The sequence below is a fragment of the Eleutherodactylus coqui genome, chromosome 8, assembly GCF_035609145.1.
Source record: "Eleutherodactylus coqui strain aEleCoq1 chromosome 8, aEleCoq1.hap1, whole genome shotgun sequence".
In the NCBI taxonomy this organism is placed as follows: domain Eukaryota; kingdom Metazoa; phylum Chordata; class Amphibia; order Anura; family Eleutherodactylidae; genus Eleutherodactylus; species Eleutherodactylus coqui.
In genome coordinates this window covers 25,473,923-25,762,280 of record NC_089844.1, presented here as the reverse complement: position 1 = coordinate 25,762,280, position 288,358 = coordinate 25,473,923, and the positions used below count along the sequence as shown (strand labels likewise).

General features: G+C 46.7%; 1 protein-coding gene and 1 long non-coding RNA gene across 3 annotated transcripts; one reads left to right on the top strand and one right to left on the bottom strand.

The window, feature by feature from the left end:
• The first annotated feature begins 53,032 nt into the window (after nt 1–53,032).
• Nucleotides 53,033–205,073, top strand: GLI2 (GLI family zinc finger 2). 2 transcript variants are annotated; one of them, XR_010786320.1, is made up of 15 exons: nt 53,033–53,609; nt 88,764–88,913; nt 144,713–144,818; nt 157,079–157,278; nt 167,467–167,658; nt 178,340–178,541; nt 178,883–179,090; nt 181,226–181,339; nt 187,914–188,045; nt 189,532–189,681; nt 190,288–190,452; nt 192,896–193,162; nt 197,784–198,114; nt 200,287–203,641; nt 203,700–205,073. XR_010786320.1 is itself a non-coding variant. In XM_066575346.1 (14 exons), the coding sequence occupies exons 2-14, from the start codon at nt 88,793–88,795 to the stop codon at nt 202,497–202,499; spliced, it is 4,401 nt and encodes a 1,466-aa protein (XP_066431443.1). In that variant the 5' UTR covers nt 53,033–53,609; nt 88,764–88,792; the 3' UTR covers nt 202,500–205,073. The 2 variants fall into 2 exon arrangements, 1 of the variants encoding a protein (XP_066431443.1); XM_066575346.1 differs by having other exon boundaries at nt 200,287–205,073.
• On the bottom strand, nt 169,480–190,594 carry LOC136576234 (uncharacterized). The gene is made up of 4 exons (XR_010786321.1): nt 190,339–190,594; nt 183,458–183,645; nt 174,461–174,598; nt 169,480–170,981 (listed from the first exon to the last, which is right to left on the bottom strand). It is a non-coding gene; the product is annotated as an uncharacterized lncRNA (long non-coding RNA).
• Nucleotides 205,074–288,358: the final 83,285 nt, after the last annotated feature.

The following is a 288,358-nucleotide window of genomic DNA, read 5'->3' as shown; positions in this document are numbered from 1 at the left end:
ACGCTTTATTGAATTGAGAATTGAAACGTATAAACATTATTTACAAAAGTTATATGACTGAGCCTTGTGGGCCTAAGAAAAATTGCCCGTTCAGCGTGATTACGTGAGGTTTCAGGAGGAGGAGCAGGAGGAGGAGGATGAATATAATACACAGATTGATGAAGCTAAAAGGTCCCAGTTTTTGATGGTGATAGAGAACAATGCTTCCATCCGCGGGTGCAGCCTACGTATTGCTTAGGTATCGCTGCTGTCCGCTGGTGGAGAAGAGAAGTCTGGGGAAATCCAGGCTTTGTTCATCTTGATGAGTGTAAGCCTGTCGGCACTGTCGGTTGACAGGCGGGTACGCTTATCTGTGATGATTCCCCCAGCCACACTAAACACACTCTCTGACAAGACGCTAGCCGCAGGACAAGCAAGCACCTCCAGGGCATACAGCGCGAGTTCAGGCCACGTGTCCAGCTTCGACACCCAGTAGTTGTAGGGGGCAGAGGCGTTACGGAGGACGGGTGTGCGATCGGCTACGTACTCCCTCACCATCCTTTTACAGTGCTCCCGCCGACTCAGCCTTGACTGGGGAGCGGTGACACAGTCTTGCTGGGGAGCCATAAAGCTGGCAAAGGCCTTGGATAGTGTTCCCCCTGCCTGTGCTGTACATGCTGTCTGATCTCCGCACCTCCCCTGCTACCTGGCCCTCGGAACTGCGCCTTCTGCCACTAGCGCTGTCGGATGGGAATTTTACCATCAGTTTGTCCGCCAGGGTCCTGTGGTATAGCATCACTCTCGAACCCCTTTCCTCTTCGGGTATGAGAGTGGAAAGGTTCTCCTTATACCGTGGGTCAAGCAGTGTGTACACCCAGTAATCCGTAGTGTCCAGAATGTGCGTAACGCGAGGGTCACGAGAAAGGCATCCTAACATGAAGTCAGCCATGTGTGCCAGGGTACCTGTACGCAACACATGGCTGTCCTCACTAGGAAGATCACTTTCAGGATCCTCCTCCTCCTCCTCCTCCTCAGGCCATACACGCTGAAAGGATGACAGGCAAGCAGCATGGGTACCCTCAGCAGTGGGCCAAGCTGTCTCTTCCCCCTCCTCCTCATGCTCCTCCCCCTCCTCCTCCTCAACGCGCTGAGATATAGACAGGAGGGTGCTCTGACTATCCAGCGACATACTGTCTTCCCCCGCCTCTGTTTCTGAGCGCAATGCGTCTGCCTTTATGCTTTGCAGGGAACTTCTCAAGAGGCATAGCAGAGGAATGGTGACGCTAATGATTGCAGCATCGCCGCTCACCATCTGGGTAGACTCCTCAAAGTTTCCAAGGACCTGGCAGATGTCTGCCAACCAGGCCCACTCTTCTGTAAAGAATTGAGGAGGCTGACTCCCACTACGCCGCCCATGTTGGAGTTGGTATTCTACTATAGCTCTATGCTGCTCATAGAGCCTGGCCAACATGTGGAGCGTAGAGTTCCACTGTGTGGGCACGTCGCACAGCAGTCGGTGCACTGGCAGATTAAACCGATGTTGCAGGGTGGCAGCATCCGTCTTGGACTTGCGGAAATGTGCGCTGAGCCGGCACACCTTTCCAAGCAGGTCTGACAAGCGTGGGTAGCTTTTCAGAAAGCGCTGAACCACCAAGTTAAATACGTGGGCCAGGCATGGCACGTGCGTGAGGCTGCCGAGCTGCAGAGCCGCCACCAGGTTACGGCCGTTGTCATACACGACCATGCCTGGTTGGAGGCTGAGCGGCGAAAGCCAGCGGTCGGTCTGCTGTGTCAGACCCTGCAGCAGTTCGTGGGCCGTGTGCCTCTTCTCTCCTAAGCTGAGTAGTTTCAGCACGGCCTACTGGCGCTTGCCCACCGCTGTGCTGCCACCTCGCGCGACACCGACTGGTGGCGACGTGCTGCTGCTGACACATCTTGATTGCGAGACAGAGGTTGCGTAGGAGGAGGAGGAGGAGGGTGGTTTAGTGGAGGAAGCATACACCGCCGCAGATATCAGCACCGAGCTGGGGCCCGCAATTCTGGGGGTGGGTAGGACATGAGCGGTACCAGGCTCTGACTCGGTCCCAGCCTCCACTAAATTCACCCAATGTGCCGTCAGGGAGATATAGTGGCCCTGCCCACCTGTGCTTGTCCACGTGTCCGTTGTTAAGTGGACCTTGGCAGTAAACGCGTTGGTGAGGGCGCGTACAATGTTGCGGGAGACGTGGTCGTGCAGGGCTGGGACGGCACATCGGGAAAAGTAGTGGCGACTGGGAACCGAGTAGCGCGGGGCCGCCGCCGCCATCATGTTTTTGAAAGCCTCCGTTTCCACAAGCCTATACGGCAGCATCTCCAGGCTGATCAATTTGGCTATGTGCACGTTTAACGCTTGAGCGTGCGTGGCTGCATACTTGCGCTTGCGCTCAAACACTTGCGCTAGCAACGGCTGGACGGTGCGCTGAGAGACATTGCTGGATGGGGCCGAGGACAGTGGAGGTGAGGGTGTGGGTGCAGGCCGGGAGACGGTAGTGCCTGTGTCCTGAGAGGGGGGCTGGATCTCAGTGGCAGGTTGGGGCACAGGGGGAGAGGCAGTGGTGCAAACCGGAGGCGGTGAACGGCCTTTGTCCCACCTTGTGGGGTGCTTGGCCATCATATGTCTGCGCATGCTGGTGGTGGTGAGGCTGGTGGTGGTGGCTCCACAGCTGATCTTGGCGCGACAAACCTTGCACACCACAGTTCGTCGGTCGTCTGCACTCTCAGTGAAAAACTGCCAGACCTTTGAGCTCTTCGGCCTCTGCAGGGTGGCATGGCGGGAGGGGGCGCTTTGGGAAACAGTTGGTGGATTATTCGGTCTGGCCCTGCCTCTACGCCTGGCCACCGCACTGCCTCTTCCAACCTGCCCTGCTGCCCTGCTGCTGCACTTGCCTCCCCCTCTGAAGACCTGTCCTCAGTAGGCTTAGCAAACCAGGTGGGGTCAGTTACCTCATCGTCCTGCTGCTCTTCCTCCGAATCCTCTGTGCGCTCCTCCCTCGGACTTACTTCCCTTACTACTACCTCACTGATAGACAACTGTGTCTCATCGTCATCGTCCTCCTCACCCACTGAAAGCTCTTGAGACAGTTGCCGGAAGTCCCCAGCCTCATCCCTTGGACCCCGGGAACTTTCCAAAGGTTGGGCATCGGTCATGACAAACTCCTCCGGTGGGAGAGGAACCATTGCTGCCCATTCTGGGCAGGGGCCCGAGAACAGTTCCTGGGAGTCTGCCTGCTCCTCAGAATGTGTCATTGTAATGGAGTGAGGAGGCTGGGAGGAAGGAGGAGCAGCAGCCAGAGGATTCAGAGTTGCAGCAGTGGACGGCGTAGAAGTCTGGGTGGTCGATAAATTGCTGGATGCACTTTCTGCCATCCACGACAGGACCTGCTCACACTGCTCATTTTCTAATAAAGGTCTACCGCGTGGACCAATTAATTGTGAGATGAATCTGGGGACCCCTGAAACCTGCCTCTCTTCTAATCCCGCGGCAGTCAGCTGCGATACACCGGGATCAGGAGCTCGGCCTGTGCCCACACCCTGACTTGGGCCTCCGCGTCCTCGCCCGCATCCACGTCCTTTAGGCCTACCCCTACCCCTCAGCATTGTGTATTACGAGTAGAGCAGAAACAGAACGCTGTAATTAAATGTGCCGCTTATTGGCCTGTGTTTGGAGGCTGACTTCGCTTACGGAACGCACAGCAGAGCCAGGAAACAATTTTGCGCACGCCTGTAGTAAGACGTAGGTGCATATCACTGAGCTAGTGGAATTCACAGCTCAGAAGCAGTCAAGTGTCCAAAGGCCACTAGTAGGCCTTAAGTATTTTGCTTCTATTTTTTTTAATGCTGAGCTGATACAGCAGACAGATACTGTAGGCAGCGTATAATATTATGTATACTGATTCCCTCTGCCGGGATGACGGCGGTGATGTAACGGAGACAGCAGAGGCAGGAAACAATTTTGCGCAAGCCTGCTGTAACGCTTAGCTGCGTATTAATTAGGACTACTACCCCCAGCAGACAGATACTGTAGGCAGCGTATAATATTATGTATACTGTTTCCCTCTGCCGGGATGACGGCAGTGATGTAACGGAGACAGCAGAGGCAGGAAACAACTTTGCGCAAGCCTGCTGTAACGCTTAGCTGCGTATTAATTAGGACTTCTACCCCCAGCAGACAGATACTGTAGGCAGCGTATAATATTATGTATACTGATTCCCTCTGCCGGGATGACGGCGGTGATGTAACAGAGACAGCAGAGGCAGGAAACAATTTTGCGCAAGCCTGCTGTAACGCTTAGCTGCGTATTAATTAGGACTACTACCCCCAGCAGACACGCAGTAAACTGTACACGGTCACAGGCAGCCCAAAGATAGTATTTTTCCCCAATTTTTTTGAAAAAGCCCACTGCCTATATAGCCAGTATACCTCTTTCCCTGCCTCACCAGTACTGGCCCTATACTCTGTACAATGACTGCAGACTGAGGACGCAATGCTCTGCACGCCCGATATACAAAAAAAATAAATTGTGCAACACTGCTAAAAGCAGCCTCCACAGTACTGCACACGGTCAGATGTGGCCCTAAGAAGGACCGTTGGGGTTCTTGAAGCCTAAAATAACTCCTAACGCTCTCCCTATAGCAGCAGCAGCATCAGCAGCACTGTCCCTGATCTCTGTCAGCATGCATCTGTGGTGAGCCGCGGGAGGGGCAGATTTTAATACTCGGGTGTCACCTGATCGCCCCAGCCACTCACTGCAGGGGTGTGGTATAGGGCTTGAACGTCGCAGGGGGAAGTTGTAATGCCTTCCCTGTCTTTCTATTGGCCAGAAAAGTGCGCAAATGTCTCAGAGATGAAAGTGAAAGTGACTCGAACATCGCGTGGTGCTCGCCTCGAGTAACAAGCATCTCGAACACCCTAATACTCGAACGAGCATCAAGCTCGGACGAGTACGCTCGCTCATCTCTAGTACTAACCATTACATACTGGAAACCCCCAACAAGACCGGCTGTTGTGCAGATGATCTGACCTAGTGGTCTGTGCATCAGGATTTGGTCTTTGTTGAGAACTGTTCCCCCATAATAGGGACTAGAGGTGCAGGTTCCTCTGATCCGACTGTGAAGCGGCATCCACTTCCACAGGCCGGACGTCTCCTTGGCTAATTCTGTAAGGAAACTAATTCATTCCCAGCTCCTCCTTTTTTTTCTAGATGTGTTGCCTGAAGACAATGAAGAAGATTCCTGAAAGTTTTATTCCTCAAGTCTGAGTAAGCAATGTGTGTATTCTGAAGATCAGCCACCAGGTGGCAGTGTGTAACTGCTTATACACAAGATATCAGCGGACTGACCGCTACAACCTGACTCCCCCATAAACGTGCAAATTCATTAAATGCACAAGCGAAGAGGAATAAACCCCCTGCTCATGGCGCCGCTTATCTTTAAAGAACATGCTGAACCCTTGTTGTCCTGAACAGGAGACACCGACCATGCTACAACACACTATATTGTATACTGTATTACTTGAGGATCCCATTGATATGGACTTCAGCTTATATTGTACCTAAAAACATCTTCTAAGGTTGTTTAACCCTTCATTTAACATCCCGTGGACATTTGCTTTGAGGGCAGTGGCCACATGATGACATGAATAGCTCATCCTGCTGAAGGTGTTGGTAAGGCTAACGTGATCAGGGGCGATGGCGGTAAAATACAGCTGCAGCCCTACTATAACAAAACCGCTGATCTCTGTAAACGTAAGATAACCACCTCTTGTATAAATCACATTTTATCTTAAACATATTTTTTAAGAATTTTTGGTGATTTTATTATTTTTTTTTATTTTCAATGTCAGAATCTATATTTAATACGAATGCTAAAATCCTGCAGTTTTCACACTGACCACTAGGCCTAATAATAGTCTGACACTTCTTGTTCTGTAGAGAAAACATCTCAGCAGTCATCTCATTATCATCACAGGCAGGATTACACTGAGAGGAGACACCTATATAGAGACAACACAGGATCCACCAGTCACTATAGGTGATGTCACAGCTCCTTCATTTTCTTTGTACAGGTCACAAAGTAAGCCACACTTCTCTTCCATAGACGTCTATAGTTGGGGGCCTTGAGTGTCCTGAAGGTTATGGGTTCAATCCCAGATTGGTTCAGGTAGCCTCAGTCTTCCATCCTTCTGAGGTCGGTAAAATGAGTACCCAGCTTGCTGCGGAATAAGTTGGAGCTATACAAATAACAAGTCCCTACTCTAGTTGATGGTCATAGCTAACCTCCTTAGCGTCCCTGCACAGGTCACAAAGTATTCTCACACCACATTAGCTAATAGGTCTCCCCCCCCGCTGTGTCCATTGTGTCTCCCCCCCGCTGTGTCCATTGTGTCTCCCCCCCCCCCGCTGTGTCCATAACCCATGATTAGGCTGCTGTAAAGCATCTCTACAAGTGCAAAAAAACCACACTCATTGTCAGCACCAATCCCTCCTCCAGAAAGAGTGTGTATATATCCCTCCTCTAGCTTGGATACAAGATGTGATATGGATGGGGGTGGAGACTCTAGTACCCTGTTGTATCGTCTCGAGCTTGGATTCAAGATGTGATTTGGGCAGCATGGAGGCTCTAGTACCCTGTTCTACCGCCTTTAGCTTGGATATAAGATGTAATACAGGCAAACATGCAGGCTCTAGTACCCTGTTGTACCACCTCTAGCTTGAATACAAGATGTGATACAGGCGGGCATGGAGGCTCTAGTACCCTGCTGTACCACCTCAAGCTTGGATACAAGATGTGATACGGAAGGACATGGAGGCTCTAGTACCTGTTGTACCGCCTCTAGCTTGGATATAAGGTGTGATACAGGGGGCATGGAGGCTCTAGTACCCTGTTGTGCCGCCTCTAGCTTGGATACAAGATGTGATACAGGCAGGCATGGAGGCTCTAGTACCCTGTTGTACCGCCTCTAGCTTAGATACAAGATGTTATACGGATGGGCATGGAGGCTCTAGTACCCTGTGGTACTGCCTCTAGCTTGGATATAAGGTGTGATACAGGGGGCATGGAGGCTCTAGTACCCTGTTGTGCCACCTCTAGCTTGGAAACAAGATGTGATACGGGTGGAAATGGACGCTGTAGTACCCTGTTGTACTGTCTCGAGCTTGGATACAAGATGTGAAATGGGCAGGCATGGAGGCTTTAGTTCCATGTTGTACTGCCTCCAGCTGGGATACAAGATGTGATACGGATGGGCATGGAGACTCTAGTACCCTGTTGGACTGCCTCTAGCTTGGATACAAGATGTGATACAGCCGGACATGGAGGCTCTAGTACCCCGTTGTACCACCTTGAGCTTGGATACAGGATGTGATACAGATGGGCATGGAGGCTCTAGTACCCTGTTGTACCGCCTCTAGCTTGGATACAACATGTGATACAGGTAGGCATGAAGGCTCTAGTATCTTGTTGTATTGCCTCTAGCTTTGATACAAGATGTGATACAGGTGGGCATGGAGGCACTAATTCCCTGTTCTACCACCTCTAGCTTGGATTAAGATGTGAGACAGGCGGGCATGTAGGCTCTAGTAATCTGTTTTACCACCTCTAGCTTGGATACAAAATGTGATACAGGCGGGCATGAAGGCTTCAGTACGCTGTTGTACTGCCTCTAGATTGGATACAGGATGTGATACGGGCAGCTATGGAGGCTCTAGTACCCTGTTGTACCACCTCTAGCTTGGATACAAGATGTGATATGGGGGGGGGGGCATGGAGGCTCTAGTACCTTGCTATAGCGCCTCTAGCTTAAATACAAGATGTGATTCAGGCAGGTATGGAGGCTCTAGTACCCTGTTGTACCGCCTCTAGCTTGGTTACAAGCACTGGTGTAACTATAAGGGATGCAGGGGATGCGGTTGCACCCGGGCCCAGGAGCCTTAGGGGGCCCATAAGGCCGCTCTTCTCCATATAGGGAGCCCAGTACTATGAATAGAGCACTATAGTTGCGGGCCCCATTACAGGTTTTCATTGGGGCCCAGAAGCTTCAGGTTACGCCTTTGGTTCCAAGATGTGATATAGGGGGCTTGGAGGCTGTAATACCTTGCAAGGCCACCTCTAGCTTGGATATAGGCAGCCTCTAGATCGTGCAAACTCTTACTCTGGGTGCACATAAGGCGGATTTGCCGTGGAATCTCTGTGTGGACTTTCCATGCATTTTTAAGCCCGAGACTAAGCAGCAAAGTGGTTGAGATTTGCAAAAATCACCTCTACACGCTGCGAACAAGCCTCGCGGAAACTGACATGCGGCGCGGAATTCAAATCCGTGACATGTCAATTGTATCGCCGTTTCCACGGCGGGCTCTCTTTACCATGGGGAGATATTTCCGCAGCGGATTCCAGGTGGACAAGCCGCTTTAAACCCATGCCAAATGGTGCGAGTTTTGAAGCAGCCTTTCCGCTACAGAAATCTTGCAAAATTTCCATATGGTCCCGTTGCGGACATTGTGCAATATTTCTGCAGGATTTCCATCCGATTTGAACCCAGACATAGGCTGTAGAAGTTGGCGTCCCAGATGGTCCCACACGTGCTCTATTGGTGATAAATCTGGTGACAATATTATGGGGGCTCCTGTGACCCCCTTGTGTGTGCGCCCGAGCATTATCCTGCTGGAAGCCGCCATGAGAGGAACACATGTCGCTCCGTGTAAAAGCACCCAGACAACGTCATTTGTACACTTTAGTGACTTTCAAGCTGCTATTCAGATGATATTTGTCCGGTGTAAATGTACCGTTAGGTGGGCCGCACATCAGCGTATTTGCATACTTATTTATGCACAAAACTTTCACGCACAAAATTTGCATGCACAAACAGTGAATAGAACCCATTGATTTCAGTGGGCTCATTCACATGTATGCATTTACCTGCGCATTTCAGTAATGCAATAAAAAACGCAGCATGCTCTATTTTCCTGCGCATATGTGCACTAAAAATCCCCATAGATGTCAATGGAGATGCGCAAATGTGCGTGCAATACGTGAGGTGTTGCGTGAAAAACTGCGTAATTGTGCAGGAAAAAGAAGGGACAAAAGGTTTCAGTAATGACTTATGAAAAACCCTGTGAACCCTCCATGTAGCTGGAAAACCCAGTTCATAAGCAAGCGGGTTCACTACACGAGTGATGACAAAGGGACCCACGTAACGCTGCGCCAGTTTCAAAGACGAAACCTTCAATTTGAGATTTCTAGAAGACAAATATACCCTCTGTCCCATCCTGTAAGGTTCAGATACTGACAGACTCCTCCCACTACTTACGAGCCCCCGTTGCTTCCAAGTTCTTCTGTACTTCTTTCCATACCCCCTGCAGCGTATCTGTGGCGACATGAGCTGCAGGACAGGCAGAAGCAGTAGAGATAGCTGTAAGGAAGCGAGAATGCTGACCATATACGCAACGGAATGGAGATATCCCAGTGGAGGAACAAGTACGGTTGTTTAGCGCAAACTCTGCCAACGGCAGAAACTGAACCCCGCGATCAGATACGATGTTCTTGGGAACCCCATGTAGATGAATGATTTCTTTTACAAAAATCTTGGCAAATTCTATCGCAGAAGGTAGCTTCTTTAATGCCACGAAATGTGCCATCTATGAGAACCGATTGACAACCACTAAAATAGTGGTGAACTTCTGAGATTCCGGTAGATCGGTGATAAAATCTACCGATAAATGCGACGACGGACGAGAAGGCACCAATAACAGTCTCAGAGGCCCCTCTGGACGACGACTTTTACTGTGTGCACAGACAGAGCATCCCTTAACAAAGTCGCGGATCTCCCGAGACATGCCTGGCCACCAGTAGTGTCTAGAACAAAGATCCAGCGTTCCCTGAACCCCCGGATGGCTTGCGAGAACAGAGGAGTGAGACTCTTCAATGACTCTGAGACGCAAGGTCTTTGGCACAAACCATCTGCCCTCTGGCAACCCATAAGGGAGCGTCCTCCTGACGATTTTGTAGATGAGGAACGAGATCAGATTCTACAGCGGCCACCACCACCTCAGGTGCCAAGATATTCTTAGGAGCCACTGTCTCACTTTCTGGCGAACCTCAAGTATTGCTGTATAAAGGTTGGTCCACCTTTATCTGATCGGCTGTGCAGAAATCTCTTCCCCAGTGTTTGGGTGGTGAAAACGGTGCTGCGGGATTCCTTTTTCTTATGCGGTACTTCCTGGCGAACCGAAACTCCGTGAGAGGTCGTCTGTCTTCATGTTCTTCTCCCCTGGAATATATGTAATGACGAGGTTAAACCTGGCAAAAAACAATGCCCACCTGGCCTGACGAGCTGTGAGTCTCTGAGCGTTGGTGAGATATACCAAGTTTTTATGATCAGTATTCACGGTAATGGAATGCCTTGCCCCCTCAAGATGGTGACGCCACTCTTCTAGAGACCACTTAATCGCCAATTACTCACAATTACCCCTGTCTTAGTTACGTTCCGCCGAACGCAACTTCCGCGAGAAGAACGCACATGGGCTATATCCAGGTCTCCCGCTGACTTACTGAGACAATACAGCCCCCGTCCCCACCTCAGACGCATCGACCTCAATGAAGAACGTGTCAGGCTGTACTAGCATCGGGGCAGCAGTAAACCCCCTTTTGAGAGGACTAAAAGCCTCTAAGGCCTCTGGCGACCATCTTACCAAGTCGGCACCCTTCTTGGTAAGATCGGTCAGAGGTTAAGCAATAACAGAATAATTCTTAATGAATTTACAGTAAAAATTCACAAAACCGGAAAACCGCTGGAGAGCTTTCAGGTTGTCTGGTCTGACCCATTGGGAGATTGCTGCCACTTTATCAGACTCCATTTGAATCTCCGTGGGTGAAATCACATAACCAAGGAAAGACACTTGTTTAGAACCAAAAATGCATTTCTCCAATTTGACAAAAAGTTGGTACTCACGCAAACGGGTCAGAACCATCCTCAGGTGCCGCACATGTGAATCCCAGTCTGGGGAATACACCAGAATGTCATCAAGATATATGACCAAAAATACCCCCAGGAAGTCATGGAAGACCGTGTTCATAAGCCCCTGGAACACAGCGTGTATTACAAAGTCCGAAGGGCATGACTAGACATTCAAAATGTCCGAACGGGGTGTTGAACGCGGCCTTCCACTCATCTCCCTTTCGGATGTGAATTAAATTGTAAGCCCCTTAAGTCCAATTTGGAAAACCAGTGGGCCCCTATCACCTGATTCAATAAATCGGGAATCAGGGGTAAGAAGCACTGGTTCTTCACTGTAATTTTATTCAAAGCCCCAAAATCCACACAAGGCCTCAATGTCCAATCCTTCTTCTCTACAAAGAAGAGACCTGCCCCGGCAGGGGACCTGGACAGCCGGATATGTCGTTTGGCCAGAGACTCTGAGATATAGGACTTAAGTGCTTCGTGCTCATGCCCAGACAAATTGAAATGGCTCCCTTAGGAATGGGACTGTCGGGGATCAAATCAATACCACAGTCCCACTCCCTAGGGGGAGGCAGAGTCTCAGACAGTTTCTTGGAAAATACATCATGAAAATCAAACAAATATTTAGGAATAAGTATGGTATCCGCTGAACACATGGATATAGTAGCTAAGTGACTATGACAGGACGACTCCCAATGTGTCAATTCCCGAGTGAACTAATCAAATTGGGGGATTGTGCAGTGCCAACCAGGGCATACCACATCAACTGAGATCCTTTCCATTACCAAGAACGAAAGATTCTCAGAATGGAGAACACCCACAGTGAACTGTAACATGGGAGTCCTCCATTGTATAACACCTGCCAACAGAGGGGTAGAATCAATACTAGTGAAGCGTATGGGAATCTTTAACGCCAAGAATTCAGTCATCAGCGGTCTGACGAAACTTAAACTAATCAAATTGGCGGCAGACCCTGAATCAATAAAAGCTTGACCGGACCGAGTGAAATTCGGGAAGCCAATCTGACAAGGCACCAACAACTTAGGAAGTACCTGTGATCCTAGGCGATCCTCTCAAAAATCACCTAGGATCTGAAGTTTGGACTGATGTTGTAAACGCTTCTGAGGACAGGTCGCTACACGATGTCTGGCTTTCCCACAATAGAGGCAGAGAGGATGAATCATCCGGAACCGTCGCCGTTCCTCGGGACTTAGGTGATCCGCTTTCATAGGCTCGGCACCAGAAGTTGGCATGGGAGAATGGGGAGCGGGTCTGCCGGATTCCCTAGCCTTACGAGCCTGATGTTCCTCTTTTCTAGATCTCAGCCTCCTGTCAGCTTTAACCCTTTCCAATCCACTGTCTGATGTCTGAAGACATTCTGATTGAAGGCTGTACAGCTCCAATGTCAGAAGACGTCCGGCAGTGTATTCTTACTGTAGATTACTGGCCGCTCTGTTGTCGGGGTTCTCTCCAGCATGTCCTATACCGCAGTACTGGCTCTAGCCAGCAGATGGCGCCATTGTATGGCAGAAAGAGAAAAACCCCTAGGAAACCCTGAATCCAAAAGTGGATTGCAAAGCGTTAAAGGGGTTGTCTCGCGAAATCAAGTGGGGTTATACACTTCTGTATTGCCATATTAATGCACTTTGTAATATACATTGTGCATTAAATATGAGCCATACAGAAGTTATTCACTTACCTGCTCCGTTGCTAGCGTCCTCGTCTCCATGGTTCCGTCTAATTTCGCTGGCGGCTTGCTTTTTTAGACGCGCTTGCGCAGTCCAGTCTTCTGCTCTGAGCACGATCCGCTTCAGTGTGCTCGCCGCTACAGCTCTTCTGCGCATGCGCAGACGAGCTGTATCTTCTCGGGAGCGCGCTGGAGCGGCCATTCTGCTACCATCCTCTCTTAGAGGAAAAGTGCAGAGCCGCCCAGCCCAGCCCAGCAGAGCCGCCCAGCCCAGCCCAGCCGCCCAGGTAAGTGAAGGGTGACGGACTGATGGGGGTGACGCGTGACTGACTGCCGCTGTGGCCCCGGAGCCTACCTCTGTGGCCCCAGAGCCTACCGCTGTGGCCCCGGAGCCTACCGCTGTGGCCCCGGAGCCTACCGCTGTGGCCCCGGAGCCTACCGCTGGGGAGCCGGAGCCTACCGCTGGGGAGCCGGAGCCTACCGCTGGGCCCCGGGGCCTACCGCTGGGGAGCCGGGGCCTACCGCTGGGGAGCCGGGGCCTACCGCTGAGGAGCCGGGGGCTAGCGCGGGGAAGCCGAGGGCTAGCGCGGGGAGACGGGGGCTAGCGCCGGTTACCTGCTGCCTGGCGGTGGGTGACTGGTCGGCCGCGTTCAATCCCGGGGTCCGGTTGGCGTCAGCGGGGCGTCTGGTTGTCAGGGAGACACAGCTGGTAGCGTCTCGGGAGCGCGCACGTTGGGCAACAGCAAGCGACGGGAAAAGAGCCGGCGGCCATCTTGGGGAAACTTTTTATAAGTTGCTGAAACGCTGGAACTGTAAGTACAAACCAGCTAGAAAAGTCATTTACAGGGGGGCTTAGTAATGTATGCTTAATAAGGGGGACTGGGCAAAAAAAAAAATTCACTGCTTCCTCGAGACAACCCCTTTAACAGCCCATTCCATCGCATCATTGAGTGTCACGGGAGCGGGATGAGAAATGCGTAGATCCTTGACAGCGTCAGAAAGACCCAACAAGAACACATCTTTAAGGGCGCTATCGTTCCAAGAGGTTTCACCTGCATACAATCTAAATTTAGAGCAATAGTCCTCTAACCGCTGCTGCCCCTGATGTAGAGACATGAGATGGGATACCGCCAACCCCGCACGGTGCGGCTCATCAAAATACCTCCAAGTTCCCGAAAAAACAAATCAACTGACTGCAGGCAAGTCGAACTCTCGGGTAAAGAGTAGGCCCGTGTCTGGGGGGACCCTGAAGTAAGGACATAATCAATCCAACTTTCTGGGATTCTGAGCTGGATGAGCGGGGCCGCATCCAAAAATACAATCTACATGCCTGCTGAAAAACAAAAAACTTGCTCCTCTCCCCTGAAAACACCTCAGGAAGAGGACACTTGGGCTCAGGAATAGAAGAGGCAGCAGAAACATGCACTAACTCCCGCTGCTCCTGGGCTACCATACAACTGGACAGGTCTTGGATCACGACCACTAAATCCTGCAACTTACTTGTGAGGGTACTCATGGCCTCCATAAGAGCTCAATTTTAAAGGCCAATTATGTTACGGTATACTACACTTGATACGCCAGCCCAGGTGCCCTAGATTTCACCCACAATCCCTGTCCCTGCCTACTTGCCTCCACTCCTGGTTAACCCCAGGTGGGCAACTGGCAGCGATCCCTCTTCTCACTAGGGACCGAAAAAGGGACGCTGGTGTACCTGGATGGAAAGGGTAGAATACCGACAGAAAAGAGATGTAAATAAACATGAACAATACTAAGCAGAACTGAGGCAGATAGAAAAACCTGATGGATAATAGTAAGGTATAGCAGACAAGATGACTGAGGCAGGAGACCAACAGAGGTAGACTAGCTAGCACACCGAGGGAAACCAATAACTGGCAGTGATTGCAAGTCTCTGCCTGACCTTTAAACAAAAGCCTCCACCCAGGGGCAGAGAGAGGGAGACAGCCAACTCCCAACAGAACATAATAAAATGGAGCTCGTGCACAGCAGCTGCACTCACAGGTACGCACGCGAACTGTGCTGTGCTCCACCAGCACCATGTCGCCCACGCCGGCCAGGCACCCGCGCTCCTGGCAGCCAGACAACAAGCCAGGGGGACGCGCCCTGACCGCGGGACCCCTAATGTTAAAAACGCATCGCACAAAAATCGCAAAGCACAAACTTGCGATGCGTTTTTAACATTAGAAAGTCCCATTGACAAAAGCACAGCAATATCGCGTGAAAAAAACATGCAAGAAAAACGCTAGTGGGTGTCCACTCTAACAAACCTGATTTTAGGCCTCTGGATCTAAACAAGAATTTTCCATTCGCTTAAAGCAAGCACAGATTTAGAAAATGTGTAGAACTTGAAACACAAAGGCCGCCTGCACACGGCCAGGTCAGATCCCACTGCGAGAATTCTGACAGCGGGATGCGGACCCGTGCCCCTGCAGAGACCTCCGGCTCACCCGCTCCTGACGTCTCCTCTTCTCTGTGATGTGCCAGCTGCCACCCAGCCGGCGCATGTGCAGAGCGGAGCCAGCGGGTCTTTACTGACATTTCTGTGCGGGCCTCTGCGAGACCTGCATGCAATCCTATGGCAGCGGGCGGAAATTTTGCGGGAAATCCCGCCGCGGAATTTCCATCTGTGTGCAGGGAGTCAAGGGAGGATATTTCTCATCAGGGGGATTTTTGGTTGCGGCTCTAGGATCCTGGTAAAAACAGAAGCTTATTACAAAATGCTGTAAAAAAAATTCTGCACTCTATCTCTTTTGCGTTTCACACTGCAGTCCTACAGCCCGCCATCGTGATTTTTTTACACCCATTTTCTGGCAGATTTTCTTCCTTTATCTAGTTTAAAGATGCAACAAATGTATCAAATGTCGCACAATATTGATAAATTTGTCACATCTTTAACCCCTTAGTGACAACCCCATTGTTTATTGGGCTGAGGATTTGAGACATAAGCGTGTCGTCAGGGGTCGTGGTGGTGACCCGGCCCCTGCGTTCAGGGGGCCCCGAGGCCGCCCTCTGCCATACACATTCAGCGCATTTTGGGCTGGCCGCACTGCCTGCAGCACCGCAGCGATCACGGGGCAGGCACTGCAGTCAGCCCAAGAGGAACTAGAGAAGAGCCATGAGGGGGAGGAGGAGGGAGGCAGTCACATGGGCCGGCAGGGACTGATGATGTCATCATCTGCTGCCCCTGCCTCCTGCTGGACGGCGTCTACTGCATCTGCCTGTCCCGTTGCTATCAAGGGAGAACTGGTCTGGGCCCCGGGGTATGTGTGTTTGTATAAGTTATACATCTCTCTGTATTTACTGTATATATTTTTACTCTTTACACACAATTAAAAAATGCATCAGAACTAGAGATGAGCGAGCACCAAAATGCTCGGGTGCTCGTTACTCGAGACGAACTTTTCGCGATGCTCGAGGGTTCGTTTCGAGTAACGAACCCCATTGAAGTCAATGGGCGACCCGAGCATTTTTGTATTTCGCCGATGCTCGCTAAGGTTTTCATGTGTGAAAATCTGGGCAATTCTACAAAGTGATGGGAACGACACAGCAACGGATAGGGCAGGCGAGGGGCTACATGTTGGGCTGCATCTCAAGTTCACAGGTCCCACTATTAAGCCACAATACCGGCAAGAGTGGGGCCTCCCCCTCCCAACAACTTTTACTTCTGAAAAGCCCTCATTAGCATGGCATACCTTAGCTAAGCACCACACTACCTCCAACAAAGCACAATCACTGCCTGCATGACTCTCTGCTGCCACTTCTCCTGGGTTACATGCTGCCCAACCCCCCCCCCCCCCCGCACGACAGTGTCCACAGCGTACACCAAATTGTCCCTGCCCAGCCTTCAGCTGCCCTCATGCCACGCCACCCTCATGTCTATTTATAAGTGCGTCTGCCAGAGGAAAAGCAGGCACACACTGCAGAGGGTTGGCATGGCTAGGCAGCGACCCCCCCCATAAAAGGGGCGGGCCGATAGTCCACAATGCTGTACAGAAGCAATGAGAAATCCAATCCTGTGCCACCTCCATCTGGAGCTGCACACGTGGGCATAGCAATGGGGAACCTATGTGCCACACACTATTCATTCTGTCAAGGTGTCTGCATGGCCCAGTCAGACCGCGGTTTTTTATAAATAGTCACAGGCAGGTACAACTCCGCAATGGGAATTCCGTGTGCACCCACAGCATGGGTGGCTCCCTGGAACCCACCGGTGGTACATAAAAAAATCCCATTGCATTGCCCATCACAGCTGAGGTAATGTCGTGGTTAATGCAGGTGGGCTTCGGCCCACACTGCATGCCCCAGTCAGACTGGGGTTCTTTACAAGTGGACAGATGTAGTAACAACTCCCTGTGGACCCACAGCATGGGTGGGTGCCAGGAAGCCACCGGCGGTACATAAATAAATCCCATTGCATTGCCCATCACAGCTGAGGTAATGTCGTGCTTAATACAGGTGGGCTTCGGCCCACACTGCATGCCCCGGTCTGACTGGGGTTCTTTACAAGTGGACAGATGTAGGTTAAACTCCCTGTGGACCCACAGCATGGGTGGGTGCCAGGAAGCCACCGGCGGTACATAAATAAATCCCATTGCATTGCCCATCACAGCTGAGGTAATGTCGTGGTTAATGCAGGTGGGCTTCGGCCCACACTGCATGCCCCAGTCAGACTGGGGTTCTTTACAAGTGGACAGATGTAGGTTAAACTCCGTGTGCACCTACAGCATGGGTGGCTCCCTGGAACCCACCGGTGGTACATAAAAAAATCCCATTGCATTGCCCATCACAGCTGAGGTAATGTCGTGGTTAATGCAGGTGGGCTTCGGCCCACACTGCATGCCCCAGTCAGACTGGGGTTCTTTACAAGTGGACAGATGCAGTTACAACTCCGTGTGGACCCACAGCATGGGTGGCTCCCTGGAACCCACCGGCGGTACATAAATATATCCCATTGCAGTGCCCTACTCAGCAGAGCTAACGTCAGATACAATACAGGTGGGCTTCGGCCCACACTGCATGCCCCAGTCAGACTGGTAATATGTACCTTAACAGTAACCTCGTAGGTGGTAATGTGGTGGTGACTGCGGACCTAGTAGCGCGGTTTTATGTAGTTGGTTTTCGGAATGTGGCCAGGATTAAGTGGGCCGTGGCGGGGGGATGGTGGTGGTGCTCTCTTGTTGTGTCGTTAAAGGTGAAATTCTTGGACTGCCACCAGACGGACCAATGCAAAGGTATTTGCCAAGAATGTTTTCATTGTTGGAGGAGGAGGGGGATGTTTTGGAGGCACTATGTGTCCTCTCCACGTGTCCGTGGTTATATGCACCTTAACAGTAACAGCGTTGGTGGGAAATGGCCTCGCCGCCATCATGTCTTTGTGAAGCCTCTGTTTCCACACCCCAGTGACATACCATTAGCAGCGGTATAGGCAGAGCCCAGAATTATTAACATTTCAGCGGTAGCATTAGGGACAGGCCCCAGTAACATATCACTAGCAGCAGTATAGGGGGAGCGCAGTCTTAGTTCCATTTCAGTAATAGTAGCACTCAAGACAGGCCCCAGTAACATTCCCATTGCAGCAGTTTAGGGAGATAACAGTCTCTTTCACATTTCAGTAGCTGCAGTATAGACAAGGCCCCAGTTACATTTATGTAGCTAAAGTGTAGGCCAACCCCACACACCTTTCTGTACCATGAGTGCAGGCGAAGAACATAGAAATTACTATGATTACACTGTAGGTGAGGGCCCAAAAGAATTGGTGTACCAACAGTACTAATGTACCTCAGAAAAAATTGGCCATGCCCAACCAAGATGGCAGGTGAAACCCATTAATCGCTTTGGTTAATGTGGCTTAAGTGGTAAAACTAGGCCTGGAGGCAGCCCAGTTTAACGAAAAATTGGTTCAAGTTAAAGTTTCAACGCTTTTAAGAGCATTGAAACGTATAAAAATTGTTCAGAAAAATTATATGAGTGAGCCTTGTGGCCCTAAGAAAAATTGCCCGTTCGGCGTGATTACGTGAGGTTTCAGAAGGAGGAGCAGGAGGAGGAGGAGGAATATTAGACACAGATTGATGAAGCAGAAATGTCCCCGTTTTGGATGGTGATTGAGAACGATGCTTCCATCCGCGGGTGCAGCCTACGTATTGCTTAGGTATCGCTGCTGTCCGCTGGTGGAGAAGAGAAGTCTGGGGAAATCCAGGCTTTGTTCATCTTGATGAGTGTTAGCCTGTCGGCACTGTCGGTTGACAGGCGGGTACGCTTATCCGTGATGATTCCCCCAGCCGCACTAAACACCCTCTCTGACAAGACGCTAGCCGCAGGACAAGCAAGCACCTCCAGGGCATACAGCGCTAGTTCAGGCCACGTGTCCAGCTTCGACACCCAGTAGTTGTAGGTGGCAGAGGCGTCATGGAGGACGGTCGTGCGATCGGCTACGTACTCCCTCACCATCCTTTTACAGTGCTCCCGCCGACTCAGCCTTGACTGGGGAGCGGTGACACAGTCTTGCTGGGGAGCCATAAAGCTGTCCAGGGCCTTAAAGAGTGTTGGCCTGCCTGTGCTGTACATGCTGCTCGATCTCCGCACCTCCCCTGCTACCTGGCCCTCGGAACTGCGCCTTCTGCCACTAGCGCTGTCGGATGGGAATTTTACCATCAGCTTGTCCGCCAGGGTCCTGTGGTATTCCTCTTCGGGAATGAGAGTGGAAAGGTTCTCCTTATACCGTGGGTCGAGCAGTGTGTACACCCAGTAATCCGTAGTGTCCAGAATACGTGCAACGAGAGGGTCACGAGAAAGGCATCCTAACATGAAGTCAGCCATGTGTGCCAGGGTACCTGTACGCAACACATGGCTGTCTTCACTAGGAAGATCACTTTCAGGATCCTCCTCCTCCTCAGGCCATACACGCTGAAAGGATGACAGGCAAGCAGCATGGGTACCGTCAGCAGTGGGCCAAGCTGTCTCTTCCCCCTCCTCCTCATCCTCCTCATGCTCCTCCTCCTCCTCAACGCGCTGAGATATAGACAGGAGGGTGCTCTGACTATCCAGCGACATACTGTCTTCCCCCGCCTCTGTTTCCGAGCGCAAAGCATCTGCCTTTATGCTTTGCAGGGAACTTCTCAAGAGGCATAGCAGAGGAATGGTGACGCTAATGATTGCAGCATCGCCGCTCACCACCTGGGTAGACTCCTCAAACTTTCCAAGGACCTGGCAGATGTCTGCCAACCAGGACCACTCTTCTGAAAATAATTGAGGAGGCTGACTCCCACTGCGCCGCCCATGTTGGAGTTGGTATTCCACTATAGCTCTATGCTGCTCATAGAGCCTGGCCAACATGTGGAGCGTAGAGTTCCACCGTGTGGGCACATTGCACAGCAGTCGGTGCACTGGCAGATTAAACCGATGTTGCAGGGTGTGTAGGGTGGCAGCGTCCGTGTGCGACTTGCGGAAATGTGCGCAGAGTCGGCGCACCTTTACGAGCAGGTCTGACAAGCGTGGGTAGCTTTTCAGAAAGCGCTGAACCACCAAATTAAAGACGTGGGCCAGGCATGGCACGTGCGTGAGGCTGCCGAGCTGCAGAGCCGCCACCAGGTTACGGCCGTTGTCACACACGACCATGCCCGGTTGGAGGCTCAGCGGCGCAAGCCAACGGTCGGTCTGCTCTGTTAGACCCTGCAGCAGTTCGTGGGCCGTGTGCCTCTTATCTCCTAAGCTGAGTAGTTTCAGCACGGCCTGCTGACGCTTGCCCACTGCTGTGCTGCCACGCCGCACGACACCGACTGCTGGCGACGTCCTGCTGCTGCTGACACATCTAGATTGCGAGACAGAGGTTGCGGAGGAGGAGGAGGAGGAGTGTGGTTTAGTGGAGGAAGCATACACCGCCGAAGATACCACCACCGAGCTGGGGCCCGCATTGAAGCCTATGGAAGCCGTCCGTATCCGCGGTACACCCGCAGCTGAATTTCTGCTCTGCCGCGGGAGAGCAGGAGTTTAAAAAAAAAAGAGTGCACGCCGCATTCGCGTGGCACGCTGCTGGCGCGCTGAGCACATCCGCCGGGCCAAAGAAAGAAGATCCAGCGGCGACAGAGGGGAGATCCGGACAGGTGAGTAAATCTTATTTTCAGGCCTCATGTCCGCGAGAAAGGAGGGACCCGCTGCGGGATTCTACATGGAGAATCCGCGTGGGCCCAAATTTCCTAGTGGACATGAGGCCTAAATCTGTTTAAAAAACCTCCCCCCACTCAAACCCCACCCACTTTTCTGAAAAAGTAGAGCGAGAAGATGAACACCTTTTTTTTCCCCTGGGCACAAATCAATTAGTTAATTTATCTAAACTAATTATCATCAAAAAAAGCTGCAACTAAAGGCTGATTTAGACGCAACGATAATCGCTCAAAAGATGTCGCTCGAGCAATTTTTGAGCGATCATCGTTGTGTCACTTACAGCGCAAGATAAGTGATCACCTTGTGCTGCCAGCGGAGGATGCAGAAGACAAGCGGGGTGTCCCCGCTTGTTCTCCACATCCAGCTATTCCTCCACTCCGAGCGCCCGGCTGTTATACAGCTCGGCACTTGGCACGGAGGATGCAGAAGACAAGCGGGGTAACTGCATCCAGCTGTTCCTCAGCTCCGGGCGCCGGGCTGTTAAACAGCTGAGCACTCGGAGCGGAGGATGCAGAAGACAAGCGGGGTGCATCCAAATGTTTTCTGCACGGCGAGCCCGGCTGTTATACATGAAGCTGGACCGCTCTGTTCTTCATACCCAGCCTGTCCTCAGGGACCCGTTATCAGCTGAAACAATAGTATCAGCTGTATTCCGCTGTGAATCCCTGATAAGGCTGATGGTCAGCACGCTGAAAGATGACGATGAACGACGGGATAACGAAATCTGCACAGTCAGTGCAGTTACACACAACGATTATCGCTCAAAAGACGGCTTACAGCGAATTTTGAGCGATAATCGTTGTGTCTAAATGGGTCTTTAGGCTGCCTTCAAACTTGCGATAAAATTGCGCGATGCGAGAGCACGTGAACATGCAGCATTATGAAACCTATTTGGGATATTTTCACTTATGCGATGTGGAAAAAAAAATTGCAGCATGTCCGAACTTTCTACATTTTGCGATGTTTCTTTTTTTCCTAGTCCCTGTTTCCCCCCTTTTTATCACATTAAAACGCACGAACTTGCGATTTTCGTGCAATGCGATACATTTCTAACACTAGAAACTCATATTGACTTTCCGGCAATTTCATTGTGTTAGACAATCGCGGGCGGCCGCGACGCACGATTATTCAAAAGAAAAAGCATCGCTAGAACAAAACTGTGATTTTGTAGAGATAATCTTGCGACGATATGGCGATCGCCAGTGTGAAGGAACCCCTCCCCCAGAATTCTTGGGCGTCACCACTAATAAATGTGCCTCGCAGTCTGTTACAAAGTTGCAGATCGTTTCCTGCTAGTTGAGGTTACATGATAAGATCTGCTGCTGCAGGACAAGTGATGGAATCTGTTACATTGTAGCAGATCTGCAGCTCTGAGATGTTGGGCTTCTGTCTGCCAGATCCTGCGTCAGCCTGCAGCTTTATCCCAGATGAGGCGAGGACAGCGCTCTGCTCAGCAGCTGGGGCCGCGGCGTCGGTCGGGGGCTGGGCACAATATTACGCACCGCGCCGTCTATTAAGCCGAGGGCTTTCATTCTTTATGGGGCAGGCTTGTTGTGTTTGGGTTCAGTCCAAAATCATCTGCGTTTTATTGGCCACGGGCCGCTCGCTCCAGCAGGTCGAGGGGCGACGGGAATGTATAGGGACCTTCTTAGGGCGCACCTGTGACACGCATGACATCATGTCACTCAATAGGCCTCCTGTGCTGGACACAAACACGCCATTCACATGTGCACAATACCACCTGCAGCTGGCGGGGAGGGGGCAACGCCAGAGCGCGGGCAAAAAACGTGTGAACGAAGGGAAGCTAATGAGGCCGTAACGATCCCTCATAATATCACACCAGGATTAACCTTTACATGGGATCAGCAGCCGCCAGAACTCCGCTTCTCCTCCGAAAATCTGAGAGTGCATTCTCCGGCACGACTCGCATCACGCAGATACTCCGTCCATGCGGGGTGCGGGGGACCGCGCTTATGTATATTCTATTGCATGCGCGACAATCGCACGAAAACAGAACATGCTGCAGCTTTACCGTCTCCATTACAAATCATGGGTTGAATTTTTGTGCGAGTTTTGTGCTTCTCGTAACGCTCTAGACTGGCATCATTTTCTCATCTATGTGAAGCTGGTCTTGGGCTGGTTTCACATGGCATCGCGCAGGAAGAACATCGGCCCATCGGTACGGGCACCCGAGTGGCGGTCCATCGGTACGGGCACCTAAGCAGCAGCACTTCAGTACCGGCACCCGAGCGGCGGTCCATCGGTACCGGCACCCGAGCGGCGGCCCATCAGTACCGGCACCCAAGCGGCGGCCCATCAGTACCGGCACCCGAGCGGCGGCCCATCGGTACCTGCATCGGGACTAATTAGGCTGCACAGCCTTTCAATCATGGCTTAGGTGTGTCTTGCGCCTGATGTGAATGGTCCTCAGCGGTATTGCATGCATATCTGCACCTATGCTCGTCTAAAGGAGCCGTTAGACCTGCGGATTCTGATGGGAAATTCTGCAGCTGTGGACTTGGGTGCGTCCTTTGGCGTAATTCCCTCTTTGCGGCCGCACGCCATCAGTACTTGCGGCCGCTCGCCATCAGTACTTGCGGCCGCTCGCCATCAGTACTTGCGGCCGCTCGCCATCAGTACTTGCGGCCGCTCGCCATCAGTACTTGCGGCCGCTCGCCATCAGTATTTGCGGCCACACGCCATCAGTATTCGCGGCCGCACGCCATCAGTATTCGCGGCCGCACGCCATCAGTATTCGCGGCTGCACGCCATCAGTACTTGCGGCCGCTCGCCATCAGTATTTGCGGTCGTACGCCATCAGTATTTGCGACCGTACTCCATCAGTATTTGCGGCCGCACGCCATCAGTATTTGCAGCCGCTCGCCATCAGTATTTGCAGCCGCACGCCATCAGTATTTGCGGCCGCTCGCCATCAGTATTTGCGGCCGCACGCCATCAGTATTTGCGACCGTCCTCCATCAGTATTTGCGGCTGCACGCCATTAGTATTTGCGACCGTACTCCATCAGTATTTGCGGCCGCACGCCATTAGTATTTGCGACTGTACTCCATCAGTATTTGCAGCCGCACGCCATCAGTATTTGCAGCCGCACGCCATCAGTATTTGCGGCCGCACGCCATCAGTATTTGCGGCCGCCTGCCATCAGTATTTGCGACCATACTCCATCAGTATTTGCGGCCGCACGCCATCAGCATTTGCGGCCGCTCGCCATCAGTATTCGCGGCCGCATGCCATCAGTATTTGCGGCCGCTCGCCATCAGTATTTGCGACTGTACTCCATCAGTATTTGCGGCCGCACGCCATCAGTATTTGGGGCCGCTCGCCATCAGTATTTGGGGCCGCTCGCCATCAGTATTTGCGACTGTACTCCATCAGTGTTTGCGGCCGCTCGCCATCAGTATTCGCGCCCACTCGCCATCAGTATTCGCGGCCGCACGCCAGCAGTATTTGCTGTCATCAGGTTTATTTTCTGTCCATTAAATAGAACAGAATTCCAAGGACTGCACATATGGAGGCAGAAATTACCATAAGTTGCGCTCGCTGCGTTTTTATAACACAGCTGTGAAAAATCCGGCCAGGAGGATAGATATACGGATTTACATTCGCTCCATATAACGGTCTGTGAAACATGGAGTCATAATACACTTGTCTAAAAGCAGTCGGAGGGTCATTCACATGGGCACATTTCAAGTCCGTATTAAGGTGGCTTCACACAGGTTTATGCACAATTGCGCGCGTCTCAGTGCAACGTATGTGCGCTATGAATGAGATTTTTTTGCACTTGTGTCGGCGTATTTTCCTGCACTTTTTCAAGCACAATTACGCAGCATATTGCGCATCCCAATAGACTTCTATGGGGATTGGTAGTGTGCCCATAAAGTAGAGTGTGCTGCATTCTTTTTTTCTTGCGAGCGCAGAATATGGAATTGTCTGTGAACTCATTATAAACAACTGGTTCTACTCTGCGTATTGCGCGCGCAAATTTCACACGTTGAAAAACGCATGCAAATACGCCCAAGAAAATGAACCTTTAGGCTACACCCGAGTGAGAGTGATATCTGGCTGTGAAATATCAGCGTACGATTTACCAACAGATGCGAGGCGTGTTTATCTCAAAAACGCCTCCTATCACTTCAGTAAAGTCGCGGTTTTCCGCCGCGGCTCTCAGCCACATCAGAGAATCTGCAAGTGTTTTGCATTGTTTTCACTCGCTTGCACATTGCACGCCGTAAGATGCGTTTTCCTGTCCCGTTGAAGACAATGAGCGATGTGTTCCGAGGAATGCGAAAATATAGGACATGCAGCGTGCGCAAAATTTACTCGGCGTTTATACTTGTATGAGATTTTCTCGGCCGTGGGAGCGCAGCCTCGAGGAGCTACACTTTGTATATATGCCGCCCACATCATGTTGTGATGTATTACAGCCCCGGGACACTAGGGGGCAGCCTGACACTTTGCACCAAAGACACCTACAGCAGCTGAATAGTCATTGACCGATCGCACAGGTTATAACCGAATTGGCTTTTTCCGACACATATTTCCGTGCTCCTTCACACAGCCGCATTTGTGTGTGATGGGTTCGTTCCTCTTAGACGGCCGTGATAATCGCGGCCAAATAACGGGGCAAAGCAAAAGCACTCATTTCAATGGATTTCAGTGGTTTTGTTTTCACTAGCAGGATCCTCGCCCGTTACGTGTACGGGTGAGAAACGATCGGACTTGCCCTATCTTTCCCAAATGTAGTTCATACTGTGTGCAGCACCTATCCTCCCGCTATGGCGCAGAGTTTGAACGGCCGTCAAGGGAAAAAAAAAACAAAACCTTATTCATGCGGAACTTAACTCCATCGCGGCGAGCATACGGCCGTCTGAAACCGCCCTAAATTGCACAGCACTGTCCTTTGCACACAGTATGGCGGTATTATTTGGGTAGTATCACTTTTCAGGACCTTCCGTGTTCCACTTACTTGATCGGCGAAGTGTTCTGTATTTTCCAGATGCTTTTTTCGTGGTGCTTTGAAAAAAGTTCTTTCTTCTTTTTGACTCCTTAATTGACCCCCTGTAGCCCCTCCCTGTACATTTTAATGAGCCCCGTTTCTCTGCTCGCACTCATCCGCCAGGTTCCATTTTATTAGTAAAATCCTATTAAACTTCATTGCACCCCTCCCCCGTCCCAGAGCTATTAACTTATAGCCACGAGAAATTCTCGCCGTGCGAGAGTTCAATGAGGCCCAAACACTCTCCCACCTCGTAAAATACTCCCAGGTTAACCCCTTGTGTGCAGAAGCTGGAGAATGCGAAAACGGACACAATAAGCATGGTGGCCAGCAAAATGATGCAAGTGCAATGGGAAATATAGCAACTGGCATAAATACGAATTGCGACAATTTTTTAAAATTAAATTAAAAATGGGTGTGGCCAAGCAGCAGCGAATCCTGACAACTACATTATCTCACAACACCCGCTGTTAGCGCCACTAATTTGGCGCACACCATGAACAGCACAGGTTTCTCTCTGGTTCAAACTCGGACAAATTGGATGCCGCCATCATTGAAGACATTGTATGGAGTTTCTTCTAAGGCCCGCTTGGCGCTCCGCAGTTGACCGTTCCTTCATTACGCTCATTACTTCATTCCTCTTTGTTCCGCGGTACGATGGGATATTAAGTAAGTAATGAAGTGAGTCACTGGAATCTTACATAAAAATCCGCAGTTTGGAGCGCAGCCAGGTCATGTGTTCGAAATTAAGTCAAAATTAACACCACAAGTCGTAGAGTAAAAGAAACGGAAACAAAGGAATAAAGCGGCAGCGACCGCGCGAGCCGCCAGACAGAACAGCTGCATTTAATGCGGACTCTCGTGCGCTGTGATATATAACAGTCATAAGAAGAGCGCGCCGAATGTAAAGGGAAACAATCAGCAGGACCAACTCCCCTTCGGGTTGGGAATCTGCATCATGTCCTGTTCATGGTAACCAAAGGAAGGCGTTTACAGGGGCCAGAAGAAGTGAATCGGGGCAAGTGTTGGAGCGGCTACAGGCCCATGGCTTGAATAACAAACCCGAAAAAATGCCATCCATACAAGTGAGAAATTGAGTCCTCCGGCCATTCAGGGTCCAAAGACGGAGTTCTGCCCTCCGAGGATTAAGTAGCCACTGTGCAGCAATGGAACCACCAAAAACACTGCGAGAATTGAGAGCATCCCATGGGTTAGACTTCGCAAAGATTGGGCGCCCTATGAACGAACTCTAAAAGAGGGAACAATCGGTGGCCTGAAAAAAACATCTATCCCATGGGGCAAAGCCCAAGAAGGAGCACTTAAAACATTAAAAGAGGCTTTAAGTACCGCTCCCATCTTATCTTATGTGGACTTCACCAGCCCTTCTTGCTCTACACTGATGGTAGCCTCTATGGACTAGGAGCTGCGCTAGGGTAAGTCCAAGACGGATACAAGAGAGTAACTGCCTACGCTAGCCGATCTCCGGGACTCAGAGTGCCATCCTAACAACTACAGCTGCTTTAAATTAGAACTTCTTGCATCGGTCTGGGCCACGATCGAAAAATCTGCCGAATATTTAACCGCAGCCAAGATCTACGTCCAATCTGAAAATAACCGGCTAGCCCATCTGGACACTACATTGGGAGCGCTGGAACAATGTTGGGTTACTCAACTTGCGAAATACAATTTCAATATCGAGTACTGATCGAAGAACACAAACACCATCAATAGTAGAAATAGGAAAAACGAACACTGAGTGGAGCAAGGTCCAGAGTGAGGACCAGGGTGAGGACTGACCAAGCTAAGTCACCCAGCAAGAGAAACTCAGAAGTGAAGAAATGGCCCATCGTAGCCAAGAGGTCCTCTCCAAGCTACAACACTGGGGGTGACTGCAAGTGAGAGATAATGTCCTGTGTCACAAAGTGTCGCTCCCTGCGAATATTGAAGTTTGGTGGCAGGTCTGACAGGTTAGCGAAGAACGTGACTCGTGTAACTGAGTATATAAGAACATTGTAACCCTTTTTATCTTACAAGGACTGAGCCTTACTTACAGAATCTTTCATCTCCCTTGCTTTAACCCGGGATCTATCCTGTTGTCTGGCTAAGGGGAACATTTATGGGTCTGTCCCAGCACGAATGCTTTTCTGTATGCCATCCTTACCAGATCATCAACATCACCGTCGGTCCGTGTTCACCATGGATGTGTTCTCCTCCTTCTCCTCACTTAGGGTCAAGAACTGCACAAGATGCAGATGTGATTAGGGACATGACCATACAGATACAGCAAAGCAGGGAATGGGTTAGCTGGCCACAGCGGTAAGGGAGGTAATAACTTTATCAAGACTCTCCCCCATCCCTTCCCCACACACATCTGTCCTTCTGTATGAGCAATGGGTATTAAGGGGACGATCACACAGGAGATCCCAGTATAGAAACCATTAGATGTCACCAGATGTAGAGCTGACGACGGGGTCTGGCAGTGGAATGTCACCAGCTGTAGAGCTGACAACGGGGTCTGACGGTGGGATGTCACCAGGTGTAGAGCTGAAATTGGGGTCTGGTGGTGGGATATCACCAGATATAGAGCTGACAACGGGGTCTGGCAGTGGGATGTCACCAGGTGTAGAGCTGAAATTGGGGTCTGGTGGTGGGATATCACCAGGTGTAGAGCTGACAACGGGGTCTGGCAAGGGGGATGTCACCAGGTGTAGAGCTGACAATGGGGTCTGGTGGTGGGATATCACCAGGTGTAGAGCTGACAACGAGGTTCTGGCTGTGGGATGTCCCCAGGTGTAGAGCTGACAATGGGGTCTGGTGGTGGGATGTCACCAGGTATACAGCTGAGAACGGGGTCTGGTGAGGAGATGTCACCAGGTGTAGAGCTGACAACTGGGTCTGGCGGTGGGATGTTGCCAACCAATCAGTATGGGACGTTGCAGCTTTTGGACCTTCCAGACTCCACTGTTGGCCATGTTATCGGGGGATGGAGGCCATCCAGTGTGTGCGGTGCTGCCACATTCATGGAGACCTCGTAAACCAACAGAACGTGGACAACGAAGCCTTGTAGGAGCTGTGAAGACATCATACATATCATCTGCCCTCGCTCAGGAGGTCTCACCGGTCATTGGACATCCATTAGCACCAAAACCCTTCCGTAGAGAACGGCATGTGAAGGGTTACCATGGTTGAGCGGCTGCGCACAGCATCCCAGCAGTGACTGCACAGCGGTGCCTGCGATGGGGCTTGGAGCATCGGACTGTAAGTGAGTGGAAGATGAATCACGATACACTATCTTCCAATCCAATGGCTGCACTTGGGTGTGGCGGTTACCTGGAGGACGGTTTGCACACAGCTGCATCATCCCAATAGTATAGTTTGGAGGAGGTCATCAGCCGATTAGTGGGGATCGGCTGCTCAGGATCCCTGCTGATCAGCTGATTGAAGGGACAGCAGTGCTCTTGTGATTGCTGCTGTCCCTTACTAGGCACAGTGCTGCACATTGCATAGTGGCTGTGCTTGGTATTGCAGCTTGGTCCCACTCACTTGAATGTGATAACACAGGCCTGAGAGGAGGCCGCTGTGCACACCTGAGCACCGTGACCTCTTCAATCAGCTGATCAGTAGGGATCCAGAGTAGTGGAACCCCACTGAGCAACAACTGATGACCTATCCTGAAGGTAGGTCCTCATTAGCCCTGGAAAATTCCTTTAAAGGTCTAGTCTTATGTGAATAAAGCTTCATCTGGGGGAATGAGGAAAGTTCTGCAATTTTCTAATAAACTCACCGTTCCTCTAATTGTTCACCATTTTGCAGATTCCTGCGTCATGTTAGTAAAGCAGTCCATTGTTTATATCTAAATGCTGAAACCCACCCATACCCAGGGGCGTCCGTCCCCTCCATGATGCGACCTGAGACAGCAGTCTGCAGGACCCCAGAGGAGCGGTGGGTTGTCATCCAGCGGCTATTTATTTTATGTTAAACCCCCTCCGCAGTGTGGATGCTGGGAAAAACGTTAGGGGTCACAGACTGATTACAATATCGGCAGCTGGAGCTGAAGATGGAGTGAGTTTAGTGCATGTTGGGTGGCTGCAGAGGACATTGTTAATGCTGGGGCCACTAACAGGAGTCACTTTTACTACTGGGACTGCCATGGGTGTCACTAATCATACTGGGACCACTAATGGGGGTCACTATTACTACTGGGACCGCCATGGGTGTCACTATTACTACTGGGACCACTAACGGGGGTCACTATTACTACTGGGACCGCCATGGGTGTCACTATTACTACTGGGACCACTAATGGGGGTCACTATTACTACTGGGACCGCCATGGGTGTCACTATTACTACTGGGACCACTAACGGGGGTCACTATTACTACTGGGACCGCCATGGGTGTCACTATTACTACTGGGACCGCCATGGGTGTCACTAATCATACTGGGACCACTAAGAGGGGTCACTATTACTACTGGGACCATTAACGGGGGTCACTATTACTGCTTGAGCCTTTAATGTGGTCATTGTTACTACTGGGGGCCATAAAGGTGGACAGTATTAGGAACACTATTACTCTGCTGCTGCGTCCGAGGAGCGGGCCCCAGCCTATGAGATAGCAGGGTAGAGTTTGGGCCTTGTCACGGGGTTCTACCGTCTCCCACCCAGAGGGTAACCAGGGACACGTGCAAGGGGCCGAGAGCAAGCTATTAAATGGGGAGGGGGTAACCCAACTCGTTTACCTTAAGTCCTTTTTGTCTCGTGACACCACCGTTCCATCCGCTGCAGTGGATCCAGACAATGTTGTAAATAAATCAGTCCACTCACAGAGCCAGGAACGAACGGCAAAGCTCGTTTACTGATCAAACTGAGTAAACAGTCCAAAACACTTTACATCCAGCAACAATTCAAGCAGCAAATTGATATGCGGTGTGACAGGGAGGATTCACGGGTAGCAGGAGAAACCACAGTCCCAGTTATCTGGAGGTCCTGATCCCGGCAACACTCTTCCTTCTCTGCAGCTCTCTACCGGCACACACTCACAGGTCCCGTTGCACTCTATGTTGGCTGGCAACTCCTCTCATTCCTTTCCCTCTTTCTCTCTCCTTAGGCTGCAAACTCCTGAGGGTAGTAGTTCCCAAACAGCCATTAGGCCTCCTCCATTCTGGGCTTCAGTCACGAAGGCAGAGTTTCTCCTAGGGCATGGCAGACCCGCTCGTGCCCTCCTCTGCAGAACTCCAGACAGACTCTTACTGACTCAGAACAGACTAACTTCTCTCACTAACTCAGACTGACTTAGGCCCCCTGTACACGGGCGGAAATTCCACGATGTTATTTCCCGCAGAATCTCCTCCCGTGCCCGCTGCCATAGGATTGCGTTAGATAATGCAATGCTATGCAGACAGACGCAATTTGACATCATGAAAACTCGCAGAGGCCCACTCAGAAACGTCACCTCTAACGCGCCAGCAGGAGAGAGGGGGTGGGGCTACAGGGCTTTCCTGAGGGGTTCCCTGGGAGCTGGGGGGTTAAGGAGTGGGCTAAATGGAACCGCCCTCTAGCCCCCTGGAGTTTTCCTTCATCTCTCTCTCTCCCCTTTTGGAGCCGCAGTGCTTGTTTTCAGCGACATGCACCTCCCAATCATGTGAATGGGCAATTTTCATGCAGTTTTATTTTTTTTGCACGGCTAACTTCTGCGTGATTTTCACGCTTGTGAATGAGGCCTTAATTGAATTTAAATCGAATGGGTGAAAACAGCTGCAAATCTGCACCAAAATCTGTGACAACTTCCATAACAAGTCAGCGCTGTGTGAGCGCACCGAGTACGATGTTCACACGGCAGAGTTGCCAAGGCGGAGAAATCCATGTCAAAATCTGCCCAAAAAGGAACCTCACATTTGCAACATTTTATGTGCCGTTTTTTGCATTCGACGCAGATTTTTGAGCAGATTATAAACGTTAATCTTCTGTGTGAACACACCCTAAGGCCGGCTCACATGGGCGGATTTGAATTGCGGATTAATACACGGACATTGAAAGGCATGCACTTTCGCCGGGTATCCTGGTGTCTCTGGTGATTTGGTCATCAATTGAGGTGGGATGGTCTACAGCCGGATCTGCTCCAACCCAGCAGACAGAGAGGAACAGCTATACCAGCTTAAAAGGACATTTATAAATCAGGGCTACCGTCCCACCTCAACTGATGACCAAATCACCAGAGACACCAGGATAACTGGAATCAACTACTCCGATACACAGAGAAGGAAGGAAACAATCGTGTGCCTCTAGTAGTGACCTACAATCCGCAACTAGAGGTACTAAGGAAGACTGCAAAGAAACTCCAACATATCTACACAAGGATGACCGTCAGACCACCATATTCCCGGACCCTCCACTTCTATATTTCAGGCTACCTCCAAGTATGAGGAACCTTATAATCAGGAGTGCATTGTCCTCCGACACACAGAAAGGAGCTTATCCCTGTAAGGTAAGGAGCTGTAAGACCTGCTGACATATACTGACTGCGGACAGGATACAAATCCCCAACACACAGCAGGACTATAAGATACCGGGGACATTCACATGTCCCACCTCTGATGTACCTGATCCTGTGCAGTAAATGTTCTGTTGGGGACTTTATGTTGGAGAAACAGGACAAAACGTGAGAGCCAGGATGAGATTGCATCGCCACACAATTATAGGAGAACTGCAGAATTACTTGCGGCCGAGCACTTCTCTAGTCACGGACACAACATAGAACATATTTAAATTATTATACTGAAAGGCAATTTCAAATCTCAGCATCACAGAATAACTTGGGAGCACAAGTTTATAACGAACCTTGATACTCTCAAGATTGGACTGAACCTCGGAGGGGGCTTTTTGCATCAGTGCAGAATATGAGAAATCTATAGTAGTGATAACACACTGGCCTGGTGACCCCATAACACCAATTTAGGGACCATAAAACTTTCACATTCCTATCAGTGGACTAATTAAGTATTTACTCCTCTACTCAACCTGATCTGGTATTGTTTTAAGTGCAAATTAATCACACCATGTCTGTGCCTTTTTATATGTATGTGTATATATGCATGCCTCTTCAGATCTATTTCATTAAGGGTGCGTTCACACAAACGTATATCGGCTCGGTTTTCACGCCGAGCCGATATACGTTGTCCTCGTGTGCAGGGGGGGAGGATGGAAGAGCCAGGAGCAGGAACTGAGCTTCCGCCCCCCTCTCTGCCTCCTCTCCGCCCCTCTGCACTATTCGCAATGGGGAGAGGCGGGGAGGGGGCGGGGCTAAGTGAGACGAATTAGCCCCACCCCGCCTCTCCCCATTGCAAATAGTTCAGAGGGGCGGAGAGGAGGCAGAGAGGGGGCGGGAGCTCAGTTCCTGCTCTGAGGCTCCTCCATCCTCCCCCCCTGCACACGAGGACAACGTATATCGGCTCGACGTGAAAACCGAGCCGATAAACGTTCGTGTGACTTCACCCTAAGCCTGAAGAAGACCCCCGAGTAGGTTGGAAAGCTCGCTATAACATCATGTATTTTTTAGCCATTAAAAGGTCTCATATCAACAAGATTACATGGTTTCTCTGAGAGCAATCACATTTTGCTCTACTGGTTAATACGGTACCAAACTTTTTTCATTTTACCCTATTCAAAAGAATAGGGAAACATAGGCTAGAGGAAAAACAAACAAAAACGCAGAAAGATGGGACAGGCTGCGTTTTTTAAATCTCGCAGCATTGAAAGAGTGAAAACATCACAAATGGGAAACTGTTTTTATTTTAAAGCTATAAATGTCAATAAAGATAAGCTCTTGAATAAAAACTTATCAAAATTGTATGGAGGAACAGGAACATGTTGCGCATACAAGAGGGACGGGAGCCCTCAAAATTATTCTGTTGCAATATAACTGTAATGTATTTGCTGTGTTCCCTGCTACTAAATAAAAAATGTTCAAAACAAATGGGAAGAAAACCATTGAAAATCACTGGTTTCATAATTCGTAGTTTTCGTAGTTTTCTCGCATCATGCGATTTTATCACAAGTGTGAAGGCGTCCTAAATGGTGCGGATTTGGACACATTTTTAAATGCGGAATAGAAGTGGAATTCAATGTTTATTTCTAGTCTTATTGACTTTCGCGCAATAAAATCTCAGGCGGCAGCGATGCAATGCGCGATTTTTCACAAGAGAAAGCATTGCTGACGCTTAAAAGTCGCGTGAGCAGAATTGCGATTTTTGCCCTTATTTTCTTGCAGTGATATTGCAATGGCCAGAGTGAAGGAGCGTTTAGGCACAGATCTGGCCACCGCGGCATCGCTGCAGGTACGTCTCCTCCTTGGGCACAGATCTGGCCACCGCAGCATCGCTGCAGGTACGTCTCCTCCTTGGGCACAGATCTGGCCACCGCGGCATCGCTGCAGGTATGTCTCCTCCTTGGGCACAGATCTGGCCACCGCGGCATCGCAGCAGGTATGTCTCCTCCTTGGGCACAGATCTGGCCACCGCGGCATCGCTGCAGGTACGTCTCCTCCTTGGGCACAGATCTGGCCACCGCGGCATCGCTGCAGGTACGTCTCCTCCTTGGGCACAGATCTGGCCACCGCGGCATCGCTGCAGGTACGTCTCCTCCTTGGGCACAGATCTGGCCACCGCGGCATCGCTGCAGGTATGTCTCCTCCTTGGGCACAGATCTGGCCACCGCGGCATCGCTGCAGGTATGTCTCCTCCTTGGGCACAGATCTGGCCACCGCGGCATCGCTGCAGGTATGTCTCCTCCTTGGGCACAGATCTGGCCACCGCGGCATCGCTGCAGGTATGTCTCCTATGTGGGCACAGATCTGGCCACTGCGGCATCGCTGCAGGTATGTCTCCTCCTTGGGCACAGATCTGGCCACCGCGGCATCACTGCAGGTATGTCTCCTCCTTGGGCACAGATCTGGCCACCGCGGCATCGCTGCAGGTATGTCTCCTCCTTGGGCACAGATCTGGCCACCGCGGCATCGCTGCAGGTATGTCTCCTCCTTGGGCACAGATCTGGCCACCGCGGCATCGCTGCAGGTATGTCTCCTATGTGGGCACAGATCTGGCCACCGCGGCATCGCTGCAGGTATGTCTCCTCCTTGGGCACAGATCTGTCCACCGTGGCATCGCTGCAGGTATGTCTCCTCCTTGGGCCAGCTGCAGGTGGCGGTCATGCAGATGCACTTACAGCTGCCGCCATGTCTATGTATTCTGCGCAGTGATGATTGCTTCATGTTTTCTGTTCTCTCGGTTTCTCGATTTGGCCGCCTTCACACGGCCGCTAAAATTGTGCGACATTTGTGTGTTTTGAGTCGCACAAATACAAACCCCATTGTTTTGGGGTCATACACATGGGCGATGTTTTCCTGCATGGCGCTGCGATTCGATGCTATACAGGAAACAATGTGCAGCATGTCCTATCTTCCTGTGTGTTCTCATATCACCGGCGCCATTAAAAGCAATGAGAGAAACTCCGCGATCCTCCCCCCATGGCTGTCAGGTGTGGCGGAGGACTGCTTCGTCCCAAAAGTGATTTGAGGCCCTTTTAACATGAAAACGCCTGTCATCCTTGGGGAATTCACATGATGGGGAGCGCGATATGGGGGCGGGATTCACAGCCCCATATGGCGTTCGCCGGTATGAAGTTAGCAATAGGGTGCATTCACATGGGTGAGCACGATATCGGTCCCAGAAACTCAAGTGGTGGAGCAACCCCGATCAACTAGGATAGTCCATCAGTAAGATAAAGCTGGACAACCCCTTTAATAACCAGAAACGGGACTTTAGTCCCATTTATCTACAATAGACAACCTCTTCGCATATGACCAATAGGGGTATGTGAGGAGGGGGCTTCATCAGGGTCATGCACTGTCAGACACGGCTCCAGAATAAGAAGTTAACCGCTTTATGATTTTTGCAATTCCTCACTTTTCCTGCAGAGGCGCTGCATGGATTAATAATACTTCCCCTCTATTCAGACTTGCAGTAGTGGATATAGAACTGAAACCTCGGGATTTCTGAGGCGCATTTTACTTATAGAGGTTCAGGTTATATAGTATAAGCGGGACTGGGACGGGGTTAGTCAGAAGATCAGAGGAAATTAGGGATTTGTTTTCTCCTTTCTACATACGTAGACACAGACGAGCGCGATATCGGGCCATTAAACTCGAATTACCCGCGGATACAAGGCGTTTTTCAGGCAAAAACGCATCGCATCTGTGAAGTTTGGATCCTCTCACATGAGCTTCACGCACGGCAGAGGATCAGAGATGTTTCCCATTGATTTCAGTGGGAAACCTCGCATGCACATCCCATGAGCTGCTCATGTATATGGCTCCATTCAAAAGAACGGGCTTCATATTGGTGTGTCTCGCAGCACACAAATCTCGCCTGATTTTCTCAACCGTGTGAAAGCCTCAGGCCTCATGTCCACTGGCGGATCAATTCCGCATGCTGACTTCTGCAGCGGGAGACCAGCAGAAGCCATTTGCAGGAGATCGCGGACATAATGGTTTTTCCGTCCAGATATATACATGGATACACTGCAGATCATCCGCACCGAAAGAAATCCACAATCCCACCTCCCAGCCTTTTCCCCACCTCCCTAATTGATTTTAACCTTCAAATCGGAAGTGCATCCGCAATCATATTTGCGGATGCACTGCAGATCATCCGCACCCATTGACTTCTATTGAGCCTGTCTGCATGGAATCCACACAAAAAAGAAGCATGCTGCAATTTGTTTTCCACACCAAACGGTCCACAAATCAAATCCATATGCTTAAATTCAGTTGCTTATGCCATTGCTTTCCTATGGGTTCTTTGAATTGCGGATCTTCCGCATGGGTGACCTATACGGTGTTACATGTGCCGCTGGGATCTGTAGTTCTAAGCTTCCTAGCAGCACAGCTACAGGTGGTTGAGGGTTAATTGTGCTGGCTGGGTGTGGTAATCTCCAGCAACCAATCCCCTTTAGCCTTCAGCACATATAAACCCAGCTCTGGTCAGTCTGAAGCTGGTCTTGTACTGTTTGGATGTATCTGTTATGTTCACACTCAGATCTGTGTTGCATGTAGGTCTGTTGTGTCTCTCTGCTTCCCTAAAGATGGTTTGGACACATGTAGTCCTACTCTGCAGCACATGCAGCCTCCCTTTTCCTTTCCCCTGTACAGGTGCGGCCTCCAAACGTTTTATGTCTCGCTCTGTGTGTTAGTTGGTGGATCCCTGACACAGTTCCCTATGTCAGCTCGGTGGCTGACTGTCTATCCCCCCAGTATGAGGACACATAGACTTGCTGTGAGTTTGACCTGTCTTCTGTTCCTGTCCTGTTGCAAGCTTGCTGTGTGACCTGTGTCTTGCTGGTGCATGTTCATTTGTACATTTATTTTCTGTCAGCTTGCTGTATTACCTGCGATGTGTGTCCTGTCCTGTGCAGCTTGCTGTGTGAACTGTGTTTGGTTCTGCTGGACTCCTGGTTAGTGTAGGGACCCTTTATTGGGGCGATGTCCCAGCTTAGCTAGGGCGATGTCATCCTTCCTTGTAGCACATGGCCAGTTGCTTGAAACCCTGTGTGTTTCTGTCTCTTGGTCACGATCATGTGGGCCCCGTGCTTAGTTTGCCCACACGATCGTAACATACGGGTTCTGCCAATCAAATCCACCGGTGGACATTGGGCTTCAGGCTAGTTTCACAGGGGTGAGTGCTATATCAGGTCATGAAACGCGGCCTGATATTGCACTTGGGAACGTGCGATGTCTGCGAGGATGCGAGGCATTCTTGTGTCAAAACCTCAGGCCATGCAATGTTTTTTCCAGCCCCATCGAAAACAAGGGAACTGCCAAAGCTAGGACATGCCGTGATTTTCTTCCCACACCGCCATGCAATGCAGGTAAAAATCGCTCGTGTTTATGACCCTATTGAAAAGAATGGGGTTCATATTCATGCAAGATTTCTGCATCTCGCAATGCACAAATCTAGTGCAGAAGACAGCAGAAGATGATGGACCCGGAAGAATAGTGAGAGGTTAGGCTTTATGTAGAAACCCTCTTGAAACATAAACCTTAGAGTCCTTCTCCAGTTATGTGGCTTAGAAGAAAAATATATCTATCACGTATCTAATCATATATCATACCAGCTGTGATACAGATAGATCATGATGCAGAGCAGTGACTCCCAAACAGTGCGCCACAGCACTCTGATGTACCGTCAGGGGGTCCTAGGGGTGCCGGAGGAAAAGAGGGGAGGGGGAACTGCAGCACCTTGGTGTGCCATAAGAAGAGGGGAGTGAAAGGGCGAAGGGGAAGCTTTACATATATAATTACATACAGAAGATACCCAGGTTATACCAGTATGCTCCATATCGGTATATACAGGAGATGTATAACTTGTATGGGCTGTATATATAATTATATACAGAAGATATCTAGGTTATACCAGCAAGGTCCATATGCCTATATACAGGGAGATGTATAACTTATACTCGCTGTACAAATATAATAATATACAGAAAGTACCCAGGTTATACCAGCATGCTCCATAATAACAATACACAGGAGGAATAAGTTATATCAGCTGTACAGAATGGTATATCACTATATATAGGAGATGTATAACTTATACCAGCTGTACATATATAATTACTAGCTTATGAAGTCGTGGTTACTTTAGAGATACTGAGGAAAAACATATGTTCACCATTTTGCATAGTTCTCTGTGGTACCCAGGAAATACCACGTGGAGGTAACCATGCGACGTTTCCTTCATATAAAATGACATCAGGAAGTGAGAGAATTAGATTACGTACATAAAATTTGGACGCTAATTCTTTTGCGCTTAGAATTGAATAATCGAGTTGGGACCCATTAACTTTTCATATTTATGACACAATCAATGCTTGTGCCAAATTTCACGTTTCTATGACATTGGGAAGTGAGAGATTTACATTATGTACGTAAAATTTGGACGCTAATTCTTTTGCGCATAGAATTGAATAATGGAGTTGGGACCCATTAGCTTTTCCTATTTATGACATAATCAATGCTCGTGCCAAATTTCCCGTTTCTATGACACCGGAAAGTGAGAAAATTACATTCCGCACGTAAAATTTGGACGCTAATTCTTTTGCGCATAGAATTGAATAATCGAGTTGGGACCCATTAGCTTTTCCTATTTATGACATAATCAATGCTCGTGCCAAATTTCCCGTTTCTATGACACCGGAAAGTGAGAAAATTACATAGTAACATAGTATGTAAGGCCGAATGAAGACATTGTCCATCTAGTCCAGCCTGTCTATCCTACTGTGTTGATCCAGAGGAAGGCAAAAAACCCCAAGGCCAGAAGCCAATTAGCCCTTTTGGGGGGAAAATTCCTTCCCGACTCCCTAATGGCAATCAGACTGTTCCCTGGATCAACCCCTAATAGTTCCTACCTGCCTATATACCAGGATTGACACTTAACCTAATATTTATATCCTGTAATATCCTTCTTCTCCAGAAAGACATCAAGTCCCCTTTTAAACTCCTCTATGGATTTTGCCATCACCACTTCCTCCGGTAGAGAGTTCCACAGTCTAACTGCTCTTACAGTAAAGAATCCCTTTCTGTGTTGGTGATGAAACCTACTTTCCTCTAGATTGGACATTGTGCATAGAATTGAATAATCGAGTTGGGACCCATTAGCTTTTCCTACTTATGACATAATCAATGCTCGTGCCAAATTTCCTGTTTCTATGACATTGGGAAGTGAGAGATTTAGATTATGTACGTTAAATTTCGACGCCAATTCTTTTGCGCTAGAATTGAATAATCGAGTTGGGACCCAATTTCTTTTCCTATTTTGGAGATAATCTATGCTTGCGCCAAATTTCATGTTTCTACGACATTGGGAAGTTGGAGAACGTTTGGCGAGTCAGTGAGTCAGTCAGTCTGTCAGTCAGTGAGGGCTTTCAGCTTTATGTATATATAGATATACAGGCGATACCCAGGTTATACCAGCATGCTCCATAATAACAATACACAGGAGGAATAAGTTATATCAGCTGTACAGAATGGTCCATATCACTATATATAGGAGATGTATAACTTATACCAGCTGTACATATATAATTATATACAGGCGATACCCAGGTTATACCAGCATGCTCCATAATAACAATATACAGGAGGAATAAGTTATATCAGCTGTACAGAATGGTGCATATCACTATATATAGGAGATGTATAACTTATACCAGCTGTACATATATAATTATATACAGGCGAATACAGGTTATACCAGCATGCTCCATATTGCTGTGCACAAGAACATGTATGCAGTCCAGACAATCCTCTGTTAGTTAAACATTCTGTCGCCTGCACTGATACATTGTAACAAACTATCAGGACAGCAGAGAGATTTCTGATGCTGATCTGTGCTCACGGGATTACAGTCCACGGTGGAGCCCATTATCCTTGTACAGCAGGAGGGTTGTGGGGCCCCGGGTGCCTTCCTCTCAGTTACCGCCTACGTTCAATAAACCAATATGATTAAATACTATGGAAGTAAAACAACCAGAACAAGGAAATCCGTCGTTTTTCCAGATTATTGGAAGTTTGAGTAACATCAGCAGCCGGATTATCGGTATTTTGCACAACTGAACTGCCAGCTGATCAAAATATTGATATTTGCATAAGTTTTAGCACCCCTGATGTATGGCTTCAGGAAGGGAACAAATAGCAGATTTGTGACAATTATGTCAGAAGTGGCGCCTGAGGCGATACAACGACGCAGCGCACAATATCTATACATCACCGGCACACATAATTATACAAACTAAGCCGCAGAGTCAGGAGAGCCGGAGCGGATCCGCGGCGCGGGAAGAGTTATGGCACTCACTAATTCCTGGGAAACATGATGGAGTGCTGAGAAGCGGGCCGCACCAACAGCCGCTGCACAGCTGACCCACCAGCCCGCATTATAAACTATTACAATTTGGCTTTTTTACAGCAAGACAATTGAAGACTAATGACAGGAGCCGCAGCCGCGCTGCTCAGGGACTCGGGCCGTGGATTCTAAACACGCCCTGCAAGAAAAATCGAGTCCACACCGAGCAGCGATGCATAAATTGTGACTCCCCAGAGGACTCCCCTGTTTAAAACATCCTCCTAATAACGCTCCTCAAATTTATGGCGCTGGGTGTGATTGCCTGTGTGGATCGCATCTAAAGTCGCCAAAGTAGCGGAGGCCGAATTCCGAATGCAAAACTCGATGCTGCAGTCCCAGCACTGGGATGCATCTGATTCATCTTCAGTGAGGGTCTTAAAGGGGCTTTCCACTTTTCATCATCATATGACCTGTACGGTGTCTGGGACCCCCAAAAGAGGAAGAGCACAGAAACCCCATGAGCCCAGGATCAGCACTGCCAGTGAAATGAATGAAGCGGTAGTGAATAAGCGGGATCAACATTCCATTCACTCAGGAACCTTTAGGACCCCCGTTCTTGTGATCAGTCGGGGGGGGGGGGGGGTGTCTCCGCAGTCAGGCCCCACAATCAGATAGTTATCTCCTGTCCCGTGGATAGAGTATAACATTCTTTCCTGGGAAAAGCCCTTTAACTCCTTCCTGACCCAGGGTGTAAATGTACATCCTGGGTAGAGAGCAATTCTCACCCCAGGGCTTACACTTACGTCCTGTGGATGGCACAGTCTCAAGCATCGCTGCAAAGGCGGGTATCGGTGAGAACACCAATCCCTGCTGTTAACCCCTAAAATGCTGAGATTTACACTGACCGATCATCGTTCAGCTCATTGTTTAGCTTTATGCAGCATAAACGATGGGCAATGAGCAGATCGCTTATCATTCAGTGTAAATAGCGGCTGTTCAGTACTGAACAGCCGCTATGTTAAGTCAATGGAGAGTGCAAGGAGAGAAATCTCCTCCTGGCCGCCCTCCTGTTAGCCAGCGATACTAGCTCCCGTGCAGCAGCACCAGAGCTAGTATGTGCGGGGACGAGTGTTGGGCATCATTTGCCCGACATTCGGCCTGTCTAAATAAATAAATAAAATAAATATTGTTATTTGTATAGCGCCAACTTATTCCGCAGCGCTTTCAGGTAATTTATTTATTACCCCTCACCAAGCTGGGTTCTCATTTTACCGACCTCAGAAGGATGGAAGGCTGAGTCAACCTTGAGCCAGCTACCTGAACCATGCAGGCCTTAACACATGCCCTTTCACTCCCTTCATTTCAATGGGATGGATGTAGATAACCATGGTCAACTTCTCAGCTATCTCCAGCATTCAGAGAGAGTGCAGGGACTGTAAGAGAGCTAAGGTGCTGCTGAAATGGTTTAATGATCTGCAGAGGAGCTGCTGCTGTCTGAGAGGAAAAGGCAGTGTGAGCCTGAACCCCTGGATAAGAGAGGGGCTGCTTGTAGAAGGCAGTAAGCACCATGCAGAGGAAATTGAGACTGCAGCCATTGAAAGAGAGTGCGGGATTATGTTGTACAGCCACAAATCAAGACCAAGGAGGATATTGAGAAGAGCGTTGGCAACACGTTGTAAGTGAGGCCAGCCTCAGTAAAACAGCTAGGTTTGCACACCACTAAAGACAACACATTAGCAGGCTTGTTATAAAAAGTGCTACTAATACAAACACTGATATTGTGTGAATCCCAGGGTGCTCCAATCTGGGCTATGTACTGTGCTATTTAAAGAGACAGTGTACTTAGACAAGGGAAACAGCTTTTCTAAAAGAACACCAACTCTCTGCAGGTTGTTTCCAGCCTACTGTCAGTAAGGACAAAGCTGGAAGCTGACAGATCCGTCCACATTGCAGCAGCACCGGTTCATATTGAATTTAATGGGAGTTGTGCTTGTAATGCTAATCCTGGCCACTACAATGTGTATGGAGTTGTAAGCTTCTTGCTCTCTACAAAGACAGCTGGCTCAGCAATAAGCTGATTGGAAGGGATCGTGAGCATCGGATTCTTGCTGATCAACTATTGATGATCTTTTGTGAGTATAGGTTATCAATAGATAACCCAGAAAGCCCCTTTAATTTCATGAGCTAACCCCTTTAATGCTTTGTTCACATCTGGGTCAGGGCATTCAGTTTGCCTCTCCTGTCATAAGAACAGAAAAATGCAATGCTAACCAGATAACAGATCCATCACATGACAGACACGAGCAGTGCCCAATGGACCCCACTGACCATAAGCATGCTGGACAATTTTTTCTGGGTCTTGAGAAAGCTGAGTTGAAACCAGTATAGCTGCTATTATAGTTCCAAAAGTTCATCACGCTGATTCACAAGATTGGCGAATCTTCTTAAACACAGAGCAATAAACTCAGTGATCCTGTTAATTCACCATTCATTAGTACTAAATTAGTACTGGGCGGAGGCACCATTTATGAGCCTGGGAAAGCTGAGTGTCAACCCTTGAAATAACAGTCATATTGGTTGTCACTCAGCTTTCCCAGTAACTTCTCTAACTAAGAATGTAATTTCCGTCCAGGATGGAGATTTACTGAAGATCCTTCTATTTCAGCCTGTAAGTGACTATTAATGCTGGCAGGTCACCGCCATATTGGGTGCTCTCCCTCCCTCTGATGACCTGGCGTCCGCAGCGCTGACTGCCGCTGTTATGGATTTCATGCATTCACTGTGATTTATCCCCATAGATTGCACAACATTTCTGGATGTGAAACGCGGTAAATTCTGTATTCATTTTGAGTTGTGGCCTCATTTGGGGTGATTTACACCCTGGCTGTTCCTGATTACCGCTTGTTTACATGAAATACTGAACATTTACCCCAATGTTCACCAGAATGGAAATCCTGCGACCGTTTCATCATGGCAAAATATGTTTCCATTTGTTTTGTCCCAGAACAATCATTTATTTTACATAACACATCAGTCCTGACATATAGTGGAGGCCGAACCCCAAAACCCATCGTACCTGCCATCCAATGACTTGATAGATACAATGTCAGAGGCTGAAAAACAGGGGAATGCACAGAGAAGAGGCTGAACCCCCAAATCCATCGTACCCGCTGTCCAATGACCTGTGAGGTACAAGGTCAGAGATCGGGAGGACAGAGAAGTACACAAAAGACCGAACGCCAAAACCCAATGTACCAACAGTCCAATGACCTGATAAATACAAGGTCAGAAACTGAAAAACAGGAGTATACAGAGAAGAGGTCAAATCCCAAAACCCATTGTACCCACTGTCCAAAGACATGATAAGTATGAGGTTAGAGACTAAATAATGGGGGTACATGAGAAGAGGCTGAATCCCGAAACCCATCGTACCTGTCATCCACTGACCTGATAGATATATTGCCATAGACCGAAAAACAGGGGAATACACAGAGAAGAGGCTGAATCCCAAAACCCATCGTACCCGCCATCCAATGACCTTATATAAGGTCAGAGACTAAATAACAGAGGAATGCAAAGAGCAGAGCCCAAACCCCAGCATCCATCGGACCCACCACCTACTTCGGTAATGGCATCATACTTGCCGCCCAATGAACCAATACAAGGTCAGAGACTAAATAACGAGGGAGTACATAAAGAAGAGCCAAACTAATCCAACTCACCATCCAATGACCTTATACAACATCAGAGACTAAATAACAGGGGAGTACATAGAGCAGAGCCCGAACCCCAAAACCCATTGGACCCCCCCACCTACTATGCTAATGAACCGGTAATTACAAGGTTAGAGACCGAATAACAGTGGAGTACATAGAGCATAGGCTGAACCCCAAAAGCCTGCAGGATTAGTAATTCCAGAAACAGATCCACACCTGTCCATAGGCGGTGTCTAGTACTGCAGGTCAGTCCAATTCACCTGCATTGAGGATGAGCTGCCAAGCCAGACACAACCTCTTCAGAGATGTGGCACAGAGGAAAAAGATTCTTTTTTTTAATTCGGGGCAACCCATTTAAGTGTATGGCATATAAATGATCTCTCCTCCAAAGGGAAGAGATCCCCAGCAAGTGACAGCGGTTTTACATTCTTTCCCCTCATCGGTACACAGTAGGGTACTGGTTGCGTCTCTTCCTTTTGAAGGAGACTCTGGTTTGGTTTATTCAAGGTTCTATGATGGGTTGGACATCGACTTACAGGGTAATTAACTATATGGGCACCATAGAGACAGTTCTCCTCCTACTGGAGGAGAACTAATTTGCATATATTTTCCCAGGAAGCATTGCCTGTATGACTCTCTATACCAGATCTCCATAAGGAGTACAGTACTCCCTTAAGTGTCTGGCGTAGTGATGACATGAACTCACTCTCACCCGGGGGGGGCGCCATCTTATTTTTTAAGCCAGAAAATCCTTTTAACCTGTCTATGTTCAACTAGGGATATCCTGAAGACTTGCCATGTTCCCATGAAATCCAGAACAGCTGATATCAGTACAGTGTGAGATTTCTGCGCTTACGGATCTGGAAATTATCATCCTGGGGTGCGGCTCCTCGGTGGGAAACTATTTACACATTAATGAGATGGGAAAGTTAGAAAGTGAGGACAGATTCCCAATCATCTGCCAGATTCCCAATCATCTGCCTGCTGGAAACAACAATCGCATGTCATCCGAGGTGCAGTCCAAAGAGAACGGTGACACAAGCCCCGCCCACGGAGAGAAATGCCAGATGAATCAGTATCAGGCTGTAATTCACGCTCCGTTACATTATGATCATGTTTTATTTCCATTTTCCTGATTAGAGATCCCTCCGCTATCTGGAAACATCAAGGGAATCTGATGAGTTTGTGGTTTTCTTCTCTCCAGCTGACTCATCGTGTTCTATGAGCCACCAAGACGGGGGATCTGGTAACCTCGCACAGAAGTGTAACATGAACCAGCTGGGCCCCAACCAATAGGCCCCCCAACTATACTGCTTGATTCATAGTGCTGGCCTCTTTATATAGGGAAGAGAGATCTTATGGGTCCCTGAAGGTTTCGGTCTAAGGAGCAACCGCATCCTCTGCACCCATTTCCTGAAGGTAAAGACATGAAACAGCTCAGAATGGAAGCATATACATTTCACCAGGCAGTTAACACATCAGACACCATCCAAAAGGACGACCCCCTCATGTCCCCTAATACCCAAGAACAGGTCATTAGAGATCCATATCCTCTGCAGAGAAATAGATATACATGATAATATTCTCCCTGTCTGCAGCTACCACTAGAGGGAGTTCACGGCACACTCTATGCACATATGGATAAATGATAAACCAGCATACAGGGAGCTCCCCCTAGTGGTGGCTCTATATATCTGTATATAGTGAGCTCCCCCTAGTGGTGGCTGTATCTATCTGTATGTAGTTAGCTCCCCCTAGTGGTGACTGTATATATCTGTATATAGTGAACTCCACCCAATGATTTTAAATCTGTAGACACTGAGCTCCCTCTAGTGGTGGCTGTATAAAGCTGCATACAAGATGCTCCCACTAGGGGTGGCTGTATAGAGGAAGCTTCCCTTGTGATTGGTATAATATAAATATAGCTGTATACAGTGAGCTCCCCTTAGTGGTGACTATATAAATTTGCATAAAGGGAGCCCCCCTAGTGGTGGCTGTATATATTTGTATATTTGGAGATTCCCTAGTGGTGGCTGTATAAATCTGTATACAGGGAGCTTCCCCTTGTGGTGGTTATATAAATCTGTATATAGTGCGTTCCCCCTAGTGATGACTTTACAGATCCATATTTAGTGAGCCCCCTTGTGATAGCTGTATAAATCTGTACACAGAGAGCTCCCCCTAGTGGACTCTGTATAAAGGAAACTCGCTCCAGTGATCGCTCTATAAATTTGTATTTAGTGAGTTGTTCCTAGCAGTACCTGTATAAATCTGTATTCAGGTAGCTCCCCCTAGTGGTGGCTGTTGGAGGAGAGAATGCTATCATGTAACTCTGTGTCTCTGCGGGGAATTTGTTAGTCTGTATCAGGAAAACAGAGCTCTGACTGAATATATTAAAATATTAATGTTGGACCCAAAAAAGACTTACAGGTAAGAGGCGGAGCCTCTCTCTAGATGGTTCCAGGGCTCTTACGTGGTCTTTGCGCCCCTTTATACAGAATGATGATCATTCAAAAAATTATTGGATTGTGCAAATTTGAATGATAATCGTTCAGTATAAATTGAAATAAATGGGCGCAACTTGGTACCGTGTTTTTGGCAGCGCTAAACGCAAGCGATAGCTACACTACCTGAAAAAAAAATCAATACTCACCTAGCAGGCGCCGTGCAGGTCCCTCCCACTGTTCTCCACAGCGCCGGACAGGCTGCCAGGTACTTGTCATTGTCGACGGAGCATCTTTTGCTAGTGACGGGGTATAAGACCACGCCTCCATCAAGAGATTGCTCTGATTGGTTCCTTGAGCACTGGCTGAGTCAATCAGAGCCGGCGCTCAATGAACCAATCACAGCCATTCAATGAATGGCTGTGATTGGTGCATCCAGTACGGGCTCTGATTAGCTGGGCTCACGGCGCTCACGCAATCAGAGCAATCTCTTGATGGAGGTGTGATCTTCAAACCCCGTCACTAGCAAATTGCATGCCAGTGCTGCTGAAACCGCAGTAAATGCAGCGTAACAAATGCTGCATTTCTGCAAACGTCTGTGTGAGGGAGGCATTAGACATCGTCTACGAGCCTGAAGAGCTTACACTTATTATTAAGAGAGGATGGTGTCATTGCGTCTAAGAGAGCGCTGATTTATTTGGATTTCCCTGTACATTTTGATGCAGTCTTGTGATATTTTATGGCATGATGGACAGAAGAAGGAACAAGATAATTGCCTGATTTGACCGTGAACTTTTGTAGCACATTACATTAAATGGTCGAGCTGACCCTTGCCTGGAGGCTGCTGGACAAATGACCCGACCCAATAAAGAAGGTTAAGTGTCTACTTGTCACTTTCTCTGTAGTAGTCCTTGTAATACCAAAAAGACTGCAGTATTGGGCAGCACTTGGGGGTGTGCAGATACTGGAATAATCACTTAAAGCGGTCAACACAGTGCCCATAGTGTTTGGCATACAACCCTAACTTTCCTACTGAAGTTCTGGCATTCTATTCACGGACCAGAACATTTATGATGAGCTACTTGTCTATCAGAAATAGAGAAGTACTGCTGTGCATTGTGGGAGAACACAAAACCTGAGTACGCATCCGACCGACCAGAGAATCCTCTATTGGACCCTGGGAAGTGGTGTGCCGCACATCTGCTGTGGGGCCACCTCCCTAGCCCAGAGAGCTCCCACTCCCAAAATTATGGCTACCAACAGTCGATACATCTCTCCATTCTCACTGAACTACAGGATGATGCCGCACAGCTCTCTACATAGCCCAACTTATCCATCTCCAGCATTTAGAGTACTTACAGTACAGGTGAGGGGGGGATAGAGGGGGCACTATTATTAAGGGGATCACAAAAGAGGCAAAATCATTGAGGAGCTAGAGACCATAGAGGGGGCACTATTACAAAGTGGGGCAACAGAGGGTGCATGATTAATAAGCGGGGACAGAGAAAGGGCACTCTTACAAAGAGAGGCTGCAGAAGGGACAGTATTATTAAGAGGGGCTTTAGAGGGAGCGCTACAACAAGGTGGGGCCTGAGAGGGGGGCATTATTATTAAGTAAGGCTACAAAGGTGGCATTAGTATTTAGTGGGGCTATGGGTGGAGCATTATTACTATGGGGAGGCACTGAGAGGAGGGGGTAGCTGAAGGATTTGATGAACGTGTGCAAAGACCAGTAATAGCTGGAAGAAGTGTTCAAGGTGGTCTGGGTACAGATAGAGAACAAAATGGGGAACAGATAACAACAATCCGAGATGACGCCCCCCTGTGATCACTGAAGGTAACTGCACTGTAATCACTATCACCTGACTATTATATGAAGGTGACTGCATTATCAATATACTAGAACCAGGTTGCTGTATCTGAGCCCACTGTCTTATAAAACTTGCCTGGTCCTTCAAGTGGAGGACAAAACATGCAGCATCTGACCAGGAGTTGGTCAGGGCTGGAGGATACTTAATATTGTATAGGTAGGTGGACCCTCGGAATACTTTCTTCTTGCGGGCCCAAGGTAACCCAGTCCGACATTGAGTAGTAATATGGTATCACTGAGGTACCTGACTACGGCCAGCTACACAGTTGTGAATGGGATTTTATACTATTCCATATACATTATGTGAACAAAAGTATTGGGACGAACATACAAGGTGATGAAATCTGATTTTAGTCACATTTTTCAATATGAGGTGGACCACCTTTGGTCTCAAAGATTGCAGTCCCCCTCCGCGGCCGCTTTCCACAAATTTCCTATAGATGTGAGGAGGAATTCGCCTCCATTCCTCAAGGAGAGCTTCAGATAGTGATGCGGGGAATGATGGGTAGTTTGGGCGCACAGATACGGTGTTCTAGTTCGCCCCAAATATGTTCAAGGAGATTGATATCCGGACTATGGGCTGGCCAATGAAGTCTGTAGACGCTCTGCTCCTCACAAGCCTGAACCCTGCGTGCCGTATGACATGGCGCTCGGTCATGTTGTAGAGACACGGAGCTGTACCCAAGTATTGCCACAGGGTAGGAGATGCCACATTGTCCAAAATGTCTGCTGTTCCCATTGGTGGTTAGGGTGGACTTCACTATAACCAATGGTCCTCGTCCTTCCCAGCAGAACCCCCCAACACCATAACAGAACCTCCTCCAAACCTCACTGCTGGGATCATGCAGCCGTGTAGAAACCGCCCTCCAGGTAACCGCCACACCCAAGTAAGGCAGTCTGATGGGAAGATGGTGTACCGTGATTCAGCTTCCACTCACATACAGTCCGACGCTCCGAGCCCCATCGCAGGCGCCGCTGTGCATTCACTGCTGTAATGATGTGTGCAGCCGCTCCTCCATGGTAACCCTTCACATGCCGTTCCCTACGGATGGTTCTGGTATTAATGGATGTTACAATGACCAGGGAGACCCCCTGTGCGAGGGCAGACGATGTGTGTGATGCCTTTAGAAATGCTCACTGTTGCCCTTATCAACTCTTGGCTTGATTACTGCAACTTACTGTTGATCGGCTTCCCCCGTGCCTGATTCTTCCCTCTCCAATCCATCCTGAATGCGGCAACCAGGCTCATCTTCCTGTCCAGCCGCTACTTGGATGCCTCTGCCCTGTGCCGATCACGGCACTGGCTGCCTGTCAAATACAGAATTCAATTTAAACTCACCACCCTCATCCACAAGCCCTCGGCAGCACCACGCCGCCCTACATTGCCTCCCTCATCTCAATTCATCACCCAGCCCGCACCCTCCACACTGCTAATGAAATCAGACTGAGCGCCCTTTTAATTTGAACCTCTCATTCCCGCCTCAAAGACTTCTCCAGAGCAGCACCACTCCTCTGGAACGCGCTACCTCACACTATCCGGACAATCACTGACACACAAAATTTCAGGTGAGCTCTAAAAACACACCTCTTCAGGGAGGCATACCATATCTCCTAACCAAACCCCTCTGTACTCCGCCTGATAACATGCTCCCTGACCTACTGACTGCAGCTCCTGCTAGCTGTAATCAACCGCCCCCTGCAGTCATACTGATTCAGTCACCATACGGCCTGACCATTGTCTGTGTGTATAGCATCCCTCACTCTCCACCTCGCCATACCGTGCACATCTCCAGCCCCTTTACCTTCTGTGTCACCCCACTATTTGTAGTATGTAAGCTTGTTGGAGTAGGACCCTCATCCCTACTGTTTCCATCTAATAATTACTACCGCCAGACCCCGTTGTCAGCTCTACACCTTGTGACACACCCTCACCAGACCCCGTTGTCAGCTCTACACCTGGTAACATCCCACCACCAGACCCCGTTATCAGCTCTACACCTGGTGACATCCCCGCACCAGACCCCGTTGTCAGCTCTACACCTGGTGACATCCCCCCACCAGACCCCGTTATCATCTTTACACCTGGTGACATCTCACCACCAGACCCCATTGTCAGCTCTATACCTGGTGACATCCCCCCACCAGACCCTGTTGTCAGCGCTACACCTGGTGACATCTCACTACCAGACCCTGTTTTCAGCTCTACACCTGGTGGCATCCCACCACCAGACCCCGTTGTCAGATCTACACCTGGTGACATCCCACTGCCAGACCCTGTTGTCAGCTCTACACCTGGTGACATCCCACCACTAGACCCTGTTGTCAGCTCTACACCTGGTGACATCCCACCACCAGGCCCCGTTGTCAGCGCTACACTTGGGGGCATCCCATCACCAGACCCCGTTGTCAGCGCTACACTTGGGGGCAGCTGATGGTTTCTGCACTGGAATATGATGTGTGATCCTCTCCTTAATACCTAATGCTCACACAGTACCTTTACAATGCGCTGTAGAATGAGCAGATTCGATGCTATTTGATTTCTGCAGTTTCCTTACACCTTCTCAGATACCGATAAGTGTCATCATCACCAGCGCCATGTTCACATACATAGACTGGGCCCCAAGCAGCCTAACATCATAGGGGCAGTTATAAGCCGCTTGTTTAGGGTTCATAAAGAAAAGTTCACACATACTGCACCATGGGTGACCTCTCTATAGCGAAATGTGAAAGGGGCCATATAAATCAGTCTAGTTTTTCACATACTTTTCCTGTGATTTTCATGCGTACTCGTGATATGTCCCCACAATGTTTTTATTTGTTGTGTAAGTTTTTCACGTATATAAAAAAATTGCATCGTAGTTCTAGATTTTAAATAGACTTCCATCTGATTTTTCTAGTCCATCAATTGGACAGAAAAATCGTCCGTGTGAGCGCACCCTCAGGGGAAATGCAGATGGGAATTTTTTTTCAATCAGACAGATTTTTCATTTGATTTTCCTGCATCTTTTATGCTAATCTGTGATTTTTCTGTACGATTTTGATCCGCTTTGCACCCAATTTTTACACACTTTAACAAAAAATATGCATGATAGGGTCTGTACACTTCTTGGTCCTGCAAACTTTTTTTTAAGCTTATCATGGTTACATGCAATAAAAATGGATCACAATTACATCAAACGAGTGCCGTCCATTTTTATAAATAGACCTGAGTGGGGATTTGTGCAACAAAATAGGACTTGCTGAGTGAGATTTTTTTTTGTTGCCCGGACTTATTCATTGATTAGAAAAATCGCACATATGAATATAGCCATTCAAAATAATATGCGCTATCCGATTTCGATCTAATTTTTACAGACAGAAAGTTGGACAAAAAATCATTCATGTGGATGTACCCTGAATCTGCGGAATGATGTTTTACATGAGGATTTTATCATGGATTTTACCACAAACAGAAAGAATTAACATGCTGTGGATTTAAACATCCGCCCCATTGGTCAATCTGAACACCGATTTATTTTCCTTATCCACATTGCTGCTACTGTAATACACTGCAAATCTGGCTGAGAAATCCCCAGTGTCTCCGCTATGTATGAACATACCCAAATAAAACGGATCTTTGGAGGAGAAGTACGCATGTGTTTCACGCACGTGACCTCATCCGCCACACAGGTATGGATATCTGTAGGAAGAATCAATGGAGGAATTGTTCCAAGAACTGCATGAACTGTATGATGGCCGCCTTGTTGGTAGTGATATTTGTGACCATCAGATGAGCAGCAATGATTTTATGGTGGGGAGATCAGTCCTTATCAATGATTTGTCATAAATGATGATTGGATCTGATTTCCAGAAGATCAGATCGTCCATTTCCATTATTATTATTATTGTTCTTTTTATCATTGTAGGCTGGAGCTGCAACAATGTATCAAACCGATGGAAACTTTGTACCTGAGCCATTAATGAGGGGCTCATGTCCGGTGACGCTGCTTAGGGGGGCTTTGTACAGGATCCCCTGCAGGAATGGCAATCACTCCAATCATCTCGCCCGGGTTAACCCCCTCAGCGCCTGAGCTGTGACTTTAATGAGCCCCATTCCCATCCGGAGCAGCAAATGGATGCAGAGAGGGGGGAGCAGACGGGAGGGGGTGAGGGGGAGCAGGAGGAGGAGGAGGAGGGAAGATTAAAAACAGATCAGTCAGGGCTGAAGTAATGGGCTCGGATCATCTGACTCCGGAGGGGGGAGGCTCCAAACTTTATTCTGCATTCAACTTCCCCGGGACTTCAGCCGCCGCAGCCTCTGCTCCCGACATCAGGGACTCCAGAGACTCTTCTGCCGACATCAGGGACTCTGCTCCAGACCCCAAGGACTCTGCTCCCCCACCAGACCACTGGGACTCTACTCCCGACATCAGGGACCCGAAGAACTCCGCTCCCGACATCGGGGACTCTGCTCTCTCACTAGACCTCAGGGACTCTGCTCCCGACATCAGGGACTCTGCTCCCCCACCAGACCCCAAGGACTCTGTTCCCGACATCAGGGTCTTTGCTCCTCCATCGGACCCCCGAGCTCTGCTCCCCACATCAGCTCTGTCCCCGGACTCTGCTGCTTCAAGAAACTGGGGGTCTCTGGAGACTGCTCCTCCAAGACGTCAGAGACCCCCAGTCCGCCTCCTCCTGGATTCTGTCCCTAATATTTCGGCTTCTGTTCACGGGGTCCCTTGTCTAAACTCCAATGGATACTAGATGCTGGTGGCTCTGATCATGGACCCCTAAATTGCCCTCACCCGGGGCCCCGATGCCCGCAGGACTGAGGATTATTACATCCGGAGGTGAGTGATTTGGGGGCGCCCTGTAAAATGTGTTCTGTGCAGCTTTATGAATCTGGGGTGTGGGGGCAGGAGTTTTAGATTGTGGGGTCCAGGTGATGCCATGTGCTATTATATACCGGCCTCTATATAGGGCTGGACTGTATATAATGTCTCGTCACACCTTGTCAGTCCGTATTTAGGGCTCCGCTGCTCCAGGACCCCCATCCTCCCATTATTGGCCAGGGCAGTGCCCCCTGTGTAGTTATGTGCCAGGGTCACAGCCCAGCGACAGAAGCCGCAGAGGAGCAGACAATGCCCTGGAAACAATTGCCACAATCCTCCTTTTATGTGGAGCACAATGATGGAAAGTAAAGCCGCTTCCCTCGGTGAATGGAGTCACCTCCTTGTGCCGAGGGATTCTTCTGCTCCCGCTATTACACTTCCATGAAGTTTTCACAAAGTTTGTGATCTTTGAGAAGTGCAGAACTGAGACTGGAAAGCAGCAAGGAGTGTGTGCTCAGAGCCTGCCTGCTGCAAGCCCCCCTACCCAGACCCTATCTGATAAATACTCCATACCCACAGACTGCCCAATATATGCCTTCTACCCAGAGTCTGCATACTGAATACCACCTACCCAGAGTCTCCCTGCTGCATAACCCCCCTACCCAGAGTCTGCCTAATGCATGCCCCCCCTTACCCAGAGTCTCCCTGATGCATGCCCCCACCTACCCAGAGTCTACAGAGAGCCTGCCTGCTGTATACCCCCCCCCCCAGATTCTATCTGGTAAATACCCCATACCCAAAGTCTACCCACTATATGCCTCCTATCAAAAGCCTGCCTACTATGTATCCTAATACCCATAGTTTGCCTTCTGCATGCCCTTCTACCCAGTCTGTTAAAAATCCTACCCAGAGCCTGTCTGCTGTATTCCCCATACCCAGAGTCTACCAGCTTTACGTTCCTGTATCCTAAGCTGCCTGCTACATGCCCTATACCCCCACCCCACTTTTAAATGCCCCTATACCATCTTGCTTGCTGCATGCCACCATACCCAGAGCCGGTAATCATCCTACCCTCATGCCCAGAGCTCTTATCCAGAACCTGACTGCTGCTTACCCCCATACGAAAAGTATAAACACAGACCCTGTCCTTATACCTAAAAAGTGTGTCCTAATTAGCCTGTCTGCTGCATACCCAAAACGTGATCCCAAACCTAATGTAAGACCTCCTAGTGCCCGCTACCCAGAACCTGCTCCCATGCCCTTTCTAGTCTTGTGTGTAAGTATGTTTGTAAATTCTCTTCCCTTGGTTGGAAACAATCATTTTACACAAAACAGAATGCTGATCCGCAAAGTTGTCACAATGTGAAAGGGGACAACGATCTCCGCCACAAATCTGCTGCGTGTGAATTCACCTTTACAGCTCTTGTACGTACTTAGGGATAAATGTGTGCGCTTATCTGATTGTAGCAGCGATACAAAACTATAGGGGCCATGTGTCGGAGGGCGACCAGCCGCCTTACAATCACACGAGATAAAATGCAGAATCTGTAGTCGTATCTTTCCAATGGTACAAAAATATTCTTTGCCTGTAATGATGGTAATCGGTTTATATGAATTGTTTGGGGGATTGATAACAATACTTGGAAACATACAGATCGTAATGATCCGTGTCAATATGGCTGTATGCAGCAGTGATATATATATAGCGCTCAGGGCGCTTTAAGATGGAACGATTAGCATTCCAAAAGTCTTTAAAACAAGCAAAAGTGAACGATAATCGTCAAGAGCATGAATGTGCGCCAATGATCGAACAACGAATGATAATCATTTGCTTTTCTCACGTCGTTCATTTTATGCAGGCATAAAAATCATTGTCGGCTTGTTCAATTAAACCGCGCTCGTTCATTCGTTCTAATTCACTTATGCAGCGAATGTAAAACACTGAACGATTCCTCGTTTGAACGAACCAACAATGTAGCTGCCTGTCTAAACAGCGAACGAGCTAACTCTCGCGTCATTCGCTCTTCGCTCATCTAAAAGTACCCTAATTCTTGGTGGCATCAGTCACATTATCTGCTCATGTATTGAAGGTGATGAGCTCAGGACCCCCCCACCTCCTCCTCTTTGACAGAAGGTGTTATCTAAGGCTGCTCTTCAGGGCAATATTGATAGTCAGAAGGGAGGACTGAGGATCTGGAGCTGAGCAGCTGGAAATCTCAGTGATAAAAGAGAGTCATCCAGGGTGAAGAGGAATGTGCAGCAGAGACAATCACTTCCTCCAGCCCTGAGCATTGCTCACATGTTAACTGTTTAACAGCTCCAGCAACCCCATAGGGCAAGTGCAGGGCAGAGGATCCTGGGGCTGCTGCTGGATCCTGGGGCGAAGGCACAAGTCTGTTGTTTGCACTGAAGTTGTCTCTGTTAAGAACATTTTGTGCAGGGATTGGGAGTTTGTGAAGAAAGTTTGTTTTAGACTTAATCCTGCACAATCTGGAAGTGAAAACAGGATGTAAGAGCTACAGACGGGGTACAAATGAGCGCAGAGCCAGCAGAATCACAGGCAAGGCTTGTGTGATTTCCCAAAAGTTATACAAAGTTGCCTATAAATCCAGACTTGGGGAAGAAGCTGCAGTGAGATGAGAAAGGAGCAGGGAAATCATTGTGATATTTGTGTTATGTTCTCTATAGAATGAAAATATTTACTGCGCCGCGTCCCGATATGACGGCAAATGGCGTAAATACAAATGTCTGCTGCTTACAATCCAACACCCTCAACAGGAGAGAATTGTGTTCATAATATAAGGGTCCTGGACCCCTCTACTGCATTGTGTGTTACATTCAGTGTCCACTATTAATAGAAGGGCCCCGGGCCCCGGCACTGCACCGCGTATTTTACATTCAGAGTCTTCTCCAGTAGTTTTGGGGGTCTTGCCCCTCATCAGTGCGGAGGAGCATTGCACGGCCCGTAAAGGTGCTTTTACACCGACCAATTTATCATTCTAATGAGTAAACGATGTCAGAGTTTGCTCTGCAGCCGGTTTATACAGGCAGATACTCCATTGGCTCATTCACTTACTAAATCATTCAGTCGTTCACATTCACTGTATAACGACTGGTTTTTAAACATATCGATAAGGATCGGCGGCAAAACGCGGGCGTTGTAAAGCATGGAAAATAGCTTTTTCGCTCACACTCGCGGATACGAATTGCATATTCTGCAAGCGGCAGAAAAATCGCAGCATGCTCTATTTTGCTGTGAATTCCACGCAGACAGCCTCCATTAAAGTCAAATGCGTATGGGCCGTGGGTGCCCGCGTTAACGCTATGCAACGGCATGGGAAATGCAAATATAAAAAACTGCACTGCGCGCGCCGCCATAGTAATCCGCAATGCAGAAAAAATCACGGCGCTGGCCAAGCTCAACGCTGGAGTACTCCACAGAGTACACAAACAAAAAAGGTGTGGTTTGGGGCGGGGCTACCCACAGAATTGGTGACTATTCTCCCCTACTTTACAATAGTTACATCAAGGAGAAAAATAATTTTCCAAATTTCCGTAAACCATGCTCAGGGATGCAACTATAATGGGTGCAGAAGATGCAGTCGCACCCAACCCCTGGGGTGTTAAGGGGGGCTAAAAGTACTATTTTCCCCATATAAGGAGACCAGTATCGTGAATAAAGCATTATAGTATGGCGGGCCCTGTTAGAGACTTTACATTTGGGGCCTAACAACTTCAAGTTATGGCTCTGACCATTACCCCAAACAGTGGTAGCCTAATCTGTTCACATGTAGTGCATATTACTCCCATCTCACCCCAAAATAAATACAGAGCATGAAAATGAAACTCATACAAGGCCCAATATAACTACCAACCATATACCACACACTTAGGCTTACTCCTCTGTGCAATCTTGATGTAACACCCTTTGTCTTGAGGACCCAACTACATGTAATCATGTGACCTCATCCATGAAGATCCTTCAACACTGCCACATATTCCATGTCTGGGGGCCGTTATATGAGTCATCTCTATCCCTACATGTAAAATACTGTCGGCTAGTATCACTGGTGAAGAACTTTTCTTCCTTCTGATGTGGTTTTGGGTCGTGTGGTGACAGTGAACAGACAACTCTGCAAATTCAGTCCCAGGAATGTGAGCTGCGCTCTCCTTGTTCTGTATTGCTGATCTCGGATCCTTCCACACGCCGTATGATTAGGGCTTGCGCATTCGATGAAATATATATTGTCTGAGTAGCGAGCGCGCTGTCGTGGTTATAGTATTGGTCTTAAATACACAAACTTGTGGCTTTGATTCCATCGTCAACCGCAGGGAGCTCAGCGGTGCGATGTGATGTAAATCCCGTCCCAATGTAAGATTTGGTATTAATCATAGCCTTTTATCTTATTCAGCAGCTCTATTGCGTGGACAGCCCAGAGTGAACCCCAATATTCAGAACGGGGTGTCTACCCTTAGACTATGATCACACATAGGGGAAATGGCGAGGCTTTCCTGCAGCGGAAAATCCAAACCAAAATCCGCATCAAAACCATGTCAAAAACAATGGGTGAAATCTGCTGCAGGTCCACATCAAAAACTGCATCAATGGCTGCTACGCATGAACGTTCCCTTAGGCTGACTTCACACGAGCATCACGGCCCGATATCACGCTCACCAACATGCGATCTCCCTGCGGATACGAGGCAGTCTTATCTCAAAACCGTCGCGATCCTGTCAGCCGCGGCTTAGGATCGCAGAGTTTCTCCCATTGCTTTCAATAGGTAAACTTTGCATTGCACCGCAGCGCTGCCGCCGGCCCCTATTGAGAACAATGGGCAATGCGAGGGCATGCCCAAAGACAGGACGTGCCGCTATTTGATTCCCGCGATGCTTGAAAAAATTGCTCATCTGTATGATTCTATTCAAAAGAATGGCGTTGATATTCATGTGAGATTTCTGCGTCTCGCAATGCAAAAAATCTCGCACCTTTTTTTCAGCCGTGTGAACATGGCCTCAGAGACCTGGCGACAACGAGGGACCACATAACATTAAAACACAAACAGTACACACTTTTCCACCATGCTGCTTCATCGCTGTCCTTCGCCACTGTTCCGGTCTTCTGTTTACTTTGAGCTATATCGGTCACATGGCTCTTTAACCACTTAACTGCTGCAGACAATAGAAGGCCCAAGAGTGACCCCATCAGTATCGTCCTGTAAACCTGCTGGGGCTTCTCTATTAGGGGCTCAAAACTATATAAACTATATAAAAAAATTAAGCCGAAAACCTGCTTTAAAATCCTTAATTGATTGTATCCGGTCAAGTTGTTACAGTCTGTTCAGGTGTTTCCTACTTGTATCTGTTCCCGGGAAAGCTGGGTGACAGCCAGTATGACCACCGTGCCGATCCTACTGGGGTTTACTCATCTTCCCTGAGTGCTGCACCCCTCATTCTCGTGTCCCTGTTCACACGCAGCAGATGTGTTGCAGAAATGGAGATTTGCCAAGTATTTTTGTAAGTGGCAATTCGTTTGCATCATCTTACTGATGCTTCACTGACTTGTCAGAGCCTCCAACTTGCATCATGCGGCACGCAGGGGGCAGCATTTGTTGTACAGGGTCTCTTGCAGTTAGCAGTGATATTACCAGGCTGGGATTTGGGGCTGGGGGTCATCTTCTGAAGTAGTCATTTTCCTGTGGAATTCTAAAAATTTTCTCTGCTGCAACCTGATCTGCGATGAGTCTGGAGCAGCAGGAGAGCCGGACGCCGGGGCCTATTACCAGTTCCCGTAGAATGCTGCCCCAGGTTTACAAGGGATTTCCGTTTTTCCATATTGCGAGCGGTTATTTACTAGGGCGCTGCATTATCACTGATTATTGACCGTCTACATTCCTGAACGCCCCGCTGACGTGTAACGGTCACAGATCAGGTAGCCATTTAAAGGATGATTAATGACCGTGAAATAGGTGTCATTTAAGTGAACACGATCTTATGCAGAAATGCGTTTTTTTTCAGTGTGGCGGCATTTCTCTTCCATTGACAAGACGGCAATTGCGAATAAGTTAGTCGTTCACACTGCCGCTAATTCATTCTTTTGTTCGGCTCCATCCTAGTAGCCAAACAGTAAACGTGGAAGTGCTGGATCCGGCACATGCTGGACTCGAGTGCCGCCAGACGGATGCCATTGACTATAAAGGGGGTCTATTTAGATTTCATTATACCTTCCAGCATTTTCCAAGATGAAATAGCGCTATTTTGTCCTGGAGTTTAATGGATATCTGCAGCGAAGGCTCCAAATGGAACGTCCAATGCAGATGTGAATGAGCCCTTAACTTTTTTCCCTTTCCCTGATCCATTTTGATATGGCAGCTATGATGGAAAATCACAAAACTGGAATGCTGCAGTCATCATGTTATAGCATGTAGCGTTACATTCTGGAAGACATAAGAAAGTGACAGCATCCCAATGAGGTGAGGTAACATGATGGCCACCATCACACCCTAGGCATGAGGCTGTGACAAATACATTGCATGTTCCAAAGACAGGCAGATGGCAGAACCTCTTAGTACATACGAGGCACGGTGCAATTCCCACGCATCCCACGGTCAAGGAGTCCACAATACTCAGTCAAGGATGGGGCAGCACACACGATAGTGGATTTTTAGATTGCTGTTTAGATTGATGTCAACTGACAACGTTTCTGACACAGGCCCTTCTTCACGTATCATGGCAGTTTTGTAGCCCTGAATCTGGAAGACGCATCATTAGCACAAAGTAATAGATGCGAATATCAAAACCACACAGCGAGTCCAGGGTACGCCATGGAAATGGAGATGCAGGATCGCCAATGCACTGTCTAACTTTGATATTTGCATCTATTCCTTTGCGTCTTGCAGGTTCAAGGCTACAGAACCATCATGATAGCCTGAAGTAGGGCCTGCACCCGAAATGTTGCAATTTTGTTAGGCATGCACATCTGAAAATCCATGATTAAACTATATCAGCAATCTAACAATCCACTCAAGTGTGTGCTGCCCATCCTTGAGTTTGAGATACATTATATGATGTCACAGCATGGCCAACATTCGACATTATGCCAGGTCCGGAATAGGGAAAAGAAGGTAAATGTTATCTCGCCACCCATCGCGCCATTACCATTCAGAACTCCGGGAAAGTTCAATAATCTCCCTGTAAAAAAGTTTCATTGTTCTGTTTAAACTTATGACTTCAGTCCTGCCATGTTTTCGGGAGGAGGGTTATTATTTTCTCTGCATATGTTTGGAGGCCTCTGATTGTCCCTGAGGTCTTCTAAAAACTTGAATAGACTTGCAAGGTCTTCATGACATCACCTCTGAGGCACGTTCAAGTCAGGCCATTAAAAGGTTCCCAAGATATCAAATCACCAGCAGACGTTATCCATACGGAGCCCCCACGACTGCCGGAGCCTTAAAGTGGCCTCGCACCTAACATTGTTCCAGTTTTCTTGACTATTTGTAAGCAAATACATGACGGCAACAATGTTTCCATATGAGTTTTATGTTCAGATGGAAGTTTGTACAAACAAAACAAGTGATACAATTTTACCATCAACATAGAAATGTACTTATCGGCAGCCATTGCCATCCTGAGCTGAAGATGTCTGATTCCAGCTTCTCATCAGTTATGTAAATCTTAATCATTGTCCCAGCAAACATTTCTGCAGCTTTCTAATAGACATTGTGGGGAATTTATTATTGTAAAACTGGCTAGAAAGTTGCAAAGTTTGGCAGAAGTCCAACTTGTGCAAACATTTAATGACTTTTTTAATTTCACATAAAGCTCATGCCAGTTTTGCAAAAAAAAAAAAAAAAAGGCGCGTGGCCTAGTAAGAGGAGGTATGGCTGCCCTGCCCTGACACATTTAGGTGGTTGTACCAGAATTACAGGGTAGGGGATAACTTTCTGATCTCTGAAGGTCTCACCACTGAGACTCTCACTGATCTTAAAAACAAGACTCCCATGGGCAACTTCTCCCCCCACAATGACATTGGCATGAAGTGGGTGCTTGTCGAGCATGCGTGGTCAGCACTCCATTCATTTCAGTGGGGCTGACGGAAATACTCCAGCAGTCACACTCCATTTAGGCTGGGATCACAACGGAACCAAAATCCCGTGGAAATCTCGCAGGATGACTGGCCCCCAAAGATTTTTGCGGGATAAGCGCAGCTTTGCCGTCGACATTCCACTGCCGCTATCTCTACCTATAGAGAGGAGAGATGCCGCCGCGGAAAAGAATTGACATGCCGCGGTTTTGAATTCCGCCCTGCAGGTCCGTTTCCACGTGGATTAGGCGCAACGGATTGGCCACAGAGTGTGGAAGAGATTTTTGCAAAATTCGCTCATTTTGCTGGCTAATGCCAGGATTAGGAGCCGCGGGTGGAATTGCCGTGCAGAATGTGTGAACCCAGCCTTAGTGTCTCCTAACCGCACAGTGAGGATGATCCGGTACACAAAACCCCTATGTCAAGACCGGCGAGTGTCTCAGTGGTGAGACCCCCACTGATCAGCAAGTTATTACCTATCCTGTGGATAGGGGATTAATTGTAACTCCGGTAAACCCCTTAAAGTATCATTTATGCCAAAAAGCTTGATTTCACACATTTTTTCCCCTGAAAACGCTCCATTTTTGTCATGTTTGACACAGTTGTTTTTTTCAAAATGCTGCGTACAATATGAAAAGCTCTATAACCATTTAGGGCTTTTTTGTTATTACTTCTGCAACATTTTTGGGGTCCGTGGCGTTTTTGAACATTGCAGCATACTCCGGGTCTGGTGGGGTTTGTAATGTTTTCCCTAAGGCTTCTCTATAGGCAAAAAATGAAAAATAAAATAGAAAAGGCAGGTATGACTGAGAATAAAAATACAAGCATCATCCAAAAAAATGAATTGGAGTTTCTGGCTTTTTTGTTAGACATGTTTAAAGGAAACCAAGCTGGTGTAAATTATACCAGAACTCCAGCCAGTTATTAGCTGGCGTTGATTCATTTTTAGCTGCTTGTACGGCTTGAAAAACATTGGTCTTAATAAATTCCCTCCATATGTTTCAATTTCCTGCTAAGTTCAAGATCTATGCTTGCTGTCAATGAACGGGAACATATGTTGCTTACATTCAGAGGCTAACCCTTTCTGATCTCATACGTCTCACAGATGAGAGTTTGTTACAGTTCTATCCAGACTAGACAATTCTCTTTGAGCTGATACATTGTAACAGAGTAAACCTAAGATTTGCGCTGATCTGTTTAGCAGACAGTATACACAGGGAGCAGTCTCTCATTTATCACCACATTTTTCTAATTTCGTCCAGAGATGGCGCTCTTTCAAAACCATTGGAATTTGCAGCGGCAGAAATCCGCACCAAAATCCACATGACGAAGGCCTTCTGCACACGGGATTCCCGCAGCGGAGTTCGACCCGGTGCCTGGCTGGTGACCCCTGCGTACCTGTCCGGTGTCTTCTGTCCAGCGCTGCGGATGAGCCGGATGGCACTCCGCCGTGCATGTACAGTAGCCGCCAGCACTCAGCGATGACGCGGATCCCGCAATACCTTCTCAGTGCTCACTGCGGAAGTGCCGTGGGACGGACGGCTTCTATTGACTTCAATGGAAGCTGGCCATGCACAGCCCACAAAAAAATCGCAATCGATTTCCGCTAGTGGACAGGAAATCATGGATTGTCATTGCATGCTATGGGCTGGATTTGCTGCAGAGTCTGGAGGCAGAATCCTGCTCCGGATTTCGCAGTGCAAATCTGCTGTGTGCAGGGGGCCTACATGCAGATTTTGATGCAGAATTAAGCCATTTTCAATTCCACATCAGAATCTGCAGGTCATACATGTGGATTTTGGTGCGGATTTTTCAACACAGTGGCAAATTCCGGTACATGTGAAATAGCCCATAAAGAGATGAATCTGCCAGGTTCCAGTTTCAGCAATCTGTCTGCCAACATCGGGCAAATTTGTTTTCACTATTTCATATTTGCTAACAAAACTAAATTATGGCAGAGGGGGTCTTCCAAGAGTTAAAGGGGTTGTCCAGTTGTAAACTATTAATGACTGCCTTTAGGAAAGTTATCAATAGTAGATCAGCAGAGTGCAGCCACTGCACTTCAATGATAACTTTGCCTGCAATACCAAGTCTGGCCACTGCAGTTGGAATGGAGCTGCCTGCTTCCTGCAGAAATCATCTCAGTACACAAGAGCACTGGCCCAGCAAACGACTGTTCTGTGGGGGTCCTGGGCAGTAGACCCACCACCTGCTGATCTACTATGGATGGTCTGTCCTATAAATATACCACGGATAGTTTGCAACTGGACAACTCTGTTATATTAGCGGGGAATAAGTTAAAATAAAAATCTAAGCCATAATCCCTGGTCACTGTTGCTCCAGGCCTGGAAGAAGGTGTAGTGGTCACGTACCATTTATTGTGCATGTGATGCCAATTCTGTATTGAACGGCACGTGACCGATGCAGATCGCAGCTTCTTCCGGGACAGGTACAGCAGGGACCACCTCCATTCACTGAGCAACTGCGTGAAAGCAAAGGAGCTACAGGCGTTGGGACAGCTGTCAGGTGCTTAAAGGGATTCTGTCATCAGAATATGGAAAATGAACAGACACCATAGCGCCATGCGTCACATGGCGCACAACATAAATATATGTCGGTCCCTATATGCAAAGCGACCCGCCTTGAATCACGAAGACGGGCTGCCAGCGCCTGAGTCACACGGTCTTGCCTTTGTTCACTCCCCTTCCTTCACCCAGTCACCTCCTCTAGCCGCTGACGTCATTGCGAGCAGCGGCGAAATCCCATGCTTGTGTGGCTCTCCCGAATGCTCTTTCCTGGAGGACCTGGTAGGTGGTCGAATGAAGAAGGCAGTAACCTGTGACTTAGGGTGCCGGTAGCCCGCCTTCGTGACTCAAGACAAGTTGTTTCGGGAAAGTTTTTAAAGTTGTTATACAGCTTTTCCTTTTAACGCAGATATGTTTATGTTGTGTACCATGTGACGTATGGCACTATGGCGCCTACTTATTTTCCATATTCTGGTGACATTATCATTTTATGTGCCTGACAGTCATCCTGCGTTAAAGCACCCAAAGTCTGTGGAGAAGAGAAAAAATACCACTACACCATACCCATATAGTACTGCCATGTAGTGCATGTATGATCGTGTCATCCAGTGGAGTGCCCATAAGTTCATAATGCTAGAGCTGGCACAGTGCCAGTCATTTAACTTGATGGGTGATGGATGGGTGTTATATGGCCTGAGATATACTGGTAGATATATAGACTCTTGTGTATCAAAACTTTGGCCCTGGTGTCTGTAACCTGGGGGAGCGGACCCTGCGTCGTTGAAATGAGCCTTTTAGATACTTTTGCTACATTTTTAAACATATTAGAACATACTGTTTGTATATTTGGGTACATTTTTATACAAGTTTGTACATTTTCGACACTTTTGGTATATTTGAGTACATTTCTGCTACATTTTTTAACATATTAGAACATTTTGATACTTTTTTGTATATTTAGATACATTTTCGTTACATTTAGGTACATTTGGCTGAATGTGTCTCATTTGGTTCTGCAGATTCCTGTTTTTATGTTTGTTTCCTGGTAAAACCTGTTTCTTGCTAAACATGAAAACTTAAAGTTCTTCCATCAATAATCTTTTCCCATCAAGGTTTACAGGCCAATAAATGAGCAGGAAGATGCAGATTTCTGTATTAAGCGTGTCGTTTGTGAGCGCGGGGCTCCTGAGTCGGGGGCCGAGAACCTTCATCTAAATATTATTTAGCAGCGTAGCTGAGGGTGGGATCCGGGGCCGGAGTTATAAACTGGCTCTTTCATTGTGCGAGAATTCTGGAGAGGAGGGAAAAAAAGATATTTTTTTAGCGCACTGCATGAAAGGGAATTTAAACAAATATTGTGCTCCCTGCGAACGGCCGGTGCCAAAAAATAAAGTAAATAAGGGCCGGTAATCCAAAATATACAGCGAGGGGCGGGGGGCATCAGAGCTCTCACATGTTTGTTTAACACAAGTCACAGAAAGAGATTGTAGAAATCAACTGGATTCTCGATCAGGATCATTAATAACGTCGGCGTCTTATCCCGGGCGACGCTGGCGGACTGCAATATAGAGGAGCAAATGTGTGGCCTGCGGTCATCTCCCTGCCGTCTGTGTACACAGAACACACAAGTCCTCTCACCTGGGCTGCGCAATAATAAATGAAGCCGCTCAGGATGGGGAATGTAGAGATGCAGGGTTCTCTGGGACTGTATCACATATAAAGGGCTTAGATACACTGGCTCAACAAACATTATTACATATGATAGGCTTAGATATCACAGCTCAAAAGACAATATCATACAGGTTGGGCTTGGATACAGCAGCTCAGAAGGAAGCATCGCTATGATAGCTTAGATATAGTAACTCAATAGACAGTATCATACATGATGGGCTTGGATACAGTAGTTCAGCAGACAATATCACACATTATCGGCTTAGATACAGGAGCTCAGTAGACAGTATCATACATGATAGGTTAGATACAGTAGCATATAACACAATATTACACATGATGAAATTACACACACAGCTCAGCAGAATGTATCACATATGATATTGATTAGATATAATTATTCACTAGATAGAATCACATATGATAAGATTAGATACATAGGTCAAAAGGCAGTGTCACACATGACATGATTAGATGCACGAGGTTAAAAGCAGCTCTAAAGACAGTATTGCACATGATAGGCCTGGATACATTGGCTCAGCAGACAGTATCACACATGATAGAAATGGTTACATGGCTCACCAGACACTATTGCACTATAGGCTTAAAGGGGTTGTCCCGCGGCAGCAAGTGGGTCTATACACTTCTGCATGGCCATATTAATGCACTTTGTAATGTACATTGTGCATTAATTTTGAGCCATACAGAAGTTATAAAAAGTTTTATACTTACCTGCTCCGTTGCTGGCGTCCTCGTCTCCATGGTGCCGACTAATTTTCGCCCTCCGATGGCCAAATTAGCCGCGCTTGCGCAGTCCGGGTCTTCTTATCTTCTCAATGGGGCTCCGTGTAGCTCCGCCCCGTCACGTGCCGATTCCAGCCAATCAGGAGGCTGGAATCGGCAATGGACCGCACAGAAGCCCTGCGGTCCACGGAGACAGAGGATCCCGGCGGCCATCTTCAGCAGGTAAGTATGAAGACGCCGGACCGCCGGGATTCAGGTAAGCACTGTGCGGGTTGTTTTTTTAACCCCTGCATCGGGGTTGTCTCGCGCCGAACCCGTTTCGGCGCGGGACAACCCCTTTAAATATACTCTAAACGTTAGCTGTCTACAGCCACCACCAGGGGGAGCTCTGAATCTTGCTGTATATACATTGATCTCCACAATAACACAGTATACCGTAAGTTCTTCAGCTCCCTCTGGTGGTGCTTGTAGACAGAATGTAATCATTTACCTCTGTCTATTAAACAGATTTGGAGATTTGTTTCAGAAGCAAGAAGCTCTTAACACAACAATAAATACACTCCTGGTCAACAACAATTGAGCCCCTAGAAGAAGTTCTTATTTTGCTGCAAAACTCATCCTGCGGTTGACAGATCTGTGGATGATGGGTGTTGTGGTGATTAGATGAATGGTCTTGTCACTGGAGACCCTAAACGTGGTTCCCACCTTGGCCTACAAGAGGCTCTCGGAGGCTCCTTGTGTGTAGTGACCTCTTCTTCCACTTGTAGAGCTTGTTGGCCACTAGACGCCTCTACGACGCAGAGAAGAGATTTCACCCCGTTACCAGAGTCTGAGAGGGGCGCATTATTGGGGAGTGAGAAGCTGGATGGTCGTATCGATGAATTGTCCCCCACCGGCCATTCTGACCAGACTGTTAGGGGATGTTGGGACCAGTGGATATATGAGGGCACACAAGGTGACCGGGCTCAGGGCGCCCCCTACAGACAGCTAGAGAGGAGCGTCTGACCAGACTGTTAGGGGGTGTTAGGACCAGAGGATATGTGAGGGCACATATGGTGACCAGGCTCAGGACACCCCCTACAGACCACCAGTAGAGAGGAGTGTCTGACCAGACTGTTAGGAGGTGTTGGGATCAGTGGATGAGGGCACACATGGTGACCGGGTTTAGGACCCCCCTACAGACCACCAGTAGAGAGGAGCATCTGACCAGACTATTGGGGGTGTTGGGACCAGTGGATGTGTGAGGGCACACCAGGAGACCGGGCTCAGGACCCCCGACAGACCACCAGTAGAGAGGAGCGTCTGACCAGACTGTTAGGGGGTGTTGGGATCAGTGGATGAGGGCACACAATGTGACCGGGCTCAGGACCCTCGACAGACCACCAGTAGAGAGGAACGTCTTATCGTACGACAAGCACCAAACAGCTCCAACTGTTTTGTTGTCTGTCGAAACCATTTCCAGGCGCTTGGCTAAAGTACATTTGGTATCACGGCTCTCATTACGTGTACGGCCTCTGACACCCACCCACTGTTGTCTCCATTTACAGTCATCAATGAAAAAACTGGACTGCTATGGAGTGGAATTAGGTTGTCTTAAGTGACAAATCCAGGTTTAATTTGGGCACTGATGACGTCTATATTCGTGTCTGGAGACCTAGGGGTGAGCGCCTCAATCTTGTCCGCCCATATTACATCCTATATCCAAGCTAGAGGTGGTATAAGAGGGCACTAGAGCCTCTATGCCCGCTCGTATCCCATCTTGTATCCAAGCTAGTAGTGGTACAACAGGGTACTAGAGCCTCCATGCCCCCCTTATCACATCTTGTATCCAAGCTAGAGGCGGTACAACAGGGTACTAGAGCTCCATGCCCGCCTGTATCACATCTTGTATCCAAACTAGAGGCGGTACAACAGGGTACTAGAGCCTCCATGCCCGCCCGTATCACATCTTGTATCCAAGCTAGAGGCAGTACAACAGGGTACTAGAGCCTCCATGCCCCCCCGTATTACATCTTGTATCCAAGCTAGAGGTGGTACAACAGGGTGCTAGAGCTCCATGCCCGCCTGTATCACATCTTGTATCCAAGCTAGAGGTGGTACAACAGGGTGCTAGAGCTCCATGCCCGCCTGTATCACATCTTGTATCCAAGCTAGAGGCGGTACAACAGGGTACTAGAGCCTCCATGCCCCCCATATCACATCTTGTATCCAAGCTAGAGGCGGTACAACAGGGTACTAGAGCCTCCATGCCCGCCAGTATCACATCTTGTATCCAAGCTAGAGGTGATACAACAGGGTACTAGAGCCTCCATGCCTGCCAGTATCACATCTTGTATCCAAGCTAGAGGCGGTACAACAGGTTACTAGAGCCTCCATGCCTGCCAGTATCACATCTTGTATCCAAGCTAGAGGCGGTACAACAGGGTACTAGAGCCTCCATGCCTGCATGTATCACATCTTGTATCCAAGCTAGAGGCGGTACAACAGGGTACTAGAGCCTCCATGCAAGGGTCGGTTCTCCACCATAAATGCTCCTTTCACTCTGATATTGTAATCACTTCTATCAACATTACAATCACAGAGAGAAAGTTTGATTTCATTCTGCCAACTTCTAGGAGAGGGGGGTGACTGATAATGAATGTAGTGAGGAATGAATCAGCACAGAGTGTAAATATCGAGATGCTAGTTGGCGCACATTCACTAGAATTCAAGCTGCCGATCTTGCGGATTAGATTGTGAGCTCTTTAGGCCTGAGCTCACATTTATGCTGCTTGTTTGCAGTTTTATGGAGTCGGAGGTTTGTTAGCTCTCGCCCGGAGTCCTTCACAGTGATTTCTGTGTAAGATGCTTCTCCTTCAAGGTCCAGTGAGAAATCATGACTTTATTGGAACTGTTTAACCCCTGAGTGGCTGGTAAATATTTGACTTTTTTTCTGCTGGGGAGGTTGTTGCAGTTACTGTCAGATTCAGTGGTTGGGGATTAGCATGAGAATAAATCCGCTGTCACCTCCATTGTCCTGAATGCAGAGTTCCAGCGGTTACAGAGAATGGGCGACAGAATCTAAAGAAATGACTCTCTATTCAGAGAACTGCATGTTCCCAGCCCCGGGACCGGAGTATGGGGTAGCGGCAGTTCTATCCGGGCAGTCACAGATATCCGACCGCCGTGCTCCTAACATTCTTACAGATTGTACTATTTGCGCTGCGCTTACGTCTGCACAGATTCGGTCCTGCGAATCCTAGACTCCTGATAGCCGGGGATTATATCTGGTTTAGGCCACATTAACATGGCCGATAGCTCGCATCGCACATCATCATACACCCCGTCCGTGTGATGTGCGAGACGCTGCGCAATGCAAGTCCTTTTCTCGCACGAGGTTGCAGGTTAAAACCGTCCATTTAAATGAACCGATTGGAAATAATGAGTTATTCCAACATGCGAGATCTGTACGTTTTTCACGCCCTTGTAAATAAGCCCTTGGGCTAGTTTCACACGGCGAGAATCTCGTGCTAGTTTTCTGCATTGCAGGACGCACATCACTCGCTCGAATATGAACTCCTTTCCTTTGAATGAAGTCATACAGATGAGCGGCATGTTCTATTTCAATTGATTTCAATGGGACCCTAAATACATTGCGTGGCCGTTGCACGCCGTATGATGTGCATGTGAATGTGATGCGAGGTTTACCACTGAAATCAATGTGACACACTTCCGATCCTCCATCGCATGTGAGACCATCGTAATTTCACAAAAGCAATGCAAGGCTGAAAATCACTCCACATCCACGGATAAAACGCACATTGCCGAACGCTATATTGGGCTGCAGTTCTCGGCCCGACGTCGCGCTCGCCAATGTGATACCGACCTCGCAGCTCTCTTGTGCATTCTGCGAGCTGTAAGAAACAGAAAACGAAAACGAGTGCGATACGATTTTTAAATGTTCCCGTTGAAACAACACTTCGCATAAACCACGATGTTTATTTAAGAGCGCAATATCAGGCCAAGTTTCCGAGTTTGTTGGACTGATATCGCACTCGCCCATGTAAGTCCCACCTTAGGGCTTATTCACATGGACGATCATCACGTCCGTATTTGCAACTGACTGCACAAGTACAGCACAAGAATCTATAGCAATCTATGGTGCTACACAGACATGTCTTTTTACACGGACCTATGGTTGCAGCTAAGGCCCATTTACACGGAACGATGATCGCTCACAATTCGCACAAACAACTTACAGTGTTGAGCGATTATTTTTGCATAACTCTTAAGTAGCTAATTAGTTACTTTATGCTGGGTTCCTACGGGACGGAAATCTCGTGGCTTGGCCGCACCGAAAAGCCGCAAGATTTCTGCTGGAGAGCCACAGCTTTAAAACCCGTGGCATATCGCAGCCGGTTTTGGAGCGGTTCGGCCGCCGGCATTCCGTTGCGGCTTTCTCTTCTCATAGAGGAGTGAGGCCGCAACGTAAAAAAAAAAAAAGAATTGACATTTTGAAGCTGTCAGTTCCGCACCGCATCACCAGTTCCGCCCGGTTTTGCTGCGACGGATTGGCCACACCGCGTGGGCAAGATTTTTGCTAAATCTCGTCCACATGGCTGGCTGATCCCGAGATTAAGAGCCGCGGGCGGATTTTCCGCACAGAATTTCTGCGGCAAATCTGTCCTATGTGAAGTTATGCTCCCAGAACAAAGCAGTTGTTTTGTATATGCAAACAGCTGCATTGTTCTCTGAGCTTTCAGCTGGTGTCCCGCTGAGAACTGCCAGCGGGATACCAGCTGAAAGAATACTATCAGCGCCGCCCGCTGAGAAAATCAGTGTACGGCACTGATAAGAGTCATCAATCACCTATGAACGAATAGTGCACGAACAGTGCATGATGGCCACGTGTTTAGACGCAACGGTTATCGCTCAAAAGGTGGCTTTTGAGCAAATTTTGAGCGATAATCGTTGTGTCTAAATGGGCCTTTAGGCTAGTGGAAATAAGGGAGATGGAACAATAAGTCAGTTCTATCTCCCTTATTTGCATATTACCCACAGGACCATGAATGGCCTTACATGTCTCCCCACTCACTCACTCACTTTCTAGGTGCTCTCCCTAAGCAGAAACTATAGCGTTCCTGACCCTTAGGCTAGTGGCAGATGGCAGTAATTGCGAGTTCCACTTGAGGGACTTGGGCACAAATTGCATCGGACAGTGCATGGGCAGTAAACCGTGTGCTGTCCGATATACATGGACACTGCATATTCATTGGCATGGCCTATATATCGCCCATGAAATGGACAGGTATAGAACAAGTCATGAGTTTTTACATGTGGATTAGGGGTCTGTGTCAAAAATGGCCCATGCGTATAGGCTGAGAACTCCACGGACTTACAGCCCATAAATATACTTGCGTACCACCAGCCTGATTCCAGACCGATTTCTCAGCTGTCGTATACTCATTCAAGTCAATGGGTTCGCAAAAAAAAATCGGATAGCATCCGCGTGCACTCTGTTTCTGATTGATATAAGCGCTAAGCAATGTTAGAAGAAAAATTGGGCCTTTTTTCCCTTTTTTTTTTTTAAGCACAAAAAAAGGATGAAACCTGAAAGTTAAAACTGGACCTACACAACGCAACAAAGACACACACAATATCCATGGACCAATATCGGGCACGGTCATCCAAATAAGCCCAATTCTCCTGTTTGCGCCTACTTAAGCATTACCAGAAGTGTTCTGCCTCCACTTCTCTCCGTTCCCATGTTTCGAGGACAATATGACTGCCATTACTGTTCCCTAGAGCTTGTCACCCAGCTCTCCTAGGCTCCTGATTAGATGGAGCCTAGGAGCCTTGTCACCCAGCTCTCCTAGGCTCCTGAGTGGATGACTAATGTTGGGAGGCAAATTACTAGATGAATGATGCCAACCCTGGGGAAAGCTGGAATGGCATCCATATTGGTAGTCACCCAGAGGAAACTCTCTCTCGGCTTGTGGCTGATACCTGATACAATAGCTGGCGATGGCCGGCGTCATACATTACTATAATTTAATTGGCGGTGACAGTGACTCCCCAGCGAAGGTGTTTTTGCCAGTCTCGTATTACCTGACTACATGATGAATTATGTGCACTTATGACTTTGTGCTGCGCGCAGTGATATCCGGTATCTGCTCTGCATTAACATACTTCTACATCCAAAAGTCGCCTTTAACCATTTCCTCGCCGCGGCAAGCGGCCCGGACCATGGGGTACAAGTTAAGCTGTTTCCTTAGTAAACAAGAGACGGCTGAAGAGCTCTCAGGACAAGTAGCCGCTGACACAATGCGATCAGTCCCATCCAGCGGGGACGGCGGCGCGGCCTGGAGGACACTTGTGTTAAGCTGAATTGATTGAATTTTAATGGCTATTAGCGGCCATGAATAGCAATGATTTTATGGGGCGTCTTGTGCAGCTCGACATTAACAAGCAGAGAGGGACCATTGTGCGGCTGTTGTGGTTCTATGGATTCCTGCGCTGGAAAGTTAACGCTTTTATCCTCTTCGGAACCTGCGGCGCTTCATTGCCCGTCTTTTCATGAATGGAAAAGACCACAAATTTCTATATTCTATCTTCTCCCTTCTTCTCATAATAAAGAGGGGCTTGTGTGTCAATCTGCCTGCGACAGAGAAGCCATGACATGTGCCATGTGCGCCATAGTTATCAGTGTGTTGGACTGCATCGCCCCTTTAACACGGAGCTCTGTGATGACTGCTGAAAAGAGCAACTAGAAACAACATTGCAACATGCATAATAAATATCAATATCAGCACATACACAGCAAATAATACTGCAACACAGAAAAGAAATAGGAATATTGCTAAATACATGATAAATATTAGTAATCACTACACATGCAATAAATAACATTTTTACAGCCTTTTACACAAGAAATTTACCAAAATAATGGAGCCCACACTAGAAAATACACATATGTCACAATCCCCTTATTTTAGCCTCTTGGGTGGGAGATGGGGAAGGGGTGCAGCTGAAGGACCCCCACTATCCACCATCTGCAAGAAGATGCTTAAGGCTGAGTTCACACGGGACGGAATTGCCGCAGAATTTCCGTGCGGAATGTTTGCACGGCGATTCCGCCAGCGGCTCCTAATCCCGGGATGAGCCAGCAGAGTGGACGAGATTTTGAAGCTGCGCTTATCCCGTGGAACTCACTCGGTGTGGTCATTTTGCGGGATTTCCGTCCCCTGTGACCCCAGCCTAAGAGTGCTTTTCACGCAGGACAGAATGTCGTCCCGGACTTCAGCACCAAAATTCACAAGCTTCAATACGGATTTTGGTAAAGAATTGCCGGCAGCATTTGGTGCTGAGTATTCCGCATATTCAAGAATATTCCATCCCGTGTGAAAACACTCTAAAGGGTTTATCCCAAGATATGAACTTAACCCCTATCAAAAGGATAAGAAATTAGTGTCTGATCGGGGGGGTCTGACTGGTGAGACCCTACAGGTCATGAGAACGGGTGTCCCTTTGCTTTAAAGGGGTTGTACCAGAATTTCACGTTATCCCTTATCCACAGGATAGGGCATAACTTGCTGATTGATGGGGGTCTCGCTGTTGAAACCCCTGCAAATCTCAAGAACTGGGATCCCATATTCCCCATCCTCCTTACTACGGCATTACTGCATCCCCCGCAATGAGGAGCAGACTAAATGAAGTGCTGGTTGTGCGTGTGCATTAGCGCTCTCCTTATTTTTTGGTGTTTCCATTAGCTCCATTGAAATGAATGAAGTGCTGACCACGCATGTGCGTCACTGTGGGGGGAGAAACAACTCCCCGCAGTGATGGGAGAATGGGACATGGAAGTCTCCTTCTTGAGATCGACGGTGAAACCTGCACCGATCAGCAGGTTATCCCCTATCCTGTGGATATCCTGTGGATAGGGTATATCTTGACATTTTGGTCCAACTGCTTTAAGGGTGAATGCCCACAGACTGATTTCTACCGCTTTTCCCGTGGCGGAAATCTGCACGTGAATTCTGCAGCTATTAGGTTCTATTGAACCTAACAGCTTTCTGCCAGCCAATGCTCACATGCGCAATTCAACCGCGTATTTCCGCAACGGGATATAAATCGCGGTATGTTCTATTCGCCGTGGATTTATGCCGCGGGGGGATGTCTCCTTTAGTATAGCATTAATGAAGACCACAGAAATCCACGCGGAATCCTGCGATCACCAGCACGCACTTTTTATTTTTAATCGTGGTACTCACGCGGCGTAAATCCACGGACATATTCCACGACGCTCGTGGCCAACAGCCCTAAGGCTGGCTTAACACGTATTTTTCTTAAAAACACAGCCATGTATTTTGTCGTTTTTCAGGGCACTTTTAGACGTTTTTCACCAGATCCTGCGCACCTCCCCTCAGGCGTCGCTAGAAAGAATGGACCATAAAACTGTAACCAAATAAGCGGCAAAACCGCCTGTGGGGGAAAAGGGATGAAAAACTCTTTGAGATTCCCGGCAAAAGTTTGAAATCATTGAAAATAAATGTGTGAAGGAGGTTTAACCGTGCGTCCAGCCGATGCCAGAAGAAGATGCTCCTCTCTGGCTGATTACAGCGGGGCAATAACGGAACACTTCACATACATTACTGACTGTTCACTGTTCATAACTCTAGGATTTGCCTTAGGTCCGGCTTTTAAAGCCTGCTATGTGAACTTGCTTTTATGATTTCCGCAAGCAAAGGGAAAAGCGCAGCATGCTCTATTTTGCTGCGAACTCCACGCAGACGGCTTACATTAAAGTCGATGGAAGCCGTCTGACCTGCAGCCCATCCGCAGTTGGCATTGTGGATATGCCGCGGGTGCCCACGTCATTAGCTAGCAAAACATATCCGGTCATCCACAATACAGCAAAAGAGACAGAATTCACTGCTGGAACCTGCATGCGGAATCCGGCTCTGCCGTTTGCAGTCGGCCTTAAGGAGGTCTTACCACCAAAGATGTTCTGTGGCCTGGGGATGGATGTCTGATCACTGGGGATCTGACTACTCTTACCACCAGTGATTACAAAAAAGGTGCCACTGAATGCCCGATGTGAATAGAGCAGTGGTGTGCATGTGTGCCCGCTGCTCTATTCATTTCTATGGGACAGAAGAAGATTGCGCTGGCTCTCCCTTAGAAATGAAAGGGGTTGTCAGTTGCAAACTATTGATGGAGTTTCCTTCAGATAGATCAATAGTAGATCTGCGGGTGTCTTTAGCCCAGGACCACCATTGCACACTGAGCTGATTTCTGCAGGCAGTAGACAGCTCCATTCTCACTGTAGTGGCCAGGCTTGGTATTACAGACAAAGTTGCCATTCAGTTCAATGGAGACTGTGCCTGCAATTCCAAGCCTGGCCACTACACTCAGAACTGAGCTGTCTGCTTCCTGTAGAAATAGGCTCAGTGCACAAATGCATCAGTGGGGTTCCTGGCCTGCAGACACCTGCAGATCTACTATTGATGACCTATCTCAAGGAAAGGCCATCAAGAGTTTGCACCTGGACATCCCCTTTTAATATTGCTGTGGTCACTCCAATCACATGAAATGTTGAGATACGCCAGTCTGGGGATGTCAGTGGTCAGAACCCAACAATCATATATTTCTCCCCTGTCCACAGGATGTCCTTGATGGTAAAACCAATTTAAGGGCTTATTCAGTGTGATTGCAATTTGTGAAAAACTGACCGATTTTTCATGCATTTTTTCACGTTTTTATTTGAGAGTCATCCGTTTTTTCCATGCGTTAAAAATTGAAGTTGGCCCAATTAAGGACATTTAAAACTCCCATTGAAGTCCTTCATTATGAATAGAACACCAAAACTGCAGTAGGTACTGATACTTCAGCAGGAGACATGATAATGCAGACTGATACACCTTTCAGAGTGTGTGGGAAGTTGGGTGAGCCCCCCTATGTGCATAGAAATGGTCATCATGAAAGAATATACTTCCAGGAACCCAATTAGCCATTAATTACAGATCATCTCAAGGAGTCATGTAAGGGTGACGTGAAATGTGGCGGTTTCTTCTGCACATTTCTTCGCCGCGTGGTTCCTGGCCGGCATCCATCGTGCCCACGCACACACCTCATTCCCGTTTTACCCACTGCCCTTCTCCACATCCGTGTTCTGTTTCATGATACTTCTATGGATTCTGCAGACAGCCGTAGGGCGCTGCCGCCGGAGCAGAGCCCCAAATCACTGCTTTCAGGGACCTCCGGAGTCAGTCTGGGTTTTCATTCTCCTTGCTTGCTTATAAGGCTGCGAGCTCTCCTGTCTGACAGTCTGATTGCTATGGACCCACAGTGATGACCGGCCCTAGCGATGTGCGACATGGGGTTGCAAAGGGCGCCGGCATCCAGCTTGTAAGTGGATCCGGCAATAGTGGATTTAGAGGGTGCAATGGGGGAACATCGCTGACTGCAGTTACTTATGTCCAGATCTTCTTCTTCCACACGGCTCTGGGTATTGTATCTATGCACTAATCTTGGTTCTGATGCATGAGCTTGGTTCTGATATGCTATCTATCTATTGAGTTTGGTTCTGGCACTGTTTGTATGTAACAAGCTTGGTTGTGGTACCGTGTTAATGTTATGAGCTTGGTTCTTCTGTTATGTTTATATTACAAGCTTGGTGCTGGCGCGTATTCGTTATGTGCTTGCTTCTGATACTGTATGTTACCCGTTTGGTTCTGGCCTCATTTTTATGTTATGAGCTTGCTTCTGGTACCATATTTATGTTGCAAGCTTGGTTTTGTGCTGTATTTATGTAATGAGCTTGGTTCAGTTGCTGTATTTATGCACTCAGGTTGGTTCCGAAGATGTATTTATGTACTGAGGCTGCTTCTGGTGCTGTATTTATGTTAGGAGCTTGGTCTTGGTACTGTATTTATTCACACAGCTGTTCTGGTGTGGGGATGCTACTATGATGCGGCTTTCTCCACAAGCAGAATACTGGCAGACTGCAATTAATATACATTTTTTTCTTATGACAGGTGGGGGGGTTTGGGGGGGGGGCACTGAGAAAAGTTCCGTACAGGGCGCCATCTAATCTAAGGGTAGCCCTGCCCATGGTGTTGCAGAATATTCCAGTCCATGGCGAAGGTCACTAAAAGGGGCTTTCGAATCCAAATGTCGGCAGTTTTAGGAGTAGGTTCACACGGCAGGAGCGGCCACAGAACTCTCCCCATGAAATCCACTTCTAAAAAACACTTCAAAATCAGCTGCTTTTTGCTGAGGTCTTTGGCACAGATCTGCATGTGGATGTAACCCTGTTAATGGGCAAAGTTGGCATACAGAAGAAGTGATGTCATTTCTGGACTTTGAAACGTTTGCTTCCGCTTCAGAATTTTGCCCATTGACGGGGCTGAATCCGCATGCAGATGCCCACCGAAAACCGCGGCAAATCGCTGCAGATTTCGGTGCGGTTTCTAGAAGCGTAACTCACGCAGAAGATTCCGCTACAAATTCGGCTGTGTGAACATGGCCTCGGGGGCTGCAAGTCGCATCATCGCGATGACATCAGCATGAAGAGAGCAAGAGGCGGCAAAGGAGCCAAAGAGGAAACCAGAGACTTGCTCTCATTATTGACCCCAAATTCACATTGCCTCCATGTAGCGAGCAGATGAGTAGAACCAGCCTATGAGATGTCCTGCAGTGTAAAGCAATGCGCTACCACCTATATAAATCAAAGGAAGTCGCCACATTCACAAAAATATATACAGCTAGGCAGTTTAGATCTGATAAAGGTCGCAGCATAGGAGTCATGTGACACTCTGATGGCGGCCATTGTAGTCCGTCGGTGGCCTGCGTGACCTCAGGAATCTCCTGTGAATGCTCTATGGCAGAAGTTACATTCTTAGCTTCTTCCCTTCTGCCAGGGCGTTCAGCCTCTTATGTCCCATATCCGGGGCCCCTGTGCCCACCACGGACCCCGGCAGCGACATGACAGGGACATCACAATCATTTATTGGAACATTCAATGGTTCTTTTCATAAGCCGCTCTCTTTTTTGGGTAGAGATACATTTAACGGACTTTAATGGCAATCGGAGGTCTCCGGGGTCAGAGGTCAACGGTCATGACATTATACAGGCCTCTTTAAATGGCTACTTGGAGGATAAAACACAGACTGTGAGTACGGCACAAGCCCTGTAGTATGATAGGATTAGATACATCGGGTAGTATCACACAGGACAGGATTAGATACAGCAGAGAGTATCACACAGGACAGGATTAGATACAGCAGACAGTATTACACATGGCAGGATTAGATAATACAGCAGAGAGTATCACACATGGCAGGGTTAGATAATACAGCAGAGAGTATCACACATAACAGAATTAGATACAGCAGAGAGTATCACACATAACAGAATTAGATACAGCAGAGAGTATCACACATAACAGGATTAGATACAGCAGACAGTATCACACATAACAGGATTAGATACAGCAGAGAGTATCACACATAACAGGATTAAATACAGCAGAGAGTATCACACATGACAGGATTAGATACAGCAGACTGTATCACACAGGACAGGATTAGATACAACAGAGTATCACACATGACAGGATTAGATACAGCAGACAGTATCACACATGGCAGGATTAGATACAGCAGACAGTATCACACATGACAGGATTAGATACAGCAGACAGTATCACACATGGCAGGATTAGATACAGCAGACTGTATCACACAGGACAGAATTAAATACAACAGAGAGTATCACACATGACAGGATTAGATACAGCAGACAGTATCACACATAACAGAATTAGATACAGCAGACAGTATTACACATGGCAGGATTAGATACAGCAGAGAGTATCACACATGACAGGATTAGATAGAGCAGAGAGTATCACACAGGACAGGATTAGATTCAGCAGACAGTATCACACATGACAGGATTAGATAGAGCAGAGAGTATCACACAGGACAGGATTAGATTCAGCAGACAGTATCACACATGACAGGATTAGATACAGCAGACTGTATCACACAGGACAGAATTAGATACAACAGAGAGTATCACACGTGACAGGATTAGATGCAGCAGACAGTATCACACATAACAGAATTAGATACAGCAGAGAGTATCACACATGACAGGATTAGATACAGCAGACAGTATTACACATGGCAGCATTAGATAATACAGCAGAGAGTATCACACATGACAGGATTAGATACAGCAGACTGTATCACACAGGACAGGATTAGATACAACAGAGAGTATCACACATGACAGCATTAGATACAGCAGACAGTATCACACATGGCAGGATTAGATACAGCAGACAGTATCACACAGGACAGGATTAGATTCAGCAGACAGTATCACACATGGCAGGATTAGATACAGCAGACAGTATCACACATGGCAGGATTAGATACAGCAGACAGTATCACACAGGACAGGATTAGATACAGCAGACAGTATCACACATGACAGGATTAGATACAGCAGACAGTATCACGCATGGCAGGATTAGATACAGCAGACAGTATCACACATGACAGGATTAGATACAGCAGACAGTATCACACATGGCAGGATTAGATACAGCAGGCAGTATCACACATGACAGTAATGCATGCAACAGCTCAGCAAGCAGTATTATACAATATATGCTTAGATACAAGAGTTGAGCAGACAGTATATCACACTTTAGACTTAGATACAGCAGCTCAGAAGACAGTATCACACATTATAGGCTTAGATACAGGAATTCAGCAGACTGCATCACTGATAATAGAATTAGACATTAGATACAAGGGCTGAGCAGACAGTATCTCACATTATAGACTTAGATACAGCAGCTCAGCAGACGGTATCACACACTGTAGGCTTAGATACACTAGCTGAGCAGACAGTATCTTACACTACAGGCTTAGATACAGCAGCTCAGCAAACATTATCACACATTATAGGATTAAATACAGCAAGCAGTATTGTACATGGCAGGGTTAGATACAGCAGCTCGGTAGAGTATCACACACTATAGGCTTAGATACAAGAGCTCAACAGACAGTATCACAAGAGAGGCTTAGATACAGTGGTTCAGCAGACAGTATCACACACGAGAGGCTTAGATACAGCAGCTCAGTAAACAGTATCATGCGAGAGGCTTAGATACACACATTTAATCATGTTGGCTTGGTCTGTGCGGCATAGTCCCTATCTGGGCGCTTGCGCATGAGCTTTATGTTTCTGCATACTGCACCCCAGGATGCAGCTCGACCTGCTGCTGCGGTTACCGTATCCGAGCCGCGCGTCTACTTGTGGACTCGCCCGCAGAATTAAACCCTTTTCAGTTCTGCATCAAAATCCGCAATGAAAATCTGCATGTAGGAAGTTCTGTTGTGTGAAGTTCGGCGCGGATCGCCATCTCCATCCACCAGAACGCGAACATACGCAGATTTGGGTACGGAGTTCATAGACCTTAGTCTTTCCCTTATATGGTGCGAGGCTTCAGTCATGGGGGGGGGGAGTAATAATGAGTAATATGGGGGGCACTGAGTCACAGAGCGGTAACGGCACTGACCCCTCACGGCCCAGCCCGACAGGAAACAGGGGTGTCAGCGAGCCCCCCGTCCTGAGGGGCTTCCCTACATCCGTGCGGCCTGTGCGCAGGAAATTACTGTCTTGTCTGGATTACTATCTGGCTCTACGAGACGCTCAGAAGTCGCGCTCCCCGCAGATCCCACTTTCTCCGACTTGATCTCCTCCATATTCTCCGGCGCGTCCGAATCTCAGATTGTTGTTTCTTCTTCCATGTGAAGTTATGAATCATAGAGAGAAACAGCCCGGAGCGTAGGCGGGAAAATAACTCCAAGATGGAGGGGGAGCGGCGCGGCCAGGGGTTAGGGGATTAGATACATGGCGGAGCAGACAGTATCACACAGGATAGGATTAGATACACGGCTGAGCAGGGAGTATCACACAGGATAGGATTAGATACACGGCTGAGCAGGCAGTATCACACAGGATAGGATTAGATACATGGCTGAGCAGACAGTATCACACAGGATAGGATTAGATACACGACTGAGCAGGCAGTATCACACATGAGAGGATTACATACACGGCTGAGAAGACAGTATCACACAGGATAGGATTAGATACATGGCTGAGCAGGCAGTATCACACAGGATAGGATTAGATACATGGCTGAGCAGACAGTATCACACAGGATAGGATTAGATACACGGCTGAGCAGGCAGTATCACACATGAGAGGATTACATACACGGCTGAGAAGACAGTATCACACAGGATAGGATTAGATACACGGCTGAGCAGGCAGTATCACACAGGATAGGATTAGATACACGGCTGAGCAGGCAGTATCACACATGAGAGGATTAGATACACGGCTGAGCAGGCAGTATCGCACATGAGAGGATTAGATACACGGCTAAGCAGACAGTATCACACATGAGAGGATTAGATACACGGCTGAGCAGGCAGTATCACACATGAGAGGATTAGATACATGGCTAAGCAGGCAGTATCACACATGAGAGGATTAGATACACGGCTGAGCAGGCAGTATCACACATGAGAGGATTAGATACACGGCTGAGCAGGCAGTATCGCACATGAGAGGATTAGATACACGGCTAAGCAGACAGTATCACACATGAGAGGATTCGATACATGGCTGAGCAGGCAGTATCACACAGGATAGGATTAGATACACGGCTGAGCAGGCAGTCTCACACATGAGAGGATTCGATACACGGCTGAGCAGGCAGTATCACACAGGATAGGATCAGATACATGGCTGAGCAGGCAGTATCACGCAGGATAGGATTAGATACATGGCTGAGCAGACAGTATCACACAGGATAGGATTAGATACATGGCTGAGCAGGCAGTATCACACAGGATAGGATTAGATACATGGCTGAGCAGACAGTATCACACAGGATAGGATTAGATACATGGTTGAGCAGACAGTATCACACAGGATAGGATTAGATACACGGCTGAGCAGGCAGTATCACACATGAGAGGATTAGATACACGGCTGAGAAGACAGTATCACACAGGATAGGATTAGATACACGGCTGAGCAGGCAGTATCACACAGGATAGGATTAGATACACGGCTGAGCAGGCAGTATCACACATGAGAGGATTAGATACACGGCTGAGCAGGCAGTATCGCACATGAGAGGATTAGATACACGGCTAAGCAGACAGTATCACACATGAGAGGATTAGATACACGGCTGAGCAGGCAGTATCACACATGAGAGGATTAGATACATGGCTGAGCAGGCAGTATCACACATGAGAGGATTAGATACACAGCTGAGCAGGCAGTATCACACAGAATAGGATTAGATACACGACTGAGCAGACAGTATCACACATGAGAGGATTAGATACACGGCTGAGAAGACAGTATCACACATGAGAGGATTAGATACATGGCTGAGCAGGCAGTATCACACATAAGAGGATTAGATACATGGCTAAGCAGGCAGTATCACACATGAGTGGATTAGATACACAGCTGAGCAGGCAATATCACACATGTGAGATTAGATACACGACTGAGCAGACAGTATCACACATGAGAGGATTAGATACATGGCTGAGAAGACAGTATCACACATGAAAGGATTAGATATACGGCTGAGAAGACAGTATCACACATGAGAGGATTAGATACACGGCTGAGAAGACAGTATCACACATGAGAGGATTCGATACACGGCTCAGCGGACAGTATCACACAGGATAGGATTAGATACACGGCTGAGCAGGCAGTATCACACATGAGAGGATTAGATACACGGCTGAGAAGACAGTATCACACATGAAAGGATTAGATACACGGCTGAGAAGACAGTATCACACATGAGAGGATTAGATACACGGCTGAGAAGACAGTATCACACATGAGAGGATTAGATACACGGCTGAGAAGACAGTATCACACATGAGAGGATTAGATACACGGCTGAGAAGACAGTATCACACATGAAAGGATTAGATACACGGCTGAGAAGACAGTATCACACATGAGAGGATTAGATACACGGCTGAGAAGACAGTATCACACATGAGAGGATTAGATACACGGCTGAGAAGACAGTATCACACATGAGAGGATTAGATACACGGCTGAGAAGACAGTATCATACATGAGAGGATTAGATACACAGATCAACAGGCAGTATCACAGGATAGGACTAGATACGCGGCTCCGCAAGTAGTATCGCACGAGCTACAGCATCGGAGCAGCGGTATCACACATGAGGCTGCCGTCATATCTGCGTCGGGGATCCGTTCAGAGAGCAGAGAGGGGAATCCTCCGGCCACACAGGTCCGTCTTACGATGGAAGCGAGCAGTTGGACGCCATTGACTATATTGGGGGCCGTTCGGTTTGCACTCAGCTGCCTGACATTTTAGCGGATCGCTCCGACTGAAGTCCCCAATGTAGATGTGCGGGCGGCCGTGGGGCTTATTCAGACGACCGCATTCACACAGGTATTTCAGGCCGTTAAAAAGCGGCCCATAAAACGCGGCCTGCGAAGCGTCCGATCGCAATGGGATCAGTCAGACACGTGAAAAAAAGTGCGCAAGAAAAAATAGGACCTGCGAGAGCATTTTCGGTCGTCTTTTTTATGTGGTCCATGAAAATATAGGTCTTGCCTTATCTTTTGATGTGATACACAGCAGGCTTAGATACAGCAGCTCAGCAAACAGCACCGCACATGGCAGGCTTAGATACAGTAGCTGAGCAGACAGTACCACACATGGCACGCATAGATACAGCAGCTGAGCAGGCAGTACCACACATGGCAGGCTTAGATACAGCGGCTGAGCAGACAGTACTGCACATGGCAAGCTTAGATACAGCAGCTGAGCAGACAGTATCGCACATGGCAGGCTTAGATACAGCAGCTGAGCAGACAGTACCGCACATGGCAAGCTTAGATACAGCAGCTGAGCAAACAGCATTGTATATGGCAGGCTTAGATACAGCAGCTGAGCAGACAGTACCGCACATGGCAGGCTTAGATACAGCAGCTGAGCAAACAGTATTGCACATGGCCGGCTTATAAACAGCAGCTTAGCGTACAGTATCGCAAATGGCAGGCTTAGATACAGCAGCTTAGAGGCAGTATTGCATATGGTAGGCTTAGATACAGCAGTTCAGCAGACAGTACCGCACATGGCAGGCTTAGATACATCAGCTTAGCAGGCAGTATTGCATATGGTAGGCTTAGATACAGCAGCTCAGCAGGCAGTACCGCACATGGCAGGCTCAGATACATCAGCTTAGCAGGCAGTATTGCATATGGTAGGCTTAGATACAGCAGCTCAGCAGACAGTACCGCACATGGCAGGCTTAGATACGGCAGCACTGTCCTCTGGTGACACGGCCGGGGGGATATTTGCCCCTGTATCTGTCAGTATGGGATTATTGGCGCAGTTCTTGGAGCAGACGGGGATGTTAAGGACGGACAGGCCGGGACTTGTGAGGAGCAGGAAGCTGTCAGATGTTTCTGTTTGGACGTTCTTGGCAGCGCCGGAGCCGCGGGATCTCGGTTTGTGTTCTTGAGGTGTTTGTATTATGTCTCGCCGTCTTGTGTACTTGGTGCTGACATCATCTGCGGTCCTCTACGCCGCGCGGGAAGCGCTAACTTAACGGTAACTTCACTCTCTTCATGTCACAAGTCTCATAGACTTCTACGTATTCGCTGCGGTCGCTTCATGTGTCGCAGTATACGGGTCACAAGATGGTGGAAAGTTTTCATCTCTAGGGTCAATAAGAACCGCAGGGCATCAATACATCACAATATCTCATCGTGTGATCGCAGTGTGATATGATGTCAGCACCGCTGGCGTTCGCCTGGGGCGGGTACAGAAATCATTGGCGCAATAACAAGTGTAACCCCCCCTCCCCCCTGAGTCTCCTCTTTAGGCCTCGTTCACATGAGCCTCAAAATCACGTAGAAGATAACCGAGCAAAAGAATTGCGAGTATCACTGCGGAGAATCATGTGAATGGATGGTTTTCCGTGATTGAGTCTAGAGGTGGAGCTGCATTTTTTCGCCTATTCACACGGTCAGGTGCGAAGTATTGCCAAAAAATGCGCTGTTGATCGGACTTCCCTCGGCCGGCGGAAAGCCTTTTGAGGACTTAAATAGAGGCAGCTGTCTTCTTTCCCGAGCCTTGGACGCGGCTAAACTCCCTCCCCCTCCCTTATTTTTGCAGTTCTCATAGAAGTCTATGGAGTCTCAAATGTTTTTCAGTCAAAAGATAGGGCAAGACCTATATTTTGGCGCAGCAGGGCGCTTCGATCGCTGACTGCACTCGCCGATGTCCGATAATTGTAGGTCTGATTTTTTTTTTTGCGCGGCTAAAAATCATTCGTCTAAATGACTCCATAGGGAACCATTCATTCTAAGGGGCGCAATTATTTTGCATGGGCAACTTAGCTGCGCAAAATCATTTGAGTGAATGCGGCCTTATTCTCTGCCTACATGTGCGGGGCCGCATCTACAGCTCACAATGCCAGGGGCCACAAGTAATGCTCCATTTAGGGATTATTCACATGTCACATCTGAGTTTCTAACGGACGGAGCTCCGCCCCATTATAGTGAATGCAATCATTCCCATGGGAAACGGACCGATGGCCGCATGAAAAATGGCAGCCTGTCCCACTGTGGTGCATATTTCATCACCAAAATTACCCATTAGAACAAAAACACGTGACCGTAGGGGCAACTGTGCTCGCCGGTATGAAGTGGAGTTGTGCGTGGACGAAGGAAATTTCTTCCCCTTCGCCGGCCGTTCAAACTCCGGGCCAGAGCGCAGTAGTTTGAAATAAAAAGCGCGGGAACATAGGTGCCATCCGATCGTTCCCACGTAGTATTCACTATTGTAACCGCGCGAGAATCCCGATAGTGAAAGCGAAATCGCTGAAATCCATTGAAATCAGAGGTTTGGTTTTGTGATTATCACAGCCGCTAGAGGGGAGAAAAGCACGTTCAGGTGTTTAACCCTAATGGTGACTCCAGATGAGCGCGTGCGCACGTTTCAGCCCAATGAATTTGCGCAGTGTACGAGTCTTTTTCGCACGCAGGGCCTGTTGATATGCACAACCTTTGGGGCTCTTTTACATTACGCAAACCTTGGTCTGTAACCAACAAGGCATGTGGATGGATGCTCGTTGCTGCCGTTTGCATATGGCGGTGGATCACCTATGGGGACGATACGCATACAGACGGCATTGGTTGGCGGCATATCTCCCCGCTCAGATGGGCCGCTAACATCAGTGTTCGCACGTTTGTCCGCTGACCCTCTGCACTTTCACACTTGGCAATGATCAGAGAAACAAATGGTTCCTGGGACATGAAAGGGTCTTCATTTGGCCCCAGGAGCCCCCCCCCCCCCTCCCCCATCAGTAGGTGCCTAGGGCCACATGTATATGTGTAGGTATATATCTGACACTTGCATTGTATCTCCTCTTTATTCTCGCTGTGTTCGCTCATTATAAACTGCTCATTAGTCAAACAGATAACGATAATTAGCAGATAAGGGAACACTTGGAGATGTCTGAGCAAACAAAGTGAGATAACTGGCTGGGAGAGCGATGTATGTTACATGTGCCGTATGTAGCGGACGCTTTACGTGGGGCGATTTTCACTCAAAACAGCTCATTTGGGCGATAGCGGTCCCATGGCCACCGGCGGGCGCTACGTGACGAATCGCACGCTTGTTGGAGTCACTAGCTCAGTTTAAAACCGCACGACTAGCGGCCCTTGTGATCTACGGGCGACTGGCTGTTGGTAGTGGATGGAGGCGGACGGCTGGAAGAGCTCTCCGGTCCGCCCCACCTCCATTCACATGAGCGATGGGGATGGTTGTCGGGGGCTTATGGGCCCAACAGTCGCCCCCTGTAAGGATACCCCAAGGCGGGGCTCACACAGCAGCTTTGTGTATGTCCAGCTTTTCCGTTCCGGGGTTCCATCTGAATGACTGAAGTCCCTGGATGGAGCCGGAGGCTTTCAGTACTTGGTAATACTTTGATTTCAATGGGAAACATCACACCGCATGTATGTGCGCCATAAGGTCCTATTGAAATCAATGGGCGATGCGTTTCGAAGAATGCGAAGAAATGGCACATGTATCGATTTTTCTTACTTTGCCGTATCGCTGTGAGGGAAAACGTCGCTAATCTGTGTGACTCCATTCCAAAAATGGAGTTCATATTTGCGCAACTGTTGTGCATCTCCGACGCACCAAACATGGCTGATTTTCGCGCTCGTGTGCTTGTAGCCTTATAGAAAAGCTTTTTGGCTATTTTTGCCTTCCATTTTTCGGAGTCTCAGATCCGGGGGGTCAGTGACCCCGCAGCGCCCCGTCACTGGATACATTGTGGCAGCTGCGGTCTTCCCCTCGTAGATATTCTCAGTTTGTCTTCCCCGATATGTGACGCTCGTCTTCTCGGCAGCTGTGTTTGTCTTCTGTTTGGAGACTGCAGATTCTAAATGCAGAAGCATATTCATGGAACGGGCCGGGGGGCTTACAGTGTAATTTCCTCCCGGGGGTCAGCAGCAGCCACAAAGTGTCAGGGACAAGAGGGTCAACTGGCAGAAGACGCAGCTTGTAGAAAGACCAATTGTGATGAGGAGCGCCTAGTAAGGAGTCTTGCCGTACGCCTGATGGCCTGAGAAGGTTCGTTACTTGTGGGTTATCTGCTACCACTTTATCAGTGTAAATCATGCAGCGCTCTATTACCACCTGAAGAATATGATAAAGAGTTATGTTTTGAAGAAATAAATAGTTCTTTTTTTACACATATGTGTTGGTGAAGCATTTGTGAGATTAATTAAAAAAGTGTTGACAGATAACCCCCAAGTACTGAAAGTTCCTGTATCCCCCAGGTGAGCCCCCCGCCCATGGCAGCTCAGGCTAAAGTCCCATCTGCGCTAGGGGTTCCGTTTTCCTGCTCTTATGGGATCCCCCTGGATGATGGAAGCACCAACTGACCCCCTGACTATTATGGGGTCCGCTCGGTTCCTGCACCTGTCTGTCACGCAGGTCGCTAACAGAGGGAATCCCGTCCTAACACCCAGACTCCTCTTGTTTCAGGCTCTGTCTGTGGAATATGAGCCGCTGACATGGAAAACTCCGGCCCAGTGATCACAGCGCACAAGAAAGAGACGAAAACCTCCATTCTGGATGGAAACGGCTTCTCGGACGTGGGGAAGAAATCCGGGGTCCTGAACACGTCGCCAGCAGGTACCGTAGCTGCATGTACCATACAGAACAAAGCCCCCCAGTAAATACATATGGCGGGGCCCCCTCTTATATGGATATAAAGTTACTATAAAGGTGTACATAGATTTGATCACCCAGCTTTCCCAGGTGGTATCTATAATAGGACGATTCCGGGACGCACATTTAATGGGGTCGCAATTTGATAAAGGTGAAAGTATCACACATGATAGGCTTAGATACACATCTCTGCAGATAGTATCACACATGATGGTATTAGATACAGCAGTTCAGCAGGGTGTATTACATATTGTACGATTAGATACAGTTTAGCAATCAGTATCACATGCAAAGCTCAGCAGATAGTATCACACATGATCCGATTAGATACAGTAGGTCAGAAGGCAGTATCACACATGATAGGATTAGATACACAGCTCAGCAGACAGTAACCCACATGATCAAATTAGATACAGTATGCCAACAGGCAGTATCACACATGATAGGATTAGATACACAGCTCAGAAGACACTATCACACATGATCAGATTAGATACAGTAGCTCAGCAGGCAGTATCACACATGATAGAATTAGATACAGCTCAACAGACAGTATTGCATATGATCGGCTTAGATACAGTTTAGCAATCAGTATCACATGTGGTAGTATTAGATGCAAAGCTCAGTAGATAGTATCACACATGATACAGTAGGTCAGCAGGCAGTATCATACTTGGTAGGATTAGATACACAGCTCAGCAGACACTATCACACATGATGGGATTGGATACAGCAGCTCAGCAGACAGTATCACACATGGTAGGATTAGATACACGGCTCAGCAAACAGTATCACATATGATAAGATTAGATACACAGCTCAGCAGAAAGTATGACACATGGTAGGATTAGATACACAGCTCAGAAGACAGTATCACTCCTGATCAGATTAGATACAGTAGCTCAGCAGGCAGTATCACACATTATCAGATTAGATACAGTAGGTCAGCAGGCAGTATCACACATGATAGGATTAGATACAGTAGGGTAGCAGGCAGTATCACACATGATAGGATTAGATAGACAGCTCAGCAGACAGTATCACACATAATAGGATTAGATACAGTAGGTTAGCAGACAGTATCACACATGATGGGATTAGATACAGTAGCTCAGCAGACAGTATCACACATGATGGGATTAGATACAGTAGTTCAGCAGACAGTATCACACATGATGGGATTAGATACAGTAGCTCAGCAGACAGTATCACACATGATGGGATTAGATACAGTAGCTCAGCAGACAGTATCACACATGATGGGATTAGATACAGTAGCTCAGCAGACAGTATCACACATGCTTTGTGTACATGCATGTACTCCAGCATATGCAGGTGGGCGCAGAATGCCATCAATTAGACCCTAAATATTGACACCATTGAGCAATTTCGAGTTTGGGATTGTTTTGGGCAGACAGTTGGGGATTCCTGACTAGTGGATGCTGGACTAATGGAGTGTAACAGTCTTTATGAACAGAACACCCCAAGTCTGTCATTTGTATCAGAATAGACCATTTGTTCCCTGTGATTAATCCCTGATGTGCTTTGACACATTTCAGGGGGCGCTCAGCATTTTATTGGGGGTTGCTTACTGACAAGAGCCTCATGGCCGGAGCTCCCTGCCTGGCTGGGGAGGGGCCAGCCTTTGAAAACAGCAGGGGATCTGGCCTGTGGCTTTAATTGCCCTTGTGGCAGATGCTGAGGTGCGATTCTACACAGGCCATTACTTTGGGGCTGGATGCTGAGGCTCCTTCTTAATTGATGGCTTCCAGGAATGAGCCTCCTCCGCCCTCCTTATCTCCAATGTCCTTCTAACCTCACGAGGTTCCAGGACCTTCTGCTGACAAATGGTTCTGCTCAGGCAGATGAAATGGGAACTGCTCCGACCTCCATGGACCATTCGACCTCCTGGGGGCGCCACATATAAAGATGCACTTAGACGGAACTATTATCATTCATAAAATCTCTAGATCATTCATATTTGAGCGATAATCGTTTAGTGTAACCGCGGCCAGCGATCGCACAATTAACGATAATTCGTGCATTCATCGTCATCATAGCATGAAAACCATCGTTGGCTCATTCGCTAATCACTTGGTTAAAATATCGGTCATTCAGTTGTTCTCATTCACTGATACAGCGAATGTGAACGATTTAGCGAGCGAATGAGCAGGCTGTAGGAGCGAATGAGTAACTCGAAACATCTAAGCATCTAAACATTCCATCTGATAGCGCCCTAAGGAAGGCCGGACGCACAAAAGTATTTGCGCAACATTTTGTGCGTGCAATACGTGGTGAATAGAACCCATTCATTTCAGTGCGTTCGCTCCCCTATGCGTCTTCTGCGTGCGCATTTCATTCGCTCAAAAATATACTCAGCTAGCTTGCTTTATTATTTTCCTGCGCATTGGTGCACGAAAATATCACATATTGCGCTACATAAACTAATTTCCCATTGCAGTGAATGGGAGGTGGGGTGTGTGTTTTTCTGTGTGCACAAATGCACACGATTTGCGCATGAAGAAGTACAGTAAAACACGCAGATGCACGTGCAAACGTTATACCCATTGTGCAAAGACATGTCACAAGTGCGCATGAAAATGCGCTTACACCCATGTGACACTGACCTAAGGCCAATTCATGCAGCCATATTTTCAGGCCGTGGGCTGTCCACGTATTTGACCGAGATCACACACCCCATAACAGCCTGTGAGGCTATAAACACGGACCAGAAAAATCACTGCATGTCGGTTTTCACAGACAACAATAGGACGTGCGATGTGCAGTGTCTATGGAGATCGGACAGAGCATGTCAAACTGTGGCAGAGGAGCGCGACGTTCTCCCATTGAATTCAGTGGAGCTGGTGCTACAGCCTTGCAGTGATTTTCGGGGAAGAGCTTTAAATATAAGCCTTTCCCTAAAAAACATCCCTAAAATGTGTAAAAAATACTAAAATATGTATACTCACCTTTCTGCAGCTGCCGGGGCTCAGGCACGCCTAGCCAGGTCTTCTCCTGTACTGCTGTGAAGAACTTTCAGCAGGCGGGAATTTAAAATCCCCGTCTGTTGAAAAGGCTGCTTCTGATTGGCTGAGCACTGTGACCAATCAGAGGCAGCTCTCAGCTATTGCATGACAGCTGAGAGTTGCCCTGGCAGCTGCAGAGAGGTAAGTATATATTTTTTAAAAAATTTTTGCACATTTTAGGGATGTTTTCAGGGAAGGGCTTATATTTAAAGCCCTTCCCTGAAAATCACTGCAAGGCTTGCCGGCAGCCTATTGCTTTCAATGGAGCCAGCTGTAGCACTGGCTCCATTGAATTTAATGGGAGAGCATTGCGTTCCTCTGCCACAGCCGTGACAGCTCTGGCAGAGGATTTCTTCATCTCCGCGGGGAGTCCCCTTGTCACTGGACACTGCAAAGTTTTCTCTATGTCATTTGGGCCGCCACTGTTGCCGCCATCCCCATTGACAACAAGGTGAAGCCCCTGAATGTAACAGCATCCAGGTGTTTCACATCCAAGGAATCCCCAGCCGCAGCAGGGAAGAGCGGGCAGCACACTTTTTGAGCGGAAAAATGCAGACAGGTCCGTTTTTTCAGCGTGCTGCCCGCTTCGGTCATGTGAATTTTTGAATGCATCAGTTATGCGCAAAAAAATTGTGTATCAAAACGACCGTGTGACTGAGCCCTAAAGCCTACACTGGCATAAGTGCGACAAATGTATTAAGAAGTGCAAGCTTCTTTATACACTCGTTGTATCTGGCACCACCTCCGTGCACTAGATGGACACTATGCCAGCTAAGAGCTGGCATACATTGTAGTAGATCTGATGGGTCCGTGAGGCCACACCCCCTTTTTACTAACCTACCAACTTCTAGAAAAGGCCAAAAGTAATTTGTGATTTTTGTATACCAGAAATCTGATATGCAAAACCAAATCAATCAGCCTCAAAGTCTATCAGAAAGCGTCAGACAATATACTAAGCTTCTGCTTCATCACCGTAAAAATGGAAGTACCAATTAATACCGCGTGGAAGGCGGCAAAATTCAGTGCTGAATACAGAGCAAGTTCAAGCATCGGTTGTTCAGTTGGTTGTTTTTGCGCCATTTTTAGTTGTAGACCATAATGCACAAACTGCACATACTTGATCTTGGCATGTGTGTTCTATGAAGGGGTCCCATCACACGCCCCGGAATATTCCGCGAGATGCTGTAAAATATCCCATTGTGGGTCTAACGTGCGGATTTTGACATGGCTTTGAAAAAATGTTTTAAAGGGGTTGTACCAAGATCACCGCTGAGACCCCCATAGTCTGCGGAACAGGACTCCCGCGTCCCACTCACTGTGGGGGTCACTTCTCCTTTGGAGTGACGTCAGCATGAAGGCAGCGCTGGCCGAGCATGTGCAGTCGGCACTCCATTTAGTTTAATGGGTGCTACTCGGCCGTCTCCGCAATCCTATTAAAAGTGAATGGCGCACTTGTACGACTAGCACCCCATTCCGTCTCCTTCTCACTGTGGGGGGTGCAGTAACCCTGCGATGAGGAGGAGCAGGACCCCTATCCTTGGCATCGGTGGGGCACCTGTGGATAGCGGATAACTTGTAATGTTGGTACAACACCTTTAATTCTGCCTGCAATTCCATCTGCAGATCCGTATTCAGACATGCAGATTTCGGTGCGGGTTTTGATAGCGGAATATTCGTATCATGGCTAAATCCAGTGTCTGTGGCGAGCCGTAGCGCCATTCCTGCACCTCCTCCGATGTTACGCGGATTCTCTTACCACACGCTTCTGTCATTAGTAACTTGTGAACTAAACGCCACTTTTGGCTTCTTGCATTAAATACTGCGAATGGCAGCTGTGGGATCCCCCAGTGAGGTGCCCGTCTCCCAGTAACAAGCCTCCTGCCCGCTGTACCCCCTCTCATCTCCTGTCGAATGAAGGATGAAAGCTGAGATGTTACGGTGAGGAGCTCGGGTGCAGAACTTACAGCGACAGCGTTTGAAGACTGAGCCGAGAGATGATGAAAGAGACGTCTAATCAGTCCTAAAAAGCCCTTAAAGGATCCTAATAAATAAGTCACGGTGACCGGCAGGGAGACGATGCTTTTGTATTCGACTTTGCTGCAATTATGTTTCATGTTAACGATGGGCTCAGGGCGGAAGAGCGAAGTGCAAAAGAATTCTGATGGAAGAATCTAGTGCAGCTTTGAGTTCTGCTGGGACTTCTGGTACTACGGCCTGAAATCAGGAACAGAAAGAGGGTCTTATCACCCCTATCTATGGGATATTGCGCCAATCTCTCCTCCATAGTGAATGCGATGGAAGTTTTACATTTCTTCTAGGATTTACTTCCTAGTAGGGGAGCGTTCATGCAGCATTTTTCACTACCCTGTGGGATTCCGTCTGGCTGTTCCATCGTATTGTGACCGTCGCTGTCTTTAGTGATGCAGACGCCACTTTGGCTCCGTTTGACAAAGTTTCCATTTGTTTCAGGTATATTTGGAGTATAGAGTAATACAGTCACCTGGGCTCTTCTATACTCCAAATACAACGGAGACCCCGTCAAGCTGATACCATAGTGCGCTCCTTTTCACAATGGTTCCACTCGTTTCTGGTCGGGGTCCCATCACAATGGGGTTTTTGGCATCTGTGACGGAACCCCAGACGGAATGCTTCTACATAGTGAAAAATACTGTGAAAATGCCCCCTAACTGAGGCCATCGGCAATTACAGACCCCACACCAGACCGGTGTCACTATATAACAAGTTCTGTGACTTTGTAATAACTTTATAAGACCTCTGCTTGCTGACAGTGCATGGAAATATCCTTATTAAAGGGGCTGCACCCCATTACAGGATTACCTAGACTGATACATGTAACACACCTGAGGCAGGATTAGGTCTGTCTGGGGTTCAGTCTCTGGGTTGTACTAGAATAAACCTATCAGCTCTCCATAGGATAGGTGATAAAAGTCTGACCAGTGGGGGGTCTCACCACCGAGATGCCCAATGATCCCGAGAACAACAGTCCTGTGTCGTCCCGTGCCCCCTTTTCATCACTTCATTGCATGCACCCGGAGGGGGCATGGAGCGCTGGTTGCACATGGGCAGTGCTGCTCCATCCATTTCAGTGCGACCGAGGGAAATAGCCGAGAACAAGCGCTCAAGTATCTCCGTCAGACCCATCGGAAATAAATGAAGGGGAGCCACATGTACATCAATCCTACTCCATTAAATATCCAACTCACTGCGGAGGGGGACACGGACCCTCATTCTTGGATCGGTGGGGGTCACAGCAAACTTTTATCACCTATCCTATGGGCAGGTTATTCTAATACAGACTGTTTACCATCCAGAGACTGATAAACTCTACAGAGCTGCTCCAGGGGCCACAAATGTATCAGCCGAGATGATCCTCTGTTACAATGTATCAGCCTGCAGTTTAGGATGTTCACTTTAGGGTCCCTCTTACACGGGCGACTGTGACTGAAGGTGGATACAATTCTAAGAACCCCCAGCTGTGAGAAGTATTGGGCCAGGAGGGGCTGCTGCCTGGATTTGTCTTCTTCTTCACAGACAGTTAAGAAAAGTAAACAACAACAACAATACCCCGATCACTGACAGCAAGCAGAGATCTTGGAAATAGTGAGGAATTGAAATACAAAGTGCATTAGAAAGTTACAGAACTTCTCATTATACAGTGACTAAGGGGGCGCCCCACCAGTAAACGTCACAGTCATTGTTCGGATCATGAACGCTATTCGCCATTTATCTGCATCCTACGCAGCGCTCTGACATTTCCTTCCATATACGGGGCTCCCTGCATTTTTTTCTAGAATTACATCTTCTGTATGTTAGAAACCCACAACAACAATTCCACAAGACGTCGTTCATTCCGCAGCAGTAATGTTTTCCGCTGTGGAAAAAAGACATGTTGCTTTGAAATAATGGCGCAGATTTCAAATCACGCGGTTTTCAAGCCCCATAGAATAACATTGTGCTGCAGCATTGTCCACGTGGACAAATACCATCACTTACGAGAGTTGTGGATGATCAGGTGTGAAGTGTGAACCTGTCCCTATCGTTACAGTGTATCAGTGCGTCTCCCGGAGCCGCCGTATAATGAGACAATCACACTTTAGGCTCTATTCACATCAGTGCTAGGAAGTACGTTTTCCTGCTGCATTATGGGACAGAAAAACGGAATTCCCTGGATGAACGGATCTGTCTGATAATAGAACCAAAGGAATGAGCCCCACTGACTATTATGGCGTCCATTCGGTCCGCCATTTTTACTGGAGGAAGAAGTCCTGCATGCACACGGATGTTCTGACGCAGAATAGAGCCTAAATGGTAATAAAAGATCCTATCAGCGCTGCTACATTGTAACGACTTCCTGCCAGATTTAGTTTAATAGTCATTTACTTAGCGGAGCCCTGAGTGACTACCCCTGGACCGTACGGGAGCCGCGTTCGGCCATGTCCCTTGGCCAGAGAAGGGTTAACAGCGGCGATCAGGCCCCCTGATTTATGGCCGCCACAGGAAAAACTGAGCGTTTAATCTCTCCGCAGTTTTCTGCTCTCCAAATTCTGTCACTTCTGATTTCTTCAAGACACGGCAGAGTAACGGCCTGGTGTGTAGCCAGACTGTGCATGTTTAATGGCGGCTATATTCAGATTGTTATCACGTTCGTCATGTGTAAGTGGCTTCCTCCGGGCGAGCGCCATTAAAGCCGTCCTTTATTTTACTCGCTTGTCTGCCGTTATTTATTTCTTACACTTTCCTGGTCTTTCGGAGAACACGGCTAATGCAGATTTTTAATGTGTTATTTACACACAAAATAACCTATTTACAACCGTGAGGACGGCGCAGGGCGCGCTGCGCTCGCTGCCACGTGCTCTATCTCACTGAATAATCTCGCTCGCTAATAGAACCATTTATCATGGGAACGGCAATTTATTTTGCGTGAACTCCTGAGGTGTCGCCGCCGCTGATCTATGGGATGCACTTTATAATTTACAAACTGGATTCCCGTAACTTCCAGGCTCATTACTGCACCGACTTTATGAACCGCCATATGTAATTACCCCTTATAGGATCTCTATACAGGAAAGCTGGGCGACAACCAACATGGCTGCCATAACAGCATTTGTCACCCAGCTTTTCCTGCGGCCTGCATAGCAGATCTACCCATTTATGTTGCGATAAAGGAGAAGATGCATCAATAGGCAACTATGCACATTTGGCATATAGGACGCAAGGTAACCACTATAGGAGCTGTGATGGCAGCCATATTGGTTTTCACAGAACTTTTCTAGAGTCACGTACATCATATCTGCCATAGTGTTGCAGTGGAGCAGGAAATGTATCAACCCAAAAGCATTCACATTTGGTCATTTGGACTCTTAAAGGGGATAGGCCATCAATGCTAGATTAGCTAAGTTTGCCACCCAGGATCTCCATTGAGCACTGTTCTCAGGGCCGGTGCACTTGTGCATAGAGATGATTTCTGCAGGAAGCAAACAGCTCCATTCTTACTGTAGTGGCCATACTTGGTATTACAGGCCATTCACTTCATTGGGAATTTTACCTTTGCTTTTAGCCACATCGGAGGATTGGCAGGTATTTCCCACTCGCATGCACATCACACAGCGTACAGTGTGTTTTCCAGGCCCATTGAAAACCATGGGCGATGCGTTTCGAGGAACGTATAAAGATTGGACACCCTGCTATATTTTTCCGCCCCGTGGTGTGGGAAAAAAAGAATGCTCATGTATATGACCCCAGTCTAAAGATTGGGGTTCATATTCGTGCGAGATTTGTGCATCTCGCAACGCACAAATCTCACACGATTTTCTCGGCCGTGTGAAAGCCGCCTTACAGTACAAGCCGTGTGGAGGGCATTTCAAAAATCTCCTGTACATGGAGGGGAAAATATTCACAGCATACTGCCTATTTATGCTGCAGATTTCAACCCTTGAAATATAAGGGGTTAAACCTCACAGGAGATTCATAACATGATCTGCACCATTTGGGGGCAGATTTGATGTTTATTTGCATACATTGTGTATAAAGGAAGCTATAGATAACGCCTGTCAATAAGTTTTAGCAACCTGAGGACTGATCATGTTAGGGGCTCAGATGATGTTTCCTTGGATGGCAGAAGAGTGACCTCTACTGGCTGTCATACATCACTGCATTTATTTCTCTATGAAGTATTGCATACCACCTCTCATTGGCTGCAGAGATCAGGTGGGATGTCAGGAGGACTGGGGATGATAGGGAGTTGCAGATGTTCAATGTGCTCTGGCAAGAACTGTAGGAGCCAGACACTAGGCGAGAGAGCAACAAGCTGGCCAGCGATGCTTGTAGTACTCAGCCTTAAGAGACTGCATGACAGGTGGAGAGAGGGATCATCTGAGGTGGCTGAGCAGGGCAAGTCTTTGAAATTCTGTGCCTGCTAGAGAGGCCAGTGGAATGAGACAGCAGGGAGCTTGTAACTGAGAGGCGCAGAACAAAGCTGCAGGTACTACAGCTATAGACACATCATCCCGCTGCTCTGTGCATTGGGGTATCCCCTACAGACTTCCAAAGATGATTGGAGATGTGATGATGCTGACGCCTCAGACCCCAAACTGTTCTTCATCTCTGGCAGCGCTCCGCAGCGACGACAGTGAAGCCGCCTTGTTTTGGTTAAGAGGCTGTAAGTGCCGTCAGTTTTTAGCCACAGAAGTCAATGATCCTTTAATCTACTTGTGGCTAAAATGGCTTTTTCATTGCTCACATCTCGGGGAGGACGCGGCTTTGGCGGATCTAAATATCTCAGCAGCTTTTCATGGAGAATTATCTTGTTAATCCACTTGCTTAAGCAGCGGCGACTTGAGTGGGGATTCTTTGTGCGACAGGCCGTTACTGTACGAGGAATTAGCGCCAAAAGTCCAAAACACTACAAATAATGTTACGACTAAACTGAGAGGCCTCCATCCAGAGTTACGTAAAAATTAAAGGGCCGGTGCAGTAAATACTGTAGAAAGTTCTGCAAGTTTGCATTTACGTTCCTAACTATTTTCAAGATCTCTACTTGCTGACGTTGAATGGAAACATTCTCACAGCCTTATGGCACATTGAATCTGTAGGTAATGGCAATATCCCTTTAATGTCACAGCGGTGCTTGAAAGTTTGTGAACTCTTCAGAACTTTCCATATTTCTGCTTATAGTAGAACTATATCATATTTTTACATAAGTCCTAAAAGTAGATAAGAAAACCAAATCGGACTTTTGAGTCAAAAATATTAGACATTTACTTATTGAGAAAAGTGATCTAATATCACATGTCTGAGTGGCAAAAGTATGTGAACCTTTGCTTTCAGTATCTGGTTCAACTCCTTTGTGTAGCAAGAAACGTATCTAAATGTTTCCGGTAATTGCCGATTAGGACTTTTAGGCTATTCCTCCATACAAAACATCTTCAGCTCTGCTATGTTGGTGGTTTCCCCCATGAACCGCTCACTTCAGGTCCTCCCACATTTCTGTAGGATTAAGGTCAGAACTTTAATTTGGCCATTCAAAACTTTAACTTTATTCTTCTTCAACCATACTTTCGCAGAACGACTTGTGTTCTTTGGGTTGTTGTCTTGCTCTGTTAGACAGGTGCTTGTGCATCTGCCTTGCCACACCCCGGTTTGGCTGTAGCCTAGCTGTGGTGGTAGCACCACGATTTTCATGTTTAACCCCTCCAAGCGGAGTACCGGCTTTGCTGCGGGGTCTCCAAGCCATTACACACAAATAGTCCTGGTTGTGTGCCTGCTGACGCTGAACTGGGCCAAGGCGAGGTACCTGAAAGTCTGACCAGGTGCATAGCCAATGGGCAAGCTAGGGTCAGGGCTGGCCACACGGGTGCATAAAGAAGGACAGGGCAGGCAGTAGATAGAGTCCAAGATACAGAGCTGAGGTCAGGGAGTATAGAAGTCAGCCAGAGCCAGGAATACACGAACTGGGGCATTGTCACAATGGTAAGGACACCAGTTGCCTAAGAATCCACGCTAGGGGGTAGGTGCCTTATATAGCAAGAATGGGATTGGAGGAGGACTGGCTTAGGGAGGCGCGCTGATTCTTTGAGAGAGGGAGCGAGCAGAGGAAGGAGCAGTAGCATGTCGGCGACCCCTCACGGCAACAGAAGCACGCCATGACATGCTGCATGACCCGCATCCTCTTGGTTTCGGCTCACAGACAGATATCCTGACATTTTTCTTGAGAATCTGCTGGAATAATTCAGAGTTCATTGTTCCGTCACTGATGGTGAATCACACTGGCCCAGATGTAGCCTAACGGGCCTACCGTGATACCACCACTGTGGTCTCATCCGTCCACAAAACATTGTTCAGCCACTCTCTGGCTTGTCCAGGTGATGTTTAGCAAACTGCAGAGGGGAAGTCATGTTCTTTTTGGAGAGCAGCAGCTTTCCCCTTGCAGTCCTACAGTGCACACCATTGTTGTTCAGTGTCCTCCTGATGGTGGCTGCTTATACATCAATATTAGCTAATGTGAGAAAGGCCTTTAGTTACTTACAGGTTACCTCAGGTTCCCCTGTGACCTCGTGGACTATCATCCGCCTTGCTGTCGGCATGATCTTTGTTGCTCGTCCGCTCCTGGGGATGGTAATAATGGTCATTTTCCTCAATAAATAAATGACCAAATCTAATATTAACTCCTTTGCTTGATTTGGTTCTCTTTATCTATTTTTAGGACTTGTGTGAAAATGTGATTTAGTTTTAGGTCAAATATATCCAAATTTAGGGAATATTCTGAAGGGTTCACAAGTTTTCAAGCACCACTTAAACTGTGCTTTTGCCTAGTACTGAAGCAGTCAAACACTCCAGGGTCCGTGGGACAGTAAGTCTGGGTATTGGTCCGGTAATTACTATTTTCCGGGACACTTACGCAGACCAGCCTCTTACTGCTCTGGAAACTCTGAGAATTTATTTGCAGCTTATGCAAGGCCAGCAATGTTCTCTCACAAAACCCAGGAGAACCTCAACAAACTAGATCCTGAAGGAGGCAACAACCTCAAAGTAATAGCTTACATGAACCACACATTCTTCTCGTAAACACCGCAGCCGTATCCAGAAACCATGGAGTGGAAATATACGTAGAGTGACCACCAGCCTCAGCAGGAACCTCCGGACCTCCAGTCATTATGAAAGGAGGGGACTCAGGACAGTTGGTCATTGGTCAGCTCCCACCTTGGGGGTCTTTGAGTTATGGTCCAACTTCAGCTGCCGGCGTGGGTCTGTTAGGAGTTGTAGTTGCGAATGTTGTGTTTAATAGGGTCTCATTGGGTAGATTGATGCTCCATCTCTTATTCCACCTGCACTTGCGTTCCCCACATCCATCTCCTTCTTGGTCGTCCTCTTTAGTAATTCAACCCTAATTCTCTTCTCCAGTGATTTAGACCCAGGATGAAGCTTCTTCTGGTGATTTGTACTTCCAGTGGAAGGTTCTTCTTGATTTGATCATCTAGGTTCCTGTGGTTTATTTCTCTCATATGAGGGTGAGAGTAATATCGTTCCCAGAAACTAAGACCCTAATCAGACTTGCAAGCCCATGTTTTGCAAGAAAATCGCATTGCACTTGCTTCACGCATGTGAAAAACGCCCTTTATTCCATATGGGAGCACAAATACGTAGCACTGGCATAAAACTAGCATGTACATGCGAGCACAATACATTTTTTTTTTGTTCTGCTCCCGTAGAAAAGAATGTGTGATTCTTCAACAGAATCGCCCAAAAATAGGACATACGGCAATTTTTATCTCAGCGCTGTGAAAAATTGCACATGTAAAGGCACCCATTAAGGACAGCGGGTTCTTTTCCCAATGCGATTTCTGTGCATCTTGCAAAGCACAGAAATCGTGCGGGGAAATCAGCGGTGTAATCGCAGCCTCCTAGAGATGGAGAACTGAATGTACTTTGCAGGTAGAAGGTGAATTCTCCAGACAATGATTGATTGCACTCCGGTTGGTAGAAGGACCAGACGCTTATTTACCCCACTATTAACATACCAGAAGCCACTTATCCCGCTCCTCTGTTATTGAAATACCAGATGCATTGGGCTGAGCTGAATGTGCCTGCTAATAGGGAAGTCTGCGGGGATTACTGTCAGCTCAGTGACAGCTCTATGATGTCTAGAAGCACTTTAAAAGGAAATTACACTGAATGGCCACTTCATTAGAGACCCCCGTCTAGAGCCCATTGTACTTCCTTTGGCCTTCAGAACCGCAGCAGTTCCTGATGGTGTAGATTACACTGGGTAATTGAATCGTTCTGCAGGAATATCGGCCCCTGCGGACAGGAAGCTTCTTGTAGTTGTCGCAGATTAGATGGAGGTGCTGACATGTTCTGTCCAGCTGACAGGAAGGGGTCATCGATTCATGCTGCTTGCACCCAATTCTGACTCCCATCAGCATGTTTTTTTTTTTATCATGCCATTCTCGGTATACCCTCCACACTGTTACATGAGAAATACCCACGCGGTTGGCAGTGACATCCCGGCTCCGGCTAGTCCAGCCCCGATGACCAGCCTTGTGGGACGTCGCTCAGATCGCTGGATTTTCCCATCTGATGTGGATTCACGCTGAAACTGATCCACGGAAAACTTGTCACGTGATTTTATGCCGCACTCCGGGGTCACGGGGAGAATATCCATACAAGGAAGAGCCAATCGTGAAATCGCAGTGCCTCTAGTAAAGGGACTGTTCTGGGTACATTTTCATCTTTTCTGGTGTGGGGGTTGCGTGTAGAGCCATATACTGCAATGAATGGCTTATGTCATTGCCGCCGGAGGCCCGGAGCGTTGTGCAAACGCAGGACATCTTCTTGCAGAGCCGGCTCCTCGGATATGGAATCCATTTGGGACACGTTTTCCACTCATCCTGTTGACAGGCGCTTTGTTGGCCTCATTGCCCCTCGGTATCCCGGACTGCACTGCGATATCAAGATTTAATGGTACATTCTGCGGACAATCTCTGGGAACAGAATGTCATCCGGTTTTGCTGACCTGCGCTAAATCATAGATCTACGGCGCTCGGGGGAGATGGGGGTGGGATCAATCATGTCTGCCAAACAACAGAAGTTTTAAAGTAGGACACAAAGAATGCGCAAGTAAATATGAAGGAAGTAGAGAGTCTTATCAGCAGCGAGCCCCCCAGTGTGATATATAACATGGCTTTCATTGTGGCTACCATAGGATATATGTGCGATCCAGCTTTCCTGATGGCCTGAATGGCAAACTCACTGAGCTCTGGTGCTGTACATCTCCGACTGCCACAACACTACAAAAGGGCTCCTTCGCACGAGCGTCGTTTTGACACTGAATAGGTGCGTAAAAAAAAAAATGCAAGTAAAAGAACCAATTTTTAGATGCGCTGAAAAAACCCTGCATCAAGTCCTATATTTTGGCGGCACAACGCCGGTGGCTCCCACACACTCCTAATGGGAGCTGGCCGGCAAAGGGAGGGGGCAGGAGGGGAGCTGCATACTCGTGAATACCCGATTTAACGCTGAGATAGCCACGCTGTTTTAGAAATGACGTTTGTGTGAAGGAGCTTTAAGGCTGGGTTCATACGGGACAGATTTGCCGTGGAAATTCCGTACGGAATTTCTGTGAGGCAAATCCACCCATGGCTCCTAATCCCAGGATTAGCCAGCCATGTAGATGAGATTTTGCAAAAATCTCGTCCACACGGGGCAGCCAATCCATTGCGGCAAAGCCGGGCAGAACTGGCGATGCGACGCGGAATTGACAGCCGCAGCATGTCAATTCTTTTTTTTTTCCGTTGGGGCCTCACTCCTTTTCGGTGCGACCAAGCCGAGAGATTTCAGCGGGATTTCCGTCCCTGGGAACCCAGCCTAAAGGGGCAGAACTGCAGTTCACAGCTCAAGCAAACACCGACCCATCTTCAATGTCTTAGGTACTCTGCTTTAGGCCGCCTTCACACGAGCGACTCGGATCGGATTCCAATGTATTCATTCAGAGCGTCGGAAAAGATAGGACATTGGTGACCGTATACGGCGGACGATTTTCTACGTGGACAGAAAAGATAGGTCTTGCTCTATATTTCGGCGATATAGGCTGGTGGCTCCCATAGGCTTCTATGGGAGCTGCTAAAAAAGGGAGAAGGAGTTTAGCTGCGTCTAACGCTGCGAAAAGCTTACAGCTGGTTCTGTTCAGCCATTAGAAATCATCTGGAGGATTGATGTCGACCGAGGGAATTCCGGGGTTGTGTAACGTATTTTTTTGCTAATGCGCTGCACCCGGCCGTGTGAATGGATGAGAAAACGCTTATTTTAGCCGTGACTGGATCGCGGCTTTTTCTCATTCTTGCACCTTTTGGCTGGGATGCGGTCAGCGGAAAATCGCAACGCTCATGTGAAGGAGCCCTTAGGGATCCTTCACACTGGCGATCGCGATATCGCCGAGAGGAAATCGCGGCAAAATCTCAATTTTGCTCATGAGGGTGCATTCACACTTGCAATAGCTTCTTTTTTTATGCGAATGCCAATAAAGCACAAACTTGCGATTTTTGTGCGATGTGGTTTTAAATGAGCTAATGCCCATGGACGGATTATCGCTGCGGACATCGCGTCCATACAACCGCCACGCATTCTGCAGCAATAACCCTCCATAGACATGCCATGTAAAACGATTCTCCCCTGCCCACGGGCGGAAATCAGCTGTGATTTTCTGCTCACCGGCGAGAATCGCAGCATGTTCTAATTTGTGCAGAAACATGCACGGGCGGCTTCCATTACAGTCAATAGAAGCCGTCCATCCCGCGCTACTTCTGCTGTGAGCACAGCGGAAGTATCGCAGGAAATCGTGTCACCAGCCAACGCCGCCGCGTCATGCGCTGAGCTGCACATGCACGCTGGTTCAGCAGCAGAGACTCTCGCCGCAGATCCGAAGAGGTGGGTATGGGTCTCTTGGGGGCGCCAGGGCTGATTCCGCTACGATATTCCGCAGTTGGAATCCAACCCAGCTCAGGCTTTAGGCCAAAAGCATCGCTGACGCTCACGAAATGCAGTGAATAAAAGATGCGATTTTGATGCGATTTTCTCGTGTGGAATAAGCCTTCATGAAGATTTTATTTCACACGCGACATGAGAAATTCTCCTTGGACTCCCAACCCGGAGCGGAGACGCTGCACCTGTCCGGCATCTCTTGGGTGTCACATCCTATGATCCTCAGCGCTGCTACATGTTTGTAGATGGGAAGGGGGGGCTTTGCTTTCTGTCCTGCGGAATGTGGTAATTGTTTGCAGATCAGGACTGAACAGCAGCAGCACATGGTGACCCCGGAACTCACTAAGTTTAGTTCTTGCAGAAATAGCCACTTGTGGGTGACACGTGTCTTCAGGGAAACCATGTGTGCCGTTAACCCTGCGATTACTGGCCTGCCATGACTTCATTACAAAGGAAGACAATGGGGCATGGCAGCATCTAATGAGTTAATGACGTGTCTCAGCAGATAATAGTGTGTGTATAATAGTTTATGCATACATGTTTACGTTTATGTTCCCTTATGTTTACATACACTGCTGTATATATAGACTATTATAGACATGAACTGTTCTATGTCTCCATTTGTCTGTTTGTTACTTTGTTGTGGTTAGTTGCAGTTTTGTTACTTGTTTGTTACTTTCCCCGCTTGTGGAATGTTTATAAATAAAGATGACGATATTCATACAATACACTATCCTGCTACAAGAAAAGTTTTTGGACCCCCTATCGGTAGAATGGATGATATCTTATTAGTATATTATGTGTCCTAGACCATGCTAATAAGATGCAGACCCTTGGAGGTGTCACCATAGCTTGTGATGGGAACTGCAAAATACTGGATATACGGCTGATGCCGCTGCACGCAAGCCGGCCATCACGAAGCGCAATTCAGCAGCCTGTCTACAATGGTGCAAGGGGAATGGTCATTGGACAGCTGACAATGGAAGGACGTTCTATGGAGTGACGAGTCGCACTACTCCATCTTCACATCAGATGGAAGTACCCGGGTGTGGAGGATCCTGGGGAACATCTTTTGCCTGAGTGTGTTGTGCCAACATTTAAGTAAGATGGCAGTTGCGTTGTGGTCTGGGCAGGGGCGTAACTATAGAGGGTGCAGGGGATGCGGTTGCACCCGGGCCCAGTAGCCTTAGGGGGCCCATAAGGCCTCTCTTCTCCATATAGAAAACCCAGTACTATGAATAAAGCATTATAGTTGGGGGCCCTGTTACAAGTTTTGCATCGGGGCCCGAGAGCTTCAAGTTACGCCTCTTTACGTGGCATGGTCCCAGTCCATTGGTTGTAGTGGCAGGAACCATGAACACGGAGATGTTTTTCCGCTGCTCAGCAATACAGTTTTTGTGCTCTTTTGCCGCCTGAAGTCTCGCCTTTCTCTTACACGCAAGGGTGCTGGAACTGGTCAAGGAACGACAGGTTATGCATTCAGACACATTCGTTGGAGCGCCAGCACTGTATTCAGCTGCTCTTGACTGTGCAGCGCCTGTTGGTCGGAATGATTCCTGACATCCTCCTCCGACCCCTTTTGGTGATAAGTTGTTTTTGTCTACAGGATCCCCTTTCACTGGATATTTTTCCCCAATCACACCATTCTCGCTATACTCTCCACATCATTACACGAGGAAACCCCATGCGGTTGGTAGTGAAATCCCAGCTAGTCTAGTGCTGATAACCAGGCGTCATTGGAAGTCACTCAGATCGCTGGATTATCCCATCTAATGTGGATTCACACTGAAACTGATCATGGAAAACTCGTCACTTGATTTTTTGTGGCACCCGAGTCACAGGGATAATTTCTATACAGGGAAGCTTCAATTGTAAGAGGGCCAAAGTCTTGACTAAAGTGGCCATTCAGTATTTGGGGAAAGTTGGGTAACCGCACCCATAGGCACAGTAATGGTGGCCATTATCAGTTATTCTTTGACTTCTTTACGCTTAAAATCTAGGGGAGTTCACTTTTATGACTGTTAGGTGTTCACTCCTGTGTCAGTATACACTGCTTCCTGATTCTGTATTCGGAGGAGGTTTGGAGCCGGCAGCTGCTCTTTGTGTCTGATATGTTTATGTGCAGATCCATCCATGCCCCTATTTGGTTACTGTGTTTCCTTCCCAGCCCCTTGATGTGTTGCGCTCTTTATCCCCCTGTTAAGCGCTATCAGTGATGACTGTGACAGAGCTAAACCCATCCTATAAGGTCTGCGCCCGGCTAAGACCGCAGGTATTCAGCACCTCCTGCATTAGGCTGCAGGGTTCCTGCCAGGAGAAGCATTTGGCGGCTGCAGGAGATAACTTGTCGGGAGGGGAAATGTCATTTCAGCTTTGGGTTTTTGATGCAAGCACATACTTTTCACATTTCCTAAAGGAGAGAGATTACTTGGTTTTGGCTGCGCATCTGAAACCGCTCTCAGCCCACACACAAGTTTCCACGTAAGCAGACGGCGTCCTCCTCTTAAGCCGAGATGGTCAGGGAATCCATTAGGAGATCAGACACTTAGAAAACCAGGAGGAAATGAGGCTCCTGGATCTCGGTGATGAAGGGGGCAGAAAAGAAGTGTGCTGGGGCGCGGCTGGGACACGAAAATCAGGGCTCATTCACATCTATATCGGAAGTTTAGTTTAGAGCGTTACTTCATCCAGGAAAGTTGTGGGGGGCATAACCAAATGCAGGCAGACCCCTGTTGTAGTGAATGGGGTCTGCCCAGCGCTGGTCGAGTTCAGTATCTGCTGAATCCGGCACGTCCAGTTATCCTTTGTGTCTCACACAGGGGCTTCCTTTAGGGTGCGTTCACACCTAGTGGAGTTGGTGCGGAATTTCTGCAAAGGAAATTCTACAGCAAAACTGTGTCAAAATGCGCACCACTGGGTGCCACAGTCCAGCTACCGCAGACTTCAGCCCTGCAATTGAAAAGGTGAAATCTGCTGTGGATCTGCGGCAAAAGCTGCATCAAAATCCACATCAACAGTACCGATCTGCACCAAAATCTGCAGCGTAAAATATACTGTGGATTCTGGTGTGCATCCGCAGAAGTCAGTCTACATAGGAAGTTTAGCAACTTTGCCAACGTTATTTATCATCAGTTACATTCTGTATTATACTCCAGAGCTGTACTCCCTATTCTGCTGGCGGAGTCACTGTGTACATACATTACTTATCCTGTACTGATCCTGAGTTACATCCTGTGTTATACTCCAGAGCTGCACTCACTATTCTGCTGGTGGAGTCACTGTGTACATACATTACTTATCCTGCACTGATCCTGAGTTACATCCTGTGTTATACTCCAGAGCTGCACTCACTATTCTGCTGGTGGAGTCACTGTGTACATACATTACTTATCCTGTACTGATCCGGAGTTACATCCTGTATTATACTCCAGAGCTGCACTCAGTATTCTGCTGGTGGAGTCACTGTGTACATACAATACTGATCCTGTACTGATCCCGAGTTACATCCTGTATTATACTCCGGAGCTGCACTCACTATTCTGCTGATGGAGTCACTATATATATACATTACTTATCCTGTACTGATCCTGAGTTATATCTTGTATTATACTCCAGAGCTGCATTCACAATTCTGCAGCACCAGAGCCGACACCTCCCAGCATTTTCTGTTCTTCAGTGAATACAGCTCTGGAGTATAATGTATAATACAGGATGTAAGTGAGGATCAGTACAGGATAAGGAATGTATGTACACAGTGACTCCACCAGCAGAATAATGAGTGCAGCTCTGGTGTATAAGGCTGCTTCCACATCTCTGCTGGGGATTCTGCTTCCCTGCTCCGTTTGGAAAGCAAGAAAGGGGAATACCAACGGCTAAATGGTTCCGTCGATGGACGGAACACAAACAGTGCTGGGTGGACCCCATTGACTATAATGGGGTCCGCTCGATATCCGCTCAGTTTTTGATCGAAAGAAGGAGAGCCGCATGCACTGCTTTCTCTTCCAGTATTTTCAACCTGTTCTGCAACGGAACGTTCAGCCGGAGGTTCAGACGCAGATCTGAAACCACCCTACTGCAGGCTGTAACTCAGGATCAGTATAGAATAAGTGACATGAAATCTATAGAGAGTGTCTCATCTTTTTATGTATATTATAAGATGCTGTTGAAAGTTAAGTCCATACATTATATCGCTCCCCTTCAGATGCATGGACATTGCTATGGTTTCTGCCTTCTGTAGGGTCCCCTGCGTAGATAACTGTGTATAGACCTCACAGCAGCCTTATGTATAGACCTCACAGCAGCCGTCTCCAAGACCTCAGCTTGGGAAAAGTTTTATTACAAAATTACTAAAGTAGAAGATAAACCCGGATGTCAGCTACTATGTATTACGCTGCGAGCCCCGGAGCTGCGCTCTGCTGCCACAGGACGGTGCTGCTAACCCGCTGCACCAGTCACCTGTATGGAGCTGTGTGCGATCTGCTTGGATATCTCGGCATTACTCGGTTTTTCAGAGGTTTTTGCACTTTTAATCCCGGCAGCTCCTGGTATTAGCACACAGGTAGAGCAGACGCCAGAGAGTCTCGTGGCAAAGGGCGAGGCCAGGAAGAGCGCATTACCTGCAGCTACAAACAGTTCACCAGGTAATGAGCTGTCACTCAGTGTAATGGGAGCTGCGGGAGGACCTTCAGCCCGAGCTGTGGGAAAACTTACCTTGCTGATACAATGTATCTCTGTTGATGACCTGACTATTTCATTCCTGCCTCTCCTGTTTCAAATGAGCCAAAATGAAATAATATTCCAGTTGTTCCTCCTGTCCTTTTTCAAATTGGTGCTACATACTTCATTTCCGGAGGTCCGCGGCACATCCTAACATCGAAGGCTCAATGTGCCGTAGGTACCGCCTATAGACCGCCATCTATATATGCTTCCAGAGCTCCGCCTACTTGCGGGCTCGATGCACCGTGGGTACATAAAATACATACATCAAATACAGCCACACTAAATGCGGTGCATCACTTCCATATTATAGCGCCCAATGAAGTGCCCTGCCATCCTGGTACATACACATAACTAACCCCCGCTGTTAACCCCCACATTACCAGTGTATCTGTGAACTCCTAATCACTAGTTATGTCCGTCCATCAGTCTATGAAGCCTGTAGAGTGTGCGCACACTTAAGTCATTGTGCGCCGGCCTCGCGTATCTGGCAACTTTCAATGTTCCCGATCCATTTCATCGTCATCTATTTCGGGACCATATTCCTGGTGGAAGGCAGTCACCTTCCATGCGACCTATGTCTTTTTCAGCACTTTCGGTTCACCAGCTTTGGCCTCCATGGTCCAGGCCCTTTTGTCGCCTCTTATTGCTGCGCTGTGCCCCTACTATGTGGACAATGCTCCGGTCACAGTTCTCAAATGGCCATTGTCACGTGATTTCATGTCCTCTCTTATGTCTGCTAGGCTTCTGCTGGGTGCTGCGGAGCACATGGTACTATCATGTCCTCGCTTATGTCTGCTAGGCCTCTACTGGGTGCTGCGGAGCACACACTGCTCTCATGTCCTCTCTTATGTCTGCTAGGCCTCTACTGGGTGCTGCGGAGCACACACTACTGTCATGTCCTCTTATGTATGCTAGGCCTCTGCTGGCTGCTATGGAGTGCACACTGCTGTCATGTCCTCTTATGAATGCTAGGCCTCTGCTGGCTGCTATGGAGTGCACACTGCTGTCTTGTCCTCTCTTATGTCTGCTAGGCCTCTGCTGGGTGCTGCGCAGCGCATGCTGCTCTCATGTCCTCTCCGCAGCTCTGTCCTTTTTATATCATCCGCACAGACCCGCTAGTGACCTTGCAGGACCTGGTACTGTGTGCAGACTCAACCATGCATTATCCCCTATAGAGGGGCAAGTAGCAAGCTAAGGGCTCATTCACATGAGCAGATGAAATTTTGCGAAAAAAGTGCCATTTTCACTGCATGTGTATGAGTGTTTTTGGTTCATATACAAGTTCATATTGCATCCTTGTTTACTGTATTTTTCACAAACGCAAAATACTAAGCAAGAAGGCCCAACTGATGATATGTAGGTCATCATCAGGACAGTGGGGATTTCATGACTCGGGACCCCCACTAATCAGCACTTTGAAGTAGCTGCAGCACTCAGGTTGAGTTCCATGGCTGCTTCACTGCTTCCAAGGCACAGTGCTGTACATTGTTTAGTGGCTGTGCCTGGTATAACAGCTCAATCCCATCCACAGAATAGGGGATAACATGCTAATTGGTGGAAGTTTGACTGCTGGGATCCCCACCAATCCTGAGAGCCAGGGTCCGGTGCACTCAGAAATGAGCAAAGTGGTCGTAACAAATGTGTACTGCTACTGCTTTCCTATAATTGATACCTCTTGAGATACCAGAGTTCAAGCACTTGACTATCTCTGGCCATTGAAACTAATGAAGTGGCAGCCGGCATGTGCAACTGTTCATTCCTGGATGTGTCGGCTCCCTGTTGGACCCTCACCAAACAACTCGTTATCCCTTTGCTTAAAGAGGTTGTACAGGAATCATAAGTTATCCCTGCCCACAGGATAGGGGATAACTTGCTGATAATGGGGGTCTCACCGCTGAGCCCCCCACTGAGCTCAAGAACGAGGGTTCCGTGTCCCCATTTTCTTCTTCCTGTCCCTGCAAGTTTGCTTTGTCCCCAACAGTTAGAACCAATGGAGCGCTGCCCGAGCGCCTGTGGCTGCCGCTGCATTCATTTTAATGGGGCTGACGGAAATATCCAAAGCCGTATACCCGGCTGTCCTATTGAAAGTGAATGGAGCATAGCTCACTTAAACTCCATGCAGTCCCCATGCTGTAAGTCCGTAGTGAAAAGGACGGGAGACACGAGACCCCCATTATCAGGATCGTGGGACTCTCAGTAGTGAGACCCCCACGAATAGCAAGTAATCCCCTATCCTGCGGTCCGCAGATAACTTGTGATCCTGGTACAGCCCTTCTAAAGGAATAACGTGATTGTGGAGTATCCCTTTAAGCAAAGGTTTAAAGCTTGTTCACACGGGCGTATTCGCTGTGTATTTGCGCTGCCCTATACAATTCAATGGCCTATTTCGCTGCGTAATATGCGCCAAAATAGGACATGCTGCATTCTAAACAAAACCATAGAAATCAATGAGTTCTAGAAACTGCGTATTACGCTGTGCAAATATGTTCGTGCGAACGAGCCCTTAGCGTGAAGCATGAAGAAGGAACGGAGTTCCGTGAAGTCGCTAATCATGGAGCAAAACTAAAGAATAACCAAGTTGGCCAAGAACCAGGCAGAACTGAGGAGCAGCGGCGGACATACGAGGAGACGCGGTGCGGAGGACGTACCAGGCGAAGGGCAGGATGGTCTTGAAGTCCGAAAAAAAAACTTAATGAGTTCCTGAAGAATTCCACGGTTTGCAGTTTGTTTTGTGTTTGCTTTGTGCAGCCGGATCCAATTACTCCCCCTTCTATAATACGTTCAGAGCTGATGAATAGAAGAGGCTCTTGTGGTTCCCTAATTCGTTACAGATCTCTGCAAAACGCCGTCGTTACCCAAACCAGCGCGAGGCGACGTTCCCCGCTGCCGGCCGAGAGCCATGGTGGGTGCAGCTCACACATCTTACCCCGCGTATCTCCCATATTATACTACACACAATGGGGGATACGTCTCATCGGGGGACGTTTGACGCCACTTCTTTGTTTAGTTTTTTTTTTTCCTCTCCAATTTAAAATGTAGCAGATTTATTAAGTGTCGCACAACGTTGGTGATGTCATCATCTATATGTGATGTCATCATCTATATGTCTAGAGATGTGGGGGCACTGAGAACAATCACACTACAGACGTGGGGGCACTTCGTACACCATGCTGATACTGAACTGACATGAAGAGGAGGGAAGTAACTTCTGTTCTTTTTGGCACAATTCAATAGCAAATTTGTCTAAATTTGCACCAAAAAAGGCGCAATGTGTGCCAGAATTCTGGGGCAACCCCCCTAATAAATGTTCTGCGCTGTCTCCGTAGACTTCTCAATAATGTCCTGCAGACTTTACAGGGGTACTCCTGGGTGGCGGTCCTACCTCTGCGAACCCCACCTATCTGTCCTCTCAGACCTCGGCCCGGCTGTCTGCGGGAGCTGGGAGTTAGGGGCGCAGTGTAAGGCGGGGTTCACGCAGGCGTTTTTTTTCAATGGCACGAACGTCTTGCTGCAATTTTCAGATGGAAATCACCCATGCAAGTCTATGGCTGCATTTAAAAAAATTGGATTGTACCCGTATGACAGGGGTGTGATGATGGGGTTCATATTTGCGCATGTTTTGTGCGTCTCGCAATGCACAAAACTCACATGAGATTCACGCTCGTATGAACGTCACCCAGAGGTGCATTCAGGACTCTCGGAAAGCTGGGTACCATGTTACATCCCATCAGCCCTGCAGTCCGCATCACTCTCCATGGTAGGCGCCTGGAGTTGGGTTATTACGGCTCCACTGCTCGTTAATCAGGATATCTGATTGGGATTGGATTTGTTATGTCAGGAATTACAGCGGTTCTATACGTTATCTCTGTCAGGACCATCCATCTCCAGAGGTGACTTCAGGGCTGGAGAAGCGATGGGGGTCCGATGTGGGGGCTTCATAATAAGATCCGACATTGTCCGGGGGATGAGCTGATCATGGACAGGATGTAGCTGGCAAAATACACTTCATCATTGTGTAATTAGAAGTTCTGCAACTTCCTAATAGACTTTGCTTGTCAATTCCTCAGCATTTCCAAGATCTCTGCTTGCTATCATTGAATGGCAAGATTCTTGTTAACAGCCAGAGACTGTAAACCCTGCCTGACCTGGTGCTACATACAGATCAGGGGCTTGCTACAATGTAATGGTGCAGGTTAGGTAGTTAAAAGTAGGTAACTGCCTACGGTGCCACCTTGCCACAGGTGAGCGGGGTGTGCGAGGGGCACAGTTTTATTGGTAAATGTTTTTTTTCTTGCAGTGCTTAACTTTCTATAGAGTCAGCGCTTCCATCAGTGATAGAAGGGCTCATTCTTAGGGAGCAGTGGGCATCTTTCATATTGCTCACTGATCTTCTCTGGCCCTTGTCCACTCCGGTGCTGCGCTGAGCTCCAGCTCAAGACTTAGTGTGCATCGGCGTCAAGACGTGGCAGAAGAGGAGCATGCAGAAAACTGGAGAAGTTTTAACAGGAAACTCCGCAAGCTTTGGAAGAAATGACCATGGCGGTCTGGGCGAATGGAAAATAAAACTAAAGTGATTCACAGAATGAAATATTTATTCTGCCTGTATCTGTTTCTTTTAAGATAAGTTTAAGTCTCTTTAATTAGAGAGTGATGCCCCTTTTAGACGAGCCGATTCTCGAGTTATCGAGTGAGTGACGTCGCCGATAACTCGTTTGCACTCGTTCCGCCTGTTTAGACAGTAAGGTCATCGTTGAGAATCATTCACTTCTCATTCAGTGTTCCACATTCCTACGTGACAAACTAGCAGGCAGAACGCAACCAGAAGTGAAGGAGCCAACAATGACCAGCTGGAACTGAGCGCGAACCAAAAGTGCACGGTTCTCGTTCATCAGTCGGACGTCGGCTCGGGTTTGAACTTAGCAATCATTGTTCACTTTTGCTCTTTTTAACGATTTTTGGAATGATTGCAACGTCTAAAGTTGGCGTTTACTTGGTTCTAGGGGGTTACGGGGGGTTAGGGGGCGGTCAATTTCCTAATCTGTCTGGGGCACCGAACTACCTTGTCTCGGCCCTGCTTAGAGCTATCAGCCTGGGAATTAGGTTAGGAGAGAGATTTGTGCTGCTGATGGGTGACTTCTCAGAAGACTGTCAAGGCTGATACATAGTAACAAACCCTCAACCGTGAGAAGTATTACAAGAAGTCAGGATGAAATTTCAGCTTATGGATGTAGGGAAGAATGTTCCCATTCACTGACAGCAAGCAAAGAACGTGAAAATGGGGAGGAATTTAAACACAAAGTCTATGAGAAAGTTTCAGAACTTCTTATTGTTTCCCAGGAATGGGGTGTGAGGGCTGGAACCGTCTGCAGATGGGGGTCTCCCTGTCCTGTATGTGAAGGCACCCCTGCTGTGCACATGGGGATGATGGTGGTTGTAGTTCTGTATCCCCATCATTCCTGCTATAAACATCCAGCGATACAATTAGAGGAGCTGCATTTCCTTGCAGGGGCCCCCGAGCCTTTACTCCCCCCCCTCCGCACCTTGAGACCTACGGAGCCTGTCCATCATACTGACAGGGGGCCTCCGAGTATTTCCTGCTGGGGGTGCAGCCGCCGTCTCTGGGGTAACTCTCACTGTAGACACAATGGGGGCCATTTGTCTCTCTTCATATATTTCATTATAAGAACAAATGAGTCGTTCTTCCGATCTCCGTGTTACTGTAAATGAGACGCTGCCGAGGGCCGAGCCCATTACTCATGGTCCCCCGCTAGACAATGGTGGAGGATGTCCAATCAGACCCCCGATAACGTCCCTCCAGAGCTGCCATCAGCATGGGAGACGAGTGACATCAAGGGGATGGAGATGGATGGAGTCCACCAGTCACGGCACAGTCGGGTTTTTTTGGATTTCCATAAATCTGAAGACCCCGCGGTGGAGACGCTCGTCACTAAGTGGTTAAACGTATAATTGAGTGTTTGAAAGGCTTGAGGTACGGATACTTAAGAGAGTTGTAAAAGTCACATACCTTGAGTTCAAGTGTGAAGAAGGCTGGGTCATCAGTGTTAGACTAGCCGGGATTAACTGCCAACCGCGTGGGGCTTCCCCGTGTAACGGTGTGGAGAGTATACGGAGAATGGCGTGATGGAGGAAAACATCCAACGAAAGCGGATCCTGTGGATAGAAACAATTTGTCCCCAAAAGGGGTCGGAGGAGGATGTCAGGAATCATTCTGACCAACCCGTGCGGCACAGTCAGGAGCAGCTGAATACGACGCTCCAACTAACGTTTTTCGAACGCACAACTCGCCGTTCTTTAGCACGGACGGGCTATAACAGCAGGCGACCAGCTCCAGCGCCATTGTGTCTAAGAGCAACAGAAAAGCGAGACTCCAGGGGGCAAAAGAGAGCAAAAATTGTATCACCAAGCAGCAGAAAAACATCTCCTGGTCAGATGAGTCTAGATTTCTGTTGCTCAGTGCAGATCGGAGTCAGAATTTGGCGCGGGCAGCATGAATCGATGACCCCTTCCTGTCAGCTGGTCAGAACATGTCAGCACCTCCATCAAACCTGCAGCGACTACAACAAGCTTCCTGTCCGCAGGGGCCGATATTCCTGCAGAACGATGTCACCATAGTGGAATCTATACCACAACGCATTTCTGGGATTCTGAAGGCCAAAGAAGCACCAGAAAGCTCAGGATGAGCAGTAGTGTCAGTTGCTCCTTGTAGGGCCAAGGATAACGCTGGCAGGTTCCATTGGCATTTTATGCTGGCAGCTCAAGAGTTAACCTCTCCCCGCCATGATTTCAGATTGTTAGCGGTGACCTGAATGCGAGTATTGTGGACGTCTGGCTTATTAATGAGCCCCCGCGTCTGCACACGGTCCTTCCTCCTCATGAATGATGTTGCGGTGATTTTTGTGAACAGCTCGTGTTTTGGCAGGTGGCGGCCACCGAGCGCGGGAAGAACCGAGAATTCTCTGCCGCACTTCACCCCACGGCAAATTACAGGATTGTTATACTCCAGCGGCGGGATCCGCGGGGAAGCGGCGGACGGATCTTATTTTAGAAACATTGAAATTACATAGAATTAAAGGTTTAGGAGCCGTAAATGTAACTTTCTATTTCTGACGGAACATTCAGTCCAAAAGTCTTCACGTTTCTGGTTTGTATCGGATCTTCTCCGGTCCACGGATGGAGAAAACACAAATGGACGATGCGCATCACTATTGACTGCACACATGGGACACACGTGACATGAAACGCACGTGACATGGGACACACATGACATGGGGCATACGTAACATGGGACGCATGTAACATTGGGCACACGTAACATGGGACACACGTGACATCGGACGCACGTGACATGGGGCACACGTAACCTGGGGCGCACGTAACATGGGGCGCACGTAACATGGGGAGCACGTAACATGGGGAGCACGTAACATGGGGCGCACATAACATGGGACGCACGTGACATGGGGCATACGTAACATGGGACGCATGTAACATTGGGCACACGTAACATGGGACACACGTGACATGGGACGCACGTGACATGGGGCATACGTAACATGGGATGCATGTAACATTGGGCACACGTAACATGGGACACACGTGACATGGGACGCACGTGACATGGGACATACGTAACATGGGACGCACGTAACATGGGGCACACGCAACATGGGGCGCACGTAACATGGGGCGCAGGTAACATGGGGCACACGTAACATGGGACGCACGTAACATGGGGCGCGCGTGACATGGGGCGCGCGTGACATGGGGCGCACATGACATGGGACGCACGTAACATGAGACGCACGTGACATGGGGTGCACGTGACATGGGGCGCACGTGACACGGGACGCACGTGACGCTGGACGCACGTAACATGGGACGCACGTAACATGGGACGCACGTGACATGGGACGCACGTGACGTGGGATGCACGTGACATGGGACGCACGTAACATGGGACGCACGTAACATAGGACACCCATAAGATGGGACACGCGTAACATGGGACGTACGTAACATGGGACGCACGTAACATAGGACACCCATAACATGGAATACACGTAACATGGGGCGCACGTAACATGGGACACACGTGACATGGGACACACGTAACATGGGACGCACATAACATGGGACACACGTAACATAGGACGCCCATAACATGGGACGCCCGTGACCACTGACAGGATATAGTTCGCGGGGGCATCCCACCAGTAGATATTATTTACGTTGTATATATCATGAACAGTAATGACTTCTATCCGCATACAGCACGGAGTCGTGTCATTTACCTCCATAGTACAGCGCCCCCTGGTGCTCAGTGTATAGCAATGTGTTCGGTAACCTGAGGAGGTGAATGCTGGTGGACACATGCTCAGTCACTCCCTCAGATCCAGTTTTCGGCATTAAAAACTCCTGAAGGTTGGCTTGTGAGCAGTACGATTTCTCTTCACTACTCCAGGCTCCATGGTGCATTATGTAACTATCTGCATGAGACTGTACAAAGGACTATATTTATGGCTGCCAGAAGGGGAAGGAGGCTGACTGGGAGCTTACTGTGGAAATTATTTACAGCTGGCAGAGGGGGAAGGAGGGCTAGAAACTTATTATGGACTAAATGTTTAGCTGCTAAAGGAAAGAGAATGAATGGGAACTTACTGGGGACGTTATTTACAGTTACCAGAGGGGGAAGGATACTGATGGGGAACTTTTACATGGGAAGACTGACTGGCGCATATGCGCCCAACAGTCATCCCATCAATTATTGCTCCTGTGCTTTTACATGCCAGCCACCTGCCTACTTCAGAGTAAACAGGCTGTCCTCACCTGTTTCTACAAGCTGATAGTCGGTCAGTTTTTAGGTAAGTTGAAAATTGAGCAACTCCAACAAGTGAGCGATTGTCGCTGACTTGCCCTGTTAGATATCGACAGTCACCCGTAATCACTTGTTTGAGTGATTACTCGTGTAAAAGTGCCCTTACTCTGGACTGAATTTACAACTGCCAGTGGGACTGAGGAATGGGAGCTTACTGGAGACTGAATTGGTAGCTGCCAGTGGGGGAAGGATACTGAATGGAAACTTCGTGGAGACTATATTTACAGCTGCCAGATGAGGAAGGATACAGAATGGGAACTTACCTGGGACTATATTTACAGCTTCCAGAGGGAGGAGGAGGATTGGCAAGTTTATTGGGTACTACATTTAAAGCTATCAGCGGGGGAAGGCAGACTAAGAACCAAAGGCCTATTTACACTGAGGACTGTATTCACAAGTGCAAGAGGGTGAAGGAAAACTGCTGAAGCTAACTGGGCACTTTATTTACAGTTGCCAGAAGACGACTGGGAACCTACTTGGGGCTAGGATACTGACTTGAAACTTAATGGGGACTGTACATACAGCTTCCAGAGGGGGAAGGATACTGAATTGGAACAAACTAGGGAAGATATTTCCAGCTGCCAGAGGGGAAAGGATACTGAATGGGAACTTACTGGGGACTATATTTACAGCTGCAAGAGGGAGGAGGAGTGGGAATTTACTGGATACTATATGTGCAGCTGCCAGAGGGGGAACAATACTGAATGGGAACTTACTGGGGGGTATATTTCCAGCTCCTAAAGGGGGAAGAATGCTGAATGGAAACTTAGTGGAGACTACATTTCCAGCTGCCAGAGGAGGAAGGATACTGAATGGGAACTTACTTGGGACTATATTTACAGTCTGGTGACTCTGCCCAGCAGCTGGCACAGATTTCAAGTGGTGTTGAAGTGGACAAAGAGAAGGAAAAGTAGTATACAATAGCGCACAATAATCATGTGAGACGTTTTATATGAACTAGATAAGCGCTCTAAGTCCACTAAGGAGAAACGCTTGACTCCACCAAGAGGGCGTACTTGACGTTGTCTAGAGGACTCACTTGACTTCACTATCGTGTACTGATGATTACAGCCATATATACACTGGACTACATGACCCGGTATATAGGCTGTAGACGAGCGCTTCGAGCACCAATACCACGAGATTAGCCTAGCTCCACCCACTGCGCAGAATAAGGATTTACCTGTTGTTTCTGGGGTAAGTTCTGTGGATACCTTCCGACGTACAGAGGCCAGTCCGGGCTGCGCAGTCTCGGGGGAATCTTCTTGGCTCCTTCCACCTCATTCTCCGGTTATACAACTTTCACTTATGAAAGCAATAATTAGACTTTGGCTCCATGCCGGCTTCTCAGCGGTAAATCCTCGTGAATCACACGGAACATGTATGAGCAGTCTGCGTCCACCTGTCTCAATAATCACATGTGACGCAGCGTCTAATTCATCCAGCAGCCACGGATGTATATGGCTATATTCACACGGCGGTATCTAACAGGGATTTTTCTGCGCAGATTCCGGATCGAAAACCGCGGCTGAGATCGAATCCGTTTGTTTCTGCCACGTACGTTGTTGTATATTCACACGTGGATTTAGACAATTGACGGGGCTAGATCCATGTGCAGATCCGCCACACATGCTTAGCCCTGCATTTGTGGCGCGTTTTAAAGGCGAAATCTGTGCAGAAAATTCTGCGCCAGTTCGCTGTGTGATCATTACTGTGTACAGCGGTGGAGATCTGTGCGTCCCTCGAAGACGGCCGCCTTACATTACTTATGGCTTTTGAAGACCCTGAATATCCGCATTGTCTCAAAATCAAAGGTTCACTTCAAGTGTCCAATTCACTGTCATTGAGATCTGCGCCGCAGTCTATACGGTGCAAATGACTTCCGCCTGCGGACCTGTCACTGCTTGACACACGCAGTCCGCATCTGAAAATCTGCGTGCAGAATTTGCACATTAGGGCGGCTTCTCACTGATGTGACGGAGATAGCGAGCGAAACGCGCAGAGAATAGATCCGATGATATCAGGATTTGTTCTCAATGATTTTTTACGTACATTTTTTGTGCACACGCGGAAAAATGGATGCTGCTCTATCTTTCTGCATTTTTGCGCGACAAAGGAAGTCTATGGAAGGTGCGGAATACCTAAGGGGACGCGGAATACGCTCATTCACTGCACAAACACCTTATTTACGTATACGCTCGTCTGAAGCAACGCTCAGGGTTAATAGATGTGCAATTCAATGGCTTCTTCAAACGGAAATCCATGGCAGAAATCCGTGACGACCACACGCATTTCTGACGCAAATTTTCAGCCAATATAGACTTTTAAGAAGCCGTCACTATTCCCGTGTGCTGTCCGCTGCGCAGTAAAGCACCCCAGAGTATGGCGCACGTCTATATGATAAGCGCCAATATTATATCCGGGATCGCGTGGTAACTGTCGAGTTTTTCATTCCGGTGTCCAGTCCACATTGGCTACTGCTGGGAATCTCTTAATGCAGCTCCGAGGATCTGCGCCATTCTCATCAGTTTCTCATTAGTTTCTCGCTCCAGGAAGCTCCCAGGGGCCTTTCCCCCGAGTCACATTTCAGGAATCGCTGACCCATGCTCGGCCGCCATGTCCAGCGATATAATGGGGACATTGTCCTCTGCTCCGTGGAGTCCCCCAGTTTATAAACAATGAGGTATTGCATGGTCGGGGGCAGTAATTCACAGTTAATCAGCGGGGGCTCTTGTGTCGCCCCCCTCTCTGCTTTAACCATTTCATGGTTGATGATGGATGACAATTTATGGCCTCATTAACGGGGAGAAAAGAGACTTTAAAGGGAGAAACCTGAGAGGCTTCAAGCTCACCTGGACAGAAGGCACCAGCCAAACTACCCCAGACGGGTGGGCATAGCTGGTGGTAGCCCCCCTCACATTCTCAGAAGGGGCACAATCCTTCGTTGATGCAGCTGGTTGGGAGTAAGGGTATTTCCGTGCACATTCGCGCTGCGTATTTGTGCAGTGGGCGTTACATCAGTGCACGGGTTTGTGTGTATTTGCGCTCACAAAAAAAACACGCAGCTTTGCTCTCATTCATTGAAATGGGAACTTTTATGTAATTAGTGCAATCTGTGCCAATCTGCAGGAAAGTAGAGAAATCAGAATATGCACGCAAGATGCGCTAATGTGAATGGAGCCATGGAAATCAATGGATTCAATTCACTGCGTATCACGAACACAAATTCTTCATGCATAATACGCTGCGCAATACGTTTGTGTGAATGCGGCCTCTAGCGCCCCCCACTGACGCATCGCGTCCTCGAGGGAATTTCCTCTTTATTGAAGGATTGTCTGGTTAGAATTAAACATTTGAAAATCAGAACCAAAAAAACAAAGCTTCCCGTCTTCGGCCCTCCTCGGCCCCCGGCCGTCCCGCAGCGCTGCCCCCTCCGAACTCTGTTAGCAGCGGAAGTCAGGTGACTGCTGGCTTCCAATCAGAGGCTGCAGCATCACCGGGCATCACATCCTTGGTGCCATGATGCCCGGTGTCGGGTACAGCGCCAGACGACAGGTAAATACACTTTGCTTTGTTTTAACTGTTTTGGCTCTGGTCTTAAAAAGTTAATTCCAGCCGGACGGCCCCATTAATGACAGAACTAGATTTCTTGCGCGCAAAAATAAAAGAGGACCCGTCTGTTTCTAGCATTGCTTAACAATGATCCGTGAAAAACGGAGCGCCATGGGTGTCATCTGTATGAACAGCGCCTCGTGTATAATGTACGGTCGCTGTTTTGTTGTGACTCTTCTTGGTGAATTTAGCGCATATTCGCACTAGCGTATTTTCTGTCCAGATATTTTACGGGCAGCGCGCGGACCCACTGAGTTGGCGTGTTCAGGCGCACGTTTCTACATGGAGCGATGGTCCGCCAAAAAATAGCAACGTGTCCTATGTTGGCCCGGATCCACGGCCCAAATCACCCAATAAAGTCTATGGGTGCTTGAAAAAAACTTGTTTGCAGCAGGTTTTTTTGTGCACCCGGCTGTCTGTGGGACAGAACGGACGTCACTTGCGCCTATTTGCAGTTTGGCTTTTTTTGTGCATGTAAAAAGGATGACACACGGATACAACACGGAAGAAAAAACCTGCAAAGGTGCATCTAGGGCCTTCTTCACACGACCGTACGCGTTTTTACGTTCGCACCTATAATCACATGAATGAAGATTTTGCACGATCGGCTCCCGATCTTCTGTTGCGCATTTCAAGCCATTCACACGCGGCGCCGCTGCATGAATGTTAAAACATGAGCAGAAGCAATAAAAAAAAAACATCCTCAGCATGACCAATAATGCCTAATTACGGCGAGCGGTCTTCTTTTCCCAGCGTTGTACGCAGCGTAACTTCCCTCTGCTCCCTTTTTTCCTGCTACCAGAGAAGTCAATGGGAGCTTGCTGTGTATTTCGGCAAAAGATAGGGCAAGGCGTATCTTTTCATGCAGCGTATAAAACATTCACATTGGCGCGATTTTTCCGGATGCAATTTTTTTACGCAGCCAAAAATCTATCATGGCAATGAATACATTGGAATCCAACGCTTCACATCGGCGCCATTTTGGGGTGTTTTTTGTAACGTGGCAAAACACCAGTGTTTCTTTGCGCACGCTGTTTTTGCGCATCTTATTTTCTGTGAGTTGCGACAAAATTGATATCACTTGAGTCCAGACGCTTTTTTTTTTTTTTACTAGCAAGAAAAAAGGATGACAAGCAGATGCAAAAACCCGCGAATCTGCATTAAAAACACATGTGAATCGCACGGACACGGGCAGGGCAATTTTTTTTTTTTACACGGACCGAAATCGCATACGCCCGTGTGAATACCCCTGATTTATGTTTACAGTTTCAGTCTTTTTGCGGTGGTCCGTTCTCGGTGGGTTCACTGTGGCGGTTGATGATGTCCTGATCTGCGGATCACCAGGGGGCCGCAGGAGTTTGGGCCTTTCTCCGCAGTGTATACACAGCCATTCGCGCGTCCGCGGGCTCTCTGTGTGGAGTGGCTGCGCTGTTTGCTCGGCTTTGTCTTGCCCCCATTTGCATCCTCTTGATGGATTGCCAAGGTCGGAGGTGCTTTTCTTGGGAAGCGGTGAAGTGCCTCCTCAGCATCTCTTCTCCGAGGCCTGCGGCCTCCTGCGCCTCTTCTTCGGCTCTCCATCAGTCTGACAGGAGGCTCTGGACATGAATCCACCGGCTCACGTTACACAGACTGCTGAAGTAGGCACTCACCTCCAACGAGCCGGAGATCTATGGCTGCCGCGTGCGCCGGACGGCCCCAAAGACGTTCTGTAACCCTATATTGGTGTCACGAACCAATAGAAGCAATGAATCTTACAGGTACCGGATTATCAAACATTCTGGATTATCAAACAGTCATAAAAAAGTAAATTAATCTCACTGCTAAGGGCAGAAAATCCTCAAGAACAAAATCCAAAGTATCGGCCATTACTGCACCCATGGGTAGGGTTACCTAACTTTCCACGAACCCTGAAAAGCCATTTTCTTGGAGCCCCGGCTCCTTGTATGGAAATTCTCCCCATGACCCTGGAGTGCGGCATAAAGTCACATGACAAGTTTTCCGCGGATCTGTGAATCCACATTAGATGGGAATATCCAGCGATCTGAGCGACTTCCAGCGAGGCCGGGTCATCGGTGCTGGACTAGCCGGGGTTAAGTCTCTGTCAGCCTCGTGGGGTTTCTTTGTGTAACAGTGTGAAGAGTATACCGAGAATGGCGTGATCGAGGAAGACATCCAGCGAAAGGAGATCCCACGTATGGAAAAAAAACTCGTTGCCGAAAGGGGTCGGAGGAGGATGTCAGGATCGTTCTGGCCAACAGCCGCTGCACAGTCATGATGACTAGTTCCAGTGCCTCTGTGTCTAAGGCCTCATTCATATGAGCATGTGCGTTCTCACACTGGCCGAACGTGGCCGAAAATAGCGGCAAGGAAGAAGAGCCGCGATGGAACCCCAAGATGAATTAGCGCTTTTTCATCCATTCACACGAGTGTATCGCAGGAAAAATAGGCTGCAGCGCGGAATTCCGTCGCATTGCAGAACGACTTCTCTTAGCTAAAATAGATGCCAGCTGTCTTCTTACCCCACGCGCCGGACGCAGGTAAACTGCCTTCCCTTACCTTTTTGTTCAGCTCCCATAGAAGTCTATGGGAGCTGCCAGCGTTTTTCGCCAAAAGATAGGTCAAGACCGATCATTAGACGCTGCAATTAAAATCAGCGACCGAAAACTGTTGGCAATTTGACGGTTTTACGACACAGTTTTTTCACGCGCCTGAAAATCGCCCATGTGAACAAATGCGTTGGAATCCGATGTTTCACTCGGTAGCGATTTCCGGCCGACATTTTATTGGGGCAAAATAGCCGCATAAAAACGTTCGTGTGAATGAGAGAAACAGAAAGGCGAGACTCCAGGGGGCGAAACAGCGCAAAAATACTGGGCAGCACAAAAACACCACCTGGTCAGATGGATCCAGAGTTCTGTTGCCCCTTGCTGATGGGAGGTCAGAATTTGGCGCAAGCAGCATGAATCGATGTCCCCTCAGAACACGTCAGCACCCCCATCTGATGGACAGCAGCCACAAGAAGCTTCCTGTCCGCAGGGGCCGATATTCCTGCAGAACGATGTCATTACCCAGCGGAATCTACGCTATAACAAATGGCTGTGATTCCGAAGGCCAAAGAAAGTCCAACGCGCTACTAGATGGGGTCTCTAATAAAGTGGCCATTCAGTGTATTTAACACAAGTTCTACAACTCTTTAATAGACTTTTCTGTTTGCATACAGAAGCTTAACAACCTTACAGATCGAATCTATCTCACAGCTGAGTTTTCGCTACAGTCTAATCGGCGCTCAGTCTAGTCTGCTCTGGCAGTAACGTCTTCGCCCAGTAGGATCTGTTCACCCCCTGGCGGACAATACTCCCTGCTGACTTTTTGGGGAGTCTTCTATTGCCATCTGTGGGCGCTTTCTTGCTGCCGTGGATCCTGCAGTCCTTCATCCGCCATTTCGGTGCGCCTTTCTTCCCCCTGTGGTCCCTGCAGGTCTAGAGTTTAGGAAGTGCTGACTTGCAGCAGGGCAGGGCGGTGGTTTGGCGGTGGTGGAGCAGTTAGCGCACTCGCCTCCGCCTCGGTCAGAGGTTTTCCCCAGTGAGCTGTAGGGCTGGGATTATTATTATTACTCTGCCCCATGTATTTAGCCTTCAGCCTGGCACCAGCGCCTGGCATCACCCGTGCCCGCGGTCCCTGGGCAGCCTTCTGCATTTTCCTGCAGCTTTTCTGTAACTTCATGCAAGCAGAACTCACTAGAAGAGAAATATTACCCTCAGCTTTATGATCAATTCACCTAGTCGCTAATTTACACACTCGGCGCGGCTGGCACTGCCATGAATCTCGGCTGTTTATATTGGGGCGGGGGGAGGGCGCATGTCATGATTCAATATGTCATGATTAAATAGCCGTGATGTGAAGCAGATGGGAGCGGCGGCGCACGGAGAGGAGGAAGAGGCAGCAAGTTGGGAGTCACCGACCGGCTGCGCTTTTAATTCACAATAGCACTTTTCATGGTAGCGGCCGCCTGGTCTGCGCAATGTCTGCCGCGAGCCTGGGAGTGTCCGGGCGTCAAGAGCTGGTGTCCGTGGGGAATGGCGGAAAATGGGCGGTCGTATATATATATATACCGCCCGAGTGCAATACAGAGACTAGGGGAGATTCACGCATGACTTATTTTTCTGCTGCAGATTTTGGATGGCGTCTGCATTTTTACGTGCGCCACAGTGGAACGCATTTGCGTTGAGAATGACGCATTTTTTCAACCGTGTTTGCGCATTTTATTGCACTTTTCGCGCACACAGGGCATTTTCATATGGGTACGACACGCCCTGATATAAGAGGCTTGAGGTCCAGATGCGTTCTTTTCCACGTTTTGCGCAGTATATTGTATGGGCCCTTCAGGTGCACAAAATAGAGTAGGTTCCATATTTTTGCCAGCAATGTGCCTAAACCCATTAAAATCAATGGTTTTTATTCTATGCATATTGTGCACGCTAATTTGGCGTGCGCGAATACGCCGATGTGCAGCTGCCACTAGCCGCAAGAGAATCTGACATAAAATCCGCGTTACATGGAATTTTAATGCAGATTTGTTGCAGAATCTGCTGGTAAAATCACATCCGCTCTGTTCCTAATATAGCGGTCTGTTCGCACGGGGAAGCCGCCTGTAAAACCGCGCCATAAATCCGTGGCTTTTCTGCAGTAAAATAGATGTCACCCGCAGGATGTACAGGTGACCGCAGGCGTTTACACGGATTACGGTTGGTCCGTTTTTTCATACTGATATCGGACACGCTCATCTGAAGGGCGCATCACATCGGAGGACATGTCTGTAATCTGGCATCCGATAATCCAGAAAGTCTGATGATCTGACTGCAACCACAATGTGACCAGAGTCCGGGAATCGGCCGCTGCGGCCATACTGGGTGTTTAGGACTTTCGGACTTTCGGCTGAGTCTTTGCCCATGCAAGTAACTTTGTAGAGTTTTTTCTATGACTGTCCGATAATCCGGAATATCTGAACATCCAGCATGCGTCCCATCCGATTAGATAACTGTTAGCGCAGATGCTCCGCTCCCCATCATCCGCTCCCCAGATCTCCAGTGCCAGATTAGCAGAAATTCCATACGCTAAAGTTCCAGATTAAACCCGGCTTCACACGAGCGTATGCACATTTGCGCGGGCATGAGCGTAACGTCTTTGTGGAACGAATGGTGGATATTTTTTTTGCACGCACATCCAGGTGTTTTACTGTACTTTTTGCGCCCGTAAGGCAATACTCATTGTATGCGCCAAACACAGACGCACCGATTAAAATGGCTAATTAGTCTAATGAGTTCCAGATGTGTTCTTTGTTCTGTACAATTACGCATTCTTTAACGCGTGCCCTCGTGTATTGAGCGCACATTTGAGCAACCTCCCGACTGACTTCTATGGGACCTTTGGTGCGCAAATGTGCAGAAAAATAGAACATGTTCTATTTTTGTTTTGCGGGACCGAAATGCGCAGGAAAATCCGTGCCTGTGAACGAACCCATTGAAATCAACGGCTTCTATTCTCTGTGCGCAAATATGTCCGGGTGAAGCCGGCCTAAAGCGGGATTCACACAAGATAATACTTATTCACATGCACATTTTCACCACGTTTTTGCGCACGCCTCTGCGTTTTTTTTACTGTACTTTTTGCGCACTAAAAAAATGCCTTTGATGCGAACGAAGCCTTAATTAGTAAACCTGCAAACATCGGCGTCGGAGGTTCAGTTTGGAAGATTCTGTTGCAGATTTCCGTTAAGATACAGGACCAATGGCGCGATTTTGTCCCTTAAATGCTGGATGACCAACAGAAACCGAATGGGCCCAATATAGTCAATGGGATCGGTTCAGTTATAGTCAATGGGATCGGTTCAGTTATAGACAATGGGATCGGTTCAGTTATAGTCAATGGGATCGGTTCAGTTATAGTCAGTGGGATCGGTTCAGTTATAGTCAGTGGGATCGGTTCAGTTATAGACAATGGGATCGGTTCAGTTATAGTCAGTGGGATCGGTTCAGTTATAGACAATGGGATCGGTTCAGTTATAGTCAATGGGATTGGTTCAGTTATAGTCAATGGGATCGGTTCAGTTATAAAGAATGGGATCGGTTCAATTATAGTCAATGGGATCGGTTCAGTTATAGATAATGGGATCGGTTCACTTATAGTCAATGGGATTGATTCAGTTACAGTCAGTGGGATCCGTTCAATTATTGTCAATGGGATCGGTTCAGTTATAAACAATGGGATCGGTTCAATTATAGTCAATGGGATCGGTTCAGTTATATCAGTGGGATTGGTTCAGTTATAGTCAATGGGATCGGTTCAGTTATAAACAATGGGATCGGTTCAATTATAGTTAATGGGATCGGTTCAGTTATAATCAATGGGATCGATTCAGTTATAGTCAGTGGGATCGGTTCAGTTATAGTCAATGGGATCGGTTCAGTTATAGTCAATGGGATCGGTTCAGTTATAGACAATGGGATCGGTTCAGTTATAGTCAATGGGATCGGTTCAGTTATAGTCAATGGGATCGGTTCAATTATAGTCAATGGGATCGGTTCAATTATAGTCAATGGGATCGGTTCACTTATAGTCAGTGAAATCGGTTCAGTTATAGTCAATGGGATCGGTTCAGTTATAGTTAATGGGATCGGTTCAGTTATAATCAATGGGATCGATTCAGTTATAGACAATGGGATCGGTTCAGTTATAGTTAATGGGATCGGTTCAGTTATAGTCAATGCGATCGGTTCAATTATAAACAATGGGATCGGTTCAGTTATAAACAATGGGATCGGTTCAGTTATAGTCAATGGGATCGGTTCAGTTATAAACAATGGGATCGGTTCAGTTATAAACAATGGGATCGGTTCAGTTATAAACAATGGGATCGGTTCAGTTATAAACAATGGGATCGGTTCAGTTATAAACAATGGGATCGGTTCAGTTATAGTCAATGGGATCGGTTCAGTTATAAACAATGGGATCGGTTCAGTTATAAACAATGGGATCGGTTCAGTTATAAACAATGGGATCGGTTCAGTTATAAACAATGGGGTCGGTTCAGTTATAGTCAATGGGATCGGTTCAGTTATAGTCAATTGGATCGGTTCAGTTATAGTCAATGGGATCGGTTCAATTATAGTCAATGGGATCGGTTCAGTTATAGTCAGTGGGATCGGTTCAATTATAGTCAATGGGATCGGTTCAGTTATAGTCAATGGGATCGGTTCAGTTATAGACAATGGGATCGGTTCAGTTATAGTCAATGGGATCGGTTCAGTTATAGACAATGGGATCGGTTCAGTTATAGTCAATGGGATCGGTTCAGTTATAGACAATGGGATTGGTTCACTTATAGTTAGTGGGATCAGTTCAGTTCTAGACAATGGGATCGGTTCAGAGATAAATCCGTCCCCATTGTGGAGCAAGAATACGTAAATAAAAGCGCCAATGTGAAAGCCTTTATTATTCACATATTTAGGCCAATCGGTCATTTCCTTCTCTATTTCCCAACAAGCCACTGATATCCCAGAGGCCCGGGGGGTTCGGTGCCTCACTGCTGTATATAACATGCACACAGTAACCTGGATCGGTGCTGAATTACCTGATTTTCCTAACCCCCGCATTGTAGTGCGCGGCTCCTTTAAGAGCCCCATACCTCTCCGCAGGTTGATTAAGGCAGGAAATATTATTTACAGGCAGAAGTGATGCCTCGCTGGAGGTTTTATGAGCTGTTAGCATCGCTTACTACCTGCAACGTGTATAAATTATGTTTTACGAAGACGCCGGAGCCCAGAGTGAGACAAGTCTATAAAGCAGGCAGCGGGCGCCGCACGAGGCTCATCCACCGCCCGTCATTGGCATGAAGGCCAGATGATTGCCCAGCGCCATCATGCTGATGCTATTTACCTGCACAGGTAGAGAATATTTACTCAGTAATTGCCCAGTTTATACTGACAGGCAGATACGCCATTTGTACGCGACTATCCGGAATCATCAGTCTGATACATTGTGACAAATCTCAGCTATGAGAGGTCAAAGATCTGTCCAGACTTTTAGTAGACAAGAATTGAAAAGGCTCATTGACTTCATCCGTGCCGTCATTAAAGGGGTTTTCCTATTAAAGACATTTATCGCCTATCCATATGACAGTCAATAAATATCTGATCACTGGGGTCCGACTGCAGGGACCCCCACTGATCCCAAGAATGGAGTGGAGGTGTGCATGTCTGACCACCGCTCTATTCACTTCTAAGGGATGGAAGGAGATTGCAGAGCGCATCGATCTTCACCTGTCCCATAGAAGTGAATGGAGGGGTGGTCACACAGGTATTGCTGTCCATCGACTTGCGGGCATGGGGGGGGGGGGGGGGGGGGGCTGCTCTCAGGATCGCTCAGACCCCCAGCGATCAGACCTATGCCTTATCCTGTCAGTAGGAGATAAATGCTGAAAAACCCTGTAAGGACTTATTAACATAGTCAGCGCAATTGTGAGCCAAGATCGGACATCCACTATTATTATTTATTTTAACGTGGATTACCCGTCCCAGTAAGGGTGAATGCCCACGAACGGATTTCTACCGCTTTTCCCACGGTGGAAATCCGCATGTGAATACCGCGGCTATTAGGTTCTATAGACCTTTAGCGCCCGCGTGAATGGCTTGAAATACGCTAATAAAGATTGTGTCAAAAAAGTCATTAATGCGAAAATACGCTGTGTAGGGGCGAAGGTAAAAACACATACGGCCGTCTGAAGGATCCCGGAGGGGTTTCCACACTGGTGGGATTACTCCATAGAATTACGGATTGGGTCAAATAATGGGGATTTTGACCGTAGAATGCGTTCTGCACAATTTTTTGAGTTTTTTCCCCGCAGGCTGTAGTTGTGGGTTACATTTCCTGTATGTTTAGAAATGCGCAACAACAATTCCGAAGCTGAAAGCTTTGCCGCAGCGGATTTGAAGCAAAGACGAGGATTTTAGCCAAATTCCAGCCCCATAGGGATACGTAAATGCCCGCGCGGACTAATTCCGCCCCATGGGAAAGGTCCCTTACTGAACATGTAGTTTAGTCATTATGCGGTGGGCGGTATGACTTCCCCTTTAAGACCCGAATGGCGTCATCTTGCAGGACGTGAGGGAATCCTGCGCCTCCAGCAGCCTCTCCGTGTCACCCGCCGCTCGTCCCCGCAGCAAACTTCCGTGATCCCTTCCATGTCTCAGCCCTGGCGCTGCGCCACCTCATTAATACTCTCCAAGCTAAATAAACTGGGCTGCCCGCAGGAAGGGGGTGACCGGACTGTGAGCTCAGCGCTGCACTAAACTCCTCTCCAGCTGTTTCCAGTCTTTGTGGTTTAGTGTAATTTTACATCCCTGTCCTGAAGGATCTGTGTATTCTCTCTGGGGTCAGCCGGCTCTAATCCCGACCGGAGCAGAGGAATCGGTGGGAGATGTGAGCCAGACACTCCGAACATTTCCAAAAAATATTAACCCCTGTGCTGCCGGCAGATACCTTCTCCCTCCCTGCACTCTGTAAGACCTCCGTGCTCCCGGTTACAGTATGGTTTCTACATTGTAGCAGCTTGTGATCACTTTATGATTTGGAACTCCCACCAATCTTGAAAACGGGGGTCCCGATGGTCCCCACATGGATGAAACGTCAGTTGCGCATGCGCTCCGTGGCTCCATTCACTTCAATAGGAGTGCCGGATCTTGCCAAGTACAAGCTGATATTGGAATGAATGGACCCCCAGCATGTATGCCCGACCACCGCTACATTCCTGCGGGGATCGTCAGGACCCCCGTTCGCGAGATCGGTGGGAGTTCCAGCAGTCCCCTGTGGATAACTTTATAACTTGGCGCGACCCCTTTAAGCAGCTCTTTGTATCCGACATCTAATAATGATGTAGCCATTCCACTAGTGATCAGCTACAGAACATGCTGGGAGTTGTAGTTCTCTTGAAGCTTGAGACCCACAGTCTGGGGATCACTGGTTAAAGGATGTCTGCAATAAGTAGTTAAAGGGGTTGTCTATGGAGGTGGGTACCTACGGCATAAGGACCCTCACTTCTGGCACAGTTGTGACACCAGGTCACATGGTATGAGCTCTGTCTGTGCCCGTCTCGCCATGGGGTGGGGTGGCTGTGCCGCTCATCCTAATAACTAAGCCAGCGTCATTCTCCACTATGGCGAATTCACAGAAAGAAGGCGGGCGTCTATGGTACCTACAGTGAGGGTCCTTATGCTGTAGGTACCCACCTCCATAGACAACCCCTTTAACTACTTATTGCAGACATCCTTTAACCAGTGATCCCCAGACTGTGGGTCTCAAGCTTCAAGAGAACTACAACTCCCAGCATGTTCTGTAGCTGATCACTAGTGGAATGGCTACATCATTATTAGATGTCGGATACAGTCAGCCCCCCCCCCCCCCCCCCGAAATCGTGATGGCAGATAGATTCCGTACCATGTGACCTAGTGCCAGAACTGGAATGGAAGTGGGGGCTTTCACACTGGCCCTCCTGGACAACCACTCAGACAACCTAAACCGATCCCAAGTGGATAATATAAAGACCACTATAAACATACTTCATTCCATGTCCAATGGCTGCCGTACCCCAACGTTGGAGTTCTTACCAGCATGCAATATGCAAATTAGCCCCAAAACGTCCAATCGCCTCTCATCGCGCCGGTATTTTCTCTCGTGAGTTCCGTCCGATTGAAATACGTATGAGAAAATAACCGATTGTTTTCTGTTAGTTTATATATATGGACAAATCTCTTCTCTCAGACGGTGCGTCCTGTTTTTTGGGTGATTTCGCACTCGCACGCAAATGCGATTTTCTTGCAACTACAATTGTAACACCGTGCGATTCTCGCGAGCGTAAATATCAGTGGAGCTTTAATAAATGCTGATGCGATTTGAGCAAAACTTGCTGTTTTCTCTGGCGCCATTCACTGACAGCAAGCAGAGATCTTGAAAATGGTGAAGAAATGAAATGCAAAGTGTATCAGAAAGTTGTAGAACTTCTTATATGGCGATCATTGCCATAAATGCGGAGCGGCCCCTTAAAGCTGCAGTAATTACAACTCGTTGCTCGCACTAGTAGTGCCCCAACATTACTGGCATCACCGATGTGAGGGCGGCCCAATATGGGTGGGGGAGGGGCGCTGCCCGCGCATTTACTTATAAGAAAATCAGGAGGGGGGGGAATAAAAACCTGCCATTCTTTGGGTCCAGCCCGTAATTGCGTATCAGCAGTTGCTCACAGGAAGGCCTTTCATTTGGGGGGCACAATGCGGCTCACAAGTATCTAAATCTTCCCGTCCAGCTCACTTTTGTGAATGTTTAATGCACGTGAAATTTATTCATTCTGTTCCCGTCCATTGAAGCTTTTGGCGTTTTCCCGCAGGATGTTAATGTGCGCACATTACAATATGAGCGGAGGACGGAGGACCATGAGGTAAAGCCCAATTATTAAAGCTCTTGCTGTGCAGGAACATAGAGGAAGGGTCTGCGCTTTGTGTGGGACGCAGGACTTACAAGCCGCTGCTGGAAGGTGTAGAAAGGGGCTGCGCTCTTAGTATTCCGCTCGGGTAGTCGGTGTGTGAGCACGAAGGCCGTGAAGACTGTGGCGCGGGTCGCGTGATAGCCATATGCTCAGGGTTCACGCTGCATTCGCCCCAAATAGACTAAAAAGGGTTTTTTTTCTTGATCTGACAAAAGTTCTCATAATTTCTTTCTTAGCAGACCGTTCCTCATTAAACACTACTGGCACAGATTCCAACAGGGGCATAAAAGGGGGGAGATGGAGCCTTCTACTGGAAATAGTTGACACCAGGGCTCACCCCGTAGTCCGAGGTATTAGGGCCATTGTGAGTTTGTTTTCACCCCACCTTCTCCAGTGATGTGACCCTCAGCTGATACCAATTGCCTGTGCTGGCATTAGGATAGGTGGCACCCTGTGTGGACATTTCTTTAACACTCATAAGAAGAACACATTATACTGTATAGTGCACTGATTGGCAGTCTGTCTGTATTCTGTTTGCAGAAAGCAGCAAGATAGCAGCATGCTCACATTAAAACAGCTCAGGGAATATATACAGTACCAGAACCAAGCTCAGTACGTAAATACTGTACAGCTCCAGAACCAACCTCAGTACATAAATACTGTACAGCACCAGAACCAAGGTCATAACATAATTTAAAAAAAATCTTGTTATCTGTATAGCGCCAACTTATTCCGCAGTGCTTTCAGGTAATTTATTTATTACCTCCTACCAAGCCCCTTGGAAGGATGAGTCAACCTTGAGATGGCTACCTGGACCAGGTGGGGATTAAACATGCAACCTTCAGGTCATGAGCAAGAGCTTAAGACTCCATTTCTGCTGCCTTAACACTCTGCGCCACACAAGGCTCTAATTATAGCAATAGAACCAAACTTCATACATAAATACAGCACTAGAACCAAGCTCAATACATAAGTACGGCACCCGAACCAAGCTCAGTACATAAATACAGTAGCAGAACAGTGGAGGTCCTGATGGCCCGACAACAGCACCCTGCAATATCACAGGGGTGGAGACAGAGCCAGAGGAATGATTACATGTAACTCCACAAGACACTACCGCATGGAAGATCATCTGGCCTGGTGGACATAAGGGGCAATCATCCCCAGCCTACATCCAACTGCTGCCCCTCTTACAAGCTGGTGACTGTCGTGCTGTGCATCTGCATGGGTCAGATGTAGCTAAGGCCGGCCATGCCCATTGCATGCGGAGTCTTGTACTGGTTCACACTGACCAGAGGCACTCTGAACTGGGGTCCCCCCTGTCACCCCGTTGCATCCACAGTTCGTAGCTCTGGAAGTATGTATCATTGAAGGGAACAGAGTGGCACAGGGTCGGGGCTGGCAGCCGCCAATATCATGAGCGAGGGCAGTCGTGGAAACAATAACATGGATTCTACAGTCATGGATCAGGAGGGAACCCCAAAGGAACAACTGTCACAATAACGAAAGTTGTATTGATCCTGGTAAAGGAAGAGCGCCCCTCAGTGGTGAACGTGTTAATAGCAGCATTCTATAGGGTGTAGCAGTAGGGAATGCAACATTCTACGACTTTCTAATATTCTTTCTGTTTCAATTCCTTAGTTTTTTTAATACATCTGCTTGCTGTCAGTGAATGGGAATGTTTGTTGTTAAAATAGTATTAGGCCGGGCTCACGTCAGCATTGAGGCTGCTTTTGTCGCTGATTTCTGTTTTAATCCTGGACTAAATGGCACAATATGCTGCATACTTTGTAATCCCAGCCGAGCTCCGATTGATTTCAGTGAGAGCTGCGCTTGCAATTACGAGCACCGGCCTCTACACTGGGGTTAGAGCAGTTCGTCTGCTCCAGCCCCGGTGTATCCCGCCGGGCGCTTCCTGGTGACCCCTTTAGGGGGCTTTATATAGTAAAACCTTCATCTGAATAGTCGCTCTATTAAGTTGTTCCATGTAAACCAAGGGGCGACGAGTGAGAATCCATTCACCAGTCACTTTGTTTCCGCTCACCTACTAATAGTCGCTAGTTGAGAAGTTGTTGTTCAGTGCCAGCAGGTAATCGTCTCGCAGTGACTAGCCGATAAGTTTGCAGGGAGGTGTGCCCATATTTAGCAAGCTGCTCCTTGCTGATCAATTCCCACCTTTTTTGAACATTTTCCCCCTTTACTTAATACTCATTGGTTCCTGAAAACACATAAATCCGTGGAGTGATCCTCGGCTGACCAGTCCCTGCTGGTCTGTGTCAGGATTCTCACTGATGCGGTCCCGCTGGGTCGGCCTTCGGCAGAACACTCCGTTCTGCGGTCTCTCGTTGTCCTCGCCTGCAAGGATTTGAATGTCTTGGCTCATCTGCTATCAGAGATAAGTGAGGGGACATCTGCGCCAAGAAACGTCCTTGCAGGTGAGAAGAGCGAGCGGCTGCGGCACTGAAGAAGAGAGCTCACACGTATCCCTGTGCGGTCAGCGGCAACTAACGAGCGTGCGCTGGAGAAGGGACTGAAACCTCAAATACACGGCAGCCAGAGAACCGCACGCCCCCCCGGTCCAGGGACAGTATTCGGCTTTTGTGAACACTCCCAATAATTCGTTCACCGATTACGAAATTGAAAAACCTAACAATCGCTCTGTGTAGAAGTGGATGGACATCGGTCGCTCGGACACCTACCGACTATTTCAAGTGACAATTCGGATGATAACTGTCCAATGAAAAGCCACCCTTATCTAGCATTAACCCCTTCATTGCCTAAGGCTACGGCTACAGGGGTCACATGGCATGAAGAGCGGGATGTTGCATTGCAACTTCGTGGCTAATGAAAGGCGTCGCACTGCGACTGCTGACTTTTTACGACTGCAACAAATCCAATACTGAGTTGCATATTTGGTCGCAGGTCATTTGTTGCACGCGACTTTGCCAGCATAGGCCGCCATGTAAGTTACCTGCGACTGACTTGCTTGTAATCTGAAATTTGGCTTCTTATTTTGTCAGCTAAACAATCAAGTTGCAAAATAGCGACAAAATAGCAAGTTACGCAAATGTTCTCTGGGGTGACTATGGGAGTTTCAATTACTACTGGGGCCTCTATGGGGGTCACTATTACTACTGAGGCATCTATAGGGGGCACTATTACTACTAGGGCCACTATGGGAGTTTCAATTACTACTGGGGCCTCTATGGGGGTCACTATTACTACTGGGGCCTCTATAGGGGTCACTATTACTACTGGGGCCTCTATAGGGGTCACTATTACTACTGGGGCCTCTATAGGGGTCACTATTACTACTGGGGCCACTATGGGGTCACTATTGCTACTGGGGCCGCTATGGGAGTTTCAATTACTACTGGGGCCTCCATGGGGGTCACTATTACTACTAGGGCCACTATGGGGGTCATTATTACTACCTGGGCCTCCATGGGGGTCACTATTACTACTGGGGCCACTATGGGGGTCACTATTACTACTGGGGCCTCTATGGGGGTCACTATTACTACCTGGGCCTCTATGGGGGTCACTATTACTACTGGGGCCACTATGGGGGTCATTATTACTACCTGGGCCTCCATGGGGGTCACTATTACTACTGGGGCCATTACGGGGGTCACTATTACTACTGGGGCCTCTATGGGGGTTACTATTACTATTGGGGCCACTAAAAGACAGCACTTGCTATTGGAGCCATTACTTGGGGCACTATTACTAATGGGGCCACTAGTGGGGTCACTATAATTACTGGGGTCATTAAGAGAATCATGATTACTATTAGGGCCACTAAGGGATGGCATTTACTATTGTGGCCATTACTGGGGGCACTGTTGCTACTAGGGTCACAAACAAGGGGTTATTATTACTACTAGGGCCACTAATGGGGTCACTATAACTACTGGGGCCATGAAGGGGATCATTGCTTGGGGGCACTATTACACTGTCGCAGACAAGTCTCAATGGTTTATATGTGTATTGGGTATCTTGTGTATTGGCGCTTTTATTGCCTGAAAAATTAGTGTTTGTTTTTTATCTTCTCCTTTTGGGGGCGCCATTTCACACTTCACCTCGGGCAGCATAAATGCTTGGAGCACCGCTGCTCTAGATTTAGTTTTTTTGGCATAGGCTCAGTATTGTTTCTTCTGGTATCGTTGACAAGGCGTCCCCTTGGCACAGCGAGGCGCCCCCTTGGCACCGCCAGGCGCTACGGACCATACTAAGCTTTATTTTTAGCTCTGTACTAGGTGCCACCAGTGTTTCTCACAGAGGTGTAAATGTGAGGGGACTCGTCCGGCCGTTATTTTAGGGAATTGGAAAGAAAAACACTTTGATTCTTGGCGCAGAAAGTTCAGACTTTCCAGCAGCAAATTTCACCAAAAGCCGAGAATATTTGCTTAATAAACCTTCCCGATGACAGGTGGAGACAGCGGGTCTGCGGATCTGCCTGCAGTAACTCTGCGCCTGACAGGTGGAGGCACTGGGGGATTTATGGAGCCGATCTGCGAATGACTCAGTTCTCAGAACGGCGACGTTTATATAAACTCATGAGCATCCGTCCAAACCGCGCCGATACACTGTGACGTCAGCAGGGACGGTGCAACCAGATCTCTCGTGTGTCGCTGGGATCAAACGGTTGCAGCAACCCAGCGTTCTATTATACTTTGGGGCATTTTTATGCAGAATGACGTTATATATGGCAGTCTAAAGTTTACACCGACGTAAGTGCGACAAACGAGGCGTTTAATATGTATTTTGTCGCATTTTGTGGCACCTTGGTGCTGAAAACTGAACTCTACCCCTGCTACGGATTAGTATGGGTTTCTACTATAATTTACACCAGTTTCTGGCATAAATTATAGAAAATCTGGGGGGCTGTGTGTGGCCACACCCCCTGACACTAGGCCCCTCCCATATATTTAAAAAGTGGCAGAGCTTGGCATAAGCACTCAAAGAGTCACATTTGCATCAAAATTGCCGATCTAAGGAACTGTACTTCCTATTGGGGCCATTACTGGGGGCACTTATTACTACTGGGGCCACTAACTGGGGTTATTATTACTACTGGGGCCACACTATAACTACTAGGCCCCTCCTGTGTCTTAGAGTGGCGGAGCTCGGCATAAGCACTCAAAAAGGCACATTGCATTAAAATTGCAAATCTTTAACATCATCCTTCTAGTGTAAGCCGGGGAATACATGCACTCCTTCGTGTTTCAGCTTGACATTATTTTTTAGATGTCTGCTTGCTGTCAGTGAATAAGAGCATTCAGTGTTAAAAACCAAAAGGGTGCAGTTACTTAGACTGGCGTTTCATACGGCGGTCGAAGTAATTTACACCCCAAGCTAAGGGCGAAAAAATGTATTAAGAGGCTTGCGTCACATACTACATTAGTTGCATCTGTTGGCACTTCCGTTTGCCGGATGGAAACCTACGGCAGATCCGAGCCGGCATGGGTTTCATCTATAAACTGGTGTGCAAACAGTAATGATTATGTCCCATTGTCAAACGTGTTCAGATGCTGGTAAACGCTCTAGGGGGCATTTATTGAGCTGTTTATGCCTTTTACACGGGACGATGCCCTATAGGTCGTTCCAGTGATCGTTTCTTTGCTTTTACACGGGAATGATTATCACTTAGTGAGTGGAGTCCAAACGGGCCGGAGATCTCCTCAATTGTTGCTGCCCAATGGCCTAGAGATACACTATCCTGCTAAAGTATTTGCACCCCCCCCCCCCCTCTCAGTAGAATGAATGGTGCCTTATTAGCATGTTACGTGTCCTGACCTATGCTACATAGGATGCCTTGGAGGTGTCAGCCATAGTTTGTAATGGGAACACATGAGTGTATTGTGCCAACATTTAAGTAAGGCGGCGGTTCCATTGTGGTCTGGGGATGGTTTATGTGGCATGGTCTCAGTCCGTTGGTTGTAGTGGCAGGAACCATGAAAACGGAGGTGACCCTGACATTCTAGACAATAATGTGCTGCTGACAATACTCTGGGAAAGGTCGGCCCTTCTTCCAACGCGCCTTGTCACAATCCAGTGCTGTTTTACGTTGGTTTGCGGATATAGATGTTCAGCAGGGTTCAGGTCTGGACTCTGGAGCGGCTGCACAGAGTCCCGACTTGAACCCTACTGAACATCTCTGGGACGAACTGGAACATTGGGTCAGGAAATACAGCGTTCAACTTCTTTGAGAGAACTCGTAAGATGTTTGCAGGATGAATGGAGGGAAATACTAGCTGAAGTCTGTCAGATGTTAGTAGACAGTATGCCAAGGAGAGTATCCGATGTCATTAGGACCAAGGAAGCCCCACTAAGTATTAACTTATAATAAATACGACTTGTGATTTTTGGTCAGCTGCCCAATTACTTTTAGAAGGATAGAGTACACAGAGTGAGAAACATATGTGATAAACAGAGATGAGATGATAGATATGTAATAAATGGATAGACATCAGAAGGAGAGAGCTATCTATCTCAGATCTGTATTTTTCAGTTGAAAGATGTTCTATGTAACTAATCTGATACAGATGATTATATTTTACGTTCCCTTCAGCAGATAATCACGGGGTCTCCCATATGAGATGGGGGGGCGATGTTAGAATCCCTAAATAATGTGCTTCCCCCTCCCATTTTCCTATGACAGAGACCCCATTAGGACAATCCATGCACATCTGCCATTACTGTGACGGAGCGCCTGGATATTAATAACCCTCAGATGATTTGTCACTGAAGAACTGTCTGATCTTGCAGAAATGAAACTAATTTAAGCTCTGTCCCAATTCTTGTTTTTTTCCGTTCCCCTTTTTCTGGAGGGGTGAGATACCAACCACCACAGGTGTACCAGCCACCGAGGCGACAGCGACCCAATTAGAGTGAAATATAGCCACTTTTTAAATAGCTGACACGTGGGTGCAAGATGCCTGAGTCAACACATGAATGCTTAGTACGGTGAGAGCAACTGCGTCAAGGCCAGATTATCAGACATTCCAGATTATCGGAAAGGTTATATCCTCCTGACATTCTACTAATATTGGATTATATAGGTTTTGCATTGTATACTGTCTACAGATCACTCCTTAGTGGGTTTAATATGGAGTCTGCATTGTCTGGTTGCATGATGTGTCAGTTCTGCATTGCATGCTGACTATGACATGATATATATTGTATGTTGGACATGGGTCACCAGTTTCCACCAGGGCTTAGCATTTTATACTGACAGTTAGATGCAGATTCTGCATTGTGTACTGAGACTTATGGAACTAATACAATAGATCCCCGATCCAGGCCATACAGTGCTAAAGGTTCGGTTTAGCGCGAAACCAAACCTTGGGCAATCTGTTTTGACCGAACCTGCTGAAAGTGGGAGGAAAAAGATTATTTAGATTATTTTTCTATCACCATCTTCTTCATCTTATTATTATTCATCCTTTTCTTCTTCATCATCTTCTTATTATTCATCTTCTTCTTCATTCTCCTCATCTATTTCTTCCTCTTCTTCGCCGCCTTCTTCATCCTTTTTCTTCTTCTTTGTCGTCTTCTTTTTCTTCTCCTCCTCTTCTTCTTATACCTCCTTCTTCCACTTCATCCTCTTCTTCTTCATTTTCTTCTTCTTCTTTGTCATTTTCTTCATCCTCCTCCTCTTCACCTTCTTATTCATCCTCATCCTTTTCTTATTATTCATCCTTTTCTTTTTCATCATCTTATTATTCATCCACTTCTTCACCGTCCTCTTCTTTACTCTCTTCCTCTTCTTTGCTCTCTTCACCTTCTTCCTCATTCTTTTTTTCTTCTTTGAATTCTTCTTTTTCTTCTCCTCTTCTTCTTAAACCTCCTTCTTCTTCCTCTTCTTCGCCCTCTTATTCGTTGTCTTCATTCTCTTCCTCTTTTTCATTCTCTTCTTTTCTTCTTCTTTGTCCTCTTTTTATTTGTCCTCTTCTTCTTTTTATTTATATCATTATAAATCTTCTTCTTCTACTTCTTCTTATTATTATTCATCTTCTACATCTTAGTTTTTGTCTTCTTCATTCTCTTCTTCCTCCTCTTTGTCCTCTTCTTCTCCTTTGTCCTAATTCTTTTTCTTCTTCTTTGTCCTCTTCTCCTCCTTTTTCCTTTTCTTATTCTTCTTTGTCCTCTTCTTTCTTCATCTTCTTCATTCTCCTCTTCTTCTTTGTGCTCTTTTTTTTCCTCCTCCCTCTTCCTCCCTCTTTTTTTTTCTTTTTCAACTCATAAATACTTACATACATTCCTAGGTATTCTAGGAGTGTTATACAGAGCTGTTATGGGTCTTAGACAGTGTTGTACACCTATTTTAGTGGTAATAGTGAAGTTCCGGTTCAGTTCAAACTAATTTGGACTGAACTAAACTTTTCGCTGAAACTGGCCAAACTGAACTTTTCAGAAGTTCACTCATCACTACTGATAATTACACCATGTAGGAACCGTAGTCTGCATTTTCAACAGTGTATACTCATCAGTAGATTATGCAGATTCTGTAGCTGTATTCTATTATTGGAAGAGCATGAATTGTATACCGGTGTAAACCTGTCCTGGATGCAGAGCACTTGCTCCAGTCTTTGGCCCCGGGCTTGGGGGTCAGTCTCTGGTGGCTGCGGACCTCACTCTGACCTTGGGCTCCCAGTTTATAGGTCAGTCTCCGGTGGCTGCGGACCTCACTCTGACCTTGGGCTCCCAGTTTATAGGTCAGTCTCTGGTGGCTGCCGACCTCACTCTGACCTTGGGCTCCCAGTTTATAGGTCAGTCTCTGGTGGCTGCGGACCTCACTCTGACATTGGGCTCCCAGTTTGGAGAGGATCATTCTCTGTTGTCGAAAAGCTCTTGCTCAGACCTTGGGCTTCCAGTTTGGGGGACAGCCTCTGGCGGCTGTGGAGCTCTTGCTCTACCCTTAGGTTCCGAGTTTGGTGTCTGCGAAGCTCTCACTCAGGCCTCAGACTTCCAGTTTGGGGGTCAGTCTCTGGTGGTGGTGAAGCTCTCGCTCAGGTCTTGGACTCCCCATCTGGGGTCAGTCTATAGTGGCTGCCGAGCACTCGTTCTGGCCTTGGCCTCCTGATTTGGGGGTCAGTCTCTGGTGGCTATGGGGGTCTGACTCTGGCGTTGGGCTCCTGGTTTGGGGGTCAGTCTCAGGTGGCTATGGAGGTCTGACTCTGGACTTGGGCTTCTGGTTTGGGGGTCAGTCTCTGGTGGCTGTGGAGGTCTGACTCTGGCCTTGGGCTCCTGGTTTGGGGGTCAGTCTCTGGTGGCTGTGGAGGTCTGACTCTGGCCTTGGGCTTCTGGTTTGGGGGTCAGTCTCTGGTGGCTGTGGAGGTCTGACTCTGGCCTTGGGCTCCTGGTTTGGGGGTCAGTCTCTGGTGGCTATGGAGGTCTGACTGGCTTTGGGCTCCTGGTTTGGGGGTCAGTCTCTGGTGGCTGTGGAGGTGTGACTGGCTTTGAGCTTCTGGTTTGGGGGTCAGTCTCTGGTGGCTATGGAGGTCTGATTCTGGTCTTGGGCTCCTGGTTTGGGGATCAGTCTCTGGTGGCTGTGGGTGTCTGACTGGCTTTGGGCTCCTGGTTTGGGGGTCAGTCTCTGGTGGCTATGGAGGTCTGACTCTGGGTTTGGGCTCCTGGTTTGGGGGTCAGTCTCTGGCTGTGGTGGGATCAGCTGAGGTATTACTTTTTAGGCCGGATCTTCAGGAATTTCCTGTTTCCTCGTATGTTGTTTCTTCTCTTTTATGTCTTCTGTTTCAGACGTGTTTTTAATGACTCGGCTGCTGGTCCGGCCCGAAGAATATTATTCTTATTAGTGAAAGGACTTCCTGTGCCAGGAGAAAGTAAAACACTCAGCAACTTTCACTGCGGCGATTCTCAGCACATGTTCTCTCTACCGCAGCTTGGGGGATGGGGTGAGGGCTGGGAAGGGTTAACGGCTCAGCATCAATACATAGCTGGAACCCAGCAACTTTCTCATATACTTTGTGTCTCTCCACTGTTTATATGATCTCTGCTTGCTGTCAGTGAGTAGGAAAATTCTTGATTTCACTCAGAAGCCGAAAATCTGTTCTGATCTAATCCTACTTGTACAGCTGAGGGTCTGTGACAGTGTGCCTTCTGTAAGCTGAACAGGGTAACAGTGTAAATCTTTATAACTAACCCTCAGCTGTGTGCACACTCTATAGACTATTGTTCAGGCTTCTTATAGTCTGAATGTAGGATAGGAAAAAGTGAATGCGCTCTATCACTCTCTGTTATCTGCTATTTCACTGGGAAGAGGCTGACTGTACTAGTTTTTATAAGAGATCAGCTGCTCCTCTTATAACACTCCAGCACTGATATAACCTCCAGAGACATTTACATCATATATGTGATATCCGCCACTCCTCTTATAACGCTCCAGTAATGATATATCCTTCAGAGACATTCACATCATATATATATATCAGCTGCTCCTCTTATAAGATGAACACTTTATATGTAATGGCTCCTTTAATGTACAGCACCAATTGTCATTGCTGTAGAACTAATGGAACTGATATTGTCCCTCCATTCCCCCTGGACTAGGTAGACTGTCCCTGTATGTACTACTCCTTCAGTGCAGGGCAGCAGATGCAGAGCGCCAGCTGTGCCTCCACCGCACTGTGGGAAGAATGCAGGACAGGTGGCTGAACCTCACTGCATCCTCAGCCAGAAAATCCCCACATTGTTCTACAGGAACCAAACTGTGAGGGGCTTATAGTGGCATCACATTCCCGGGAGTGTGGTAATCTGCCCACCCGTCACTGCTGCTCCGGACCGTGTGGGTGCAAGAAGGAACATTTGGTGGGAAACTATGTTGTTGTTGGGGGGGGGGGGGGGGGGGGCAGATTATATACACTGAGATGGTAACACTGTATCATGTTTTTATTTAGATCCTGTTGTTTCTCAGAGACAGTTTTGGTCATTTGCCGTTTTTTTTTCTCCCCCGCAGACGCAGCGCATCTCTTCCCCACGTTCCACGCACCATTCCCTATTGACATCCGGCATCAGGAGGGGCGATATCACTACGAGGGCCACGCAATCCACGCCATTCATGGGTGAGTTCTTGGTGAATACTTTGACAACCAGCCTGTATATCATGTCTGAGAGGTTGTCACAGCCCCGCCCCCTGGTGATGACATCACTGATATAATAACATTGTCATCAGGCGTGATATATTTACCCCTTTTTCTTTTGTGAGATCCCCTGAGACCGTTGTCAGATGGCTGAGAAAAACATGCAAGATTTCTGCATTGCAAGATGCACAAATATAAACCCCACAGCTTTCGATGGGCCCAGCGGCAGCATCGCACCACGTGCTAAGTGCGCTCACCCGTATGTGCGATGGGGGTCTTCTAAGAGGTTCTCCATGTAATGCACAAATTTGCGCAAAAAGACACTCTTTCCCAATATGGCCGAAGAAACATGAAAATGAAAAATGTGGTGTCTTCATCTACTTTCCTTGAGCTTACAGCCCTTCGCTATCTGTAGGGTTGTTGCATTCCATTTAACCCTTTGCGCCCGGCTCCTTCACCCCATTGTGCGGAGCCTCCTGGAGCCCCTTACCGCTTTCCAAACCTAAATTGCATCAGAAGAAGCCGCCATTTATCAAAGAGTCAGTTGTATTTGGAGTTTGTGAGAAAAATGACATGGCTGGTCCTCGGCCCTGGTGATTAATGTGATGCGGGTGTGACACGGGACCTACATCACCGCCACATCCTGAGTGTCAGCATCTGCTCCCCCTCCAAACTCACCTAATTACAGTAAATATAGCGCGGCCCTGCTCAACGTCAGTCATCAAGGTGGCCCAGACTTGTCACAGGTGAACGGGGCCCTCACCCCTATTACCTCATGGACTTGCCCCGCCCCCCCATTACCTCATAGGCTGTAAGCTGTTGTGTCCCCCTATTACCTCAAAGACTGTAAGCTCCTGTGTCCCCCTATTACCTCATAGACTGTAAGCTCTTGTGCCCCCCCCCCCCCATTACCTCATAGACTGTAAGCTCTTGTGCCCCCCCATTACCTCATAGACTGTAAGCTCTTGTGCCCCCCCATTACCTCATAGACTGTAAGCTCTTGTGTCCCCCTATTACCTCATAGACTGTAAGCTCTTGTGTCCCCCTATTACCTCATAGACAGTAAGCTCTTGTGCCCCCCATTACCTCATAGACTGTAAGCTCTTGTGCCCCCCCCCCATTACCTCATAGACTGTAAGCTCTTGTGCCCCCCCATTACCTCATAGACTGTAAGCTCTTGTGTCCCCCTATTACCTCATAGACAGTAAGCTCTTGTGCCCCCTATTACCTCATAGACTGTAAGCTCTTGTGTCTCCCTATTTCCTCATAGATTGTAAGCTCTTGTGTCCCCCCTATTACCTCATAGAGTGTAAGCTCTTGTGTGCCCCCCTCCATTACCTCATAGACTGTAAGCTCTTGTGTCCCCCCTATTACCTCATAGAGTGTAAGCTCTTGTGCCCCCCTATTACCTCATAGAGTGTAAGCTCTTGTGTCCCCCCTATTACCTCATAGAGTGTAAGCTCTTGTGTCCCCCTATTACCTCATAGACTGTAAGCTCTTTTGTCCCCCTATTACCTTATAGACTGTAAGCTCTTGTGCCCCCCTATTACCTCATAGAGTGTAAGCTCTTGTGTCCCCCTCCATTACCTCATAGACTGTAAGCTCTTGTGTCCCCCCTATTACCTCATAGAGTGTAAGCTCTTCTGTCCCCCTATTACCTCATAGACAGTAAGCTCTTGTGTCCCCCCTATTACCTCATAGACTGTAAGCTCTTTTGTCCCCCTATTACCTTATAGACTGTAAGCTCTTGTGTCCCCTTATTACCTCATAGATTGTAAGCTCTTGTGCCCCCTATTACCTCATAGACTGTAAGCTCTTCTGTCTCCCTATTTCCTCATAGAGTGTAAGCTCTTGTGTCCCCCCCTCCATTACCTCATAGACTGTAAGCTTTTGTGTCCCCCCTATTACCTCATAGAGTGTAAGCTCTTCTGTCCCCCTATTACCTCATAGACAGTAAGCTCTTGTGTCCCCCCTATTACCTCATAGAGTGTAAGCTCTTGTGTCCCCCTATTACCTCATAGACAGTAAGCTCTTGTGTCCCCCCTATTACCTCATAGACTGTAAGCTCTTTTGTCCCCTTATTACCTCATAGATTGTAAGCTCTTGTGTCCCCTTATTACCTCATAGATTGTAAGCTCTTGTGCCCCCTATTACCTCATAGACTGTAAGCTCTTCTGTCCCCCTGTTTCCTTATAGACTGTAAGCTCTTGTGTCCCCTTATTACCTCATAGATTGTAAGCTCTTGTGTCCCCTTATTATCTCATAGGCTGTAAGCTCTTGTGAGCAGGACCCTCACCACTATGTATGCAATGTCTGATTTTGTCTGTACATGTTTCCTCTGGTGCGCTCCCCATTCCTCCTCATAGACTGTAAGCTCTTGTGTCCCCCCCTATTTCCTCATAGATTGTAAGCTCTTGTGAGCAGGGCCCTCCGCCCTATGTATGTAATGTCTGGTTCTGGTGTGTGCAGCGCTGTGGAATATGTTGGCGCTATATAAAGATGACTACTATATGATCAGCTCCCAGCTCTGCCCTGGGTGACAATGTAGCAGACGTCTTCACACCCGCAGCGATACTTTGTCACACACTGATTACTGTTCGCCGCGCCGTAATAATAAGGGGTTGTTCCTCCTGCAGGTCGCGGCGCTCCTCGGCTGAGCGCTGCGCGGTGTTTACACACGGGAAATGTCACTTCTGTTAATTACAGAAAGCAGCGGCTTAATTACCTCCTGTAACAATGTTATTTAGCCTGCAGTAAATTAGACACAATCAGGCTGCAATAGGTAATTAGGGCGGATTTGCATGTGTACTCCGAGCAGCAGGAGATTGTGGGATTATGGATCACCTGGATGCCGTGATTTATCACACAAGTCGCTGTATCTCCTATCCAGAACATTCCAACACTTGATATGTGCAGCACGGTCCGCTCACGCGCCTACTAGACAGTCGCCGACCGAGAGCAGAAGAAGGCCTCACTGAGTGCGACTGCGATCCGTAAAAAACACGCTGATATTTTATGTGCGATTTTCGTACATTTTTGCTTTTTCGTGCTTTTTCGTGACCTTATTTTTGTGCTTAAATAGAAAAAAAAGGGAAGTTGGCCACTTATAGTCCCCATAGTGGTCCTCATTTTGGTCCCCATAGTTACAGGTGTTAAAAACGGATCACGCTCACATCATGTAATACGTTTTTTTTTAAACCACCCATTAACTTGAACCGCCCCAAGATACGACATAGGGCAGTTTGATTTGGGCCGTCCGTCCGAGTCCAAAAGCGTTCATATGAACAGAACCATTGAAATCAATGTCGAGCAATCGGCAGCGAAGACGCAGCTATGTTCCGAAACGCGTTGCGCTCTTCTTCTTGTGATTTGCAACCTGTCAGTTTTTAAACGTGAAATAAAGTTGGAATCTTTTAACGGGACCCGGCTGTGCTGGAACTTGTTGTCCGCTGCTGACTGGATTGTCACACTTGTTTCCAGAACGTCTGTCTGGGAGAGCTGATCGATTCATGTGGAGATTGTTTTTTTCTGTCCGTGGCAGTCTGGCTTCAGCAGAAGTGGGCGGTACCCGCAGGAAATCCGTTTTTACTGCATATAACTATGGGGACCATAACCCCCCCCCCCCTAGAACCAGGAAGTAAAGAGGCGCTATACGTTCTCACCATCATCCGTTTTTTTCTAACATGCTGAAAAAATGGATGGCTTTTGGATGACGCTCACATGGGGAAAGAACGACACACAAAAATTGCACAAAAAATCTGTCTAGTTTTCAGAGGTTGCAGTCGCACTTGCCCGGAGGCGTTATGATACTGCGGCGGATGTAGGCTCCATTCACACGGGGCGGTTCAGTTGCAATAAGAACTGCACCAAAAAGTGCACTGGTGTATTTTTACTGTTTGTAGTGAAATGTGGAAAAAATGCATGCCGCTTTGCAAATGCACTTTTTGGTGCCGTCTTTATTGCAACCGAACTGCTCTCACACAATGCCGGAATTTGCCCCCTGCCAATCTGGAGAACGGGACTCCTGTGTCCCACCCAGACTGTCACTGCAGTGAAGTCACTGTGGATGGAGCGCAGCCGGCGCTACATCCATTTCTGTGGGGCTGACCGAAATGCCCAAGTGGGTGCCGCTCAGGTTTCTCCACAGTCCCATTGAAAGTGATCCGGTGACCTCCTCACTGCGGCTGTGCAGTAACCCTGCAGTGAGGAGGATGGGGTACACAGGACCCCTGTTTTCGAGATTTATAGAGGTCTCAGGTTATTCCCTATCCTAATTTGTAATAGTAACATGCATAGTAACATAGTATGTTAGGCTGAAAAAGACAAATGTCCATCTAGTCCAGCCTCTTTCCACCCGACCTTGTTGATCCAGAGGAAGGCAAAAATAACCCAATGAGGCAAAAGCCAATTAGGCCATTTGGGGATAAAAAAAATTCCTTCCTGACTTCATATGGCAGTCAGAATAATCCCTGGATCAACGTTTGAATTCCTATCTGACCCCAGGACTGGGATCAACAACCCCGCTGGTCACCTAATGTCTATATCCTGTAATATCATAGTGCTCTAGAAAGATATCCACAGTCTCACTGCTCTTACAGTAAAGAACCCCCTTCTGTGTTGGTGATGAAACCAGCTTTCCTCTAGACGTAGAGGATGCCCTCTTGTTACCGTTGCAGTTCTGGGTATAAACAGATCATGGGAGAGATCCTTGTATTGTCCCCTCATGTATTTATACATAGTTAGTTGGTCGCCCCTTAGTCGTCTTTTTTCCAGGGTAAATAATCCCAGTTTTGGTGCCTCTCTGGGTATTCCAGTCCCGTCATTCCATGTATTAGTTTAGTCGCTCTTCTTTGAACCCCCTCCAGCACTGTAACATCTTTCCTGAGCACCGGTGACCAGAACTGTACGCAGTATTCCATGTGAGGCCTGACAAGTGCCTTATATAGTGGAAGGATAAGGTTCTTGTCCCTCACCCCTATACCTCTTTTAATGCACCCCAAGATTCTATCAGCTTTTGCAGCAGCTGACTGGCATTGGTTACTCCAGTTAAGTCTACAATCCACTGGTACTCCCAGGTCTTTTTCTATCTCAGTTTTCCCTAGCAGTACCCCATTTAGTTTACATTTCTCCTGCCCATGTTGGACATGAATATGTGCGAAATACATCCCTGAGGGCTCTTTCCCACGAGCGCATAAACGGCTACGGTAAGTTTTCACGCCCGCTCTGTATAGGCGTTTTTCTGCAATCATGGCCAGCACTTTCTCGTCCATTCAGATGACCGCGAGTGCTGATTATGGCAAAAAAAAATACGCCACACCCCGGAAAATCCTCGCTCTGCCAAAATCCTCGGGATGCCTTCCAGTGTCTATATAGAGGCACCTTTAAGCTTTTCACAGCGTTGGATGCTGCAAAAATGCCTCCCTTCTCTTTCCCTGCTCCCATAGGAGTCTATAGGACCCGCCGGCGTATATTGGCCAAAGCATAGTTCCAGAACAATGTTTTTGCTGAGCGTATATATTCTTTTTTTAGCGCTGCTGGCGTATTTACGAGCCATATATACGCCCGTGTGAATTGCTGCATTGGAAACTAATGCTTCACATGGGTACCATATATGCGCCCGGGCGTGAAAACGCGCCGTATATGCACTCAGGGGAATAAAGCCTCAGGCATATGCTGCTTGGTAGATTAGGATATCATGGCGTATAGTAGGCTCTGTTCTCTTCTTTACGACCCCTTGGGATGGTACATTTTAGACCAGTATTTTGCAAAAAGCTGGCCATGCCGTAAATATGATAAATATGACTCTTCTAAGCCACGCCCATAATATCAGTATACGGCCAAAGTGGGGAGCGGGTTACAAATTGCTATTATTTTCAGCACAAAACTACTGGAAACCTGGCAAATACAAAACACGTGAAAAATGTGGCGCAATGCAAGAAATGAGGTGCAACCACGTTAATAAATCTGTCCCTATGTGTTTCATTTCTACACCGTTTTAAAGATCCCTGCTTGCTGTCAATGAATGAAGACACTTATGTTTACATGTATGTATTCAGATGTAATACACCTCACATCTGAGGGCTTGTTACAGTTGTATCCGTCTAGACAGACCCTGAAGCTGAATAGATCTGCATCCTGTCCTGACAGTTTGTTACAATGTTTCAGTGCAGGTAAGGGTCCTTTTAGATGAGCCGATTATCGTTCGAACATGCGATTGATACCATCGTTGGCTCGATCGCTCTCGTGCCGCCTGTTTATACAGGCGGATACATCGTTCATACGAGAATCGTTCAGTCTTTCACTTTCGCTGTGACTGAGAACGAATGAGCGAGGGCTGGTTGGACTGAATGATAAGTGACCGAGCTGACAGTGATTTCTATGCCTGCATAAAATGAATGAAAAGTGAATGGTTATCATTCACTTTCACCTGTTTGAACTATTTTTTGAACAATAATTGTTCCGTCTAAAAGCCCCTGACGGCCGCTTGCACACGGACGGCCTGCCTTTGGATCCTGAATCGAAAATACCGCCCTAGCATGAAATGGGAAAGCGATTTTCCCTGCACACGAGTGGAAATCAATCGCATTTTTCCGCTCACGGAGGAAAAATCGCAGCATGCTCTATTTTTAGGCGGATTCTGTGCGGACGGCTTCCATTGAAGTGAATGGAAACCATCCGACCCGTGGAGCTTCCGCAATCATCATTGCGGAAAGGTCGTGGGATCATCGCCTAGTGACAGTACGGCAAAATCTGTACTGCGCATGTGTGCTGCCTGGACCATCAGCAGTTCACAATAGTGAAGATTACAGACAGGTATGCGGGGTCACCAGCCGGGCACAGGGTCAGATCCGACCCATCTACGTGCAGACAGCCCAACATGGATCAGTCTGGAGTCCAGGATGTTTATACGAGAGGAAGCCACGGATGCACTGAACAATGGTATGGAGCACCGGCCCCTGGGGGCCCAAGACAATGGATTTCAGTTTTGTGCTGTGGCCCTTGTAAGAGAGAGAGAGTAAAACCCAACTGCAAAGTTGCAGAGTAGCATAAAACCTCTTTTCACCTCCCTCTAAGTTCGGTCAGACCGCTGCTGAGACTGAAGTATGGGTATTGTACTGGAAGTGGCCTCCTCCTGCTACAACAGGGGAAGATCATCCAGGAAGTCGTCCGTCGTCTGCAGGAGATTCAGCTACCAAATCACAGTGAGACGAAAAAGATGTGAAAAGAACTGGTATGGAGGCGCAACACTCTAAGCTACTAGAAGATGTAGATCAAAGTCCAATGTGTGATGGTGGAAGCACTTCTTTTTTATTATTTTTTCAGAAATTAAAAACCAGCAATGGAATACGTGTTTCGGGGAAGAACCCCTTCGTCAGTTCGGCTGGATAGGACAACAGGATGCCTAGGGGGGTGACACGACTCCAAAGATGTATTGGATGTGTCGGAGGTCCTGTGTGCAGGAGGACAGGGGAGAAAAAGGTGCTTTAACAAGGTGCTTTCTCCCCTGTCCTCCTGCACACAGGACCTCCGACACATCCAATACATCTTTGGAATCGTGTCACCCCCCTAGGCATCCTGTTGTCCTATCCAGCCGAACTGACGAAGGGGTTCTTATCCGAAACACGTATTCCATTGCTGGTTTTTAATTTCATAAAAAAGAAGTGCTTTCAGCATCACACATTGGACTTTGATCTACATCTTCTAGTAGCTTAGAGTGTTGCGCCTCCATACCAGTTCTTTTCACATCCTTTTCGCTACACTCACGCCCACACTGGTGGAGCGTCATCTGGTTGGCAGCACCTCCACCATTCAAAATACTCAATCATTGAAAACTGTTTGTACTCCATAAATATTCCACCACCCTCACTGGGTCTTGCTCCACCCTCCTTTTTCATTTCTTTTACTCACAAATCACAGTGAGAGTCCTGGGAAGGATCACAGGTCCATCGACGGCTCCATGCATGTATTGTAGCAGAAGGAGGCCACTTCGAGTACGCTTTCCTTATTCGGTCCCATGGGACTTAGAGAAATGCAAAAAGCAGGTTTCTGCTTCTCACATGCTAATCTTCAACTTTGCAATTGGGTTTTATTTCTCTCTCTCTTACAGAGGCCACAACACAAGACTGAAATCTATGCTCTAAGGCCCCCATGAGCCCGTGCGCCATCCCATCATGTAGAGCACCCATGTCTTCCTATTCAAGTACACTATTGTTATTTCAACATAGGACACTGATATTCAGATTGAGCGTCTTTTTGACTACATCCTGTATAACTATGGCATTTGCTGGAGAAGAGCCTCAGTGGTGGCGTTGTCTCTGGCGGTCATGTGACCAGTTTTCCAGCAGGCTGATTGCTAGGAGAACATGTTTTATAGTTCATGCTTTTCTCAGCAGCCATAGTGGAAACTTTTCTTCACACTCCGTGTAATAAAACACAAGGCCTGCCAGAGAATTGTTACAATCACATTAAGATTTAGTCGTCAAGTACCAGCCTGTCTCTTTAAGTGGCTGCCCCTGCCAAATCTGTGAGTGCGGCAGACATGGCAGTGTCTCTGTTACACATTAATGGGCATTAATCTCCCCGTTCTGCCCAACTCCAGCTGTGTAACATCATCTCACATCTGCTACTACAAAGCATTCTGGCTGCAACTGCCAGCGCTGTAGTGATACCGCTCAAGCATCAGTGCCCGCTGCCACCTCCAAAGCTGCAGCTATGAGTAACTGCGCCACAGGCACAATTCTGTGTGTACAGCTGGAACAAGGGAGTGCTGATTGGTCCGTGGCTTTGACCACAAAATATTTCACATAGAAAAATTTTAAAAAGTCACAGTTATTCTACATAGTGGATATCAGTATACTTCTGACTGCGGTGTTACAACCTCTTCATTCCATCCAGAAACAATCCTTTACCAGGCATCAGACGATGCAATTACATCAGATATGGAGGCAAATTTGGTTATCTTAAGCTGTTTCTTCAAATTAGAAAACGGACGATCGTCCAAGGGTGCCAAATCAGGTCAATAAGGAGGATGATCTAGCATCTTGAAGCCCGGGTCAACCAGTTTGATCTGAGTGATGGCCGCTGCATGGAACCAGACATTTGTGTGCAAGAACACAACACCTTGTGCCAACTTTCCAAGCCTTTTAGACTTCAGTACCTCCTTCAATTTACCCAGAAGTGTTTTGTAATACACAGTTGTGATCGTAGACCTCTTTAAAAGGTCGTCCATTAGCAGTATCCCATCTTTATCCCAGAAGACAGAGCTGTCAACCTGGATGAGAACTTCTGCACTCTGGACACGAGGAGCCACTGTGTCTCCATTCTTTTGATTGCTCTTGTGACTCCAGATCAGGTATAAAAATCCGCCTCTCATCCATCAACACAAGTCAAGACAGGAAAGTATCAGTATCCTGGCGAAAGCTCTTCAGAATTCCCCAAAAGGCACGCTTCTGATCTGCTGATATTTTAGGACCTGTTCGGCAGATGCCTTCCTCGTGTCCAGATGATCATGAATAGAGATGAGCGAGCGCCAAAATGCTTGGGTGCTCGTTACTCGGGACGAAATTATCGCGATGCTCGAGGGTTCGTTTCGAATGGGCGACTCGAGCATTTTTGTATATCGCCGATGCTCGCTAAGGTTTTCATTTGTGAAAATCGGGGCAATTCAAGAAAGTGATGGGAACGACACAGCAACGGATAGGGCAGGCGAGGGGCTACATGTTGGGCTGCATCTCAAGTTCCCAGGTCCCACTATTAAGCCACAATAGCGGCAAGAGTGCCCCCCCCCCCCCGCACTGTCAGCATAAAGATCGTTCTCCTCTGCCACAGCAGTAACAGCTGTGGCAGAGAAGAACGATGTTAGCCCATTGAATTCAATGGAGCCGGCAATACAGCAGGTTCCACTGAAAGCAATGGGCTGCCGGCGATCGCAGGATGAATTGTCGGGAAGGGCTTAAAAATATAAGCCCTTCCCTGCAATTCATCCAGAAATGTGTTACAATAAAAATATATACCGTATATACCGGCGTATAAGGCGACGGGGCGTATAAGACGACCCCCCAACTGTCACCTTATACGCCGGTAATACAGTGGAGCAAAGAATAAAAATCATTACTCACTTCTCCTGGTGTTCTGCGGCGCTGCTGCAGGATGTCGCTCCCTCCTGGTCCCCGGCAGAGCATTGCTTTCTGGACGCAGGGCTTGAAATCCCCGCCTCCAGAAAACACACGTGCCTTCAGCCAATGACAATGATGTCATTGAATGGCTGTGATTGGCTGACGGCGTGTGTTAGCTAATCACAGTAGCTTTCTGGAGGCGGGGATTTCAAGCCCTGCGTCCAGAAAGCAATGCTCTGCCAGGGACCAGGAGGGAGCGACAGCCTGCAGCAGCGCCGCAGAACGCCGGGGGAAGTGAGTAATGATTTTTATTTTTTGCTCCGCTACATTCCCGGCGTATAAGGTGACAGTTGGGGGGTCGTCTTATACGCCCCGTCGCCTTATACGCCGGTATATACTTACCTTGTCCCGGCAGACGGAGTTCAGCGCGGCCGGCCTACAGTGGGTGTGAAGGGGGTGTGAGTCAGCCCTGCCCCCTGATTGGCTCAGAGCTGAGTCTGACTCACACCCCCTTCACACCCACTGCCGGCCGCCGCGGCTGAACTCCGTCTGCCGGGACAAGGTAAGTATATATATATATATATTTTTATTTTAACACATTTCTGGATGAATTGCAGGGAAGGGCTTATATATTTAAGCCCTTCCCGACAATTCATCCCGCGCACGCCGGCCCATTGCTTTCAGTGGAACCTGCTGTATTGCCGGCTCCATTTAATTCAATGGGCAAACATCGTTCTTCTCTGCCACAGGTGTTACAGCTGTGGCAGAGAAGAATGATTTGTCTTCTATATGTTTTCAATGGGGTCGGCGCTGCTGCCGCCGGCCCCATTGAGCGCATATAGAGAAGAGAACAGGAATCGCAGATAGGTGCGATCTGCGATTTCTATGGCCTAAGAAGGACCGTTGGGATTCTTGAAGCCTAAAATCACTCCTAACGCTTTCCCTATAGCAGCTCCGGCATCAACAGCACTTTCCCTGAACTATGTCAGAATGCATCTGTGGTGAGCCGCGGGAGGGGCAGATTTTAATACTCGGGTGACACCTGATCTCGCCAGCCACTCACTGCAGGGGGGTGGTATAGGGCTGGAACGTCGCAGGGGGAAGTTGTAATGCCTTCCCTGTCTTTCTATTGGCCAGAAAAGTGTGCTAACGTCTCAGAGATGAAAGTGGAAGTAACTCGAACATCGCGTGGTACTCGTCTCGAGTAACGAGCATCTCGAACACGCTAATACTCGAACAAGTATCAAGCTCGGACGAGTACGCTTGCTCATCTCTAATCATGAATTATGAACCCAACTCTTTCACTGGAAAGGCTCAGAGCCTCGGCTTATCGTCTTAGCAGAAATTTGCCGGTCTTCCAGAATCCTGTCATGGATGGCGTCTATGGTTTCTGTAATGGTCAACACTGGAGGTCTCTTGGAACGGTCTTCATCATTGATGTTGAAGTGGCCGGTTTTCAATTTGGCAGCCCAATGTTTCAGTGTGGAGTACATAGGCCACTTCTCTCCTAATGTTTGCACCATGTCATCATGAATAGCTTTGGCCAATATGCCTTTCAGAGACAGGAACTTCATCACTGCTCTGCTTTCTTTTGCAGTGAAATCCGCCACGTTGTCTTCTGGTCTACATACCATAAGAACCGCCCATGAGATCATGATAAAGCTTACTCTCAAAGTATTGCAAAGATTGAGCCTCCAAATGACAGAACTTGCATTGATGTGAAAACAAATGAAACTAGAAAACCAAATACTTACCAGCAACCCATTGTATAACTTGGGCATCTCCTGTATATAGTGATATGGACCATCCTGGTATAAGTTATACATAAGTTATATAAGTTGTACAGATTGTATAAGTTATACAACTCTCTGTATATAGTGATTTGGAGCATGTTGGTATAACCGGAGTATCTCCTTTATGTAATTTTATATGTACAGCTGCTATAAGTTATACATCCCCCAATATATAGTGATATGGACCATGCTGGTATAACCTGGGTATCTTCTTCTCTATATAATTATATATGTACATGTGGTATAAGGTTATACATCTCCTGTATATAGTGATATGCTGGTATAACCTGGGTATCTTCTTGTATGTAATAATTTGTTTTGCATCTTTTCGCAGTCCTCCAGGCCTCAGTGGCAGCCCCGTCATCTCTGACATCTCCCTTATTCGCCTGTCTCCTCACCCAGTGGGCACTACCACAGATCTCAACCACGCTCATCATTACATGAGCCCGCACATGGAGCATTACCTGCGATCTGTCCACGGAAGCCCCACCCTGTCCATGATCTCCGCAGCCAGGGGGCTCAGTCCAGCAGAAGGTAGGTGAATCCAAGAGGTATACAATCATTAAATATAACACAGTAGTAATAAAGCATCTTCATCAACTCATCAAACTGATTGTTACAATTGTATCCAGTCTACACAATCCTCTATGGACTCCAGACTGACACCTGTTAGCTGCACTGATACATTGTAACAAACAGGACAGGAGAGAGATTTGTGCTGCTGCTGCTTTTAGATCACAGAGGATTGTCCAGACCCTGTGTTTTCGGGACAGAATTCTGTCCTTCTCTGCCACCCCTCCGATTGGCTGCTTCCAGACCTCATTTTTGATTGTCCAAGCTGTCAGAGAGCAGGTATAGTGCATTGGTAGTCTAACACTATTAATGCACTGTGGGTATTAGGTAGTCTGAAGATTGTATTGGCCATCTTAGGGCTCATGTCCACGGGCAAAATAAGAATTAAAATCCGCAGCGGATTTTAACTCTTCTCCCGCCCGCGGATCCGCACCCCATAGGGATGCATTGACCACCCGCGGGGTAGATAAATACCCGCAGATCGTCAATAAAAGGAATTTAAAAAAAAATGGAGCATGAAAAAATCCGGACCATGCTCCATTTTCATGCGGGTCTCCCGCGGGGACGGCTCCCGCGGGCTTCTATTGAAGCCTATGGAAGCCGTCCGGATCCGCGGGAGACAAAAATCAGAGTTTACTCACACGCTCCGGTTCTTCTCTTCTCCGTGGCGCCATCTTCTCTCAGTCGCGGCCGGATCATTTTGCTTCGGGCCGGCGCATGCGCGGGGCACGTCACCGACGTCATCCTGCACATCCGCTGAGCCGAAGAAAGAAGATCCGGCCGCGACGCAGAGAAGATGACGCCGCAGCGAAGAGAAGAAACGGAGCGGATGGGAGGTGAGTTTATTCTTATTTATTGTTATTTTCAGCGCTCATGTCCGCGGGGCAGGAGGGACCCGCTGCAGATTCTCCATGGAGAATCTGCAGCGGATCTGATTTTCCCCGTGGACATGAGGCCTTAGATGACCAAAATGGGTCCTGGAAGTGGTGGATCCAAGGGTCAAAAAAGAATGACAACTGCAGGCAATATACCCCCTTCCTCTCCGATCCCAGTGCAGTTGGCCTGGACCTAGCACAGACCAATGATAAACGTAAGAAATAAACAATAATGGGGGTAGTAGTTCTTGTCCCTGAAGTGTTGGTGTGGTACCTCAGTGCAGTATGTCAGTGATGGGAAGAGACTTCAGGCCACAAACTGTAGATCGTAAAACAACTTATAATTATTTATTTGCTGGTAGTAACAGATATTTGACGTGGAAACGGTAATGTAGCTTTGCATCACATTTATTAGAAGTATTTGAAGACTTTGAATTGCACTAGTAGGCATTGCACTGCAAACACTTGAAACACTTCCTCAGAGAGCTGTGGCAGCACATTGCAGTAAAACGCTTCCACCTTTCATCCCTGGTTTTGTCCCATACTGTGCATAAAATCCACTGACTTGGTTCCTTCCTTTTCTCTCTGTTTCCCTTTTCTCTCGTTTCTCTCTCCTCCATTGTCTTTCCAGCATAAACTTGGCTTTTTTAGTATTTACACTTGATATCTCCTTCCCATTGCATTAACTATTGTAGATGTTCTCCTGGTTTCTCCACGGTCTGTTTCAGACTCCGCTGAGCTGGCTAGATTCTCCTTAGAAGACTCCTTAGAATGTTTGCCTGGTTTCTCCCCATTCTCTATCTTTGGCCTGTCTCTCCATGAACTCCAGGACTAGACTCTTTACCTTTTATACCTATCCTGTCCACCAATCCTGAGCCAGGGGAACTCTCTCTATCCAATCCCAGGCTAGCAAGGGGTGACTGACAGGTATTAGGGCAGGTTAGGGTGTCTTATGCACAGTCATGCAATGCTAGGTAGCATAAACACATCTAATTAACACATTTAATGTCATACACACATAATTTCACACAGTTTACATATTTAAAGATATATATATATATATACACACATTTTACATGAGGTAGCAATAGCACTGCTGTGGGACCCCAACTCTGGGGTACTACACCAGGACAGAGTTTTGTCCTGAAACTGGAGGCGTGCTTTAAAGGGGATGTACAAAGACTGACTTTTATCACTGATCCACAGTAGCCCATAAAGAGGGTCCCATGTTGCTCTTTACTTGTCACTGCAGGCTCACTTTGCCCACCCCCTGCAGTGAGGAGGAGACTGAATAGAGCAGTGATCACACCTGCATAGTGCCGCTCGATTCACCTCACCGGGGTTGACTGAAATAGTCGAGTAAAAGTGTTTGTCTATCTCCGTCAGTCGCACTGAAGGTGAAAGGAGCGTCGCTGTGTGTTCATGACCGCCGCTCCATTCAATCTACTTCTTACTGTGGGGGATGCAGTGAACCCACAATGAGGAGGAGAGGGGGGGACAGGACCACCGTTCCCAGAATCAATAAGGGTCTCAGCAGTGACAACTCCACTGATCAGACTTTTATCACCTACCCTGTGGGTAGTTGATAAACGTCAGTCTTGGTACTATATACTGCTCTCTCCTGGTTCTCTTCCTACCTCTCTGACCGCTTTTTCAGTGTTTCCTTTACTGGTTCTATCTCTGCTCCACTTCCTCTCGCTGTTGGGGTACCCCAGGGCTCGGTCCTTGGTCCCCTTCTTTTCTCTATCTATACTGCCCCAATTGGACAAACCATCCACAGATTTGGCCTCCAATACCATCTCTACGCTGCCGACACCCAACTATACACCTCCTCTCGTGAGATCTCTGGACTATTCCTCCAAAATATCACCGACTGTCTGTCTGCTGTCTCTAACACTATGTCCTCCCTTTTTCTCAAACTAAACCTCTATAAAACTGACCTCCTTGTCTTTCCACCTTCTAACCGACCTCCCCTTAACATCTCCATTCCAGTGTCTGGCACCATAATAACCCCCAGACATCATGCCCGATGCCTTGGGGTCACACTGGACTCTGACCTCTCCTTTGCCCCCCATATCCAATCTCTGGCCTGAACATGCCACCTGCACCTCAGAAATATTGCTAAAATACGGCCGATCCTCACCACAGACACAGTAAAGACACTCGTGGTCGCTCTCATCCACTCCCGGCTTGACTACTGCAACTCGCTACTCATCGGACTCCCCGCACTAGACTTGCTCCACTCCAATCCATACTAAATGCAGCAGCTAGGCTCATTTTTCTATCCAGTCGTTATTCAGACGCCTCTGCATTATGCCAGTCGCTGCATTGGCTGCCCATCCACTCCAGAACTAAATTTAAACTCCTCTACCTCACCCACAAAGCTCTGCATGGCGCTGCCCCACCATGCATCGCCTCCCTCCTGTCAGTACACCACCCAGCCCGCTCACTCCGATCGGCTAACACACTCAAACTAAACACCCCTGTAATACGAACCTCACATGCTCGCCTACAGGACTTCACCAGAGCAGCACCCATCCTCTGGAACGCTCTACCCCAAGGCATCCGGACAATTCCTGATGTACGAAATTTCAGACGTGCCTTAAAAATGCACCTCTTCAGGGAAGCATACCAAATCTCCTGACCTAGTCCCCCGCCCCTCTCTATGGTGCCCCACCCTGTTTGCCTTCTAATAAATGATCTGTACGTGAAATTTCCTATTGCCTGTGTTCCCCACCCCCTGCTCCTCCTGTACCACCCCCAACCCATTTGTGTCTAACCCAATGTATCTCAGATTGTAATTGTTGCAATTGTTGTATTGTTTTGCATTTATCCATGCCTGAAAGCGCTGCGGAATAAGTTGGCGCCATACAAATAAAGATTATTATTATTATTTATTATATATCCCCGTTATTTTAATTGTAACAGACCATCAGTTGTGATAAGTATTGTGTGTGTACAAATTTTCGGGCTCTTCATTGAAATAGTGTTTCTATTCACTGACAGCAAGCAAACATAAAATGTATTACAAGGAATTAAAGCTCAGGGCTTATTATAGAGCTGCAGAACTTTCCACCATGATGCATCGGCTTTGTTTCAACAAGACTGGACTTCCCCTTTAAGTAATTAAACCTGCAGAGTTGGCAGCAGGCGGTGAATCTCTTATTATACATCTGGCGCTGGATGATCACATTTTCTTATTAGATCTCAGTCTTAATCCAGGTCTGTCAAACACTGAATGAAGCGAAAGGTTCCTCTAATCCCCGAAAATGCTGGGTGTGCTGTCACATTGTGTAGGAATCCGCACACCTCGCCCGGGCCCGTTACACAGGAGGGGGGCTGTCCCACATCATTAGTCAGATGTACAAAGGACCCATTCACAGGCGGCTGAGAGCTTCTCCCATAATTGTCTTCTTCACGTCACCTGTCTCTTCCTGCTATGGCTTCTGCCAAATATAACACTGGCCATCAGATCACGAATCGGGCCTGTTGCACGTCTATGTATGGTATATACGGTCCAGAACAAAACTATTGGAAGGGGGCAAATAATTCAAGAAGGATATTCCCCATAATGAGTATTCTTGGCCCAGAGGTTCCCCTGCACTCCTCCCTGCTGGGAACTGCGGACCCAAGACCCTTGTTGTTAGGATCTGTTGGGATGGTCAGGCTCCACATTTAGGGCACAAATATTAACTGCCCCTTCCAGCCCTTAGGGATGTGGCCTAGTTTAAGGGGTTTTCTAGTTAGTGCATGAAATTTCAAGTTTTCACCCATCCAGTGGATGATTCAAAACTGATAGATCGATGGGGGTCCGACTGCTGAAACACTCACCGATCCTGCAAACTAGGGGTCTCGTCTCCCCTGTTCTCCCCACCTCCTGGTTTATTCTCCCACATCAACGAATGGAGTGCAGGTCACACGAGCGCATTGCTGTTCTATTCAATGTCAATGGGACTGCCGGAGATTGAAATATTGGCAGACCCATGGACATTGAATGGAGCGGCAGTGCGCTCGTGTGACCTGCACTCCATTCGTTGACGTGGGAGAATAAACCAGGAGGTGAGGATGACGGGGAAAATGGAACCTCTCATCCTTGAAATTGCGTACACTTACCGGAATATCGCTTTAAGGACTTGATGATTTGTGGTGGGTGGGGGAGATTTTCATCTCTGCCTTTCAAAAACAATCATTTTTATATTTTTGAGTCAACATGGCCGTATGAGGGGTTGTTCAGAGACTTCAGTGCTCATACTAGATGACATCAGTTGGGCCATCTTTCTTTCTTTTTTTTCACGTACGTAAAAAACGGGTTGCACTTGGATGACATTCGTGCGTTAAAAGCCAAAAGCATTACTTGGTGTCCATTGACATCAATGGGTTGTCTGTGTAATGCAGGACAGATCCTCCAGGGCAAGTGACGCTCTTCATAAGGACTCTCCATTGTGGCCAAGAGATGAGGATCCAGAAAAGAGGACCCCCTTTATTAACTCAGAATTCCCGAAAACGGTATTTAACAATGGGTTTTCCAAATTACACCACCCCTTTAAGCTTTATGTAGAGAACACTATACAGTCAAACTTTTGTACCGATATCGGTGGGTGGAGGGGGTACATTACCTGCAGTTGATTATGTCAACCCAGTTTTAAGCAGGACTACCTAATGGTCCATAGTGCATTGGTAGTCTTAATGCACTATACCTGCCTGGTGATTAGCCAGTGCTGATCACATGATTATTACTGACCAATCACAGAGCAGTGCATACTGCAATTAGAAAACTGTGGCAGCCATCTTGGCCACCCCAAAACTGTATTGGGGACCAAAGAAATATAAGAGTGTATGACACAATCACGTGGTGGTAATGTACCCTCTCCACCCTCTGGTCCCGAGACCAGAGAGTCACTTCAAAACTGTCCTTCAGTAGCTTTGGCTTTACTTTAAGGGTCTGATTATTCGGGTTCAAGCGTTATTGCAGTACAGAATACTGGTGCTGTTGTGTCAGCCTGTATTCTGCACTTGGACTACCTCTAGAAGCAGAGGGGCATTGTGACGGGTGCCCCAGGGCAACAACGGGTGACCTAAATCTAAAAATAGCAGGAACATACTAGTATTATGTGCAACACCCCAAAAGGGCAACTTAGACTTCTCTCTCCTCTATAATGTATAAGTAACAGTTGAAACCTGAGAGTTTGTGCTAAACTTTCCATATGATCATATATAAAGTACCACTTATTTCATGGAGTGAGACTCGGGATCGGCCGCGCATTTCCCAGTGTACTTCATCATTATCTGCGCGGCTCCGACCATGTTCTCAGCCTTGAACATTTTCTCCTTGAATGGATTTGGACAGAGGGTGACACTATTTATTTTTCCTCCGGGTTCCCGCTTCCCCCCTCTCCGCACTCTGGGTGTAGTTTTGAGGATTTGCAGCTGTGAGAAATTCTATAATTGGCTCTGGCAAAGTGCAGGGATTCAGGGAGCCAGACGCCGAGACTCGCTGCGTCCAACACATCTCCAGGCCCATGTGTGTCTCCTCAGCATCACGGAGAGTGGATCCGACATTAATGAGGCTTTTTAGAAGTTTCCTACAGGATGGAGGCGGCGCAGTCTGGAGCGTTCACACGCCGCGGCCCCTTCTCTACCCCCAAAACAAGCACTTCTGAGTTTTCTGCAAAGTAACAAGTTCTCCTTAATATCTTATGTTCTTCATATACAACACAGCGTTATTTTGTGTAGTGAGACCACTTGGACGGTCGCATTGCCCTTTATGTGGTCTCTTAACGTACCCCACTGGAGTGTGACTCGGACACAAAGTACGCACAAAGGGGGGAGTTTTTCACAAGGGGGGGGTTGCAGTCAGTTTTGTTAGAGACCACGTTGCCATTCTTTGCAACAAATGTATCAAAGTGCCGTACAATAATGCTAACTTTGAGATGTTGCTAAATATGTCTAGAGATGTAGAGTCACATTAAAAAAAATGCCACTTAAGCCGTCTGCACACAACTGGGTCGGATTCTGGATGTGGAATCCGACCCTGTACCCGACCGGTGGCCCCGCATACCTGTTATTTCTTTTCTTTCTCTGTGCTGCGTATGGTACGGAAGGCTCGCTGGCGGACATGCCCAGTATAGATTTTTTTTTTTTTTAAACCCCTGCTTTTCCGCATCATCGCTAAGCAATGACGCAGAATCCACAACCTTTCTGCAATGTCAATTACGGAAGGACCAAGGGCCGGACGGCTTCCATTGACTTTAATGGAGCTGTCCACGCGAAATTCACTCAAAAATAGAGCATATTGCAGATTTTTCTCCACGAGTAGAAAATTGCAATTTATTTCCGCTCGTGTGCAGGAAAAAGCGCTTTTCCATGGTATGCTATGGAAGATATTTGCTGCAGAACCCGGAGGGGGTTGCCTGCTACGGATTCCGCAATCCAAATCCGATCGTGTGCGGCCGGCCTTACGGGATCTTCACACTGGGCGCAATCACTGTGGGCATTCCGCAACAGAGCAGCAACTACACCATAAATCCACAGTGGCCAAATCTGCACCATTTAAGTGCAAGTTTGGCCACATTTTTAATTGCGGATCTTCTGCAGCATTTGTCCTTTTTTATTTCTAGGGTTGAATTCAGTAGCGGAAATCTACAATATGAATAGACATGATGCAGATTTAGGACCTGCAGCGTTTTTCAAAAATAGTGCAGATTTGTTGCAGAAAATTTCATGTGAATGAGATTTTTGATATCCGCGGCAATCACTTCCCATGTGAAATCACCCTAAATCCTGACGAAAAAGCAAGCCACGCCCACTTTTCACTCCACTTTTGAAAACTGATGTACACGGTACAAATGGCTCTGATGGTCCCACCCCAGATTGCACAATGTTTTGGAATAAAATATGCCAGAAAAAAAGGCTAAAATATGTTTATAAATCAGAGGCATTCAGGCATATTTATGTAGACAAGGGTTCCTTTCAGCAGTATAAGGCTTCATTCACGCGGGCGTATTTGTGCTTCATATTACGTGCGTAATACGGAAATTCTAAACCCCATTGATTTGCATTGGGATATGCGGACCTGCATTTTTCACACATGTGATAAAAATCACAGCATGTCCTATTTTGGTCAGTATTATGGACATTGCCGATTAATGTGAATACACAAGCAAAAAAATTACAATACGCAGTGAATGTGAAAGTGTCAGTCCATGAAAACGCAGTACATTTCACTGACTGATAACGTATACAGCAATGTGAATGAGCCCTCAGTAATATCTGCAGCTATGAGTATTAAGATGCCTCTAATGCATTTATCATATCTGGCGGTACCGCAGTGCGCCAGATGGAAGCCTGTGCCAGCTATCAGCTCAAGTAGGTTTCTGGCATACATAATCCTAAATGTGATAGGCCGTGAATAGCCACACCCACAAATGTTAGGCCCCACCCACTTGTTGAAAAAGCAGCATGATCTGGCATAAATAATTAAGGCATGTTTCACACGGGCGACAAAATCTCGCGATGCAACAGCACTACAAATCGCATGTATGTGAAGCCCCTGCTTTCCTATGGATTCCTTCACATTAGCGATGTTTTGTAGCAAGCGACATTGTGAGACTTCGCAGGTTGCTAGAGATTCCTGCGACTTGCAATGTTTCCCTATGGAACCTTCCTCTCTGTTGCATCGCACGAAAATGCGGTTTTCGTGCGGTGCGATGAAATGTTTGCAGTAGGAAATCCTACTGTAAAAGCCCTAAAATAAGCCTGTTCCTGCCTTTTTAAAAAATGGCAGTATTTGTCACAGTCTGACCCCAGTATCTGGGGGGCCTACATAGTGACTCCAGACATATTTAAATATGTAACAAATGTGTAAACAATGTGCGACACGTCATTAATTGGCACATTTTAAACTGTAGAATGGGGGGGGGGGGGTGACATCAAAAATCCCCCTGGTGATAACCGGCTGCAGTGTCATTGGCTGGATGCATCTGAGTGCTGTCCACACTGGGGAAAGAGAAAACTTTTAGTTCTTTATTAATCTTTACAACCCATTCTGAGCCGTGGAAAAATATATTTAAAGAAAAAACAAAACATTTTTTTTAATGAAGTCAATTAATTTGTTATTAAAAAGCTCCATTTCCATTGTAACAATAATGTTCTACAAACTGCATTCAGCGATCAGATAAGGTGATGCCCGGACCGGATCCGATCCTGGAGCCTTAACAATATTTGTATCATCTTTTTATGGGTTTTTTATTATTCTCTGCTGTGGAAATTGTTACAATGTTATTCTTGTTGTTGTTACAAAATGTAACTATTGATATAAATGTGATAACTGTCTGTGGCTGGAGGAACATTTCTATTAATGTCAGGTTTCCATTAAAAGGGCCACTGTGGCGATAAAACACTTTTCCACCCCTGCTCCATTCACCTGATTACCTGTCACACTCTGGACGTCTTCTATGTATATTGCAGTCACTTCCATGCACTGCGGCCTCCTGTCTGATACTTATCAGGCACCATCTTGATTTTTAAATTTCCATATTCATCCAAATAAACTGCAGTTCATAAGTATACAGTCAGGAGGATGAACCATCATCTCCTTCATTATAACTATGTGACAGGATCCTCTACTCATAAGCAGTAACTTTGATAGGAGTTTTGTGTCCCTCTCTAAAGAGGTTGTGTAGTAGAATCCATCACACAGGAATTATGCTGACTGAAAAATTGACTAAATTTGAGAGAACATAAAGCTGAGTAAATCTCAGGTGGTCAGATTGAGATCACATGACCAACCGAGGAGAAGGACTCCGGGAGTTTCAGATAGAAAGGAGTAAGGGCTCTTTTGCAGCACCCAACAGTCATCCCTGTGATAATCGCCCCTGTGCTCGGTCAATGGAGGCGGAGCTGGACGGAAAGACCTCCAGCCCACCGCCTCTGTTCACAGTAAACAGGCCGTCATTCAGGATGATCTAGTTGGATTTATGTGTCAGCAGATACTGAATGCAGAATGAATTACTGTTCATCGTTTAGTTGTTGGGTAAAAATGTACCTATGTTGGAGGGCTAGCTACATAAGGAATGAAAAAGTTTAACCAGAGTAGCAAGAAAACGTACTGAAATAACTTCAGAGCCGCATTTCTGGAATTAAATTGGAGATCTTATCTGAGATGCCGTTGCCTCCCCCCCCCCATCTCCATTCACTGAACTCCCTAAATATTTCCAAATGACGCAAAGGTTATTGGAGGAGTCATCTGGTAACCCGCTCTGCTCTCTCCTCACAGCTGCCCACGAGCACTTAAAAGAAAGGGGTATCTTTGGCATCGCACCCCCACCACCTGGCGTCAACCCCGCAGATTACTACCACCAGATGACTCTGCTGGCCGGACACCCCAGTCCCTATGGAGAGCTCCTATTACAGAGTGGAGCTGCGGGAAGTGCGGGCCACCTTCATGATTACCTGACTCCTATGGATGGTAAGTTTTTCCGTATGTCACGAGATGCTTGTTATCTATCAGACAGATTGGTTGGATTTCGGTGTATTCTATCTGACCCTGCGGTGTATATGACATTGGGGTGCGGCGTTCATCTGGATATTCCGCATCCTGCGCTGTCTGACATGTTTTCCCTGCTCTTGTTATAAGAGGACCCTCTGTGATTGCGATCTGCATTGATTGCAGCACAGATCAGGTTTCTGTATTAAATAATGTTAAATCCCCCCATGTTCTCAGGTTGCAGGTAGCTCCAGCTTTCATCACTTCACAACTACAACCTCCAGTTGACTCTTAACCCTTCACCCCCCAGCCATCTCTGCAGCCTGGTTCCTACACACCAGGGATTCACATTCCTGTATAATAACGTATGCAATTGTGAATTAGCTAGACATAGTGCCCCCTGATGGTAAAATAGAGTAATGGGCAACTTGTGGTATATGCAGTAGGGAGAATTTATCAGCAGGGAGTTTTGACGCCACTTTTCTTGCAGTTCTTCCCTCTTGAGCACAAAATGCACCAAATGTATCAAATGTTGCATAATGCTGATACATGTTGCCGTATCTTTAAATATGTCTGGAAGTGTTCCTACACGTTTATTTATGGCACCCAGCTACTGGAGGGAGATTGCGGAAAACGTGAAACTTTATTGATAAACCTGTCTAAAAACTTCGCTCCGCTCAGACTCCGCCCACTTTTGTAGGCACTTTTGAAAAGTGGAGCGAGAGGCGGAAATCAATAGTAAATTTGTCTAAATTGATTTGCACAAAAACATGGTGCAATCTCCAGCAAGATTCTGGCACAGCGCCAATAATAAATGACATCCACTAACATACAGCAACATAATAACATGGTGACGGAGTAATATACAGTAACATACAATTACAGGAGGTTACATAGGGGAACAGAAAGTATAACCTACATGAAGTACAGGGTGTTTCAAAAGTGTGGAAACACCCAAATAGAACGAAAAAGGTTTGGCAGATGGTGAAGAAATTTCACATACAAGCTGTGGGGGAAGGAGCAAGCTTGTTAGGCCAGGTCACCAACATGGCGGCCATTTTGAATGCCGCTATCTTGGATTGAACTCAAATTTTTCCAATAAGAAGTTGGGTGTGTGATATATCAAACTGGCAGAGAATGTAATGAGAAAAACAACGACGTGCTTCAATTTAACATAACTTTATTCATTCTTGTGTTAACATAGTGATTTTTCTTCATTACAGGCAATGGGAATGATGGTGCTATCTCAAGCAGAAAGTGTTGAGATCGTCCTTATGTCAGGTTCAAGAAGCACAAGTGTCATTGCTGCAGATTTCAATCAACGCCACCCAACCAGACCTCCCATTAGCCAAAGGGAAGTCGACAAACTTCTTTCCAAAATGCAAGAAACTGTTGCTGATAAAGCAAAATCTGGGTAACGAAAAACCAACGCCGATACATCAGCAACCACTGCTCTGGCCTCATTCATCAGTAACCGTATTTGGCCATCTAGATTTTGATTTATCACCAACAGAACCTGGGTCTCAGAGTTTGGCAGCTGCACTGTGGGTAATGGGAGGTCTGGTTGGGTGGCGTTGATTGAAATCTGCCTCATGTACCTGATATAAGGATGATCTCAACACATTCTGCTTGAGATAACGCCATCATTCAAATTGCCTGTAATAAAGGCAATATCACACACCTACATTCCCATTGGAGAAATTAGAGTTGTATCCAAGATGGCAGCATTCAAAATGGCCGACATGTTGGTGATCTGGCCTAATAGGTTTCCCCCTTCCACTACAGCTTGTATGTAAAATTGTATCATCGTCTTCCAGGCCGGTTTTATTCTGTATGGATGTCTCCACACCTTTGAGACTCCCTGTATATGTACACCAATATATAAAAATATATCAAGCTTTATTGAAAATGCCAAAATGTAAAAGTAGACATCTACTCACTGACAGCAAACGGGGATAGATCCTAATTAATGCATACGTAAGATCAGACAGATGACGATACAATACAGATCCTGTAGAAGGTGAACAATAGTAACCAGTAGAGAGTAAGAACCTCATACCTAGATGGGATGATCTATAAGACATACTAATAGTGAAGGTAATACCGACCCAGTGATCTGCCCACCGGTGGAGGAGAGAGCCCCGCTTACTGTCTGATACTCTGTATATTTCAGATATCTACTCTTTGGAGGAGGTTAGACTTTGTTTGTGGTATGTGCAGTATTACATGTATTTTGCCTATTTGTAACATGGGTGTACTATATGGGAACATAAAGTAAAAAACAGCAATATACGGTATCATATAGTGAAATCTGGTTCCTGCCACAATATAAGGTAACATATAGTATCATACAGTAACATACAGATTAATTCAGTAGCACTCAGTGTCATATGATATCATGCGATAACCTATAACAACATATAATAACACAGTTTTGTGTAGTATCATACAGTAACATGGTCATGTAGTAATGTATAGTGATATACCCTAACGCAGTATCATACAGTAACATATAGTACCATAGTATCATAAAGTGACATACAGTATAGTAACAGGAAGTAACATAAAGAATCGTACAATAACAGTAATATATAGTAACCCAGTATAAGACAGTAATGTGTAATAGCATGTAGTATACAGTAACATGTGGTAATATAGTAATGTATGGTAACATATAGTAACACAGTATCATGTGGTGACATACAGTATAGTAACATGAAGTAGCCTACAGAATTATACAGTAACATCGTAATACATAGTAACATTCAATAACACCGTATCATACTGTAACATATGGAAGCATACTAATACTGCGTTACTGTATGTTACTATATAACATATGGTAACATATAGTGACAGAATCATACGGTGACATACACTACAGTAACAATATAGATAGAGAATACACTATAGTAACATGAAGTGGCCTATAGAGCCATACAGTAACATAGTGATACGTAGTAACAGTATCATACAGTAATATTTCATTTCTAGTATCACATACAATCATACGGTGACATATAGTAACATATGGAAATGTTAATAAGGACTAAGTAGAACATATTAAGCGGAGTCTTTTGGGGGTGCAGCCCGATCACCGCGCTTCTCCTTTGGCCATCATCAGCGCTCCCCCACCCAAATACAATATTCTACATTGTGTCATTAATTGCATCCTGATGTGGGCCGCTCCGCCAGCGCCTCTTACAGGGGCAGCAGTGTTTTCTTAAGGAGCGACCAGATTAGAGTCTACTGGTCACCCTGTCATCATCTGCCGCCTTTAATCAAGATCTGGAGTCCATTTCCCCCTAAAACACAAGAGGGAAAACGCTGCATTAATTATTTGCAGATGCGGAGCGCCGGGGCGGAGGGGCGCGGACCTGCGCATTAACGGCTTACTTAGAAATATCCGGAGTGCTTGATGAATGGGACTCCTGTGTGACAGGGCAGATATCATAGTGCAAACCAACGGAGGATGATGATGGTAGACGATCCCCACATCCCATCCCCTGCAGGTTATGCCAAAAAGGTTCCTCCCAAGTTTCTAGTACTACAACTTTCTAATAAACTTTGTGGTTTCAGCAAACAGAGATCTTCAAAATTGGAGAATGAGAAGTTCTACCACAAAGGTTCAGGCCGCTGTCACATCTGCGTCGGTTCCGTTTTTCCTGCTTCCTTCTGGTAGCAGGAAGGGGAATCCCCTGGCAAACAGATCTGTCTTATGACAGAACCGAACAGCGCCGAATGGACCCGTTGGGTATAATGGGGTCTGTTCGTTTCCACTCCTCTGCCCGACATTGTAGCGGAAGTAATAGCGCTGCGTGCAGTGTTGCTTCTTCCCGTATTTTGTGCAGAATCTGCGACCCAATCTGTGAACTGAGGTTCCAGCGCAGATGTGAGCGCAGCCTAACCTACCGTAGTTCTGTTCATCTCTTTGGTTTGTTGCAATGTATCAGCATAGTGCAGCCTGGAGCCAGGACAGGTTCAGGGCCCATTACTATCCATTCAGATTCTCAGGTGCAAATCCGGCATAGAACCCCAGACAACATAGTACAGCCTGCTGCGCTATTCCGAAAGCCAGAAGGACCCATTGTAGTCAACAGGATCCAATCTGCACCGTTGGAGTCCGGCGCGTGCCGAATCCAGCAGTTCCAGTACTCTCAAAATTTGGCAATGAGGATGGAGCCGAACAACAGAGACAGGCTAGAACTGAGGGACGCCGATGTGAACGGTGCCTTAAAGATTTGCGCTGCTGCCCTTTTTTTCTAGAATGATTCTATTTACTGGTGGAGTTCCCCTTTAACCCCTTGTTCAGACCTCTGTGAACAAGTCTTGGCACAGATGCCTTCAGGACCAATATTGATCCTCTTGTCTCTGGGGGTCATTCGTCCTCGGTAGGAACCTTCTGTACATGTTCTCTTACACAACCTGTACACAGTGCGACCTCGCACGACCTCGCTTTCAGGATACCGTGAACATTTGACACGTGCACGGAGCGATCTCTTGCCAGCACAGACAGGCCGCAGTTTACTTTAATTGTCATCTCAGTCATTATTTACAATAACTTCACGGCCGGATTATGACTAAAACTCAGATCTGGGCACAAGCGGAAAATGTGAGTCCGGGAGAGAACTTTGTAAAATGGTCTCCTTTAATTAACCCTTTCTCTGCTGCAACAATAGAACCCCTCTTAAAGAGCCAGTCACAGTGCAGTTATAAGAAGAACAGCTAATCATAAGTCATACTTTTTTTTTCTGTACCTCTTTTTAGGGTAGACAACCTCTACGCCGTCTCAAATGGCTGATAACAGGGAGCGATAGATTAATTCTACTGCACAGCAGATGTAGACAAGAGTGACTACAGGTTTACTGCCCCTTTAAGTCCTGAACTATTAGAACCTATACCATTTAAAGGGTAACTAAACTTTTTTAAAACTTTTAACATTTCATAGTGACATGTCAGAAGTTTTTTATTGATGGGGGGTCATAAATCCAGAAATCCCCTTTCATGAAGACGTCTACCTGTCAGGGCTCGGTGGGCAGCCAGCAGGCGGAGCTCATCACCTTAATCCAGGAGTGGCAGGTTCCTAGATCTCAGGGCGTCTTGCCTTGGCTGTGTATTAAGCACTCGATATTTTAGACGCTCTCCAGTCACGCTGGATTTGTACGATCTATAAACCATCCTGACAAGTATAAGTATTTAAAATCATTTTGGGACCGGCATCCAGGAATCATCTGTGGAGTTTGGAGCAAACGCTGAGAGCTGTCAGTTCCTCTCCAGCGAGTATGAGGAGTCAGGATACGGGGTTTATTATGGCAGAGGCGGAGTGTGCAGAAAGGAGCCATTATTCTGTGCGCTCTCACGGGGAAACCTACGACATTAATGTCTGATCGCTGCCTCATTACTGTCAGTATAGGGCGTAACCAGAAAACGAGAGGAAACGGGAGAAAGTCCTCAGTCTAGAATGGATTTGGGTTCAGTGACTGCTAAAATCTGCTACAAAATCTCAAATGAAAGTAAAGTCTTTTACCTGAAACTACAGAAACTTTGACGTTTTCAGGTTATGCTGCAGCAAAACCACAAAATATCGGGCAGGAGGGTCGGGGCATGACATAAAACTACCCCAACTCCAGTTTTGCCCAGAGTCTTCCTGCAACATATTCTATTTGTTTCAGATTTTCCAAATTTTACCCAGTTTTTAGCACCAACTGTTTCATCTCATCATATACAGTATCCTTAAAGGGATCACAGAGCTCCAAAACACCACCATAGAAAGAGATACATTATAAAAGTCTGACTACCTGCAGCCACCACTAGGTGGAGCTCAATATATACAGTTTTCTTATAAATTGCTATATATATTCAGTAAGCTCCTGAACTCCCCCTAGTGGTGGCTGCAGGAAGATAGAATTTTATCATTTATCTCTGTGTAAAGGATTTGGAGCTCTGTATCAGGAAAAAAAGAGCCCTTACTGCTTTATATTCTAAAATGAAACGGCACAGAATAGGTCTTATTTAGCTGATAATAGCAGATGGAAATTACATTAAGACGTACATAATTTTTTAGGTGCCTTTTTAGAATAAGATGCCATAGCACTATATCTGGCCATTATGTGGATCGTATCCTGTATTGATCACCAATTTCTTCTCTGAAGGCTCCATCTCTAATTCTCAGTCTTCCCTGAGCTAGTGGGTGTAGACTAGCTGTTATGATATCTCCATACACTGCACAAATAGGAGAGATGGGTCTCTTCTTCTCTACCTCTGAGTTGGTTGGTAGGTGTAGACTAGCTGTTATGATGTCCCCCCATTACTCCACACATTTTCCCAGACCCCAACTTCCGACTCTAAAAATTTTTGGTATTAAAATGGTAATATTAGGCTTTTCATCACCATTATGATAAAATAATCAAGCTATTATCATTCTTTGTATAAAAAAAAATCAATAAATAAACTCCTTTCTGACAACTTCTAGCAAAGGGTTCTTTTTACAACTGTGTTGAGTGAGTCGATATATTTCTACTGACTCCATCAAAATGGGACTCTGACGCCACAACTCCAACACGATAGCTCTGCACATAGGAGAGTATGATCTCTTCCTCTCTCTCTGGGTTGGTGGGTGTAGACTGCTGCTATGATGTCTCCATATACTGAACACATATGGGAACAGGATCTCTTCTCTCTTTGTAATACACCCACATAAGTAACAGCAGCATGGATGACATTCCACAGCAATACTGAGCAGTTTAGATGTGATTTCAGTCGTTGAGAGACAGTAAACGCTTACTATTAGTTGCAGCAGCATCTGTGTGAGTCTATCTGCTTCTGTCTCCCTCTAGCAGCTCTCTCATCCTCCTCTTCATAGACTTTTATAGGCAGCATACGTCATCCCCTTCTTCACTTCCTATATTTCTTTTTGTTATCTCTGTTAGGAAAGATAAAGGGATTTGTACTTTTGTTAGTTATCACATCAGCTATCCTATAAGCACAAGTTTGTTGAAAAGTTAATGACCATTTAAGGCTGGAGCTCTTGAGTGAACCCGGCCCTGACTGCAGACCTGGCAGCCTGGTGTATTCAATAGAAGGGGTGGGCTTGGAGATCAGAGAGTCAGGCAGTGCCTTGGGACCACCACCAATTGGCATCCATCTCCCACCCTTGATACTGGACACAGCAATGAATTCGCTCCTGAAGTGAAAATCTGACATAGAATTCAGAGGATGAGAGGGATGACAATGAAGTGCGTCCAGTGACTATTCCCAGGGTGGTCTCCAGTAGTCACCGGATCAGCAGGTAGTAATGCATCATGTAGAGCTCAGGGTGATGCCTGTGAGCTGCACTTCATGGCTTCATCGTGAGCCTTGGACAGGAGCCTGCGCGTTTCAGGGCCACACAGTGTGCGATTGATACAGTCCAGGCAGCTGCAGGCTCGGCTCTGTGACTGCCTTTGTCTTCTCGTTGCTCGCACCGTGCCAGATGCCGGTCATTTGCTCGGCTGCTGGACACTGGTCACAGAGACAACTCTTACTTTCTGTTATTCCAAGTGCCGGGACGGTACATCCGGACTCTTCCCAGTATCCATGCCGCTGATGTGATACACATATGAACAGGGAGCTCTGTCTGCAGTAGACCTGGGACACCGTGTACAGTCCTGGGGTCCTACAGTATATATAATGGAGACCTTAAGGTGGGCAGCATGAGGGAAATAATAGGGCAGTCAGAAGAAAAGGTGTCGGAAGCCAAATTACTCCACACGGAGATCTGTGTAATGTCATGTAGTCATACATAGTGTAAGAGGCGTCCCCCATACCCAGAGAATATTCCATTACCAGTATAGAAACAAACTGTTATTCAGTGTGAAACTGTGGAACGTTCTACCATCCATGAAACCCTTCATATATTACGAATCTAACGAGCAGATGCTTTATTAGAGCCTCCCATCTAGTAGGACGTTGGACTCCTTTGGCCTTCAGAATCACAGCAATTCATCATGGTGTAGATTCCACTGGGTGATGAAACTGTTGTACAGGAATATCGGCCCCTGCGGACAGGAAGCTTCTTGTGGTTGCCGTAGGTTAGATGAAGGTGCTGACATATGCTGACCAGCTGACAGAAAGGGGTCATCGATTCATGCTGCTTGCACCAAATTCTGATCTCCCATCAGCACGATGCAACAGAAATCTGGATCCTTCTGACAGGGAATGTTTTTCCGCTGCTCAGTGATACAACGTTTGCACTCTTTTGACCGCTGGAGTCTCCTCTATCTGTTTCTCCTACACTTAATGGCGCTGGAGCTGGTCGCCTGCTGTTATAGTCCATCTGGGCTAAGGAACGGCGAGTTGTGCATTTGGACACGTTAGTTGGAGCACCAGCGTTGTATTTGGCTGCTCTTAACTCTGTAGCATCTGTTGATCAGAACGATTCCTGACATCCTCCTTTGACCCCTTTCAGTGATGAGTTGTTTCTGTCCACAGGATCTTCTTTGATGTTTTTTGTCGATCACACCATTCTCTGTATACTCTCCATTACATGAGAACCCCACAAGGAGTTGGCAGTGACATCCCGACTCGGCTAGTCTAGCACCGATGACCCAGCCTCATTGGAAGTCGCACAAATCATATTTTATTTCCCATCTAATGTGGATTCACACTGAAACTGATCCATAGAAAACTTGTCATGTGTTTTTATGCTGCACTCCGGGGTCTGATATCCATACAGGAAAGCTCCAATAAAGGGGGCCGTTTAGTGTATGTTATCTCAAGTCTAGAACCATAGACCCTGCAGCTATTATGGGGCTCTGCTCAGGGTGACCCCATTTCTGCTCCCTGCGGTCTGGATGCTCAAGAGACTTCTTATTTGTAGGCTCCATAGATTACCAAACCATTGGGTAGAGGGTTAAAGCTCCAGTCTCTGATACAGCGCTGGTATGGGGAGCGTGAACCAGGATGCCCCCTCTCTTCTATGTGCCCCGCACCTTATATAGTTGACCTACAACATCTGCTCAGATCTTGACATGAAGAGATTTCTGCTTAGGATCCGGGTGATCTCTCAGTCTAGGATCCAGCCTGGTTCAGTAATAGGTGATATAGTAAAAGTGCAGACGTCCACACATTGGTCAGTAGGCGCCAGCGCTGCACACGGGACGCCAATGTATACATGAATATATTAATGGGTCCTCTAGGTAAGTGGCGAGCACAAACATAAATCAATGCAAACGAGGACAGAAAAATGAGCACAAAGTTTTTCTTTGTGTTTCATAATTTATCAAGGGAAGTGGCACATTAATAAACAGGTCTCCCCAGAGGTGGGCAGGTAACAGAGACAGATATGGCTGCCAGCGCTGTCCTGCTTCCGCCAGCTAATAGAGGGAGGAAAGCAAGGAAAACACATTGTAATCCGCTGCCTCCAAATCTTGGGTCATTATTCATCCCTCATTGGATAATTATATTCATGTCGGCAGATTCTCTATGTTCATTACACAATAAGAGCAGCGGAGAGACGATACAGAGGGACCGTATACGCCGTGACAACAGGCGCTGGCAATAAAAGCTGAGAGGTCCTGCACTTCCCATCCCAAGATAGTGAGAGAGACGGGAGGTTTGACTCTTTTACCCCTCACCAATACTACTGTTCCGATCAGTGGCGGCCTTATATTCGCAATAGAAGCAGAAACCAAAAAGTAGCAACAGCACTCAAAATACATTTGTTATCAGAAATATCTATAATGAATACACTAACCACATTAAACGATGCAAGGCCCTTGGTACATAATTCAATCAAATCATATTGGCCCATCCACCAATGTCCAGGCGACCAAGCCACCAAATGGATCCCAATGCCAACACCAGGTAGCCCAATCTCAACCTGGGAAAGATGGGCACCCACCTCCAAGAATGCACCCCTCCGGGGACCAAGCCTACAAATAAAACCAGGGAAGGTAGGACACCATCTACATGGTCCAATAGGAGGGACAGAAGGCAAATGGGCGGGCGGGCACGACCAGGCGGAGGCAGCCACAACTCTGCAATATATGTACAAAAAAAGATAAAATAGGTCAGCACTAGAGATGAGCGAGCATTGCCCTTAGCGAGTACCTGCCTGCTCGAGAGACAAGGTTCTGGTGGCGGCGCGAGGGAGCGGTGAGTTGCGGCAGTCAGCAGGGGGGAGCAAGAGGGAGAGAGAGATCTCCCCTCTGTTCCTCCCACTCTCCCCCACAGCTCCCTGCCCGCCGCCGGCACCCGAACCTTGTCTCTCGAGCGGGCAGGTACTCGCTAAGGGCAATGCTCGCTCATCACTAGTCAGCACTATTGGACCATGTAGATGGTTTTTCTCTGCTTTGCTTTTTCCTAATCCTTTCTTACATGTGGTCCCCATAGTAACAAAACCGTAAAAACATATCGCGCTCGCACGAAAATTACATGCAAATTGCATGGTATGCAATTGCCATGCAATTTTATTTTTATTTTTTTCACACTCCTACAGAAAATAATAGGTGATTTTTGAACAAGAATCGCACAAATAGGACATGCAGTGCACTTCGGCCCGAGAGAAGAAGCGCTTGTGTGAATTAACCCATTCAAATGGTTCAAGTTCTGTCCATCCCCCATATGAATACACCCTAATGATCTTCACATGTCAGTTCTGATCACGTTATTTCTTCTCTTCCAGTATCACGGTTTTCGAGTCCCCGGGTCACCCCCAGGTTAAGCCGGAAGCGGGCCTTGTCTATCTCACCCCTCTCTGATGCCAGCATTGACTTGCAGACCATGATCCGCACCTCACCCAACTCACTGGTGGCCTATATCAACAACTCGAGGAGCAGCTCCGCAGCCAGCGGCTCCTATGGGCACTTATCAGCCGGAGCCATCAGGTGAGTGAAGTGTCTTCAGATCTAAAGGCTCAGGACTTGGCTTCCAAATCAATGACCTTATGTAGAATACCGGGACACCCGGGTCATTTTGCAACACATGATTCCAACCCTGGATCTTATCATTATGGAGTGTGGACCCTAAGAAATGTCGCCTCTCAACCCATCCCCCAATCAACACATTTTATTCTACAAATTTAGAATTGCAGAATACAATGTATCCTCAGTTTAACCAATCACAGTGGAGAATGTTTCCTTTTGAACTATTTCTGTATTTACTGGTTATAATGGTCTTTACTGGTGATATATAATAACACTGCAGTTTATGCCTCCTTCTCCCTCAGCCCGGCCTTCAGTTTTCCGCATCCCATCAACCCAATGGCCTACCAGCAGCTTCTGAACCAACAGCGGACTTTGAACTCCACATTTGGGCACAGTCCTCTCATCCATCCATCACCCACCTTTGCATCACGCCAACAGGGGTGTGTACTTACCTCCAGCCCAGCTCCAGTCCCAACCAACAGCAGCAATGCCACATCCAACCCCAACCAGGTGAGCGTCTGCCTCCACACTGCAGTCCGTTATGGACATTCGTGAGGCCAGTGCCTTTTTCTGAGATGTAACTTCTTAAGGTGGTTGTGAAAAGTTATAAAGTTATCCCTTAACTTTATGATCAGTGGAGGTCTAACTGCTGCGACCCGCACCGATCCTGAGAACAGGGGTCCAGTCAGACCCCAAGGGAATGAAGTGGTGGTTCCACAGGTGCTCCATTCACTTTAATGACCCCACCGGAGATTACCAAAGCACTTGAAGTGGGTAGCCTCCAGTACTGCCATTGAAGTGCACTTGATATATGGAGGCGCACACCTCTTCATGTATTAGGAGCTTCTCAGTTTCTTTGTGCGCTTACACAGCAATGTACACCAAATGTCTTGATTTAGGTTGGCCATGCCCCTCCCAACCAGCCACACTGCCTTTTTCGAAAAGTGGCATAGACCGGTGAAGCAGTCAAAAAGTTTCAAAGTATTATGACAACTTTTTTTGCACCAAAATCTCGTATAAAATGCTTCATAAATTCCCACTATGGTTTCAGCCTTCAGGTTTCCAGCACCATTCATACGGGCGTAAATACAGAGTGCTGAAGCCCAATTTATTTGCATCGGGGTATTCAGACTTGTGTTGTTCACACACATACTTATGAGCATGAAAAAAACCACAATGTGCTCATTTTCGGTCTGTATTAGGGCTCCTTCACGCACGCTTTTTTTGTATCAGTTTTTTGAGAGCCAAAACCAGAAGCGGGTCCAAAATACTGAAGAAATACAAATCTTTCCATCATACTTTCTCTCTGTAAGTTCCACTCCTTTTGGCTCACAAAAAACTGATACAAAAAAAGCCCATGTGAAGGAGCCCCGAGGCCCAGAAATAAGTCATTGAAGGCAATGGGATCGCACAAATACACAGTGAATACGCATGGTACGAGCATGCACGCTGCATAGTGGCACATTAGATTAATGGGGCCTGCTTGTGTTTTTTGTGGGCATAAACACGCAATTCTTACTCACGCAAAAAAAATTGCAACAAGATGGGACAGAATAGGCATTATATAGGCAGAGTTTCGGTGTGTGAATACTAAACATATTCATGGACTGAAACAAAATACGCCCCTGCGAAAGAGCTTTTACAGAAGAATGTTTGCAGTAACTGACAGCAAGCAAAGATCTTAAAGGGGTTGGCCCACAAACAACATTTATCTCCTATCCACAGAAGAAGTGATAAATGCATGATTGCGGGGCTCCCACTGATCACAAGAATGGGGGTCCCGAGTCTCCTGTGTGAATTGAGCAGGGGTCGTCACACAGGCGCTCTGTTTACTGGACTAAAAGAGTTAAAGGGGTTGTCCCGCGCCGAAACGGTTTTTTTTTTTTTCAACCCCCCCCCCCCCCCCCCCCGTTCGCCGCGAGACAACCCCGATGCAGGGGTTAAAAAAGAACACCGGAGAGCGCTTACCTGAATCCACGCGCTCTGGTGACTTCTTACTTACCTGATGAAGATGGCCGCGGGGATCTTCTCACTCGGTGGACCGCAGGGCTTCTGTGAGGTCCATTGCCGATTCCAGCCTCCTGATTGGCTGGAATCGGCACGTGACGGGGCGGAGCTACACGGAGTCGGCATCCAGCACGAGCAGCCCCATTGAAAAAAGAAGAAGACCGGGACTGCGCAAGCACGGCTAATTTGGCCATTAGATGGCGAAAATTAGTCGGCTCCATGGAAACGAGGACGCCAGCAACGGAGCAGGTAAGTAAAAAACTTTTTATAACTTCTGTATGGCTCATAATTAATGCACAATGTATATTACAAAGTGCATTAATATGGCCATACAGAAGTGTATAGACCCACTTGCTGCCGCGGGACAACCCCTTTAACTGAGTACTGCGCTCAGCTATCTCTAGGAGACCCAAAGACAGGCACCCCCTTACTTGTGATCAGTGGGAGTCTCAGTGGTCGGACCCCCAACAAATCATAGATTTATCAGCTATCGGCCCCTATAAGCCTTCCTAGACTGGATACATTTTTAGCCATCTCTGGCAGCAGGAAGAGACACAACGGTCCGTTCTACATTCATTCTTTTTCATCTCATTGATGTGCTGAACGTTTCCTAACTGAGCGACATTGTGTTTATCCAGAGCAAGCAGAGCAGCGAGTCGGCTGTGAGCAGCACCGTCAATCAGGTGATCAGCAAGCGCAGCAAAGTGAAGATCGAGGAGGAGGTGGCGGTCAGAGACTCCCCCAGCCCCCCGGTAATGTGTTCCCTGTTATATACTTGGTATATACGTCGCACAAGTGTAAGAAATAAGCATCACTATAACCAAGAAGTATGTGCCCCCCTATACTGTGCCTTCACATCAGACAAGTGTACAGGAAATGACGAATCCCTCCACTTCCGGGTTCACTGTACTGCGCATGTTCCTCACGGCTCGCCGCGGGATCCGCGGCACCTATGCAGTGTCAGCTGCGGCTGTGCCGCTGATCAGACGGCTTCCATTGACTTCAATGGAAGCCGTCCCTGCGAGATCTGCAGAAAAGAGGAGCATGCTGAGATTTGTTTTCTGGACCAAAAGGTCTGCAGAACAAATCTGCATGCTTAAATTGATTTGCGGACGCCCGTGCATCCCTATGGGTGGCTTGATTTGCGGATCTCCCACGTGGGTTCTGCAAAACAAATCCGCCCGTGGACATGAGCCCTTAGAATTTGTCAGTTTTAAGTCTAGCGCATTTTCAGACTGTCTCTTCTAGGTTTGCACTGTCTGACTTTTAGACAGTATTAGTAAATAGCCCCAAAGTATACAAATAGTGCCTGAGGTGTACACCGGGATTATTAAAAATAGTTAACTTCAAAATTGCTCAAAAAGCTCCCCAAAAAATCTGGATTAAGACCCTCATTAAAATCTAACTTTCATTAAGCTAAATTAAAATATTAACCCTTTCCAATCCACTGTCTGACGTCTTAAGACATTACGATTTAGGGCTGTACAGCTCCGATGTTGGAAGACATCCGTCGGGGTTCTCTTACTGTATATTGCCAGCCTCTCTGCTGTCGAAGCCTATCCAATGGGGTACCTCAAGCAGTACTGGCCTTAGCCAGCAGATAGCGCTGTTGCGTAACGGCAGAAAAACAGTAAGCCCCCTAGGAAAACCAGGATACAAATTGGATTGGAAAGGGTTAAGAAGCATAGGGATTAAAAACACAAAGTACTGCTGAGCAAACCTGGGAGTGTCGCGCCACCTAAAATATATACTCGTATGCTACAGTATTATGTATACTGTGCGTTTTAGCCCGGTTCAAACCCCGACACTTTTTCTATACTTTATGTATTAGGAACAGGAATAATTAGCCTTTTTTGCCTTAGAGTGGAATAGTCGTGTTTTTCCAATAATATTTGATATTTTGATAACTGTGTTATGGCGGGATTCCTTTCACATGGCAAACTTTGCCTCAAAGTGTCACAGGTATTTTCTACTAATGAAAATATACCCGGTGAGGGAAACATCCATAGCGCCTTCAAACATTTACCAAAAGTATACAGACAATATGTGAGGTCGGGGCGGGCAGTGCAAAGTCTGGAAACTTACATGCAGCATAAGTTATTATATCGTGGATTAATATAACTCCAGATTCCCATCAGAGGACACCGGATTTATTGAGGGGTGGGAAAAATTACTCACAGAGAATTCATTATGCATGGTCCAGTATTTATTGGACTACAAAAAAGTTTTTCTTACTAAAATATCTACCCAGCTAGAGAAGGAAGTGGAAGATATTAAATCCTACTCATCACATAGTGACTATTAGAGATGAGCGAGCACGCTCGGATAAAGCAGTTACTCGAGCGAGCATCACTCATTTCGAGTAACTGCTTACTGGTCCAAGCAGGCTCGGGAGGGGGGGGCGGCAGGGTGAGCAGGGTGCGGCGGGGTGTGAGTGAGATCTCACTCTCCTCCCCCCGTCGCCCCTGGCTCACCCCCGCCACCCCGAGCCTGCTCGGACCAGTAAGCAGTTACACGAGAAGAGCGATGCTCACTCGAGTAACTGCTTTATCCGAGCGTGCTCGCTCATATCTAGTGACTATACTACATTGGAACAGAGACTGCAAAAAAACATTGAGGGTGTGTGTGAAAGTATTCTGTGTTACACTTGTTATTCAAGGGTTAATATATAGCTTAGTCTGAAGCTCGGACAAGCAACGTGTCGTTATATTGGGGCTTTGAGCTTTTCCTGTAGACCATACTTAGTCATTGTATCCACATTCCTTTATTGTAAGTAAGCACGGGTCATGTTATGTATTCATTCAGCAGTGTTATACTTTGTAACGATTTGTTACATATAGGCAGTTGTCTACCGTGATTGGACACTGTACCTTTCTTTGTTCTACTTTTGCATTAACACTTAATGGGTCGCTCAGAAAGAGCACAGCGGTGACTTCACACAGTTGTTGTCTTTTGTTCTTTGTCCGAAGTTCTTCATTAATTAATTTGGACACATGAGAAAACGCAGATCCCGGTAGCCTTATTGTCGATTCTAAATTTAATGGAGTTCTCCAACAGTCTGCAAAAAGAAATGAAAATGGGAACATCAGAATTTTTATCTGTGCTATCGCGATTTTGAAACAGGACAAATGTATTTAGAGAACAATAACATGCTCACCTATCAAAATAAATATACAGGCATCTCGGAAATTGAAGAGGGAACATCGGGCAAGAGCTCCAAAAGGAAGCTCAAACATAAGAGACAATTTTATCTAAAAAACCTTTAGGGCAACGTATATTGATAGCAAATAGCAGTGGGGCAATAAGGGACAATATATCTTCCCTACCCGGCCCTTATATTACTCAGAGCAACAATCGGTTGGCTAATAGAAACTCCAACCCCTCAGCCATCAAAAGCGCACCTCAAATAGGAGGATGAAGCTCTTAAACGGAACCAGCTATACTTTCTTAATCCAATTTTCTCATATTCCCTTCTTAACTCTTAACCTCCTTATCTCTCGCTACATCACAGATACCTACTATACAGCTGACTCCTCCTCCAGGCTTAGGCCTCCTGTCCCCCAGCTAAATCCGACCCTGCCACGGCCGAGGACAGTGCTCACCTGTCCGGGTCTTCACTGCCGATGTGTGCGAAAGCGCCAACACACATGGGCAGTGGAGATTTTTTTTACTTTCCCGCGAAACCCACAGCCCATCTGCAATTGAATTGCAGATGGGCTTCAGATTGGACGGCTTCCATTGACTTCAATGGAAGCTGTCCATCCGGGAACCGCAGCACAAAGGAGCATGAGGACCTCAAAACAAATCAGCATGCTTTAATTCAGCTGCGAATGCCCATGCCTTCCTATGGGCAGCTTGAACTGCGGATCGTCCATGCGGGTGCCCCACGTGGATTCCGAAATTCAAGTTTGCCCGTGGACATTGGGCCTTACTATTAACTGCACCTATTTTTTTTAGGATAGTCTCCAAAAGACAGTTGGAAAAATCTCTAAAAGGATTGACGTAGATGATGAAGTCGTATATAACAGCAATGAGGATGATTTGCAAATATGTGACCTGTCCTTCCACACATTAAGGGAGGCACAGGTAACAGTCCTCAAACAAGGACTGTCATTTACTGGTATTCTTCCATTCTGACTTTTTCATTGGATAAAGGACATCAATTTATTCTCAGTGAAGCTATCTCTCCATAAATATCATGTTCTAAGAACCAGAGAGGACGCTCAGGGGAAGCAGAATGATCTGGCAGCTCTGGGGACTCTGATAGACCTCTTAGAGGAGAATGACCCAGGCACACCGGTTATGACAGCCCCCTTTGTTAAACTAAAACCAATATCCAAAAATACTCCGACCTTGAGCCAATGCAGCAGTCTAGACCTATTTACTCGTTTGGTCACAAAAGAAATTTACAAGATTAAGGTCGGCTGCACACGACCGAGTCCGATTTCGCATGCGGAAGCCGTCCGAGTGGAATCCGTGCGAAAATAGAACATGCTGTGATATTTCCTCCGCTCCTGTTTCCGCAATGCAAATATGCCCGTGTGCAGCCGGCCTAAACCAAAGAAAAATATGATACATTCTAATTTTCATCAAGAGGAGAAAACGAGCCTCGAAGAATTGTGTACGAGTCATGAAATAGTGATTGAGCCATCAAAAGGGGGAGCAGAGTATTCACGGACCAACTTGACTATACAGGACGGTAAAGAGACTAACGGACAATAAATCAGACATTATCCCATGATTATACACCCCAATACCTTACAGAATGTTATCATCTATTAGAACAAGTGCACAGTGATAAATATAAACTCATCATATAGTATGTAAAGCCGAAAAAAGACATATGTCCATCCAGCTCTGCCTATTGCCACTTATAAGTTATTTAGAACCCCCACGCCACCATCGGCACTTTTTATGCCATTCCTTCCAGTATCAGATAAACCACTAGTATCGGGCAGCTCTAATCCAAGACAGAACACAAGCATTTATTTAGGCTGGATTTTGACACCCTTTGTCAGCTGACTTCCCTCATATCTTCAAGATACAAAAGACACCATTGCTAAAATACATGTGATTACCATTCCCAGTAACGCATTACTCCCCGGCATAGATAGAAGAGTCTCTGCAGTAATGCTCAGCGTGAACCGGGCCTCGCAGCTGTTAAACATTTTTTATACACATGTGGGACACATTCCCTCATGGAAAAACTATTCTAACACACAGTTATTTTATTTTACATAATACCTTTTTTCTGCAAAAACGGGGCACGGCGTGTGCGCCAAACTATGCAAAATTTATTCCTAGGGAGGTGGCATTTTCTGAAGAGATGGAACTTTACACAAGTCGCACACTGTTCTGGGACAATTTCATTGATGACGTGTTCATCATATGGGGTGGAGTGAGGGCGCTTTTTGAGGAATTTGCATCCACTTTTAATAACATCAGTATGCTGTTTACCTGTGATGGCCATGTTCATGTCTGAAGAACTCAAGGTGAATGCCTCAATCCTGTCTTTGCTGTGGAGTGGCACACTGCCCCCTGCTGGTGTGATGGTCTGGGGGGACAGCGCATATAACAGTCGGTCCTCCCCAGTAGTGGTATGAAGGACAATGACAGCTCAGCGATATGTTCAGGACATCCTGCAGCCACATGTGTTCCTCTCATGGCAGCTTCCAGCAGGATAATGGACGGCCGCACACACAAGGGGGTCACAGGAGCCCCCACAACATTGTCACACTTCCATGGCTGCCTGGTCACCAGATTTATCACCAATAGAACATGTATGGGACCATCTGGGATGCCAACTTCAACAGCCTGTGCATTTGCATGATCCAGACGCAAAGATACAGCCAATGTGGAGCGAGATGCTGCAGGATACCATACTAAACCTGTGTGCTTCCATGCCCCCCATATCACATCTTGTATCCAAGCTAGAGGCGGTACAACAGGGTACTAGAGCCTCCATGCCCACCTGTATCTCATCTTGTATCCAATCTAGAGGTGGTACAACAGGGTACTAGAGCCTCCATGCCCACCTGTATAACATCTTGTATCCAAGCTAGAGGCGGTACAACAGGGTACTAGAGCCTCCATGCCTGCCAGTATCACATCTTGTATCCAAGCTAGAGGCGGTACAACAGGATACTAGAGCCTCCATGCCCGCCCGTATCACATCTTGTATCCAGGCTAGAGGCAGTACAACATGGTACTAGAGCATCCATGCCCCCCGTATCACATCTTGGATCCAAGCTAGAGGCGGTACAACAGGGTACTAGAGCCTCCTTTCCCCCCGTATCACATCTTGTATCCAAGCTAGAGGCGGTACAGCAGGGTACTAGAGCCTCCATGCCCCCCCGTATCACATCTTGTATCCAAGCTAGAGGTGCTACAACAGTGTTCAGTTTTCTGCAATAAATGACCCTTTTGCTCTGATATGTAATCACTTATTTCAATGTTACAATCACACAGAGAAAGTTTCATTGGATTCCAACTCCTCCTTCTAGGGGATGGATTTTTTTTCACAATGGGTGTATATTGTAGGCGGCTCAGCACCCCTGGCTGTCCTAAGCAGCTGTTAGTATTTTCAGTCTCTATGCCTCTTGATATTTTAATTCAGTTCAATAAAAGTTAGATTTTCATGAGGGTATTCAATCGGGGGGCTTCTTGCCTTTAGGTAAATTTTGGTTTTCACATTAGGTAAGCCTATTAATTAACGTAAGGTTACTGCTAAAATGTAATCAAAAAGTATGTGGCCCTATACTATAGCTTTACATCAGACAAAGTCTGAGTAATAACTGAACGTCACTGCTATGAAAAAGTATGTGCCCCCTATACCATGTCTATACATCAAACAAGTCTCTGAAGTAACTGAGCATCACAGCTACAGTGTAACCAAAAAGTATGTGCCCCCATAGCATGTCTACACATCAAACAAATAACTGAACATCACTGCTACCATAACCAAGAAGTATGTGCCTCTACCCCACATAATGTGTCTACAGGAAATAACACCAATGCTACAGTGTAATCAAGAAGTATGTGCCCCCCCTCTACACTATGTCCATACGTCAGATACATGAAGTAACATCGCTGCTACAGTGTAACCAATATTAAGCAACACTATAATTTGAGAACCACAGATGACACCAGCGACATTTTCCTACAATTGTCTGTATTGTGCAACATCCTTTCTCTTGTTTTTATTGTTACATTGTTTGTATAATTGTGAAAAAATAGCTTTTTCCATTTTATTTCATTATACTTTCCACCAATAAAAAAAAAAAAGCTTCATCCTCAGTGCTTTAACCCTTTACATTCTCCTGGCAGGACCATGCGACTGAGCTGAAAGACGACTTGGACAGAGAGGATTGTAAGCAAGAACCAGAGGTCATTTATGAAACCAACTGCCACTGGGAAAGCTGCACCAAGGAGTTTGACACCCAAGACCAGCTAGTTCATGTGAGTCGTCCCTGAGAGCCTGGATGCAATTAATAATATACTCGTTATCTCTATCCATCCTCCCTGGCTCCAAGTGGATGTGTCGAGACTACTCACACTCCATGTTTCAACTCAGGGAGGAACCTATCCCCTTGTCACACAGCAGATGCCACCCCTGAAGAACTCGATAATTATCACACAGCAGATCCTACCCTTGAGGAACTGAATAATTATCACACTGCAGATCCCACCCCTGAGGAACCTGATTCCATCCATGAGGAACCTGCTGATCATCACATGAGAGTGCTAGACAACAATGGAAAAAAGCCTCCTGGCGCTCCAGCAATATGGATATAATAGATCACTTACTTCATAGGAGTGCCGGGTCCGCGGCACCCCTCAATCACAGAAGGCGTATATAGTAAATCAGATTTGGATGGTGTTTTTCAAAGTTTCAGTAGGTTTATTATACAACACGTTTCGGCCTCCCAAGAAGCTTTTATCAAGTATGATAACCCCTGATGTATTAATAATTATCACCCAACAGATCCCACCCCTGAGAAACCTAATAATTATTGTAACAAATCCCATCCCTGATGAACCTGATCATTGTCACATAGCTGATCCCATTCATGAGGAGCCTGCTGATCATCATACAACAGATCCCACCTCTGATATACCTGATAATTATCACAGCAGATCCCATCGCTTAGGAGCCTGAGAATTATTACCCAGCAAACCCTACCTCTTAGGAATCTGATCATTCCCACCCTTTACAAACCTGCTTATTATCACACGAAAGATCAGATCTCACCTCTTAGGATTGCATCCCTGGGGAACCTGCTTGTTATCACACCCCTGGGGAACTTACTAGATTCCACCCCAGTGAACCTACTCTTTATCAGACTGCAAATTTCACCCATGTGGAACCTGCTCATTGTCACTCAGCTGATCCCATCCCTGAGGAACCAGTTCATCACACAGCATATGCCATCCCTTAGGAACCTGATAATTATCACACAGAATATCCTACCTCTTAGGAATCTAATCATTAGCATCCAGCAGATTCCCCCCGACAAACCACAGAAGACAATCCCACTTCTTATGATCCTACTCATTGTCACCCAGCTGATCCCGCCCCTGAGGTACCTGACCATTGTCACACAGCAGGTCCTTTTTACCTTAGAAATAAATTGTTGCTGATGCCCTGAATGTTTCCACATAGCTCCAAACAAATAAATTCTCTGAAAGGGCCGTAACCACCCCAAAATTCTGGCAAAAATGAAAATATATATATACATGCGGTGCTGTATTTATGAGGGATTTACATATGTACCAATTTAGGGGGAAAATCCATTCTCAAATAGCTTATTTACTGTATTTTGCCATGTTCTGTATATGAACCATGCTTTACTGTATAAGGGGATGATATTTATTATTGCGCTCGTGTATTATATGTCATGGCTGCAGCACACTGATAATTACCTTCCCCGTGTTCTCTCTACAGCACATCAATAATGAGCACATTCACGGCGAGAGGAAGGAGTTTGTGTGCCGCTGGCAGGACTGCACGCGGGAGCAGAAGCCGTTTAAAGCGCAGTACATGCTGGTGGTGCATATGAGGAGACATACAGGAGAAAAGCCTCATAAATGCACGGTAAGCTGCCCCAAAACAGCTGACATCAGCAGCTCTGACAACCCACCCCATAAATAGTAGCTGACACTCACCCCAAGGGGACGCCACTAACCACTATACTTACTGCACCTCCGGGGAAGTCCTGGGGGAAGGGGGGGAGTGCCTAATAAAACTGCTGCGTTCACGCTGTTAGCGGCTGCTTGTGAGATAGTAACAATCAAGTGTATTACATGGAGGAGAGCCATGAGGGGGGACAAGAGGTTCTAGTTGATTAGGCCATGTTTAGATGCGGGGAATGGTCACATGATTGATCACTACTGGGCAGATTTTAGGACACGTGAACTTTTTTCTGTGTTCTCCTACAACTTCAGATACTGCAGCACTCCAGGATCTGTGTGTGTGAGGGGAGGGGGGGGGGGGGTATAACTGTTCATAATGAACCTCCTGATTCATGAGAATAATTCTAGTACTACAGTAAGGACTGACACAGAAGCAACACTGTAGGAAAGAGAGAAGGGAGTTGAAAATCTTTCTTACTGCAGTATTATGTGTCACTCATGGTCTGTGGAAAGGGAGTTGTATACATTTTTTGTAGTTTTTTTCTTAATTTCCTCTTTAATTCTACAGTTTGAAGGTTGCTTTAAAGCATATTCCAGACTGGAAAACTTGAAAACTCACCTGCGGTCTCACACCGGAGAGAAGCCGTACGTATGCGAACATGAGGGCTGCAATAAGGCATTCTCCAACGCGTCCGACCGTGCAAAGCACCAGAACAGGACTCATTCCAACGAGGTGAGGCTTCCCGCACCGGACTCATCTATTGGTCAAGTCCATTCTGCTGACTGGGAGAACTTATATTGCCAGAGCGCCTAACCGCATCGGCGCTGCACCCCCGACTGTTTTTGTGTTTCTTAAAGTGGCTACAGATGTTGAGTCGGCGTATTGATGCCAAATAGGTGTGGACTATAAAACCAGTCCGTCCTGTTACGGCCCAGCAGAGGAAATGGGAAGCACCTGTGCTGCAGAGCTGGAATCTGTTGGGGTTTTCTCTTTATTTTCACCACGTGGGATATGCAGACCCTCCCGTTGGCCCTGGAGCTGGCAGACATATATAACCTGCAGTTTTATTGCTAAACTGGACACATGCAGCCCCAGCGGTTGTTAGTTAATAGGGTAATGATGGAAAGCAGAACAGCAGCAGAGTGGTACTCAGTGCAGCAGAAGTGACGGAAGTCCTTGGGGGGTTATGGGGGGGGGGGGGCTTTTATTATCAGGTCTCCTATAGAGATTCAGTCATTCTGCACGGCTAATGCAGATTCCTAGGCTTCAGTCACAAACTCACCAGGACTGAATACATGTATAATCTGTTCCTGTATGTAACATACGTGTGCACTGAGAATGAGCACCGTATACGGCGGTCCTGGACAGAGCCACCATAGTAGTCAGCAATTCATAACCATCCATTGTAATCTTTCTTTTTAAATGCAACATGATTAACTGAAAAGTTCTGCAACTTTCTAATATACATTGTTTCGATTTAGCTCCATTTCCAGACCTTTGCTTGCTGTCCCTGAATGAAAACCATGTGTAGTTTACATCCAGAAGCTGATAGTGCAGAGCAGTCCAATCTTTCCTGCACTGATAGCTCACAATAAACGGCCGCTGTGTGAAAGTAGATACGTTTTTCAGCCTGTAGACAGGGATGTTCACTGACAGCAAGCAGAGATCTTAAAAATAAATAACTTTAAAGAAAAAATATATTACTACATTTCGGAGGGTTCGGCCTTGCTAGGATTTATATAAGACAATGATCTACATATACTGTGCCAAAAGTCATGGGACAGAAACTAATATCATTTAGGACCCTTCTAGTCTGGTAAAGTGCAGCAAATCAATGTGGCATAAATTCTACAAATAGACGGAAGACGTCTGCAGGGATGTTGAGCCGTCTGGATGCCCCCACAGCTCCAGGGTATTTGTAGGTGCAGGGTCTGAGGTGTGAATGGACAACACCCCAGAAAAGCTCATGTCGGGTGAACGTGACGGCCGCACCATTCATAGGGACTCTCCAGAAGGCTCCTCAAACTAATTCTGGATAAGTTGAGCCTGATGGACATGAAGTCCATGAAGGGCTACAAATGGTCACCAAGCATTGATACATAGCGGGCAACGGTTAATGACTTGATTAGGAGGACCAGTGGAGCCAACACATTCCATGAGAACACCCTACACCCGTATGGAACCACCAGCCTGCATAGTGCCTTGTAGACAACGGGGGTCCATGGCTTCATGGGGTCTGCGCCGCACACGAACCCAACCACCAACCCGAAACAATTGGTACAATGATTCAATCCTCTACAGTCCAGTTATCAACCTCACGAACCCAGGTGTGGCGCTGTGTCGTGGTGATAACAGAGGGGCTCTGGGGGGTCCTCTGCTCAGATGGAAGCTAAAGAACGCTGCACGTTCCTGCGGGATATATACGTGTGGGGTCTTCTGCATTGAATGTGGATGTGACTTCTGCCGGAGTCACTTGTCTGTTCACACTGACAATTCTAGCCGAACGCCGCCGGTCGCAATCATTAAGCACCCGTTGGCGGCCACTACTCTGTCCAATGGGGGTGATAATGCTTCTATGATGTATTCCTGGTACACAAGTGACACTGTGGAGCGAGAAATGTTAAATGCCCGCAGAACTTTGGAAATGTAACGTGCCATCCGTCTGGTACCCGCTACCACGCCTCGTTCCAATGATTCACAACACCTTGCCATGAGCCCACTGCCCGGTGTTCAAGCTCACTCACAAGATAACCCCTCACAACTTTTTGAAGTAATGCCACTTCATAATCAGCTTACATACTCCTATCCCGTGATTTTGGCACATCCGTGTATAAGACTGGACAACGCCTTTCACATTCGGGCAGCAGGAAGCTGACTTGGACCAGTTATTAAAAGTGCAAAACCCCAATGGTGTTTGTCATACAGTTAAGCCAATTGATCATCATATAGTTGACCATCATCACCACTGCAGCATTGATGCCACCCATCCAACACGGCATTCCTGCAGATAGTGCCCCATGTGCTGGAGAATTTCCTGATATGTATAGAAAGGGTTAAAGAGGTTTTATGGGCAAATACTATTGCTGACCTATCCTCAGCTGACCGGTCGGGGTCCTAAGTGATGGGCCCAACTCATCAACTATCGATGACATATACATTTAATTAACTCTTCCAGAAACCGTACATCTGCAAAATCCCAGGATGTACGAAGAGGTACACAGACCCCAGCTCTCTCAGGAAGCACGTTAAGACGGTCCACGGTCCTGATGCACACGTGACGAAGAAACAGCGCAATGACATCATCTCCAGGCCTGGGCCCAGGGAAAATGGCGACAGCGACGCAGGTAACAGATTGTCCATGGAACACGCAGAGTCTAATGGCGACTTCAGAGGCAGAGAAGACGCCTTCCACTCCAGGATCATCAAGACTGAGGACAGTATGGTGAGTAATCATATGGGGGCGCAGGGACCCCTGTGGCTGCGGACCACCTGATGTCATAAGTGGCTTGTGTTATGTGTAATGCCATATTACTCTAATTCTCCGATTTCTCATAGATTTTGTTGTTGTGTATGTCAATCCTGTAGATTTCACAGTATTATATAGCGTGATGTTCCCTTTTTACTGTAGCCGAGGACGTTTGAGCCTCGCTGCTGTGCAGATCTGTATGAAGCTGCGGGATTGAGACTTGGGGATATAATATTGCACATTGCTGCATTTAAACCTGTCGGCTGGTGATATTATGTATTTACTAGGAGCATTTTCCGATGCCGTTAAGTTTAGCACATGTAATGTGGCGGTGGTTGATACTTTATATCCACATTAACCCAGAGGAAGCGAGAAGCTGCGCAGAGTTCTGGCTATGGGTAAATTAATGTCTGGATGGCACAGCAGCCTCACTCTATATTAAAATATAAGCAGGGGCCGGCTGGAATATCTGCGCTCGGTGATCTCTATATACTGCACGGAGACGCCACTTCTTCTGCTGGAGGGTTCAGTCTTGTCCTTGGCGCACGATGTCGGATTAGTGCACTTCCTCACAGATATTGGATTGGACGGCTGTAATAATTGGGGGACTTACTTATAGAGTAAGAGTAGAATACGATTGGTTGAGCTCTGTAATGATTTCCCGTAAACTCCGGGATTATAAATGTATTTCTGCATGTAACTGCTGATGTTTCTGTAGTATGTGACCCCCTTGTGACTCCCAGTCTCTTACTAACCACCACGCCTATCTATTCTTTTTCTAACACTTTCCTAAGGACAGACCTTATCAAGGTGAGAGATGCCAAAACTGTGACCCTGACGCTAAATGGGATTTGGGGGGGGGGGGGGGGATAGGAGACCATTCATTCTTCTGTTATAATTACACTGAATGATCACTGTATGAGGAACGGTGTGACATCTTGTGATCAGTAACGTGGTACCACATGATGGCCACGTCACAAGCTGCTCTCAAAAGACAACATTTGGCAGTCATGGGTAAACATGGTGACTTAAGTGAAATTGACCGCAGGAAGATTGTTGGTGCCCGGAGGTGTGGTGCCAGCATTTATGAAATGGTCACATTTGTTGGTTGTTCCCGAACCACAGTATCAAGAGTGTACCAAGACTGATTGAACCATGGGCAGACATCCAACAGAAGGTCACACAGTGGCAGGCCATGTGAGCTTGATCCTAGAGGTTGCATGTTTGGTATCTCAGCAAGGACATGCCACGGTGGGCCAACTGATCCAGCAGTACAACAGCGGGGAAGTTAGACAAGTTTCCTGCAATGACCCAACAATGTACCTCATGTTGAGTAGAGTTCAGTAGCCAAATACTGACAAGTGTGCCTCTGATGACCCTGTGTTATCATCAACAATGTCTCAATAGGTCGGTGCTGGTGGCGTCATTGTCTGGGGAGCATATTCATGGCATAACCTAGAACCGTTGGTCATCATACCACAATCCTTGAATGGTGAACACTACAGGGACCTGTTAGCTGACCGTCTGCACCCATAGCTTCAGGAAGTCTTCGTTGACCCCAGCACCATCTTCCAATAGGACAACGCTCCATGTCATTAAGCTCAGATCACTAGGGAGTGGGTGGAGGAACATAACAATGAATTCTCCACATTGCCTTGGCCACCAAATTCACCGAACTGTAACCCCATTGAACATGTTAGAGATATGCCGGAAAGGCCTATGGGGCGATTTAAGTATGGTGGATGTTCATCACCTTGTGGAATCTGTTCTCTGAGGTCTAAAAGCCTTGATCACCCCAAAAAAGTAGACCAACCCGTTATTGAGTAGGTGTTCCTAATGCAGTGATCAGTCAGTGTCTTATCTGTGTGAGATATTAAAGGGATGGTGGACAATGTAATTAACTCTTAAAATGACCCTTTGGTCCCGGAGACAAAATTGACCAGGGGGAAGTAATATTACCTGGTCTCTTCTATGTGCATACTGCCACAGAGTCGCCGTCTCCATTGGTCCCTTGATGTTATACCCAGATAACCAGTCTTCTTAAGGTCCCTTTACATGAGCCGATTATTGGGCAGTGTAAAGGGACAAACAATCAGTTGACGAATGAGCAGACGCTGGTTCATTGACTGATCTTGTCTTTTGGGTGAGCATAAAATTGCTTGCTGGTTGGCTGCACATCTCCGCATGTAAATAGGGAGATGTAGAGCCTATCAGTGACAGCTGTATGGGGGCGAACGATCATGTTAACTAGTGATTGGCCCCATAGAGCAGGAGTCTACCCATGTACACAGGGGACGAGCACTGACCAACATGCTCATTATTGATCAGCAGTTGTTGGTACAGGCAGATTATCTGGTCCATTAGATTGCCAATGTGCATGTGCACAAGTAGTCTAAGGCCTTAGTCACACGGGCGTTTTTTCGCGCGATTTGCGGATCACATGACGGATGCGCATCCGCAAATCGCGTGACCGCTGCGCGCAAGTCGCCCCGCAAATCGCCCGAAAATCTGCTCCTAGCCGCGTTTCATTAGAAACGGGCCGGAGCTGTCCAGCGCATTGCATTCAATGGAGACGGCAATAGAGCCGGCTCCATTTAAAGCAATGCGCTGCGGGCGAGCCCGGAATGAATTGTCGGGAAGGGCTTAAATATATAAGCCCTTCCCTGCAATTCATCCTAAAATGTGTAAAAATAAAAAATATATATATACTCACCTTCTCCCGGCAGCCGGAGCTCCGCGCGGCCGTCCTGCAGTGGGTGTGAAGGGGGTGTGAGTCAGACCTGCCCCCTGATTGGCTCAGCGCTGAGCCAATCAGAGGCATGTCTCACTCACACCAATTCATGAATTCATGAATAGATGTGAGTCAGACCTGCCCCTGATTGGCTCAGCGCTGAGAGGCAGCAGTCACTCACCCATTCATGAATTCATGAATGGGTGTGTGAGTGAAACCTGCCTCTGATTGGTCAGGGCTGTGACCAATCAGAGGCAGATCATTCAGCAGGCGGGGATTTTAAAGCCCCGCCGGCTGAATAGTGCCGAGAAGCAGTTCAGGAGAACTGACAGCGGCCGCGGCTGGACTCCGGCTGCAGCGGAAAGGTGAGTATACAATTTTTTTTTATTTTAACACATTTTAGGATGAATTGCAGGGAAGGGCTTATATATTTAAGCCCTTCCCGACAATTCACCCCGCGCACGCCAGCAGCCCATTGCTTTCAATGGAACCTGCTGTATTGCCGGCTCCATTAAATTCAATGGGCAAACATCGTTCTTCTCTGTCACAGCTGTTACAGCTGTGGCAGAGAAGAATGATTTGTCTTCTATATGTTCTCAATGGGGTCGGCGCTGCTGCCGCCGGCCCCATTGAGCGCATATAGAGAAGAGAACAGGAATCGCAGATCGCAGATAGGTGCAATCTGCGATTTCTGTTCTATAATTTATCGGACGAGCGCATAAAAAGCGCTCATGTGTCCGATACCATTGCAAAGCAATCGTTTTATAAAATCGCCGGACGCATGCGCATGCGCAAATCGCGGCTAAAAACGCTCGTCTGACTAAGGCCTCAGAAGTGCAGTAATCTTGGAAGACCGTCGAGGGACTCATGGAGAAGGCTGATCTGACATTGCACGCACATAGAGGTGGGCACCAGTTTAATATAACTATCAACTCAGGTCCCCAGACAGATTTTGTCCTCAGGATCTAAGGTCACTTTAATCATATCATGTAGTGATAAGTTCATCAACTTTCTAATACTTTTGTTTCAATTCTTCATCTTTTTTAAGATCTCCACTTACTGTAAGTAGTTGGAAACAGACTTGTTCACATTTAGAGGCTGAAAACCGTCTTACTGACAGAACTGATGGGCTTGTTACAATGTATCAGAGCAGGTAAGACCCTGGAGTTGCAGCAAACTGCTGAGGCTACATTTAACGGATTGACTACAATGATACATTGTAACAAATTGTCAGTCATACAAAGAGCCAAAGAGCAACATGGGATTTCAGTCTCTCAATGTAAACAATGAAAAAATTCTCTGACAGCAACCAGAGGTCTTGAAAATTGCTAAGAAGTGAAACCCAAAGTCTAATAGAAAGCTGCAAGAATATTTCACTATACGATGAATAAACTTCAATTGCATATGACTGGGCGACCTCTAGTGACCCTCAGAGCTGGGGCCTAAAAATTACTCGGTAAATTAGGGGACGTTTTGCTGTTGCACGCTGCATACAACCCCCATCGCGCAGGAGAAGTGCCCCCCGCACTCTGCCTTCTTCTCCCGTCCCTGCTCTGGCACAGTCTAGCGCAGAAGCCAGAAAGGGCACAAGGGAGAGCGGCCGTGGGATCAGTGGCATGAGGCGGGGGGGGGGGGGGGGGGGACATAATGGAAACCCGTTCTCCAGCCTAGCCAATCAAGTTGTGAGCATGCAGCTTGTCTCCACCCATTCTTCTGGTGGAGACAAAATACAACAGTACCCATCCAGTGACCTCCTCTGATGGCTTCTGCATGATACTCTCCATGGTGTTTGAAGTTGCAGTTTGTAGCCGCTGTCCTCCTCTTGCACATCAGGGTACTGACCGCATATTCCTCTCCTCCCATCAGATACAGCCCAGCCCTGGTGGCCAGTCGTCCTGCAGCAGTGAGCCATCTCCACTTGGCAACACCAACAACACTGACAGCGGAGTAGAGTTTCATGGTGAGGGAGGCCTGGGGGACATCTTTGGTTTGGAGGACACCAGCCCTGTGGTGGACTCCACAGTCTCATCTGGTAATGCAATGGTCGGCCTGCAGCTCAGGAAACAAGGTGGCACTGCAGTACAGCGGCTGGAGCAGCTCAAGAAGGAGAAGTTAAAGACATTGAAGGAATCTTGCTCGTTCATGAACCTAGCTCCACCTGCCAGGAACACCAAATTCCCAGCCATCTCTGGAAATGGTAGGTGATTCGGGAGATACATGGAGGCTACATGATTACTTGTCTTTACTTCTATTGCTCAGGACCCGCATTATAGACAATGTTAGGTTAACATGGGGCATTACAGCTGTTTCCAGACCCACGTCGCTAGCAGTTTTGCTCATGGTGCCTGTTATGGTAAATGGAGCAGCTGGATGCTGAATTAGCAGTCAGGAAATCACATGGTGGTGACCCAATCAGTGGTGTTCATGAGATCATGTGACTACCGGCTGCAGGCATTTTTGAGGCACACGTATAAAGATAATTAGCACACCAGATACAAGGTGTCATTTTGTACCATTGAGTTGTGGATATCAGTTACTTATCAATCAGATAAGTAACTTTTTGTATTTGGTCCCCTGAAGTATCAATTGACTGCAGAGGGAAAACATGTCAGTAACTGAATCAGGGTTGATTATGGCCAATTAGCGTCCAGTCAAAGTGAGCAGGAGTAACCTTCTCAGGGCTGTAGGTAGCGATATACTATAGGGGCATATAGGGTTAGATCACTGGCCCCTGTTACATCCTACACCCTCTTTTGTACATCTGGGATATACATCTCTGGGCCTGAGAACCACATATGGCATATCCCAGGATGAATGAGTATGGCCTCAGTAAATGTAGAATGCTCAGTGAGAAGTAAGAACAGTGATGTCACTAAACTGATTATTCCGTACCTCCCAACTCCTGAACAACAAAAAGAGGGGCAATTCTTGCAGCAATTATTCCATTACACAATGCCCCCTTTTTCATTGTCTTACGATTTGTCACCTCACAGTAATAGTGCCCCTCAGAGACCCCCCTCACAGTTATAATGCCCCTTAGAGACCCCCTCCTAGTAATAGTGCCCCTTTCATTTTAATAGTGCCTCTGCATGCACCCTCTTAAATAATAATACCCCTGCATATGCCCTTAAGTAATAAGGCTCCCTCAGTAATAATAATACCCCTGCATATGCCCTTAAGTAATACGGCTCTCATTGTACCCTTGCATGTTCCTCTCAGTAATAATGCCCCACGCACATACCCCTCATTTATAGAGCCCCCATGTGCGCATCAGTAATAGTGTTCCCATATGTTCCCTTCTGTAATATAAGCTCCCATGTCTTTCTCTCAGTAGTGCCCCTGCATGTTCCCTTCAGTAATAGTGCCTCCCATGTGTGTCTATCAGTAATTGTTCCCCTACATATTCCCCTTTGTGATATAAATCCTTGCATGTACCCCTTAGTATTAGTGCCCCCCCCTGCATGTGCCCTTCAATATTAGTGCCCTCCACATGTACCCCTCAGAAATAGTGCCTCCCACATGTACCTCTCAGTATTAGTGCCCCCCCCCCCACATGTGTCCCTCAGTATTAGTGCCTCTCACATGTGCTTCTCAGTATTAGTGCCCCCCACATGTGCCTCTCAGTATTAGTGCCTCCCACACGTGCTTCTCAGTATTAGTGCCCCCCACATGTGCCTCTCAGTATTAGTGCCTCCCACATGTGCCCCTCAGTATTAGTGCCCCCCCGCATGTGCCCCTTAGTATTAGTGCCTCCCGCATGTGCCCCTCAGTATTAGTGCTTCTCGCATGTGCCCCTCAATATTAGTGCCTCCCGCATGTGCCCCCCAGTATTAGTGCCCCTCAGTATAAGTGCCTCCCGCATGTGCCCCTCAGTATTAGTGCCCTCCACATGTGCCAGTGCAGTATCAGTGCCACAGAATGCTCTCTATATGTAGTATAAAAAAAAATTTAAATCTTATACTCGGTTCTCTCCCTACGCACCATGTGTGCCGCTACTGCCCTCTGCTCTGTTCCGGGTAGCAGGATCATGTGATCTCTACAGCCAATCACAGGACTAAGTTGCTAAGGTCAGTGATTAGTTGCAGCAATCACATGGTCCTATTACCCAGAAGTGGGTAGGGTTACTGTAATAGCAACGTGGACCGCTACAACCGAGGAGCGAGAGAAGCAAGTATACTTCATCCCGGGTGCGGACATATCTGCTACAACCTGACTCAGCAGGACAGACCCCAACATCTGGCACTGTCCCACCAAAGCGGAGACGGTTGTGGATCATGTTATAACTTTATTGTATCTTATAATAAGCAGCTTTACTCCAGTTAATTAAGGGAAACTATGAGAATTTAATACCAGCTTTTCTCTCTTCCAGGCTCTTTACTTGACGGTGTCGGTGTCCTGGGCGGTGTGAATATAAACCCAAGAATTTCCGACTTGTCTTTGAATGATGTTACAATGTTGAACCAGCTGAATGACAGGCGTGATAGCGCCACCAGCACCATCAGCTCTGCGTACACAAGTCGACGATCTTCAGGGATCTCCCCGTATTTCTCCAGCCGTCGTTCGAGCGAAGCCTCACAATTTTGTGGAAGACAGAACAACGCTAGCTCCGCTGATTCCTATGACCCCATCTCCACTGATGCCTCCAGAAGATCTAGCGATGCCAGCCAACATAACGGATTGCCAACGCTTCTGAATCTAACTCCCGCTCAGCAGTATCGACTGAAAGCCAAGTACGCAGCAGCAACAGGTGGCCCACCTCCTACACCCCTTCCCAACATGGAGAAAATGAGCTTAAGAAGCAAGATGTCTTTGATGGATGGGTCAGACTATTCCCTGCCTGCCTACAGGCAACAAGCGGGTCCAAGACGATGCAGTGATGGGTTGGGTAACGCTCCGGCTCCAATGTTTCCACATGAGGTTTCTGGAAACACCACAAGACGTGCTAGTGATCCAGTTAGGGCAACAGTAGGGTTTGAAGGACAACATCTTACAAGGGTTCAGCGTTTCCACAGCATGAACAGCATGAATACGCTGCATCCACCACAGATCATGGACAGGAGAAATATAAGCCTCCAACAATACAATCATTCAGACGGGAGCCTTCACAGACACATCTACTCTCCACGGCCACCAAGCATCAGTGAGAATGTCATCATGGAAGGCTTGCCAGCTGATATGGACGTGCCTGGTGGCGAGGATGACCTTGTGTTGCCGGACGATGTTGTCCAGTATATTAAGTCTCAGAATAGAGGAGTACCCGAGCATAAACCTCCGTCTGACTTCGGTAATCAGCCTCCAAACTTCCAAGGCCATATGAAGAACTATCAGCAGCCCTCACAGAGCCAGTGTCGGATCACCGGCCCCGATATGCAGAAGAATAACATGCCTGTACAGTGGAATGAAGTCAGCTCTGGTACTGTGGACATCGCCGCTGATGTGCCAAAACAGGCATTTTCACAAGGGAATTTGGCAGTCATACAGCAGAAGCAAAACTTTAGCCAGTATCAAAACTTCAACCATCCACCATTCCAGACAAGTCTGAAAAATCTACCTGCAGCACAACAAGAGCTGGCACAGAGAAACTGTAGCGTAAACGGGCAGAGATTTAATTACATTCAGCATAGGCAACAGCAGATGAACCTGTGCCAAAACACCAACTCCGATTTCAGCCAGCAGCAGAGCTTTAACCATTCGCCGCATATGTTAAGAGTCCCCAATGATGGTCATTGCCAACTCTCACCCTCGTCCAATGTGTTGGAACGTGCTGGGCATCACATGCATTCTCCTCAGAGTAACACGGTCGTTAATCCGCATGTGATGATGAATGGAAGTCGGGATGGGCATGCCACAAACACCCAGAACTACTCAAGTAACTTCTGTGCCAACCATGAGACCCTTCAACCACCAAACCCATATCCCAACCCAAGTAATCAGAACCTGTTCAACAGTCAGCACAATAATGCGGGAATGCCTGGTCAGGTCATTAATAATGCACTGATGCAGCCGAGGCCCCCACCTCACCCCCCCAACCGGCCGAGGAATATACATTCAGGACATTACCCCACTTTTATGAGGAGTCCACACTCGGTGAGCGAGCAAAGTCCACGCCAGCAAACGGCAGAAGCCACCCCAAAAAGAACAAGCGAGGAACCTGAGCCGACCTCATGTATGAATGCTAAAGACAATGGTTTACTCTATTACTCAGGCCAAATACAGATGTTCGAGCAGAACAGCAGTTATAATTCTGGGCCCGAGTGTACATTGAGGCAGGTCCCCACTATGCCATCTCCAGGAGTCAATCAGGTCACCAGCACAGTGGATTCTCAAGGTCTAGAACAGCCTCCCGTCATAGATTTTGATGCTATGATGGATGACGGGGACCATTCCAGTCTCCTGTCAGGGACCATTAGCCCTGGACTTCTCCAGAGCCTCTCCCAAAACTCTTCTCGCCTCACAACTCCTAGGAACTCTTTGACTTTTCCTTCCATGCCGGCTGGGATAAGCAATATGGCCATAGGGGATATGAGCTCCATGCTTAGCACATTGGCAGAAGAAAATAAATTTCTTAATCTCATGTCCTAACTAGAAGCAGCAGGTCAGTCGTGGTGGCATCTCAAGATTTGATGGGACTATCTCTACAACACAGAGTGTTCTTCTCTAGGACAATCTCCAATATATTGCGATGCCTGTACTGTAGGACTATGACACTTGCCTAGCAAGTAGAAGGGACTGAGATGAGATTTGAGTTGTCGAACTGAAAATGATTGCCACAACACATCTCAGGAGGTGTTTTCCAGACATCCACAATGAGTCATTATTGTATCTTGTGTTTTTCTCCTTTAGCATCTCCTTCCACCAGTGTCCACATCCTTCCCTTCGTCCAAGACGGATGTGGACTGTAAACTTCCCAAGATAAACTTTTTCTTAAGAGTTTCCCAAGTTTTCAGTGCGGAGGGGAATATCAAACCTTCAGCATCACCTTCTTACACACAAACCGCTGCTATGTAAGTTGTACAAAGTGCAGCCTTTATGTGGACAGTCAGCAGACGTATCCGCGCACTGACTCTTCATATAACGTTGCAGCCATCGAAGCCTCAGCATTGTTTACATCAGCGTGTAAATGCTTGGTTTACAGTTGTCACTTTTTTCATGCACGATAGTATTGTGTGGTGTTCATATGTCGAGCCAGTCATTTATCACATCATGAAAAGCCATATTGTGACGGGCCGAGCCAAAGCCGCTCCTCCATGAATACACCGCTGCTTCTAAGATGCGGCTCTGCTCTCATGTAACACAGGGTTTAGCCTCACGGCTCGTGTTATGTTACCTTCTGGACTCTTCTATTCTTCAGTATTTCAGGCTGATTTGTATAAATGAGGATGAGACGTTCAATCAAAGGGGAAAATAAAGCAATAATAGAAAATACTCCCGTGTAACAAACATGCAGCTTTACAAATGGGGATAACAGTCTAGATACCTTTGTGATTTCCTCTATGTGGATGATAAGAGATGTTACTATGTTGTAAACGTGTTTTCTTGTCCTCATCCTCTCTGCATTCACATCTATGGACTTATGTCAGATTAATAATACTGTATAAAGAAGTGTGGCCTGTAATTAGAGACATAGTGCAGCCTACAATGCAGATCCTGGATCATCCAACTCACCTCAAGGATCGGCCCTGCTGTGGCTGCAGGTGCAATGATCTGTCTCCCTCTGACTGTAGGTACAATGATCACCCCTCTTCTGACTAAGTACAGTGAGCATCCCTTTTGTGACTGTAGGTACAATGATCACCCCCTGCAGTGACTGTAGGTACAGTGATCATTCCCTGTACTGACTGTAGGTACAGTGATTACTCCCAGCACTGACTGTAGGTACAGTGATTACTCCTTGCACTGACTGTAGGTACAATGATGGCTCCCTGCACTGACTTTATGCTCAATCATCAACCCCTGCGCTGACAGTAGGTACTGTGATTACCCACTGCACTGACTGTAGGTACTGTGGTCACCCCCTGCATTGACTGTAGGCACAATCATCACACCTTGCAGTGACAGTAAGCACAATCATCACACCTTGCAGTGACTGTAAGCACAATTATCACCCCCTGCACTGACTATAGGTACTGTAATCACCCCCTGCACTGACTGTAGGCACAATCATCACCCCCTGATCTAACTGTAGGTACTGCGAACACCCTCTGCAGTGACTGTAGGTACTGTGATCACCCCCTGTAGTGACTGTAGGTACTGTGATCACCCCCTGCAGTGACTGTCAGCACAATCATCACCCCCTACAGTGACTGTAGGCACAATCATCCCCCCCTACTGCCACTGTAGATACAATGATCACCCCTTGATCTGACTGTAGGTACAATTGTAAATCCCTGCTCTGACTATAGATACAATCATCACCCCCTGCTCTGACTGTAGGTGCAATGATAACCCCCTACTCTGACTGTTCTGTAGGTACAGTGATGCCCCCTACTGTCAATGTAAATACAATGATCGCCCTCTGTTCTATGGTATAATCAGTAATCCCTATTAACACTGGGTATAATTATTACCACCTTACACTAACAGTATATGTCCTTATACTGAATGATACAGTTATTACTCCTTGCTCTGATTTATGGTTCAGTCCTTACCCCGCCTACTAATCTTGTAGTATAGTACAATAATACGGCCCCCTATATTATTAATCTCTACATTGTGGGGAACATTGCTTAGTCACTAATGTGCCTGACCTGTACAGGAGTGAATGTGAGGGAGACGTCGCCTCTGGTCTGGTTGTACAGTGCAATAATTGACCCTGAGAGAACCCCCCCCCCCCCCCATATATTACAGTGAGCACCACCTATATCTCCTCATTGACTGCTATAATATCCTCTCTGATCTCGTGCCGGCTGCGTGTTTCATGCTCAACTAATTATTATTCCAGGTTCAGGGCTGACATTTTTTTGTTTGCTGTTTCTGTGACAACTAAAGTATTCCAGGATTTTCTCCATGCCTGTAAATATTCTGTATAAAGCGCCCCCCAATGTCCGACACAGATCCGGGAAATTTATATCCTGTGACAAAACTGAGCATTTTGTACGTTTTAAAAACTGCCTTGTAAATACACATTTTGTATATTAAACCAGTACTTTATAAATATGTGTTCTTACTGATTCTACTCTATGTATATTACACTGACACACTTCACTAATGAATGCAAAGGGATCCTCCACATTGTCACCCTCATAAAATAATTCTCCAAATATTCATGAAGAGTCACCAAGAATCTCAGAATCCTGACAAGTTATAGAAAAATGTTACAGTACTTTAATACTCCCCCTATGTACAAGAATATAACTTCTAAAATAGTACCCCTATGTACAAGAATATAACTATTATAATACTGCCCCTATGTACAAGAATATAACTACTATAATACAGCCCCCTGTGTACAAGAATATAACTACTATAATACTGCCCCCTGTGTACAAGAATTAAACTGCTATAATACTGCCCCTATGTACAAGAATATAACTACTATAATACTGCTCCTATGTACAAGAATATAACTACTATAATACTGCCCCCTATGTACTAGAATATAACTACTATAATACTGCCCCCTATGTACAAGAATATAACTACTATAATACTGCCCCCTGTGTACAAGAATATAACTACTATAATACTGCCCCTATGTACAAGAATATAACTACTGTAATACTGCCTCCCTATGTACAAGAATATAACTACTATAATACTGCCTCCCTATGTACAAGAATATAACTACTATAATACTGCCTCCTATGTACAAGAATATAACTACTATAATACTGCCCCTTATGTACAAGTATATAACTACTATTATACTGCTGACTATGAACAAGAATATAACTACTATAATACTGCTCCTATGTACAACAATATAACTACTAGAATACTGCCCTCTATGTACAACAATATAACTACTATAATACTGCTCCCCATGAACAAGAATATAACTACTATTATACTGCTCACTATGAACAAAAATAAAACTACTATAATACTGCCCCCTATGTACAAGAATATAACTACTATAATACTGCCCTCTATGTACAAGAATATAACTGCTATACTACTGCCTCCTATGTACAAGGATATAACTACTATACTACTGCCCGCTATGTACAAGAAAATCACTATTATAATACTGCCCCTCATGTACAAGAATATAACTACTATAATACTGCCCTCTATTTACAAGAATATAACTACTATAATACTGCTCATATATACAAGAATATACCTACTATAAAACTGCCCCCTGTGGGGGGCGTGGCTTGCCAATGGCAGGATAAGACGTGTGCCACATCAGCTCCCGAGCCGTCCATGCACTTAAACCCACCAGGTTTCATCTAAACGAAGAGCAGGCACTAACCAACAGACATGGTGAAGAGGAGGACTCAGCCACGCACTCCGGTACCGGCGGAGAGACACCCGAACGGTCTCAACCTCTTCTTTAGCCCCGCAGCCCGTGCAGACAGAGAGGCGGCAGCCGGAGAGGGAGAGCCACAGGAAGCTATGCCAGCGCTCTCACCCACAGCGGCGGCGTCCGCGCTGCGGCAGTTATAGAGGCTCCTACAGAGGGGGGAGAGCGGAGGGAGATAGTGGATCCTCCGGTCACAGCCAGGGCGACTGCAGTCTGACGGGCAGGAGATGGGAACACATCCCCCCTCCAGAGAGAAGCCGGACTCACCAACTGCTGGAGCCCAGAAGCTCACAAGGTGCGTGCAGCAGGAGGAGAGGGGGGAAGCACTAGAGGAGAATGCACCAGATCGGGGACCCTGGATGGTGGTGTCGCCCAGCTCACAGGGGACAGAGACTACCCGCAAGACAATGGAGACACAGTCCCCCCCTACACACAGAGCGGGGAGGGGTGTGGGGGAGGGGAAGCATGCACTCCAGTGCACATCAACAGGCAGATCTGGGGACACGGCTGACATCAGGGGCCGACAACCCAACCCACAAGGCACCCCAAGCCCAAGCCCCACTCATAAAGAAGGGACAGCCAGCTCTTCATCGTGGCTTTCCACCCCCCCCCCCCCCCCCAAAACTCCAGAGGACATTGGGCTCCATGCTCTCCCTCCCTTAGCATGCACTCAGAAGACAGCGAGTGGGATTGGAAGGCGCACCTCAGAGCCCTCCCCACCAAAGCCGAAATCGACTCGTCTTTTTCCCATCTCGAACAATCACACAGGCGAGCGATGAGCCAGATCCAGAAAGACATACAGCAGATCGGACACAGAGTACAAGACATTGAAGAGACCCTGGAACAAACTAATACAGTTCTCGAAGCCCACAGACAAGTTATTACTTCTCATTCTAACCAGATCGCCAGCATCCTCACGCATATCGACGACATAGAAAATAGGCACAGAAGGAACAATATTCGCATAAGGGGCCTCCCAGAAGACGTCACCAATACGCAGCTGGAACAGTGGGCACAGGACTTCTTTGGCTCCCTTATCCAGAGAACATGTGATAAGCCTATAGAAATCGATCGCATACATAGATCACTCGGCCCCAAGAACCCCGACCCGAAACGCCCCAGGGATGTCATTTATCGCATCCATTTTTATAAAGATAAAGAAGATATCCTTAAGCGAGCCAGGATCTCAGGGAATTTGTCTTACAATGAAGAGCCCATTATCCTACTACCAGACCTAGCGAGAAGAACGCTACAACTCCGCAAAGCAGTGAGGCCACTGTTGGAGGCCCTTAAAGGAAAAGACATCCCATATAGATGGGGCTACCCATTCCAGCTGTCGGCCTGGAAAAACGGCAAATCCGCCATATTCCGCACTCTGGGGGACCTTCCTAACTTTTTAGGGACTTTTGAACTTCCAATGGTGTCATTACCGGACTGGCTGGCCCTACCCTCTCTACCGGGGCAACCAGCCACGGAGAACTGGCACACGGTGGAACCAGCACGCAGGAAGAAGGACCGCAAATCCGGATCCGGTACTCCGCAGACATGAAGACCTCATCACAACCTAGGGGCTCTTCGAGATCCACCCAGCCGGAGATACTTCCGGAACCTGAGAGACCCCTCTGCCACGGAGGGGCCTACATACAGGGAGGCCCTCCCTCCCTTGCTTCTCGTCTTTCCGCAACTCTGGGTCCTCCCTCACCGCCCTCACCTGCGCCTAGTTCTTATTTTCTGTCCCTATACCTCACAAACTTATACTTTCTTATAACTTATATATTCTACCTGCTCTCAACTATAGCTTGCCTGCTCTTCACAAACCTTCTCTTCTATCTCTAAATAACCTGGTTCTTACTTTGAACCCCGCTGGGGTATCTGAATCATCTCAAGTGTCGGCCGGGACGCTGGTCCCCGCTGCTGTCAACTATTCTCCCCTCCAGGCTGGACGACACTATGTGTGGTCCGCCCCCCGACGACGGTCGGGGAATAGCCTGCCAAGTTCCGGCTATCGTCGGATGTACAGTCTGTTTTTGTGTTTTTGTTTTCCTCTTCTCTCTCCCCTCACCCTCCTCTAGGTCGTCAGCATCGAGAACTCCCCCCTTGAACACCGACAATGGATAACGTAACATTTTGTACCTACAACGTTAGAGGCCTGAATAAACCCGCCAAAAGAGGTCAGATACTCAGACACCTACACAAAAATAGAGTCATGATCGCGCTCCTACAGGAAACCCACTTCTCGTCAAATAGCACTCCTAGCTGTAAGTCTAACTATTTCCCAACTTGGTTCCACAGCACGCACCCAGAAAAGAAAATCTGTGAAACATCTATAGCAATCCACAAAAATCTCCCCCACCAGCTTATCTCCTCTGAGACTGATCCAGATGGCCGCTATGTGTTTATTAAAATCTCTGTCTGCTCCAAGGTCCTAACTAGAGATGAGCGAACGTACTCGTCCGAGCTTGATACTCGTTCGAGTATTAGCGTGTTCAAGATGCTCGTTACTCGTAGCGAGTACCACGCGATGTTCGGGTTACTTTCACTTTCATCTCTGAGACGTTAGCGCGCTTTTCTGGCCAATAGAAAGACAGGGAAGGCATTACAACTTCCCCCTGCGACGTTCAAGCCCTATACCACCCCCCTGCAGTGAGTGGCTGGCGAGATCAGGTGTCACCCGAGTATAAAAATCGGCCCCTCCCGCGGCTCGCCACAGATGCGTTCTGACATACTTTAGGGAAAGTGCTATCTTGGTGGAGCTGCTATAGGGAGAGTGTTAGGAGTATTTTAGGCTTCAAGAACCCCAACGGTCCTTCTTAGGGCCACATCTAACCGTGTGCAGTACTGTGGAGGCTGCTTTTTGCAGTGTTGCACTTTTTTTTTTTTTGTATATCGGCCGTGCAGAGCATTGCGCCCTGCAGTAATACTCCAGGGCCAGAAGTGGTGGTGAGGCAGGGACAGAAGACATATATTGTGAGGCAGGGACAGAAGACATATTGATTGAATATAGGCAGTGGGCCTTTGCAAAAACATTTGGGGAAAAAAATCTATTTGGGCTGCCTGTGAGTGTCCTCAGTGTTCTGGGTCTCTGCTGGATGTAGTAGTTCTCCAAATTCATACGCAGCCAGCTAAGTGTTACAGCAGGCTTGCGCAAAATTATTTCCTGGCTCTGTCTGGGCTGTTAAATCACCGCTGTATTGCAGTCCACAGTGCAACACTCTGCAGTTCTTTGACATACTCCAGGGCCAGAAGCGCTTAGGCAGGGACAGAAGACATATTGATTGAATATAGGCAGTGGGCCTTTGCAAATACATTTGGGGAAAAAAATCTATTTGGGCTGCCTGTGAGTGTCCTCAGTGTTCTGGGTCTCTGCTGGGTGTAGTAGTTCTCCAAATTCATACGCAGCCAGCTAAGTGTTACAGCAGGCTTGCGCAAAATTATTTCCTGGCTCTGTCTGGGCTGTTAAATCACTGCTGTATTGCAGTCCACAGTGCTACGCTCTGCAGTTCTTTGACATACTCCAGGGCCAGAAGCGCTTAGGCAGGGACAGAAGACATATTGATTGAATATAGGCAGTGGGCCTTTGCAAATACATTTGGGGAAAAAAATCTATTTGGGCTGCCCGTGAGTGTCCTCAGTGTTCTGGGTCTCTGCTGGGTGTAGTAGTTCTCCAAATTCATACGCAGCCAGCTAAGTGTTACAGCAGGCTTGCGCAAAATTATTTCCTGGCGTTCCGTAAGCGAAGTCAGCCTCCAACCGCAGGCCAATAAGCGGCACATTTAATTACAGCGTTCTGTTTCTGCATTACTGGTAATACAGCATGCTGAGTGGTAGGGGTAGGCCTAGAGGACGTGGACGCGGCCGAGGACGCGAAGGCCCAAGTCAGGGTGTGGGCACAGGCCGAGCTCCTGATCCAGGTGTATCGCAGCCGACTGCTGCGGGATTAGGAGAGAGGCACGTTTCTGGCGTCCCCACATTCATCGCACAATTAATGGGTCCACGCGGGAGACCTTTATTAGAAAATGAGCAGTGTGAGCAGGTCCTGTCGTGGATGGCAGAAAGTGCATCCAGCAATCTATCGTCCACCCACAGTTCTGCGCCGTCCACTGCTGCAACTCAGAATCCTCTGGCTGCTGTTCCTCCTTCCTCCCAGCCTCCTCACTCCATGAAAATGACACATTCTGAGGAGCGGGCAGACTCCCAGGAACTGTTCTCGGGCCCCTGCTCAGATTGGGCAGCAGTGGTTCCTCTCCCACCAGAGGAGTTTATCGTAACTGATGCCCAACCATTGGAAAGTTCCCGGGGTCCAGGGGATGAGGCTGGGGACTTCCGGGGGTGAGGAGGACGATGACGATGAGACACTGTTGTCTATCAGTGAGGTAGTAGTAAGGGCAGTAAGTCCGAGGGAGGAGCGCACAGAGGATTCGGAGGAAGAGCAGCAGGACAATGAGGTGACTGACCCCACCTGGTTTGCTACGCCTACTGAGGACAGGTCTTCAGAGGGGGAGGCAAGGGCAGCAGCAGGGCAGGTTGCAAGAGGCAGTGCGGTGTCCAGGGGTAGAGGCAGGGCCAGACCGAATAATCCACCAACTGTTTCCCAAAGCGCACCCTCGCGCCATGCCACCCTGCAGAGGCCGAGGTGCTCAAAGGTCTGGCAGTTTTTCACTGAGAGTGCAGACGACCGACGAACAGTGGTGTGCAACCTTTATCGCGCCAAGATCAGCCGGGGAGCCACCACCACCAGCCTCACCACCACCAGCATGCGCAGACATATGATGGGCAAGCACCCCACAAGGTGGGACGAAGGCCGTTCACCGCCTCCGGTTTGCACCACTGCCTCTCCCCCTGTGCCCCAACCTGCGACTGAGATCCAACCCCCCTCTGAGGACACAGGCACTACCGTCTCCTGGCCTGCACACCCTCACCTCCGCTGTCCTCGGCCCCATCCACCAATGTCTGTCAGCGCACCGTCCAGCCGTCGCTAGCGCAAGCGTTTGAGCGCAAGCGCAAGTACGCCGCCACGCACCCGCACGCTCAAGCGTTAAACGTGCACGTAGCCAAATTTATCAGCCTGGAGATGCTGCCGTATAGGGTTGTGGAAACGGAGTCTTTCAAAAATATGATGGCAGCGGCGGCCCCGCGCTACTCGGTTCCCAGTCGCCACTACTTTTCCCGATGTGCCGTCCCAGCCCTGCACGACCACGTCTCCCGCAACATTGTACGCACCCTCACCAACGCGGTTACTGCCAAGGTCCACTTAACAACGGACACGTGGACAAACACAGGCGGGCAGGGCCACTATATCTCCCTGACGGCACATTGGGTGAATTTAGTGGAGGCTGGGACAGAGTCAGAGCCTGGGACCGCTCACGTCCTACCCACCCCCAGAATTGCGGGCCCCAGCTCGGTGCTGGTATCTGCGGCGGTGTATGCTTCCTCCACTAAACCACCCTCCTCCTCCTCCTCCTCCTACGCAACCTCTGTCTCGCAATCAAGATGTGTCAGCAGCAGCAGCACGTCGCCAGCAGTCGTTGTCGCGCGGCGTGGCATCACAGCGGTGGGCAAGCGTCAGCAGGCCGTGCTGAAACTACTCAGCTTAGGAGATAAGAGGCACACGGCCCACAAACTGCTGCAGGGTCTGACAGAGCAGACCGACCGCTGGCTTGCGCCGCTGAGCCTCCAACCGGGCATGGTCGTGTGTGACAACGGCCGTAACCTGGTGGCGGCTCTGCAGCTCGGCAGCCTCACGCACGTGCCATGCCTGGCCCACGTCTTTAATTTGGTGGTTCAGCGCTTTCTGAAAAGCTACCCATGCTTGACAGACCTGCTCGGAAAGGTGCGCCGGCTCTGCGCACATTTCCGCAAGTCCCACACGGACGCTGCCACCCTGCGCACCCTGCAACATCGGTTTAATCTGCCAGTGCACCGACTGCTGTGCGACGTGCCCACACGGTGGAACTCTACGCTCCACATGTTGGCCAGGCTCTATGAGCAGCGTAGAGCTATAGTGGAATACCAACTCCAACATGGGCGGCGCAGTGGGAGTCAGCCTCCTCAATTCTTTTCAGAAGAGTGGGCCTGGTTGGCAGACATCTGCCAGGTCCTTGGAAAGTTTGAGGAGTCTACCCAGGTGGTGAGCGGCGATGCTGCAATCATTAGTGTCACCATTCCTCTGCTATGCCTCTTGAGAAGTTCCCTGCAAAGCATAAAGGCAGATGCTTTGCGCTCGGAAACAGAGCCGGGGGAAGACAGTATGTCGCTGGATAGTCAGAGCACCCTCCTGTCTATATCTCAGCGCGGTGATAAGGAGGAGGAGCATGAGGAGGAGGGGGAAGAGACAGCTTGGCCCACTGCTGAGGGTACACATGCTGCTTGCCTGTCATCCTTTCAGCGTGTATGGCCTGAGGAGGAGGATCCTGAAAGTGATCTTCCTAGTGAGGACAGCCATGTGTTGCGTACAGGTACCCTGGCACACATGGCTGACTTCATGTTAGGATGCCTTTCTCGTGACCCTCGCGTTACACGCATTCTGGCCACTACGGATTACTGGGTGTACACACTGCTTGACCCACGGTATAAGGAGAACCTTTCCACTCTCATACCCGAAGAGGAAAGGGGTTCAAGAGTGATGCTATACCACAGGACCCTGGCGGACAAACTGATGGTAAAATTCCCATCCGACAGCACTAGTGGCCGATGGCGCAGTTCCGAGGGCCAGGTAGCAGGGGAGGCGCGGAGATCAGGCAGCATGTACAGCACAGGCAGGGGAACACTCTCTAAGGCCCTGGACAGCTTTATGGCTCCCCAGCAAGACTGTGTCACCGCTCCCCAGTCAAGGCTGAGTCGGCGGGAGCACTGTAAAAGGATGGTGAGGGAGTACGTAGCCGATCGCACGACCGTCCTCCGTGACGCCTCTGCCCCCTACAACTACTGGGTGTCGAAGCTGGACACGTGGCCTGAACTCGCGCTGTATGCCCTGGAGGTGCTTGCTTGTCCTGCGGCTAGCGTCTTGTCAGAGAGGGTGTTTAGTGCGGCTGGGGGAATCATCACGGATAAGCGTACCCGCCTGTCAACCGACAGTGCCGACAGGCTTACACTCATCAAGATGAACAAAGCCTGGATTTCCCCAGACTTCTCTTCTCCACCAGCGGACAGCAGCGATACCTAAGCAATACGTAGGCTGCACCCGCGGATGGAAGCATCGTTCTCTATCCCCATCAAAAACGGGGACCTTTTTGCTTCATCAATCTGTGTATAATATTCCTCCTCCTCCTCCTGAAACCTCACATAATCACGCCGAACGTGCAATTTTTCTTAGGCCCACAAGGCTCAGTCATATAATTTTTCTAAACAATTTTTATACGTTTCAATGCTCATTAAAGCGTTGAAACTTGCACCTGAACCAATTTTTATTTTAACTGGGCTGCCTCCAGGCCTAGTTACCAATTAAGCCACATTAACCAAAGCGATTAATGGATTTCACCTGCCCTCTTGGTTGGGCATGGGTAATTTTTCTCAGGTACATTAGTACTGTTGGTACACCAATTTTTGGGGGCCCTCGCCTACAGTGTAATCAAATGAATTTTTAGCCCACCTGCATTACAGCTGACGTTACATCCACCCATGCTGTCGGTCCACAAAGAGTTGTAACTGCATGTGTCCACTTCTAAAGAACCCCAGTCTGACTGGGGCATGCAGTGTGGGCCGAAGCCCACCTGCATTAAACATGACATTACCTCAGCTGTGATGGGCAATGCAATGGGATATATTTATGTACCGCCGGTGGCTTCCTGGCACCCACCCATGCTGTGGGTCCACAGGGAGTTTTAACTGCATGCGTCCACTTCTAAAGAACCCCAGTCTGACTGGGGCATGCAGTGTGGGCCGAAGCCCACCTGCATTAAGCACGACATTACCTCAGCTGTGATGGGCAATGCAATGGGATATATTTATGTACCGCCGGTGGGTTCCAGGGAGCCACCCATGCCGTGGGTCCACAGGGAGTTGTAACTGCATGTGTCCACTTCTAAAGAACCCCAGTTTGACTGGGGCATGCAGTGTGGGCCGAAGCCCACCTGCATTTAATCGGACGTTACCTCAGCTGTGATGGGCACTGCAATGGGATACATTAATGTACAGCCGGTGGGTTCCAGGGAGCCACCCATGCTGTGGGTGCACACGGAATTCCCATTGCGGAGTTGTACCTGCCTGTGACTATTTATAAAAAACCGCGGTCTGACTGGGGCATGCAGACACCTTGAAAGAATGAATAGTGTGTGGCACATAGGTTCCCCATTGCTATGCCCACGTGTGCAGCTCCTGATGGAGGTGGCACAGGATTGGATTTCTCATTGCTTCTGTACAGCATTGTGGGCTATTGCCCCGCCCCTTTTAAAGAGGGTCGCTGCCTAGCCGTGCCAACCCTCTGCAGTGTGTGCCTGCTTTTCCTGTGGCAGACGCACTTATAAATAGGCATGAGGGTGGCTTGGCAAGAGGGCAGCTGAAGGCTGGGCAGGGACAGTTTGGTGTGCGCTGTGGACACTGGGTCGTGGAGGGGGGGGGGGGTTGGGCAGCATGTAACCCAGGAGAAGTGGCAGCGGAGTGTCATGCAGGCAGTGATTGTGCTTTGTTGGAGGTAGTGTGGTGCTTAGCTAAGGTATGCATTGCTAATGAGGGCTTTTCAGAAGTAAAAGTTGTTGGGAGGGGGGGGCCCACTCTTGCCGCTATTGTGGCTTAATAGTGGGACCTGGGAACTTGAGATGCAGCCCAACATGTAGCCCCTCGCCTGCCCTATCCGTTTCTGTGTCGTTCCCATCATTTTCTTGAATTGCCCAGATTTTCACAAATGAAAACCTTAGCGAGCATCGGCGAAATACAAAAATACTCGGGTCGCCCATTGACTTCAATGGGGTTCGTTACTTGAAACGAACCCTCGAGCATCGCGAAAAGTTCGTCCCGAGTAACGAGCACCCGAGCATTTTGGTGCTCGCGTATCTCTAGTCCTAACCATTGCAAATGTTTATTTCCCCAACCAGGCACAGGTCTCCTTTGGTCTCCGGGTCATGGACACACTATCGAGCTTTGCCGGAGGATCACGTATAATCTTGGGAGGAGACTTTAACCTCTGCCTCGATCCCGTCCTGGACTCTGTAGCGGGTAGGTCTCGGGGTTTCTTTCTCCAAATTACGCAAACTCAAAAAAGCACTAGTTTCCCTAAAACTGGTAGACCTATGGAGGATACAACATCCTAAAACAAAAGACTATAGCTACCATTCACTAGCCCACAACAGCTATAACCGTTTAGATTACCTACTGGTCTCACATGATCTTCTAGACTTGTCCCCCTCAAGCTCAATGGGGATCTTTTTATGGTCGGACCATGCTCCGGTCTTTGGGGCCTTAAAGGGTTTCACAGAAAGGAGAGGGAGCCACACGTGGCGCCTCAACGACAATCTCCTCAAAGACCCACAATGCGTTGAAGAGGTGAAACCAACGATTCACAACTTTAGTACAGATCACTTACACGGTCCTATGTCCCGACCCACCCAATGGGAAGCACTGAAGTGTGTGATCAGAGGGGTCCTCATCTCTCACGGTGCTAGAATAAAACGCGAACGGGCACAGGGACTAAAAGACCTATTAACGAAACTGGGCGACCTTGAATCGGCTAAGAAAAGTCTCCCCGCAGATACACTTAAAGCGGACATCTCTGACACTAGGACCAGGATTCTATCCATCCTAGACCAACAATCACTATGTGCCAGGGATAGATGGCGAAGTAGTCTCTGCGAACACGGGAATAAATGCGGGAGGTTATTGGCCAGGGCCCTCCATCCCAGGACATCCGCACCATACATCCCTTCAGTAAACTCACCCTCCAAAGGACTAATACACACTAACAGAGACATTTTGGAGTGCTTCCAACAATACTATCAGAAGCTATATGACCTGTGCGAGGGTCGGGACAGTCAACAGTCTCAGGCAATTAAAGAGTATCTGGACAGACACGCACCGGGAGTACTCCCGGAGGAGGACGTGATTGGTTTAGAGAGCAACATCACGGAAGGGGAGATAAAGGAGGCAATCCAAAATCTAAAATTGGGCAAGAGCCCAGGCCCGGACGGGTTTACCCCTTGCTTCTACAAGGCGTTCAGGGACCTCTTGACCCCCTCATTAACCGAAACCTTCAACTCACTCTCTTACACATGCCCCTTCCCACCTCAGGCCCTCCAGGCAACAATTACAATTATCCTGAAACAGGGGAAAGACCATTCGCTCTGCTCTAGCTATCGACCAATATCTTTGTTAAATATCGACACGAAAATGTTCTCTAAAATCCTTGCCTCACGTCTAAGGCCCCTTATACCGTCCCTGATCAATCGCGAACAGTCTGGTTTTGTCCCAGGCCGGGAGGCAAGGGACAATACTATCAGAAAAATCTCCATAATCTCGCGGGCCCGCCTCCTGGGTGCCCCCTTGTGCTTACTGTCAGTAGACGCCAGAAAAGCGTTTGATAGGGTTCACTGGGGGTTCCTAGAGGCAACCTTGAGAAAGGTTGGACTGGGGCCCAGATTTATTGCTTGGGTTATGGCTCTATACCGAGACCCATCAGCCAGATGTTATCCTCATCGTTTAAAATTAAGAACGGGACGAGACAGGGATGCCCTCTATCCCCCTTCCTGTACGTCCTGGTGATGGAGTCCCTGGCCAACGCCCTAAGGAACAACCCCAACATTCGAGGGATCCAATCAGCTTCCACCGTACATAAGCTCTCCCTTTTCGCCGATGACCTCTTAATGTACATTACAAACCCCCGGGTAGCTATCCCAGTAGCTTTAGAGGAATTCGAAAGATTCGGCAACATTAGCAATTTCAAAGTAAATATAAACAAGTCCGAAATCCTCAATGTCTCTATCCCACGGGAGGTGGCCTCGGCAGTTAGCAGATTCTCCTCCTTGAAATGGAGGAACAATCGCATAAAATACCTAGGTGTGAACCTCACCAGGGACCCTGACGCCCTCTTCGACACTAACTTCAAACCGATGCTAGATAATCTTAGAAAAGACCTTGGGAAGTGGAAGCCCCTCATGTTGACATGGTTCGGGAGAATAAACGCATTAAAGATGGACGTTTTGCCCAAATTCTTATATCTCTTCCATACTCTTCCGATCAAAATCCCAACATCATATCTGACTAAGCTCCGCAAGATATCCTTGGAGTTTGTCTGGGAAGGAAGAAAACCGAGGGTTAAATTCAAGACCCTAATCAGAAGAAAAAGGGATGGGGGAGTAAACCTACCCAGCTTCTCTATCTACTATAGGGCCTCGATAAGTAGATGCGTTATAGACATCATCCATAACAACCCTCCCAAACTCTGGGTGGACCTGGAACGGGGGGAACACGTCGCTCTGGTGACGGGTTCTTTCTGGCTTCCATCACAGGTAGCGGGTCGGACCTCCGAACTCTCTCCTCTGATGAAACAGCTATTAGCAATTTGGAACGGTTTCGCCTCACACATGGGCCTGGTCTCTCGCCCCGGCCCCCTCACTCCGGTGACCGGGAACCCCGACCTTCCAGTCCTCCTAAAGGGTTCTCCACTTCTGGCAGAAGGGGAACCCTTGGCTCTCAGAGCTAGGGATGTAGTGACGACTCAAGGAGTCCGACCAATACACGAGGTGCTGGGTGGGGACGGCCCCAGGACCGGAGCATGGTTTTTATATTTGCAAATTAGACACTTTATCCAGTCCCTGGGCTCGCCGGCCGCTCTTCAAAGCCCCCTCTCCTGGTTCGAGCAGCTTTGCACCTCTCCCTCCACCGGTCCAGTAAAGGTCTCGGCACTATATAGCCTCCTGCTGGACGCAGAAATCGGGGACGACCCACCGGGATATGTGGCAAGCTGGGAGAGAGAGCTGGGGAGAACCTTCGAGAGAGACGCATGGAGGAATGCCCTGATCCTAACACACTCAATGGCAACCTCCTCCAAATACCAGGAAACCAATTATAAGATCCTAACCAAATGGTATAGAACCCCGGCACTACTAGCCAAAATATACCCCCAAACCCCGGACTTATGCTGGAGATGTCAGGGCGAAAGAGGCGACCTCCTGCACATATGGTGGTCTTGTCCTTTGGTCTTACCTATGTGGCAAGATATCGCCAATCTATTCAACGCGGTTCATAGGGACAGCGTGGTCCTCACGCCGGAGGTTGCTTTGCTGTCCATGATCCCGGGACCCCTGTCCAAAGCTAAAAAGAGCATTCTCAGATTTTTTACCATGGCTATGAGACAGACAATCCCGAGGCTGTGGAGGTCCCCCTCCCCTCCCACGAGGTCCATGTGGTTGGAAGCCCTCGACAATATAAGCAACATGGAGGACCTTGGCGCAGCAGACAAAGGGGAATCCCAAAACTACTTTGCAGTATGGACAGCATGGATCCTGTTCAGGAACTCCCAGGAACTAAAAGACTGGCTCCAATCAGGTACAACCCCCTCCCCTTAGGCACTAACAGCTTGCTCATTGTCGCACAAATTACGAGACCTGGATCAGAGCTCTTGAATGCTGACGATCACCCCCGTGCACACCCTCCACCCACCCCCACTGCTCTTTATCCGCTTTCCCATCCTCCTGTTTCCTAATTCCCCCAACCCCCCCCCCCCCTTTTTTCTGTGTGCCCCTAAACCCCTCATCCCCTTGTTGATTACGTCTAGTTTATTAACAAGTTCACAGCATCAGCCCAAATGTAGCCGTATACCAGTCTGGCCTATGGCTTTAACACCCCTTACAGCCATGGGGCGGCAATTCTACAAACAAACCCACAACGACAGACCTGACCAGAGACTCCAACCCATATGGTTGAATCAAAAAGGCTACACTGTTACCCCCTACGTTATGATGCTGTATAGAACTATATTGCGTTATATATTGTCTGTTAATCTAATTCTCTTATTGGAAAATCAATAACTACATTTTGAACCATAAAACTGCCCCCTGTGTACAAGAATATAACTACTACAATACTACCCTCTATATACAAGAATATAACTACTATAATACTGCCCCCTGTGTACAAGAATATAACCACTACAATACTGCCCCCTATGTATGAGAATATAACTGCTATAATACTGCTCCTATGTACAAGAATATAACTACTATAATATTGCTCCTATGTACAAGAATATAACTACTATAATACTGCCCCTATGTACAAGAATATAACTACTATATTAATGCTCCTATGTACAAGAATATAACTACTATAATACGGCCCCCTATGTACAAGAATATAACTACTGTTATATTGCTCCTTATGTAGAAGAATATAACTACTATAATAATGCTCCTTTGTACAAGAATATGACTACTATAATACTGCCCCCTATGTACAAGAATATAATTGCTATAATACTGCCCCCTATGTACAAGAATATAACTACTGTTATATTGCTCCTTATGTAGAAGAATATAACTACTATAATAATGCTCCTTTGTACAAGAATATGACTACTATAATACTGCCCCTATGTACAAGAATATAACTACTATAATATTGCTCCTATGTACAAGAATATAACTACTATAATACTGCCCCTATGTACAAGAATATAACTACTATAATACTGCCCCTATGTACAAGAATATAACTACTATAATACTGCCCCCTATATACCAGAATATAACTACTATAATACTGCCCCCAATGTACAAGAATATAACTACTATATTAATGCTCCTATGTACAAGAATATAACTACTATAAAATTGCCCTCTATGTACAAGAATATAACTACTATAATACTGCTACTTATATACAAGAATATAACTACTATAATACTGCCCTCTATGTACAGACTATAACTACTATAATACTGTCCCCTCTGTACAAAAATATAACTACTATAATACTGCCACCTATGTAGAAGAATGTAAATACTATACTACTCTTCCTATGTACAAGAATATAACTACTATGATACCGCACCCTATGCATAAGAATATAACTAATATAATACTGCCCCCTATGTACAAGAATATAACTACTATAATACTGCTCCTATGTACAAGAATATAACAAGTATAATACTGCTCCTATGTACAAGACTATAACTGCTATAATACTGCTCCTATGTACAAGAATATAACTACTATAATACTGCCCTCTATGTACTAGAATATAACTACTATAATACTGCCCCCTATGTACAAGAATATAACTATTATATTACTGCTCCTATGTACAACAATATAACTACTAGAATACTGCCCTCTATGTACAAGAATATAACTACTATAATACTGTTCCCCATGAACAAGAATATAACTACTATTATCCTGCTCACTATGAACAAGAATATAACTACTATAATACTGCCCTCTATGTACAAAAATATAACTGCTATACTACTGCCCGCTATGTACAAGAATATCACTACTATAATACTGCCCCTCATGTACAAGAATATAACTACTATAATACTGCCCTCTAGTTACAAGAATATAACTACTATAATACTACCCTCTATATACAAGAATATAACTACTATAATACTGCTCATATATACAAGAAAATACCTACTATAATACTGCCCACTGTGTACAAGAATATAACTACTACAATACTAACCTCTATATACAAGAATATAACTACTATAATACTGCCCCCTGTGTACAAGAATATAACTACTACAATACTACCCTCTATATACAAGAATACAACTACTATAATACTACCCCCTATGTACAAGAATATAACTATTGTTATACTGCTCCTTATGTCGAAGAATATAACTACTATAATAATGCTCCTGTGTACAAGAATATGACTACTATAATACTGCTCTCTATGTACAAGAATATAACTACTATAATACTGCCCCCTATGTACAAGAATATAACTACTATAATATTACTCCTATGTACAAGAATGAAACTACTATAATACTGCCCCCTATGTACAAGAATATAACTACTATAATACTGCCCCTCATGTACAAGAATATAACTGCTATAATACTGCCCTCTATTTACAAGAATATAACTACTATAATACTACCCTCTGTATACAAGAATATAACTACTATAATACTGCTCATATATACAACAATATACCTACTATAATACTGCCCCTGTGTACAAGAATATAACTACTACAATACTACCCTCTATATACAAGAATATAACTACTATAATACTGCCCCCTGTGTACAAGAATATTACTACTACAATACTACCCTCTATATACAAGAATATAACTACTATAATACTGCCCCCTATGTACAAGAATATAACTACTGTTATACTGCTCCTTATGTAGAAGAATATAACTACTATAATAATGCTCCTTTGTACAAGAATATGACTACTATAATACTGCCCTCTATGTACAAGAATATAACTACTATAATACTGCCCCCTGTGTACAAGAATATAACTACTATAATATTGCTCCTATGTACAAGAATATAACTACTATAATACTGCCCCCTATGTACAAGAATATAACTACTATAATACTGCCCCTCATGTACAAGAATATAACTACAATAATACTGCCCTCTATTTACCAGAATATAACTACTATAATACTACCCTCTGTATAAAAGAATATAACTACTATAATACTGCTCATATATACAAGAATATACCTACTATAATACTGCCCCCTGTGTACAAGAATATAACTACTATAATACTGCCGCCTATGTACAAGGATATAACTACTGTTATACTGCTCCTTATGTAGAAGAATATAACTACTATAATAATGCCCACCATGTAGAAGAATATAACCACTATAATATTGCCCCTATGTACAAGAATATAACTACTATAATATTGCCTCCTATATACAAGAATATAACTATTATAACACTGCCCCCTATGTACAAGAGTATAACTACTATAATACTGCTCCCTATGTAAGAGAATATAATTACTATAATACTGCCCCCTATGTACAAGAATACAACTACTATAATACTGCCCCCTATGTACAAGAACATAACTACTATAATACTGCCCCTCATGTACAAGAATATAACTACTATAATAATGCCCACCATGTACAAGAATATAACCACTATAATACTGCTCCCTATGTACAAGAATATAACTACTATAATATTGCCTCCTATGTACAAGAATATAACTACTATAATACTGCCCCCTATGTACAAGAGTAAAACTACTATAATACTGCTCCCTATGTACAAGAATATAATTACTATAATACTGCCCCCTATGTACAAGAATATAACTACTATAATATTGCTCCTATGTACAAGAATATAACTACTGTAATACTGCCCCCTATGTACAAGAATATAACTACTATAATACTGCCCGTCATCTACAAGAATATAACTACTATAATACTGCTCATATATACAAGAATATACCTACTATAATACTGCCCCCTGTGTACAAGAATATAACTACTACAATACTGCCCCCTATGTACAAAAATATAACTACTGTTATACTGCTCCTTATGTAGAAGAATATAACTACTATAATAATGCCCACCATGTACAAGAATATAGCTACTATAATATTGCTTCTATGTACAAGAATACAACTACTATAATACTGCCCCCTATGTACAAGAATATAACCACTGTTTTACTGCTCCTTATGTACAAGAATATGACTACTATAATACTGCCCTCTATGTACAAGAATATAACCACTATAATACTGCCCCATGTAGAAGAATATAACTACTTTAATATTGCTCCTATGTACAAGAATATAACTACTATAATACTGCCCCCTATGTACAAGAATATAACTACTATATTACTGCTCCTATGTACAAGAATATAACTACTATAAAATTGCTCTCTATGTACAAGAATATAACTACTATAATACTGCTCCTTATGTACAAGAATATAACTACTGTAATACTGCCCTCTATGTACAGACTATAACTGCTATAATACTGTCCCCTCTGTACAAAAATATAACTACTATAATACTGCAACCTATGTACAAGAATGTAACTACTTTACTACTGCTCCTATGTACAAGAATATAACTACTATAATACTGCTCCCTATGTACAAGATATAACTACTATAATATTGCCTCCTATGTACAAGAATATAACTACTACAATACTGCCGCCTATGTACAAGAGTATAACTACTATAATACTGCTCCCTATGTGCAAGAATATAATTACTATAATACTGCTCCCTATGTACAAGAATATAATTACTATAATACTGCTCCCTATGTACAATAATATAACTACTATAATACTGCCCTCTATGTACAAGAATATAACTACTATAATACTGCCCCTATGTACAAAAATATAACTGCTATACTACTGCCCCTATGTACAAGAGTATAACTACTATAATACTGCCTCTCATGTACAAAATATAACTACTGTAATACTGCCCCCTATGTACAAGAGTATAACTACTATAATACTGCTCCCTATGTACAAGAATATAATTACTATAATACTGCTCCCTATGTACAAGAATATAACTACTATAATACTGCCCTATATGTACAAGAATATAACTACTATAATATTGCCTCCTATGTACAAGAATATAACTACTATAATACTGCCCCCTATGTACAAGAGTATAACTACTATAATACTGCTCCCTATGTACAAAAATATAATTACTATAATACTGCTCCCTATGTACAATAATCTAACTACTATAATACTGCCCTCTATGTACAAGAATATAAGTACTATAATACTGCTCCTATGTACAAGAATATAACTACTATTATACAGCTCACTATGTACAAGAATATAACTACTATAATACGGCCCCTATGTACAAGAATATAACTACTATAATACTGGCCCCTATGTACAAGAATATAACTACTATAATACTGCCCCCTATGTACAAGAATATATCTACTATATTAATGCCCTCTATGCACAAGAATATACGGTAACTAATATAATACTGCCCTCTATGTACAAGAATATAACTACTATAATACTGCCCCCTATGTACAAGAATATATCTACTATATTAATGCCCTCTATGCACAAGAATATAACCACTATAATACTGCTCCTATGTACAAGAATATAACTGCTATAATACTGCCCGCTATGTACAAGAATATAACTACTATAATACTGCCCCTCATGTACAAGAAGATAACTATTATAATACTGCCCTGTATTTGCAAGAATATAAAAACTATAATACTACCCTCTATATACAAGAATTTAACTAGTATAATACTGCTCATATATACAAGAATATAACTACTATGATACTGACTCCTATGTACAAGAATATAACTACTATAATACTGCCTACTATGTACAAGAATATAACTACTATAATACTGCTCCTATGTACAAGACTGTAACTACTATAATACTGCTCCCTATGTACAAGAATATAACTGCTATAATACTGCTCCCTGTGTACAAGAATATAACTGCTAAAATACTGCGTCCTATGTAGAAGAATATAACTACTATTATACTGTTCCTTATATAGAAGAATATAACTACTATATTACTGCTCCTTTGTACGAGAATATAACCACTATAATACTGCCCCTATCTACAAGAATATGACTACTATAATACTGCTCCTATGTACAAGAATATAACTACTATAATACTACTCCTTTGTACAAGAATATAACTGCATTAATGCTGCCTCCTATGTACAAGAATATAACTACTATAATATTGCCCGCTATGTGCAAGAATATAACTACTATAATACTACCCCCTATGTACAAGAATATAACTACTTTAATACTACCCTCTATGCACAAGAATATAACTAATATAATACTGCCCCCTATGTACAAGAATATTCTATAATACTGCCTCCTATGTACAAGAATATAACTACTATAAAATTGCCCTCTATGCACAAGAATATAACTACTATAATACTGCTCTTTATGTACAAGAATATAACTGCTGTAATAGTGCCCTCTATGTACAAGAATATAACTACTATACTACTGCCCCCTATGTACAAGAGTATAACTACTATAATACTGCCTCCCATGTACAAAATATAACTACTGTAATACTGCCCCCTATGTACAAGAGTATAACTACTATAATACTGCTCCCTATGTACAAGAATATATTTACTATAATACTGCTCCCTATGTAAAGGAATATAATTACTATAATACTGCCCTCTATGTACAAGCATATAACTACTATAATACTGCTCCTATGTACAAGAATATAACTACTATGATACTGCTCCTATGTACAAGAATATAAAATCAATAAACTTTATTAGATATATTTAAAACCATATAACACAAATAGGGCACTACACAAACAAACCTCTATATATCAAGAGGTATACAGGTCTCTATCAAAAGAGACTATCACCACTTCTTTTAAATATATCTAATAAAGTTTATTGATTTTATATTACTTATGTACAAGAATATAACTACTATTGTACTGCTCACTATGTACAAGAATATAACTACTATAATACTGCCCCCTATGTACAAGAATATAACTACTATAATACTGCCTCCTATGTACAAGAATATAACTACTCTAATACTGTCCCCTATGTACAAGAACATAACTACTATAATACTGCCCTCAATTCACAAGATTATAACTACTATAATACTGGCCCCAATGTACAAGAATATAACTACTTTAATACTGTCCTCTGTGTAGAAGAATATAACTACTATAATACTGCCTCCTATGTACAAGAATATAACTACTATAATACTGCTCCCAAGTACATTTTAGTATGTATAGTCTTGTACATAGGGGGGCAGTATTTATAACAGTTATATTCTTGTACATTGTGGGCAGTATTAGAGTAATTATGTTCTTGGACATAGGAGCAGTATTATAGCAGTTATATTCTTGTACAAAGGGAGCAGTATTATAGTAGTTATATTCTTGTACATGGGAGGCAGTATTATAGTAGTTATATTCTTGTACATTAGGGCCAGTATTATAGTAGTTATATTCTTGTAAATTGAGGGCACTATTATAGTAGTTATATTCTTGTACATAGGAGTAGTATTATAGTAGTTATATTCTTGTACATAGAGGGCAGTATTATAATATATATATCCTTGTACATAGGAGGCAGTATTATAGTAATTATATTCTTGTACATAGGGAGCAGTATTATAGTAGTTATATTCTTGTACATAGGAGCAGTATTATAGTAGTATATTGTACATAGGGAGCAGTATTATAGTAGTTATATTCTTGTACATAGGGAGCAGTATTATAGTAGTTATATTCTTGTACATAGGAGGCAGTACAATAGTAGTTATATTCTTGTACATAGGGGCAGTATTATAGTAGTTATATTCTTCTACATAGGAGACTGTACAATAGTAGTTATATTCTTGTACATAAGGGGCAGTATTACAGTAGTTATATTTTTGTACATAGGAGCAGTATTATAGTAGTTATATTCTTGTACATAGGGGGCAGTATTATGGTAGTTATATTCTTGTACATAGGAGGCAGTACAATAGTAGTTATATTCTTGTACATAGGGGCAGTATTATAGTATTTATATTCTTGTACATAAGAGCATTATTTTAGTATGTATATTCTTGTATATAGGGGGCAGTATTATAGCAGTTATATTCTTGAACATAGTGGGCAGTATTATAGTAGCTATATTCTTGTACATAGGAGGCAGTATTATAGCAGTGATATTCTTGTACATAGGGAGCTGTATTATAGTAGTTATAATTTTGTACATAGAAGCAGTATTATAGTAGTCATATTCTTGTACATTGGGGCCAGTATTATAGTAGTTATATTCTTGTGAATTGAGGGCAGTATTATAGTAGATATATTCTTGTACATAGGGGGAAGTATTATAGTAGTTTTATTCTTGTACATAGAGGGCAGTATTATAGTAGATATATCTTTGTACATAGGAGGCAGTATTATAGTAATTATATTCTTGTACATAGGGAGCAGTATTATAGTAGTATATTGTACATAGGGGGCAGTATTATAGTAGTTATATTCTTGTACATAGGGAGCAGTATTATTGTAGTTATATTCTTGTACATAGGAGGCAGTACAATAGTAGTTATATTCTTATACATAGGGGACAGTATTATAGTATTTATATTCTTGTACATAAGAGCAGTATTTTAGTATGTATATTCTTGTATATAGGGGGCAGTATTATAGCAGTTATATTCTTGAACATAGGGAGCAGTAGTATAGTAGTTATATTCTTGTACATAGGGGCAGTATTATAGTAGTTATATTCTTGTACATAGGAGGCAGTATTATAGTAGTTATATTCCTTTACATAGGGATCAGTATTATAGCAGTTATATTCTTGTATATAGGGAGCAGTATTATAGTAGTTATACTCTTGTAGATAGGGAGCAGTATTATAGTAGTTATATTCTTGTACACAGGGGGCAGTATTATAGTAGTTATATTCTTGTACATAGGGATCAGTATTATAGCAGTTATATTCTTGTACATAGGGAGCAGTATTATAGTAGTTATACTCTTGTAGATAGGTAGTAGTATTATAGTAGTTATATTCTTGTACATAGGGGGCAGTATTATAGTAGTTATATTCTTGTACATAGGAGGCAGTATTATAGTAGTTATATTCTTGTATATAGGAGGTAATATTATAGTAGTTATATTCTTGTACATAGGGGCAGTATTATAGTAGTTATATTCTTGTACATAGGGAGCAGTATTATAGTAGTTATATTTGTGTACATAGGGAGCAGTATTATAGTAGTTATATTCTTGTACATAGGTGGCAGTATTATAGTAGTTTTATTCTTGTACATAGGGGGCAGTATTATAGTGGTTATATCCTTGTACTTAGGTGGGAGTATTATAGTAGTTATTGTTTTCTATCGATGTTATTCTCAGACAAATGATCAAGTTACCAGCTATTTGCGGTGCTCAATGAGAAAAATTTACTAAGACCAGTTTTTCACTTGGCGGTCTTCATCTGCTGCCTACTGGAAGAAGTTGCACCAAATTCAAAGCTTAAGTTTCCTAATACATTCAGCTGTTTTGGGCTGATATATATGGCAACTATGGTGTGAATCAAAGCGGATGTCAACGCAAGGTGAATTTCTGATGTTTATTATAGGATGTCTGTTGGCCCGCTGTTGCCCACACCTCCATTTGTTAAAGGGGTTGTCCCGCGCCGAAACGGGTTTTTTTTTTTTCAACCCCCCCCCCCCGTTCGGCGCGAGACAACCCCGATGCAGGGACGTACAGAAAGCTTACCGGAGCGCTTACCTTAATCCCCGCGCTCCGGTGACTTCTATACTTACCTGTGAAGATGGCCGCCGGAATCCTCTTCCTCCGTGGACCGCAGCTCTTCTGTGCGGTCCATTGCCGATTCCAGCCTCCTGATTGGCTGGAATCGGCACGTGACGGGGCGGAGCTACACGGAGCCTGCATTCTGCACGAGCGGCTCCATTGAAGAGAGCAGAAGACCAGGACTGCGCAAGCGCGGCTAATTTGGCCATCGGAGGGCGAAAATTAGTCGGCACCATGGAGACGAGGACGCCAGCAACGGAGCAGGTAAGTAAAAAACTTTTTATAACTTCTGTATGGCTCATAATTAATGCACAATGTATATTACAAAGTGCATTAATATGGCCATACAGAAGTGTATAGACCCACTTGCTGCCGCGGGACAACCCCTTTAAGTCTCGCCCACGTTTTATTAAAGATGCAAGGGTGGCAGAAAAATGAAAGTATCAATTTTTTCTGCAAATATGGCTTGCGCCAAAATTTGGGACCATTGTATGGCAGAAAGCTATGCATTTAACACGATCAATTCCTCCCCCTTGCGTTTTTAGCTTCGCCTCTTATCTCTAACCTCCTGCACGGCGTTATCTTTCCACCCCATTATTTCATTATTTGTGGGGGTTTGTCGTTTTCAGGTAAATCTCATATCAGCACTCATTTAATTCACATAAATATTCATGTTCCCATTAATGCTACAATCACATCTGTTTCCCAACATCTGCAATCTGTTTTCTCCACCTCGGTGTCATTTCCAGCCAATTAAGTCAAAGTAACACAATAAAGTATTATTAGTGATAATGATAATAAAAGATGTCGATTTATTAACCAGTGGAAGCCACGCCTGGATCTGGCCTGACCAGCTGATCCAAGCCTCCGTTAATCATTAACGAGGCGTGTGGATTTAACCCATTGTCTGCTGATCCTGAGGAGGGAGGTGATTATACGACGTTTCAGGACCGGGTCACCAGGGAACGGATTATAGAGCTGGACTGATATGTACACTGAACAGCCGCTATTTCAGTCGTTTTAGTCTCGTTGGCGATGTCTTCGCTCCTGCGATGCTGTGTGAAAAAAAAAATTGCAGCATGTCCTTTCTTTTTGCGATATCGCCTATTGTTTTCAGCAGCGGCAGGGTGTTCAGTGATGAGGGGACTCCCAGCAGGGGTAAATTTAAAAACCCCGCCTGCTGAATGGGCTGCCTCTAATTGGCTAAACACTGTAACCAATCAGAGGCAGCTCTCAGCTATTGAATGACAGCTGAAAGCTGCCTCTGATTGGTCCCTGCGCTCAGCCAATCAGAGGCAGCACTCAACTATTCATGAATTCATTATATTTTAAGCCCTTCCCCGAAAATCACTGCAGTGCTGGCCAGCAGCCCATTGCTTTCAATGGAGCTGGCTGTATTGCTGGCTCCATTGAATTCAATGGGATAACATCGCGCTCCTCTGCCACAGCTGTGACAGCTGTGGCAGAGGATCCCGATCTTCATTATATGTTCTCAATGGCGTCCGCGTGCTGTCTATATTCAATTAGTAAAAAATACGGACAGAAAACACCCCTGTGTGAACGGGCCCTTATGCTGCATCATCAGTCACTTCTGGATACCTTTATAGGATCAACAAGGGACCTTTCACATTGGACACAATTACGCAGGTCTAACTGCAGATTTTATTGCGGAACTGCAGGCAGGTTTTATGGTACATTCACACGGGGCAGAAATGCTGCAGAATATTCCTCTACGGAGATTCCATAGTATTTCGCCCCATATGAACGCACCCCTAGGCCAGGGTCATACGGGCGTATTTGTGCACAAAACGTTTGCATGCGTAATTCATAGAAAATAGAACTAATTTATGTCAATCAGTTCGTCCACAAGCGCGTATTTCGTGTGCACAATTGCATCGCACAAACAGCATGTTCTTTGTTCCTACACATTTGCGCAGGGAGAGAACACATTTTCACATCATTAAACTAATTGGACGGTTCAATGGCTGAGAGCATGGCGCGTTTTTTTTTTTGCGAGCGCAATTCTGCATCAAAATCTACAAGTAGCCTGCAGATGTTGGTGCAGAATTTACTGCGGCTTGCGTTGCGTCGTTTGGTCTATTCCAAAAGATCCCTAAGAGGTCGGACCAGAAAACACAACCGTGGGGATCAAATATCAATGACTGTGATTGTCGAAGTACAAATCTGATGATACAAGTAAGTGATGATGTTCAGGCAGGTAAGGGTTAATCCCCCCCATCTGGTAGTCCTTGGCGGCGTCCAGCGTTGAGCGTTTCCACTCTGCTGGACCTGCTCTTCGGGAAACCCACCATCCACACAATAAATTGGTTTCCCTTCGTCTTTTTTTTTGTTCCGCCGGCTGATTATCAGCCATGATAAGACGCTCCTTGAAGCGGCGGTGACACGGTTTAATCATACAAGAGGCGCGCTGTTGTCTGCGCCGCTGCCTGGCATTAATACACATTTATGCAAAGCAGGCGCCGGCCTGTCAAGAGCTAATCTATAAAACTATGATAAACGATGTTTATTTTCCATGATGGAATGAAACCCCCGATCTGACAATAATTGTAATAAAGGGACACATCAGCTCAATAAGTTGATTGAATTAGCGGCAGCTGACATTAAGGCCTGATCGCGGCTCCGCTGTCATGATGCGGGGAAGGAATGTTAATGACAACTGTGCAGCCGGGCAAAAGCGGAGACACAGGACAGGCAGGTGATCGGCCGCTGACCTGATCTTCAGGCCAGAAGTTCGCATTGCAGAACTTGTCCAACATTAAGAAATAAGACGGCCCCCTTGTTCCAAAACTAGGATCACACTCGTTCAGAGGTTGTGTGCGGTATTGCAGCTCTGCTCCATTCACTTCAGACTAGCAGAGCTATAATATCAGTACAACTTTGATTCTGTTTTTGGTGCTTTTTCTAATGTTAGACAATCACTTTAAGGCCCCCTTCACACACACAAAACGTTTTCCAGAGTTTTTCATGGCTCTTTTTTCTTATAATTCTGACAAGATACAAGTCTTTTAGGACTTATAGAGAAGGTTATGGGGGAAAATCCAGAAAACACCATATCCAGAGCGTGCTGTGGTTTAAAAAAAAAGAAAAAGAACAAAAAGACTGTCGCAGGAACAGATATGGATCTTCTGTGCCTGAAAACTGGTTTGGCTTAGGGCTAGTGGGCCATAGCTAACAGAAGGGTATTTAACAAGGAGAAATGCAGTCTTAAATCTGGTCAAGAAAAAAGTAAAAAGCACATACAGAATGGGAGGAATTAGGCTAAACAGCAGCACATGTGAAAAAGAAATGGGTATACTAATAGATTATAGCCTGAAAATGAGTCAACAGTGTGATGCAGCAGCCAAAAAGCAAACACAATTCTGGGATGTATTAAGAGAAGCATAGAGTCTAGATCACGTGAGGTCATTATCCCCCTCTACTCTTCCTTAGTCAGACCTCATCTGGAATATTGTGTCCAGTTCTGGGCACCCTGATATAAAAAAGACATAAACTGAAGCAAGTTCAGTGAAGAGTTACTAAGATGGTGAGCGGTCTGCAAATCATGTCCTATGAGGAACGGTTAAAGGATCTGGGAATGTTTAGCTTGCAAAAAAAGGCTGAGAGGAGACTTAAAGGGGTTGTCCCGCGAAACAAAGTGGGGGTATACACTTCTGTATGGCCATATTAATGCACTTTGTAATGTACATTGTGCATTAATTATGAGCCATACAGAAGTTATTCACTTACCTGTTCCGTTGCTAGCGTCCCCGTCTCCATGGTGCCGTCTAATCTTCAGCGTCTAATCGCCCGATTAGACGCGCTTGCGCAGTCCGGTCTTCTCCCTTCTGAATGGGGCCGCTCGTGACGGAGAGCGGCTCCTCGTAGCTCCGCCCTGTCACGTGTGCCGATTCCAGCCAATCAGGAGGCTGGAATCGGCAATGGACCGCACAGAAGACCTGCGGTCCACCGAGGGTGAAGATCCCGGCGGCCATCTTCACAAGGTAAGTCAGAAGTCGCCGGAGCGCGGGGATTCGGGTAAGTACTGGACGGTTTGTTTTTTTTATGCCTGCATCGGGTTTGTCTCGCGCCGAACGGGGGGGGGCTATTGAAGAAAAAAAAAAACTGTTTCGGCGCGGGACAACCCCTTTAATAACTGTCTACAAATATCTGAAGGGCTGTCACAGTGCAGAGGGATCAGCCCTATTCTCATCTGCACAAGGAAAGACTAGAAGCAATGGGATGAAACTGAAAGGGAGGAGACACAGATTAGATATTAGACAGTGAAGGTGATCAATAGATAGACAGTGAGGGTAGTCAATGTGTGGAACAGGTTACCACGGGAGGTGGTGAGTTCTCCTCCAATGGAAGTCATCAGAGGCTGGACAAATATCTGTCTGGGATGATTTAGTGAATCCTGCATTGAGCAGGGGGTTGGACCCGATGACCCTGGAGGTCCCTTCCAACTCTACCATTCTAGGATTCTAGATCTAGGGGTCTGGAGTTTGCCAATTTTCACTTATTAACCCCATCAATCAGGATCTGGTTTACTGAAGGCCCCCAGACCGCTACCCTAGAAATAGTCTTGATTAGAAGGCAGCTGAAGCAATTGGACAGGACTTCCATAAAGAGTTACCGGAGGGTGTAGACAGAGGCGCAGTTGAGGAATAGAGACAAAGTCAGAACAGGTTGCGATTCTTGCAGAAGGATTCCTGTAATATACTGGGTTGCAGGTAAAGTGCCTGGAGTCTTTTAGTATATGAGGCAGAATAAGAAGATGCAAGAACAAAAATAAAAATGTATTCGCTACAGGAAAAATAGGACTGACCAGTCCGCACCGCAAAACAAGCGAATAGTGTGACTAATTATAACTGCCCGCCGCCTGGTCCTCCGTCTAACTGTAAACTCAACACGAAGTTCATGTTCATACTGGCGGATTTGCCACGGAAATTCTGTGCGGAATTTTGCCGCAGCAAATCCACATGCGGCCGCTAATCCTGGAATCAGCTAGCCATGTGGACGAGATTTCACAGAAATCTCGTGCACACGGGACGGCAAATCCGCTGCGGCTAAGTCGGCAGAAGCCGCGGCGCGGATTTGCCGACCGCAGCATGTCCATTATTTTTTTTTTCCGCTGCGGCCGCGCTCTCCTCTATGGGAGTGCCAGCCACAGCGGAAGAGCGAGCAGCCGGGCCGCTTCAAAGCCGCCGCGGGTTTTGCAGCAGCGGTACTCCCAGTGGAAATCTTGCGGTTTTTCGCTGCAACCAAACCGCGGAATTTCTGCCGAGATTCCACCCTGTGAGAACCCAGCCTTACTGTGATATAGGTCCAGGACAATTGGGACTATATTGCACTCGTTTACCTGCGATTTTACAAGTGATCCTTAAGCGCATTGAATGCATTTTGCCTGAAAAAAGCGCACAATATCCTTAACATCAATTTGTGTTTTCCACGCTCACATGAAAAGAAATCGCAAGTGGCTCCAATATTCAAAATGGAAAAAAACACATTGCGCTCACATGCATATCGCATGGCATGCAAAATACTATTTTTTTTACACTGCCACGGGAAATAATGGATGATTCTCACAGCAGAATTGTCCAAAAATAGGATATGCTGCAATTTTCCAATATGTGTGAGCGAAAAATCGTGTAAATTAACTAATTGAAAATAATGCGTTAAATTCACGCGCCAGTTCCGTCTGTTTCGCAATAAACAGAACTTCAGAGGAAAAATGGCTCAAGTAAACAACGGCACATTCACATGGTCGAAAATACAACGCGTAAAATGCGCTGAATTGTAAACTCCAATGTTCGGGTCTTTCATAGATTTTAATGGGTTCATTTCCATCTGCAGGTTTTTCACGTGATTTTCGTTTGTGTGAAAAAAAATATGCTGCATGTCCTACTATGTATCCAATGTGTATTACACATGCACAGCAAAACAATGGGCCCTTCTGCATATTATTTTGCAGGGGTCAGGCTGGGGTCACTCGGGACGGAATTTGAGTAGAATTCTCGCAGAATGGCGGCACTGAAAAAACGCGAGAATTCTGCTGTAAAAGAGCAGCTTCAAAAGCGGCGGGTTTTGTAGCGGTTTCGCCGCCGGCATTCCGCTGCGGCTTTCTCTCCCCACAGAGAGGAAAGAGGCCACTGCGGACAAGAGAAAAGAATTGACAAGCTATGGAATTGAATTCTGCCCTGCATATCAGTTTTCATGCGGCTTGGCCGCAGCGTGTGGACGAGATTTCTGCTAAATCTCGTCCACTTTGCTGGCTAATCCTGAGATTAGGAGCCGTGGGCGGAATTGCCGCACTGACTTTCCGCATGGAAATTCCGTAGCAATTCACCCCCTGTGAACCTAGTCAAAATATGCTGCAAAATACCTGCAGACGGGCCAAAATACGCAGGAAACAGCATTTTTCGAACCAAAATACACTCATGCCCATGTGAATGAGCCCTTAGTCTATCTACACACGGGCGAGTGCGATTAGGGGCAGAGACACTCGACCATATACCGCGCTCCCCACCATGCATTTTCACGGCAATGAGGCGTTTGTCAAACGCCTCCCATCACTTCTATAAAGTAGCGATCCTCTGGCATGACGAAAAGCCGCGATAGAAGATCGCCGATGTTTACCATTGTTTTCAATAGGAAACCTCACATCACACACCGTGCGATGTGTTCTACTGTCCCATTAACACTAATAGGTGATGTGTTCCAAGAAACACAAAAAGATGAGACATGCAGCCTGGCGGGAAAACATCGCTCATGTATATTATTCCATTCAGAAGAATGGGATTCATATTAGCGCAAGATTTGTGCATCTCGTAACGCACAAATCTCGCATAACAGCCGTGTGAAACCGGCCTAAAGCTGGGCTCACACAAGCAGGTCGGATTGCGCATGCGGGAGGCCTGCAGTGGATTCCGGCTGTGAAGCCAGTCGCAATAGTATCCGCGAGTGTGAAAGGAAATTTGAAAATGCATGCCTTTCAATGCCCGCGTTTTACTGTGGAAAGTCAGCGCAGACTCTGATCGCTGAGTCCGCAAATTAAAATCCGGTTGTGCTATTCCATGCAGCGTTACTGCCCTACAAAGCACATGTGGAGCTACAGATTACAACCAGCAGCTGGCCCTCTCATGGTTGCTGTACTGAGACGTCTGGGTGCCGACTGTAATCAGCGTAGCTCCTCCTGCATTTTGTTGGAATTCAGGAATATCAGTCTGCCCAGTTAGGGCCCTTTTACACGGGACGACCGAAATCTGGTCACCTTATCATAAGCAAACGGCGGAACAACTCCTCATTCTGCATGCAGAAACTGAACGATGAATGAAAAGCAAACTAATTCTGGTTGGTCGTTCATTCAGTGCAGCATTTACACTGAGCGATAATTATTCAGATTCCCTCTGAGCGATTTATCAGTGTAATATTGCTTTTAGGAAGCAGAAGCGATTGTCAATCAGTGTCACCTGCTTTGTGCAAATGAAAGTGAGGAGCGCCGGAGAGCTGACAAAAAGGTCTGGAGACGATTCCTCTCTCCTCCTTCCTAGTCCAGCGTTGTCACTACGGGTACACGAGGTGCCACCTGCAGCCCACTCCGGTTGTACAGGTCGTCCGGCGTTGTCACTACAAGTATACGATGAGCCACCTGCAGCCCACTCCGGTTGTACAGGTAGTCCGGCGTTGTCACTACGGGTACTCGAGGAGCCACCTGCAGCCCACTCCGGTTGTACAGGTAGTCCGGCGTTGTCACTACGGGTATACGAGGTGCCACCTGCAGCCCATTCCGGTTGTACAGGTCGTCCGGCGTTGTCACTACAAGTACACGATGAGCCACCTGCAGCCCACTCCGGTTGTACAGGTAGTCCGGCGTTGTCACTACAGGTACACGAGGAGCCACCTGCAGCCCACTCTGGTTATACAGGTAGTCCGGCGTTGTCACTACGGGTACACGAGGAGCCACCTGCAGCCCACTCCGGTTGTACAGGTAGTTTGGCGCTGTCACTACGGGTACACGAGGCGCCACCTGCAGCCCACTCCGGTTGTACAGGTAGTCCTGCGTTGTCACTACGGGTACACGAGGAGCCACCTGCAGCCCACTCCGGTTGTAGAGGTAGTTTGGCGTTGTCACTATGGGTACACGAGGAGCCACCTGCAGCCCACTCCGGTTGTACAGGTAGTCCGGCGTTGTCACTACGGGTACACGAGGCGCCACCTGCAGCCCACTCCGGTTGTACAGGTAGTCCGGCGTTGTCACTACGGGTACACGAGGAGCCACCTGCAGCCCACTCCGGTTGTACAGGTAGTTTGGCGCTGTCACTACGGGTACACGAGGCGCCACCTGCAGCCCACTCCGGTTGTAGAGGTAGTTTGGCGCTGTCACTACGGGTACACGAGGCGCCACCTGCAGCCCACTCCGGTTGTACAGGTAGTCCGGCGTTGTCACTACGGGTACACGAGGTGCCACCTGCAGCCCACTCCGGTTGTACAGGTAGTCCGGCGCTGTCACTACGGGTACATGAGGCGCCACCTGCAGCCCACTCCGGTTGTACAGGTAGTCCGGCGTTGTCACTACGGGTACACGAGGAGCCACCTGCAGCCCACTCCGGTTGTACAGGTAGTTTGGCGCTGTCACTACGGGTACACGAGGTGCCACCTGCAGCCCACCCCGGTTGTAGAGGTAGTTTGGCGCGGTTACTACGGGTACACGAGGCGCCACCTGCAGCCCACTCCGGTTGTACAGGTAGTCCGGCGTTGTCACTACGGGTACACGAGGCGCCACCTGCAGCCCACTCCGGTTGTACAGGTAGTCCGGCGCTGTCACTACGGGTACATGAGGCGCCACCTGCAGCCCACTCCGGTTGTACAGGTAGTCCGGCGTTGTCACTACGGGTACACGAGGCGCCACCTGCAGCCCACTCCGGTTGTACAGGTAGTCCGGCGCTGTCACTACGGGTACACGAGGCACCACCTACAGCCCACTCCGGTTGTACAGGTAGTCCGGCGCTGTCACTACGGGTACACGAGGAGCCACCTGCAGCCCACTCCAGTTGTACAGGTAGTCCGGCGCTGTCACTACGGGTACACGAGGAGCCACCTGCAGCCCACTCCAGTTGTACAGGTAGTCCGGCGCTGTCACTACGGGTACACGAGGCGCCACCTGCAGCCCACTCCAGTTGTACTGGTAGTCCGGCGTTGTCACTACGGGTACACGAGACGCCACCTGCAGCCCACTCCGGTTGTACAGGTAGTCAAGCGTTGTCACTACGGGTACACGAGGTGCCACCTGCAGCCCATTCCGGTTGTACAGGTAGTCTGGCGTTGTCACTACGGGTACACGAGGAGCCACCTGCAGCCCATTCCGGTTGTACAGGTCGTCCGGCGTTGTCACTACGGGTACACGAGGAGCCACCTGCAGGCCATTCCGGTTGTACAGGTAGTCCGGCGTTGTCACTACGGGTACACGAGGAGCCACCTGCAGCCCACTCCGGTTGTACAGGTAGTCCGGCGTTGTCACTACGGGTACATGAGGCGCCACCTGCAGCCCACTCCGGTTGTATAGGTAGTCCGGCTCCTCCGGGACGGCTCATCCAGAAGGTTTACCAAGTCTCTCAGCTCAAAACAAAACCAAGATGTTCAAAATAAATGCAAACCTTGAAGGTTGGAGTTTACGACGGAGCGCGGAGCATCAGGTACAAGGTGTGACATTCTTCCCGGGCTGCAGTGCTGGTCTGTGGCGCAGCGCCTGGGACATCACACATTGTAATTACACCCGAAATAGACACAAAAACAGCAGCTCATATGTGAATCCCAGGACCCACCATGAAAACGCCCCATTCATCTGCTGCGACCTGCGAACACAGAGCCGAAGTCTGATGGGACCAAAATACTTCACTGGGGTCTCTGTGACTCCCAAAAACATTCATCATAATACAAGAAAATAACCTGATGGAAACGCTGCAAGGAGCGGAGGAGGAAACACCAAAAACACTACAGACTTATAAATTTACCTGCAGTCCTATGTAACACTGCAGAAAACATACAGCGATAACTCTCTGAGGACAGATAATGTAGTAGATGTCACCTGCAGTCCTATGTAACCCCATAGATAACACAGTGATAACTCCCCGAGGACAGATAATGTAGTAGATGTCACCTGCAGTCCTATGTAACAACACAGATAACACAGTGATAACTCCCTGAGGACAGATAAAATGTAGTAGATGTCGCCTGCAGTCCTATGTAACACACAGATAACGCAGTGATAACTCCCCGAGGACAGATAATGTAGTAGATGTCACCTACAGTCCTATGTAACCCCACAGATAACACAATGATAACTCCCTGAGGACAGATAATGTAGTAGATGTCACCTGCAGTCCTATGTAACACCACTGATAACACAGTGGATCTTTTTATTATAAAAATAAAAACACAACAAGGGATAATAACAAAATAACAGAAAAATTGCCAAAATACAATAGCAAAAAACATATACATATTTACAAAATATTACAGAACAAGAGTGGAAAGAAAATTGGCCCGGTTGCATCCCCATTAATACATGGGTATTATTATATTATGTCGCCACTGGAAGTTAGCGGTGGCGACATAATACAGCACTGTCAAAAAAAAGGTCACACCCCCATCTTGTGATTGGCTGGGGGCGTGTTTCATCGGCAAAGTGTAGTCCTCAGAACTGCATGACCAGAAGTGTCTGCGGCGGCACCAACTGTCATCGGGGTACTGGGTGGCAGGGAGCAGAGAGGTGGCAGCAGCCGCAATGGAGCAGACATCCGGCGGCCGGAACGCACCACTGGACGGGTGAGCCGGGCACCGGCCGACAGGAAGCAGAGAGCAGGCAGACGCTGGCCAGCACGCACCACTGAGGCGGCGGACAGGACAGAGCCGTGATTCGACGGGTGGCCGGGAGCCATAACAGAGAAGTGCCGCTAACCGAACACAGCTATGGTGCAAGGGGTGAAGAGCAGTGAGACACCGGGGGGGGGGGGGGGTGAGCTCTGGGGACAGTGAGGTGCAGCGTGAATTTTTGCCGGCCCTGGAAGCTTAGGGTGAGGGTTAGTTTTCTTTTCAGGCTTGAGGTGTAAATGGTGGCATGTTACAGCGGGAACTTGCCAGCATTTACAGATCATAATGTTAGCCTAACTGCCTAAGTTACCCTCATCCTAAGCCTGTAGGGCCAGCAAAAATCAATCCAGATGCTGCTAGCACCTTCTTGCCTTGACCCTATCAGGAGCTAGGGGTGTGAGAGGGGTGTTCCTCCTGTCAAACCCCTAGCTTCCGGTGGCATCAAGATACAATAATACCTAATACATTCCCACTTGTACAACATAGTTTAACTCAAAATAATATTACACAAATAAAGAAAATATATCCAACAATCCAGCAGACTCCAACCTACTAAGAAAAACAAAAAGCACACATTAGTAACATAACTTTTTTTTTAAACAAATTTTAAAACACCGCCGACACCAACCCAACATATTTGTAAACATACAAAAATAAGAAACATTCAAAAAACATACAAAAATAAGAAAAATATAGATTTAAAAAAAAAATTATATAGCCATCCACTAACACGCATAACATAATACAAACCACCCATGAAAACACTCAATACACAAAGTACACAAGGACATAATACCTCTGAGGCCTGGTTTGGGTCCTGTAAGCATTTTACTCATCTTTTAGGGTGACAGTGATATCGCAGCTGTGTTCCATGATATTGCTGAATTTTCGTTGGGCTGGGCTTAAAATAAAAGCCTTACCCTGAAAATAAGCCCTGGCTGCATTAAGAAAAACAAAACAATACTTTTCCTTACCTAACAGGCACTGTTTGCGCCGCCGCACTTTTCCTCCCGAAGTTCCGGCACACTTGTCTGCAGTCTTGAGCCAGTGCCTCCAGGAAGTGCTGGCTCTGATTGGTTCTCGAGCGCCATGGCTCAGCCAATCACTGCAGCGCTCAGTGAACCAATCACAGCCATTTAATGCGATGACAGTTATTACATCTTCGAGCGCGCTGCAGTGATTGGCTGAGCCACGCCACTTGAGAACCAATCAGAGCTAGTGCTTCCTAGGTGTGGAATTTTTGAACCCCCTGACCAGAAAGTGCTGTCTGAAGACTGCAGACAAGTGCCAGGCACCAGTGGAGAATAGGTGCAGTGGAGCTGACACTGTCTATTAGGTGATGTATTGTTCTAAGTTTTTTTTAATGAAGCTAAGGCTTACTTTAGGGACAAACAGTAGGACTTTCTACAAGCTGCATTGCGTCGCACAAAAAAACATTTTTTCATGCGATGCAATGCAACACAAAGGAAGGCTCCATAGGGAAACATGGGCTACAAACCACCGCAAATCGCGGCTGAATAGAGAGCATACTGCAATTTTTTTTCTAACAATGTAGCAGCCTACAAGACATTGCTAATGTGAAGGAACCCATAGGAAAGCAGGCGCTTCACATATATGCAATTTGCAGCACTGTCACATTGCCAGAAAATCGTGCAATTTTGTCACCCATGTGAAACGGCCTTAATGATCAGGTGTTAAAGAGTGCTTGAAACCGGTTAGAGAGGTCGACCAGAGGGGAACCATTTGGGCCTTCCTTTGGTATTTGTCCCAGAGTCAGTGGGACTGAATGATCCCACTCTAGAGGGAGAAGCCCTATTTTTCCTTCTAGCTCTTTCCTTACCCTTTTTCTTCTGTTTTTCCCATTTCTTGCCATCCTAATCCACATTGTCTTTACGGGAGGATGCGGCAGAACTGGCAGCTACCTCCTCACTCTCCATCCTTCCGGTTTCCTTATCGCTATCCCTTGGGGTCTCAGCAGTGGGGCACATCACCCCACTAGGAATAATCACGGATTCTTGGAGCATATCCCTTGCCGCTTGGGCTGGTCAGGCACCCCGCCGAGACCCCATAGCTCTTCCCGTCCCCAGTAGCCTCACCCCCAGATCGACGGGCCTGCTGAATCTCTGACTCGGTAAAAGAGGTGACAGTGACTGAATGGCTGCACTAAAGCACCACACAGGTTAAACCGAATGTCTCCACAGGACGAGGATGGGTAGTCTCTTCCCCCACACAGTACACACACCAGTACCTTACACCGTGCGCTGAAATTTGTGGGGTCACCGCACCTGGGGCAGACCTCCGGCTGCCCCTGGTAGAAAACCAGAATCCTGCCCCTTCCCAGGAACGCAGAAGAAGGGATGTAGGTAATGGAATTACCTGCACGTTTCAACTTCACCATGAAAGTCCAGGCCCCTGACCACATCCTGTTTGCATCCCTGTTTTTCCCAGGAAGGATAGAGAATCTCCCCATACCTGCCCATCCAGGTCATGATGTCAACGTAAGAGAGAGATTCGTAACTAGTCAAAACTGTCACTCTCTTAGCATCATTCTGGCAAGAAATTGCTTGAACCACTAAATACCGCCACTCAGGCTCTGTCTGAGCCAGCTCGTACTTTGACCAAAAGAGCTCGAGCCCCTCCGGTCTCACGAAGCTGACATCAAACAGGGAGGTCCCGAAGGGGTGGATCAGGGCAAAGATGTCACTGTTCCTGAATTCCATCCAGAGGAAAAGCTCTACCACCCTAGCATGGCTAGGGCAGGCATCACTGCCTCCCCATCAGAGACGGACCCCATTCCTCCTGGACCTCCCCTGCCTGGATGTAGGAAGCAACCATACCTCTTCTCCCTACATTTGTGCTTGGAAGGCCACTGTGCCAAATCTATCTATCTAAAAATACAGGTCGGGCTTTTCACCCTTTGTAGTGACCAACCTCTCATCTCTCTTTAAAGCGGACAGGAAAAGATGAAGGCGGGAGGTGAAGGTCCCCCCTTACCCTGGCGGAAACAGTTGTGTAGCTCCTAGAAGCCGCCACGCCTTGGGGGGCAGATGGACCTGGGCCCCCACTCCTCCCCAAACCACCAGACACTCCTGAATCACCTTCCTCACTTGTTACTCTCGAACATTCACTACCTTTCCCCTTATCTCCCCCAGATACTCCTCCGTCAGCAGACACCCCAACATTTAATACTATATTACTTAGTTTTACCACACCCCGAGACTCTCCATCATGCACTCCACTCACTATCATGCTTCTCTCTTCATCCCTTTCACACACCTCCATGTTATCTATAATTTCACTCACATCATTCTCACCCTTTTTCTGCGACCAGACCGGTAATGGCTCTCCTTTTGGGATGGGTAGTAAAAGGCACTTGGCACTTTGGCAGGCCCCCAGCAGCTCCCCCCATGCCTGCAAGGGAACAACCTAGGGTTAGCTTCTTAAAGATAGTTTTCTCTAAGCCACCTTATTTTGTACTGAACCCACAATAGCAGGGTCCAGGCTGGGTCAGACAAGGGGGCTCCCCATGCAGCTACCTCCCTCCCCTGGTTCAAAAGCTTGCCCTGGGAGGGTGACATACCTGTTTTTCACCTGGATGATCTTTATGCCACTTTTCTCCTTTTTGGCCCAGGAGTCCCATTCAGGAAGGTCATTCCCAAAACAGAGACCCTCCAGGTCTCTAGGGGATTCCAGGTGCTTTATGTTCCCTATTAGCGTTCCTTCCCAGCCGCTGTGCTCACCCTCTTCCCCAGAGAAGTCAGAGCTTGAAATGACAGTAACTTGCCTGGCTGGAAGCTCACTGCCCAGGGACTGCAGACTGTCCGCTGTCTGAAGCTCTCTGGCAGAGGTCAGCTTCATGTTGGACACTGGGTCCTTCATTTCATCACAGACCCCAGCCAGAACCAGCTGAGACTCTTCAAACCGGTCATCTTTCCCCAGCTCTTCTGCAAAGGGAATCATAGAATGGTAGAGTTGGAAGGGACCTCCAGGGTCATCAGATCCAACCCCCTGCTCAGTGCAGGATTCACTAAATCCTTATGGACAGATATTTGTCCAGCCTTTGTTTAAAGACTTCCATTGAAGGAGAACTCCAGAACTGGACACAATATTCCAGATGAGGTCTGACTAAGGAAGAGTAAAGGGGAATAATTGCCTCACGTGATCTAGACTCTGTGCTTCTCTTAATACATCTAAGAATTGTGTTTGCCTTTTTGGCTGCTGCATCACATTGTTGACTCATGTTTAGAGATGAGCGAGTGTACTCGTTAAGGGAAATTACTTGAGCGAGTATCCCCATTTTCAAGTACATGCCTGCTTGCCCGAAAAGATTCGGGGGGTGGGGGGGGAGAGATCTTTCTCCCCACCCCCACCCCCCACTCCCCCATGCTCACTCCCGCAACTCACCGCTCACCCCCGCCGGCCCCCAAATCTTTTCGGACGAGCAGGCATGTACTCGAAAATGGCGATGCTCGCTTGAGTAATTTGCCTTGACGAGTACGCTCGCTTATCTCTACTCATGTTCAGTCCGGGTCTTTTTCACATGTACTGCTGCTTAGCCCAATTCCTCCCATTCTGTATGTGCTTTTTTCATTTTTCTTGCCAAAATGTAGGACTTTGCATTTCTCTTTGTCAAATACCATTCTGTTAGTCGCTGCCCACTGTGAAAGCTTTTCCAGATCTTTTTGAATACTCTCCATCTCTTCCGTAGTGTTAGCTAATCCTCCTAGCTTTGTGTTGTCTGCAAATTTGATCAGTTTCCCATCAATTCCATCCTCTAGATCATTTATAAAAATGTTGAACAACACTGGGTTTAGGACAGAGCCTTGTGGTACCCCACTTGATACATTCTTCCACTTGGATGTGCAGCCATGACCACTCTTTGAGTACGATCACTCAGCCAGTTGTGAATCCACCAAACAGTTACCTTCTCAATCCCATATTTGGTCATTTTTTCAATAAGTATGGTATGAGATACTTTGTCAAATGCTTTACTAAAGTCAAGATATACTATATCCACCGCATTTCCCTGATCAACCCAGTTAGTGATTCTGTCATAGAAGGAAATTAGATTAGTCTGGCATTACTTGTTTGTTACAAACCCATGCTGGCTCTAGTTAATTACTCCATTTTTATCCAAGTACTTGCGTACATGTTGTTTAATAATTTGTTCAAAGATCATTCCTGGTATAGAAGTCAGGCTCACAGGTCTGTAGTTTCCTGAATCCACCATCTTCCCTTTTTTGAGGATAGGGACATTTGCCCTTTTCCAATCTTCTGGGACTTCTCCTGTTCTCCAGAAATTTTCAGAGAGTATGGCGAGGGGTTCAGCAATTACCTCCGCTGCTTCCTTTAGTATTTTAGGATGTAATTCATCTGGACCTTGAGACTTGAATTCATTTAGGTTAGCTAAGTGTTCCCTCACCACCTCTCTGCTTATAGATAGCCTGCATTCTTTTATTCCCCCAATAGCACAAGAAAAATCAGTTGATGTTCCATCTACTTTCTGAGAGAAAACAGATAAAAAAATAGGAATTTTAAAGTTCGACCTTCTCAACATCATTCTTAACCAATTCACCATTTTCATCCTGTAAGCATCCAACAGCATCTTTGACTTTTCTTTTGCTTTTGATCTGCACACTCAACCAGGGTTAGGATCTCTCCCTGTAATTCCTAGACGGCCTGGTTCTATCGGGCCCTCCTTGTCCCACCTGAGTTGTTGGCCAGGGAGCTTGCTGCCTGTAACTCCCCCCTGGAGCCTTTTGATGGTACCACCAGTATCTCAGTACTCCTGGGGTCTCGCAGCGATTCTGGAGGCAAAGCTGTTTACATCCTCCAGATGCCAAAGTGCCCTCCAGTCCTCGATGAAAGGACCGGGTTCTCTCCCAGAAGCACCTGGCCTGGCTCCAGGAGGGCCATTGCTGTAACTCCTGGCGGCCAAGGTCCCGGAGGGCTGCCATTCCTCACCCTGGTTAGCCCAACGGCCACCTTGGGTAGTCTCCAGGAGGGGTGAAGGAGACACATCACTACATCTTCGGCTTGATTTGCTGAATCCCTCCTGGGTAGCTGGTTGCAATACATCCCCACACTTAGGAGAGTCAGGCTAGTGGGCCTCGGTACTGGTGCATCTTGTCTCCACCAGAACTAGGGTTGGAGACATGGGTTGGGCTGAGTCACTGACAGGGAAGGTACTGGGGACACTCCCATAAGTGGATTGGCTGTTCATGTTTCAGCTGTGTTAGCCATTACTGCCGAATAGCACCCCCTCCAGCTGTCAGTGGCACCGCGGACCTCCATCCAGCTATGGAGAGAGCGACTCCGGCTTCAGCGGCGCACGAGGAGGACAGGAGCAGATATAGCTTTCGAAGCAGCAGCGCAGGAGTACCTGGCTTCAGCAGCTCAGGTGCAGGACTGGAGCACAAATTTCTGCGCCAATGCCACTGCGGCTGTGGAGACTGACAACACAGGACCCGGGAGTGGACAAGAGAGACCGGCGGGGTGAGTGGTAGGACCCGGGATGCCAAAAGTGACAGGAGCCATGAGGGAAGACTGCAGGATCACGGGACAAGGGAGGGCGGCGGGGTGATTGACAGGAGCTGGGAGGGGCAAGAGCCAGGTGGGCTAAAATGACAGGAGTCGTTAGGGGAGGCAGGAGGATGGGAGGACAAGGGAGAGCATAGGGGTCACTGACAGCAGCCAGGAGGGGAAATCATGCAATAACGGCGGGAAGAAGTGACAGGAGGCGAGAGGGAATCCTTTGTTGTGGCCATCAACAGCCCCTCCCCTAACTCCACCTGGCAAACCCATGTCTCCACCCCTAGTTCCAGTCGAAACAAGATGCACCAGTACCATGGGCCTCTCTCTAACTAGAGCCCAGGACCTCACCCTTCCCTGAGTGAGAGAGAGCAAATGTCCCAGCCCTGAAGGCAACAGAGGGAGGCTTGGAGCTGCAGTCAACTGCACACAAGCTGAACCAGGGGGTGGATACAGCAGTCCTATGTGGTATTATTGTATTTTGTCACCACCAGGAAGTACTGGTGGAGACAAGAGTGACAGGGCAGTAACTCCCCCTGTACCTGATTGCCTGCAGAGGAGGGTGGTGTGCAGGTGCTGCCAGGGCACTAAAGTTCCAACAGTGTGAAACCTGGGAGCGGTGGTGGCATTGAGAGGCAGCCTGCAGAGGAGGACAGCATTAAACCTGGCAGCGGTGGCGGCATTCAGAGGCAGCCTGCAGAGGAAACCTGCGGCAAAGGTAGGAGCAGTGGCAGCCGGCGGGGGCAGGAGATCACGGGTATGCACAGGCTGCACCAGCAGGGAAAAAGAGTGACAAGGCTGCTATAGGTGGCGGCGCCGGCGGCAGTGCGGACAGGAGATGCAGAGGCAGTGGTGGAGCGGCTGCGGCGCCGGCAGGATAGACTGCCTGAGCCGGCAGAAGAGAGAGTGTCTCAGTGCAGCAGGATTGCTGCAGCGCGGAGGTGGCGGCTCCAGGGGACAGGCAATGAGGACGGCTGCTTCAGGTAAACTCCTAGCAGCAGCAGCGTCTGTATAGATTATTGCCTGGCCTGGACGGTTAGGGTTAGGGGTTCGTGTTCATGTTGGGCTTAAAATATTTACTGTAAATACTTCCATGTTGCCCCTGTAACATGCAAGTATTTACAGCCAATTATGTAAGCCTAACATGAAGATGAAACCCTAACCGTCCAGCCGAGACAATCTATACAGACGCTGCTGTGAGGACCTTAGTGACGTTACCCAATCAAGAGCTAAGGGTGTGACAGGGGCATTCCTCCATCCAAACCCTGTCAATCCCCTGGCTTCCTGGTGGCGTCAAAATACAATAATACCGTCCTATGTAACCCCAGAAATAACACACCGATAAATCCGGCTTCATGCGGGCATATTGTGTGTGTAGTGGCCCAGTACAACGCCCCTCCTTGAATGGTGTGTATTGTGTGTGTGTATTTGCGCAGAAAATTGAACCCATTGATTTCAATGGGTTTGTTCACATTTCTGTATTTTGGTTGCGCAATAAAAAAAAAATAGAAATAGTTTTTTAGCGTAATTGCGCACCAAAGTTCCCAATAGAGGTTAATGAGCGGTAAACAAATGCGCACGCAATACGCAAGGAGATGCATGAAATGCTGTGTAATTGCGCTGGAAAAGAACACATCTGGAACTCATTAGGCTTTTCAATCGGTGCGTCTAAGTTTGTTTCGCGCCAATAAGCAAATACGTAGTGCTCAGGAGCATGCAAATATGCTTACGCCCGTGTGAAGCAGGTCTAACACCCTGAGTACAGATGACATCTACTACATCACCTGTTTATGGATGTGTTGCACATAAAATGTATATAATGCTCTCACCTGACAAATGAGCGGCTTGCCCAATAACGAGGTGAATGAAGGTTTGTGCGCCATCGTCAGTCCATATAGAAGGATGGCTTCAGCCCTTCCCGTCTTTCTGTGGGTGAAGTGTCTCCAGGATGTATTCACACAAATGATTCTCATGCGCGAGTTCCGTCTGATTTCTAGGATAGAACTCGCACTGAAAAAACTCATTCGTTTCAATGGGTTAATTTTTCTCTGGGTGAAAAACTCGCAGCTTCTCATATTTTTGGGCAATTCTTGTATAAGAACCACCCATGGGAGCAATAAAGAAACCACATCGCGCCCGCATGCCATGTGATTTGCATGGGAGTGTAATGTGTTTTTTTTACCATTTTAACTATTTCACGTGCATCAAAAATGCCCATACAGTGATGCAATGTGTGCTTAACGCCAAAACGAATCATTATTACTGAAAAAATCAAGTGTGATATAAGAGTGAGATCTTCCCGGACCTACATCACACTCGTCTATATGAATACAGCCTCATAAAAATGGAAGGGTGGTTTGCGGACTACTCATGATCTATTATAGTAAGGGGTGCACATAGAATTCATAGGGGCCTCATAGCTATACTCATTGGTTTCCCCAAAATATATATATATATACATATATATATATATATATATATATACATACATATATATATATACATATATACACATATATATATATATATATATATATATATATATATATATATATATATAGACGAAAGCCCTCACTGACTGACTGACTAGCCACTAATTCTCCAACTTCCCGATGTCGTAGAAACATGAAATTTAGCACAAGCATAGATTATGTCTAAAATAGGAAAAGCTAATGGGTCCCAACTCGATTATTCAATTCTAGTGCAAAAGAATTAGCGTCCAAATTTTACATACAGAATCTAATTCTCTCACTTCCTGATGTCATAGAAACTTGAAATTTGGCACGAGCATTGATTATGTCATAAATAAGAAAAGTTAATGGGTCCCAACTCGATTATTCAATTCTCTCACTTCTTGATATCATTTTATATAAAAGGAAGCGTTGTATGGTTACCTCCACGTGGTGTTTCCTGGGTAACGCAAAGAACTATGCAAAATGGTGAACATATTTTTTTCCTTGGTATCCCCGAAGTAACCACAACTTCATAAGACTTTCCGTGTGAACACCAGATAAACACCAGTACCAAATTAACTCGGGCGAAGCCGGGTACATCAGCTAGTATTTATATATATTCTATAAGACAGTCTGTATAACACAACAGGCTTAGATACAATACAGCAGCTTAGCTCTAGTATACATATTTAATGCAATCAATATATAATAGATACTAGCTCTACACAATAGTAGTGATTACAGTGCAGCTACCTCCAGTGATAGTGATTACAGTGCAGCTACCTCCAGTGATAGTGATTACAGTGCAGTTACCTCAGGTGATAGTGATTACAGTGCAGCTACCTCCAGTGATAGTGATTACAGTGCAGTTACCTCCAGTGATAGTGATTACAGTGCAGCTACCTCCAGTGATAGTGATTACAGTGCAGTTACCTCAGGTGATCACAGGTTACATCTCTGCATGATGACATCAATTTTCATCCGCATTCTCTATCTGGGCCCAGACCTCCATGAACAATTCTTCCAGTCAAATGAAACCTCTCAGTAACTCTCCCTTCTATCCCCATAGTACTATTGCTTTCTTCTGTGACTCTCAGTAACAGTACAGTCATCGATAGTCACACTTGGCAATAGTGCTCCCCTCTGTGGGCCTCACATAGTAACAGTAGTACTCTCTGTGGCCCCCCGGCTTAGTAATCAGGTTGGCTGAACCCTTTAATTTAGAGGGTGGTGAGAACCTGACATCCCCTCCGCTCAGACCCTACAAACAAGGGTGTGGGGAATGAACCTAAGGATGATGGACCGAAGAAGGGGATAAACAAGTACTGGGGGGGCTTCCAGGTGGTCTTGATCTCATTTGAACCCCTTTAAGATGAGCCCTTGACCCCTCATATCACTCAAGGAATCAACCAGAAATGCACCCGACTCATTACTACGAGATCCGCATAGAAACTTTCCAATTCTGCTGACATTTTTGCTTCCTGTTCCCGTCACATAAGTCCTTGACCTCTCAGGAACCATTAACAGATGTTCGTTAGTTTGTGGCGACTGGAGAATTCCAGCCATTTGCTGCCGCTCCACGTCCTGAATAAATGTTAGAAAATCTCATTTGGGGAAATTCACATTTCTGGTTGCGGGCCAGTCGCAGAGAAGCAGGTATTGACAGTCTCCCCGCTCATACAAATGACAGCGTAGACTTTATGGCCGGCGTACACGAGGATTATGGATTATTTTCTATAGAACAATTTGGATAATATTCTAGGACCTATAAATAATAGCGGAATGACTCTCTGGCGATCGCTGTCAGAGACGAAAATCAATGCTTGTTATGCCGACAGCAGCTGCAGATTTACTTCTGGATCATAACTTTCTACAGCTGCTGATCCTGCGCTGTGTTCTAAGGGATACATTGTGTAAGGTAGGGGTCATCATTCTACTGACCCCCTCTGTACCCTTCAGCTGGGACTGGTGACATCACCTGGGAGCAGTGACATCATTCAGTCCAATCCCCCGTGGAGTATGGAAAACTGTCAGTGAAGTAGAAGATGGGTATGGGCCAGCCGGATGAAGTGTGGGCAGCAACCTGAAGGGCAGAGATACAGTTTAACTTGTTTTCAGGGTAACATCTATTCCAATGTCCCTCTAACATAGGGAAAATGGAGTGGGGGGTGATGGGGCGCACAGGACGCGACCACATGATGCATGAAAACAACTAAATGTTTATTGAACAGTCCGACCTTTTCTTGGTAGAAAATTGGCACAATAGCAAAGGCATAAAGGTGCACTTTGGGTGACCACTTGAAGCTCGCGTCAGAGGTCTCCTATTACTTAGTGTGGCCGATATGATCAGACAGATCCCTGCAGTTTCAAACATGAGGCATAGCCACAATTTTCAGGGGCACTAATGGCGTCTCAGGAGCAGCGCTACTAACTCAACAACAGCGGTTCTTTCTTCATTCCCACTCTTTATTTACAGTTTCCCTCAAAAGCACGCAAACTTTCCTTAATTTCCTGACATCACCCCTTGCGATAACGCCGTAGTCACCAGTGCCAGCTATCTGCACTTTGCTGCATGCTTAAAGGAGCCGTAACTTCTTAGCACACCATGATACCATGAAACAAAACAGGCGCTATATCCCGCAGCCCCCTTACAGAAGCACAAAGTAATATCTTCCACTGGGCTTCATTTTTAGGAAATCTATTGACCCCCTGAAATGTGAATGATGTGACGGTCCAATAGATCACATAGGCAGCATCCAATTACTAACTGATCTCTTTCCTCAACTCGATACAACTTCACAAGACTCATAGCTCTAGTATGGCAAGAACTGGAGCCTCTTGGTACAAGACACATGGGGGTCTTAGGGCCCACCCATCAGTAAAGTTTAATTCCTCTAATTCAAATAAATGTCATTAACTATAAGAGATTGTATAGCCCTATATACAATTTATTAACTTTTTAATAAACGAACTTCCACATAAACTATAATGCGTCCATGAGGAGGGTCTTTCCTCTCTCCTGCAGTGCTGCCACCTTGCCTGATGCAAAAACCCTGTATTTACTACAGTAAGAATGACGCTGTCTCTAAATAATCCCATAGATATCACTGGATCTAACATTCACAATAGATGATATTCACAGCTCACCTCCTTCCACTTCATGCACAGGCAACAGAGCATGCCCACAACACTCTCCCATAGAAGGCAACAGGTGATATCACAGATCATCTCCTTCCCCTCATTGCCCAGATCACAGAGCTTGTCTATAATGCTCTCCTATAGAAGACAACAGGTGATATCACAGCTTACCTCCACCCCTTCCCTGCACAGGTCACAACACTCTTCCATAGAAAACAATAAGTGATGGTGATCGTTCACCTCCTCTCTTCCCTGCCCAGGTCACAGAGCACACTCACAGCACTCTTCCATAGAAAACAATAGGTGATACCGGTATCACAGATCATCTGATCTCCCTTTGTGCCCAGATCACTGAGCATGACCACAACACTCTCCCAAAGAAGACAATAAGTGATGGTCACAGCTCACCTCCTCCCTGCCCAGATCACAGAGGATGCCTAAAACTTTCTGGCATAGTAGTCGATAGTTGATATCACAACTCACCTTCTTCCCTCCCTGCACAGGTCACAGAGCGTACCCACAACACTATCCCTTAGAGGTTTATAGATGATATCACAGCTTACTTCCACCCCTCCCTGCACAGATCACAACACTGTACCATAGTAGACAATAAGTGATTTTCACAGCTCACCTCCTCCCTTCCCAAGACATTGAGGAGGCCCACAACACTCTGACATAGAAGACAACAGGTGATTTCACAGCTTACCTCCTCTCCCTCCCACAATACTTTCCCATTGTAAAAAATGGAAAATGTTTCACTAATTATAATTTGTAAACAAAATATATGTTCTACATTTTCTTTAAGTAGCTGCCTAATATTCTCAGAAAAACACCCAAGGATACACTGCTGTGATCGCGATATACAGATGAAATGCTACACATACAATGTATCACTGGCCTCGTTAAACCGTTGAGTGTGGAGTGACATTCGCTGTTGCCACTTACCTTGTTAAATCTTTATATATGTAACTTGTCTAAAGCTGAAAACACATGAAGCAAAGCTGGAAGCTATTAATCCAAAAGACGAATTGTGGGCACTTGCTGTAAAACGTCAATATCTCTAATCAGAGAAACATGCTTCTTTCTCCACTTTTCAGGCTCCTTTCTCTCCAAACTATTCATTCACTCTAAAAAACTGCTAGAATCTGCCTTGGTAGACAAGACATATTACAACTCACTGACAGATCAGATTATATGCTGCTTATAGACAAGAGGGAGGGGAGGGCAAAGGAACAGCTAACAGAGAGTAGAAGAGATACACAGAAAATGTTCTCCAAGGTGCTACTTCTGAGGATTTACTACAGAGAAAACTGAGAGCAGGGTATCCTCCTCTCCATATGTGTGCAGTGTATGGAGACGGCATAGCAGCAGTCTACACCCACCAGCTCAGAGAGAGTAGACATACTGCTCTCCTATGTGACCTCATATTAGCTAATCTATACCCTCTATAGAGAAAAAGAGATCCTGCTCTCCTTGTGTGAAGTGTTTAGAGATATCACAGCAGCAGACAAACCCACCAACTCAGAGAAAACCGAAAATTAGAAATACAGAAGAGAGCTGTGCTAAAAATGCAAAATACAAATCATATAATACTCAAAAACAGTATGTAAATGCTATAATACTGCTTCCTATGTACAAGAATATAACTAATAATAATAATCTGTATTTATATAGCGCTAACATATTCCGCAGCGCTTACAAGACAGGGGAAATAACACAAGGCAATGGTTACATGAAGCAATCAGTTGATGGAGACAGTAGGGGTGCGAGGCTCCAACGGCTTACATACTACAGATAATGGGGGGATACAGAAGGTAAAGGGGCTGGAGATGTGCGCGGTATGGCGAGGTGGAGAGTGAGGGATGCTATACACACAGACAATGGTCAGGCCGTATAGTGTCGGAATCGGTGTGACTGCAGGGGGCGGTTGATTATGGCTAGCAGGGATTGTAGTCTGTTGGACAGGGAGCATGTTATCAGGCGGAGTACAGAGGGGTTTGGTTTAGGGGATATGGTATGCCTCCCTGAAGAGGTGGATTTTTAGAGCACGCCTGAAGTTTTGTGTGTCAGTGATTGCCCGGATATTTTTTGGTAGCGCGTTCCAGACGACCGGTGCTGCTCTGGAGAAGTCTTGGAGGCGGGAATTAGGGGTTCGAATTAAAGGGGCACTCAGTCTGATTTTATTAGCAGAGCGGAGGGCGCGGGCTGGGTGGTGAATTGAGATGAGGAAGGCAATATAGAGTGGTGCTGCGCTGTGGAGGGCTTTGTGGATGAAGGTAGTGAGTTTAAATTGTATTCTGTATTTGACAGGCAGCCAGTGCAGTGACCGGCACAGGGCAGAGGCGTCCGAGTAGTGGCTGGACAGGAAGATGAGCCTGGCTGCCGCATTCAGGATAGATTGGAGGTCAGCCGATTAGCAGCAAGTTGCAATAATCGAGCCGAGAGTGGATGAGGGCAACAGTGAGCATTTTTAGCGTGTCCACCGTGAGAAAAGGGCGTATTCTAGTGATGTTCTTGAGGTGTAACTGACAGGTTCGAGCAAGAGATTGGATGTAGGGGTTGAAGGAGAGATTGGAGTCGAATATAACCCCAAGGCAGCGGGCGTGCTGTCTGGGAGTTATGGTGCTGCCACACACTGAGATGGAGATGTCAGGATGAGGTCGGTTAGTGGAGGGCGGAAACACCAGTAGGTCTGTTTTTGAGAGGTTTAGTTTTAGGTAGAAAGAGGATATAGTGTTAGAGACAGCAGACAGACAGTTGGTGGTGTTCTGCAGGAATGTTGCTGTGATGTCCCGGGAGGAGGTGAATAGCTGGGTATCATCAGCATAGAGATGGTACCAGAAATCAAATCTCCTGATGGTCTGTCCAATGGAGGCTTTGTAGATAGAGAAGAGGAGGGGGCCGTGGACCGAGCCCTGGGGGACCCTAACAGCAAGGAGAAGTAGAGCCAGCAAAGCAGACACTGATGGAGTGGTCGGATAGGTAGGAGGAGAACTCCGAGAGAGCAGTGTCCTTTAGTCCAATGGGGCGAAGCATACTGAGAAGACGTTTGTGGTCGACAGTGTCAAATGCTTCAAAGACGTCGAGTAGGATCAGTAGGGAGTAGTCGCCCCCCGATTTAGCAGTCAGGAGATCATTTGACACTTTAGTCAAGGCAGTTTCTGTCGAGTGTAGGGGGCGGGAGCCGGACTGTAGAGGGTGAAGAAGAGAGTTTTCTGAGAGTTAGCTTATAAGGCGAGAGTAAACCAGGCGTTCTAGTAGTTTGGAGACGAAGGGGAGGTTTGAGATGGGTCAATAGTTGGCAGCATCGGTCGAGTCAAGAGTCGGTTTCTTTAGCAGTGGGTATATGATAGCATGTTTGAATGAGGAGGGGAAAATGCCAGAGGTCAGATAAAGATATGAGTATAGTGGTGAGGTGGGAGATGATAACCGGGGAGAGGGAATGCAGGAGGTGTGAGGGAGGAGGGTCGCTAGCACAGGTGGTGGGGTGAGCGGAGCAGAGCAGTCTGGAGACTTCTTCCTCTGTCGTTGGTCTAAGTACTGAAAGTGAACAGGAGCTAGATGCAGTACTGACAAGACTAGGGTCAGGGCTAGTCTGGGATTGGGCGGTTATTTCCTGCCGGATGTTATCAATTTTCTTCTTGAAGTAAGCAGCTAGCTCTTCAGCGCTGAGATCAGTCATGGGGGGCTGCAGTTTTGGGCTGAGAAGGCAGTGGAAAGTGTCAAAGAGTCGTTTAGGGTTGTGAGATGGTGAGGAGACTAGAGAGGTAAAGTAGACTTGTTTGGCGTGGTGGAGGGCGAGGTTGTAGGTTCGGAGCATGAATTTAAAGTGGCGAAAGTCTGCGGACGTTTGCGATTTCCTCCACAGTCGTTCAGCACACATAGAGCACCGCTGGATGAATCGCGTTTGAGGCGTGAGCCAGGGTTGCCGCGGTCTATATCAGATGGCTTGGGTTATGGGGGACACTGCTTCATCCAGGGCATGTTTGAGAGTGGTGTTGTAATGTGCAGCAGCCAGGTTGGGGCAGGAGAGGAGAGAGATAGGGGACAGAGAGGACTGTGGAGACTCAGCAAAATTTTTGGTGTAAACGGCCTGAAGGTTCCTGTACGTACTGGAGCTAGAAGGGTCTGGAGAAATATTAGGGAGCCTGACAGAGAAAGAGAGGAGGTTATGGTCCGAGAGTGGGAGAGGGGAGTTAGTGAAGTTGGAAGCAGAGCAGAAACGGAAGACCAAATCCATAGTATTGCCATCCCTGTGAGTGGGAGAGGCTGTGAGTTGTGAGAGACCATGGAAGGAGGTGAGCGATAGAAGCTGAGAGGCAGATGGGGAGATGGGGTCGTTACTGGGGATGTTGAAGTCTCCTAGGATAAGGGTTGGGATTTTGAAGGAGAGGAAGTGTGGAAGCCAGGCGGCAAAGTGGTCCAAAAACAGGTGAGGAGCACCTGGGGGGCGATAGATAACTGCTACTCGCATGGACAGCGGGCGGAAAAGCCGTAGCGTATGTACCTTAAATGATGGAAAAGTGAGTGAGGGTACTGGGGTGATAACCTGGAAGAGGTGCATTGTGGGGAGAGGAGAGCACCTACTCCTCACCCTCGCCTGTCTACCGGTCTCGGGGTATGGGAGAACTGCAGGCCATTGTAAGACAGTGCAGCAGGGGAGACCGTGTCAGATTGTTGTATCCATGTTTCTGTTAGAGCTAGCAGGTTTAGGGATTTAGCAGTGAAAAAGTCATAGATGGTGGGGAGTTTGTTGCATGCTGACTAGCAATTCCAGAGCGCACATTGAAAGGAGATAGGGGAGGATATGCACGGACTAGTGGTTTGGCTAGAGGGGTGTCCCAGTGGGGCAGGTGGGGAGTAATAGTTAGGGATACTAGAGGGTGGGCCAGGATTGGGAGAGATGTCCCCTGCTGCTAGTAGCAGCAGTATAGCAAGGGTGAGCTGGTGGGTAGGGGATTTATGAAGGCGATAGTTATATTTCACTGTGGCTTCAGGGGGATTGATACGTTAAAGGAAATTAAGAGTGCATGTGAGCTGTGCATGGGTGAAGAAAGGAGAGAAGAGCTGATATGGATAGAATGCCCCAGAGGTAGGCGCTGGATGTAGATTTAATAGAAAACAGTAAAGATAAGGAAAGAGACTACAGTAGTAGTGATGGTCAGGGAGTGCAGGGTTTCAGGACAATTTATTCGGCATACCTGTCTCTTGCCATGTTAAACTGCATAGAAGTCACATTTGCTCACAGGCACACTTTATCACAGGGAACTGCCACATGCGTGTCAGTGAATGGATACTACTTTTTAAACCAAGCAACAGCCAATGCCTGGGAGGGACTTGTTTAATTAGATTCATTAAGCAACTGGCTAGTGACCCACCCAGAGGTTATATGGCTCGCTTACATAAATAACTCATCCACACTTAAACTGGACATAGAAGTGGGGGATGATATTATATAGGGGAGGAGGCACAAAATATGACCAATAGTCAAGCTAGGCAAGAGGCACGTACCATAGACATAACAGAAAATATGCAAGGCAATAGCAGTGGTGCAATTTAAGCAGAGATGAAGCAGCAGGGGGGTGGGTACACTTCAGTTGCAGGAATAGACATGTACTTTAGACATAACAGAAAATACTATAATACTGCCCCTAGGTAGAAGAATATAACTACTATAATACTTCCCCCTATGTACAAGAATATAACTACTATAATACTGCCCCCAATATACAAGAATATAACTACTATAATACTGCCCCCTGTGTACAAGAATATAACTACTATAATACTGCCCCCTGTGTACAAGAATATAACTACTATAATACTGCCCCTATGTACAAGAATATAACTACTATAATACTGCCCCCTATGTACAAGAATATAACTACTATAATACTGCCCCCTATGTACAAAAATATAACTGCTATAATACTGCTACTATGTACAAGAATATAACTACTATAAAACTGCCCTGTATGTACAAGTATATAACTACTATAATACTGCTCCCTATGTACAAGAATATAACTACTATAATACTGCCCCCTATGTACAAGAATATAACTACTATAATACTGCCTCCAATGTACAAGAATATAACTACTATAATACTGCTCCCTATGTACAAGAATATAACTACTATAAAACTGCCCTCTATGTACAAGAATATAACTACTATAATACTGTCCCCTATGTACAAGAATATAACTACTATAATACTGTTCTCTATGTACAAGAATATAACTACTATAATACTGTCCCCCATGTACAAGAATATAACTACTATAATACTGCCTCTCTATGTACAAGAATATAACTACTATAAAACTGCTCCTATGTACAAGAATATAACTACTATAATACTGCTCCTATGTACAAGAATATAACTACTATAATACTGTCCTCTATGTACAAGAATATAACTACTATAAAACTGCTCCTATGTACAAGAATATAACTACTATAATACTGCTCCTATGTACAAGAATATAACTACTATAATACTGTCCTCTATGTACAAGAATATAACTACTATAATACTGCTCCTTATGTACAAGAATATAACTACTATAATACTGCTACTATGTACAAGAATATAACTACTATAATACTGCCCCCTATGTGCAAGAATATAACTACTATAATACTGCCTCCAATGTACAAGAATATAACTACTATAATACTGCTCCTTATGTACAAGAATATAACTACTATAATACTGCTACTATGTACAAGAATATAACTACTATAATACTGCCTCTCTATGTACAAGAATATAACTACTATAAAACTGCTCCTATGTACAAGAATGTAACTACTATAATACTGCCTCTCTATGTACAAGAATATAACTGCTATAATACTGCTACTATGTACAAGAATATAACTACTATAATACTGCCTCTCTATGTACAAGAATATAACTACTATAATACTGCTACTATGTACAAGAATATAACTACTATAATACTGCCTCTCTATGTACAAGAATATAACTACTATAAAACTGCTCCTATGTACAAGAATATAACTACTATAATACTGCCTCTCTATGTACAAGAATATAACTGCTATAATACTGCTACTATGTACAAGAATATAACTACTATAATACTGTTCTCTATGTACAAGAATATAACTACTATAATACTGTCCCCCATGTACAAGAATATAACTACTATAATACTGCTACTATGTACAAGAATATAACTACTATAAAACTGCTCCTATGTACAAGAATATAACTACTATAATACTGCTCCTATGTACAAGAATATAACTACTATAATACTGTCCTCTATGTACAAGAATATAACTACTATAAAACTGCTCCTATGTACAAGAATATAACTACTATAATACTGCTCCTATGTACAAGAATATAACTACTATAATACTGTCCTCTATGTACAAGAATATAACTACTATAATACTGCTCCTTATGTACAAGAATATAACTACTATAATACTGCTCCTATGTACAAGAATATAACTACTATAATACTGCCCCCTATGTACAAGAATATAACTACTATAATACTGCCTCCAATGTACAAGAATATAACTACTATAATACTGCTCCTATGTACAAGAATATAACTACTATAATACTGCCCCCTATGTGCAAGAATATAACTACTATAATACTGCCTCCAATGTACAAGAATATAACTACTATAATACTGCTCCTTATGTACAAGAATATAACTACTATAATACTGCTACTATGTACAAGAATATAACTACTATAATACTGCCTCTCTATGTACAAGAATATAACTACTATAAAACTGCTCCTATGTACAAGAATGTAACTACTATAATACTGCCTCTCTATGTACAAGAATATAACTGCTATAATACTGCTACTATGTACAAGAATATAACTACTATAATACTGCCTCTCTATGTACAAGAATATAACTACTATAATACTGCTACTATGTACAAGAATATAACTACTATAATACTGCCTCTCTATGTACAAGAATATAACTACTATAAAACTGCTCCTATGTACAAGAATATAACTACTATAATACTGCCTCTCTATGTACAAGAATATAACTGCTATAATACTGCTACTATGTACAAGAATATAACTACTATAATACTGTTCTCTATGTACAAGAATATAACTACTATAATACTGTCCCCCATGTACAAGAATATAACTACTATAATACTGCCTCTCTATGTACAAGAATATAACTACTATAAAACTGCTCCTATGTACAAGAATATAACTACTATAATACTGCTCCTATGTACAAGAATATAACTACTATAATACTGTCCTCTATGTACAAGAATATAACTACTATAAAACTGCTCCTATGTACAAGAATATAACTACTATAATACTGCTCCTATGTACAAGAATATAACTACTATAATACTGTCCTCTATGTACAAGAATATAACTACTATAATACTGCTCCTTATGTACAAGAATATAACTACTATAATACTGCTCCTATGTACAAGAATATAACTACTATAATACTGCCCCCTATGTACAAGAATATAATTACTATAATACTGCCTCCAATGTACAAGAATATAACTACTATAATACTGCTCCTTATGTACAAGAATATAACTACTATAATACTGCTACTATGTACAAGAATATAACTACTATAATACTGCCTCTCTATGTACAAGAATATAACTACTATAAAACTGCCCTCTATGTACAAGAATATAACTACTATAATACTGTCCCCTATGTACAAGAATATAACTACTATAATACTGTTCTCTATGTACAAGAATATAACTACTATAATACTGTCCCCCATGTACAAGAATATAACTACTATAATACTGCCTCTCTATGTACAAGAATATAACTATTATAAAACTGCTCCTATGTACAAGAATATAACTACTATAATACTGCTCCTATGTACAAGAATATAACTACTATAATACTGTCCTCTATGTACAAGAATATAACTACTATAAAACTGCTCCTATGTACAAGAATATAACTACTATAATACTGCTCCTATGTACAAGAATATAACTACTATAATACTGTCCTCTATGTACAAGAATATAACTACTATAATACTGCTCCTTATGTACAAGAATATAACTACTATAATACTGCTACTATGTACAAGAATATAACTACTATAATACTGCCCCCTATGTGCAAGAATATAACTACTATAATACTGCCTCCAATGTACAAGAATATAACTACTATAATACTGCTCCTTATGTACAAGAATATAACTACTATAATACTGCTACTATGTACAAGAATATAACTACTATAATACTGCCTCTCTATGTACAAGAATATAACTACTATAAAACTGCTCCTATGTACAAGAATGTAACTACTATAATACTGCCTCTCTATGTACAAGAATATAACTGCTATAATACTGCTACTATGTACAAGAATATAACTACTATAATACTGCCTCTCTATGTACAAGAATATAACTACTATAATACTGCTACTATGTACAAGAATATAACTACTATAATACTGCCTCTCTATGTACAAGAATATAACTACTATAAAACTGCTCCTATGTACAAGAATATAACTACTATAATACTGCCTCTCTATGTACAAGAATATAACTGCTATAATACTGCTACTATGTACAAGAATATAACTACTATAATACTGCCTCTCTATGTACAAGAATATAACTGCTATAAAACTGCTCCTATGTACAAGAATATAACTACTATAATACTGCCTCATATGTACAAGAATATAACTACTATAATACTGTCCTCTATGTACAAGAATATAACTACTATAATACTGCCTCTCTATGTACAAGAATATAACTACTATAAAACTGCTCCTATGTACAAGAATATAACTACTATAATACTGCCTCTCTATGTACAAGAATATAACTGCTATAATACTGCTACTATGTACAAGAATATAACTACTATAATACTGTTCTCTATGTACAAGAATATAACTACTATAATACTGTCCCCCATGTACAAGAATATAACTACTATAATACTGCCTCTCTATGTACAAGAATATAACTACTATAAAACTGCTCCTATGTACAAGAATATAACTACTATAATACTGCTCCTATGTACAAGAATATAACTACTATAATACTGTCCTCTATGTACAAGAATATAACTACTATAAAACTGCTCCTATGTACAAGAATATAACTACTATAATACTGCTCCTATGTACAAGAATATAACTACTATAATACTGTCCTCTATGTACAAGAATATAACTACTATAATACTGCTCCTTATGTACAAGAATATAACTACTATAATACTGCTCCTATGTACAAGAATATAACTACTATAATACTGCCCCCTATGTACAAGAATATAATTACTATAATACTGCCTCCAATGTACAAGAATATAACTACTATAATACTGCTCCTTATGTACAAGAATATAACTACTATAATACTGCTACTATGTACAAGAATATAACTACTATAATACTGCCTCTCTATGTACAAGAATATAACTACTATAAAACTGCCCTCTATGTACAAGAATATAACTACTATAATACTGTCCCCTATGTACAAGAATATAACTACTATAATACTGTTCTCTATGTACAAGAATATAACTACTATAATACTGTCCCCCATGTACAAGAATATAACTACTATAATACTGCCTCCAATGTACAAGAATATAACTACTATAATACTGCTCCTTATGTACAAGAATATAACTACTATAATACTGCTACTATGTACAAGAATATAACTACTATAATACTGCCTCTCTATGTACAAGAATATAACTACTATAAAACTGCCCTCTATGTACAAGAATATAACTACTATAATACTGTCCCCTATGTACAAGAATATAACTACTATAATACTGTTCTCTATGTACAAGAATATAACTACTATAATACTGTCCCCCATGTACAAGAATATAACTACTATAATACTGCCTCTCTATGTACAAGAATATAACTACTATAAAACTGCTCCTATGTACAAGAATATAACTACTATAATACTGCTCCTATGTACAAGAATATAACTACTATAATACTGTCCTCTATGTACAAGAATATAACTACTATAAAACTGCTCCTATGTACAAGAATATAACTACTATAATACTGCTCCTATGTACAAGAATATAACTACTATAATACTGTCCTCTATGTACAAGAATATAACTACTATAATACTGCTCCTTATGTACAAGAATATAACTACTATAATACTGCTACTATGTACAAGAATATAACTACTATAATACTGCCCCCTATGTGCAAGAATATAACTACTATAATACTGCCTCCAATGTACAAGAATATAACTACTATAATACTGCTCCTTATGTACAAGAATATAACTACTATAATACTGCTACTATGTACAAGAATATAACTACTATAATACTGCCTCTCTATGTACAAGAATATAACTACTATAAAACTGCTCCTATGTACAAGAATGTAACTACTATAATACTGCCTCTCTATGTACAAGAATATAACTGCTATAATACTGCTACTATGTACAAGAATATAACTACTATAATATTGCCTCTCTATGTACAAGAATATAACTACTATAATACTGCTACTATGTACAAGAATATAACTACTATAATACTGCCTCTCTATGTACAAGAATATAACTACTATAAAACTGCTCCTATGTACAAGAATATAACTACTATAATACTGCCTCTCTATGTACAAGAATATAACTGCTATAAAACTGCTCCTATGTACAAGAATATAACTACTATAATACTGCCTCATATGTACAAGAATATAACTACTATAATACTGTCCTCTATGTACAAGAATATAACTACTATAATACTGCCTCTCTATGTACAAGAATATAACTACTATAAAACTGCTCCTATGTACAAGAATATAACTACTATAATACTGCCTCTCTATGTACAAGAATATAACTGCTATAATACTGCTACTATGTACAAGAATATAACTACTATAATACTGTTCTCTATGTACAAGAATATAACTACTATAATACTGTCCCCCATGTACAAGAATATAACTACTATAATACTGCTCCTTATGTACAAGAATATAACTACTATAATACTGCTACTATGTACAAGAATATAACTACTATAATACTGCCCCCTATGTGCAAGAATATAACTACTATAATACTGCCTCCAATGTACAAGAATATAACTACTATAATACTGCTCCTTATGTACAAGAATATAACTACTATAATACTGCTACTATGTACAAGAATATAACTACTATAATACTGCCTCTCTATGTACAAGAATATAACTACTATAAAACTGCTCCTATGTACAAGAATGTAACTACTATAATACTGCCTCTCTATGTACAAGAATATAACTGCTATAATACTGCCCCCTATGTACAAGAATATAGCTACTATAATACTGCCCCCTGTGTACAAGAATATAACTACTATAATACTGCCCCCTGTGTACAAGAATATAACTGCCATAATACTGCCTCCTATGTACAAGAATATAACTACTATAATACTGCCTCTCTATGTACAAGAATATAACTACTATAATACTGCTACTATGTACAAGAATATAACTACTATAATACTGCCTCTCTATGTACAAGAATATAACTACTATAAAACTGCTCCTATGTACAAGAATATAACTACTATAATACTGCCTCTCTATGTACAAGAATATAACTGCTATAATACTGCTACTATGTACAAGAATATAACTACTATAATACTGCCTCATATGTACAAGAATATAACTACTATAATACTGCCTCCTATGTACAAGAATATAACTACTATAATACTGCCCCCTATGTACAAGAATATAACTACTATAATACTGTCCACTATGTACAAGAATATAACTGCTATAATACTGCTCCTATGTACAAGAATATAACTACTATAATACTGCTTCTAAGTACAATAATATAACTACTATAATACTGCTTCTAAGTACAAGAATATAGTTTACAAAATGGGGTCCCGAGCAAAGGACCCCAGCCAATCAACTATTGATGACCTATCTTGAGGATAGGTCATCAAAAGTATTCTCCCTGAAAAAGCCCTTAACAAATGTTCCCGGAAGATTATGACTCATCAGAGTTTCACTCACTCTCCTCTCTGGTCTTTAGGCTGTGGTGTCAGAGTCCTCGAAGTCACACTGACTATCACTGAGTGCCTGTGCCAAACAGCAACATAAACAGGCCTCTGGGTTCAAAGCATTGGAACGTCCCGATGACAGCAGGGAAGCACATGGGCAGTCACGCATATCCGAGGAATACAGCCCTTGTTCCAACAGCTCTGAGGATACCCCATTATCTGAGCAGCAAGTCCTAGCTTGTATAGGCCATAGGCCTGACTTCTACTCTTCTACTTCATTGTTCACGATCATGCATCCTGAAGTCTGGGATCGCTGTGTGGAGGTACTCATCTTCAAGTCAGTCTGTATATATATATATTATATCCCTGATTCTTCCTGCACTTGGAGTACTGTCTATTCATGCCTTTAAACGTTGGACTGTTTATTTAAGTAAAGTTATTCCACGCCCTGACCATTCCCGGGGACCTGACGTATTATACTCCTGTCTGTGGCTCATATATTATCCCGCCTATGTTTATGCCGGGGAGAACCAGAATGGTAGCGTCACCCGTGACAACCGCAATCCCTGTTCTACCATCTATTAGGTATCCCTATGTTGGGGGTGTCTGGAAGAGGCCCAGCACTGCCCTGGCTGCATGTGTCCCTCCGGGAGGGAGTGTGGTAAGTGCCGCCATGACAAGCCAGCATCTTGCCCTCCCAGCTCCTCAGCGTATGCCATGTGTCTGGGGTCACCCAACGGAATGCTGCAAAGGTACGAGACATTCAGTGTAGAGGTATGATATAGAGGACGAGGCATTCAGTGTAGAGGTATGATACAGAGGACGAGCCATTTAGTGTAGAGGTATGATACAGAGGACGAGCCATTTAGTGTAGAGGTATGATATAGAGAACGAGGCATTCAGTGTAGAGGTATGCGATAGAGGACGAGGCATTCAGTGTAGATGTATGATATAGAGGACGAGGCATTCAGTGTAGAGGTATGATATAGAGGACGATGCATTCAGTGTAGAGGTATGAGATAGAGGACAAGGAATTCAGTCTAGAGGTATGATATAGAGAACTAGGCATTCAGTGTAGAGGTATGCTATAGAGGACGAGGCATTCAGTGTAGATGTATGATATAGAGGACGAGGCATTCAGTGTAGAGGTATGATATAGAGGACGAGGCATTCAGTGTAGAGGTATGCTATAGAGGACGAGGCATTCAGTCTGGAGGTATGATATAGAGAACTAGGCATTCAGTGTAAAGGTATGAGATAGAGGACGAGGAATTCAGTGTAGAGGTATGATATAGAGGTATGAAGCATTTAGTTTAGAGGTACGATATAGAGCTACGAGGCATTTAGTATAGAGGTATGATATAGAGGTATGAGGCATTTTTTTGTAGAGGTATGATATAGAGGTATGAGGCATTTTTTTGTAGAGGTATGAGGCATCTAGGTATTATTATTTTAAAAAACAAGCAGTAAAACATACATTGTTATAATAATCAATATCTTGGATTTCCTCCTCTTACTTTCCAGTACGTGGACAGACGCCCCTCGCATGTTGCTGCGTCAGCAAAGTGGAAATCTCATAGTGTGCTCCTACGGCGGAGTCCCATATCTGTCATTGTGAGGCAAAACATCACAACGCCCCATTGTTTGATGTGGTAATGAGTTGCTGAAGGGTCTCGGCCCCATTGTTCTCTTCTCTCAGAGGTTTGTGCCCCCCAGTTCCTCCTGTCATCTCCTATATCTAGGGGGGTCCCCAATTCTAGGAGCAGCATGAATATTTCACGGCAGCCGGAATAACTTGTCGCCCCTCTGCCAGCAGAATTCATCTGATGGAGACGAAGTTCCACCTGAAGCGTCACGAGATTGGATCACAATAAACATAATAAGGAGGGCATCACTAACTCCCAGTGTCTGAACACAGAGGACAGGCTGTAGTCTTCATCCAGCTCTATTCACGCTCTATGGTGTAGCTCTCCATGGTACCAGCACCATCTTAGGGTCACTTCCTTCAAGAACAAGAATCTCTATAAGACAGTAATCCTCCACAAGATTGCAAGACATCCATAATGAGGGGCTCACCACCACTGCATACTGGGAAGTTAGGTACAGGACAGTGACACGATTATAATTGGGGGACAGGAAATGACATGCTGATACTTGGGGAACGGGATAATGACACGCTGACACTTGGGGGATGGGATAATGACACGCTGACACCTGGGGGGACGGGATTATGACACGCTGATACTTGGGGGATGGGATAATGACACACTGATACTTGGGGGATGGGATAATGACACGCTGACACCTGGGGGGACAGGATTATGACACGCTGATACTTGGGGGATGGGATAATGACACACTGATACTTGGGGGATGGGATAATGACACGCTGACACCTGGGGGGATGGGATTATGACACGCTGATACTTGGGGGACAGGGTAACGACACGCTGACACTTGAGGGGACGGGATATGACACGCTGACACTTGGGGGGACAGGATATGACACGCTGACACTTGGTGGGGACGGGATATGACACGTTGACACTTGAGGGAACGGGATATGACACGCTGACACTTGGGGGGACGGGATACTGACACGCTGACACTTGGGGGGACGGGATACTGACACGCTGACACTTGGGGGGACGGGATACTGACACGCTGACACTTGGGGGGGCGGGATATGACACGCTGACACTTGGGGGGACGGGATATGACACGCTGACACTTGGGGAGACGGGATATGACACGCTGACACTTGGGGGGACAGGATATGACACGCTGACACTTGGGGGGACAAGATAATGACACGTTGACACTTGGGGGGACAAGATAATGACACGTTGACACTTGAGGGGACGGGATATGACACGCTGACACTTGGGGGGACGGGATACTGACACGCTGACACTTGGGGAGACGGGATATGACACGTTGACACTTGAGGGGACGGGATATGACACGCTGACACTTGAGGGGACGGGATATGACACGCTGACACTTGGGGGGACGGGATACTGACATGCTGACACTTGGGGGGACGAGGGTAATGACACGCTGACACTTGAGGGATGGGGTAATGACACGCTGACACTTGGGGGACAGGATAATGACACGCTGACACTTGGGGGACAGGATAATGACACGCTGACACTTGGGGGACAGGCAATGACAAGCTGACACTTGGGGGAAGGGATAATGACACGCTGACACTTTGGGGACAGGATAATGACACACTGATACTTGGGGGACAGGATAATGACCCGCTGACACTTGGGGGAAGGGATAATGACACGCTGACACTTTGGGGACGGGATAATGACACGCTGACACTTTGGGGACGGGATAATGACACACTGATACTTGGGGGATGGGATAATGACACACTGATATTTGGGGGACAGGATAATGACACGCTGACACTTGGGGGACAGGATAATGACACGCTGATACTTTGGGGACAGGATAATGACACGCTGATACTTTGGGGATGGGATACTAACACACTGATACTTGGGGGATGGGATAATGACACGCTAATACTTGGGAAGCAGGACAATAACACACTGAGATTTGGGGTACAGGAGGAGGACTTGGGGTTCACAAATGCCTCTGTGTGTTCAGTTTTGATGATTTTTGCTTTCTCCGGGTCTGTGTTGGAGTCTTCCCGCCTGAGAGGTGAGATGAAGTTAATCAGTCGGTGCTGGGGTGACTGTGAGGGGAGGACCTGCAGCTGCTTCCATGGGGGGCTTCATATTGATCCCACATACAAATGAGTGTAATCAGCAGGAAATCAGGCTCAGGCTGGTGATTGTGCTGTAAATAGCTGGAGTGAAGATCCAGAGAGGAGGGCCAGGTGCAGCTCCTACAGCTGCTGATCACATCCTCATCTCCTGCTGGTGCGCCGCCCGGACCCAGCGGGAGGACAAGGCGCCAGTCACTGACGAACCTCATTGTACTGAAGAACCCACCGTACATCCCAACACTTATCCAACAGTCAACCAGCGGGGGCAGGACACAACTCATGAGTGATGATGGATGGATAGGAGATAGAGAGATAGATAGATAGATAGATAGATAGATAGATAGATAGATAGATAGATAGATAGATAGATAGATAATGAGATAGATAGGAGATAGATAGATAGGAGATAGATAGGAGATAGATAGATAGGAGATAGATAGGAGATAGATAGATAGATAGGAGATAGATAGATAGATAGATAGATAGATAGATAGATAGATAGATAGATAGGAGATAGATAGGAGATAGATAGATAATGAGATAGATAGGAGATAGATAGATAATGAGATAGATAGGAGATAGATAGATAGATAGATAGATAGATAGATAGATAGATAGATAGATAGGAGATAGATAGATAGGAGATAGATAGATAGATAGATAGATAGATAGGAGATAAATAGATAGGAGATAGATAGGAGATAGATAGATAATGAGATAGATAGGAGATAGATAGATAGATAGGAGATAGATAGATAGGAGATAGATATGAGATAGATAGATATGAGATAGATAGATAATGAGATAGATAGATAATGAGATAGATATGAGATAGATAGATATGAGATAGATAGATAAATAGATAGATATGGGATGGATAGATAGATAGATAGATAGATAGATAGATAGATAGATAGATATGAGATAGATAGATAAATAGATATGGGCTAGATAGATAGATAGATAGATATGAGATAGATAAATAGATAGATATGGGATAGATAGATAGATATGAGATAGATAGATAATGAGATAGATAGATAGATAGATAGATAGGAGATAGATAGATAATGAGATAGATATGAGATAGATAGATATGAGATAGATAGATAAATAGATAGATATGGGATGGATAGATAGATAGATAGATATGAGATAGATAGATAAATAGATATGGGATAGATAGATAGATAGATAGATAGATAGATATGAGATAGATAAATAGATAGATATGGGATAGATAGATAGATATGAGATAGATAGATATGAGATAGATAGATAGATACGAGATAGATAGATACGAGATAGATAGATAGATAGATAGATAGCTAGATAGATAGATATGGGATAGATAGATAGATATGGGATAGATAGATAATGAGATAAATAGATAGATATGAGATAGATAGATAGATAGAAGATAGATATGAGATAGATAGATAAATAGATAGATATGGGATAGATAGATAGATATGAGATAGATAATGAGATAGATAGAAGATAGATAGATAGATATGAGATAGAGAGATAGATACGAGATAGATAGATAGATACGTGATAGATATGAGATAGATAGATAGATACGAGATAGATAGATAGATAGATACGAGATAGATAGATAGATACGAGATAGATAGATACGAGATAGATAGATACGAGATAGATAGATACGAGATAGATAGATACGAGATAGATAGATAGATAGATAGATAATGCTGCTTTTATCTATATCTATCTATCTATGTTAGGGTATGTTTACACGTTGCAAGAATTTCTGCAGATTTTCCGCATCGGCGCAGGCACTGTGCTCTAGTGACATCATCATGCCTGCTACACAGGAACAGTGAATGTACATGGAGAAAAGAGGACGCTTCGCTGATCGGGGGATGAGCTAAGTATAATGTTTCTTTTTTCCTCTGGGCTGCACAATGGGAGCATTACTTCTACATAAGGAGACATCACTTACTACATAAAGGGGTCATTGTTACTATATATTGTGTCCCTTTTACTACTTCAAGTGGCATTATTATTTAAATATGGTGGCTTTATTACTTCATAATGGGGCATTGTTACTTTATATGATGGCATTAGTATATAATGTGGCATTTAAGGGGGACAATATTATTATAGAGTATCTCTCAGAGGACATTAGATAGCATCATCATAATTCAGAAAGTACAGACAGTACTGTACATTATTTATCTGATCCTGAGTTACATCCTGTATTATACTCCAGAGCTGCACTCACTATTCTGCTGATGGAGTCACTGTGTACTTACATTAGTTATCCTGTACTGATGCTGAGTTGCATCCAGAATTATACTCCAGAGCTGTACTCACTATTCTGCTGGTGGGGTCACTGTGTACATACCGTGTTTCCCCGAAAATAGGTCCTACCCTGATAGTAAGACCTATCGGGTTTTCGGGGGAGGCTTGAAATATAAGGCCTCCCCCGAAAATAGGACCTATCTCAGGTGCCCCACAAAAAAAATACTCACATGGTCCGCGGCGTCCCGATGGTGTCAGCGTCGGCGGCAGTGGTGGTATCGGTAGGAACTGATGGCGATGTCAGTGGGAGCAGTGGCGGGGGTGTCAGCAGGAGCAACGGCGGCGGTGTCCAGCATCCTCCTCCGTCTCATAGCTGCCTTCTGCTGGCGACGGTGCTTTGAATACCCCGCCTCCAGCAAATAAAGCACTGTGATTGGCTGCTCGAGCGCTGGCAGCCAATCACAGCCGGAGCCCGATGAGCCAATCACAGCCATTCAGTGACCCCCAAAAATAAGACACTGTGCCCTTTTTGGGGCAAAAAAAAAATAAGACAGTGTCTTATTTTCGGGGAAACACAATACATTACTTATCCTGTACTGACCCTGAGTTACATCCTGTAGATCTTTTTTATTATAAAAGTGAAAAACATTACAATAAACAGAACATAAATGTCGCTCACTTGGCATAAGACAAAAACATAAAACAAAAGCAAATAATCACTTATATTAACTGGATGTTGCCTTACTTCAGGACAAAGTGACAAAAGCAAAAGGTCCATCTGGTCCAAATAATACACACAGCACACTACACCAAGCTACACTCCAAAACTACACTCACTCATCCTCACCAATACATATACACTACATACTACATATAACAATAAACCCACATGTGAGAAAACATCCCTAACTCACAGGATCCAGCCTGAAATCCCAAAAGAAGAAAGAAAATATGACTAATAACTGAAATTGCAGCCAAAACAATTATATAATAATAACAATAGTACTAACAACAAAAAGTAATAATAATAATAATAATAACAACAACAACAAGAACAACCCAATACCCTTTTTTTTGGTCTTTTTTTTTATAGTTTTTAAATTTTTATAATTTTTTTTTTTATAGTTTTTAAATTTTTATTTATTTATTTATTTTTTTTGTGATGCCCGCCACCTAAAGAATAGAACCTTGCATAATCCTAAACTAACCCTATAACCAGACCAAACCACCACACACCCCCAAAAAAAACCCCTATGGTGCAGCCTGGGAGCCACGCCTGCATCCCAAGTCCGTGCTCAATGTCTATGTCCAGGACGAGCCAAGCTGCACCAGAATACACGACCTGCCCGCCGCAGCCTGAGGGCCACGCCCGCACCAACAGACCGTGCCCAATGTTCATTGTCCGGGACGTGTCAAGCTACGGCTGAGGCATAAATCCCCCCCTCCCCCCAATAATCCCCCACCCAACCTATATATAACCCCTAACCCTATAAACGAAACAAAACGTATAACATCTCATACTACATAACTACAAACCAACACTATACATTAATACCCGAAAGCCTAAGGTTCAGTTACCTGCAGCCGTACATACTTTATCTTTGACCGAAAACAAAAACTCTACTAGTGTCACACACAGCCCTCCACCAGGAGCGGATATGATAAGCCAGGCACCGACCAAATAGAGAAACACTATCCCTATGGTTAATCTGTCCCTACAATGTCCCTACTCCTTCCTTAAAACTTACCCTCAGAGAAACTGTCCCTACCTCTCCCTATTCTGTCCCTAAAAAGACCCTAACAATAAGAAAACTGTCCCTAACGAAAGACAAACCCTCTCCATAGGAGAGAGGCCTTAGTCGTGCCCAGCCTCTCATAATCCAGAGAGCGCACCTTCACCAGGTCACCCAGGATGTTTCTATTCACCTCATCCACGGGAAGGATTTTCTCTTCCGTCGAAACTAGACACCGTGCATTCCAAATGTGAAACCTGACCACTAGGCTGGCTAAGAATAAAGTGCACCAGTCCCTGCCACCAAGGTCCCTGAATGCCCCATAGACCCATTCCGCATACGAGAGGCGTGCCAACCTGGGCCAACCAATGGAGGCTCCCACCCGATTGTATACCTCTGTATTAAAGGGACACTGAAGCAGGAAATGCTCCATGCTTACCAGCATGTTGCTGCACTCCTGGCGGGGGCAACCCCTGTCAGTCAGAGGCCTGCTCTTCAAGTTGCCCCTTACATACAGTCTCCCCTGGAAACAGCGCCAAGTCAAGTCCCAAAACTTCAAGGGGATCCTGTCAGAATTCAATAAATGTAACCCTCCCTCCAGGTCCCGACTTGGGCAGTCCTTGAGCGCCAGGGGCTTCTGGAAATGGGTCAACAGAACCCTCTTATCGAGGAGTTTCCTCGACAGAGTTCTAATCTCCAACATCCCCAGACCCCACCGGCGTATCACCTTCAGAACCACGGTAGCGTAAGCCGAAAGATGCCCGTGCGGCGTGCGAAGGTCCTTCACTCGCCCACCTGTCTCCCATTCCTGGAAAAAAGGCCGAAGCCATCCCCAACAGGAGAATACCCACGGAGGAGCCCTCTCTTGCCAGAGGTTGCCTATGTTGATCTTAACAAAGGTGTTTATGAGAAACACCATGGGGTTGACCATAGATAACCCCCCTAGTCTCCTCGTGCGATATGTGACATCTCTCCTGATCAGGTTCAACCTGTTCCCCCACAACATTAGGAAGAACAGGTTGTAGATCCGGGTCCAGAGAGGCTCTGGCAAAATGCATATGCTGCCCAGGTAGATGAATAAAGGGAGCAGGTATGTTTTGATCAGGTTAACCCTTTCCCGAAGGGTCAAAGACCAACCCTTCCACTGGGCCACCTTCTGAGTGGCACCATCGAGCCTGACCACCCAATTTTGCATGGGGTAATCTCCCCGGCCAAATTTGATGCCGAGAACTTTAGCCGAGTCCTGGGGCACTGGAAGGGTGTCCGGGAGACCAAACGTAGGATCTCCCCTTCCTAACCAGAGACTTTCGCACTTATCCCAGTTGATGCCGGACCCGGATGCTTCCGAGTAGCGATCCACCTCTGCCATCACGTACTCTGCCTCCCCCCTCGAGGACACAAAGACGGTAACGTCATCAGCGTACGCTGCCACCCTGAGGGTGGCTTCCGGCACCGCCTGATCCATCCTGACCCCCGCCATAGGCCCACCATCAATCCTCCTAAGGAAAGGATCAATGGCAAACACGTACAGCAAGGGGCTCAGAGGACAGCCCTGACGGACGCCAGACCCAACCTCAAATGGGTGGCCGACCCAACCGTTCACAAGCGGGAAAGTCTCAGCCCCCGCGTACAATGTCCTGAGCCAATTGACAAACCCCACTGGCAGGCCATATCTCAGAAGAACAGACCAGAGGTACTCGTGATTAACCCGATCAAACGCTTTGGCCTGATCCAAGGACAGCAGGTACCCCTCCCAGTGACCAGCCCTACCCTGCTCCACTGCCTCCCGGACACCTAGAACAGCACTAAAGGTGCTACGGCCTGGAACAGAGCAATGCTGGGCGCCCGAGAGGAGCCGGGGTGCAAACTTGACCAGCCGATTAAACAGCACTTTTGCCACAACCTTCCTGTCCGTATTGAGAAGCGCTATGGGACGCCAGTTCTCAATACGGCTCGAGTCTTTACCCTTTGACAGAAGGATCAAAGCTGACCTCCTCATTGACCTAGGCAGAGTGCCCGAGGAAAGACACTCATTAAATACCTCAGTCAAGAAGGGACTCAAGAGGTCCTTGAAGGTCTTATAATACTCGGATATTAAGCCATCCGGTCCTGGCGATTTTTTGAGCGCAAGCCCATCAATCGCCAGTTTAACTTCCTCTATGTTGATCTCCTCTGTCAAAACATTAAGGGAGATGTCATCCCCTGGCTCAGGAACAGCTTCAGCCAGGAAAGCCGACATCACGTCTCGATCTAGATCCCTCTTTCTCAAAAGGTGCGAGTAGAAGGATCTGATGACTTCCAGAATCCCTGATCTGGACCTGTTCAGAGATCCCGTACCGTCGATCAGTCCAGTGACAACTTTACGATTCACTGACATCTTGCAGTTTCTGTAGGGGTCGGGCGAGTGGTACTTCCCGAAGTCCCTCTCAAAAACCAAAGATGCGTGCCTATTATACTGGCACCCTTTGAGCAAAGACTTCACTCTGGAGATCTCCTCGCGGCTACCTCCAGTCGAGACAAGATGCTCGAGTTTCCTCCTCAGGCCCTGATAAAGATGGTACTTACTCAGGCTCCTGAGGCTAGAGAGCTGGCGGAAGAACCTCGCCGCCCTGATCTTGAGCATCTCCCACCACTCTGACTTACTGCTACAAAGATCCAGTAATGGTACCTGGCTCTGCAGAAAATCCTCAAAGGACTGTCTTATCTCTGCTTCCTCCAGGAGTGATGAATTCAGCCTCCATAAGCCTCTACCCATCCGGGGGGTCTCTGCAACATTCAGGGAAAACAAAATCAGACAGTGGTAGGAGAATTCCACCTCAACAACAGAAACTGGTGAAGAGATGGCTTCCTCCTTCAAATAAAACCAGCTATTCTAGACCTGCACTCGCCTCTATAATAGGTGAAACCCGCGTGGCCTGGGGTGTGCCGGATGTGGACATCCACCAGGCGAGCTTCGCTAGCTATGCTATTAAGCGCTACGCTATCATAAGTCAGCTTACCTAGGGAGCCTCCCCTGTCACGGGTCCTCGTGACTGCGTTAAAGTCACCCCCAAAGATCACCTGCCGACTGATAAAAAGGTACGGCTTGATCCTCATAAAGAGATCTTTGCGGTCCCGCTTGGTTTGGGGACCGTAGATGTTGATTAGGCGAAGCTCTTGTCCCTTCATGAGAACATCCAGGATCAGGCCCCTCCCTATTTCTAACTCGATAACCAGTCGGCATTCAACTGCTGCGGTAAAAAGCACCGCCACTCCGCTATATGGCTCGGCCGCAAGAGACCAGTAAGATGGACCAGACCTCCATTCCCTCCTTGCCTTTTGCACAGCTGCCAAATTTGGCAGCCTAGTCTCTTGCAAAAACAAAATGTCAGCTTCAACGCAGCCGAGAAAATCAAAGGCCGCAAATCTAGCCATATCAGATTTAATGCTGGCAACATTAATGGATGCCAGCGTCAATGGAGCGGGTGCCGCCATCATTGGTGATTGAGTTAGATGGCTTTCTTCTTCCCACCCCCGCTTCTCATCCGGGTCTGAGGATGACCCCTTGCCACGTTTCTTGGACACTGAAAGGTCCATGGCAAGGGGCTCCTCAACCTCGTCCTCCTTGCCACTGGGCTCTAGGCCAGCCCTCCCCCTGGAGGTCACCAAACCCCCACAAGAGGCAGGCTCAGCACCCCCTGTAGGCCCCACGCTTGTCCTGGATACCTCTGCCTCCTCCGAGGACGAGAGAGCTTGGTACCTGTTGGAGAGCCCAACAAGAGGAGAGTTTGGATTGCCTTCCTGCACCTGGCCCGTTGCAAGGGAAGATTTCCTTTCCCTTTTTTTCATTTTCTTGGAGCCCTGCTTATGCTTTTTCTTTTGCCACTCATCCTTGCCCTCACCCACACTTTCATAGTGGGAAGAATCTGACTAAGTGGCATCCTCTTCCCTTTGGATCCTCCTGACCTCCTCATCCAGCTCCCTGTCCCCTGGAGCCTCAGCCACATGATTTGCGTCCGGAGCAGAGGCCAGCATTGACGCACCTGCCACCTGGGTTTCCACCAGCTCCCTGCCTCTGCCGCGCTTCTCTTGGCGCCTTAGCTTGGCTGCCCCAGCATGTTTGTTCTTCCTTGGCTCCTGGGCTCCATCGCCTCTGCTGGTCCCCTTCCCTGCAGAAGCAACCTCACGGCTCTCCTCCGCTGGGGCCATGACCGCATTGGCGAAAGAGCGTGGACAGCGACTGAATGGGTGTCCGAGGTCACCACACAGGTGACACCTAATCTCTGTACAAGATGCCGCAAGATGACCTACCTCGCCACACAGAGCGCACTTGATGACGTTACAGGCTGCACTCAAATGTGTGGGGTCGCCGCACTTGTGACAGAGCTTCGGCTGCCCCTGGTAGAAGGCCAAGATACGATCCCTGCCAAGGAAGGCCGCGGATGGTATGTGGGCCACCGAATTCCCTGAACGCTTACGTTTTACCATAAACGTCCAGGCTCCGGACCAGATGCCGTGTTCGTCCCGGTTCTTATTGGGCATATCCACCACCTCTCCGTACCGACTTATCCAAGTCATGATATCATAACAAGAGAGGGACTCGTTACGAGTCAAAATGGTCACTCTCTTAACTCCAGTCTGGCGGGTTACCACTTGTGCAGCGAAACCGCGCCAGCCGGGCTCGTCCTTCATCAGCTCATAATTCCCCCAGAAGAGCTCCAGGCCCTCCGGGCGAGCAAAGCTGATGTCGAACTCAGACGTGCCGTAAGGATGGATCAGGGCATAGATGTCATTTGCCCTGAAACCCATCTTCAGCAGAAGCTCCAGCACCTTACCCCTGGATGGACACGCGTCATTGCCTCTCCACTGAAGACGAGCCACATTCCTATGGCCAATGTCCTGCCCGGTTGTCGGCAGGGACCAAACAGTCTCCCCCCTTTGTTCTCGGAAGGCACCAAGACCATGTCTCTCCACCCAGAGAGACAAATCCACAACTCTGCCCCCTACATTCATCGAGCTCTCCCCCCTCCTCAAGGCCTCCAGGAGGCACCGTTGCAAAACGCCGTCCCCAGAGCCCAAAGACAAGGAGGACGCATCCCCCCTCCCTCCAACGGCAACACTGGCATAACTTCTACCAGCTGTTGTCGCCGCTGGAGGGGTGACTGGATCCCGGGCCACCCCCTGGCTACTACCCGAAGCCCCACTATCCTGTACAGCTGATGACATACCTCCCGGGGGATTGGGGGGAACCGGATCCTCCACGGGAGCAGGGGCAACGGTAGCACTGGCAGTTATATCCATCACACCACTCGCACCTTTCTTTCCTTTCGCTGGACCAGGACCTGTTTCACTTTTATTTTTAATATTACACTTTCCAGCAGGCTGAGGCTGGAGACCAACAGAATCAGTCCCAAGTCCTGTATCATTATCGATAGGAGCAGTCTCTGCAGCCCCAGCTCCGCCCATTTTCCCAGCCATTCTGGGACTTGTTGTACTTTTTACTTGCTTAGATGTTACCGCATTACTGTCATGATGGGTGGGAGGATTGACAGGCTTGGCCACCACCCACTGCGCCCCCTCTACACCTGACAGACGCTTTAGGGACACAGGAGGGACAGCCAAGCCGCCACTGATGGAACCGGACACCGGACTGCCCCCCCCCCCTCCCACTGGGGGGCAGCCATCAGCGCCAGCACCTCCGGATTGGCCGCGACCCCTCATTCCATCTTTCCCATGAACCTTCTCTGCCTCCTTATCGCCTCCATTCCCACTACTGGCACAAGCAGAAATGGAGTTTTGGGCCGCATTAACCCTCTCTTCCCCAGTCCCCTGCACCGGACCCACTGCAGAGCCCGGGACTAGGGGTATACCACGGCTAGCACCCCGATCTGGCTTTGCAGCCGGGCCGGAGTGCTTGGTGACGTACACAAACTTCTCTTGTACGGTGGTCTTCATCTTTTTTTTCCACCTCTTTTTGCCCGCAGATGTTCCTTCAGGCAGGTCGTCACCAAAATACATATTGTGCATTCTTTCTGGGGACTCCTGCAGCATAATTTGCTGCATGATGAGGGCCCCCTCACCGCTGCTGCTGTCGCTGTCGTCGTTCCCGTCCTCAGCACTGGACTCCTCTGATGTGGCGGGCAGGCTAACCTGCTCTGCAGGAATGCTGCTCCCTGCAGTTCCCCTCTGCTGTAAGGACGGCTGCTCCCCTGAACATACAGCCATCGCCTCCTGTGCATCCTCCGATTCGTCGGCGCTGCTGTCACTGCTCATGTATGGCATTTTGGAAAATCGCTCGTCGTTTATAAGCTTTTCTTTAAACGGGCCGCTGGCTTGCAATATTCTGTACTTCTCCTCCTTGTAGAAGTCCACAGCCTCCTTGCAGGATTCAACTCTTTCTGCCGCTGTAATCTTTTTTTCTTCCCCGTGGGGCTTTATCTAGGTTGCTGAGGCCAGTCTGCAATTCCCTTCGGTATTTCTGCAGTTGCCTACCGACCTCCTTATAATCTTTTATATTGGCGGCTATCCGAGACGCCATGGCAGTAACGGATTCACCCCTCTTGTGTTCTCCCCAGCTGGCACTTGTAGGTGCCTTTGCAGCACTCACCTTGCCTTTGGTTTGGCTTCTGGTCTTCCTGTGCTCCAAGTCCTCTCGGGAAGTCTGGGTGACACTGCTTGCACCCCGGCTGGATCCTCTCCCCTCCTGGGGTTCATTCCTCCCCCCTCCCGACCGAAGCCGGGGGGGGGGGGGGGAGCACGGGACTCAATAGCAAACAAACCCAGAAACAGTGCACTGCTCCTGGGATCCAGCAAGAGCTACAGCTGCCTCTTGTGACCACACCCTGGAACCAGCAGAGCTCTCCAACACACAGCCTTACTCCAGAGATGCACTGACTATTCTGCTGGTGGAGTCACTGTGTACAAACATTACTTATCCTGTATCTTATTCTGTTTCACGTGTATATTCTTGTTTTATAGCATGTACTCTGAACTTTCTCCAGGTGAGGATGAATCTGCAGTAAGGGCTCATTCACTGAGGTGGTATTATTGTATCTTGATGCCACCAGGAAGTCCTGGTGGAGACAAGAGTGACAGCTGGGTCACGCCCCCTGAACCTGATAGGCTGCAGAGCTGGCTCAACTGCAGGTCCTGTCAGCCCACTAAAATTCAATTCTCAGCTCCTGCCTACCCTCCCGGCAGTGATAGAAGCTCCTGGCTGCAGGGGCGCCTCCCGGCCCCTGTCTAAGGCTTCCCGGCCACTCTGCTGCTGCTCTTTATTGGCAGCCGCCTGTACCGTCACACCTCCAGTCCCAATGCTGCTACTTCTTGCCCGGCTTTATCGCGCTACTGCTGCCTGTGAGCCCAGGTGGCAGGCAACTATACTTACGCAGTCCCGGCTTCCGCCCCCTGTCCAAGGCTCCCTGCTGCTGGTCTCTGTTCCCGGCGGCTGTACCTTCCCACGTCCGCTCATTCTACAGCTCCCACTGTCGGCGGTCCTAAGGCAGAACAGACAGCCGGCGGTCGGCACATTTCACCGCTGGTAGCGTCCATGCAGGCGCTGCTCCAGTGCAGGACAAGGCAGCCGAGACAGCTGCTGGGCTCCACATATCTGCGCTGCTGAGCGCCAGCGGGGTGCACACACTCCTGACATCTGCAGCATTGGCAGAGAAAACAGCATTGGGACCGGAGGCGGCCTGTATGGCTATTATTTGTGCCGCACACGATGCTCAGCCTCGCAGCATACTGGAGGGAAGTATTGGGAGCACCGGAGGGGTGTATGGCTATTATTGTATGTTCTGTAGCAAGTTCCAGGACCTTGCGCAATTGACCCAATTGGGAGCTAGGGGTGTGACAGGGGCATTCCTGCATTGAAGAACTGTCAAACCCCTGGCTTCCGGTGGCGTCAAGGTACAATAATACCCACCAAGGCATATGCGTAGTCGGTCACCAAAATATATTGCTGCATATTTACTGGCTCTGTATTGCGTTTTTGTGGCATATTTGGCGCGTATGCGGTTTTTTCATGCATGCAAAAAAATCCACAAGGAGGCCCAATTGATTTTGTTATTTTTTAATCCCATAAAACTAATTCCACATGGGAGAGTGCGATATTGAGTGATTTGATTTCCCAGCAGATGTGAGGTGTTTTTATCCCAAAACTGCCTCGCATCACTTCGGGGAAGTAGCGATCCTCCAGCGGGGCTGACAGCGGCAGCAGAGGATTGCGGAGTTTCTCCCATTGTTTTCAATGCCTGAGCCTGCTTTCTCACAGCTGAGAAAATCGTGCGAGATTTGTGCATTGTAAGACACATAAATCTCGTACAAATATGAACCCGATTCTTTTAAATTGGGCAATATACATGAGCGTTTTTTTTCTCGCATCATGGCACTGGAAAAATCACCGCATGCTCTATCTTTGGGTATTCTCTCGGAGAGGAAGGCAAATAAAAAAAAAACAACAAGCCAATTTATCTCTTTTGGAGTAAAAAAAATTCCTTCCCGACTCCATAATGGCAGCCAGAGTAATCCCTGGATGAATTTCGATAGTTCCTACCTAAATATAAGACCCGGATCAAGAACCCCTCTGGTCACCTAATGGCTATATCCTGTAATATCATAGCGCTTTAGAAAGATATCTAGTCCCTCTTAAACTCCTCTAACGATTTTGCCATCACCACATCCTCAGGGCTTATTCACACGAGCGTATAGTGGCTGCCGTTTTCATGGCCGGCCGATGTGCGCTACTATCTGATGCATTGGATTCCAATGCATTAGATCACAGAGGTGTATTCCTGCAGCGTAAAAGCGCCCGGAGCTTTTACGCCAGGCAGCAAAGATAGTCCCAGAACTATCATTGTGCCCGGAATATGTCGGCTGCTGCATAGGCTCCTAGGGGGCCAATGACAGCAGTTGGAGAAGGGAGGTGGGAGGGTGTTTAGCAGAGTGACTGCTAAACTCATTCCCCCTTCTCTCCTCCCCTCCAAGTGTTTGCAATGGGGCGGAGCTAAACGGGAATATCTCGTCCTCTTTGTCAGGCTATGAATGAAACATAATTATAACATACAGATGCAGAGGGGGGGAGGGGGACACACTCCTCTTGATCTAAATAAATGTTCACACACAGAAATTTGAGACTGTTTTGCACTCAAAACTTAAACCAACAGACAAACATAAATCACAAATCAGTCCACTGAGCTGAGGACAGTTTTAAGATGTGTCTTATCTCTCCTTCAACCTGCACATGGAAGGAGATGCAGCACCACCTATTGGATGGCAACATTATAACAAGTCCCGTTCTAAATTTTTATAAAGTTTTAAAGAAAAGAAAAAGATTATGATTTGGCGGAAGACATCCCTCTTGGCCTCCTTTAGACCTTTCATATTTTCCACTTATGTAAGAATCTCAGGCTGAGGTTCATTCCATTCTTGAGGGTATCAAACATGGCCATAAATTTGTACTCTCAAATTCTTCTGTGATACTGCGACTTGAAACTGCCCTTTAGTATAATAACTCTCATCTGCTCTATGCTGTGTCCCTGACCTCAAAAATGTTTTTCCACAGTCTTTCCCTCTCTAAGGCTGGATTCACACGAACGTATATTGGCTCGGTTTTCACGCCGAGCCGATATACGTCGTACTCATCTGCAGGGGGGGGGGGGAGGATGGAAGAGCCAGGAGCAGGAACTAAGCTCCCACCCCCTCTCTGCCTCCTCTCCACCCCTCTGCACTATTTGCAATGGGGAGAGGTGGGACAGGGGCGGGGCTAATTCTCAGAACTTAGTTCCGCCCCATCCCGCCTCCTTTCATTGCAAATAGTGCAGAGGGGCGGAGAGGAGGCAGAGAGGGGGAAGGAACTCAGTTCCTGCTCCTGGCTCTTCCATCCTCCCCCCCCCCCCTGCAGATTAGGACGACGTATATCGGCTTGGCGTGAAAACCGAGCCGATATACGTTCGTGTGAATCCAGCCTAAGGCCGCCTGCACACGAGCGTTCCGGATTCCACTAGCGGATTTTCACGCGCGTATGGTACCTAAATGTGCTTGCGGATATACGCGGATGTGTTGCGGAAAAAAACGCGCAGAAAAACCAGCAGCCGCCCCTTATTGTAAACCCAACCCCTAGAGAACTGCCCATTCCTTGGAAAACAGCTTAAAAACCAACACCCAGACTCCGTTTTGTCCCTCTTGCTTGTGCGAGCACCGTTAAATTATTCTGGCAACATGCTTTCACCCGGTGAGCAGATGTCTTTGTGGGCATGGTTGATCCATGTAACTTTTTTCGGGCGCTTCTCCAGCGTGACTTTATTTCAGTCACTGCAAAAAAATTCACAAGAGGAATTCATTACTACAGATTTTGCGTTCTTACATCCTGCATTGGCAAGAAATACTACCTATCTCCCTCTACACATGGCGGGTGTCTGCTGAACAAGGCTATTAACCCAATAAATGCCGCTTCAGTGGCACCAGTGGAAAATACAACTATTCCCGCAAAAAACAAACAGGGAGGGCTTAGTAACTTGGGTGCATCCTGGCGGCTGATGCACCCGTCTTCCTGCACAAGACGGCCGCAATGCAGGATGGACGTCTTTCCACAGAGCTGGAGGAAAGAACACAAGTCCGGCAATGGAGCCGGTCATGTGCTCTTTTCTGCCAGCGTTGCGGAGAGTCGTCCGTCCTGCAGTGTGACCGTTTTGGTATCGCTGCATCCGTAAAAGTCTGATCTATCAAAGTAATGTATGATTTACCCTGCACGGTGAATGTGGTCAAAAAAAATAAAGAGACTACGCCCGAAATGCACTTTTTCGGTCACCCTATTTCCAAGAAAAAATGTAATAAAAGGTGATCAAAAAGTCAACTGTATGTGAAAATGGTACCAACAGAAACGTCAGGACATACCGCACAAAATGAGCCCTCACACAACTATGTCGCCAAAGAAATAAAAAAGTTATTGCACGCAGAAAATGGACACAAAAAATAATTTTAAAAAATAAAATATCTTTAAAAAAAAAATACAAGTACTACAGCAAAAAAAATACTATATAAGTTTGGTAACGTAGTAATCGTACTGACCCATAGAATAAAAATATCAGGTCGTTTTTGTTGCACTTTGCGCGCTGCAGAAACAGGATGACCGAAAGATGGTGGAAAGTCTTTTTTTTCCTCTCCAATTACAATTTTTTAAAGGTTTTTCAGTAAATTATATGGTACAATAAATAGTGCCATTGCAAAATACAACTCGTCCCGCAAAAAAACAAGCCCTTATACAGCGACGTCGATGGATAAATAAAGGAACTACGATTTTTTAGGTAGGGGAAAAAAAGGAAAAAAGCAAAAAAGCTCTGTCACTAAGGGGTTAAAAGTGGGGATGGAAAAAAGCACAATAAAAACAAAAGTAAAACTGCTTGGCCACTAAGGGGTTAAAATGAAAAAAAAAAAGGACATTTGACGCAATAGCGAATAATACTCACGCAAGTTCTTCTTTTCCGCTTCTATTGCGTTCGTCCAGGCATCCCTATAAACCTGAGCGGAGAGTTGAAGCCGGGATTGTTCCTTTCGATTCTTGTTTAAGTACTCTGGGGAGTTACTGTCCCATATGCTAGGGAAGTCCTGCATCATTGCGACAAGTTTGCCCATGTCGATCATTATTCGTTATGCCTGGTGGCTGGTGGCTGCAGGCTGGTGGCTGATGACTGGTGGCTGCAGGCTGGTGGCTTGTGGCAGGCTGGTGGTTGGTGGCTGATGACTGGTGGCTGCAGGCTGGTGGCTGCTGTCTGGTGGATGAGGTGACTGGAAGGGCAGTGCTGCTGCTGAAATTTGCCTGTAAAGCTCTGTGCTGTGTGTTGGGACGCCTCCTACCATGCCTACTTCCTGTAGTCATAGCAACCAGTGACTCCATCCGCAGCTGCACTGTGGATGTACTGCGTGAAAAAACGCACCCATTCACTTGTATTGGAGGCTTCACGCGCAGAATCCGACCCAAATTAGAACAGGTCGCAGATCCGGATCCGACCCGCTCGTCTGCAGGCGGCCTAACTGTGTGGCGATGAGATCTCATCTTGGCTCTCAGTTTTTGTCCTGTTTCCCTGATATAAAGCCCCTCAACAGGACATTCACAGCACAGGATCAGGTACATAACATTGGACGTGGAGCATGTGAATGTCCCTGGGATCTTATAGTCCTGCTGTGTGTTGGGGATCTGTATCCTGTCTGTGATCCGTACATGTCAGCGGGTCTTACAGCTCCTTACCTTACAGGGATGTTCCTTTTTGTGTGTCGGAGGACAATGCACTCCAGATTATAAAGTTCCTCAAATTAGGTTGCCTGTAACACAGAAACGGAACTTATCAAAGTAAGGCCGGGCTCACGCTGCCATAAGCGGAATCCACTGCGAGCCACCCCTAGCGGATCCTGGCCGTTACCCAGCGTCGGGCAGTAAAAATTGTACTCATGCGGGCGTTCACGCGCAGTATACCTTTTTTTTTCCTTTTGTTTATATTTCCCACGCCACCGCCCATACACAATGTCGGGTATATCCGCGACCATAGAGAACAATGGCCTGTATGTCACAGATTCACACGCTTGCAGATTCCGCAATTCTGATGCACTAGTGTAATCGGAACTGCGTAATGTAATGCATTTGATTGATCAGCATATTACCGCTCACGGAATCCGCAATTCAAATCCGGTCGTGTGAGACCGGCCGTACACAAATGTCATCATGAAAAAAAACCACTACCAGAATTGTGGAGTTGTAGTCACTCCGTCTCCAAGAAAACATGTAATAAAAAGCAATTTAAAAAAAAAAAAATCACACGAACTGCAAATAGTAACAATAGAAACTACAGGACGTCCTGCAAACAATTAGCCCTAACAAAAGTATATTAACGGGAAAATGAAAAGTTTATAGCAGTCAGAAGACGGGAGTCTATGGGGGAGCGCAGGTCCGAGACTCGGAAAAGAGTCAGATGTTTGTGCTGCAAGGGAGACAGTGCTAAATTGCAGAAGCAGGGGAGTATAAAAGTACATCAGCCAGCGCCCGGTCATGGCCTGGGGGGATGTGGCAGGTTCCCTTTAATGGGCACTTTCAGTCCGTAACACATTCAAAGTCCTGTGAAAAATACGCTCATCTGAATACTGCAATGCAAACCAAGGTTTATTTGTCCGTGCGTAATGTGGAACATAAACACCCCCATGTGAATGAGCTCTTCATCTTGTTCTGCGCTCTTTTTGCAGTGTGTATGATTGAGCTACAACTTTTGGTTACCGAATATTATTTGTGTGCATCAATGCCTCCATCTAGTGGTGAGCAGCTGTAGTGACCCAGTGGCTGTATGTACACAGGCGCCGCTGATTATTGCCCTCCAGACTTCACTAATTTGTCTGTGAGTGTAATTACTGGTCAGGATGGAAATTACGGTCTGCCCTCACAAATAATCCTCCTCCTCAGATCCTCAGGAAATTGTGGTTACGATCTGTAAGGATTTGGCCAAGCAAATACTTTCCTGCTCTTCTCTTCCGTAAATTACCGTCTTACATGGTGACCCTCACTCGCTCGCGGTCCCGCTGCCACAGACCTAACGTGGCCGACTTCCTGCAATTCCTGGATGGAGAAGAACGGTTCTGTACATTCTGCTTCCTTTATTCAGGTTTATGGGTGTTTTTTTTAGTAAAATAACTGAAAATAAATAACATTACACATACAGCGTGCTGCGCAGAAGTCCTCACACCCCTGAGCATAGCCCAAATTATTACATATTATCAATGGTCTCGGCGCTGTGAAGTGGAAGCGGCTGGTCTATCGAAATAAATCCCGGATGTTGTCCCGATTAACCTCATGATAGATCTTCGTAGAGAATCCAGCTCCTTGTTCTACCGCAGATCTCCAGATCCCTCACTTCACACCATCATAATGTTACACAATACATTTCTGTCGCCCAGTAGTCACCACTAGGTGGCAATCACTGAAGACACATTCATTATTGAGATCGAAAGGTAACAGTGCACACCTGTATACAGTGAGCGCTTCCTAATGGTGGGCATATAAAGCTGTTTGTAGGAAGCTCCCCCTAGTGGGGACTGTATGAGTCTAAATGCACTGAGCTTCCCTTAGTGATGGAAATGTTTATTTTTTTATATATATATATATATATATATATATATATATATATATATTATTTATATATATAATATTTATATATTTAAAAACTAGTGGTGGCAATATGAGTCTGCATATAGGCAGCTTCCCCAGTGGTAGCTGTATACATCTGTATGCAAGGACCTCTCCCTAGTGGTAGCTGCATACATCTGTATATAGGAAACTTCTAGTGGTGGCTGTGAATTTCTGTATACAGGAGGTTCACCCTAGTGGTGACTAAATATATCTATCTATAGGGAGCTTCCCCTAATGGTGACTATATGAATGTGTATATAGTGAGATTGCCCTACTGGTGGCTATAGAAATATGTATCCAGGGAGCTCTGCCTAAATGGTGGCTATATAGTTATATAAAGGGAGTTCTCTAGCTCCCCTAGTGATGGCTGTATATATCTGTATACAGTGAGATCCCCCTAGTGGTGGCTGTATATATCTGTATACAGTGAGATCCCCCTAGTGGTGGCTGCATATATCTGTATACAGTGAGATCCCCCTAGTGATGGCTGTATATATCTGTATACAGTGAGATCCCCCTAGTGGTGGCTGCATATATCTGTATACAGTGAGATCCCCCTAGTGGTGGCTGCATATATCTGTATACAGCGAGATCCCCCTAGTGGTGGTGGTGGGGGGGGGGCTCCAACGCTCGGCCGGGCAGAATGGCACTTCCGGCCGCGGGAAGTTGAAAGGGAGCGGCCAGGCAGCAGTATGGCCGCTCCTGTCAGCAGAATAGCGCCTTGCCCTGTTGCTACTGAGCCACCTTATACACTGTGTGCAGCACCAGTGTTTCTTCAGCCGCAGCAGCCATACTTCCTGCGGCTACACCTATTGGCCGCAGCTCCAGTTAAGCTACCACAGAGCCGGCCCACACCATCAGCATCAACCGCAACACCGTCCGCAGCACCCGCACCGGCCGCAGCACAGCGCCAACTGGGCGCCTGCTTGAACGCTAGATGCTATTCCGGTAACTACAGCCTGCCCAAAAAAGAACACCAATGCCTTTTTTTTCGTTGTTGGGATCCACGTCAGTGCCTGACAGCCACAGCGCTCCAGGACCCAGAGGCTCCAGCTGGATGAGAGGAACCGCATAACAGCTGCAAGACCGGGTAAGCCCTGCCAAGGCAGCACTCCACGGTTTCTCCTGCAGGTACTCTCCTGCGGCAGTACGAGTAACCCCCCTCTCTTGGGTTGAGGTCTCCATTTTTAGTACGCCATGTCTGACCCCAGATCTGAGGGTTCCAGCCGGCTAAGGGGAGGGTGAAATATTACGCATGCACTGCATGTAACACCAAGTTTGCTTGCGGTCAAGGGGATTCCCGCTGCGCAAAATGTACCCCTAGCGTTCGGCTCCAGGGATCCTGGTGCCCCCCGCCACCCCTGTGGAGCTAGGGGCCGAACTTGAATGGGCTAGGTCGTTAGCCGCTGCAGTTTCTGGCCTAGCCAGCTCTTCGGCAGCAATTTTACGTCACCTAGAATCCGGCTCTGAGGTTTCCTCTCCGGAATACACGCGTGGAAGATCACGCAAAAGGAGGAGGTCCCGCAGTAGCGAGGACACCTCCCGTAAGTCCCATCATACCAGGAAATCTCCCAGGCCCTCCAGGTCCAGGCGGTCCAGGGACTCACATGGCTCCCGTGGTTCTAGGGAGTCCATCCGGACATATCACCGTTCCATGCATTCATCACGGTCCCGGTACTCAGCAAGAC

Bases quoted from the DNA above. Each gene is read 5' to 3' on its own strand.
- GLI2 (XM_066575346.1), top strand. From the start codon at position 88,793: ATGGAAAACTCCGGCCCAGTGATCACAGCGCACAAGAAAGAGACGAAA. The intron at 88,914-144,712 runs GTACCGTAGCTG...TCTCCCCCGCAG, and splicing joins CCTGAACACGTCGCCAGCAG to ACGCAGCGCATCTCTTCCCC. The intron at 188,046-189,531 runs GTGAGTCGTCCC...TTCTCTCTACAG, and splicing joins CCCAAGACCAGCTAGTTCAT to CACATCAATAATGAGCACAT.